Source organism: Pimephales promelas, chromosome 2 (assembly GCF_988280905.1).
Source record: "Pimephales promelas chromosome 2, fPimPro1.hap1.1, whole genome shotgun sequence".
NCBI lineage: Eukaryota > Metazoa > Chordata > Actinopteri > Cypriniformes > Leuciscidae > Pimephales > Pimephales promelas.
In genome coordinates, this window is record NC_142770.1 from 2,604,305 (window position 1) to 2,892,662 (window position 288,358).

Below are 288,358 nucleotides of genomic sequence, written 5' to 3' on the forward strand. Positions count from 1 at the left end.
AAGCATAGGGTTCTTACTCAACTCCAAAGAACCTTTTTATGCTAAAAAAGGTTCTATAATGACAAGAAAGAACCCTTTTGGCACAAAGGTTCTTTATAGGCTATTATTCATTCAAATATGACATTATTCTGCAACATTTTGTAGCTGTAATTAAAGTATTGTTCATTAAACTGTTGTAGTAAGTTAATATCACATTTTAATCATGCTGATTTTTGGAGGAGAAAAACTGAAATGGCACTGACTCTTCGTGTGATGATTAACTACATAATATATATATATATATATACTGTATATATAATCATTTTCTAACCTCCATATCTTGAATTTTGTGATCATCCACATGCATTCAAGAATGTAGATGCCATACTTCTTTCGATGTAACAAGTACATTTGATGTAAGCTACCTTTAACGGATGTGAATTAAAGAAATGTGGGAGTGTGTTATGTTTATGCTAGGTTAAAGAGTTGTGTTTTTAATCTAGATTTAAACTTATCTTGTGTCTGCCCCTCGATCTGCTGCCAGTTCATGGATCCCTCAATCTCCATTTCAGCAACATTAGCCATGAGGGTTTCTCTGAACTGCATCTTTTAAATAAAGGAATACATATTGTGAGGTCAATGTTAAATCTTAAGCATTAGTTTAAGCACATATGTTTGACAAATGTTGTTGCCAGAGTTCACGCAGCAATTTAAAATATTGGTAACACATTATAATAAGGTCTCATTTGTTAAAATGAACTACAGTAACATTAACATTGACCAATACATTTGTTACAGTATTTGAAGAGTTCAGATGCAAAAGCCTTAAGTGCTATTTGAAATTTTCTTCTAGAAAGATCATTTTTATCAAGCTTGTATATTTAAGTTCAGTAAATTCACTTAAATGGCAATGAAGATTACCTATTAATTGTCATTTAAGTGAAATTACTGGACTCCAAATGGCACTGAGGCTTTTGAATCTGAACTCTTCCTCTATTCATCTTTGTTAACATTAGTTAATAAAAATAGAACTGCTCACTTTTGATTTAATAATGTATTAGTAACGTCTAAATTAAAATGAAGATTAATAAATGCTTAAGTATTGTGCATTCTTAATCCATGTTAACTAATGTAGTTAACTAATATTAACGAATGAAACCTTATTGTGTTACCAAAATATCTGTAAAAAGTGTTGGTGTCAGATTCCAAGTAGTTTCAGATGAAAGTTTATGTTCGCTTGAAACGTCATCATCCCCACTGCAGTAAAACTGTTAAGAGAACTACCATTTTAATAACATTATACAGAGATACGCATTAATATTTTTCTTTCACCCTAAGACTAAGCGCTGCTCTAAAAGCAGATTACGTTACATTCAAAAACACAAGACGTGCCAATCAATGAATTAAAAAGCTGCACTCATTTTCCAGATTCTCTTGTGTATCTATAACGCTTTTCCGTTTCGGAGTTCCCCACAGGAGCGTTAAAACCAAATAAATCATATTTTTAATTTCAGATTGAACACGTCTCCGCGAGTGTACTACGGTCAGTGTAGCTCGATTCGATTCACAAATAAATGACTCTTTTGAAATGTTAGTGAATCAAATCAGAAAGAGTCGCCTGTATAGAGACCTATGGCGCCGAAAGCGTAGTCCGACTCCTATGATTCGATAACTAATCACTCGTTGAAAAAGACGAATTCACTGATTCATTTTTGCAAACAAAATGAAATATAACTCGATATCATTTCATTAGCCAACATTACAGTGCACTGGATACAGCACAGCAGTTTTTCTAATAAAAAAGTACACAATCATCCTATAAAAGGGACCGTTAGGCCTTCTCATCAACACTCCCTCCGGGACTGAATGGGGATTCTGAAGTTAGCTACTTAATTATCAGCGCAAACATATTTGTATAAACGCAATTTTCATATTGACAATTTACACATCAAACAACTCTAGAACAATAAATGCATTATATTACTTACTGTTTGCAGCTGAATGATTCCTCTCGCTCCTTAAAACGTTGGTCTGCGTCTGCACTGCAGGATCTTCCTCAGGATTTAAATTAACCGCCAAAACCTTTTATCAGGCGGCTGAGTTCCTTCATTCTAGTAGTGGCCCGCTTGTGACAAAACTAAATCGGGCCGATGGTAAATACACACAGCTACACCGAGCATGGATCTGACACCTGTGCAACTGCTTTCAGCCGATACTGGCCCATACACAAAACGCCGTCAGTCAGCCAGATGTGTTATGCACAGTCGGCAAGGATCTGGCCCAGTATCTGTTCACCGATGCCGACAGTGAGCCGACACTGACGCATTTCAGCCGGAATCGGCCCAACTGTGCTTGCTATCTGGGACATTATTATTAGCCTATTTATGGACGTGCGTGTTATCCAAGCATTAATGGCAGGGAAAGAGACTCCATCATTTCTGCTCCGAGGTCTTGATTGTGGCATTTCTTTGAGGTTTTGTCTAGTAGGCTATTCCACATCTTTTATGAATTTTAAAAAAGAACTCTGCCTTATGTCCAAACGGTCTACTTTTTGTGTTCATTCGTTTCCCCTTATTTAATCCGTTGGCCTAATTGCAAAATGAAAAATGAACGGTTGTTGTCTTTTGTAAAACGCAAAGTTGAACACCAAAATGTTCATTTTGAACTAGGTAAATGCTGCGCAAAAATATATAGGCTATATATATAGGCTATATAGGCTATCGACGAATTTTCAGATATTTGTTAGATTTTTTTGCCCCTTTAAACATTTAAACATTGATTTATAGGCTATAATAGGCTAAATGTGCCTAATAATAAAATAATATAAAATAACGAGGCATTAATTGTTTATTAATATAAACTATTGTTTTCTAAATCATTTTCGGCTAAAAACTCCGGATGCACATTTAGAGAGAAATTAATTAGCTACATAATTACATAGTCAGAAGATATTGGCTTTCGATTAGAATTTGTTCGTTTTAAATTGGACATTTAAAGCTTTAGTCTACAAAGGCTGCAGACTAAAGCTTTAATGTCCAATTTAAAACGAACAAATTCGAAGGCGGTCGGTGGCTGTTTCAGTTCTCGCGCTTCAGTTCACGGAGATCATGAAGCCTGATTGTTAAAGCACGTTTTCTTGTTATTGTGGGTTTACGCAAATAAATGTATTTGCGAATATGTATTATTATTTTCTGTATGACCAGAAATGAAAGAGTATTTTAAGTTGTTTCCACTGAAAGAACTGCAGTGAAACATATGCGTCAAAAATAGGCTATTGTGTTTATTTGTGCTTTGTTATTGGATAAAGGCGTCTTATATGCAGACTAATAAAATGTTACAATAATGATTATTATTATTATTATTATTATTATTTGAGGACAGAGTTTTTGCGAAATGGACGTGTTTACAATGTGCTTATTTTCAATTGCCAATTTCAGTTTGAAGGGTGATGGAAATGTGGCTTTAACTGCTCCGTACTTACTGCGTTTTATCTCTATAATTAATTTCGTTTCAAATGGGATCCAAAGTTATTAAAGGTGTTAAAAATTAAAAGGGCCTCGGTTAACGGTTAATGAAAAACTCGAAAACGTGCAGCCCTACTTTTTATATCGCGCAAAAAAAAAAAAAAAAAAAAAAAAAAAAAAAAAATCGCTGCTTGAAATGGAGAATCGCCTGTACTGGTCTGTCGAGGATACCAAAGCTCTTCTGAGCATTTGGGCAGAAGAAAGAGTAACGTTACGACGTCAATTTGACGCCGTGTGAAGAAACAGTCCCTCACCCGTCCCCCTTATTATTAGTGGCGACTCGCGAGACAATCGGGACACTATTGCAGCCACGGCAGGTGAGTTAATATACATGCTATCTTCCTAATTTAAAAAAATAAATTAATTCATAATACCCGCTGAAATGGGTTGGGTTGTATGACGTTTGACCCAGAAAGGCGTGTTAGGGGCGGGGTTTAAGGCAACGCTGTGGGGCTACTGGCCCGGCAGTGGAAACGCAAGCCCGGTGCTTGAGGCCCGAGGCCACTAGCTCGGCTCGGCTCGCTGTTAGCTCTGGCCCAGCCCTAGCCCGGCAGTGGAAACGCGGCTAATGACACAAATTTGCTGATGATACATAAATACATTTTGAAAGAGAAACTTTTTTCTAAGCAATGGCCTACAGCAGGGGTAGTTTGGCAGTATTTTAATTAAAGATAATTACACTTAAGTGTTTCTAACATTTATATCAAAGATATATCAATTATATTCAAATAAATGAAACAAAAGCACACGATTTTGAAAGCGTATTCCAATATTTAATGTAACTTTTTTAAAAAAAAAATTAGCGACAAAACTACTGCACAACAGTGTAAAAATCAGTTAATTATATATAAAATTTCCAGAGACAGGGGCAATCTAGTGTAGTAACATAGAAAAATCGCTATGATGAAGTAATATTGGTGCAAACCAAGAGAAGAGATTCAACTTTGTTTTGTGAAAATATATTTATTCTCCGCTCCTGTCGAACATCATCACTGCGTAAGAGACACTCAGAGTCAAGTTAATTAAAACAAATAAGTATTTATTCTTGCAAGAATAGACACTGTGAGTCGTGAGACACCCAGGAAGATATGAGACAGCTCTTATAGTCTTTTCAAGGTTCCTCTTCACCCGCTGTACCTTTCACCCACCCAGATAAGGCCCTTACTGATGTTTAGCCTATACTTAAGGACACTGAAATAAACTGGCCAAAACTTGCCGTCCCTATACGGTCAGAGGCCCTGTCCCATATGTTCCTGAAACGTACACACACGTACACATTTTACTCATTGAATAGGTTCAATGGAAACACATGGCTCAGACCACCTAGTAATCTTCACTAGTGATAAGATTAAAATTTTCACAACAGAACAAATAGGCAAAACCGTACGCGCTTTAATTGTATATATTTTATTTTTGGGATTATTGGGGTCTCTTTTATTGCAACTAAATGAAAGGCAACTTCATTAGCAAGAAAATGCTTCTATGAAACGCGTATATTACATGTACATTAATGATAGATGCAGTTATGGTGGATATTTACTATAGTGACCACTGTAATAAAAAAATTTGTAAGACTTTAAAGGGATAGTTCACTTTGAAATTAATGTTTGATATGTTTTATCTTACCTCAAGGACATCCGAGATGTAGGTGTCTTTGTTTCCACAGTAGTTTCAATTTTGATATTTTTAGGTCAAACCGTTCTTGTCTGTCAGTCATATAATGGAGGTCTATGGTCACCACCTCAAAGAGCATGCACAGAGAAGTCCAAATTAAACATCATTTAATGACTCGTGAATGTAAGAACACATTGATGGCCTAAGACACGAAACGAGCGGTTTTGTGTATCTTGCAGAAAACATTTGTCAAGACATCATCTGCGTATTGTTACGTGGATTGATAATAATAATAATAATAATTCATTACATTTATATTGCGCTTTTCTCGCCACTCAAAGTGCTTTACATAGAGGTTGATGATTTTAAGTGTGACCTGGAAGTACCAGATAGTCTCAGTGAGCTTTTATTATGTTTCACACATCACATGCAAAGATGATTTAAGCGTTTTCAGACCTTTGGAAATATCAAGCCTGTTTATTCCTGCTTGATTTACACTGGTTTGGACTTAAACTTTGTTCACGGCTTGTGTGTTTTGCCTTCAGACAGGCTGTTTGTTGATCGCCTGGACTTTGCCTGTTCTTGTTTTTAGTTTATTCAGGGCCAGAATTCATTTGAAAATGGAAGATCAGAAAAGCTTGTTTATGTTCGTGATGTTAAAGGAGACGAGTGTGTGAGCGGAAACTAACTGATGTTGGGGGAGGATTCACACACAACCTGATAAATATCAGTTCGGTCGTGTTTCAGGTCAATCTGAGTGTTACTATCGTGGGCTTTTCAGTGAACCGATGAAGAAGATGTTCCTCAAATTAGTTTTGCTCTGCTTGTGTTTGTGGCGTCTGGATGGTGAGTTTAAATGTGTTTTCATGACTTCAGTTGTTTCTGTTCTGATGTGATAAATTACTGGTTAAATTAGTTAGAGAAGATTATCATTCACTGTGATTTTACTGTCAGATCATGTTTGAATTCAGCTCTAAACTCAGTTATTATGCGTTTTTAGCGTATAATGCTAGTATTACTAGGTAAAAAGAAATCGCTAGTTAAAACCACTAACAAGGCTCAAAATAGCCCCACACTAACGCAGTAACATAATGAGGGTCCATACATGCAAAACGAAGCATTGAGAACTTTGTAAGTGTACAGAACGTTTAATAAGAAGATATTTTTTGAAAACAGTTCACTTCGTGCATACAGGGGGCGCCATCTTTGGAAAACAGTATTGACTAGTCGAACCACGAACGTCGTGCTGAGTGATCTGAACGGTATGAATGGCGTTCGGGGATCGACTTATCGAGAGATTTCCAAAGATGCCGCTGCCCATATACACGAAGTGAACTGTCTTCATAAAGTATCTTCTTATTAAACGGTCTGTACACTTACAAAGTTCTCAATGCTGCATTCTGCATGTATGGACCCTCATTATGTTACTGCGTTAGTGTGGGGCTATTTTGAGACTTGTTAGTGGTATAAACTAGCGATTTCTTTTTATTTAGTATTAGAGCCAGACCGATATATCGGCCGATATTAGGCATTTTCCAAACTATCGGTATCGGCAGCAGTGTTGGGTGTAACTAATTACTAAGTAATTAGTTACTGTAATTTAATTACTTTTCCCTTGAAAATGTAAAGTAAGGGATTACTCTTCATTTATCTGTAATTTAATTACAGTTACTTCTGATGTAATTGAGGTAAATACTGTGTATAGATCAATCTGATCTCACAGCGATTCGTGTGCATTTTACGAGGTGTCTAAATCGTACGACCGCACTCGTACAAATTCGTATGAATTAGTCGTCTTGTAAAATATGTATAAAAAAAGTGTGAAATGTCATGAGTTCAGACATAAAACAATAGTGGGTTCAACATCAAAATGTATTGTCTGATGTTAAAAAGTATGTTTTTATAATGTAACCTTCACCTTTGTCAGTTTAAGGATAATTCATGCAATTTTATAGTATTTATTTGAAAGAATTAAAACAGATTCATGTCTATCCTTAAATTATTCAGCTGGTTGAGATTGATATGGGATTTTGAAAGTAATTAGTAATTAAAAGTAATTAAATACTTTTTAGAGAGAGTAATTAGTAAAGTAATCTAATTACACTGTTGAAGAGGTAATTAGTAACTAGTAATTAATTACTTTTTTAGAGTAACTTACCCAACACTGATCGGCAGTTATAATGGCCGATAAATGAATATTTCAAAAATAAAATAAAAACGGACGACCATGTCACGAGTGTTGGAGTTGCATAGTTTGTCCACCAGAGGGCGCTCTACACCGTCCCTGTTGGCAACACTCGTTGAGTTGGTCACGAGACATACATTGCTTGAATAACAATTAAAAGAACATCCCCATCAGTTCTCTTAACTCAAATAAGCATGACAGAATTTGTGACTATCATGTCCAGTTTTTCTGCTGTTAAATAAGCCGAGAGTGAAGCGGAATTAGCTAGTAATTGTTACGTTACGTTGTTAGTTTAGTTGACTGACTGTCCTTTTAACTTTTGATAGTGTGACTGAAGTATTTATTTAATAGCGCGTGACAGTTATAGCAATGAGACGTATCACCTCTCATTGGCCTGTTATATTGAAAATGTAAGTTTTACAATTTGCAGTATGACGTTATCCATTGCTAAATTATGGCTCATCATAGACTAGCTAACCATAAAGCTAGCTAACGCCGCTATCATCAGTCTGTTCTGTTGTGACCATAAAAGAAACAAGTTTCTTTTTAAAATGCATTATCATATTATTTTAATATATAATATTATTCATAAATAACTACAAATAACTAATTTTAGGGAAATCTGTTACTTTTTTGTTGCGCGTTTCTGAAATAGTTATTTTTTTTTAAATATCGGCCGATATATCGGATTTTAAAACCAAAAAATATTTGTATCGGTATCGGCCTTCGAAATCCTTTATCGGTCGGGCTCTACTTAGTAAATGCCCCCAGTACTAGCGTTATACGGTAAACAGTTTTTAGAAAACTAATCTCAGAGAACGGTTGACAAGGTACCAATGTTTTATTAGACCAAAGGTTCATTTTGCGCCGGAGTTCTCCTTTAAGGAGATATGTAATAGCACAGCAGACTATGCTTTGTGAAAGCTGTTAATAATTATATATACAGTGTATTTGTGCATATGTTGCAAAGTCCTGTACACTCACTGCACACTGAACTAGCAAAAGACACAAGAGAGTAGTGTTTAACATCTTTTACATCCGTGTGTGTTTGTTCTTCAGTTGTGTTTGGTGATGGAGAAAGGGCAGTGGCAGTGTCAGAAGGAGATTCAGTCTCTCTAAACTCTGACACTAAAATAAAGGATGATGATGTGATTCAGTGGAGGTTTGAAAAGACTTTAATAGCAGAAATCAATAAACGGACCGACAGATTCACTGTATATGATGATGTTCTTGATGGGAGGTTCAGAGACAGACTGAAGCTGGACAATCAAACTGGATCTCTGACCATCACAAACACCACAACTGAACATGAAGGAGATTATGAACTACTGACCAACAGAATAAGAAGGAATTTCAAGCTATTTGTCTCTGGTGAGTTAAATATGAGTTTCAGCTGTTTTATATTTTAATCAGCACAAAGATACAATTATTAATCCAAACGCCATGTTGCTTCTGTTGTTTAATGATGATATTAATTTCAAATTTACATTTCAAACCATTTACTTTTGCAAATGACTGTTTTAATCTGTGTTGAACTCTTTTCCTGTTTGTTCAGATTGAATTAATGAGTCAGTGTCAGTGTTTGAGGGAGATTCAGGCACTCTAAACACTCGTCTCACTGAAATAAAGGATGATGATGTGATTCAGTGGAGGTTTGGAGACACTTTAATAGCAGAAATCAATAAACGGGCCGACAGCATCACTGTATATGATGATGTTCTTGATGGGAGATTCAGAGACAGACTGAAGCTGGACAATCAAACTGGATCTCTGACCATCACAAACTGAACATTAACGTTTTCAGCTGGCCATAATCTGATATAAGTTGAATATCAGTTTCACGTGATATATTTTTTTTACAGCTAGATCTGAAGAAGTATCTTACCATGACTAATTAGTGAGAATTACTGATTCTTCACAAAGCTAAGCTAAGTTTCTTTTAATGCTCATTGCTAAAAGCTATCAGGGTAAGGGCAACATGCTTGTAGCTTAAGGCTTTTTTCCGGTATTGTCAACATGCTTTCTGCTGTAGCTCACTCAGTTAACCGTATATTTATATAAAAAAAAAGGCATCAAGATATTCACGGTCAGTTTGTGTTTGGGGGATATTGGCATGTGGTTTTGTTTTGGGTGGTTATTGCTGCTCTGGATGGATGCGCAGAGAGTTCTTGCCCAGCCAATTCGCCAATCCAAACTGAATGCTAATTGTCAATCGTATTTGACGATAGTGGTCCTAACAGAAATCTTGGTTTCTCTCGATGTTTTTTCCTCGTCTACTTAAATATCTTCATTCCTCCTCATTTTTCTTTATTTTCTGTTTTCCAGCTCCTCTGCCTGTTCCTGTCATCAGCAGTAACTCTTCACACTGTTCATCATCATGTTCACTGGTGTGTTCAGTGGTGAATGTGAGTGACGCAACTCTCTCCTGGTACGCAGGAATGAGTGTATTGTCCAGCATCAGTGCGTCTGATCTCAGCATCAGTCTCTCTCTACCTCTGGAGGTGGAATATCAGGATAAAAACACCTACAGCTGTGTGCTGAACAATCCCATCAGCAACCAGACCACACATCTGGACATCAACACACTCTGCAGACACACATGTGAAGGTACGACAGCTCTAATATAAGCATTTATTTCTGTAATTTTTCACTCTGATTGGTCAATCGCTGTATTCACATATTTTCAGGAGGTGGAGGAGGAGGTGGAATAGGAGGAGGAGGAGGTGGAATGGGAGGAGGAGGAGGTGGAATAGGAGGAGGAGGTGGTGAAATAGGAGGAGGAGGAGGTGGAATAGGAGGAGGAGGAGGTGGAATAGGAGGAGGAGGAGGTGGAATAGGTGGTGGAGGTGGTGGAATAGGAGGAGGAGGAGGTGGAATAGGAGGAGGAGGAGGTGGAATAGGTGGTGGAGGTGGTGGAATAGGTGGTGGAGGTGGTGGAATAGGAGGAGGAGGTGGAGGAGGAAGAGGCAAAGGAATGGGAGGAGGAGGGGGTGGAATAGGTGGAGGAGGAGGAGGGGGTGGAATAGGTGGAGGAGGAGGGGGTGGAATAGGTGGAGGAGGAGGAGGAGGTGGAATAGGTGGAGGAGGAGGAGGAGGTGGAATAGGTGGAGGAGGAGGAGGAGGAGGGGGTGGAATAGGTGGAGGAGGAGGAGGTGGAGGAGGTGGAAGAGGAGGGGGAGGTGGAGGAGGTGGAAGAGGAGGGGGTGGAGGAGGGGGTGGAGGAGGGGGTGGAGGGGGTGGAGGAGGATGGAATTGAGGAGGAGGGGGAGGAGGAGGAAATTGAGGAGGGGGAGGAGGTGGACGAGGAGGAAATTGAGGAGGAGGAAATTTAAGAGGGTGGGTAGGAGGGGGTAGGAGGAGGAGGAGGAGGTAGAGAATGGAATTGAGGAGGAGAAGGAGGGGGAGAAGGAGGGGGAGAAAATTGAGGAGGAGGAAATTGAGGAGGAGGGGTAGGAGGAGGAGGTGGAGGAGGAGGAAATTGAGGAGGAGGGGTAGGAGGAGGAGGTGGAGGAGGAGGAAATTGAGGAGGAGGGGTAGGAGGAGGTGGAGGAGGAGGAGGAAATTGAGGAGGAGGGGTAGGAGGAGATGGAGGATGGAATTGAGGAGGAAATTGAGGAGGAGGGGTAGGAGGAGGAGGAGGAGGAGGATGGAATTGAGGAGGAGGAGGAGGGGGATAAAATTGAGGAGGAGGAAATTGAGGAGGAGGGGTAGGAGGAGGAGGTGGAGGAAATTGAGGAGGAGGGGTAGGAGGAGGAGGAAATTGAGGAGGAGGGGTAGGAGGAGGAGATGGAGGAGGAGGAGGAAATTGAGGAGGAGGGGTAGGAGGAGGAGATGGAGGAGGAGGAAATTGAGGAGGAGGGGTAGGAGGAGGAGGAGGTGGAGGATGGAATTGAGGAGGAGGGGGAGGAGGAGGGGGATAAAATTGAGGAGGAGGAAATTGAGGAGGAGGGGTAGGAGGAGGAGGTGGAGGAGGAGGAAATTGAGGAGGAGGGGTAGGAGGAGGAGGAGGAAATTGAGGAGGAGGGGTAGGAGGAGGTGGAAATGGAGGATTTGGAGGAGGTTGAGGGGGAGGGGAAGTCGGAGGTGGAGGATGAAGTGGAGGGGGGAGAAGGAAGAGGAGGTGGAGGAGGAAGTGGAGGAGGTAGAGATGGATGAGGAAGTGGAGGTGGAGGAGGGAGTGGAGGAGATGGTGGAAGTGGAGGAGGTGGTGGTGGAGGAGGAGGAGGAGGAGAGTGTGGCGAAGAGCAAGGGAACTTTTTTTGTTTTCAGAGATGAAACCTAAGAAGACTGCCTAGAATACGACGGTTTTGAAGAAATTTGTTTAAGCAATCGAGAAAAACTGTAGAGTAAAGAAATGCATGTTGAAGAATATTTAGAAAAGAGACAAGGTGAACTAGAGGAGCAAATGAGAAAGAAACCACCACCAAAACACTTCTGCAAAGCATCAAGACATGATCTGTGTATTGTTACGTGGAATGATGATTTTTAAGTGTGACCTGGAAGTACCAGATAGTCTCAGTGAGCTTTTATTATGTTTCACACATGCAAAGATGATTTAAGCGTTTTCAGACCTTTGGAAATATCAAATTTATTCCTGCTTGATTTATTAAATTAATTCATAATATGCACACATTAGATCTTAATCTGATGCCTGGAATTAAAACTATGTTAATGTTTCTTGTCTCACTGCATTCAGTTATTAAAGTAAATAAATAAGTCAATTCTAAACAGCAAAATTTGTTGTTTGCATTATTTAGAGTTTTTGTAACACTTTAGAATCCGGTTCCTTCGTTAATGAATAACTACACAAGAACCAATGAGTAACACAATGTTAACAATCTAGTAACTATTATTAACTAACAAGAAACTGTTATTAACGATTTAGAAAGTAATAGCGCACAGATGAAAGTGGAAGTTCTCCCAATTTATATCTCGCAATTCTGACTTTATATCTCGCAATTCTGACTTTATATCTCGCAATTCTGACTTTATATCTCACAATTCTGACTTTATATCTCACAATATTGACTTTATATCTCACAATTCTGACTTTATATCTCGCAATTCTGACTTTATATCTCGCAATTCTGACTTTATATCACGCAATTCTGACTTTATATCTCACAATTCTGACTTTATATCACGCAATTCTGACTTTATATCTCACAATTCTGACTTTATATCTCGCAATTCTGACTTTATATCTCGCAATTCTGACTTTATATCTTGCAATTCTGACTTTATGGGCCCTATTTTAACGATCTGAAACGCAAGTGTAAACGCAAAGCGCAAGTAACTTTGAAATAAAGTCGTTATTTTTGTTGTTTTTTTGCGCACAAAAGTGTTCTCGTCGTTTGATAAACTTAAGATTGAGCCCCTGTAGTCACTTGGACTATTTTAACGATGTCTTTAATTACTTTTCGGGGACAGCAAGAGCCAGTCCCTCAAGAAGCCTATGGACTAGTATGCAGGAGCGATCTTAAATATCTTAATTTGTGTTGCGAAGATGAACGAAGGTCTTACGGGGTTGGAACAACATGAGGGTGAGTAAATACTGACAGAATTTTCATTTTTGGGTGAACTAACCCTTTAATGCGATTAATCGCGATTAAATATTTTAATCGTTTGACAGCACTAGTTGAGATGTTTCGTTTCTATGATACAGAATATCCGCAGCAGTTTGAATGTTGTGACAGTTGGTTGGTGTGTTATTAGTCCCGCCCCTCCTCCACTGTGATTGGACGGCTGGGTAAAAAGTGACAGTGATGAGCGCTGCGTTTTATCCAAAGTTGAACATTTTTCAACTCCCAGCGACCAGTAAAAACGCTGGGCGCTCGGCGCTTCAGCGTGAAGAAAAAAAACGCTCAGCGCCTCAGTACGCTCATGGGCCGGCGTTTAAAAAACGTGGCGCTCCCATTGAAAACAATTGAAAACATACACCAGGCGCGTGGAAAAACGCTTTGGTGGACTCACGGCCTAAGTATAGGGAAGCGCGGATTGAGTGAGAGCGAGTGGATCACGTGACAAAGCTCGCGCTCTGCCTCAATGTTGATAATTTAAGACAGCAAGAGAACCGACTGCGCATGCGCACATCTACGTAAACTACGTTCTATGGACCTTCTATGGCAAACAATGGCAAAAGTAGTATATTGTATGTGTATTCCTGAAAATTTTTGTTACAAAAAATGTATATTTGGAATAAAATAAATGCAATTAATAATGTGGTGAATTAATAAAGCTCTTGGAATTAATAAATGTAATGTCAACATTTCCTTTGGTGAGGCACTGCCTATGACCGCACGTCTTTGGGGTGTCTGGTTTGATCTGTCGGGGATAAACAGCTTCTGCGGGATGTTTGTGTGTCAGCAGTTTGTGCCTTAAGTGTTTCTTCATTTTCTCTGCGGCTAATAAGATGCTCACAAACTTCCACTCCACACAAAACATCTTTACACTGAAATAAAGTGAATTCATCATCAGAGAAATAAGAGTCGCAGGTCAAATATGACTGACAGCTCTAACGCACCAGTAGATACAGATAAGCCAATATTTCACTCTTCTGCTACAGGGCCAGAATTCATTTGAAAATGTGAGATCAGCAAAATCTCGTTGATGTTCGTGATGTTAAAGGAGACGAGTGTGTGAGCGGAAACTAACTGATGTTGGGGGAGGATTCACACACAACCTGATAAATATCTCAGTTCAGTCGTGTTTCAGGTCAATCTGAGTGTTTTAGACATTAAGAGTTACTATCGTGGGCTTTTCAGTGAACCGATGATGAAGATGTTTCTCAAATTAGTTTTGCTCTGCTTGTGTTTCTGGCGTCTGGATGGTGAGTTTAAATGTGTTTTCATGACTTCAGTTGTTTCTGTTCTGATGTGATAAATTACTGGTTAAATTAGAGAAGATTATCATTAACTGTTAGTGTCAGCAACGGCGGCTATAAGCTCAGGAAATATCTCAAAGAACAGACTTTAATCTAATAATCCACACAATACACAGGAGACTCATGAGGAGAAACACAACCATGTCATGTAGGCGATAACGGACGATGAAATGGACAGATCTCAGGGTTTAAATAACAGGGAGATTATTGGAAGAACAGAAACAGGTTGCGTTCACTTCAGATTATATGATTATCATCCCGGCGATATGATGGAGTACATGGGATGCCGAAGCAAGAATATTGATCGTCAATGGCATCATCAAATAGTGTGATATAGGTAACTTAGTCATGCCCTATAGAGGCACCTTGTAATTGAAAAACTAAATTGGTTGTTTAAATACTCAAATCTTTAATTTTCTGTTTATGTTATAACCCAGGTGAAAAGTATTAAAAATTGACCTGAGTGCTTTTAGTACAATAGAAATATACTCAAGTATAGTTTTTATACATTTAATAGTATATAAATCTACCCTAAACATACTAATGTCTGCTGGCCTATTATAGGATCATAATAATCTGTACAATATTGTGAGCGCGGTGTATATCGTTAGCAAACGTGTACATCTCTCACCATAAGACTCACACCACAACTCAATGTGTCTCTGACCGTTCTGTCTGACATTATCCTGGATTGTCCCTGATGATCTCTTTAGCATAGCAGGCTCGTAACTTTATGGCTTGGTCCGTCATACGAGTATTTCCTCAGCGTCCGAAATGTCATTGCGATCCTGTTGTGTGAATCGACGGCTCTCCCGCTCGTTGCGTCACGCCCGCCACGCCCATTTTCAGACGCGGAAGTAACATTCTCACAAAAACAACTCCAGAAGCTTCTGTAGCGTGTTTATAAGTATATTTTAAAGAAAATCTAGTTCGTACATTGTTTTTTCATGCATTGACTCATTGGGTCCTCTATAACCTGCAATATGCCCTTGAAAGGTTTAATCTGTGAAAAACTGTTCTACAGGTGTGTTTGGTATTGATCATTTTGAGCCAGTGTCAGTGTTTGAGGGAGATTCAGTTTCTCTAAACTCTGGTCTCACTGAAATAAAGGATGATGATGAGATTCAGTGGAGGTTTGAATACGAAAACACATTAATTGCTGAAATCAATGTAACGGCCGCCAGAATCACTGTATATGATGATGTTCTTGATGGGAGATTCAAAGACAGAATGAAGCTGGACAATCAAACTGGATCTCTGACCATCACACACACCAGTACAGAACATGTAGGAGAATATAAACTACTGAGCAACAGAATAAGAAGGAATTTCAAGCTCAATGTCTACAGTGAGTTAAATATCAGTTTCACCTGTTTTATATTTTAATCAGCACAAAATATACAATTAATAATCCAAACTCAGTTTTGCTTCTGTTGTTTAATGATTATCATGTCAAATTTAAATTTCTAACGATTTGCTTTTGTAAATGACTTTCTTGATCTGTTTTTGTTCCCTGTGTGTGTTTGGTGATTCAGAGGTGAAGTTAGTGTCAGTGATGGAGGGAGATTCAGCCTCTCTAAACTCTGACACTAAAATAAAGGATGATGATGTGATTCAGTGGATGTTTGAAAAGACTTTAATAGCAGAAATCAGTAAACAGGGCGGCAGAATCACTGTATATGATGATGTTCTTGATGGGAGATTCAGAGACAGACTGAAGCTGGACAATCAAACTGGATCTATGACCATCACAAACACCACAACTGAAGATACTGGACGTTATGAAGTGACATATTTGTCGAGGTCCGTTTTTTATTTTCGTCTCAATGTCTACGGTGAGTTAAATATCAGTTTCACCTGTTTTATTTATTACAGCTATATAAACTATTTTATCATGACTAATTTGTTAAAATTACTAATTCCCTTACTGGTTTTACGTGACCATCCAGATTTATATTTAACTTTCTATTAAATTGATTTTAAATGCTCTACTTTTGATCATTTCGGTTCCTCTCGATGTTTCTTCCTCGTCTGCTTGAATATCTTCATTCATGTATATCTTTATTCTCTCCTGTTTTTCAGCTCGTCTGCCTGTTCCTGTCATCAGTAGAAACTGTTCTTCGTCATCATCAAATTGTTCACTGGTGTGTTCAGTGGTGAATGTGAGTCATGTGACTCTGTCCTGGTACGCAGGAATGAGTGTATTGTCCAGCATCAGTGCGTCTGATCTCAGCATCAGTCTCTCTCTACCTCTGGAGGTGGAATATCAGGATAAAAACACCTACAGCTGTGTGCTGAACAATCCCATCAGCAACCAGACCACACATCTGGACATCAACACACTCTACAGACACACATGTGCAGGTACGACAGCGCTGATATTAGTTGATGTCAGCGCTGATATTAGTGTTTATTGACTGATCTGATGTCAGTTTGATGTGTTTATTCCTCAGACTCTGTCCACTGCTGTGGTCCTACTGAAGCTGTGATCCGATTGGTCCTCTCTGCTCTGGTGGGTGTGGCTACTGTCATCATTCTGGTTTATGACATCAGATCCAGAAGAGCTGAAGGAGATCAAGCACATATTCACACATCAGGTGCATGATTGATGATGTCAGATCTCACAAACTGATTTTAAGCTATTATAAATGTATGTCACATACATTAATGGCTTTATATGTTCATCTTTTTCAGAAAGTATTGAAATCTAAAGCAGAACGCTGAACTTTAAAGGTTCTTGAAGTGTTTTTTGTTCTTCTAGTGTTTTTCCCCTTCATAATAAATACTGCTGATTATTTGAGTTTGTGCTTTCTGTCAGTGTCAGATTTTAACAGTGACACTTTATTGTTGATATTTCTCTCAGATACAAAAATAATAATAGAGACACAGATCTCACTTTAAACTGCTGTATATTTGCTGTGTGTATTTTCTTGCCTTTATCAATAAAGTTTCTCACTCTGAGGTTCAAGAGTCTCTCCATGATTTATTCAGAGGAATACAAACTTGATGTATATTTTAAATATTTCAGCAGTGTACACCATATACAGCTTTATTTATATTTTTTAACAGGTGCTTCTTATATCCTTTCTGTAAAAACATTATTTATTTATTTACTTTTAATATTACCAATTAGTTTGTTTTTCTTTCAATATATTCCGGTATAAACCAACACACACACACCATTGCGAATATTAGCATTTGCAGCTTTCCGTCTCCTCTGTTTACTTGTCCTCAAACAATAATGGGCTGACTGAGTCCGAAAGGCCAAATTTGGTCTTTCCGGCTGAAAAAAGGAGAAAAGAAGACATCATTATAGGATTATTTAAAGGAAAAAGTATTGATTTACCTTACAAATATTGGATGTTACATTTTTAAGCATTAACCAGTAGTGTGATAAAAGCATGGCAAGTTTTGTCTTTTTAATACACTTATCATATTAAAACTAATGTTACTGTGATAAAATCAAGTGTTGTTTTTTTACTGTGCTTCTACTACAAATACAAACTTTGTAGAGCGTTTTACATATGGAAAGATGATTTAAGCATTTTCAGACCTTTGGAAATATCAAGCCTGTTTATTCCTGCTTGATTTACACTGGTTTGGACTTAAACTTTGTTCACGGCTTGTGTGTTTTGCCTTCAGACAGGCTGTTTGTTGATCGCCTGGACTTTGCCTGTTCCTGTTTTTAGTTTATTCAGGGCCAGAATAGATTAAAAAATGTATGATCAACAAAAGCTTGTTGATTTTTCGTGATGTTAAAGGAGACGAGTGTGTGAGCAGAAACTAACTGATGTTGGGGGAGGATTCACACACCTGATAAATATCAGTTCAGTCGTGTTTCAGGTCAATCTGAGTGTTTCAGACATTAAGAGTTACTATCGTGGGCTTTTCAGTGAACCGATGAAGAAGATGTTTCTCAAATTAGTTTTGCTCTGCTTGTGTTTGTGGCGTCTGGATGGTGAGTTTAAATGTGTTTTCATGACTTCAGTTGTTTCTGTTCTGATGTGATGAATTACTGGTTAAATTAATCAGAAAGGATTAACATTCAGGAGTTTGCCACATGTACATGCATGCGCATAATTACACTGTATACAGTGGTGTGAATAAGTGTTTGCCCCCATGCTAAAGTTGCCTAAAAAGAGGAATAAAAAATCATCTTTTGGATATTGATCTTAATGCCTTAATTAGAAAAATGAGGAAAACTCCAACCTTTAAGGACACCAATTTTCTTTGTGAATGAATAATGTATCATAAATAAATAAATGTTTTTCCTTAAAATACAGGGTGCATAAGTCAGGACACCCCTATGTTAAATTCCCATAGAGTCAGGCAGATTTTTATTTTTAAAAGCCAGTTATTTCATGGATCCAGGATAATATGCATCCTGATAAAGTTCCCTTGGCCTTTGGGATTAAAATATCCCCACATCATCACACACCTTCCACCACACCGAGAGATTGGCATGGGGTACTTTCCATAAGATCATCTTTCAATGCAAATCAAACCAGCTATTAGGCTAACTGAAGTAAAACCATGCCAATCTCTTGGCTGTGTGTGATGATGTGGGGATATTTTAATCCCAAAGGCCAAGGGAACTTTATCAGGATGCATATTATCCTGGATCCATGAAATAACTGGCTTTTAAAAATAAAAATCTGCCTGACTCTATGAGAATTTGACATAGGGGTGTCCTGACTTATGCACCCTGTATTTTAAGGAAAAACATTTATTTATTTATGATACATTATTCATTCACAAAGAAAATTGGTGTCCTTAAAGGTTGGAGTTTTCCTCATTTTTCTAATTAAGGCATTAAGATCAATATCCAAAAGATGATTTTTTATTCCTCTTTTTAGGCAACTTTAGCATGGGGGCCAACACTTATTCACACCACTGTATACAGTGTAATTATGCGCATGTATGTACATGTGGCAAACTCCTGTACACTCACTGCACACTGAATAAGCAAAATACACAAGAGAATAGTGTTTAACATCCTTTACATCTGTGTGTAGTTTGTGTAAGTGTTGGAGGAATGGCAATGATAGTGTCAGAGGGAGATTCAGTCTCTCTAAACTCTCGTCTCACTGAAATGAAGGATGATGATGTGATTCAGTGGAACTTTGAAGACACTTTAATAGCAGAAATCTATAAACGGGCCGACAGAATTGCTCTATATGATGATGTTCTTGATGGGAGATTGAGAGACAGACTGAAGCTGGACAATCAAACTGGATCTCTGACCATCACACGCATCACAACTGAAGATACTGGAGTTTATAATTTACTGATCAACAGTGCGATCAGAGAGAGAATCGGGGTCGTTGTCAGTGGTGAGTTCAAAAATGTTTACACCTCATTTTTATGACAAATTTGAAATGAATTGATACACCATTTAGATTATTTTTGTTGTTTTATGATATTGTTTATTTATTTGTGACAAACAGTCTTCCTGTTTTTTTTAATGTGTGTTTGATGATGCAGTTGAAATATCAGTGATGGAGGGAGATTCAGTCTCTCTAACCTCTCGTCTTACAGAAATAAAGGATGATGTTGCACTGTAACGTTCACCTTTTCAAACTTTTATATCTGTAAAACCACTCCATGAGCTGTCATAAAGTGCGCACACTTTCATTTCTGCCGTGATCAGTAACGTTAGGCCTTTCACTCCAGAGACTGTAAGCTGGACTGTAAGAACATCCTCTGAGAGCTTCGCTGAAGAGATGAAAATCAGGGGGACAGCCTCCAAAGCCCGCTTATATACGCTAAACCACGCCCATTCTGGCAGGCTAAGATGCGATGAGGGCGCGATTGAGCTCACTAGATAGCCTACTGTAGGTCTGCTAGCTGCTGCACTGCGTTTACAATGAATACAAAATTAAGGATAATTTTTGGCTTCAATATTTTGAGAAAAGATGACTTTACCCGTAGCATAAGCTAACTTATGCAATACGAGAGAACCTATCGTACAGCCCATTCTCACCCCCAAGGCGTCACCTAACTGACGCTTTGGGAAGCATTCGACCACGCTTCAATATTTGACGCTTTAGGCGCCCTTTAGCGTCAGATAGATGACGCCCTAGGATCGCGTGTACCCTACCCCCACCCCACCCCAGACCTAAACTTAAGCGCGTCCTCTTATTGACGCTTTCCTTTAGCGTCAGTTAGATGACGCCGTAGGATCGCGTCATGTAAGTGACGCTAAAGGGCGCCTAAAACGTCAAATATTGAAGCATGGTCAAAGGTGACGCCTTGGGGTGAGAATGCGTTGTATCGTAAGAGAACTCAGAGTTTAAGGAACAGGGAGATTATTGGAAGAACCTACGCTATCTCACGACCAATTCGTAGGAGTGATTAAAAAGTGGCTAATTCATACGACCTCACTCGTACGAATTCATACAATTTGTCGAAACCCACGTGATGGGTACACTCTTAAGGCCATTGCACACTGAGCACGAAATATTCGTATGCGTATTTTCGTGTTCGTCAGCTTAAAAATTCGTCACGCATAGAAACCTTGCACACCGAGTCCGTTGTGTATTTCTTAAACCTTTGCGGGAAAAAACGCAAAAATACCAAATGGATTCGTCAAGCAGTGAGGATGATTTTTGCCCTCTCTCTTATTGAAAAGGGAAGAAAGAGAAAATATTACGTCCATCCAATCCTGAAATTGCGCCGAGAGGAAGGAGAGTTATCAAGGAGTTGCGAATTTATCCTGAGCGATTCAAAATTTACCTCAGAATGTCAGTGGGACAGTTTGATGCTTTGCTAGCGATTCTGGAGCCACATATTAAAAACAAGACCACCAATTTCCGTGAACCAATCGATTCTGAACGGAGACTGGCAGTGTGTCTGAAATGGACCAGGTATGGACACACACACGGACAAACACACACCCGCGCGCGGCCCGTTGGAAGCGCTGGGTAGACAGAACAGCTAGGCTGTTATTGTGTATATTGTGCCCAAATAATACATTAGTTATCGAATAGGCTGCTCAATCACACCTTATTCGATTCTAAATTTCAATCTGATTGAAAGGGGAGGTTTATTAATTTCATAATCCAATAGAGAAGAGAACATAAACACTTGATCGAATTGTAAACCGAAACTGAAAGCACGGCGCATATGTGCAATGATTTGAGGACGAGCTCCCCCGGCCCTGAATTGTCAAAAGACCTCTCAAAATGCTGGCTCTGGATGCGAAAAACGCAGAAAATCGAACCCGATCCGATTAATTTTATGACGGACGAAAGTTTCGGAGGCGGTGTGCAAGCGTGACTGACATAACGTGAGGTCGAATTTTTTTTTTAACGTGCGAAAATTTCGGATGCGAATTTCGGACTCGGTGTGCAATGGCCTTTAGAAGAAAAGGTTCTATATCAACGCATTCTCACCCCAAGGCGTCACCTTTGACCATGCTTCAATATTTGACGTTTTAGGCGCCCTTTAGCGTCACTTACATGACGCGATCCTACGGCGTCATCTAACTGACGCTAAAGGAAAGCGTCAGTTAGAGGACGCGGTTAGGCTTAGGTGTGGGGTGGGGGTAGGGTACACGCGATCCTAGGGCGTCATCTAACTGACGCTAAAGGGCGCCTAAAGCGTCAGATATTGAAGCATGTCCAAATGCTTCCCAAGGCGTCAGTTAAGTGACGCCTTGGGGGTGAGAATGGGCTGTCTATATAGAACTTTAAAGGTTCTATCAGCGCTACGTATTTGGAACCCCTAAAAGGTTCTATACACTCTTAAAAAAGGGTTCCTCTGGGTTCTATATAGAACCCTGGGGTTCCATACTTGACCAATAGAACCTTTTACCAAAAAAATGGTTCTGTATAGAAGTTCCATATATGAAGCGGGGGATGGAACCATTTCTGGTTCTAAATAGAACCATTTCTTCTATTAGTGTAGGTGTTAACACAGTCTCATCCCAAATCGTCATATAACTGACGTTTTGGGACGTATTTTGACCATACGTCAATATCCGCCTTTTTAGGGCCCCCTTAAACGTCGGTAGATGGCGATCCCGGGCCGTCATACAACTGACGCTTTACCTTTAACGTCAGTTAGGTGACGGGTTAGGTTTAGGGTTAAGTTTAGGTATGGGGTAGAGTTAGGATCCCATAACCTCATCTACCGACGTTTAAGGGGGCCCTAAAAAGGCGAATATTGACGTATGGTCAAAAGACGTCCCAAAACGTCAGTTATATGACGATTTGGGATGAGACCGGGTTGTAGGTGTAGGTTTAGGGGCGGGGTCAGGGGTAGGTCATTCGTACAAATTCATACGAATTGGCCAATTCGTAAAATATGTACGATTTAGCAAAAACGTACTAATTCGTACGTGTGAGGTCGTACGAATTGTTACGAATTAGCCACCTCGTAAAAGTCGTACGAATTCTCGTGAGATCGGGTTGGAAGAACAGAAACAGGTCTGAGATGAATGAACTAATGATAGAGAACAAAGGCAAATGAAACCGAGAGAAAACTAAACCTAAATAGAAAAAGACATTGCAGAAACAGAAATAATTCAACCGTGTTCAATTCAATTCAATAATTTTACTGTCAGATCAAGTTTGAATTCAGCTCTAAACTCAGGTATTATGGATCAATGAAATAATATAAATATGAGGCTCAGATAATCAACAGCAGTTTTAGTGTGACATTAAACATTACAGTAAAAGTGTTTAGTAATTGTTCCATATATAAATCTATTCATCTTTTCATTCATCATATTTTGTCTTTGTACTGCCGCGGAATATTATTAATTTCACATATAAATTATTGTAAGTATTTTAGTGAAGCTTCATCAAACCAACCATCAAGAGATTTTAAAGCTTTAATCTGTGAAAAACTCTGTTCTTCAGGTGTTATACCAGAGTTAGTGTCAGAGATGGAGGGAGATTCAGTCTCTCTAAACTCTCATCTCACTGAAATAAAGGATGATGATGTGATTCAGTGGAGGTTTGGAAAGACTTTAATAGCAGAAATCAATAAACGGGCCGACAGATTCACTGTATATGATGATGTTCTTGATGGGAGATTCAGAGACAGACTGAAGCTGGACAATCAAACTGGATCTCTGATCATCACACACATCACAACTGAAAATGAAGGAGATTATCAACTACTGACCAACAGAATTAGGAAATTCAAGCTCTATGTCTCTGGTGAGTTAAATATCAGTTTCAGCTGTTTTATATTTTAATCAGCACAAGACATATTGCTTCTGTGGTTTAATGATGATATTCATTTCAAATTTAAATTTCAAGCCATTTACTTTAGCAAATGACTGTTTTAATCTGTTTAATCCTGTTTGTGGTTCAGTTTGAATGAACGAGTTAGTGTCAGTGATGGAGGGAGATTCAGTCACTCTAAACACTCGTCTTACTGAAATGAAGGATGATGATGTGATTCAGTGGAGGTTCGGAAACACTTTAATAGCAGACTTTAATAGAGACCAGCGCTCCTGATGGGGATGCCGGATCAAGCCTGAGAGAGGAGATCTGTCCTCACAGGAATCGGCCACGGGGCTGTTTGTCCGGAGGGAAGCACACAGCGGGCGGCTGGGCCAGATTTGGGCTAGCGTGTCCTCGTTCTTTCTTTAGGCAAAGAGGCTGACTTCCGTTTTGTCGAAAAAACGCCGTAGCGACTGGACTGTTTGGGGATGCAGGGACCATTCCCCATGTTTGGACCGTCATTCAGGTTGCCTGGCTCATGCGCAGCTCTCAGTGAGTGCCAGTGGAGATTTCTTTAAGACTGCAAGGGAAGCTCAGCTTCCCCTATAATGTCAAACAAATAATGATCAAATGTGTACTATTGTGTTAACATTTTAATGAGTAAAAATGCGTTAGAACACGGTAATCTCGAAGACGAGTTCGAGTCGGCTGACTTGATCTCCTTCTCATGCAGCGCCTCCTGTAGCGCGTCACAGTGCATGCGTTTTCCTATGGCATTTCCCCGTTGAAGCTCGGCGTCCATTGACTTCAATGGGGCTGCTTTGAACAGTTTTTTTCAGTGCTGTTAAAGTAGACGGTCATTGGATAAATGCTGCGATTATGTCTCTGGGTTTAATAGGGAAGTGGGCTGGCCTGGCGTCCGGGCGTCCGCGTGATGATTGGAGGATTGCATCTCCTTTTGATTGACAGTGATTTCACCCAATAAAAAAATCGCTGACGCGGAAGCTAGTTTAAAGACTTCGTGCTCAGTCTCGTCGCGAATTTTGTGTGTATTTTACTCGAAAGACGAACTACTGTAACATATTTCTTAGTATTTGCAATTTTCATCAGATATTTCACAGTTCAACCTAATTCCCACATTTCTTCCGTCGATGTCAGGTGTCTTGTTACATGTGCGGGCGTGGTGTTTGAATCACGGCACATCTGTCTAGTTTGGTTTCACTTTTGTGTTGGGATTCGGACATGCATTCTCCCCGTGTTTGTTTTCGGTTGTGAGTGCACAGGATGATGGTCGTACTCATGCGTAACGTTAGCGTTCTGTCTTGTCGTGTTCGCTCTGTTCAGTGTGTTGTGTATTGTGTAGCACATGGTTTGTGTTTACATCGGCCGCGTGCTTTCATGTCATGTTTTGTCTTGTGCTGTGTAGCACACAGCTTGTGTTTTAAACTAGCTGTGTGCTTTCATGTTGTCATGTTCTGTGTGAACACGTGTCTTATGAGTGTTCTCATCGTTCTTCAGGTCTCATTTTGTGTGAGCACAATTGCTTTTTAATTTGTTTTATTGGTCATGTGTTTTTGTCATGTTTGGTATGAGCACATGGCTTGTGCTTGTCATGTGTTTGTTGTGCCATATGTGCTTTCCTGTCATTGTGACTCCCATCTTGTTTCCTGATTATTAGTTATTTTGCCCCACCTGTCCTCCCTCGTTACCTGCCTTTTTTGCTCCCAATTTATTCCCCTTGTTTTTTTGTGTGTTGTTTTTATCAATAAAATAAAGCCCATCGAGTCCTCGCTCTTTTCACCATCCCCACACCTGACAGTCGAGTTTAAAAAAAAGAAGAAAAAAGAAGAGCTTCCCCTCTTTGAAAGACCAGCAGCCGCCACTGGTGAGTGCAGAGGGTGCTGATGCCAAACGAGGAGACGTTCTGTTAGATCGCAGAGGTTCCTGGATCTGACTCTGTCGAGAGCATTTTGAACGTTTTTTTTTCCAGAAGAACTTTGTGCAAATGTCTCAGATCTAAAATAGCTCTGAGGGCTCTGTCCTCCATGGGTACTGTCAGTCATATAATGGATGTCTAAGACCATTGCACACCGAGTACGAAATTTTCGTATGCGTTTTTTCGTGTTCGTCAGCCTAAAAATTCGTCACGCACAGAAATCTTGCACACCGAGTCCGATGCGTATTTATTAAAGGGTTAGTTCACCCAAAAATGAAAATTAAGTCATTAATTACTCACCCCCATGCTGTACCAACCCCGTAAGACCTTCGTTCGTCTCCGGAACACAAATGAAGATATTTTTGATTAAATTTGAGAGCTGTATAACTACCACATTGGCTCCTAAGGGAATGACACTTGACGGCCCAGAAAGTCAATGAAGAAAATGTTTAAATATTCCAAGTGACTACAGTGGCTCAATTATAAGTTTATCAAGTGACGAGAATACTTTTTGTGCGAAAAAACAAACAAAAATAACGAGATTATTCGACTATTCCTTTTCTTCCTTGTTGGCCTGAAACGAGACTTCAATAGATTTCCACGACGCATGCGCGAGAATTGCGATCTCCTTCAACTACTTCAGTTCAGTTCTCGCGCATGCGTCGTGGAAATCGTATGGAAGTCTCGATATGGAAGTCCCCAAATAATACATTAGATATCGAATTGTATGCTCAATCACACATTAATCGATCCGAAATTTCAATCCGATTGGAGGTTATTCCTTTCATAATCCAATCGAGAGAAGAGAACATAAAGACTTCTTGATCGAATTGAAAACTGAAACTGAAAACACTGCGCATATGTGCAATTATGTGCGGAACGAGCTCACCCGGCGTGTTGATATACCGAAATCGTCTGCTATTGCGATTTCCTGTATATCTAAATATCAGGGCTGTCACTTTTGTCAAAAAATCTTGATCGATTTTTGAGACATAAGTGTTCATTGAATCGATTGTAAAATCGATTTTCCATGTTTAAACACGTTTACATTTTAGTCAAATATAGGCAAATCCACGGACACCGCATAAGGGCGAACGTAGGCCTAAAGAAGGCGCTTAAGGCGCGCACTTGAATATGTTTTATTGACATGAAGCTACGTGCACAATGACAAACAGGAGTGTAACATTCTCGAAAAAAAAAAAATAAGCAGAGTGGACTGCCATACCCAGACAGCAAACTAACATTGAATCAACGTGGAAACGACGTCTCTCATGACATCGAAACAACGTTGATTTTGCTCATTGAATTAACGTTGAACCAACGTCAGACGCGGCATTCTTCAAAGCTAAATGAAAATCGAAAATTGGTTTGCTTTCATAACGTTGAAACAACGCGTTGATTTCAAGTTGATTTTCCGCTAGTTTTGAAAGAATGACGCGTCTGACGTTGGTTCAACGTTAATTCGATGAGCAACCCAGATAGCAAACTGACATTGAATCAACGTGGAAATATGACATCGAAACAACGTTGATCTGACATTGTTTTGCTCATCGAATTAACGTTGAACCAACGTCAGACGCGTCATTCTTTCAAAACTAACGGAAAATCAACTTGAAATCAACGCGTTGTTTCAACGTTATGAAAGCAAACCAATTTTCGATTTTCATTTAGCTTTGAAGAATGCCGCGTCTGACGTTGGTTCAACGTTAATTCGATGAGCAAAATCAACGTTGTTTCAATGTCATGAGAGACGTCGTTTCCACGTTGATTCAATGTCAGTTTGCTGTCTGGGAAAACAATGTCAGATCAACGTTGTTTCGATGTCATGTTTCCACATTGATTCAATGTCAGTTTGCTCATGGGTAACATCAATGAAAAACAGGATTCAACATGGCTCTGTTTACGATTAGAGTTATTATTTCGATTAGCCTACTACTTAAATGTCAAACAAATTTTGCCAACATAGGCTATTGTAGCCTGAATCTGTATCTGTATCTGTATGCATGAGACTTCCTGAATACCGACAGAATTCACATTTTTCACTATTGCGTAAGTACAATTTGCTCTTATGTGTGTGTGTGTTGCTGTGTGACGCGCGTTCGCTGCGAGCGTGTCGTTACGAGCTCCTCTTTGACGAGCGCGTGCTCTGAGAGAAGGCTGTTAAAATCGATTCCGAATCTGTATCTGTATGCAAAGAGACTTTCTAAAAACCGGCAGAATTCACATTTTTCATTAAGCAGAAGTACAATTTGCTGTTATGTGTGTGTGTTGCTGTGTGACGCGCGTTCGCTGCGGGCGTGACGTGACGAGCTGGACGCGCTCTGAGAGAAGGCCGTTAAAATCGATTCCCTATTTTCGTTTTCGATACTTGTGTTGGTTGGTCGGATCGATTGTGCAATCGATTTTCGAACGTAAAGTGACAGCCGCGGCCCGCGAGAGATCACTTCCGGCGCTCGGCATGAGCCACAGGTGGAGCGAGGTATTTTGAGAAAAGCGTCTCGCGTTCTTTTAGATACAAGAGTGTGTGTCGCGGCGGTGAGAACACACAGAGAGAAGGCTTACTGTCGCCAGATAGCGTAGTAGGCACGGTGGCGAGCTTGCTAGTCGCTTGTTTTGACGGCGGTGGCTTCTCAAGATCCATCAATGCAGAGAGCTTCGCTGAAGAGATGAAAATCAGGGCCCCCGAGCCCGCTTATATACGGGATATAACCTTTCGTAAGAGAACTCAGAGTTTAAATAACAGGGAGATTGTTGGAAGAACAGGTCTGAGATGAATGAACTAATGATAGAGCACACAGGCAAATGGAAACAGAGAGAAAACTAAACCTAAACAGAACAAACATGTTACAGACACATATAGAAATAATTGAACTGTCAGATAACATTCAGTTTGAATTCAGCAAGTATTTTAATGAAGCTTCATCAAACCAACATCAAGGGATTTTAAAGCTTTAATCTGTGAAAAACTCTGTTCTTCAGGTGATTTTACAGTGCTTGTGCCAGTGCTGGAGGGATATTCATCTACTCTAAACTCTAGTCTCACTGAAATAAAGGATGATTATACGATTCAGTGGAGGTTTGGAAAGACTTTAATAGCTGACATCGATAAACGGGCCGGCAGATTCACCGTATATGATGATGTTCTTGATGGGAGATTCAGAGACAGACTGAAGCTGGACGATCAAACTGGATCTCTGACCATCACAAACACCACAACTGAACATGATGGAGATTATGAACTACTGACCAACAGAATAAGAAAGAATTTCAAGCTAACGAGGATCTGATCACAACGGCATGTTTCAAATATAATTTGTATTTCCTTTAAGTGATCTTTGAGTTTATTGTGAACCTGAATGATAAATACTGATTAAAGATTTAAAGTTTTAAATATTACATGTTTTTTTCTCCATATTTGTATTGTATGTAGACAACAGCATACAAGTTTCTCTCAGTGTATTATTACATATTATGTTGAGCACCTCGTGATGTGGCGCTCACTAGTGATTAATCATCACTAAATTAATCACTTAATTATCTCATTAACTTTATTAACACTCTTGAGTGTTAATTTAACACTCATATCGTCCATCTGAAAGCAGGTGAAGGCGATTTACTACTAATTAAGGATTAGATGCGCATAACAATATCGTGCGATATATCGCCCAGCCTTAAGATAAAGCGTTGTGGAAATTACGGTTCACGCACGAACCCCGAAGTGATAAAATAAAATATGTATAAAAATGCATAGGCAAGACAAGTAGCTTGTTTAGGCATGGTTTGTAGGAAACCTCAACCTGTGAGAGAGACGGCCGGGTCATGACATCAGAGGCGGCTCGTGACATCAGAGGTCAAAGCTCAGGCTAAACAACTCGCTTATCTCAAGTATTTTTCCAAAACTCAGGTAAACAAATGCAAGTTTCTCTAAATTAACAATTACATTTACAGGTTACTGGGTTTGCTCATTCTCTGATAAATTTTGTTATATTTATATATATATATATATATATATATAAAAAAATCTGCTGGATGTTTGTGGTTTGTGGAACCTATAAGATAAACTCCTGCACGTACACTTTAAGAGCGCACGCTTTCACTGCGTGATGTAGCTTATTATAATGCAGTGTGAATTCCCCCAAACATCAAGATATGAGGATAAAATCTTGAAGACCTTTAATATCTTTTTATGCTTGTGTCATGTGACCATGTTAAGCAATATCACACGAGAAAAAGTGCTTTTTTCCTGAACATAAGCAGGATTGCAAATCTGATACTGATTTTATGCAACAGTTCAACAAACAAGTTAACTCTAAGTTACATTTTAGACACTATATTGTCGTTTTTTTTGCTCTATTTCACAACGAAAATAATTCCAAACAAATTTACAAAAGAGCAGTCACTCAAGTCAATGATTCAAAGACCCATTATTGAAGGTGCTCAAAGTGATGTCGCACGTTTTTTAGGCCCAAACACGCGAACTATGCAGACAACCCAGGCTCCACAAATAAATGGTAACAAAAACAAACTGCGGCAACCCGCTCCACGAAACATAACAAACTGTTCCAGCCAATGACTGACAAGAAGGCCCTGGGGGTGGGGTTTGAGGGGTCAGTACGTGGATGAGGAGGAGGGAGGGTCTATCTAGCCTCCATTTTATTTGAAAATACTTTAAACGTCGACAAGAAGTCACGCTTAGAGCATCTTTAAATACAGTCACTTTCTTTGTTCCTGAACGTTTTAAATGAATCAGTTTGAATGAATGATTCAGTGAGTCACTCATTAAGTCACCGTCTTGCAAACGAAATTGCATATTTCCCTTCTATATTTCCCTAGCCTGGTTAACGCCAGATCGCGTATCATTGAGAATGAGACGTGGTCTGGAAACCACGTTCATTTTCTCATATTTGAGGTGTGGTTTACGAACGCCCAGAGCCGTATGATTGGGTGCTACGAATGTCTATCAAATGCGCCTCTATGTCTATCGAATGCGCCAGTGCTCCCTCCCCGTTCTGTGATTGGTTCCCTGTCTCAGGCGAAAATTTGGTTCATGGTATCCAGGCTGCACTGTAAAAAATAATCGTAATTTTAACGGTAAAAGGCTACAGTGCAAAACTGTTAATTGGTTAACAGAAAGTTTCCGTACTATATACGGTAAATAACTGTGATATTTTGTACAGTAAAATACCGTTGAATTTAGAGTTTTTGAAAGTGAAAAAGAACAACTCCTTGTATAATTTACAGTGAAAAAACGTAATTTGACATTCCCACAATTCCCTGCGTCACACTTCTCATTTGATGTATTTTTGTTGAAATAACTTTGTTTCCTCATTATTTTCTTGTTTTTTTTCTATTCAGTTATGTACATTAGGGTTTTATGTTACAATTAATGTTTATTGCATTTTTAAATTTCACGTATGTTACCATGACGGTGTTTAATGTTTGTGTGAATGACACTTTGCAGCTTCTTAATATAAGTATCAACCTTCTAAACTGAGCTTTGATTGCTTATGCAACTCTCAATACTACTGTGATGATTGATGGTTGTCAGTGTATTACAATGGTACAAAACAGAAATCAGATTTTCTAAAGGTTGGTATTTCAACAGGGTTCAGTCAATGAAATATGGTTAATTACTGTAAAGGTGCTTACGGTTTATTACTGTAAAGGTGTTTAGAATTTTAATGTATTTTTTACAGAATTGTTCTGTAGTGATGGGAAGTCCGGTTCTTTTCCGCGAACCGGTTCTTTCGGACAGTTCGTTTTAATGAACCGGTTCAAAAAACCGGTTCACCAGTTCTTTTACGTCATCACGTAATGACATCAATTCTATCATCCCGGCGGATAAAAATACTTCAAATTAAAGGCATTAGTAATCACAACTTCAGTTAAATAATAGTATGCATTGTCATAATAATCTTGGATAAGTTTCTTACATTTAGATTTTGAAAACGAACCCTGCTGCAGCCTAGGCGATGTGCTAACGCGGATGTTTTACATGTTTTAAATATATAAAATGCATAAATGGTCTTCGTCATTTTATTTGTTATTAAATAAACGTACATTTCGCCGATTCGCCCTCTCATTTAAGTCCTGGGTTCACCCGTACTACTGCGTGCTCGTATATCAGCACAGGATCAGCCGGCCGAAAGAAAGTTCTGTTCAGAGACGGTGTTATCACGCATGCGCAGTATCTCCAGCTCATCGGTTCTCCGTATCGAACGTGTCCGAAAGAAACCGTTCTCGGTTCTGTACTAGTGATTCAAGAACTGCAACAACCAGTTCTCGACTCGAGAACCATAGCATAGCTGTGTGCTGAGCTGAAACCTGAATATACAGTCGACAAAACTAAAAAATCGATGCATGTCTGTCTCCAATATAGCCTTCTGTAGCCTATACAGTATATACATCATGTTTATAATGTGTTAACATAACGAATTAAACATATATGTTTAATTCGTTATGTTAACACATTATAAACATTTACTAAGCAGTGCACCAAACCTTGGCAAGAGTTTACATCAATGATTTATATTGTTACTTAGAGATTAAATGAGCTGTTCCTGAAAATATTATTTTAGTATAATAATAAATGTTTAGTAGTTTGACAGTTTTAGAATCCAATCATTATTTCCAATCGTTAAAATAATACAGTGATACAGTAATGTGATAAACATGTTTCCAAAATGTTTTATTTTGTTACACTTACTGATGTTCAACTAAAGACATGGAAACGTACATTTCGTCCCTCAGAAAAAAATGCACGCATGCTCAGCTCATCAACTCATCAGTTCTCAGTATGTCGTACGTGTCTGAAAGAAACAGTTCTCGGTTCTGTACTGGTTATCCGACCGCTGTACCTGTATGTTTGGTAGTACACGCATGCGCAGTATCAGCTGCTCGTGCTCATCACTTCTCTCAGCACCAACATATGTCTCCGTTCATTGAACTTTTTGAGTTACTGAATAAAATGTACTAATGGATATTGGTTTATTTCGATTCGGAGGGACTGTCAGGCATGTCTGAAAGTGAGTAACTTTAGTAACTTGTGGTTCAGCGCTGACGCAAGACGCGAACTGTTTCGAACGATTCAGTCCGATTTAGTGTACTGGTTCGACCGGTTCACTAAAAAGAACCGGTTCAAAAGAACGATTCGTTCACGAACCGGCCATCACTATTGTTCTGGCAACCAAAGTTACCAGCATTATTCCGTTAAAAATACAGATTTTTTTTACATTGTAGCAGCGTGAATAAAATCACGCTGCGACAAGGAAGCACGGGGAAACCCAGGCTAACTATGTAGTATGTGAAAAACAGAATGTGACAAAAGTACTATGTCTGAATTCAAAGTACTCATAGGCGAGATTCTGAAGTGTGACATCCATATGATGGGAACATTCAACGCCATCGAACGACCAATTCGTAATGATTAAAAAGTGGCTAATTCATACTAATTCACACAACCTTACTCGTACGAATTCGTACGATTTGTCTAACTCTAAACCCACATGATGGGTAGGTTTAGGGGTTCAGGGTGTAGGTCATTCGTAAGAATTCATACGAATTGGCCTATTCGGAAAATAGGTACGACTTAGCAAAAATCGACGAGTGAAAATAAGTACGAGTGAGGTTGTACGAATTGTTACGAATTAGCCACCTCATAAAATTCGTATGAACTGGCAACATTTTTGAAGTTTCACCAAGATCAGTTAATGTATAAAGAAGTTATAACACACTTCCTGTTTCTCTTTTCGCGCCATAAATTCGTTTCCTCGCCACGGCCAAACCGTTTGAGATATCAAAAATCCCCTACAAACTTTCATCTTCAATGTCTTGACTTCATGCTGACCGAGTTTCGTGGCGTGTGTTTGAATTCTCTAGGAGGAGTATCTCAAATTCCATTGCATGCGTTTTCCAAACAACCCTAAATAGCTGACTTCCTGTTGGGCTGGGATTAAAAGTAAGAGTGTGAAGTATATATGAACCGATGAGATCTACATGTGTACAGAGTTTCATATTATTACATGCAAGCGTGTTTGATTTATGGACCAAGTTTTCGGAGCCCATTGCAGGGGGTGCTGTCGAGCCCCCCTGCCACGCCTGGGTACCAGCTTCAGCCCGGCCCTGATGGCCGTGGGTACTGACCCATGTGCAAAGATTCAAGAGTTTTCGAGCATGTTAAGGGCCCCAAAAGTGCCCGAATAGCCGATAGAACATTTTTTTTTTTAAAATTATCCTAAGGAAAACAATAGGGCATTCGCCCTTTCAGGGCTTGGGCCCTAATAAATCCATGAGAGATTGGTCATCCCTGGGTACTAAATGGCAGTACTGGACAACTTGCACCACATACATCTCAATAATGTGGCCATGATTGATGGGGAACAGAATATCTTCCCATAAGTCCATGTCAGCCAATCTGTGGTCCATACTTTAAGCAAAACCCCCCCATAGAGTTCCATATGTTACTTGCCTGGCCTTCTGTAACAAAAGAGAGACAATGTAGGTCTGGATGCAGTTTATTCAACAGAAAGACACTCAGATAAGACATCGAAAATTCTCAGAAATATTCTCAGATCGCCAAGTCATGCAAATAATGCTTGCACTGAGAATGAGTGCAGAAACCAGTGCAGCCATGACAATATACATACAGCATTTCAATCTTCTGCTATTAGTTTTCATGCAGGGCCAGAACTCATTTGAAAATGTAAGATCAGCAAAAGCTCGATGTTAAAAGAGACGTACGTGTGAGCGGAAACTGTGACTGAGGTCACAACCAGATAAATATCACAGTTCAGTCGTGTTTCAGGTCAATCTGAGTGTTTCAGACATTAAGAGTTACTATCGTGGGCTTTTCAGTGAACCGATGAAGAAGATGTTTCTCAAATTAGTTTTGCTCTGCTTGTGTTTGTGGCGTCTGGATGGTGAGTTTAAATGTGTTTTCATGACTTCAGTTGTTTCTGTTCTGATGTGATAAATTAGTTGGAGAAGATTATCATTCACTGTGATTCTCGTAGAAATGACTAAACTGTGAAATCATGATTGGTCTAAAATCAGTTATGAGGGGTGGATTTAATAAAACATAATAAATATGAAGCTCAAATACCAAACAGCATTAAATATAATTGTAGGAAAAGTATCTGTTGTTTTTTTTCTCTTTCATTTATCATTGTTTGTCGTTGTACTGTTTAAGAATGTTATTCACTTCACATTTTAATGATTAAAAGTATTTTAGTGAAGCTTCATCGACCAACCTGAAGTGATTTTAAAGCTTTAATCTGTGAAAAACCCTGTTCTTCAGGAGTGTCTGGTGATGATGAAATTTATAAAATAGCGTGGAAGGGAGATTCAGTCTCTCTAAACACTCGTCTCACTGAAATAAAGGATGATGATGTGATTCAGTGGAGGTTTGGAGACACTTTAATAGCAGAAATCAATGTAACGGCCGACAGAATCGCTGTATATGATGATGTTCTTGATGGGAGATTCAGAGACAGACTGAAGCTGGACAATCAAACTGGATCTCTGACCATCACACACATCACAACTGATCATGAAGGAGATTATAAACTACTGATCAACCGTGAGATCAAGATTTTCAGAGTTACTGTGTTCGGTGAGTGAAATATTTTGATTGACCTGTTTTATATTTCAATTACCACAAGATTGAATTATTAATTCAAGCTTCATTTTGCTGCTTTTGTGCTTGTTCTGTGGTTTAATGATTTTAGTAACTTCAAATTAAAATTTCATTAACCATCATAAAGTGCGATTGTTAAATAGTCTTTATCAGTGACAAACCCTGTTTATGTTTGTTCTCTGTTCTTGGTGATACAGGAATGAAATTGGTATCAGTGATGGAGGGAGATTCAGTCTCTCTAAACTCTGGTCTCACTGAAATAAAGGATGATGATGTGATTCAGTGGATGTTTGGAGATGGAAACACTTTAATAGCAGAAATCAATGTAACGGCCGACAGAATCACTGTATATGATGATGTTCTTGATGGGAGATTCAGAGACAGACTGAAGCTGGACAATCAAACTGGATCTCTGACCATCACAAACACCACAACTGAACATACTGGAGAATTTGAAGTACAGATCAACCATTTGAAGGAATTTTTATTTCTCGACGTCATTGGTGGGTTAAATGGTTTCACATGTTTATTGTTGTTAATTTAATCACCTCAAGAAATTTAATTATTACTCCACACAAAGTTTGGCTTCTGTAGTTTTAATTATTTTAGATGTAAATTTCAAATTATTTACTTTTAGTGAACCTTCATGACGTTTTTGAAAGAAATAATCCATGACAAAACCTGTTTCTGTTTGTTCTCCAGTTGTGTTTAACCCAAAGGAGACGTACGTGTCAGTGATGGAGGGAGATTCAGTCACTCTAAATCCTGGTCTTATTAAAATAAGTGATGATTTGATTCAGTGGTGGTTTGGAAACAATGTAATAGCTGAAATCAATGTAACGGCCGACAGAATCACCGTATATGATGATGATCTTGATGGGAGATTCAGAGACAGACTGAAGCTGGACAATCAAACTGGATCTTTGACCATCACAAACACCACAACTGAAGATGATGGAGATTATCAACTACAGATCCTCAGAACATCAGTCATCTTCAATCTCAATATCTATGGTGAGTTAAATATCAGTTTCACCTGATTTATTTATTTATTACAGCAGTTGTTTTAAAGTCCTATCATTTAGATGTTATTCTTAAAATGACTAATTAGCCCTATTTTTTACATTAATAACATCCATATGTTTAAATTTATTTCAGATTGTTTTTAAACGCTCTATCTTTAATAATCTCGGTTCCTCTCGATGTTTCTTCCTCGTCTGCTTGAATATCTTCATTCATGTATATCTTTATTCTCTCCTGTTTTTCAGCTCGTCTGCCTGTTCCTGTCATCAGTAGAGACTGTTCTTCGTCATCATCAAATTGTTCATTGGTGTGTTCAGTGGTGAATGTGAGTCATGTGACTCTGTCCTGGTACGCAGGAATGAGTGTATTGTCCAGCATCAGTGCGTCTGATCTCAGCATCAGTCTCTCTCTACCTCTGGAGGTGGAATATCAGGATAAAAACACCTACAGCTGTGTGCTGAACAATCCCATCAGCAACCAGACCACACATCTGGACATCAACACACACTGCAGACACACATGTGCAGGTACGACAGCGCTGATATTAGTTGATGTCAGCGCTGATATTAGTGTTTATTGACTGATCTGATGTCAGTTTGATGTGTTTATTCCTCAGACTCTGTCCACTGTTGTGGTCCTACTGAAGCTGTGATCCGATTGGTCCTCTCTGCTCTGGTGGGTGTGGCTACTGTCATCATTCTGGTTTATGACATCAGATCCAGCAGAGCTGAACGAAATCAAGCACATATTCACACATCAGGTGCATGATTGATGATGTCATTTCTCACAAACTTATTCTGCATACTTCATTTTGAGATTTATTAATTTAAGGCTTTATATGTTCATCTTTTTCAGGAAGTATTGAAATCTAAAGCAGAACGTTGAATTTTAAAGGTTTTTTAAGTGTGTTTTTTGTTCTTCTAGTGTTTTTGTCATGATAAATACTGACGATTATTCGAGCTTCTGCTCTCTTTCAGTGTCAGATTTTTTTTGAACGGCTTTGTATACATTTGTCTCAGATTCAAAAGTGAATAGAGACACACATTCTCTGTATGTATTTGCTTGCCTTTATCAATAAAGTGTATCACTCCGTGGAAAAAGAGTCTCTCCATGTTTTATTAAAAAAAAAATTGTGGAGGAATACAAACTTTGTTTACATTTTTTAATGTAAAGTGATTAGATAATATTTGTAAATGTTTACATTATTATTATTAGCTCGTTCATTTTATAGTGTTCTACCTACAATAGACTAAACAAACTTCCCCAGCTTCTCCTTTAACCCGATAAAAAACTGATTTGGGCCACATTATAATATACTTTGAGATCACAGTGAAATACATAAACACAACATATCGATCCTCCATTTCCTCCGACAGGGAATGATAAAGTCTTTAAATCGCTAGTGTGATTTGTCTCTGTGGTCTCGTCTGAGGAGCAACTCCTCCATCTAGTGGCTCACCCTGAACTCACATGTTATCAGGAGTTATTTACTCAGTCTCTTCTGTCTCTGACTCGACTAGTTCTGTCTGATTGGTTTTGGTGTTCAGCTGGAGTGTTGTTTGCTTTCTCACTAAAAAATTCCTTCACAAACATGGAATTTATTTTATATTGTGAACACAGAATTTCTCTTTTTGAAAAAAATACTTTATGGAACTTGGTTGAATGTTCAATAGTTGCTGGTCTTTTCTCTTAGGTTACATCTGACAAAACACGAAACACTCTTCAGACTTGCTACACTGCAAGTTTCTCGACCTCGAGGAAACAAAATTCCTGAACCGTCTCGGCGGCCTTCTGACTCTCTCAGGTCACGGCTGCCCTTCTTGTGTTACTGTAAAAACACAAAGCTTGTAGCTTAACGGTAGGTCATTGAAATGATGAATCTCTGTGGTCATTAAAAATCCCAGGATGTCCTTCAGAAAAAGAGTCGGAGTGTAACCTCGGCATCCTGGCCAATTTTGCCCATTGGCGTCTGTCTATCATGACCTCCTAATCATCCCCATCTACACTCACCTAAAGGATTATTAGGAACACCATACTAATACTGTGTTTGACCCTCTTTCGCCTTCAGAACTGCCTTAATTCTACGTGGCGTTGATTCAACAAGCATTCTTTAGAAATGTCGGCCCATATTGATAGGATATCATCTTGCAGTTGATGGAGATTTGTGGGCACGAAGCTCCCGTTCCACCACATCCCAAAGATGCTCTATTGGGTTGAGATCTGGTGACTGTGGCGGCCATTTTAGTACAGTCAACTCATTGACATGTTCAAGAAACCAATTTGAAATGATTCATGGTGCATTATCCTGCTGGAAGTAGCCGTCAGAGGATGGGAACATGGTGGGCATAAAGGGATGGACATGGTCAGAAACAATGGCCGTGGCATTTAAACGATGCCCAATTGGCACTAAGGGGCCTAAAGTGTGCCAAGAAAACATCCCCCACACCGTTACACCACCACCACCAGCCTGCACAGTGGGAACAAGGCATGATGGATCCATGTTCTCATTCTGTTTACGCCAAATTCTGACTACAACAGAAATCGAGACTCATTTTTCCAGTCTTCAACTGTCCAATTTTGGTGAGCTCTTGCCAATTGTGGCCTCTTTTTCCTATTTGTAGTGGAGATGAGTGGTACCCGGTGGGGTCTTCTGCTGTTGTAGCCCATCCGCCTCAAGGTTGTGTGTGTTGTGTCTTCACTGCATACCTCGGTTGTAACGAGTGGTTATTTCAGTCAAAGTTGCTCTTCTATCAGCTTGAATCAGTCGGCCCATTCTCCTCTGACCTCGAGCATCAACAAGGCATTTTCCCCCACAGGACTGCCATCGCATACTGGATGTGTTTCCCTTTTCACACCATTCTTTGTAAACCCTAGAAATGGTTGTGTGTAAAAATCCCTAGTCTCGCGTAGCCAGACCTTCAGACTGACGGCTGAAGGTCTGGAATTCATAGCAGCTTTCTTTGGCCAAGGCCCGCCCATAAGGCCGTTTGACTGACATGTCAAACAACCAATTACAGTTCGTTTCGTTCAGCGTCACGTTTCGGGGCGTGGAAATGTCAGGCGCGTTTCCAACGTCACGTAATGCGTAATTACGTTGAAAAGGTCACGGGCGACGTAGCCGGAAGTACAGAATCAAAATCGTCCGACATCGTTGTTTTACCTTTTAATTCTTTTTTTGTAAACGGCGTTTGAGTTAGTTTGCACGTTCAACCTATGCGTTCAACTTGTAAACACTGACTCTGTACTTCTGGCTACGTCGCCCGTGACCTTTTGAACGTAATTACGTATTACGTGACGTTACAAACGCGACTCACAGAATATAGCAAGGCTAGCATTTGTCCTTAGAAAAGTTACATTTTTGGAATAAGTTTTGAAATAACCGATCGTTTCGCATGATAAGACCCTTATTCATCGTCTGATATCGTTTAAAGACATTTGAAGCTGCACTGTAACTCTCATTTGGACCTTGGACCGTCTGGTTCCCATTGAAGTCCATTATATGGAGAAAAATCCTGGAATGTTTTCATCAAAAACCTTCATTTCTTTTCGACTGAGGAAAGAAAGACATGGACATCTTGGATGACATGGGGGTGAGTAAATTATCAGCAAAAGTTTTTTCAAAATTAAACTAATCCTTTAAGATGCTAAAAGTTTGCTAATTAGCTAGCCATAGTCTATCCATTCAATTGTGTGGCACTAAAATAAATTACATTTTATTAGATGAATGAATATCAATATCCGCGTTTGCACCGCAGGAACTTTCCCCAGGAACTAGGAACTTTGGGGTGGTAACGTTACTCTGTGTGTTTACACCGCAGGAACCAGGGTCTAAATTAAGCTCTGGGTAAAAATTCCCCCCCCCAGAAAGTCCCTGCTGGTGAGGTGGTACTTTTTCAGAGTTCAGGAACTTTCGGGGTGGGACTTGTGCGCTGAACATGCGTCCCATCCATCTCACGGTCAACGTCTACTTTTAATATCTAGCATTACAAGCTTTATGAATACGCTTTGGGTGCTCGTCTCTTTTCTGCCGTTTTGTTAATTACCTTGTTAGTAAACCAATCGCACACAAAAGCAGCACAGCTTGAATATCCTCCATACAAAACGCAAAACAAACGCGCAAACTGGGAAGAGCAGTCGCACGCAGTTCAACGTCACTAATCTTTCCGCCTCGGACGTAAGCAAGCGGTCTGGAGAAAAAAAAGTTCCTGTGAAAAAAGTTCCTGGGACAAATAGTTCCTGGTAATTGCGGTGGAAACGCGGCTAATGAATACCAAAATTGGGGAACCTTTTTAAAATTGACTTTGAGACTACATAATTGGGTCACTTAAAATTTATGGAAGCAAATAAGAGATATAACTATTTGAAATTTAACAGACAATTTATTTGTTTCAAATTTACCTCTGAAATTTAAATAGGCCTTAATTTCTATTTTAAAAACATGAATTTGCATCAATATTTTTCAATGCTCATAAATTCAGATACAAAAAATAATAATAATCAACTTACAGAATTTCGAAAATAAAATATATTCAGGTTGATTAAATTTGATTGCTCAAATTCAGATCTCAAATTTGACTACAAAAATTCAGATCGAAAAATTCATGTTAAATATTCACATGGTAACATCCGGGCTATTCAGGATAGGCCACGCCCACGCCCAGAATTTTTATTTTATTTTATCACAGATCTAAACCAAACTGCAATGAGACGAACTAGGTCTGTTTTGTCAAATCTGGTAGTAGCCCTCAAACCGTATTCACTTTATAGCCCTTAATCCTGTAATTGTGGACAAATGTGGGCACAGAGGACTGTGATCCTAATTTTTATTTATTATAAATGTTATATCACTGTTTTCGATAAAGTTTTGTCCATCCATTTATGGTGTTTTTTTTTTTTTTTTACTTATTTAATTAAAAAGTACCATATTTTTATGTAAATTATGCTTATTTTTATGTTTTATTTTTTTAACTACATTAAAATATCATTCCAATATGTTCTTAGAGCTAAACCCTAAAGAGGAAGTGACTTTCCTGTCACCTGGTGTCTTATTGTGGCTTATTTTACAATGCTCTAAATTACAGTTTTTCCCATTCATTTCTATGGGTGCCCATTTTTGACCCAAATACAAGATTAATGTCCAGAATACGGTTTTAGGATTAAAGTTTTCAAAACGAGACCAAAGTCTTTTAAAAGAGTTTCTGTTTCCACTGTTGTGGTTTTACTGAAGCTGTGAATTGATTGGTCAAAGATAGTAGCCCTTGGACACTTAAAAGACATTAAAATACAAGAATCTCACTTGATTATAACAAAATATATATGTATGAACAAATAATTTTCTTTCAACAACAAACTTGTCTCAAGATAAATAAAAATAGAAATTTTTAGTTAGTCAATTCATACACCAAAAACCACATGTCAGGATTACGAGTCCAACCAGACCCGCAAACAGGAAGGACGAAACTATAAAGAAAAAGAGAAAAGAATGAACAAAAACAGTGTGAACAAAATACTTTAAAGTATACAGAAGAATTGCTGATAGATCAGATTGAAAGGAATAAAAATGTGTATTAATGCAAATCCTAATATTAACTTACCAGTGTCTACTATATCATGAAGAGGAAGGGATTCCCATATTTTTTTCTTTTTCTTTTCTGAAAAAAAAAATGGCATACTCCGAAATATGTACTTAATTTGATTAAAAGAAAAATTTAAACCATAAAATGACAGTCATACAATTCAAATGCGTGTACAGTACAATATAACAATGCAGTGTGTCTAGTCTTTTTAATCAGCCCTGCAAAGAAGCTCAACTAAACCTCTCTGAAAATCACTCGAGCATCATTACACCTCGAGTCCCTTAAAATGATTCTGTCTGCTGTTTGCCATTGTTTTTCAGGAGCACTTTATTTGAGATTGAAGGCTTGTTTGGTCAAGAACTTATGGATGCCAAGGCTTTAAAGCTCTTGATTCTACTTTTGCACCTGCCCATGCAGAAATTTACCACAGATCTTCACTGTTTCAACTGAGGAATGTGTAATTATAATAACCAAAGATAATGTTAAAGGGATGGTTCGCACCAAAATAAAATTTTGCCCATGATTTACTCGCCCTGAAGTCATCTTAGGTGTGTATGACATTCTTCTTTCAGACAAATACAATCAGAGTTATGTTAAAACATGTCCTTGCTCTTCCAAGCTTTATAAAAACAGTGAATGGGTATCTTTTTTTGGAAGTCCATCAAAGTCCATCCATCCATGATAAAAGTGCATCTGTCCATCATAAAAGTGCATCTGTCCATCATAAAAGTGCATCTGTCCATGATAAAAGTGCATCTATCCATCATAAAAGTGTATATATCCATCATAAAAGTGTATCTATCCATCATAAAAGTGCATCTATCCATGATAAAAGTGCATCTATCCATCATAAAAGTGTATCTATCCATCATAAAAGTTCATCTGTCCATCATAAAAGTGCATCTATCCATCATAAAAGTGCATCTATCCATGATAAAAGTGCATCTATCCATCATAAAAGTGCATCTGTCCATCATAAAAGTGCATCTGTTCATCATAAAAGTGCATCTATCCATGATAAAAGTGCATCTGTCCATCATAAAAGTGCATCTGTCCATCATAAAAGTGCATCTATCCATCATAAAAGTGTATCTATCCATCATAAAAGTGCATCTGTCCATCATAAAAGTGCATCTGTTCATCATAAAAGTGCATCTATCCATGATAAAAGTGCATCTGTCCATCATAAAAGTGCATCTGTCCATCATAAAAGTGCATCTGTCCATGATAAAAGTGCATCTATCCATCATAAAAGTGTATATATCCATCATAAAAGTGTATCTATCCATCATAAAAGTGCATCTATCCATGATAAAAGTGCATCTATCCATCATAAAAGTGTATCTATCCATCATAAAAGTTCATCTGTCCATCATAAAAGTGCATCTATCCATCATAAAAGTGCATCTATCCATGATAAAAGTGCATCTATCCATCATAAAAGTGCATCTGTCCATCATAAAAGTGCATCTGTTCATCATAAAAGTGCATCTATCCATGATAAAAGTGCATCTGTCCATCATAAAAGTGCATCTGTCCATCATAAAAGTGCATCTATCCATCATAAAAGTGTATCTATCCATCATAAAAGTGCATCTGTCCATCATAAAAGTGCATCTGTTCATCATAAAAGTGCATCTATCCATGATAAAAGTGCATCTGTCCATCATAAAAGTGCATCTGTCCATCATAAAAGTGCATCTATCCATCATAAAAGTTCATCTGTCCATCATAAAAGTGCATCTATCCATCATAAAAGTGCATCTATCCATCATAAAAGTGCATCTATCCATCATAAAAGTGCATCTGTCCATCATAAAAGTGCATCTATCCATCATAAAAGTGCATCTATCCATCATAAAAGTGTATATATCCATCATAAAAGTGCATCTATCCATCATAAAAGTGCATCTATCCATCATAAAAGTGTATCTATCCATCATAAAAGTGCATCTGTCCATCATAAAAGTGCATCTGTCCATCATAAAAGTGCAAAAGTGCATCTATCCATCATAAAAGTGTATCTATCCATCATAAAAGTGCATCTGTCCATCATAAAAGTGCATCTGTCCATCATAAAAGTGTATCTATCCATCATAAAAGTGCATCTATCCATCATAAAAGTGCATCTGTCCATCATAAAAGTGCATCTGTCCATCATAAAAGTGCAAAAGTGCATCTATCCATCATAAAAGTGTATCTATCCATCATAAAAGTGCATCTGTCCATCATAAAAGTGCATCTGTCCATCATAAAAGTGTATCTATCCATCATAAAAGTGCATCTATCCATCATAAAAGTGTATCTATCCATCATAAAAGTGCATCTGTCCATCATAAAAGTGTATCATAAAAGTGCATCTGTCCATCATAAAAGTGCATCTGTCCATCATAAAAGTGCATCTGTCCATCATAAAAGTGCAAAAGTGCATCTATCCATCATAAAAGTGCATCTATCCATCATAAAAGTGCATCTGTCCATCATAAAAGTGCATCTATCCATCATAAAAGTGTATCTATCCATCATAAAAGTGCATCTGTCCATCATAAAAGTGCATCTATCCATCATAAAAGTGCATCTATCCATCATAAAAGTGCATCTGTCCATCATAAAAGTGCATCTATCCATCATAAAAGTGCATCTATCCATCATAAAAGTGCATCTATCCATCATAAAAGTGCATCTGTCCATCATAAAAGTGCATCTATCCATCATAAAAGTGTATCTATCCATCATAAAAGTGCATCTGTCCATCATAAAAGTGCATCTATCATCATAAAAGTGCATCTATCCATCATAAAAGTGTATCTATCCATCATAAAAGTGCATCTGTCCATCATAAAAGTGCATCTGTCCATCATAAAAGTGCATCTGTCCATCATAAAAGTGCATCTATCCATCATAAAAGTGCATCTGTCCATCATAAAAGTGCATCTATTGATCATAAAAGTGCATCTGTCCATCATAAAAGTGCATCTATCCATCATAAAAGTGCATCTGTCCATCATAAAAGTGCATCTATCCATCATAAAAGTGCATCTATCCATCATAAAAGTGCATCTATCCATCATAAAAGTGCATCTATCCATCATAAAAGTGCATCTGTCCATCATAAAAGTGCATCTATCCATCATAAAAGTGCATCTGTCCATCATAAAAGTGCATCTATCCATCATAAAAGTGGTCTACATGGCTCTGTGGGGGTTAATAAAGGCCTGCTGAAGTGGAGTGAGGCATTTGTGTAATAAAAATAATTATATTTAAAACTATATTGACTAAAATAACTTTCAGCAGACGGCCGTATGCATCGATACGGCGAAAGCCTAACCCTTTAAATTTGATGCCCAGCATACTGATGAACGCGTTTGTACATCAGAAAGAAGAATGTCAGAGGATGAATTGAGAGAGTAAATCACAGGCTAATCTTCGTTTTCGGGTGAACTATCGTTTAATAATAACAATAAATGGTTCCTGATTAAATCAGTGTAACTATGTGTGTTTGTACTGCAGGAAGTCTTCCCAGTTCCTGGAACTCGTTCATATGTTTTCCAGTAAATGAACGACATACACTAAAACGAAACACAACTAACAGAACAGAAACAGAAACCATGTTGGTAAAGGCAGAGATAAAGCTGTATGTGGGTGGTAGAGATACGGTCAGTCAGTATACTGTAACATGTCTCGTCGCCCAAACGAATGCTTGATCTGCACAGCCGATAAAAGAGACTTTTTTTTCATTATTTTATTTTCAAGAAAACAGGTTAGCTAAAACTTCTCGATGTGCTTTACGAACATTAGCAACAGCATTTAAATATTTTATACAGTTTATTTGTTCGTTCATTTACTTTTTGCGTGTTTTTCTTTCGAAGTTGGGATTTCCTGTTTGCGCTTGAGATTGCACTCCGATCGCACGTTACCCGCCCGTTCTCAGCGCGTGTTATATTAACGATAACGGGTGCCATGTAAGTAGTATTTCGCCGTTTTGTCATATAGCGTCCTATATGACGTTAAAGGATGAGAATGCATTGGTATTATTACACACAATTTTAAACAGACCCGGGACCCGAAGTAATAGATTCGGACCCGACCCGGACCCGGCTGATCATTTAAAATACAGTCGGGTCTCGGGTGCACTGTGAAGACCTCTAGTGTCAATATTAGACGCAGATATATATAGGCCAGATGGCGCCTCTTAGTGGTGTAACTCCAAACCTACCCCAGAACTAAACCTACAGTACCATAACCGAACAAAGCTCTGTGCGTGTTATATTGATGCTAAAGTATGGAAGCTTGTTTCCGCCACTGAATAAAAAATAAATAAATAAATAAATGCAACTTTTTAGCTCACAATTGCATGTTGTAAAGTCAGAATTGTAACATAATTTAATTGCTTTATAACACGCAATTGCGACTTTATATCACGCAATTTTGACTATATCTCGCAATTCTGACTTTATATCTCACAATTCTGACTTTATATCACGCAATTTTGACTTCATATCTCGCAATGCTGAGAAAAAAAGTCAGAATTGTGACATGTAAACTCGCAATTGTGAGAAAAAATGTGAAATTGTGAAAAAAAAGTCAGAATTGTGAGATAAAAAGTCGCAATTACCTTTTTTATTTTTCATTCTGTGGCGGAAACACGCTTCCTTACTAAAGGGTGCCATGTCCGTTAGATTTAGACGAAATTTCAGAAGCGTCACGATGTGACGCCCTAGGATAAGAACGTTATCGGTTTAGTTAAACCATGGGTTTAGTTTTTTAAGGGTTTAGTTCAACCATAGTAATTCCACATTTTATTGAAAAGATGCTGTCTTTAAGAAAATATGTACATTTGGATTATTTGGAGAGGACAATGAAATGCTCTATAATAGTAAATAAAACCAGACTCCCCAGTAAACCTGGTATACAGTTTCTTGGTACTTCAAAAGTGTTAATTAACACAAATTTACTCACCGCCATCGCCAACAATGACAATGAAGTTCTTGTATACGGTTGCAGTGTTTTTGGTAATCTTCATATAATAAACTCCAGAGTGTGAGGATCTGGTGTTTTGGATAATGAGAGATCCAGTAGACCTTTCCAGGTCCAGTCTGCCTTTAAATCTCCCATCATCACTGTCATATGTTTCGAAGATGTCATCATCTAAATGGATTTTAGCTAAAAGCATGCGCTCATCTCCAAACGTCCACAGTATGTTATCCTCTCCCTGTATTTCAGTCTCACCAGTAGACAGAGTAACCTGTTTTCCCTCTGCCACTTTGTGTGTCTTGGCACCAAATGCATCTGGGGGACAAACACAAACCGTTTTAAAATAGTTTGTCATATTTATAGATCATATCATAAAATAATATTCCCAGAACATGGGAGTTTATTTTTTTATATAGCCTATATAAATAAATACACTTCATATTTAAAAAAAAAAAACACGTTAAATTTAATGTAATTTAATTTTTCATATGATGGTTAAACTGCTCTTATTATTTTCAATAAGTAGCCTAAACACTGATGATAAGCATTTTCCATACTGCTTATTAAAGATTATACTGACGATTATGATATGTGAAGGGGTTACAAGAACGACAAACAAAAAAACAAAGTTTATATATTTTAGTTTATATATATAAAGGGTTTGATCTTTGTAATTTTTAGCCTATTTTCTTATTTATTATCTTTTTTTATCTTACATTATCTTTTATGCTTTGTTAAATTACATGCCAAATGACAGGTATTATCTGTAACTAGGTAGCCTGTGTAGCTTTTTTTTCTTAATTTTATAATTAGTAGGCTCTTATTTGTGCACCATAATAATTATAACATTTCAAAATGTAGCTTAAGCCCTACTATACACAAAGTTCAACATTAATTTAAAATATAATGAATTACATCTTCATGTAAAAAAAATGTATTATTATTATTATTATGTCACATTCAAAAGAACGTAGGCTAGATAAAGTGAAACCGAAATTATTCAAACAAATCGATTAAGCTCTTACCATTTAAGAGTAGGCCTAATAAAAACAGAATTATTTTGAAATTGTTCTTCGCATCTCTGTACAGTTGTAAGGTTAATAAAGATGATCCGGATTTCATCAATTGCTGCATCGTGTCTGTTTCTGATCATCTGACTGAGCGGCTGCGCGTCTCGTGTTTAGAGATTTTCGGTTTCATATTTTCAGGTAGGTTATTATTATAACCAAACACATTTACGTCGCTGCATTTCTACTACGGAAACGTCGCTGTCTACGTGAGCTCGCAACATTTTGTAGAATTGTTCATGTTGACATTCAGCAACTGCCAAACGAGTTCTGACATTTTTTTTTTTATACTACTAGCTATTCTACGTATCGTGGTTCATTTTTAATTAGTCAGATGTTAGATAATGATATACTTTTTAAATATTGTTTATCCTTATTATTTATGAACCTAATGGTAAATTAATTATAATGAACACCTGCAAGTGTATAGAGTAAAACATGCTGTGAAGGGATGAGGTTCAGAACAACTTTCCGAATGTATGAATGACTTCACAGAAACCTATACTTAATACGTTTCGGAAAACACATAGGCCTATTAACGATAAGGGATACAGCAGGTAGAAGGCTTTGGGGAATCCAGCCCTGCACGATTTTTGATGACTGATTTTTAATGCATTTCTATATTCCACTTCCTCAAAGAGTGAAATCTGATATCAAGTGCTATGGAAAGAGAGAGTGAGAGACTGAATGTTGTTAATCTCAAATAATCTCAACATTATTTATTCTGAAATAAACATTTATTCTATTTTTGAAATAAACAAATATGCTTTGCTTTAAGACATTTTTAAATTCTCAATCATGCAATGGGTCAGTTTGACGTTAAAATGACACCATTGATCTAAAGGAAGTTGACGTCTGGAGAATGTGAATCAATCCGAAAGAAAGAGTTTGATGATCACATGCATCCCAGCTAACAGGGAACGTTCCCAGAACATTCACTAACGTTCTTTAAAAGTTGTGTAAATGTTAGGACAAAACGTTATTAAAATATTGTTTTCGGAACGTTCATATAACGTTATTAACGTTCTTGTAACGTTGAGAGAAAACGTTCTTAGAACAACGTTCTTGGAACGTCTTTATCACGTTATTTGTATTTGATGAACGTTCTCATTACGTTGATAAAAAACGTTCTTAGAACAACGTTATCGGAACGTCTTTATCACGTTATTTGTGTTTGATAAACGTTCTCATAATAACGTTCCAGCAACATTATGCTAACCTTAGGATAACGTTCTAACAACATTATGCTAACGTTCCAGCAACGTTCTGCAAACATTAAGACACCGTTCCAGCAACGTTAAGCAAACTGGACATTTCCACGTTTTTAGAACATTTTAAATTAACGTTCCCACAACCAAAATGGAACGTTAGAAAAACGTTCTCAGAACCTAACTTTGTTAGCTGGGTGGTATTATTGTCTTTTACAGTTTTTTTTTATTTATTGTTTACACGCAATTTTAGAAGCAGGGTTCTTTTTATTCAAAATATAATGACAATTATCCAAACACCACACTAAATTTGCATAATTGTTTGCAAAATGACACACTTCTGTCAACACATACACACTTCAGTCAAAAGATATACCAACACTATCTCACGACCAATTCGTACGAATTCGACGCATGATTAAAAAGTGTCTAATTCGTACGACCTCACTCGTACTAATTTGTACGATTTGTCTAAACCCACGTGATGGTTAGGTTTAGGGGCGGGGTCAGGGGTAGGTCATTCGTACGAATTCATACGAATTGGCCAATTCGTAAAATATTTACGATTTAGCAAAATCGTATTAATTCGTACGAGTGAGGTCGTATGAATTGTTACGAATTAGCCACTTTTTAATCATTCGTCGAATTCGTACGACTTGGTCGTGAGATCGGGTTGGATATACACATATTTGTGAAAATGCTATTAGTTTTCATTTAACCAACACAATCCTCAATGATCAGACGCTATTGCAGCCAGTTTCACACTGCTGTGATAAATAAAAAAAACACATTTGTAAAAAACTATTTAGCATGTGCTAGATTTTTGGCCAGACATTGTTATGTAAGGGATAATTGAAAAAAAGATGAAAATGAAAACAAACTCACAACATTCTTCATGATTAGTTTTATGTACACAAATATATAAACTTACAAAGCACTGCACAACACTGATGCTGAAAATTTCAAGTATTTATTTCAATACTTACAGTATTTCTTAGCATAATCAGTTACAGCAATTAACCAAAAATGAAATCAATGAAACAAATAATATCTGTAAACAAATTACAATTACTGCATGAAGTACATACTTGACTCTGAAGAAAAACTAATGTAAAAGCAACAAGAATATTGTAACTATTCAGTTACAGTATCAACCAGAGTGTTGCACGAATTTCTTGAGTCAAATTTGGTCCTCGTCTTCTTTGTTCAGGTTCTCAACTCTTCAAGTCATTCTCTACCTAGGCCTCTTTCTCTACCTCCTTCATGTCCTCTTTGAGCTCCCCCTCTTATTCTCACTCTTCTTCGTCTTCTAGATCCTTCTTTTTTTGTTGAAGACTCACCTGCTGCCTTTTATAGCACACCTGAGTGCTGCGTTTTCAAATTAGCACATGTGTGCTTCCACACCTGGTGGATGTGCATATATCCAATTCGTTCATTAGTGTGGTCAATGGCAAACTGGGGTTTTGTAATGACAAGGAAGTAACCTCACAATCCTTATCTGTAATGTTTTGCAAAAAGGGTGAATCTGACAACGTGCTTACAATTGTGCAAATAGGCCGGTGTTTTGCTCCTTGAGTGTAAGGTTTGCTAATAGTGGGAAAGTTTGAATTTTAGTGTGTAAGCAATTGAAAAAAACTGTAATTTTATAGTTCTGTAAAGCACTTTGGTCAGTCGCTGGCTGTTATAAAATGTGCTAAATGAGCTTGAACTTGAAGACATGGGTGTTATATTTAGACAGCAACTTGTCTTTCGAAAAAATCATATTTCAAATGTTACAAAAACAGCCTTCTTCCACTTCAGAAACATCGCTGGAACATCGGTTTCTGATGCAGAAAGGTTAGTTCGTGCTTTCATGACCTCGAGATTACTGTAATGCATTACTAGCCGGTTGTCCTGCATCCTCAATAAACAATTTACAATTAGTTCAAAGTGCAGCTACTAGAGTTCTTACCAGGTCAAGAAAATGTGATCATATGACTTTTAGTGTCTGTTCACTGGTTAACTATTACCTTCCGTATCAATTACAAAGTATAAGGCCCTAAATGATTCGACTAACACATTTTCTATCGCCTTACAATCCATCACGCACTTTAAGGTCACAAAACTCTAGGCTTTGATAGTACCTAGAATATTTAAGTCCACTAAAGGAGGGAGAGTGTTTTCACATTTGGCTCCTAAACTCTGAAATAGCCTTCCTGATATTGTTCGAGGCTCAGTTTAAAGATGCATCTATTTAGCCTAGCATTCATATAGCGCATCTCCTATATGTTTATGCTTGCTTAATGTTATGAACAGCAGCTATGCTAATTATTTTCTATTTGCTTCTATGTTTTATCTCGTGATGCCGATCCTGAGGTAACTAGTATAGAGTATGTCAGCTCCAGTTTTGGTCCAGCATATTATAAAGACTTCAGATGATGCAAACTCTGAATCAAAATGCAGTGTAGGCCGGATTCACATATAGCGCCTATAACGCGTAGAAAACGCTGGGCGCGCCCATAGACAGTAAAAGAAATGGACAGAGCGATCTCACTGGAACTCCATTGAGACGATTGAAGCCTGTTTTTGGCGATTTTTTTAGCACTTCCGTCCCTGATGCGCAGACTCAAACAGAGCTTGACTACGTAGATGTGACGAGAGCAAACCGTCTGTCTTCTAGTGGCTGTGGCATGAGAAATCTGAATCATTCCTTTCCCAAACATGCAGAGGCGGAGAGTGTGAGTAGGAGCTGTCCATGAGCTAGGAGAAGGAGACAATTTTGCTAGGTATTCTGATTAATTATTTTCTCATTTTGCCTCCACGTTTCCCCGATTGCGCGCGAGCTTCTTCTCCTGTCCATACGGTAATCTCTCTACTGTGCGACAGAGAGTCGAGTGGGCATGACGCAATCGTTAGCCTACTTGCACTAAAACTGCTTCTACGGGGCCATAACATAAGCTACAAGTTAATGGAGCATTTTATACATTGTCGTGTTTCTTTAGAAATAAATAAAGGACAAATGGGGTCTTCAAACGCCTCAGACGTAAAGTTATTCGCTGTCAAAGTGACGCCAAAATGAATGGGAGTCAATGGGAAGTGAAGTTCTGCTACAAGATGGCAGCTCCCGCGAGACTTCAACTTCCAGGCGATGGATTACCCCCGGCGCGCCGCATTCTCCATTTTCGCTTCAGTTGGTTCTTGTCACGTGACCTATTGTGCGCGTATGGTGCGTAAATGCTAGCCTTGCTATATTCTGTGAGGCGCGTTTGTAACGTCACGTAATACGTAATTACGTTCAAAAGGTCACGGGCGACGTAGCCGGAAGTACAGAATCAAAATCGTCCGACATCGTTGTTTTACCTTTTAATTCCTTTTTTTGTAAACGGCGTTTGAGTTAGTTTGCACGTTCAACCTATGCGTTCAACTTGTAAACACTGACTCTGTACTTCCGGCTACGTCGCCCGTGACCTTTTGAACGTAATTACGTATTACGTGACGTTACAAACGCGCCTCACAGAATAGAGCAAGGCTAGCATTTGTCCTTAGAAAAGTTACATTTTTGCAATAAGTTTTGAAATAACCGATCGTTTCGCATGATAAGACCCTTATTCATCGTCTGGTGTCGTTTAAAGACATTTGAAGCTGCTTTTCATCTCAAACTGTCTTTTCGACCTTGAACCGTTTGGTTCCCATTGAAGTCCATTATATGGAGAAAAATCCTGGAATGTTTTCATCAAAAACCTAAATTTCTTTTCCACTGAGGAAAGAAAGACATGGACATCTTGGATGACATGGGGGTGAGTAAATTATCAGCAAATGTTTTTTCAAAAGTGAACTAATCCTTTAAGTGTCCTCTGTCTGCTTCGTTCTTCTCCAATGATGTCTGCTGATTGCAGAACCTCGTTAAAATAAGGTAAATACAACTACTAACCACATAATCAACATTATTAAAAAAAGTCCGCTGGTGCTTCAGTGACTACCTCGCACAGAGAACCTGTCTATCACAGCTGTCAATCATGATGTCAGAGCACCGTTTTTATCATCACATAACTAACTAAAAACAAAACGAACACTTGAAATTACATCAAAGTGATAGAAACTACAGTAAATGACAGAAACTATCTTTGGAAAAAGGATATGTGAAGTGAAATTTAATTGTTTAGTTGGTCTCGCGTCCCTTTGAATAACATGGGGAGGCGGGGGTCCTGTCACAGGGGGGCGATCGAGACGTTTTGGCTTCACTTTTGAGGGCTTGTTCGGCACGCTTGAGCTGAACGAGATCAAGCACATATTAATACATCAGAAACCTAAATCATGATGTACTTTCAATCATTTATTAATCTTCATTTATTTGTAATTGCTTGATATGCTAGTATCCATGTTCATTTATAGGCGGCTCATTTCCACCATAGAAAAAATTTTCAAAGATGACTTTGCTCATGCTAGTTAATATGATGTCCTTGTTTTGTTACTTTAAAAAAAAAAATTACTTAAACCTTTTTATTTCTACAATCTAATCTTTCATTTTTGATGTGGTTAGGGGTGTTTACATAGGCTATCTAATATTAAGTAACGAAGCTATGGCTTTTTTTTCATGTCGGATTTTTTAATTTTGAAAGGGTTTATTGTTTATATTTCGTTGTAAGACAAACAGATATCACTTCTTCTGTTGTATTCTGCTTGCATTTATCAATAAAGCTTTCTCACTCTCCGTGTTTTATTTTATATGCTATGATGTTGAGCGCCTCCTGGAGGAGGAAAATGAACAACTTTACATTGTGATAGTTTTCCCCAAACGCACCTGGGCTACGTTTACCCGTCTACAGTCGACAATTAATATTTATTAATTCTCTAGAGCAGGGTCGGCAACAGATATCTAGCCAGATTGTTTTGATAGCGGAACAGATCTGTCATGACAGCAACAGTTACTCACAAAAACGTAAGTCTTTAGTGATTTTGCCTTCAAAATAAAAGAGAACGAGAACGTTTTTGCAGCGATGTTTTATTTTGAGATGAATTGAGAGCTTTTAATTTGAAATGTTCTGAAAGACATTGGTATCAAAATAGTCTGTGGATCACGTCGTTGCAGATAAAACACACCGGCTTTGCATTTACAAAACTAGGTAGGATGAACTCATGTGTCTTTCCAATCTTCTTTAAATCCCCTGTTTTCGCTGTCAACTTTCCTTTTTAGACTCTTTGATGCGGTGCCATTTTCTCTCACTAGCTATCTTAAGTTAAAGGTTAACATCACTCAGCACACGACGTAACACTTTCAGCATGCCAGCTGAAAATGAAGTTTAGAAAATGAAGTTTAGTTAGCTACGTTATTATGTCAAGGAATACTTATTTAGTTGGCTTGGATTGGATTTGATTGTCCACGACTTTCCAAAGTAGTGAAAATAAACAGAGATTGATTAGAAGAGAGAAAGAAGTCAAATCCACGTCGCTCCCTCGGCAGCTGTATTAGAAACACTTACAGCAGCAATAACTAGGTTTTTTTTTAATGCCAAGGTAATAAAACACAATATAATAGCGTTATGAATGTACATGGTGATAACTGGAGGCACGTCATAACAGTATGTGATGCTTTTCCTCTCCAGCAGGGGGCGCTCTGCACTTAACAAGCTTTCTGGTCTTACTAGAGACACTGGCGCGCACTACTAAAATGTTGACTATTTTTAGTCTTTTTTTGTTTTCAACCCATTTCTACGTAATGACCAGCTATAAATTTCACATCTGCTTGTGTGCAAGCCACTGCGGTGAATGGGTTGCCTATAGATGTGCACTTGTTCTTCTGGGTAATAAACACATGGACGTAAACATAACATCTAACATCAACAGAGCTGTCCAGTTTGGCTTGAGTTCTGATGGTCTGGAAAAGCAGCCCAGTCAGAGCTAATGGACGGAGTAGTTCTGAAGGAGCCAAGGTTTCCATTAAGTTGCGTTAATGCATTCAGGAGAGACTCACGTGGCTCATCTCTTCGTATCCCGTTTCAGACGCGCTCCGGCTCTCTGAAAGCCACGGAGGCAGAGACGGCACCCTTTATCTGATATTTAGAGTTTGGACTGCAAATGAAAGTGCCACTTTTGTCTCAGTGACCCATACGCACAGAGCATGTCCAACATCCCGTCTAGCCTTTCTTTAAACCCGGGGAGATGTGTGTCGTCCATTAGCAGGGCAGATCAATTTCATCGGGTCCAGGAGGTTGGCCTGAACTCTTTATAGTTCTCCTTCCTCCGTCAAGCACAAGATCTCGTGTTTTACAGCTTGCAAACTGTCTAGGTTATTGTTCTGAGGGCTTTGCAGAGGAGCGTTAATGTTCTGTCTGGGGAAAATATTGTGAAGTGGTGCATACGATATTGTCTCGAAAGTGCTTGATGGGTTTCCAAATGTTTGGAAAATGCAAATGTGGCTAAACTAAACTCTCGAGAGTCTAATATCTTGTTCACCATTATAGTTTGGTTAGATAATGACGATATGCAGAATTGTATAAATTGTGCATGCAAAAACATACATAAGGCCTTATACACCTAATGACCCTGTTTCATGTTGAATGTGTTGTCTTTTTATTGCGATGCTGCAATGATGTGGCCGACCAAAGCTCTTTTGAAATATAACAGTTATAAATGCACTTCTTGTGCGTCAATGTTTTTTTTTTTTTATCTTTAATCTAATGTAATACCTCAGCTAACAGGGGACCAGAACTTAGGCTAATGTGATGAACTTATAAATGTTCTTCCAGCAACCATAACAGAACAGTACCTGGTCAAATGTTCTCAAAAATTCCAATGAATGAAATTCTAAAATTCCATGAACGATGTATAACATTCTCAAAACGTTATTTATACATCGTTCATGGAATGTTAGAATTCCAAGTAACATTTTTAAAGCGTTAATACATGCTTGTTTCAGACATTCAAAAGTAATGTTCCCATGTTTGCAAATTGATACAATCTCTTAATTTTTAAGAAAAAAACAAACATTTAAAGAGCGAACATAATGCAATTGGAACATTTGCAAAATCATGTTCTAAGGACCAATTTTTTTTTTTTTTTTAGCAAGGATAGCTCTGGCCAAGCATCAAAACAGATTGCAGCAAGTCAGAGGTATGTGTGTGGGCTCGGCAGTTACTGTAATAAAAACATGTTTAATATGCTGCAATTAAACTCCCACTATCGCTCTGAAAGAAGCCATTTACTCTAAAAGAGCAAAGAGTAGGACATGATGTCTATGGTCTGTCTTTTAATATAAAAACGCTTCAGGCTTGACATTAAATCAGTGTATGACCTTTAGAGCGACAAACAGAAGACGCGCTATATATTCGAACTTTGTGTGTATGACACAGATGTATTATGATGCATCAAAACTGTTCTGATTTAATCAGGCTGCTGTGCAGCACATTTGTCTTGCGTAGTAGTAAAGGCGACGCAATATCATAAACAATGAGTAAGACATTTGTTTCACATCACTTTTCAGAAGAAAACAATGATAACAGGCCACTTCTGCAAAATGTCACGATATTCCACTTAAATAGCCCTGTAGACACGTGATTGTGTCACAATAAGCTTTATCGGGGCTGCATGTTTCTGTTTTGTTCAATTTATTATTTTGTTAGTTAACGCCAGTCTCGTTCGACAAAAAGAGAAAGAATGATCCCAAAGCTAAGCATAATGAAACTTGTTTTGAATGTGTTTTTGAATTAATCTAACATACTTTAGCATCTATTATGCACAAAAGCAGTTACTGGAAGCACCAATTGGCGTACAGTACAAACTTACTAAACAAATCAGTAAGTGATTGAATCAAAGACCCTCCCTTTTTGCATAACTGATTAATAGAGTCCAAGGTTTTTTATTTTCATGTTTCATTCGAAAAAGTCGGACTGGAATACATTTTTCTTGGCCCTTGTGTCTCGATACGTTATGCATTTGTTTGTGATTCAGTTATGAATCATGGCAAGATGTGCATAAAGATATTATTGTCTTCACGCCAAGGTTTTCTTTTGTCCTGAAGGTCATTTTAAAAGTGTTGGCTCATATTAACTGTGATTTAAACCAAATTCATACGAAAACCCGAGATGGAGAGGATCTTGATCCTTTTATCTCCAGGGCAACAAAGAGTTAAAGGGTTAGTTCACCCAAAAATGAAAATTCTGTCAGTATTTACTCACCCCTCATGTTGTTCCAACCCCGTAAGACCTTCGTTCATCTTCGCAACACAAATTAAGATATTTAAGATATTAAGATCGCTCCTGCATACTAGTCCATAGGCTTCTTGAGGGACTGGCTCCTGCTGTCCCCGAAAAGTCATTAAAGACATCGTTAAAATAGTCCAAGTGACTACAGGGGCTCAAGCTTAAGTTTATCAAACGACGAGAACACTTTTGTGCGCAAAAAAACAACAAAAATAACGACTTTATTTCAACTATTCACTTCCTTCTCCATGAGCCTGTAAGTCAGTTAACGTAGTGTGATTGCGTAGAGCTACGTCACACGTAGGCTCACTATTGGCCGACGCTGGTCATGTGTGTGTGATGCGTGTGACGTACAATAACAGAAGCTTACGCTATTAAACTAGTAACCTGACTCGCGCAGAGGGAGAAATAAACGAATAGTTGAAATAAAGTCGTTATTTTTGTTGTTTTTTTGCGCACAAAAGTGTTCTTGTCGTTTGATAAACTTAAGATTGAGCCCCTGTAGTCACTTGGACTATTTTAACGATGTCTTTAATGACTTTTCGAGGACAGCAAGAGCCAGTCCCTCAAGAAGCCTATTGACTGTATGCAGGAGCGATCTTAATATCTGAAATATCTTAATTTGTGTCCCGAAGATGAACGAAGGTCTTACGGGGTTGGAACAACATGAGGGGTGAGTAAATACTGACAGAATTTTCATTTTTGGGTGAACTAACCCTTTAAGTACCTTATTTAAATCACACCATCAGATCCTGATTAGTGGCCATGAGTTCTGGACTACCTGAGGATTTGGAGACATCAGGAAGTGTTTGTACATTGTTGATATGCTGTCAGTGATCCAGACACAAATCTGGAAGGCTCTACGCAGGAAATGAAGAAACAACATAGCCACAAGTGATGAAAACGAGTTCGGTTGCCAGATCGCCGTCCGTGTTTACAAACTATGAATAAACGGTGCTCTTATGGTTATAATGAGCAAGTCTAGATTAAAGTCTCGCAAAGGTCAAGCTGTTAACAAAGCAGGGAAGTTCTTTCCTAAACATCTAACCATTTTTCCTGTGCATCCAGTCCAGTGTTTAGAGGACAAAGCTGTAATTGAGATATAATCTACATCCGTATTAAAATCACAACGCTACTCTTAAAGTGGTAAGGTCAAGTGTTTCCCTTGAGCAACGGCTGCAGACAGCATTAGGCTACCGTCTCATTCAGAGCGGCTCTGTTCTCCCGTGCCTTGTCTCAGAGTCTGGTCTTGATGGATTGCCTGTGTGAATGATGGAGCGATGAGGGAGAGATGATGAATTGGTCACGTCAAGCACGCTCTTAAAGGCGGAGGGGGTTTGAAGTTCACGCCGCCCAGCCGAACAGGCAAAACAATGATCTCAGATCAGCTGCGGTGAGGCATTTGACAGAATGACATGTGATCCACACTGTTAGACCTTACCAGGTTTTTTACAGTAAAATACTGTAAAAATGCACTAAAATTAATAAGTTGTATTTTTTAGTTAACTTGAGTTTTAGTTCATTTTTACAGTAAATTACTGGCGACAGTGTTGTAAAAATGCACTAAAACTAATGAGTTGTATTTTTTAGTTAACTTGAGTTTTAGTTCATTTTTACAGTAAATTACTGGCAACAGTGTTGTAAAAATGCACTAAAACTAATAAGTTGTATTTTTTAGTTAACTAGAGTTTTAGTTCATTTTTTACAGTAAATTACTGGCAACAGTGTTGTAAAAATGCACTAAAACTAATAAGTTGTATTTTTTAGTTAACTAGAGTTTTAGTTCATTTTTTACAGTAAATTACTGGCAACAGTGTTGTAAAAATGCACTAAAACTAATGAGTTGTATTTTTTAGTTAACTAGAGTTTTAGTTCATTTTTTACAGTAAATTACTGGCAACAGTGTTGTAAAAATGCACTAAAACTAATGAGTTGTATTTTTTAGTTAACTTGAGTTTTAGTTCATTTTTACAGTAAATTACTGGCAACAGTGTTGTAAAAATGCACTAAAACTAATAAGTTGTATTTTTTAGTTAACTTGAGTTTTAGTGCATTTTTACAGTAAATTACTGGCAACAGTGTTGTAAAAATGCACTAAAACTAATAAGTTGTATTTTTTAGTTAACTTGAGTTTTAGTTCATTTTTACAGTAAATTACTGGCAACAGTGTTGTAAAAATGCACTAAAACTAATGAGTTGTATTTTTTAGTTAACTTGAGTTTTAGTTCATTTTTACAGTAAATTACTGGCAACAGTGTTGTAAAAATGCACTAAAACTAATAAGTTGTATTTTTTAGTTAACTTGAGTTTTAGTTCATTTTTACAGTAAATTACTGGCAACAGTGTTGTAAAAATGCACTAAAACTAATAAGTTGTATTTTTTAGTTAACTTGAGTTTCAGTGCATTTTTTACAGTAAATTACTGGCAACAGTGTTGTAAAAATGCACTAAAACTAATAAGTTGTATTTTTAGTTAACTTGAGTTTTAGTTCATTTTTACAGTAAATTACTGGCAACAGTGTTGTAAAAATGCACTAAAACTAATAAGTTGTATTTTTTAGTTAACTTGAGTTTTAGTTCATTTTTTACAGTAAATTACTGGCAACAGTGTTGTAAAAATGCACTAAAACTAATAAGTTGTATTTTTTAGTTAACTTGAGTTTTAGTGCATTTTTACAGTAAATTACTGGCAACAGTGTTGTAAAAATGCACTAAAACTAATAAGTTGTATTTTTTAGTTAACTTGAGTTTTAGTGCATTTTTACAGTAAATTACTGGCAACAGTGTTTTACTGTAAAAAACCTGGTAAGGTTTCTATAATCTATTTATACATGAATCGCGATTCTATCTTCTTCCGATTTGCATCGATCAGTGATGCAAACACATGTACGGTCAAAAAAGAGAGAGGTAACTGAAGCCCTCGTCCCGCGGCAAAAATTCAGATAGCGGTAAGTTGCCACCAACCCCTGCCATCCCCAGCCCACCCCTATAGGCACATAGAGTAGTAGTTGAAATAAAGTTTTGACAAATTTAATTCAGTAGGTTTTTCTCTTCTTCTAGACCTATTTAACTGTCTACTGCAGTCAAATAAGAAAAGTAACACAATCAAATCTACGCAATGCACATATCAAATGGAGGATCGGTGGTTAATCGACTCATTAGGTACCATAAGATTCCCATCCCAGTTAAGTCTGGATGTCCACGGGCCTCCCGAACGGGATTACCATGCCACCTCTCCTCACCATCCAGGATCGGACTTTGATGTGAGCACAGGGGTGGCTGCCAGATGTGGAGGCCCATCTGTGGTCTGGAGCCTCCAGTACAGCCAGTCTTTTAGGATTTTATGTTCATCTGCTCAAGAGGAAGCATGTAACCACAGATGTGATCATTCTGAATCAGGCTCTCTGAACATCCACTATATAGAATCAAAAGATAGACAAAATAAGAAAACGAGTAAGCAAAGTTTGATGGAAGGTCAGTTTACAATGTTTTGTGTAGTGTCTCAAAAACCCTGATAATGAAGAAAGAGTTTCAAAGGGGAACAAACAAAAAGCTGTTTGCTAGCTAGACTTACCTACCTTGCAAGCAGATTCATACAGGTTTAAGACACATAACCCGTTGAATGTGTTACTTACAGTTGCAATCTGTTTTGATGCTTTTTTTTTTTTTTAGAGCACTTAAACATCCCGATTTTGTGCACAATCCACTGCACCACAGCTCTGATGTCTCTGCATTTCAATCTGGGACAGGACAAAGCATTTTAACATTGACATATTCATTAAAAAATGACAAAACTATACAAATATGATAATATGTTTTATATAAAAATCTGCACCGATCGAAAAAACTTCCTAGTGCAGCTTAAGACTGTTGTGGTGACTGATTTCAGGAAATCAGTTGTGTTTTGTTTGGCAACCATTATGCATCTTGACCACATGGTGGAGCTTGCAGATTTGTGTAGTCCTATAGAGATGAGTGATGTACAATGAATTAGATTTCATGTTTCAACCAATTTTAAAGTTATCATCAGATCAAAATGTGCCTGCAACTTACTGTATATCAGAGAGAATTCTTGTTATTTCATTGTGTATCTATGCCATGGGAAGCCTTTCATTCTTTTCAGATTACACAAGAGAAAGACCTTTTCCCTTGTTTAGTCTGTCGTGATGGTCCACCTCATGAACAGAGGGATTCTTCTTAGCGCATTGGAGTGGGTTGCAGCTCTGGGTGTCTGCCACATACCGCCAAGGCATCCGTCTACACGGCACTGTGTCTTTGTGTGTATGTGTGTGTGGGCGTTTCTTCCGAGCACAGCAACGGCATCTGCACAACCACTGCCCACTCGGACCAAAACAAGTCACACTTCTTCACTACGCTGGCAAAGACGCTGGTAAAACAAACAAACCAAGGCTAGCAAAAGTTCCACCGCTCCATGCCACTGCAAATATCATACAGTGGTTTTTGTGGACAATCTGAAAGAAATGTTGGAAAAAAATGTTTATCTCAGATTTTGTTGCCACAAAATTTGAATGTTTAGACAATTACTGGAGGGTTAAATTTGGTTAGTATTATCATCATGTAGATCTGAAATGGCCACAGACAACATTTACGTCACTCAATGCTATTTCTTTCCAACATAGCTGAGGTTTCCCTGCAGCATTACGGAAAGGACTCATGACTGTTTAAATTGTCCGTTTATGCGAACACTTCCTTATTAAGTTCAGATTGTAAGAGTTCTTGAGATCTGTCTGCAAGTAAATTTAGAAAGGAAAAAACGACGACTCGTGAAAAATCAAACGACGATGATTTTTTTCCCCATCTCTCCATGAAAAACATTTAAGCATTATAATGTGATGCAAATAAAACCAAAATTATTACTGTAGCTCAAAATGTTTGCACACATTCTGATTAGTTGACAGGATAGATATGGACAGTTGATAGGAATGATATGATTTGAGGATATAATTAATGACTGACAGAATTTTCATTTATGGGTGAACTTTTCCTTGAAGGAATAAAACAGTCGAGAGAGAGAGGGAGAGAGAGAGAGAGAGAGAGAGAGAGAGAGAGAGAGAGAGAGAGAGAGAGAGAGAGAGAGAGAGAGAGAGAGAGAGAGAGAGCATTGAGAGAGAGAGAGCATTAGGCACTAAAAGCTTTCCTCCTCTGGCTAAAGGCTAATGTTATTGCCATGGTGAAGAATTCTCCTGAGCTGGAGAAACACGCGCTGAGGTGATTCATAAATGGACCGCGAGGATCCTCTGGGACAATAATTAGACATGTCTCAGTCGATCTCTCCCTCCATCTCGCTTTTTTTCCTCTCTCGGATGATGGATTAAGCGTTCATGTGGTCTTGGAACAAACTCATCAAGTTTTAGTCATAGTTTTGGCTGTTAATTCGACGTTACCGCTTCCTTACCTCAAGATAGGCAGCGCGCGAAACGCTAATCCTACGGCAACGGTTCATCATTTGAATATTAATTAGATCGCGATGACGTAGCTGTCAGCCTTCCAATGGCAAATTAAGCTCTTAAAAACTTTACTTAAATTATTCTGACGTCGCCCGCTGACCTTCCTATAGAAAAGGCTTTTACTTTAAATATTAACTACGTTTTTCTGACGTCGCTTGGTATTCGTCAAATGGCTAATATACATGGATCATGAATAGTAAGAGGCAAACCTTCGCCATAGTAGAATTGGTAAATTCTCCTCGGAGTTCGATGTGAAATGACATGATCTGGTGAGGTTCACTTCACTTCACTTCCAACATCCTCATGTGAACCCTACGGTCATAATTCATGATTTAATGCGGTAAGTGGCATTTTGTCTCCATATTCTATACTTAATGACTTTTGGTTCATTTTTTTGTAATGTTGTAATGTAAAGTTGGTGACAAACTGTATGTTGTAGTATACTTTATGTATGTATCTGTCTTTCTGCCTGTCTGTCTATGCTGTAGCAAAGTATGTTAGGTTTTCATTTTAAGTTTAAAGATCTTTGATAATTTTCACAATTATAACTGTTTTACGGTCAGTTTAAGCTGAAATGAAACTGAAACATTTCAAAGCAGATCAATACGGGTTTTTTTGTTGTTGTTGCTTTGTCAGACACTCTGGGCAAACATAAGCCTATGTACTATGCATTAGGATTGATAGTTTCTGTATTGAACTGTATTGAACAAGGTGCAACTGCAGGGATAAATGTGTAAATGTGTATGGAAGTACAACCCATTTGGAAAGTTTGGAAGCTGTAAAAGCAAATTTTATGTCTTTTCAAACTCCGTACTTCATGAATGGGATGCGGTTGGAATGATTGAACCAGGCGGCCAGACAAATTCAAACCACATCATGAAAGGATTTCGATAGGCCAGACCGCTGCATTTTTACTTTACAAGCATGCCATAAACAGACCCTCTGGAAAGTTCTCCTGTGGGTGATGAAGCACAAGCTCACACACGTGGAGACGTGGGCCTATAATGCATTTGCTTCAGGTTTGACATTTTTAGTGCTCCGGACACCCTGTAAGACAGCAGGTCTCCACTAAATCCTTTCATTTTAACTTCCGTGCTAGATTAATTTGTTTTATGTCCCGTCGATCGAAAAATATTGTTACAAAACACCCCATGGCCATGCTGTGTAATGAAATGTGACTGGGAAATGAGGGACTGCTATATTGATCAGAGATAGAAGGAAAAATTTGTAGCTACAGGTCAATGCACTGGCACACAAGAAGGAGTGACAATCAGCTTGCAATGAGAAATGCGTCACAGAAGTGAAATGCTAGCAATTGGAGACGCGTTGTATGTTTGGAAAGATGGATTTTCCTCATCGAGAAGATCGAAGTCGGCCCATATCAACACGTTCTGGTGTTTAGTATGCATTGCGGCGGTCTCCGTCATGTGCACTTCAAATGAAATTAGAGTTTAATGGTGTTTATTCTACATTCATTGAGTCTGTGACCACTCATGAGGATGAAATATTAGCAGACTGGTTAGTGAATTTGGTGTAAATGCTTCCATGTGTGTCATTTATGGATGCAATGCAATATTATGTGCAAAAACGTGTTTCACATTAGTGTTAAAATACGAATTTCCGAGACCACTAGTAAATTGCTTTTCTAATTTAGTTAAAACTTTCCATTATAAATTAAATTGTCAGCATAACAAATTGAGTTAAATGTTGGAACTGGAAAATGAACATGAATGTCTGAGTATTTTGTTTTTGACATGATCCAAAGAGCATCTTGAGCCTCTTCGACCGTCTGCACGAAGAGTCACGTGATCAATGCCAATCATTTACTTGCTGTTTATTAGTGACCTAGAAGTAGTGTAGAAATATTTCCTCTTCATTTTATGTCAAACCATAAGGTTTCAGTGAAAATGGTCCCAACGTTTTCCCACTTCTACATTATAGAGATGGTTATCCATGATATATATTTACCCCGATTGGGTAGACGGCATTGGAAATGGCTTGTACCAACCCCACAGAAATGTTTTTAGAATCTGACATTTCTACCGCAGATGATTTAGCCTTAACGGCTTCCAAACATGAGGCCATGTAGCCATTATCCAATCAGTCTCAGAGATTTTGTTTGACCTTTTCCTGCATGGCTGCTCGCCGGAGCAGAACCAGTCCGGCCATGAGCTGTGTGGCGCAGTCAATCTGGAGAATTGACTTAAAGGGATAGTTCACCCAAAATTCAAGAGGTATTACTTTGCTTCATGCCATTCTAAACCTGTATGTTGTTGTTGTTTTTTCTGTGGAACACAAAAGTGAACATCTTTATGAAGTGATCACTATGTTTATAGTTGTCCAGCTTCAACATAATAGCTTATGGGTTTGGAACGACACAAGGGATTTCATGTTTGTAAGAATAATAATGGAAATTCCACAGAAAGTGAAAATAAATTCCTCATCATTTGCTTCGTCATGCAAAATGTACTTCACCAATGAATGCAAATGCAATGCTTTTTGCATTTGCATTCAATATGAATGCTTTTTTTGATTAATATGATTCGATTCTGTTCTTCTGTTTACCTTTTTTTCATTTACTCTCCCTCTCAAGTTCTCCTAAACCTTTATGAATTTCAATTTCTTTGTTATGCCAAACACAAAAGAAGATATTTTTGAAGAATGTTGGCAACTAAACAGTTGATGGGCCCCATTAAGTAGGTTATCTATGGAAGTCAATGGTAGGGTTGGGTTTTGAGAATCGAGTATCGATTGGAACCGGGACTAACTTTTCGTTTTTCCCGTAATCGTTCAAAAGTTAAAATTTCGATTCCTAGTTTCGATATTCACAGTCCGCCGAGCGGAAGAAGAAACCGCTGAACAACACCAACGAAGAAGCGTCTACCGGAAGTGTTGGCATAACCGCGCGAGTCGAACATTAGTAGCTTACGTCAGCGGTCCAAAGTGTGGCTTCACTTCTCTAAAAATAACGAAATCTCGGCAAAATGCAAAATTTGTGACAAAAGGAGTATTTGTGACAGGAGTATTTCCTTCAGAAAGGATTCCCAGACAGCAAACTGACATTGAATCAACGTGGAAACGACGTCTCTCATGACATTGAAACAACGTTGATTTGCTCATCGAATTAACGTTGAACCAACGTCAGACGCGGCATTCTTCAAAGCTAAATGAAATCGAAAATTGGTTTGCTTTCATAACGTTGAAACAACGCGTTGATTTCAAGTTGATTTTCCATTAGTTTTGAAAGAATGACGCATCTGACGTTGGTTCAACATTAATTCGATGAGCAAAACAATGTCAGATCAACGTTGTTTCGATGTCATATTTCCACGATGATTCAATGTCAGTTTGCTATCTGGGTTATTTCCTTCAGAAAGACCGTTGGTTAGCAAGGTTAGCTAAACTTTTTTGACCCTGCCTCTTAAAAGAATCGGAATCGAGAATCGTTAGGAACCGGAATCGAAACAAGGAATCGGAATCGGAATCAGAATCGTTCAAATTCAAACGATACCCAACCCTAGTCAATGGTTTGGTTGCCAACGTTCTTCAAAATATCTTCTTTTGTGTTTGGCAGAAGAAACTCACACAGGTTTGGGACAACTTGAGGGTGAGCAAATTCTGACTGAATCCATTTGTGTGTGTTTTATCCATTATAAATGTAGTGCTCAGTTATGCTGAAATCTCTATTTGATGTGTTGCAAAGTAAAACATTTTTGACTTTACGGTGAACTTTTGAAATGTATTTGGCAATGAGAAAATTCCAATATTTCAAAAGCACAGAAGTAAAACTTCTAGCTTCTGTTTTCCTCTTTTAAGTCACTGGTTTAACGTGGTTTTTAATATAGACAGCCATTCGGCATTCATGATTAAGTGCGGGAGTAGAAAAGGTGTTAACACATTTTCCTCGGCTGGAAAAATCTGGCACCACGGTGTCCTATTCACAGCACACTGACACATACCCTCAACCCATTTAGCAATTTCCTGGGGAAAGCTGGACAGTTGCAGACTCTTGCTACACCGTAAACCCAGTGTACACCAACATTAAAATATGACATAGTGATGCATGTAACATAGCTGAGGTGATATATAATAGCCTATAAATCATGGATCAGCTGGAAAAGTCATGCCTTTTTTTATATTATCATCCTGAAATATATTCAGCAATAAAGATATACAGAAATATCTTCTTCTCCCTCAGGAAAACTGTATCAGACAGGAGCACAATCGCGCCATTATGACATCACTATGAGGGTGGCCCAGGAATGCTGTGGAAACAACAATAATACATCACATTTTTCTTCAGCACGAAAAGTAGCTTTGGTCATGGCTTTGAAATCCGGTTCTCCCGTCCTCCAGTCTGAAATGGCCAAATCTAATGGATCATTCTGTTCTGATTTGCTCCATGAAAGGACTTGAGACATTTTGTACAGGGCCGAAGCAAACTCTTTTCTACACGTTCACCCCATTTCCCCTTCGTTTTATATTGTTGAGGCAATTTCAGTCCGTAAGAGGGAAAAGGGAGGGAAAAAACTGTCCACTCAGCCCTTAAAATAGGATTCTGGGAACAAATTTGTCCGGTAGCTGTTTGCTGCTCTCTCATCTTGAGCCATTCAAAACACAGGCGATTTTTTTTCTTTCTTTTTCCTACCAAACGCTTTGAAATGATGAACTTTGACTGGGCAGGGAATCTGCGCGGGAACATCTGCTGTTTAATCATGATTTTTCTCACGCAGTCGATGTCTATCAGCTAAACATGAACATTTATATCTAGGATTCGATTATTACATCCTAGGTTTAAGCACTGTGACTCTCCTTTTCCTCATTTAACGTGAATCTGGAAGTTTCCAAAAGCAGTGCTACTTAAAAAGAATAGTTCACTAAAGTTTACTCTCATGTCGTTCAATTCGTTTGTATACCATTAAATTGGACATTTTGAAGTGCTAAATCTGACTCTTTTGAATGTCTGTCATGCTCCAATGATCACAGAAAAGGCATCAGAAAAGTCGTTTAAAAAGTCTTTTAATAGTTTTATAATATTATGTAATGTATTATAAATAAAACGTACTGAAACGTTGTGTCTAATATTAATTTATGTGTTCAAGTTTGATGACGTAACTAATTGTTTTTACGCTGGACAAAAATGCTTACATATTTTCGTATATATTTTTACAATTATTTATAATATTTTTAGTATATAGTCAGTCTCATAATTTTCTCATTGCTTCAATTTAGTTTCTCAACTAGCAAACAATGTTTTCACATTTTTTCTTCAATGTAAAGTTGACTCAAGCTTTAAGGTCACAAATCTGAAAATTTCTCACATAAAAACAATGAATATGACGTCACGTTTTGTCAATAACGTTTACACACTGCCTACGAAACTTTCATGCGTCATTAGGGTTGGGTATCGAGAATCGAGTATCGATTGGAACCGAGACTAACTTTTCGTTTTTCCCGAAATCGTTCAAAAGTAAAAATTTCGATTCCTAGTTTCGATATTCACAGTCCGCCGAGCGGAAGAAGAAACCGCTGAACAACACCAACGAAGAAGCGTCTACCGGAAGTGTTGGCATAACCACGCGAGTCGAACATGAGTACCTTGCGTCCGCGATCCAAAAGTGTGGCTTCACTTTTCTAAAAATAACGAAATCTCAGCAAAATGCAAAATTTGTGACAAAAGGAGTATTTTTACAGAATGAGTATTTCCTTCAGAAAGGCCGTTGGTTAGCAAGGTTAGCTAAACTTTTTTGACCCTGCCTCTTAAAAGAATCGGAATCGAGAATCGTTAGGAACCGGAATCGAAACAAGGAATCGGAATCAGAATCGTGCAAATTCAAACGATACCCAACCCTATGCGTCATAAAATATTTTTTAAATTTTTTTCGCATTTTGAGAGGTGTTTTGACAATTCAGAGCCACCGAATGACGAATACGAAAATTTCACACTCTCGTTACTAATGACACCCAATGAAATTGCTTAATAATGACTCTTTTCAAACAGGTTTCCTGAAAACTCACGCCATCTGCAATTGGTGGGACAAACAGAAAGTTTTTGAAACTTCCAAAAATTTCAGCTCGAACTTATTAAAATTATGAGAAGCTTGCCTTTGAAACTACAACTACACTACGCTTCCATGAGAGTGTTAATGGTATTCAGTAGAGTGGTTTACACCGCCGCCCGGGGTCAAACCCCACAACGCCGAGCTGGTTTGGATAAGCTGACGATCTCTCCTTCTCTCCCCATAGGGTACGGGCAGTCCTGGGACGCAGCTGGACCGCAGCTGTAAAGCTTTTGGATCTAAAGTTGTAGCTGTGGTGGGGAGGGTTCCTGGCACCGTGATTTGGTGGATAAACAGAATTGAAAATCACATTGCCAGGGATTTCCACCTCTGCACAGTTCTTCAGGTACCCCACCTACACCACCAACCGGACCGGGGGTATTTTGTACATCCTATAACAGCACACAAAGAACCACAGATTTGTCTGAATTAGACTGTCAGGGCTCTTGTGTGCATGTGGCTCAACGTCAACACTGACCCTGTTTACTTTCATAATGCACGTTCCAGTTTTTATTGTGCTGGTTTTATCAGTCATCAGAATGTACTTGCTCCAACTTGGAAATGATTTTAAGAATTACTATTACTAATGCTCATAAATACGGAGCATGGTGATATGGGATGGGAGAAAAAATTGCGTTCTGTCGCAAAATTTTGGGTTTCCACCGAGAAACTTTGCGGGGAACTCAAAATATTTGTGAGAGATTTATGATTTTCTCATATCTCATATTTTTTTTCCCATCACCATGTCCCTTTAGGATACTTGGGATTAATGATTTAAACAAACCCTTGAGTCTAAAAATTGAACTTTGGTAGATTACTTTTCTAAGAAACCTTACTTACGGACTTGATTTTTTCTCAAAAATGTGCACAGAAACAAAATCCGCCAAGAATAAGGCCCATTCACACCAAGTACGATAACTTTAATAATAACTTTTTTTTAAAAATCGTTCTAAATTTGAAAGATTAACAGATTTCACACCACAACTATCCCAATTATGGCACAGAGAAACAATGTGATTGGAATCACTTCCAGAATGTTTTTTTTTTCCCAACCGATGATCCGTTCCCAATCAGAATCAATCAAGAGTTTGTGAAATTAAAGTGTCACGTGACTAAACTGTGCGTCGGTGTGGACACTAATATAATCGTTATAGCTACCATCATTGGTGGGGAGTTTTTCCTGGATAAACGGCACTTTAGAAAATGTAAAAGTCTTTTTTACGTACCACTTCCTGCAACATATTGAAATTCAGACTTTGTTTATGCAACCCTCTTTGGCATTTAGTTCATATGAGTCCAAGTGCTTGGGATGTTTTTCAGACTCAATAACACAAACAGTGACTCATCGCTCTGGAAATATCATGTTTCCTCAGGAATGACAGATAATGGCTTACTGGAATATCGACAAAGGCAAAAGGGCATCTGGCAAGTTTAATATAAAATAGAGATGCAAACCAAGTTTGACGCTTAGGACGGTTATCAGACTATTGCCTGAAAAATCCTGAAGAAAATACTGCTGACTTTCAGTACAACAGCTTACAGTCCCAAAGCCTTCAATGGTGACTATTTTATTTTATTTATACAACTGTTTTTTTAACGGCAGTCAATGCTTTTTAAAATCAAAATGGTTTCTTCAAGCAACATGGTCTAACTGAGCCAAACTAAGCCAAACATTGATACCTTTATCAACAGTTTATGAGGACTTTTTTGTTCAAATCTAGCACAATGACTAAGCGGGTATAATTACCCAAGATACAGTACATCTTGTTTCTAGCTAATACGCCTCATTCGGTCACACACTTTCCATCCCGAGCTGGTCCATCAGGTCATCACTTGCTCAAGGCGCAGAGCTTAGCTAATTGGTGAGCATTGATCCCTCAAGAATACTGTTCACAGTGGCTAAGTTCAGTGTCTGAAGTGAACTGTATGATGTATGGTCAGGTGGTCCAACTATATGCTCTGGCATCAGGGCAGGAACTGGGCGTATTGAAGGGTGGGATGCCAGTAAATGGGAAACCAGCTAGGACACGCACGCCAATGAGGCGGGTTAAGCTCTTAGAGCCATGGTTTGAATACTGTTAGCTGAGATGGATGAGACAAACATGTCCGGCTTTCATTTCACGGAGCAGGTTCTGACCACTTATTTTGAGCACAATGGAAGCACTGGCACACGAACTTAAAGTCCATTTAGACCAGTTAGTAAATTCACTACAGTCATTAAAAAACAGAAAGGTGATGTTCCAGGAAAGTAGGGACTACAACGAATCATTATCCGTCACTTTGATGGGCTAAGTTCTGCTCTATTTTTATAGTTTTCTTTAAAGCAGCCTTGTGTGGTGGTTAAAGGCCAATTTATACTTCCGCGTAGGGTGCGCGCAGTAGGTACGGCGTAGCATACGCACAGACGCGTACCATACCGCGTACCCTTCGCCGTAGTCTAACGCGCACCACCTCAAAAATGTAACTACATGTCGCGACGACGCGGACCGCAAGATCTGTGATTGGTCGGCTTGGTAGCATCGCATTTCCTCCTACGCATTTCCGCACGTACCATCTCCTCCGTCTTCTCTCGTTTCTGCCTTTTAGTTTTAGTAATTTCACTAAAATAAACTGTTTTTCCACCTCAATTAGCACGAACTCCAACTAGGGTTGCCGCGGTGAGGAAAATTTCCCACCGATTAATCGACGTGTGACAACACGGTAATCCCGGTGTCACCGGGGTTAAATAGCTTTTAAATGCGTGCGCGTTATACTTTCACTTTCGAAATAAGCGTCAATTGGCAATTCAGCGTCAATTGCTTGAATGGACAAAATAACAACTCGCTGTTATTTTATTTATTGACAGAACTTTTATTAGGATAACGAACGAATAAAATGTAGACCGAACTTTTATTAGCATAACGAACGCATAAAAATAACCCCATGCATTGGCTGAAAAAAGTGAAAATCGGCAAACTGTGGGCCCAAACAAATAATAACCATAAAACGTTTAGTAACGAATTAGAAAATAAAAGAGGCCTAAATAAATTACACAAAGTTTAAAGATAAAACCCATTAAAAAGAGACTAATATAAAATAAAAACTTCAAAAAGGACCTTAGCCTACATAAATGACATACTTTCACTTTCGAAATAAGCGTCAATTTCAATTTAGCGTCAATTGCTGGAATGGACAAAAAAAAAAAACGCTTTTGCATTGCGTTTTGACACCAAATCTTCCGCCATTATCTTGCTTTTCTGTAATTTGACTCGTTCTCATCTCCACACGTGCGAAATGGAATCCTGATGCTTGCTGATCTGCGACGTGACTGGCTCTTGGCACGCACTGCGCAGTTCATTTTTAATTATAATGTATGTTCTCTTCTGAACTAAATAATATTTTTAATTAATTCAAATAAATTTTTTAGCAAAAACAAATACTTTAAAAAAAAGTCAAGATATCGCGGTGTCACGGTGGGAAAGTGATGTCACCAGTAGGGTTGGGTATCGTTTGAATTTGAACGATTCTGATTCCGTTTCCGATTCCTTGTTTCGATTCTGGTTCCTAACGATTCTCGATTCCAATTCTTTTAAGAGGCAGGGTCAAAAAAGTTTAGCTAACCTTGCTAACCAACGGCCTTTCTGAAGGAAATAATCCTTTCTGAAGGAAATACTCCTTCTGTCACAAATACTCCTTTCGTCACAAATTTTGCATTTTGCCGAGATTTCGTTATTTTTAGAAAAGTGAAGCCGCACTTTGGATCGCCGACGTAAGGTGCTCATGTTCGACCAGCGCGGTTATGCCAACACTTCCGGTAGACACTTCTTCGTTGGTGTTGTTCAGTGGTTTCTTCTTCCACTCGGCGGACTGTGAATATCGAAACTAGGAATCGAAATTTTAACTTTTGAACGATTCCGGGAAAAACGAAAAGTTAGTCCCGGTTCCAATCGATACTCGATTCTCGATACCCAACCCTAGTCACCAGTGATGGGGCTTAAAACCGGTAACACCGTCAACACCGTCTATCGCGGCAAGCCTAACTCCAACATGATCCGCTCTCTTTCAGTCTCCTAACCTAGCCGCGAGGAATCTAAACACAGTGGAACATTAAAACCCTCCTCCGCCAACTAGCGTTTTGGAGCAGTACTGCAGAGCAACCAAGACCTGAACGCAGAAGTATAAATGCTCACGACGGCGTCCCGTACACTACGCCGTACACTACGGCATACCCTCGACGCAGAAGTATAAATTGGCCTTATTTGTGCAGCTTATGTCATTTTGGTGGTTGGTCGAGTTCAATAGTTTCAGCGGTAGTATTTTTTATCAATTTCGTTTTCTCATAGGGATATTTAAGAGTCGTAAAGAGTTATAAGTCATGAACCCAGTCAATCAGATTCGAGGTGAATAACAACATTAGAAAATTTGTTTTGACGCCAAAAATAGTTGTTGAAAATTAGACAAAAATGCAAAGGTACAAAACTGTGAACTTAACGGCTTTAGTGAGCGACAGAACTACAATCCCATGAAGCATTGCGGACAAAATAATTGAATTAAATATGATTGGAGATATAAAATATGCATAGCACCGTAGGGAGACCGCCTCGATTAAGTAATTGGCAATGCTTCATGGGAGTATCTGTCTAGCACCCCCACATAAATTCACCAAACAATGGTAAATGCGACCGTTATTGAGAACAAGATTGGACTTGTGTGTGTGTGTGTGTGTAGGGTTTTTGCTCTTGCCATGCTGCAGTAACTGCACTTTTAACCCACAATTAACTACAAATTGGGGTCAGAGCCTTTTCAAACAAGGCGTGATGTCATGACCATCCCGGCAAATTATCCATACAAATCCTCTCAGATCATTTGTGTTTTGCGATGGTGTGGTTTTGAGGGAACGATTGAGGGCTGTCCACTCTTGTGCCTGCTAAACTGGTATCAGTGTGCTGATTGAGTGCTGGCTCAGTTCAGCAGGAACAGAAGTGAGGTCCTAAACATCACTGCTTTACTCTCCTCCAATCAGAATGCGACATTCTTCAGTATCCTCCAATCAGCATTCAGTTTCCTTTACTCTCATCCTATCAGCATGCAGTGTACTTCTGTAGCCTTCAATCAGCATGCAGTGTCCTTTACTTTCATCCTATCAGCTTGCTTTGCACTTTAGTATCCTCCAATCAGCATTCAGTTTCCTTTAAGCTCCTCCAATCACAATGCAGTGCCCTTTACTCTCATCCAATCAGTATGCAGCGTGATTCAGTGTCCTCCAATCAGCATTTAGTGTCCTTTACTCCCATCCAATCATGAATTGTGTTTCTCATCAACTTGATAGCCTAAACATCTGTCATCAGTGAATATGAAACGTGTTTTCCGAGCGAACCGACCTTCATAAAATATGAATGGTTAACCATTAGAAGTCAAGGCATTGAGGATAATGGGATTTTTTGCATACTGATTAAAGCCATGTCCATTTTTTCTGCATTGTGTTCTGTCCTCAGCACAAGCATGGCCATCGCACGCTATCAAGATGTTTCAGGGTTTAGCTCATATTCGGCGTGCTTCAAAAAAGGCCTGCAGCGTCTCGGCGTGTTTGACAGTGTCAAAGATAGTGAAAATGAATTACGGCAAGAGACTTAATTTAGGTCGCGCTGCCATATCCATTTATGCATATAAAAAATGGAAGGCTTCAGGTGGATCATAAATCTACCTCAGACTGTTAACTTTCTGCAGCCTGCTTTGGCTTTCCCTTTTATGAGTCTTAACAGAGCTGCTCCTGTAACAGTTACGGAGAAGATTACAACTGGACAAATGCTGTGTATATAGCCTATAAATAATAACAAAAAAAAGATGAAAATCTTTTTAAAAAATGTTTAGTATGATACTGTTACATTTGCCAGAGTGCTCTGAACACCTTTTAGAATGTTGCTATGCAGTTGCTAGGGTGTTCTGAATATGTTTTAGAACGTTTCTATGCAGTTGCTAGGGTGCTCTGAACACCTTTTAGATTGTTGCTATGCAGTTACTAGGGTGTTGTTGTAGTTTTTGGAATGTTGCTATGCAGTTGCTATGGTGTTCGGAATACGTTTTAGAATGTTTCTATGCAGTTGCTAGGGTGCTCTGAGCACCTTTTAGAATGTTGCTATGCGGTTACTAGGGTGTTGTTGTAGTTTTTGGAATGTTGCTATGCAGTTTCTATGGTGTTCGGAATACTTTTTTGAATGTTACTATGCAGTTGCTTTGGTGTTCTGAATATGTTTTAGAATGTTTCTATGCAGTTGCTAGGGTGAACACCTTTTAGAATGTTGCTATGCTATTACTAGGGTGTTGTTGTGGTTTTTGGAATGTTGCTATGCAGTTGCCATGGTGTTCGGAATACTTTTTTGAATGTTGCTATGCAGTTGCTTTGGTGTTCTGAATATGTTTTAGAATATTTCTATGCTGTTGCTAGGGTGCTCTGAACACCTTTTAGAATGTTGCTATGCAGTTACTAGGGTGTTGAAATGTTGCTATGCAGTTGCTAGGGTGTTCAGAATACTTTTTAGAATGTTTCTATGCTGTTGCTATGGTGTTCTGAAAGGGTTTTAATGATGTTGCCATGCAGTTGCTTGGTTGTTCTGAGTGATTTTAACATATTGGTTTGAGGTTGCTAGGCTGTGCTTGAGTGGTTTACAGCACATTGCTATGCAATTCCTAAGGTGTTCAAAATAGTTTTAGGATGTTGCTATGGGGTTGTTAGGGTGTTCTAAGTGGTTTAGTACAAGTTTCTGTGCAGTTGGTAGGATGTTCAGAGTGATTTTTAACATGTTGCTATGTAGTTGCGATGGAATTCTGAGACATTTAGTGCGTTGCTATGAAGTTGCTAGGATGTTCTGAATAGTTTTAACATGTTGCTACTGTATGTGCTTCCATTCTTTTTACACTGTTGCTATGTTGTTACTAGGTTTTTCTGAGTGGTTTACTATTAGTTGCTAGGGTGTCAAAAACTACTACAATTCGATTGATCTGTCACATAGCATCTATATAGGAGTTTCCATATGGCAGGTCTTGTGGTCTTCAACCGTTCTCAGTCTGCAACATCGACAGCTACTTTTTGAAAACATTTGTGCCACTCAGAAACAATTATAGGTCATAAATGCATCAGTGAGAAGGAGCTGTAGGGATGAAAGCAGAAAGCCTCTTATTTTAGTTTCACAGCAATGTCAGAGGCCTTTTTTAATGCGCTCATGCGCTCAGAGACTGACCAGATTTCATGACGTGGCCTCCTTAAGATGTTTGATATTGTTTTGTTCCCTCCGCCACCGTGTAGTCAGTGTGTTTGCGGTCCAGACCAGAGCTGTGCGCTTTATAATTGGTTTAACTTGAACAAGACCAGCTGTGCAATAAAGCAGCAAAGCCGTGTGAAGAAACCGTTCGTAAATCCTTCGGGGTCACAATCCAGCGCATGGAGAAAAAGATTTGACATCTGTGCTGAATGTAAGTGGTTGTAATGTATTTATTAAAATAAAATATAAAGACATGTTGACACCAAATTAATGACTGTGAGGTCCTCATGCCACAGATGAACTGTCCCCCAATCAGCATGCAGTATGTGCTACTATCCTCCAATCAACAAGCAGAACCCCTCACTCCCTTCCAATCAGCATGCAGCATGTTCTCCTGTCCTCCAATCAGCATGCACACCCTGTTTATTGCATTTGCAGAAGTTTTCTCAGGCAGCAACTGGGTTGATTTTATCCTTGAGTATCTCATGAGCAAGTTTAATCATGAAGCAACTGAATAACGATAAACACATGCTTAATTTCTTGTTTGGCAGACTCTTGTTCTAAAGGGAAGAATCATAGTTATGTTGCCCAGAGCCAAATGTCACAATGAAATTATGCAAATCACAATAATAGGCCAGTTATCAAATATGTTGTATCTGATTTATGGAGACGTTCTTTCCCCACACAAACATAAAACAACATGTTTCTCTTAATTAAATGAAGTACTAGACAATGAGAACGTTGTGTATGCCTTTATTCCCGCTCTGAATTGTCAGTTAACCGAAATGTTGAATTAATTTGCATGGACTGTGAAGATTTTGAATGGACGCTAACCAGCTACAAATGTGCAGAAACCCTATTCGAGGACTTCGTCATCATATCTGTCTGCAGAACACCTGGAGGCGACGCGCGGTAATCACGTTTGCACGCAACCGCACTTAACCCTTTGTGCCCTCTTTAATGACAAGAACATAAATTTTCCTTCAAGATGTCATGCAGTCGTAAACTAAACTGTAATCATCCTAGGAACGTGTTTACAGTTGCATTTTTAGGTCAGTTCACGCCCAAAACGATGGCTATAAGCGTCGACACCAACGACAACATTCTGTTTATTAAAAGCGCGCGCTGCGGTTATAAAATCCGACGGTTTAATGTTCGCGCTTTGTGAAGTTCGGTGGATTCTGATTGGCTCTCAATGGACCCTTGATGCGTTTTAACAGTCATTAGCATCGTAAATCTAGCGTTTTTTACATTTTCAATTTCTTTTTAAATGTATGTACATTTATAACACTATACTTTTTATTATATTACCTTTGTGTCTTAAAAAACAGTTAACGCTGCTGCTGTATGCGGCTGTGGGCAAGACGATCAAATTTACATATTTTCTCTTATCAATCTGTCTAATTTTGTCCTCTTTCTGAAAGTTGTGCAAACACTGTTGTGGAGTTTCTTTCTTTTGCTATTTGAGCAAAAGGGAACAGGAAAAATATATTTAGTTTCTCATTGGCCGCTACAGAAGTTTACCCACATTATGACGACTTCCACTTTTGAGAAACCCGGAAATGTGAAAAGGGACACGATTTCATAACAAACACACTTCAAGTATGTGCTGATGTGTAAATGTATAATTCCCTCAAGTATTTCAATAAACTATACTACAGGTAAAATGCTAATGTTTCTTTCCTGTTAACATGTGGCCATGTTAATTTCTTCCGTCCACTGTGCATTCTTCCAGTTGCTGTCTGGATTGTCCAGGTGGTTTTAAGATGGGCTGTCATGTTATTTTTGGAGGGCTGTGGTTTCCCATCCACACTTCAATGTTTTTTTTTATTTTTTATATATATATAGCCTATTCTTGAATGCTTGGGTGGATTTCAAAATGTGGATCTGAATGTATCAATACAAAGTCCTAAAGTTTGGTCCTCTAAACCTAAACCACTGGGTATCTGAATAGTATTGTGTAACGTGCATTATTATTATTATTAACAAATAAGTTTAAAATGAAAATACCCAATGTCCTTTGCAATGTTGCATTGAAGAAGTCTGTACATTGTCTTGTCTCCCCCTTGTGTTCAATGAAGGATACTGACTGAGAATCAATAGCAATCAATTAATTTTTATTTCCTTTACACAAAACTTTCCTGTTACCCTAAAACTTTAAAACAGTTTTACATGTGCACGTACAAAAATATACACATTTCACTTTAAGTAGAACATGAAGATATAATACTTAAATTACAATATATTACTTTTACATTAAACAACAATGAAAGGCAGTTTGTTTTTGAGAATCTTACAGGTCTGATTGCTTTGCTTTGCATTCAGCTCAAATGTATTACACGAGTTGCATTTTATTTATGTTTTGTATGTTTTTGTTGCACAGCCGCTCACTTTTAAAGTCCTTTCTGCATGTTTTAAAGTGAGAAAGTGAAAATTGCATTTGAGGAGGTGCAGTTCCTGTGGCGAAGGAGAAACACACCTGCCCACCGCGGACTAACCGCTTGATGCAGACAAACAAGAAGTGGTGGAGCTGAGGCGTGTTTTCTTCCCGTTCTTCGGTTCGGGTTGAGGGCTGGTGCTCAAGTTTCGCACCTTGCTGAAGCTGTTGCGCAAACTGCTGTGTCGACTCCCCGAGGTGCTGGAGGTCTCCTGGGTCATGAAGGTCTTGGCATCGCACAGTCCCGCCGTCAGACAGCAGCAGCAGAGTAGAGTTGCGATGGCTTTGCGTAACTCCAGGCTGCCGAACGAGTAAATGAGCGGATTCATGGCGGAGTTGAGTACGGCTAGGGCGATGACCCATTCGGGATTGAAGAGCGTGCTGCAATTGCGAGAGTAGCAGAAGAAGTCCACCAACAGGAGGATAAACAAAGGTCCCCAACACACCATGAAGACACCCACGATTGAGATCACAGCCTTCAGGAGGCGCAGGGAACGCTTACGGCTGCGTGCCGATATTGTCTCGGTGCTACTGCGGACATGGCAGTAGATCGCAAAATACAGCGCGCCGATTGTGAGCAGGATTATGAAGAAGATGACCAGGGCGAACAAGATGTAGCTCTTGGAGTAGAGCGGCAGAAGTGTGGAGCAACTTCTGAGGTCGCAAACGCAATTCCAGCCCATCAGCGGAAGGAAGCCGATTATTAAGGCTGTTATCCAGCAAAGCACCACCATTAAGTAGATTCGGTACGTTTTCGTGGCGGTTTTCTGGTGGACGGGCTTCATCATAGTGGCGTAGCGCTCCACGGCGATCAAGAGCAGGCTGAATATGGACGCCGCTAACGCCACAAACAGAAGTCCTTCACGGAACAACCACAGAACGGGGCTTAGCTTGAAAGTGCGTTCGCCGGACATGCAGATGTTGACCACGTAGGCGCATCCCGTCAATAGGTCGCTCAGCGCGATGTTGGCGATGCAGATGAATATCCAGCGATGACGCAGGCGTACGCGGAACAGCACCGCTAACAGCACCATGAGGTTCTCCAGGATGATGAAGACGCTGATAATCAGGAACAGGACGGTGACGGCGCTGACGCTGCTCTTCGAGGGCTTGCGGTGCTGGAGGCGCCCGGTGAAGTTGTAGTGCCCCAGGATCAGGCTGTTGCTGGTCCAGTTGTAGACGTCTGGACAGGACGAGGCGGAGCTGAAAGATCGCAGGACATCCATGGTGTGAACGGCAGGAGCGTGGAGTTGAATCTCGCTGGGGTCGATTCGGTCGTCGATGCAATCGGACGCCAGGCAATCAGACTCCGGCTCCTTGATTAACCTTTCCCTTTCGGAATAACCTGACGGAAAAGTGAAAATAGTGGGTTCATGAACTGAATAAATATCAAAAATCAAGCTTTTAAGGTTGTCTATTACCCCTTTTCCACCAACAAGAACCAAGTGCTGGTTCATAGCTAGAGCTAGTGCCGGTTCGGAGTTGGTTCGACTGACGAGCTTTTAAAGAACCGGTTTGCCTTTCCACAGGCTAGAGAGCCATCACAGAGCCAGATCTTACATCACTGTATACATCTCGTGTTGCCCAGCAACGCTAGCGCGGCACACACAAACACACCAGGCTTGTTCGAGATGGTTCGGCACTGTGAATCTCGAACTGCGAGAGCGAATCGGAAAAATCGTTAGAAAAATATTCGATTCAAAAGCAGGAGTCGTATGCTCTCCAAACAGTCCACGCCGCTCCGATGCATCCCGAACAAGCCTTCCATCAACATTGGCGGTTGTTGCGTTACTATTTATGCTCATGGCTTTGCAAACATCGGTATCTAAACACAGCGAATCCAGCATGTCCGTGCAGCTCGCCGTAATTTGCATTAACTGAGGCCCCGTCCACACTACTGCGTTTTCGTTTAAAAACGGAGACCTTTTGCTACGTTTGCACCTCCCGTCCACACTAAAACGGGAAAAACGAAGACCTAAAACGGAGAAGTTTAGAAACGCTGCAGCTCCGTTTTGCGTTTTGAATCTCCGGAGGGCGTTTTAGTGTGGACGAGACAAAACGGAGGAGTTTACAAACGATGACGCAGAGGCTCACGCTCAGCTCTATGATTGGGTGTTATCAGTCATGACGTATCCTTCCCTGATTCGTCATTCACTGTTTACACCGGCACCCGCATGCCCAGTGTTGGTGAATGGTCACGTGATCTGCGTTTTCAGTTGTTTTAATGTGGACGGAGATCATTTCTAATACGCAGATAAAACGCTGGTGTGGACGGAGATCGTATTCGTTTTAATTCTCCGTTTTTAAACGAAAACGCAGTAGTGTGGACGGGGCCTGAGATTTCGAGCTGCTATGATAGCATGATTACCTGTTTTTAAAAAAATGGCGGTCACAAATTTCTATTCGTCTTGTTGGTCACGGTAACCCCGCCCCCAGCCGCTGACGTAAGCGGTTCTTACTTCTAGACCAGCAGTGCTACTTAAAGGGATACTCCACTTTTTTTTTTTTTTTTTGGAAATAGGCTCATTTTTCAACTCCCCCAGAGTTAAACAGTTGAGTTTTACCGTTTCTGAATCCATTCAGACGATTTTTCTGATATTTAGAAGAATATCAGTAACCAGACAGTTTCTGGTCTCATTGACTTCCATATAGGAAAAAAATATACTATGGAAGTCAATGAGACCAGAAACTGTCTGTTTACTGATATTCTTCTAAATATCAGAAAATCGGCTTAATAGATTTGAAAACGGTAAAACCCAACTGTTTGACTCTGGAGGAGTGAGCCTATTTCCAAAAAAAGTGGAGTATCCCTTTAAGAACCACTTTTACTGGTTCGGAGCTGGTGCTTTGGTGGTCGAAAAACAAAGTACCGATTTGAACCTAGGTTCTGGCTCCGAACCAGCACCAGCTCTGCCTTGGTGGAAAAGGGGTATATATTTGTCTATGTGGTGTTTTTAATATGCTTTATATGTAAATTTGCACTGTTTTTAAAATAATTGTTTTCTATTTAGTGTGAAGAACATTTTAATAATCGTAAGAATCTTTTTCTATGTTTCTAAGAACGTCTTGTGCAATGGAAAAAATATAAAAAAAATAAAAGCCTTTATTTAGCTTCAAAAAATAAAATAAAATAAAGGTTAAAAAAGAGTTTTTGCCATAGAAGAACCACTGTGAAGAACTTCAATGATCTAAAGAACATTTTCCCACTTAATTCAATGGAAAGCTTCCATGGATGTTTAAGGTTCTTCATGGAAACATAGACGCCAAAAAATAATCTTTATTTGTATGCTACACTCTAAAAAATGCTGGGTTGTTTTAACCCAACTTTGGGTCAAATATGGACTAACCCAGCCGTTGGGTTAAATTTTTACATTACATTTTTAACCCAACATTTCGGGTTTGTCCATATTTGACCCAAAATTGGGTTAAAACAACCCAGCATTTTCTAGAGTGTATGATTTTGTCAATCCAGGAACACATCTTACTTGGTAAAATCACCATCAACCTAAAGGTGGTGGCCGTAAAATGCTAATTTCACCAAGCTAACATGATGCCATGTGAATATAAAAATGAATCTGGCTTGCGAGTTCACATTACTGGGAGAGTCCCGCTTGCATTGTCTTGCTCAAGCGTAAAAGGGTGTCACTACAGAAATTACTATTTGCGGTGCCTGTTTCGGTTGCCAGATTTGGTAACCGCCAGATTACACCACCGCCCACAAAATACAGAATAATGATGAGAAAAGGAAGGAATAATTAAAATAATTATTTGTATATTTCTAAAAGTGTTATTTTAGAAGTAAACGCATCTTGAGCTTGACCTAATTTCATCTGCCCATGTGTACAGTACATTTAAATATCTCTAGTTTCACTACTGCTGTTGTGGTTAAGAGGGTATTTCAGCGTGGCCAGGTTTAAAGAGCCAACACGTGCAATAAAACAATAAACAATTAAATATTTGCTTAATATAATGCTTCATTTAAATAAGAATAATTATATTTTTCATGTTAAAAGCCAATGCAATAACAGGTTTTAATCTCAATAATAAACATTTCGGTTGAAATTACTACAAAATAGTCCATAAAAGACATTGATAAATTAATATGCATATGCTATTTTTTTTTCAAAATAAAAACCAAGGACATTTTGCTAGTGCATCTTAACTCACCTCTTATTAGTGATGCTGGTGGAATTGGTAATGAGCCATGCTCTGATGCAGAAAGCTCGAGCACTGGGTCTCTCAACCATTATATATCCTGCACTAACAAGGAAGGAAGCTTTCTTGCAGATTTTTGACACACCCAATGGAGAAAGCTAAAAAATTATCAGTTTCTACATTGTTTCTAAAATGCACAATTGTGACATCTTCCCAGAATATGGGCAAATCGTGGTTTACCATGAGAAAAATCAAGTTGCACTTTATGCAATAGGATTTGGTAAAGAATATTGTACATTTTGTACATTGACGATTTGTCATTTGTGTAAACACTATTTGCACAGCCTGAAAAAACACAAAGTGAAATATAATAAAGAGATAAATCAAGCAATATTAAATGTATATTAATTTTTAATTGTTTTCTATTTATTATGCAATTTACAATATTATATCTGCAATAAAATATTTTAATGGACAACAATGATTTAGTACTACTACAGGAAGCCATTGTGGCAGTTTCTAGTCAGCACGTGTTGCAGTAATGAAAACATTTTGCAAGACCCTTTAAATGCACTGATGCTATACACGAATATCCTTACAACAGTTTTCAAGTTGCTTTAACTGACATTTCTCAGAAGCCAGTCAGCAAACAGGAAGCACGATGACCTAGTAGATGTGGCCTCCTCCCTTACTGTTTTCACCTCATCCAGCTGGGTGGAAACACACACACACACACACTTGCAAACATAAATCATCCACATGTCTGTTTAATATGCATTACATTTTCAATCAACAAATAAAGCTGTTTTTTCCTAAATTTTCCAATACTGACAAGGGAATGCTTGCCAATCATAAATATTTTGGATGTGCAATGATCCATTACAGTTTTCATAATGTTTTATACATTAAATAACTGCTTTACTGATGGCTGATCCAGAGTGAAAATGAACTGATTTAGTCCTTTTTTTGTCTATGCATGGTTTCTTTGCTGTCCTGCAAAACATTTTTAAACAGGCAGTTTCTTTTCTTAATTTGTGTTTGTATTAATCTAACCCAGTAAATGTTGGGGTGAGATAAAGGAGGGGGGACTTCTGAAACTACCACATCCTGAAGTAAGAAGCAACACCCTTCACAGTTGCCAACGCCCTCGCGACATTCAACTCTGAAAATAAAAAAAGGTGTTATCAGAAAAAGCCACAAAAAAGACAAAGAGTGTCACTATTAAGCATGATCACGTCAGCACAAACTCAACCTGCGTGATAAATAGGATGTTTACAGCTTCAGGAAAGATTCAAGCAGACATCTGAAAGTGCACAGCAGTGTTTTATTGTAGGATTAGCTACAAAAAAAGTAAGTGTCGTTTTAACGTCAACGTAAATCAAGTAGGCCTGCATTAACGTGCAAAGAACGAACCTGATTGGTCCTTGCAGAAGCTCAAATGTGATATGTAACATGAGAACGAACCTGATTGGTTCTTGCAGAAGCTCAAATGCAACACGAGAATGAAATGTAGGCCATTCTTCTTTAGATGCCTTCAAACATTAAACAAGTTATCGTGTCGTTAGAGCCGATCCTGACCTCCCGGGGCCCTAAGGTCAATTCTGTTCAGGGGCCGTCCTGACACAGTCACACCTGACACCACATTTCTCCCAAACCTCCCTTCTTAACTAGTACTAATGAAAATGTAATTCCTGATATCAGAAATAGACATTGTTACTACAATTTTAAATAGGCTACACATTGAATTATGGATATCAAAAAAGCATCCTGTGAATGAATAAAAGCTCAAATGGCTTTCCATAGCATGATGAAAGCAATACTTGATTTGATGATTATTTACTGAGGGATGTGCATCCATATTGAGCACTATGTCCAGCCAATCGACATTTTAAATGCAATATCATATAGTCAATGTCCATACATTGCGTTCCATCTTGCTTTATTGCAGAGTTGTGACTAAACTGATTTGGAGACTAGATAATCATTGTCTTGTTTTAAAAGTATGTGCGCCTGAGTGTCATCACGCCCATATATTGTAGGCTAAGAACTATGGCAATGTTGATATCAACAATTAAATTCTTGATATCAAAAAATTTAATTGTTGATATCAAGAATTCATATCCTGGAAATGAATAAAAGCTAAAACGGCTTGCCGTAGCCTATGGTGACATTTAACTAGTGAAAATTACAATTACAGATATCAGCAATTCAATTGTTGACATCAACAATGCCATTTTTTTGATATCAAGAATTCAGTTGTTGATATTAATTTATTTAATTGTTGATATCAAAAAATGGCATTGTTGATATCAATAATTCAAATGAATAAAAGCTAACACGGCTTGCCATAAAGAACTGGCCCCCACAGATGATCTGCGCGTTCCATTTCGTGCACGCGCAACGCATGTAACGCGCGACGCGGTTATCTTTTCCGAGCTGCAGTTTGTAAACAAAAACCGTTGCCCTTTGTATTACCAAACGTAAGAAATGGTTGTAGCTATTTCACTCTCACTTTTTATCAGGCACAAAGACACAGAACACAGCCCTGGAAGTGGTCGGCATTAGTAAGGCAGACCGACTATGCACTAGACAAGGGAGATGCACATAAACTTAACTTTACTATTCTTTGCTGACATCAAACTTGGAGAGGAGAGAACACATTCACTGTCATTGTGCTTTTTTTTCTCTCTTTTCGTGACCAGATAGTTCCGCTTAACTTTCTCATCGATGTTGTAAACTTTGATTGACGTGTTTGACACGAGAGGGAGGCGGGGCCTTGAGTAATTCGCGGGGTCCTCTACGTCTACGCAACTTGCGTAGTGTGCGTGTAGGGCTGATCGGCTCTGAATATAGACAGGACGCTTGGCATTGTTCAGTATCTGAATTTCTACTGACATCTATCTGTAGATTAATGTAATCACATTTCAGTTTTTTTTAAACACGCTGCACTTCTCACATTTAACCACAAGGCTTTGCTCTCTGCTCACCTTTACCAGTCGGACAGCTTAGTAATAAAATCTATAGTCTTTCGAACTTCATGGCGACTCAGAAACGCCTATTTGAGTTTCTTTTTACTTTTCTTTATTGGAATGACAAATACCTTGTTAAATGCCAAACGCTTGCAGAATTCGATTTAAAAAAATAAATAAAGTAAAAATAACGTAACGTAAAATTGGCGGTGCATGTAGAAATATTTACAAAGAAGAAGCCTAAATAATATTTACTATATTATAAATGAAGGAACAACCCTGGTGTCTGGCATGCAGTTTCCTTTCATCCGCCAGGCGGCGCTGTTTAGCATCTGTTCCACACGAGAGAAGTTTTCCTGGCTGTGTGTTTGTAGATCGACAGCACAAAGCTCTCGGATCGCATTCACCATGTCCGTGTGTCCTCTCCGGACTCATATCTCTGGGTTATGTTTTTAAAGAGATCTCTGGGGTGGAAATAAACCTGTCTGGATGAAACTGATGAAGAGGCGACCTACTGGATGAAGAGGAGGAGCCGCACACACGTCCACACAAACACACGGACACAAACGAGCAGACACGTTTATTAACTTATGAAAGATGAGAAGCTTCATTCAGCACAACACGCACAAATCAAGGTAAGTTTACCGGCTGTTTTTATTATTTCATTTATTCGAGTTGTTTTCGACTCCGCGACGGCGAACAGAAACTTTCCGGGTGGCTGGAAGTGAAAAGGCTTTTGTTTCAAAATCATAAGCAACATTTCTGATCAAAGCAACTTAAATGTTTTCTCGAAAAAATAGCGGTTAAGGTAGAAAGTAACTCACAGGCACATTAATAAACGATAAAAGTACGTTCGCAGCGAAAGGGCTTGATATTTAGCGAACTTCCCGGATTGCGCCTTTGTTAGATTGATACAATGTAACCTTTAATCATTGATTTCCCGCTTTGTTGTGGTCGTTCATTGTACATAAATCTGAACTCTTGTTTAATATTTCTCAATGATACAATCTGCACTTCGTGAATGAATTCAATGGAGATAACCCTGTTGGGATCTCGGGTTGAACCTCTTACTTGTTGCATTGTACTTCATTGTGTTTTTTTATGTCAGAATTATGACCCACAATGGGTTGCTAATACTATTTATGGTCACATTTAAGATTAGTCACAAAGCTTCAAGTGTTTGCATAATTAGCATCATAATACAAAGCCCTGTAAATCGTTATTGTCTTTGGAAAAACCAATGGGATGGTGGTCACCCCTGTCTGGACTGTAGGGTTGGCCTTTTTCTTCAACTATGACTGACTTCTATCCTCCTACTGTCTGTGTTGAACAGCCATGGAAATAACCCATCATCATCACCAAAAACAGAAACTTGACAGGAAGCGAGAGAAATTTTTGCGTGTCATGTGTTAGTGTTATTTTTGTTTGTGAATGAGAAAACGCCTCTTTCCTCAAAGCAAACGAAGATCTGTTCAATGTATGAGTCTAAGACAATTTAACAACCTTTAAAGAGGTCATGAAATCAGAATGTACTTTTTTCAATCCATGTTCCTGGTCTTATTGTGAACAATTCATATTGTGCTACTGCTAGTGTTGACAAAAGTACCAACTTGGGTACCAAGTTGTTACTGAAATTTAAAAAATGTGACAAAACCAGCATTTCCCTCTAGCATTTGTAGCGCCTTTGAACAGATTCCCTAAACACCTCTAGTTGGCCATTTGGTTCACACGCTCAACATATATATGTCTCTTATTGACCATTGCCTTCACCCGATCAACATACGTGTCTCTGATTGGCCATTGCGTCACACGCGCAACAAATACATGTCTTCGATTGGCCATTGCATTCACACGATCAACATATATATGTCTCTGATTGGCCATTGCCTTCACACGATCATCATACGTTCACACAATCAACATATATATATATATATATACATGTCTCTGATTGGCCATTTGGTTCACACGCTCAACATATATGTCTCTAATTGGCCATTGCGTTCACTCAATCAACATATATATGTCTCTGATTGGCCATTGCGTTCACACGCTCAACATATATATGTCTCTGATTGGCCATTGCGTTCACACGCTCAATATATGTCTCTGATTGGCCATTGAGTTCACACGTTCAACATATATATGTCTCTGATTGGCCATTGCGTTCACACGCTCAATATATGTCTCTGATTGGCCATTGAGTTCACACAATCAACATATATATGTCTCTGATTGGCCATTGCGTTCACACGCTCAATATATGTCTCTGATTGGCCATTGAGTTCACACGTTCAACATATATATGTCTCTGATTGGCCATTGCTTTCACACACTCAATATATGTCTCTGATTGGCCATTGAGTTCACACAATCAACATATATGTCTCTGTTTGATTGGACATTGCGTTCACACGCTCAACATGTCTCTGATTGGCCATTGCGTTCACTCAATCAACATATATACCGTATATATGTCTCTGATTGGCCATTTGGTTCACACGCTCAACATATATGTCTCTGATTGGCCATTTGGTTCACTCAATCAACATATATGTCTCTGATTGGCCATTGCGTTCACTCAATCAACATATATATGTCTCTGATTGGCCATTGCGTTCACCGTTCACACAATCAACATATATGTCTCTGATTGATTGGCCATTGCGTTCACACGCTCAACATGTCTCTGATTGGCCATTGCGTTCACACAATCAACATATATATGTCTCTGATTGGCCATTGCGTTCACACAATCAAATATATATGTCTCTGATTGGCCATTGCGTTCACACAATCAAAATATATATGTCTCTGATTGGCCATTGCGTTCACACAATCAACATTGGCCATTGCGTTCACATCCTCAACATATACATGTCTCTGATTGGCCATTGCGTTCACATTGCTCATTGTAGCCAATCACAGACATGTTGCGTTCCTGAACACAATGGCCAATCAGAAACCGATATATGAGCTTGTGAACTCAACATTCATAGTTGTTTAAGAATCCATTCAACAGCACTCAAAATACTAGAGGGAAATGCTGGTATTGTCACATTTTTAAATTTCAGAACCGACATGGTACCAAAGTCTGTACTTTTGACAACACTCAAATGTGCATGACACTCCAAATAATATGTTTGTTTTTATATTAATCCCAAAATTCTGGCTAATATTTGGCTGTTTTGAGAGGATCTACATTAGCTGATAACTGCACCTGTGTTTTGTGTTGACTTTAATGATTTGTACTTTATGTAACGTGACCGTGAACAGCATAATAGAGGGGGTGGTTCATATTGAGAAACTCTTCAGTGACTTGGAGACGTGAACAGGAAGTAGATATGCTGATGAATGTAGACATAGTCATAGGAAATTCAGGTTGCCAGGAGTGTTATACGACTGGGTGTCCCTGCCCTATTTACTCTTTCACTTTTTCTTTTTCTTTTTTTTTTTTTTGTTAAAGGGTTTTTGTGAAGTTGAGAGGGCGGCCCACAAAGCTTTTTTGTTGCACCATATGTGCACTGACGTATTGAAAGGGAACCACTGAATGAGAAACCTGGAAGTAGGGCTGGGCAGTATCTCTGTTCAAATATCACAATATTTTTTAGCCCTAAATATTTAATATATAACTCAGTAGTTGTATTTTGCTCTAAAATGGCTTTTTTTTCCATCAACCAAATGAGTCATCCTTTTTAAACCCACAATTGTTGCAAAAATGCACTTTTTTTTTTTTACTAAATTAACTAACTGAAGAATTGTGTTTGTTTATTTAATAATTTATTTTAAATGCACTAATATAACTACAGTATTATTTTTACATATGTTTACTAAAACTTTGATAGCCTAAAAAAGCAAGATTTTAGCTGTCAAATATTTTGAAATAAATATTTTTATTTATTTTATAAATATTTTTTTATTTTTGCAGTTTGTTTAAAAAAAATATTTAACCATAAACTAACCACAGTATGCTTCTATTTTTACTAAAACCTTTACGAAAAAATGCTAAGCTGAGATCTCGTACAATTTGTGCTAAATATTTGATGCATTGGAGTTTTGAATCGATTGACTTCTGAGAATCAATTACTCACAGAAATGAATCTAACATCTACTTAAGTTTATTAAAACTACTTTCTTATCATTCTCTCTAGTTGTGAGATAAGGAAGGATTGAAAAATTTGGCTGCGTATTTGGGAAATCAAATTATTTCAATATTATTGATCTTGTTTTAAATCTTTACCTGCATGTAAATGTGAAAACTTAGGCTTATTTGTTTTGTTTTTTCCCTGTAATGCATGAATATGAAGCCATTGGTGATACATAAACCAGTGCTTCATATTCATCCATCATAAAAGCCCAGTAATGACTATTGACGAGCAGATGGCTAGAATTAGATATCCATTTTCTCCACAAAGAAGCGGTCTTCCTCTCGAAAATCTGCAAGACTTGCAGATGGCAGTGGAATGCTTCCCTAATTTAGTGAAACATCATTCGTGGTCCGGTCACTCATCGGTTTCACTGTGGTAAAGACAGGCTTTTAATCTAGAAGTTGCCCCAAAGTGGCCTGACAGCGATGCATTATGGGTGTGTTGGTTTTTGGAGGGGGGTTGAGAAGGAGATAAAAGCTTTCAAGTATCAAGCAAACTTTGCGGTGCTCACTCGAGATGACGCACACGTGGTAGGAGCGGACGGAAATTGTTAAACCTAAGCTTGGACGATCTTGCTAGCAGTTTCTCATCGTCCAATCCAAGTTTATAAATAACCCTAATTATAGAGCACATGAAAAAAATGAGTCTAGCCGACACACATTCGGTCTCTGTTTCGCATTAACCCCTTCTAAACCGCGTTAGCCTGACATTTCTGACTGTTTAGGTCAGCCGAATAACGCGTTAATTGTCTAACCTTTAGTCAGAGAGACAATGTGCCAGAGAAATACTGTCCCGGAGATGAATGGGAGTCTGCATTTGTGCTGGTGTCAGCGGGTTGGTAATGGTGTGGTTTTGATGTTGGACTGTATTGATCTCATGCAGGAAGCGTACGTGTGTCTGAGTGGAAAAGTGGCCGGAGAGGTTGGAGAGAGACTTCATAAAAGACCCCCTCAGTCAGTCGAGTCGTGCTCATTAACCGTGGCTGTTAGCGTCGACAAACAGCTGCGAGATTTCTGTTGACTTTTGCTTGATTATCGACGCCGTTTGTTTAGTAAACGAGCAGACATTGCGCCATTCTCCTCTTCATTTGATGTAAACACGACGCAGGAGGTTTAAAGCCCGCGAAATGGGCCATCGATTTACACGATGTGACCTCATGTGTGAATAAAATAAATCAATCGAAAATATGTTGTTGAAGACAGAAACTTTTTTCCATTGTGACATTAATTTCATGTCAGTTATGCACATGTTGCCCAAATTCAAACATTTATGATTATTATTGTAGCCAGGTTAAAATAGTATTATGTTTCTTTATACATCTATAAGCCTCTTAGTTATAAAATGTATTATTTATATAGTAAAGCGAAATTGCTAATATTCATAATGGTAGGCTATTTGTTATATTATATTTTGTTTATTTAAATCTGTCACAATAAGTGCTTTTTTCATAATGTAAATTTGTATGATTGTCATGCATGTAATATACACACTAAACAATGCTGGGTTGTTTCAACCCAAATTTTGGGTCAAATATGGATGAACCCAATTGTTGGGTTAAATAATTAAAAATTTTAACCCAACTTTCACTTTCAGCTGTGATTAAAAAAATGTATTACATTTTTAACCCAACATTTGAGTTTGTCCATATTTGACCCAATTTTTTTAGAGTGTGTATAGTGAGAGCGAGCAGCTATTTATAATCTAAAAAATGCTGGGTTGTTTTAACCCAACTTTGGACAAACCCAAAAGTTGGGTTAAAAATGTAATTAAAAAAAAAATGTAACCCAATGGCTGGATTTGCTCATCGGATCAATGAATGGATAATGGATATGTGCACTCTAAAAAATGCTGGGTTGTTTTAACCCAACTTTGGGTCAAATATGGACTAACCCAGCCGTTGGGTTAAATTTTTACATTACATTTTTAACCCAACATTTCGGGTTTGTCCATATTTGACCCAAAATTGGGTTAAAACAACCCAGCATTTTTTAGAGTGTGATCCAAAGTTGGGTTAAAAGAAGTGTATATTGCCCTTAAATTTATTTTGGTTGACAAATTAAGACCCCTAAAGTTTGGTGTCATAAGTTTTATTAGAAATTAGTACTTTTGTTCAGCATGGATGCACTAAATCAATCAAAAGTGACAGTAAAGACATTTATAATGTTACCAAAGATTTCTATTTCAAATCGAAAGTGTTGTTGAAGATGGTCACGGTTTCCACAAAAAATATGAAGCTGCACTGTTTTCAACATTGATGATCATGATCATTTAGAAATGTTTTTTTATTCTTGAGCAGCAAATCAGCATATGATTTCTGAAGGATCATGTGACACTGAAAATTCAGCTTTGAATCACAGGAATGAATTGCATTTTACAATATATTACAATACAAATCAGTAATTTTACATTAATATTTTACAATACTGTTTTTACAGTATTTTTGACTAGCTGAGCTCTTTAAAAATCCGTAAAAAGCATACAAAAATCTTACCGACCCCGATAACATATGTAAATTGTTTTTATGTTTAATAGTTTCTTGATCTTTGTGCAGCCGAGGAAGAAACATCAACCCTCAACCTCAGTGAAAATAAGAGAGTTTTTGGTTCTCATGCTGAACGCCACACAGGCAAAAGTAAGTCATCGAGGCGAGGCTGCCGGTGACGTGACATTCCTTCTGGATATGCCAGCTAATCCCAGAGCTCGTGTAATGACTGCGAGCGCCCGATCTACAGAAACATTCAGTGATTGGCAAGCACTTAAAGAGCCAAACGGAGTCAAGGGCCGTAATATCAGGAGATTTAGGAGGAGCAGTTAACGTCTTCAAGATGTTTTCAGAGCGACATGATGCTTCTGTTTGACCACTTTTTTAAAGACTAATTGGCGGTGTTGTCGAAAACAGCACTGACCTGTACTTTAGGTTGAGTATTTAGCTGCCAAATGCACGGATGTCTTTTCAGTAGATTTAAGACTTCAAAATTTAATCAAAGTACGCAATTATTGTTAATGTTACTGTTTGAGCATGAAAAAGCCACTCCAAAGGGTGTTAATCTCTATATCATTGTCAGTGTTTCTGAAACGCCTCCGAGTTTTTAGTCTCGTACGGGAACGAACACGTCACAATATTCCTAATTTACATAATTCATACGCAGAATAAAGGGGCGAGGCCTGGTTGAGTTAGTAGTCTAATGAAACTGGTGGTTATGATAAGGGGCGACCAATCACAACACTGATCCAGCCGACCAATCAGAGCACAGTGTGCTTTTCAGAAGGAGGGGCTTCATTGAGACAGGAAGTAAACAGAGCGTTACTGACAGACTGGAAAGAGAGGAGCCGCAACAATGGAGAATATGAGGAGAATAATCAGCATCCAAGCATGAAAACTAGTAAAGCCAGGAAACAACATCAGTTATTTAAATGAATCCTAACAAAGAGGCTCATGTTCGACTCGTTTATATTTTATTCCTTGACTTTCGTTCCCCCTCCTCCATGGTTTTTCACATGAGATGCACGTTCTGCTTTCTTTGGATCATAATCAGCAATTCCCCTTGGACAGAGGTGACCTTTAGGATCAAAAATGTAAGCTTATCTCGCTCTCACGTCATGCCGGTTCATATGGAGTCTGTATATCTGGCTGCTCCTCATTAACTCTCTGGCCTTTTTTTGTCAGTATTGTATGCAGTGTTTTTGCCCTGGAGCGCTTTAGGAGGCCCGTGTTTTCTCAGGCGCGTCCAGGAGAGTGTTTGCATGCAAATGGCACAGAGTGCGCGTGTCGATCGGATACGACATGATTTGATAACATTCAAAACAGCCATTATACTCTGCACAAAGAGTCATTTACATCTCAAAAGAAAGATGAAGTGTGAGGTTTCTTTCTTTTTTAGAACGCTTTGCAAATGTAAAGATTTTTTGGGCTCTACTTGATGTTTGGATGTTGATTATTTTCCTCATATTCTCCATTGTTGCGGCTCCTCTCTTCCCAGTCTGTCAGTAACGCTCTGTTTCCTTCCTTCTGAAAAGCACACTGTGCTCTGATTGGTCGGCTGGAGCAGTGTGTTGTCATTGGTCAAGCACTTGGTTCATGTTTGGGAAATGCCCCGCCCCTTAACATAACCGCTAGTTTCAAGTTCTAGTTTGAGGTTTAAATTGGAGGCCGACCGATAAAGGATTTTGAAGACCGATACAAATATTTTTGGGTTTTAAAATCCGATATATCGGCCGATATTTTTTTTTTATTAAATATTGTTGGATTTCTACGGAGGCGTATTGCATTCACTTGAAGAAAAAAAATCTACTCTGTTTTTCTGAATTAACGAGTTAATTTTTCATGAGAAAAAAACATTTTTTCTCTGTTTTTCTGAATTAATGAGTTAATTTTTCATGAGAAATTTTTTTTTGCTCTGTTTTTCTGAATTAACGAGTTAATTTTTCATGAGAAAATTTTTTTTTTGCTCTGTTTTTCTGAATTAACGAGTTAATTTTTCATGAGAAATTTTTTTCTCTCTGTTTTTCTGAATTAATGAGTTAATTTTTCATGAGAAAAAAAAGTTTTTGCTCTGTTTTTCTGAATTAATGAGTTAATTTTTCATGAGAAATTTTTTTCTCTGTTTTTCTGAATTAATGAGTTAATTTTTCATGAGAAAAAAAGTTTTTCTCTGTTTTTCTGAATTAATGACTTAATTTTTCATGGAATTTTTTTTTTTGCTCTGTTTTTCTGAATTAACGAGTTAATTCAGAAAAACAGAGAAAAATTTTTTCTCATGAAAAATTAACTCATTAATTCAGAAAAACAGGGTAGATTTTTTTTCTTCAAGTGAATGCAATACGCCTCCGTAGATTTCACACACGTGTAAAAGAAAAGCTAACTTTTCTGCACAAGATACGTTTGATACTTTTTCTCTACGTCTAAATGTTCACTCCTCGCAAGTCTAACTTACATTTTACAATGCAGGGATTGTAACTAGAGATATGCTAGTTATAAATACAGTAATCATTACTTTATTTAGGCAGAAAAAGTTCATTGTGGTTTCCAAGCTCATTAATGTTAACGTTAGCGGTCTTCCACTGATGATAGTGGCATTAGCTAATCTATGATGAGCCATAATTTAGCAATAGATAACATCATACTGCAAATTGTAAAACATACATTTTCAATATAACAGTCCAAGGAGAGATGATTGAAGCGTGTTTCGTCCGTTTTTATTTTATTTTTTAAATATTCATTTATCGGCCATTATAACTGCCGATACCGATATTATGTAAAATGCCTAATATCGGCCGATATATCGGTCTGGCTCTAGTTTAAATACGTTGCACTAATGTGTTCGACTGACCAATGGCAAATAGTTGAAGTATAATATATGGAGGACATGCAATTCAATTTTAATTGGTAAAAATGCACAAAAATACCTTTTAATAAAGTCGGCTTGAAACAGTAGTTGCAGTTCTGTTTCCCTTGAATGTGACGTACGTACATCCAGGGGAAACAGCATCTGGGACAAGAACGAATGTGGGCGGGGCTTGATTTTGTCCGTAGGCAATAGATTGGAAGGTTGCGGTTTGCTATTGGTGGATCTCATGTGATTGACAGGTTGCCCCGCCCTCATCTTTAGAAAGGAGAAGGAAAGAGATCCTGCAAGAGGGAAGGGAAGTTATTCAAGTTTACGAGGCACATACAATTATGAAGTGAACGGATTAATCATGTACGCTCTAAAAAATGCTGGGTTGTTTTAACCCAACTTTGGGTCAAATATGGACTAACCCAGCCGTTGGGTTAAATTTTTTACATTACATTTTTAACCCAACATTTCGGGTTTGTCCATATTTGACCCAAAATTGGGTTAAAACAACCCAGCATTTTTTAGAGTGTATAATAAATACTGCAATATTCCTTTAAAAAAAGTCAAATTTCCTTTCATGCTGACAAAGTATCCATGCATTCGTCATTTTGGTTGTGCAAACATGTATAACACTAGCTCAAGTTACATAAGAGTCAATAAAACTGTAGTTTATTAGAGAGTGATTTGTATTACTGAAGCCTCTTTCTGGATATATGGTGCTTTCGGAGATAGTAGGGCTTCTTTGTCTCCATAAGTGCTTGTTCCTGTGGTGGGATAGGATGGTGAAACTAAAGCTGGAGCACATGTGCGTCTGCAGGAGGTCCAGGCCGTTGAGATTGTGTCCCGCTGTGGAAACTACTGCCGATGTTTTATTGAGCTCCACTCAGACTGGAGTTGATTTCTCCCAGGACCCACTACTGCCTCTTTACATTACATGACTTGTTTTAAATGAAACTGAGGCTTTAGCTGGGCTAAGATAGGCTTTATTTCTTCATTTGATTTTAGTCCCAGTTTTACCAAACAGGGCAAATTAACGTGAGAGCGCATTCCCAGAAAAAGCCGATGGGATTGGGAAGTTCTGCGCTTGATCTACTAAAGTCGCGGAAATTAAAGAACACAGATGCCAGACTGATCTCATGAAGTAGTGCGTGTATGAAACGCCAATTCATATTTCCATTTTTGGCGTGCTATCAAGACGCATAATCGCTTTTCAGCGTGTTTATGAACGCCGTTGACTTAACGTTATTACTGTATAAATATATGACTTACCTCAACCCCGTCCCTAAACCTACCCATCACTGGGGTTAATGGCATTAATGAGCGGACATTTGACGGCGTGTACAGACACGCGTAATCACTTGGACGTTAATGGCGTAGACATACACGCATACACACGGATAGCTCAAAATGCGTTTGACTCGAAAGTGGCGTGTATGTTTACGCAAAAGTCATGATGTCATGTTGCAGACACAGTGAGGACGAGTGAGGGCCGCGGGAGAACGACGCGAGGCCGGTGGCGTGATTACCGATGAGCGACACCTGTGAGACGCACCGGTCTCGTATCGCTCACGGAGGTGCGGGAATTTTCTTAGCAATGTTAAAACGCACATCAACCGATCACTTGTTTAGCGCTCATGTAAACACTACATTCAGATTCACCAATCGGAATAAATTCAGTTAGATTGAAACAAAAGCTGTGCATGTAAACAATGAATGGCGACGGCAGAAAGCAAAAGCTGAATCCCGGACATCGACGGCCGGACATGTCCGGGAAAAAGAGGACGGTAACCCCGACTACTCAGCTTTCTCCACAGAACAAGAGCCTGCTAGCTTAGCTTCCAAACAAAGATGGCCGACACTATGTGTTCATTCTGTGAATGAGATCGCCCTCTATGGGCGGGTTGAGGACATGCGGGACAGACCCGACTACTGACTGTCGGTGTGAAAAAATGAGTTTCTCTAATCTTCTCAAAACTCTGGATTCTGATAGAAGAGTCTTTAGCCTCTGGACAAAACATCCTTCGATGACGCAAAATGACGATTTTTACGTCATCCAGAAAAAAAAAACTTAAATCTCTCGACTCAGGGGGATACGAGGGTGGGAATTTGAATATACGACAGGTTTTCTACTAATACAAAGCTTAATGCTAAATCCTGAAGGATCCGTTTCAGTTTTAGCACCAAAACAAACAAAAAATCCCAGACTTGCACTGAAGAAGCGATTTGAGTCATATCTAGAGACCTGTGGGTGTGCTCTTGACTTTTTGCATATTCCGTCTGTCTGATTGAAAATCATTCAGCGTAGTCCTGAACCAGAAGGAAACGTCTAGCAGACGAGGCCATCATCCGTAGGGAAGCCTGTGTCTTACGTCTGCCCACGCGTCTGCTAAAATACTTGCTTCCTAAATGGAGGTGATGTTAAAACAAAAGCTCTGTTTCTGTTTCAGCCGCACATTCCTCTTCAACGGGCCTTTTCATTCAGAGCGTCTCCAGCTGCATCTGTGCTCCATAAAGAACCTGTGACTGATTTACCTCATGGGTTTTTCTCTTTTCCCTCTCCCGGGAGCTCGGCCAACTTGCGTGTATCTCTATCCGTAGGAAGTGTTGAAGGAGCCCGAAACGTGAGGAGCTGAAGAATGGACCCTTCTGGCGAATCACAAATCTCTCCCGTTGCCTTCATGAAAAGAGGCCAAAGCTTTTGTTTTTCGTGCCAGTCAGTTGAGCTTCCTCTGAGAAAACCGTCCGAGGGATGATCCTGGTGATCTTTTGGAAAGAAGTAACGCTTTGACTGTGTCTTGCTTGTTTTTTTTTTTTTGCTTGTTCTCATCCAAGTCATTTGGCTTTGTTACAAGCTCTCGACTTAAGTTTTTGATTTATCCTTTCGAGATCAGATATATTTACTTGAAGCAACGCTGCATAAGATATTAAGACTTGCCTTTCATACTTTGAATTATGAAAATAATTGTAGGTTGTTTTCGACAGATTTTTTCGCTTGTTTTTTTAAGCCTGTTTATATTTAAAAGAAGTGACAATCTATGAAAACTAGTCATAGTACTTGCTTCTAAAGGTAATTTATTTTAAGGACTCCAACTGAAAAGTCAAAAAACATCCAAATTATTTATAATGGAGAGAAAAAAAATCTAAAAAAAAAATTCATTTTTTTGAAAATATTAATCGATTTGACCTACCAACTCGATTTTTAAAAATCAAATCGATTTTTTTTTTTCCCCAGCCGGGATTTTGCACTTTTATTTGTGGCCTGCATGGACAATAAAATCCTGTGAGCTTTTTGGCCCATATTTGTGTGCGGATCTCTTTTTTTCTTATTTTTCATTTCCTTTTGGATCTAAAGAAGATATCACTCATCAGTTTGGGAATAATGTTTGGTGCTATGCCTTTCCATCCTCTTGCTTAGATTTATAAATTCTATATACACACACTAAGTTGATTGCAAAATATCCATATATATTCAAATATTTAATTTTGAGAGCTTCATGAGTGCTTCATGGGAGTGGGTGGAGCTAACGAGATCTTTTGGCACGTTTTTTGCTTGTTTCAACTCTGATTGGTGGATTTTTCTCTACAGCATCATGGGTAGTGCAGTTTTTTAACTTAAAATCCACTATTAAACAAGATTATTTATAAAACTAAGATGAAATAATGCATGCTAAAGGCTTCAACAAAACCAAATACGATGGATTAATAACGTACAGTAAGGCTGTCTTTAAGTTATCGACTTTCTCTGAAACATGACCGAGATATATTAACTCTACTCTTTCTCTTGATGGTCTTGCATGTTTTTCTATTTCTCCCTCTGGCCTCAGCCTCTGCTTTGAGAAAAGTTAACCTGGTTTGGCTTTGCTATTTCAGACCAGCTCAAAATGAGGCGTAATGATGATGCTGTTTTTGTGGTCGCAGGCTTTATGCATGCCTTGGGGTTTTATTGATTCTGGTTATGGTGAACAGCCAAGTTAGGAGAATGGCCTACTTTCACCCATCTGAGACACGTTTAGACAGTTTCACTGTTTATTTTACAGACATTTAGCTTCACATTTAGCCATTGTTTACCAGCAAATTCAGTTAGTATGTTTCTTAGGAAATATAACAAACAAAAAAGCACACTTTGGGCTAGTTTATTGACCCCCTCATGGTTTGATTTGATCTTAGATAAAAAAATGTAAGTCTCATTGGATATGCGCCACTATACAAGCCATCAGAAAATACATCCATTCATTCGTAAGGATTTTCCGGAGTAACTTAATTTTGCTCAATACAAGGTGACAGCTGTTTAAGACACTTGGCTCTCTCGTTTTTACAGGAAATAACTTGTATCCGTAAATGTACAATTACAACAAGCGTACAGTGTTCTGCGTCGTTTCTTCCGCCGCATAGAAATAACTCAGCCAAGCCAAAATTCAGTAATCTGAAAATTAAATAAATGGTAAAGTTGGTTGGTCAGATTTTGGTTCTTCAAGAAGCCTTTGAGAGGTTGTAAAGCATTCGCAAAACATTGTACTTCTGTAATGTGACTTATTTCTGAGTGAATGCCGAACAGGACCATATGAAAACATGAAAACGTATTGCATTGTGTGCAATAAGAAAGTAAATGGTGTCCATTTTGATTTCACATCGACTTATTTGACTGATACGCTTTATGTTGCTATGCAGGGATGCATTTGCTTTGACAATATTGACACCTATGATGTAGCATCTGTGGCTTTGTACTGTATATTTATAGAGATGTGCTGCGTATTGCTAGCTTGGATGAGGGGGCAGATTCACGGCAACACACCGTGACCACAGTTTCCTGTGAGACTCTTTGCTGTACAGATAAAATTTCCACTCGTGATCAGAGTTTATTGCAGGGACACGCTTTAGGGATATTAAATAAAGGAACTGTTTAGTCTGAGTCAGATGCCATGAATAATCAGGTCAGATGGAGAGCTGCAGGCCTGACAAATAAGGGATGGGGCAATTAGGCTCATCCGAATAATGGTAATGGCACCTTATCTCCGTTCAATTAAATCCAGAAGCTCGTTTACAAATGATTGATCTAATCGAAATGAATGAGACTTGCTGGAACTCGTTTCAAAGCAGAAAATGGAAGGTTAATAGAAAGAAGGCCAGTACGTAATGTAGGACTGCAATTACTAATCAATAAAATCAATTAAAATGGTTGTTGACAAATGACATTGTGCTGTCAAGGACAACCTTTGTCAATAAATGTTGCTTTTCTGTTGGGAGCATTTGTACATTTCTAGGAACAAAATGCCATCAAATCGATTAATTGCGATTAATCAACTTGACAAACTTTTATGTTATGCGATTAATCGCGATTAATCGATTTGATCGCACTAAAGAATATAGATTTTAAAAATGGAGAGGTGTTTTGGTGTTTTAACGCCAGTCTATTTTACTTTAATCATATTTGTTTTATGTTTTATGTACTTCTTAATTGAAGAAGTAATCGATTAATCACTCATGTTAGTTGTGAGTCGCAGGCCTAATTCCTTGCATCCTCTTTTCCAGGTGCTAGATGGTGGTTGCGAAGGCAGTACGTAATGCTGAAGGGGCTCGTCCTGAGTCAGAATGAGTGTCAAAGATGGCGATGGGACGACTAGCCAAGATGGAAAGGCCTACGAACTTCAGATATACCCCCGACTGGCTCGAGAGACGGCGTCGTGCTGTACAGTCAGAGTCACCAAGGAGGCCACCGCTGCTACCGTCATCCAAGATGTGGCGACGGTCCTCGGACTGGACGCCAGCAAGCGATATGTCTTGGCGGAGGTGAAGGAGTGTGGCGGGGAGGAGTGGGTGCTGGAGTCGACCGATCTTCCGGTGCACAGGGTCCTTCTCTGGCCGAGGAAAGCCCAAGAACAGCATTCTCGGAACGAGGGGTTTTATTTTCTCCTGCAGGAGAGGAACTGTGATGGCTCCATCCGCTACGTGCACCTGCCCGCCGTGGCAAACGAGCAGGAGTCCAAGCGACTGGTGGCTCGGGGTTTCCTCCCACCAAAGCAGGAGGACTTTGAGGACCTTTGCAACCTTCCGGTCCTCAATGAGGACAGCATCTTGGATAACCTTCGCAATCGCTTTCAAAAGAAGAAGATCTACACGTACGCTGGCAGCATTCTCGTTGCCATCAACCCCTTTAAGTTCTTACCCATTTACAACCCCAAATACGTCAAAATGTACGAAAACCACCAGTTGGGCAAGCTGGAACCCCATATTTTCGCCATTGCCGATGTGGCCTACTATGCCATGTTGCGCAAGCACGTCAACCAGTGTATCGTTATCTCAGGAGAGAGTGGATCGGGCAAAACGCAAAGCACTAACTTCCTCATTCACTGCTTGACGGCCCTCAGTCAGAAGGGTTACGCAAGCGGCGTGGAACGAACCATCTTGGGTGCAGGACCTGTGCTTGAGGTAAGATTATCAACACCTTGATACGAATGGGGTTTGGTTGCATGTTTCACAACATTCGTAAGGGAATTCTGGATCCGTAGATTCGTTTAAGGACTGGGTCATGGGATAGTTGAAAGTGCCCAACTTCCTCTTGGACAGATTCTGAGCTTTAGTCTCGAGAGTTTTGAGACCTATCAGACGTTATGTTCAAACAATTAATTGGTGGGTTTTTCAACCTTGTCAACCTCCTAAAATAATAATGGCGTTTAAGAACCACACATTTGATCGTCAATGTTGGGTTTTCTTGTGTATTTTATCTTTATTTAAGCATTATGCATCAGATTTATGTCTTTGAAGACTCACTTCCACAAAATATCTCTTTGGTTGAAATTGTAGGGTGTGGAAAAGTCGGTATGTTGAACGTTCTCAAGGCAGGCCTACAATAAGTAAATTGGGGATCGGAAGATTTGTTTGAGGATTTAGGGATGTTGGATGGTTGAAAACTGTTTCTAAAGGTCGTCTTACGTTTCACTCTGTGCAGACTCTAAGCTCAAGCCTCTTGAGTTTTAAAATCTTTCACATGGTTTGTTGTAAGGTATTAAAATGGTGAAGAAAAACGATGTCAGTTGATTTAGCCGTTTGTAGTTATCAACCTTAGAACTTGCCAACCCGTAAAAATAGGGCTGCACGATTATGACAAAAAATCATAATTGTCGATTATTGCCTTGAAATTATAATTGCGATTATTAATTACGATTATCACAATTTACGTTGAATGATGTTTTGAACAGCTTTATGCCATTGTTCGAAGTGACTGCATGCAAATTGTTATATCAAAATAAAACGGCTGAAAACTCCTGAAAAACTTTCAATGCTTTTCTACAAGTAACTTTAAGTGCTTTTAACTTTTTAAATGCTTTTCTACAAGTAACTTCAAGTAACACCAAGTAACTTTTCCTCTTCGGTCGCCCTACTGGTTGGAAACGAAATTGTCCATTGCCGCTGTCGTAAATAATTTAGCCTACCGTCGCACGCATGCTCGCTGTTTATCCAGCACCGGCTTTAGAATGAACGATGTCCACAGACAAAGTAGAGTATGTTACATGATTTCATGAAACGATGATGTATTGCGACATCAGAAACGAAGAAAAACGAAATAATGACTATTGTAGTGCTTGATGTGAAGCAGTCGAATTTTATAGTTCTTTTTGTGGTCGGGTTCCTACCCGAACCCCGAAGTTAGTGCCAGTAAAAGTGAGACCCTGACAGGCGACGGCAGAAGTGCCTTTCACCCTGTTATGACTTGATGAACCACTGATAAGATTTTGGAAACATTATTTTAAGTAAACAGTGTTAGATAGTGTTGCTTTAATTCTAATTCTAATTAAAATGTTACACTAACTAAAATTAAAACATTGGGGAAAAAACCCTTAAGATAAGCTGTAAAAAAAACATTTTAAGCACACAAAATAATGTAAGTGGACTTTTTATAATTGTACCTTTGAACGATTACATAATTGTGGCATCCATTATTGTAATCGCGATTACAAATTCGATTAATTGTGCAGCCCTACGTAAAAATGGTAGTGACATGTAATAACTCTAAATTTGATTGCCAAAGTTGGGTGTTTGTGTAGTATTTCTATTCATTTTGTGCATGATTTTGAATCCTTGTAAACTTGTTTCTACAAAATGGCTTTTTGGTTGGAATTATAGGCTCTAGAAAAGCACTCTACTTTAAACAATGCTTTGTAGCAAACATAATGACAGCTTACCCACAGGTCTCTCAGTCTTCACTGTAAACTGTAGCTCTTTAGATCAGTTATTTACAGTGCGCTTTCTCACAAGCCTGTGCTTGAAACGTGGGGTCGCAACTTGCTGTACTTTTATGTCATGTTGCGGTACCGGCAAACCTACACCTTGAGGCGTTCCTCGGGGGGCCGTGTCTCATGCAGTTGTTGTTGTTTTGTTTCTTGCTGTAAAATTATTGCTTGGTCCCATAAACCTGTTCAAGCACATTCTGTTATTTTGCAAAATTTCAGCAGAACCCCTTCCCCATCCCTGATCTCATGGCGGTTTATGGAAGTGGTAACCCTTGCGAAACACTTGCAAAGAGTGCATTTGGAGAAAGGTTAGAGTAATGTCATGAAATATTCAAAGCCTAAGGGTTATCGTCTAGAGGCTTTATTCAGATTATTGGAAAGTTTTAGGTCTGCATGATATTGGAGAAAAAAACGATAACTTGTTAAATGATGCGATATTCAATGTGCAATAGAGTGCCGAAGTGATCACGTGGGTTCCCTCGGTCGAAAAGCAATGCATTTTCCCCACAGACTTTTGGAAAATCGCCAAAAATAAGATCTGTGTTTAACAAAGAGTTGTGACCCTTACACGTTTTGTCTAGCAAGATAATCTTTACAAGTTAATCCAAAATGTATACATTTTGAAGACTATATAAAGATTTAAAAAACACAACCAGACACAATAAAGTTTAAAAAACCTCAAGCAGGTTATAACTGTGTTAAAAACGTGAAAATATTTAGAGGCTTTGTTCACCACAGACCTTATTTCAGGCGATTTAGCAAAAACCCATTCAAAAATCCCATAGGCTTGAAAGCGAGGGAACCGTAGTGCTAAAATGCTAACTCACTTCCGCGTTTTGGCCTACAGAGTGACGTCGTAACTTCGGCACTCTATATGATAATGCTTTAAGTGTGTAAAATAAATTTAAATTATACTTATTATCATATTCTTTTTGTGAGAAGGATCCCTGCAATTTCTGAAATCGAACGGCAGTGTCTTATTGTAGCATTAGCTACAAAGTAAATGTAATTTTCATTTCAAATATAAAACAGCGGGTTTAGGATTTCAAGTAGGCCTGTATTAGGTTAACTTAACAGAAATTGAATAATCAAATGTAAAAATAAAACTGATTCTTATTAAAGATACACAAGTTCTTCAGTCAAGAGCAGTGAGTGATTTTCATGCACGCTTTCTTTCTCAACTGTTTACTCCACTTGAGACAACTTATGTTTACATACTCACCAAGATGGCCGTTTTGACATAATTTTGTGTGTATTTTGTCATATAAGCTGTGGAAGAGAACTGAAATTAGGATTATGTGCTGTCTGAGAGACGGCTTTCTGTGCGCGCAAGTACTTTGCTTATTGCGCCTAATAACATTAAGCATCCCAGACAGCATTGAAACAACGTTGATTTTGCTCATCGAATTAACGTTGAACCAACGTCAGACGCGGCATTCTTCAAAGCTAAATGAAAATCGAAGATTGGTTTGGTTTCATAATGTTGAAACAACGTTGATTTCAAGTTGATTTTCCGTTAGTTTTGAAAGAATGACGCGTCTGACGTTGGTTCAACGTTAATTCGATGAGCAAAACAATGTCAGATCAACGTTGTTTCGATGTCATGTTTCCACGTTGATTTAATGTCAGTTTGCTATCTGGGATGTCACTGTAACAGTCATGTATCCAGTCTATTCTCTGCTTTCTGCGTCATCCTAAAACTTATACTTTTCATGATCTTTTGAAGTATTAAAATCATGCAGTTGCGTGCAATAGTTCAATACATTGTGCAGCCCTTTTCAGACATCACCCTTGCATGTGAAGTTATCTATCAGGCAATTTATTAGATACAAAACCAACCCACGTGGCTTCCGAGAATCACATCTCTTTTTTGTACTTCAGAAAGTTTTCTCTACACAACATATCATCATGTGAAACCTTTTGGTGTTTGTTTCTTATCTCTCAGCCCCCTTATATAAGAGCAAAGTTCACTCGCGTAGCAAGTCCTGGAAGAGATGAAAGGGGGCAAGTTTTGTGTTGACGCTTGCCTCCGTCTTTGTGGTTTTTGAAAACTAGAAGTCATTTCCCCGCAGTCAGCATAGTCATTGTCCCTTGGCAGACGTGTCTTGAGGCTTAATAACCAAATAGTCCTGCGTCTTCTTCGCTTGTGGTGAGAAGCATTCTGTGAAACTGGTCAATTGAACATTGAAAACGTCTGGATGGAGCTTTGTTCTGGTCTCAATGATCAGAATCAGATCTCCATGAGGTTTCTATGCCTTTCATGGTCTTATGAAGTTCGTTTGTCTCATCCATCTTCCAAGACTATCAATTGGTGCTGATTTGTTAGAAAAGGACACAATATTCCACTTATTATTCTTTCCGTTGTATTGGAGAGAAATGTTACCATATGTGGTTTAATGCAAAGTTCCTTCTTCTAGTCCAGGCTTTCACGTGTCAATTGGACGGATAAATCCACTGAGCTTTTGGTTGCACTCCCATTTCTAACCTTTCGGACAACAAGGTCCACCATCAGCATGTTGGTTCTAGTTAGTAATTGGTCAAGTTTTCTTTCACCAACTGTGGAATCCACAAGTTTCCTACGCCCCATGAGGCCTTGCGTCAAAAGTGGGCGCGACTTCCGGTTGGAAGTAAACAAAGCGCGACTTGACATACTTCACACAGTCATTCAAGTTATAGCGATCCAAACTAGCTAACGATGTGGGAACACAACCTCAACGAAATTCAAAAGGGTGAAATAACAGTACCTTTACCCTCCGTAGTGTATTATAATAACATTATTAATAATCAATACTCAATACAATCAAGGCATGGTGACCGACAGTTGTGTGAGCTGACAAACAATTAAAATAAAAAATACACACTTAGTCATTGTGCTTTGGAGTTTATTCAAAATTATAAATGAATGTGCTGCTTGAATACATTAACTGGCACATTTGGTATTCTGTCAACTCCTGAGTTTAGGTGTAACATCAGTAGCGAACAGCCAATCACATGCTGATAGAGTTTACAGAATATTAAGAATTTAAACAAATGTACACAGGAAGATTCGTCGTCTTTTGGGAGGTGATGGAAACTAACGTTACAGTCGTTGGCAGGATCGCTCTGATTTCGTTTTCAGCTTATGTTCAAAACAATCACGTTTAAGCCACTGAATTAGTTTAGTCCAGTTATACATACAACCGCGAACAGCACATGATGTCCCTGAGCTCCAAAACGACATCTCTCATAAAGATTTGCGTCTATAAATAGTAAAATAATTCTCAGAAAAACAGCTAGCCTCTTCGCTAACTAACACACAAAATACCATTGGAATGCTACTTCCGCCGCGTCACCGGAGGTTTCACCCACTTTATTTTTTACAGGAGCGCCCCTCGGAAACTTGTGGATAGGTAACTGGTTCTAACTAGCTATGTATTCCATTAGTGTTGGGCGATATGCTCCATTTTCATATCGTCCTATCGTCAGCCTGCGAGATCGGCGATACACGATAGTATCGTGAGGGGGCGGGGCTAACATTTGATTATTAACTTGATTATTTAGCCTACTCATTAATTTGCTTGTTTTATTAGCCTACTTCGTTTTATATACGAGAATCTTTTTTCTATTTTGCTAGACAAGGTGGAGTGTTTATTAATAGGATCAGGTTATTTCCTGGTATAGTGAGGTAAAAAAAAAAGAGATCCTAATCCTTTTGTTTGTCAACGGGAAATTTACGGACACATTAGCCTATCCTCATGCCGTTACATGCAGCATTTTGACTAGGGCCTATTTCTGCACGCGATGAAAACACGTTTTAATAATTTCTTGGGTCAGAAAAAGTCGGAGTTTGCGATATGTGTCCCCCTACCAGTGCGCTCTCTGCGCACTTCACATGCGCACTTCACATACTTGACTCTGATAAAGGAAACGTTTACATGACCAGATTGACCACATGCATTGTCAAGTTTATTCAACATAATCGGGTTAAGAACGTCGTCGCATGTAAACGCGCTCAATCTCTGAAAGTGAAAGTAAAAACGGACTGCTTTCGGCATCTGCATTAACGCCGCGTTCCCTCAGAGACGACGATGATAACGGTAACTATAATACTATTTTAGTGATATTATTATTAATACTATTTAGTAGCTAATTATATTGTTTTTAGTGTTAGTGTCATTAAACGTTTTGTTAATGTGTTACGGAAACAAATACTGACGAACAGCGATGCCGTTTTCATCTTGGATCTGTAGGAAATTGAATTTTGCATCTGTTAAAACGAGCACACTTGATAATTTGGGAATAGATCACCTTGCAATTAAATTTTGATGTGGGATGTTTTTTAGTCTGTTTTAAAAACATTCTCTTAGAGGAGTCCTCATTAGTGCGTGTGTTGCAATTGTTATGAGGTGATGTCGTTGTAAATTTAGGCAAGGCAAATTGATTGTAGTTCCTAATATTCATTTAATAACAATACTAGCTTTATAATAATAGGCCTAATAATAATAATTTAATACATTATGGTAAAACGAGCCAATTATCGTATTGATATCGTCAAAGGCATCTGCCATCGGCGATATGTCAGACTATCGTCGATACACGATACTATCGTCTATCGGCACAACCCTATATTCCATTGAAAGTTGGGAATTTAACAAATTGCGAATAAAGTACCGTTTCCATCTAGTGGGCCGAAGAGAACAAAATCGCCACTTCCTCATAAACCGGCGCTAATTATCACTAAGAAAATTGTAAGTTTCTCCAGTAGGAGAAGCCACTATAATTTAGTTTATAATTTCCAGCGCCTTAGAGCGTGCAGACGAAACGCAATAGTTATCTTGCTTTCAGGGGTGTAAGGTTTTCAGGTTTTCGTTGTGTCTTCTGGTTAGTCCAGTAACAGTTATGCCGTTACAAAGTCACATGACTTCTCTGACGCGCGTTGAGGAATTTATTCAGTAGATGTTTCCCTCATAGTTTACTTATCGGATGCAATTTTTAGTTTTTTTTAATGTGGATTTTTAGAAATCAAGCTCATCTTGGCCTTTCCCTTCAGCGTTTTTTTCATGCGATATTTAAAAATAGGTGGATGGAAACCATTTATTGTCACCTTCTGAAAAGCCTCACCCATGTAGCAAGTAGTTTTGTCTTTAAACTGCATTACTAGCAAATTCGTGGACTGGGACAATGTTTTTTTAAAGCGGCACATAATTGTCTCCGCTTCTACATGCATATTTTTATGATGTAAACAGATCTTTGGCATCAATTATCGTTGACCAGCACGTCCGACCGGTTTTGCTCGCCTTTTCACCGGAGCTGCACTCTTTCGTAATCCCCTCCTACAACCGTATTGCTTTGTTTGAATGCGTTTTTGACCTTCGCATCATTGCATGCATGCTAAAAGCTAGAAAAAAGTATCTCCGGTGAGTGACCTATTTATGTGGCATATTCGTCTTGAAATGCCCTGCAGGAGAACAGTTTGGAATCCATCAAGCCAAAAATGTGGTTTTCTTCAAGATCCAAGTGGCTTTTTAGTGCATTACGTCATTGAGTATCAGATAACAGGAGAGTTTTTTTTTTGTTTTTTTTGCCACAGACCCTGCAAAGGGCTTTTTTTTTTTCTTTTTCTTTTTCAGGACGTCTCTGCAAACACCCCTGCTCTCTGTTTTTCAGGCATTGCCGAGAACAGTGAGGGTTTCGTTCACAGGTAATGCTTATATGAGTCCTCTCTGAAGTAATGCTTCTGCAGCCCACAGACAGGAAGTTCCCATTGGCTGATCACCTCAACAGGAAGTAGTTTTTTTTTGCAACAGGAAGTGGTAGCTGTTGAGACTTCACTCCCTCATTGGCCGATCTGCACACAGGGTTTTAGAGTCAGCATATTGTTCCTCAGGAAGCTGTAATGGCTATTTTGTGGCCATTGTTTATCTCTCGGCTTTGTGTTGGTCCTTTGGCTTATGAGATGGTCTGAGCTATTTTTGGTGGTACAACTGTAACAAGACACTTGGGATGTCGACATGTGGAAAATAGCCCATTCTGTCATTAAAGGCTCATTTAAAGGCATACTCCACTTTTTGGGAAATAGGCTCATTTTACAGCGTTCCCTCAGCGTTAAACATTTAGGTTTTACCGTTTTCGAATCCATTCAGCCGATTTTCTGATATTTAGAAGAATATCAGTGACCAAAGAGTTTCTGGTCTCATTGACTTCCATAGTAGGAAAAAAATATACTATGGAAGTCAATGAGACCAGAAACTGTCTGTTTACTGATATTCTTCTAAATATCAAAAAAATTGGCTGAATGGATTCGAAAACGGTAAAAACTCAACTGTTTAACTCTAGGGGAGTGGTAAAATGAGCCTATTTCAAAAAAAAAAGTGGAGTACACCTTAAAATGTCTACAATTTCCAGGTTGCTGGAAATAAACGTCTGTTAATTTAAAGATCGAAATGGCTTAATACTATAGTCAAACACCCGAAGTCTGGATTCAGGTCTTGTTTGTGTGATTTGCGCACTCTATTCCTTAAATGTATAGCTAATCGGTGTTAGCATTAGCTTGTCATTAGCATTAGCTTTCTTGTCCTAGTACTTGAAGATGTAGAGTACAGATGTAGTTTGTTTGTTAGTGTGAGCTAATGAATTGATGCCTCGTTCTTGTTTTATATATGCCATTGTGTCCGTGATCTCAATTAGCGCTCGTACACGCTGTCACCAGCTAACACGATATCATAATAACACCGAACAAAGCCATCCGGAGTTGTCTTTTTGTGCTTAAGCTGAAGAGGCAGAAGCAAGAATGAAGTCATACAGTTCACTTGAGATGCGAGATTGTCTTGGCCTGATATTTGGACTATTTCATTGCTCCAGGAATAAAAGGAGAAGCTGCTATATTTAACAGTCATGTGAGTGTCCCATAGTGTTATTTGTGAGTAATAGGATTCTACTGGCCTTTTTTATGAGAATAAGGCCTTTGTTGATTCATGATGCATTGTGGGGATGACTTAGATTTCAGTGGCCGTCAAACCAGACGGGTGACCGTGCAGTTCTGGCAGCAACACATGTATAAAGGAATAGTTTGTTTTGGGTTATTCAAAGTTGTTTTGTGATCTAAATGGGGAAAAAACACACTCACCTAAAGGATTATTAGGAATAGGAACCCCATACTAATACTGTGTTTGACCCGCTTTCGCCTTCAGAACTGCCTTAATTCTACGTGGCGTTGATTCAACAAGCATTCTTTAGAAATGTCGGCCCATATTGATAGGATATCATCTTGCAGTTGATGGAGATTTGTGGGATACACAACCCTCCCGTTCCACCACATCCCAAAGATGCTCTATCGGGTTGAGATCTGGTGACTGTGGCGGCCATTTTAGTACAGTCAACTCATTGACATGTTCAAGAAACCAATTTGAAATGATTCATGGTGCATTATCCTGCTGGAAGTAGCCGTCAGAGGACGGGGACATGGTGGCCATAAAGGGATGGACATGGTCAGAAACAATGGCCGTGGCATTTAAACGATGCCCAATTGGCACTAAGGGGCCTAAAGTGTGCCAAGAAAACACACCATTACACCACCACCACCAGCTGCACAGTGGGAACAAGGCATGATGGATCCATGTTCTCAGTCTGTTTACACCAAATTCTGACTACAACAGAAATCGAGACTCATTTTTCCAGTCTTCAACTGTCCAATTTTTGTGAGCTCTTGCAAATTGTCGCCTCTTTTTCCTATTTGTAGTGGAGATGAGTGGTACCCGGTGGGGTCTTCTGCTGTTGTAGCCCATCCGCCTCAAGGTTGTGTGTGTTGTCTGCATACCTCGGTTGTAACGAGTGGTTATTTCAGTCAAAGTCGCTCTTCTATCAGCTTGAATCAGTCGGCCCATTCTCCTCTGACCTCTCGCATCAACAAGGCGTTTTCGCCCACAGGACTTCCGCATACTGGATGTGTTTCCCTTTTCACACCATTCTTTGTAAACCCTAGAAATGGTTGTGCGTGAAAATCCCAGTAACTGAGCAGATTGTGAAATACTCAGACCGGCCACGCTCAAAATTGCTTAAATCACCTTTCTTTCCCATTCTGACATTCAGTTTGGAGTTCAGGAGATTGTCTTGACCAGGACCACACCCCTAAATGCATTGACGCAACTGCTATGTGATTGGTTGATTAGGTAATTGCATTAATGAGAAATCGAACAGATCTAATAAACCTTTAGGTGAGTGTCTGTCTGTGTATATATATATATATATAATTTAGATCCATTTGTTTATTTTGTATATTTTAAATACTAAATAAACGAATGTTTAGCAGCAGGTTCAGATGCTGAAGTTGCTGTTGTTGTTATTTTAGTGAAGTTTTCGGCCTCTGCTTCTGCTGAAATCTCAGTTAAGCTCAATGGTATTTATTGTTGTTGAAGTTGCAGTTTCTGTACGGAACGAGAGGCTTGCGGCTTTCTCGTGGAAATCCACGGCGTGCTGTTGACTCCCGAATAACCGCAGGAATAAGAACTAGTCCCGACAGGTCGGCAGGTTTCTGTCTTCTCCCCTACCCCTTTTTCTTTCCTTTCCCATGTCTGGCAGGAGAAGGACTCGCATGTTTGTGTTGCGACACTCTTCTCGAGTCCCTCAGCCAATCACAGCGAGTGTGTGGAGACGTGTTTCAATCTGAACTGCAGGAGTGAAGTGTGTTGCATTGTTTATCCAGCGACTGTCAAATCTAGTCAACTGACTGCTTGAAATTCTTTCACTTCTGTGTTTTTTCTTCAATGAATCTTGTGATTTCTTTCTTCTTATGAACTTTCTCATGAACATGTCCCAAAAAAGTGTGTCAATGCTTGATTGTGTTATCTTGAGAAGCTTATATATAATTAGATTTATTTAATTACTTAGAAAGTTTTTATTTATTTATCTATTTATTCACTTAGTCTGTTTTTTTTTATTTATTGATTTGTTTATCTAATTTATATTTTACTTTTTTAATTGCATGCATAGTTATTTTATATGTATTATTTACACATTTACTTAGTCATTATTTATTTAAATTGGTTATTTATTTACCTTTTTATTCACATTATTTATTTAGTTTTTTTTGCTTAGTCATTTTTTTATGCATTTATGATGCATTTACTTTTATTTTCATTTATTTAGGTATTTATTCACTGATTTAAATTTATTTAATTATTAGTGCATTTATTTATTTTTCGCTTTAGTCTATATTTTTTACGCATTTTCATATACTCGGTCATTTTATATATTTAGTTATTGATTTTACTCATTTATATTTATTTACTTATAAAATAGATTTTTTTTATTTATTTAATTTTAATTTTATGTACGCTATTTCTGCATTATTTATTTACTCTATTAAAGGCTTATATTTTTATTTATTTGAGAAATCCTTATGTCGTTCTTTTCCATTCTTCAGATATTAACCACATCTGTCAATCTAAAAAAAAAAAAAAAAAAAAAAATGTTTAATATGGTGAATATGGACAGCTGATGCTGTATTGTGCTTCTGTTGCTAGGAAACACTTGCATGAAGTTTGTAGTTTGGTCTTCCACACGAGAGTAAGCAAACAGTGACAGAATGCTAATTTGTGACAGTTCAGCCGTCCCGATTGGCTACATTGAATGTTCCCTTTATGGAGTGGGGTGTGTGTGTGTGTGTGTGTGGTGAAAGGGTTCACGGGTCGACTGCAGGGAATCTTAATGAGGTTCGAGCCCTTCCCCTCCCCCGTGTGTTTTCCACTGGTGTCTGGCACAAAGCCTCTCTCTCTTTAACATGCACAGAGCCTCTCTCGCCCCGGACGGGGCTTTTGTTGGGCGAACAGTGTTCCTCCGAGGGAAGGTCCTCCTCGCCAGAGAGAGACACGTTAATCACAGCGTTTCACACGGGCGAGGTGTGACTGTGGATGAGGTCATGTGACTGTGGATGGGGTCATGTGACTGGCCACATAATCAGACGCTTCACGGAAATACAGAATATTTGTTTGAGTTAGTCACTCGGATGGAGTTATTTGCATCTGAAACGTGATTTAATCTTATTTATGATTAGACCATGTTCCTCTTGTCTATATTGACTGACTGTTTGAATGTATATTTTGTGGTTTTGTTTTAAAAAAAAATAAAAAAGGACATTTTCAATTTTTAATTCTGTCTTATTATAAATAATCGGTAATTGCATTAAGAATTATTATTGTTGTTATTCAAATAATGTTAGTCGTAAATAATTGTTTTTATTAATAATACATTTGTATTGGTTTTAAAATAGTCTTTCTCTTAATTTTGATTTGTGTTTTTATTCATAACAATTTGTAATAGAACAATTTGTATATTGTAACAAATAATGTTTAAATTAAAAATATTTTATGGTTTTAATGAAATCGTTTTTTGTATCTATTGTTATAATTTCAATTTTTTTAATAGTAAAAATAAGTATTGTTTACAGAATAATAGCGTATCAATAATAACGTTTCAATAATATAAGTTTTAAAGTAAACAGTTTGTTATTGTTCAGCTATTTTTCTATTTATTATAGTTAATAATTAAATAACAATAATAAATTCTATTATTAAAACGTTTTTTAATAATTAATATAATTTTTAATGTTTTGAATTAAAAACACTATTTTTTTTTCTGATTTGTCTTGAACAAAAAGTTTTAAAGATTATTAATTTAACTTCGCATTTGAAAAATAATGCATAAACAGTTGTGGTCCCCCAATTATTGGCACCCCTGCTAAATATGATCATTTAGAATTAAAACATGTATTTCATAATGTGATTTTCCCCTCACTCATTCAATTATTTTACTTCAAAGAAACGTTCGATTTTTGCAGAAAAAATGCATATTTATTCATTTTTCAGCCATGTTTGATCATATTTACCATATGATCAAGTGCCATTAATTCTGAGCACAACTTGTACACATCTTTCAGTAAAATAAGCTAAACAAAAACGTATAATTTTACAAAATCACATTATTATTTTTCTCTCTCTCAACAGGCATTTGGAAACGCCAAGACGGCCCACAACAACAACTCCAGCCGGTTCGGAAAGTTCATCCAGGTCAATTACCTGGAGAGCGGAGTGGTGCGAGGGTGAGCCTTCAGACACTGACCCTGGGCTTTGAAGCTCTTATCAGCTGCTGTTCACTCTCACACACACACACACCCTGCCATCTGCCCCTGACATCACACTCCGGCATACGCATCACTTCCTCATGCACTCCGGCAGACGCTGTCTAAACACAATTAAGGAACCAGTGGATCTGACATGGTTCCTCCTCCGCTCGAGTGTTCAGTCTGGCCGAATCAATTCCAAGAACTAGCTTTCCTTTATACGCTTTCTTCAGAGTCGCATGACTGCTTTTATATTGAACCGATTTAAAATTCATGTTCAATACATTAATAAATGTTATGTATAAATAATAAAAAATCATAATAGATAAAAAAATGCAATGCAATGACATTTAATAAATACATTTAATTAAAAAAGATAATTTAATTTAAAAATATATATAATTTATAAAATAAATACATTCACATGAATTATATACATTTAAATATTAATATGTACTTCCAGGTGAGTTTAGCCCTTATGCAGTGTAAAAAAAATAAATAATACAATAAAAAAAAAGTTGGTGAGTTTCACGAAAACCGTGTTCAGGTAGGAAAGATATAATTAAATGAATCCAGGGATGTGAACCGATTAATCGCATCCAAAATAAAAGTTTGTGTTTACAAAATATATCTGTGTGTAGTGTGTATAATTATTTTGTATATATAAATACACACACATGCATGTATAGATTTAAGACATATTTGCATATATATATACTATATATATTTATTAAACACATTTTTTTCTGAAATATATACATGCATATGTGTGTATTTATATATACAAAATAATTATACACGCTACACACACACACATGTATTATGTAAACACAAACTTTTATTTTGGACGCGATTAATCGTTTCACAGCCCTAAATGAATCAATGAATGAATAATAATAAATTATAATGTATTAATAAATTTATTTTTAAAGGATAAATGTATTATTTAAATAATAAACAAATACAAAATAAATTTAATAAAAACATGAAATATTAGGCCGCTGTCACTTTAAGAGTGTATGCACGGATCCGTTATACACTGTTAGACCTTACCAGGTTTTTTACAGTAAAATTTACTGTGAAAATGCACTAAAACTCATTTTATTAGTTTTAGTGCATTTTACAGTAAATTTTACTGTAAAAAACCTGGTAAGGTCTAACAGTGTACTGTTACACATGTTTTATTCCTCAGCTGTTTCTATTATAAATTATTAGAAATATAAGTGTGTAAGTGATTGGCCTAAAGTATCCGAAAGCATCGAAACCCACATTACAACAACAAAACACACTGGTAAATACCAACTCAACTTTATTCATAGAGCACTTTCAACACCACAACTGGAACAAAAGTGCTGTGCAGAAAATACATAAGACAATACAAACATATGACATATATATGCAAGTGGAAAATATCATATTTTCCATAGCATTAATTCGATCTCAAACGGGTTCGTTACATGATGACATCATTAACCAATGTGGTTGAACGACCAATTTACGACAGTATGGTTTGAGGATGATTTCGTTCTACAGTAGTGACGCATGAGTTACAGCCCCTAATGGTGTTACGCTAGTCCAGCTCCTCTAAAGAAAGCCTGAGAGACGTCAATAAAGCCGTCCGGATGCTCTCAGTGGCACTATTGTTCTCCGGCGGAGTGCACTTCATCGGATGACGCTCATTAAGTGGACACTAGACACTAGCACACAGTCTTTTGTTTCGAATCAAAGTTTGTAGTATTGGGGTTCATCACATATCTAGGAGTCTTAGAGCATTTAATCGAAGTGTGTGTTCACTGTGTTCGCCGCTTTGATTGACATCTGTGTGCTTTTGAAGGCCGAGCTGCTGTCATGTGACGCTTGTGTCTTTCAGGGCTGTGGTGGAGAAATATCTGCTGGAGAAATCCCGCTTGGTCTCCCGAGAGAAGAACGAGAGGTAAAAGCTTTCAAGACGTTTGTAGTTGGCTTGGGTCGAGAGACAGATGGTTCCCACAGACGAGTCGATCTCACACTCATTTCTGCAGCGCTAACCTCATTATTATCTGATCGCCGTGGAAGATAATCAGGTTGCAGAACTCGAAAAACAGACCCTGCACTGTTAGCGCTAAAAATAGGGACGCTACAAACCTGGCAACATTTTTCAGTAGAGTGACTGAAGATGTTTCCAAAATATTGTAAAATATCTTTCTAGCTAGCTTGCTTGTGGCGTTGGGATTCCCCGTCGTGAACTGATTCATAATTCAATAGTTTAAGTGAAAATAATGGTCCAAAAACAAGATGTCACCCTCAGATTTAATGTATGTATACATCTATGAATTAAATTACATAAATATATTATGTTTTGGGCTACAAACTGTATTTTATGCACAATTTATTTAAATATGACCGTCTTTTATGAATTAATTTGATTTTGATGATGTAAATGTAAAAAAAAAACAACAATATCACCATACATCAAAATTAATGTATGTACATAAATACATTCATATTTGGAAAAAACAAAATCAGCATAATTTAATATTACCATGTTTTAATTAATTGACTCGGTCTAAAAAAATTCAAATTCTTAAATTCTCCAAATCTCAAATTTTATATATAAATAAATGTAAATTAAAGTACTCAATGTATTTACATCAACATAAGTAGTACTATGGTTTATGAATGAATTGACTTATTCAAATTGTTAAGATAAATTAGTTAAAACAAGATATCGCCTCTTTCAAATTTAAAATATAAATAAATATTTATTTGAGTACTTTTAAATAGATGAATTGCAATTAATGACATCTTACATAAATATTATAAAAAATACTGTATATATATATATAATATATAATATTATTTCAACTATTTATGTTGGAGGCGATTAATCGCATGAGTACTGAGTACAGTAAATAAGAACTGTTAAATAGATTAATCGTGATTAAACGCATCTAACAAATATTGTAAATAATTTTAAATAGATTTAAATGAGTACTGTTAAATATAATGTACAGTTTTATATATATATATATATATATATATATATATATAACATTACATTATATTTAACAGTACTCATTTAAATCTATTTAAATAAATAGGACCATTATTTGGTCTAAAAACAAGATTAGAAGTTATAACGGTCTTTAATGTCTTATATGTTAATAACTTATATGTTTCATATACTGGCTGTTGATCATTGGCTGGTTGTTCATTGGCTGATTGTTCATTGGCTGGTGCTCATTGGCTAATGTTCATTGGCTGGTGTTCATTGGCTGCTGTTCATTGGCTGGTGCTCATTGGCTGGTGTTCATTGGCTAATGTTCATTGGCTGCTGTTCATTGGCTGGTGTTCATTGGCTGGTTGTTCATTGGCTGGTGTTCATTGGCTGGTGTTCATTGGCTAATGTTCATTGGCTGGTGTTCATTGGCTGGTGTTCATTGGCTGGTGTTCATTGGCTGGTTGTTCATTGGCTGGTGTTCATTGGCTGGTGTTCATTGGCTGCTGTTCATTGGCTGGTGTTCATTGGCTGCTGTTCATTGGCTGCTGTTCATTGGCTGCTGTTCATTGGCTGGTTGTTCATTGGCTGCTGTTCATTGGCTGCTGCTCATTGGCTGTTATTCCCTCTTGGCGCAGGAACTATCATGTGTTCTACTATCTGCTGGTGGGCGCGTCGGAGGACGAGCGGCGAGAGTTCAAGCTCCTGCAGCCTGAAGAATACTTCTACCTCAAACAGGTGACGCTCATTGAAAGTCCTATTCATATACACAACATCCACTGAGCCGAGAACTGCAACGGTCTTCTGCTCTTCGCTTGCAGCAAAACTTCGCGATGGAAGATGCGGATGACCTCCGGCACGACTTCGAGCGTCTCCAGCAGGCCATGGAGATGGTGGGGTTCCTGCCCGCCACCAAAAGACAGTGAGTCTCCGGTCAATGGTTCATGTTTAAGTCGGCTTATTATTTCTTGAGCACATTTAAAAAGACCAAAGTGCTGTACAACTATAGTAAAACAAATACATAGAAATTAAGCCAAAAACAGTGGTAAAACAGAGCAACTAAAAAACGATTGTCTTTGTAGACTGGTATCTGAGCGCTTTGGTTGTTGCAGGATATTCTCGGTGCTGTCGGCCATCTTGTACCTGGGTAACGTGACGTACAGTCAGAAGTCGTCGGGTCGAGAGGAGGGGCTGGACGTCGGGCCGCCGGAGGTGCTTTCCACACTCTCAGACCTGCTCAAGGTGAGGGGGCGCTCCACACTTTACATCAGGGATGCAATCCTTCTTTCTTTCTTTCTTTACTTATTTTTTTCTCCTTTTCTTTATGCAGATTTTTTTTTACCCGAAGTATGACCAAAGGGAATTTTTTTTTTACAGTACAATATTATTGTGATATTAATCTTTCTCAATCACTTTTAATGTTTATCATTCAAATAATACAATTAAATATTAACAACAAATATGAATTATTATTATTATTTTATATAATAATAATAATTATTATTATTATTAATTACATATTTTTTGTACAATAGTAGTATTGTACAAATAATATTATTGCAAAAGTAAAATATAGTAATAAATTCCTTTATTTATTTTTTGTAATGTAAACAATACAATGTTAAATTATATTATTGTTGTAAAAAATTATATATTTTATAAATATATTCTATTATTATTTTATTTTATTGTATTATCATTTTATTATTATTATTATTATACAGTACAATAGTATAATTACTGTATTAATATATTTCTTAATTGATTTAAATTTGTATATTTAATTAAAATAAATAAAATAGTTTGAATAAGTATAATTATTTTTTATTATTATTGGAACAATAATTATTATTACATATATTTTTTTTTTACATTACAATAGCATTATTGGTATAGTAATATATACTAATATATTCCCTTTTTTATAAAATAAAAATAATTTTTTCTGTATTTTATATATATATATATATATATATATATATATATATATATATATATATAATATCATAAATATTTTATATTATTATTATTAAATATATTTTTTACAGAAAAGTTTTTCCCTTCATTCCTGTGGTTAGCTGGTCACACGTGTGTTTCATGCTCTCAGTAGTGTGTCGTTCCTCACGCGTTCTCGTGTGTGTGTGTGTGTGTGTGTGTGTGCAGGTGAAGGAGGAGCTGCTGGTGGAGGCTCTGACCAAGAGGAAAACGGTGACGGTAAACGATAAGCTGATTCTGCCCTACAGCCACAGCGAGGTACGAGACACACCCGCTTACACACATGCGTCTGCAGACGTTCACCGGCTCACGAGTGTCGTTCCTGCAGGCGATCACGGCGCGGGACTCCATGGCCAAGTCCCTGTACAGCGCTCTGTTCGACTGGATCGTCCTGCGGATCAATCACGCGCTGCTCAACAAGAAGGACATGGAGGAGTCTGTTTCGGTGAGATGAACAGCGGCTGAACCCTGAACTCTATTCATCCGAACGCAGTGTTTACATGACGTGATCGGGTTGAAGTGTGCGTTTGTGTCGCAAGCTATAAATCAGGATTTTTTTTACTTGCACGATTTTCCCGATGTTTGCGCATAATAACCATTCTCCTACACTGGTTCTTTATTTGTTTTAAACTGCAGACTTAATATTGATCCATTTCTGGTCATAATTTGGAGACGATGAGCTCATGAACCGTTGTGTTTGTATTCATCACACAGTAGAAATGCCCAAAACCAGTCGTCTGTGGATGAGTTTGAGGACTGGTGGGACGTCCCGCTCCACTTATTGGATAACGGGACACTCATTTAATGGCACTTTATTCAACAGGAAGAGCAGCTAGTTCAGCATGACATTACGCTAATTATATGCCGTTATGCTATTTCTACATCATTATGCTATTTCTACGTCATTACGCCATTTTTACATCATTACGCTATTGCATTATGCTATTTCTACGTTATCATGCGCCATCATGCTATTTCTACGTCATTACGCTATTTCTACGCCATCATGCTATCATGCTATTTCTACTCCATTATGCTATTTCTACTCCATTATGCTATTTCTATGTCATTACGCTATTTCTACGCCATCATCCTATTTCTACGTCATTTCTATGCCATCATGCTATTTATACCTCATTACACTTTCTACGCCATCATGCTATTTCTACGTCATTATGCTATTTCTACATCATTTCTACGCCACTATGCTATTTCTACGTCGTTACGCTATTTCTACGCCATCATGCTATTTGTACGTCATTACACTATTTCTACGCCATCATGCTATTTCTACGTCACTATGCTATTTCTACATCATTTCTCCGCAACTATGCTATTTCTACGTCATTATGCTATTTCTACGTCATTTCTACGTCATTATGCTATTTCTACGTCATTTCTACGTCATTATGCTATTTCTACGTCATTTCTACGTCATTATGCTATTTCTACGTCATTTCTACGTCATTATGCTATTTCTACGTCATTATGCTATTTCTACGTCATTTCTACGTCATTATGCTATTTCTACTCCATCATGCTATTTCTACGTCATTATGCTATTTCTACTCCATCATGCTATTTCTACGTCATTACACTATTTCTACGCCTTCATGCTATTTCTACATCATTATGCTATTTCTACTCCATTATGCTATTTCTACATCATTATGCTATTTCTATGTCATTACGCTATTTCTACGCCATCATGCTATTTCTACGTCATTACACTATTTCTACGCCATCATGCTATTTCTACGTCACTATGCTATTTCTACATCATTTCTCCGCAACTATGCTATTTCTACGTCATTATGCTATTTCTACGTCATTTCTACGTCATTATGCTATTTCTACGCCTTCATGCTATTTCTATGTCGTTATGCTATTTCTACGTCATTTCTACGCCATTATGCTATTTCTACTCCATCATGCTATTTCTACATCATTATGTTATTTCTATGTCATTACACTATTTCTACGCCTTCATGCTATTTCTACGTCATTATGCTATTTCTACGTCATTTCTACGTCATTATGCTATTTCTACTCCATCATGCTATTTCTACATCATTATGCTATTTCTATGTCATTACACTATTTCTACGCCTTCATGCTATTTCTACATCATTATGCTATTTCTACGTCATTTCTACGTCATTATGCTATTTCTACTCCATCATGCTATTTCTACGTCATTTCTACGTCATTATGCTATTTCTACTCCATCATGCTATTTCTACATCATTATGCTATTTCTACTCCATCATGCTATTTCTACGTCATTACACTATTTCTACGCCTTCATACTATTTCTACGTCATTTCTACGCCATTATGCTATTTCTACGCCACTATGCTATTTCTACGTCATCATGCTATTTCTACGTCATTATGCTATTTTTACGTCATTTCTACGCCATTATGCTATTTCTACTCCATCATGCTATTTCTAAATCATTATGCTATTTCTACGTCATTTCTACGTCATTATGCTATTTCTACGTCATTATGCTATTTCTACTCCATCATGCTATTTCTACGCCTTCATGCTATTTCTACGCCTTCATGCTATTTCTACTTCATTTCTACGCCACTATGCTATTTCTACTCCATCATGCTATTTCTAAATCATTATGCTATTTCTACGTCATTTCTACGTCATTATGCTATTTCTACGTCATTATGCTATTTCTACGCCTTCATGCTATTTCTACGCCTTCATGCTATTTCTACGTCATTACGCTATTTCTACATCATTATGCTATTTCTACATCATCATTTTGCTATTTCTACGTCATTATGCTATTTCTACATCATCATTTTGCTATTTCTATGCCATTGCACATGCGAAGTTCTTTCAGTTTCAGTTTTCAATCCGATCAAGTGTTTACATGTTCTCTGGATCGTTCTAGAACAGAATAAACCCCCCATTCAATCCGATCAAAATTTCAATGAAGGCCTTTCAGTCGGATTGAGCCGCCAATCCCACTACTAACGGATTGTTTGGTTGCATGTAAACGTTCAAGGTCTCATGTTGGTTCTGCGTTATATTTCAGTGCCTGTCTATCGGTGTGCTCGATATCTTCGGCTTCGAAGACTTCGAGACCAACAGCTTTGAACAATTCTGCATCAACTACGCCAACGAGCAGCTTCAGTATTACTTCAACCAGCACATCTTTAAACTTGAACAGGTCAGTGCGGGTTTCACAACCTCTCTTTCCAGTGGCGACGTGAGTGTGAAGTGTGTTTGCCCCCCCGGCAGGAGGAGTATCAGTCCGAGGGCATCACCTGGCACAACATCGACTACACCGATAATGTGGGCTGCATCCACCTCATCAGCAAGAAGCCCACGGGACTCCTCTATTTACTGGACGAGGAGAGCAAGTAAGAGCGGTCATCTCGCACTGCTTCATCGCTCATCATTGCACAAATGTATTTATAACACCTTTTCTTTGTAGCTTTCCTCACGCCACTGATAAAACCTTGCTGGCCAAGTTCAAACAGCAGCACCAGCAGAATCTGTACTTTGTGGCGACTCCGGTGATGGAACCGGCTTTCGTCATCCTCCATTTTGCTGGGAAGGTCAAATACCAGATTAAGGTAACGAGTGCTAGACTATATCATGCAGATATGGAGGAATTTAAAATGAAAATCAATGTGAAAAATGCCTTTAACAATTATAAATGTTACTGTGTCTTATTAAAGGCATTTTGTAAACATTATACAAAACATGTAATATAAAAATATTTTCATTACTTTGGTAAATGAATATAATAAATATTAAAATACACAAAAAGAATTGTTTACAAGGTTTTAACAAGTTATAATTAATTTTACTATATTTAAATATAGTAATTTATTTTTACTATATAAGAATTAAATATTAATATACTAAGTATTAACAAACAGTATAATAAATATATTACGTATAAATTATTCTAAATGTATAAAATGTTGAAGAGTGAAATGAATAAATCCAATAAAATACTTATTATTATGACTAACAATTAATAATGTATTTATTCACACACACACACACACACACACACACACACACACACACATATATATATATATATATATATATATATATATATAATATTATTTATTAATTTTTCATTTTGTTGATGTTTATTTTGTGAATGTGTTTAATGACACGGTAAAATTAATATTTATTAAAGCTGTTATTTGTGTATGTTTGTATTTATGAATTGTTTACATGTTTAACAAGTTATAATTTTATAACTAAATATTATAAATATTATAATATTTAAATATAGTAATTTATTTTGACTATATAGTAATACATATGAATATACTAAGATTAACATAAACGATATAATAAATATAAATTATTCTAATTGTATAAAAATAATTAATATGTTAAAAAGTGATATGAATAAATACAATAAAATACTTATTATTATGATTTTAACAATTTATATTGTATTTATTCATATATATATATATAATTTATTTTTCATTTTTGTTGATGTTTATTTTGTAAATGTGTTTAACGACACAGTAAAATTAATATTTGTTAAAGCTGTATTTTGTTTATCTTTGTATTTAATGTTATATTTTGATCAGGCCAAATAATAAGAAAATTTTTTTAATGTTTACAAAATGCCCTTATTGACGCATGCCACGATTATTAACTGTTAAAGTAATAATACAAATGTTTATTGTATTTTTTCTTATTAATATTTCCTCATATTAAAATTTAATAGTGTAATTTATTATCATTTTTTCTGCCAACAAAATAAAATTGATGTTTACAAAATGTTTTACACATATTTTAACCATTTAATATCGTTCGTCGTGTGTATCGGCTGCGACAGGATTTCCGTGAGAAGAACACGGATCACATGCGTCCGGATATCGTGGCCCTGTTGCGGAGCAGTGACCGAGCGTACGTCCGGCAGCTGATCGGGATGGATCCGGTGGCCATGTTCCGGTGGGGGATCCTCCGTGCCAGCGTCCGCGCACTGGCCGCCTTCAACGAGGCCGGACGCCGCTGGGCAGCCAAAACTGCGGGTAACCCACGAAGCATTATGGATTAGTTTCAGATTAGCCCAAAACTTTGGATTCTCAGGGTCTAAGAAGGTTATTTATAAACATGCACGTGAGAAAGCTGCCCGCTGACGCAAACGCTCATATTTAGAAGGATTTCAGCATGATTAAACTAGGAAGGGATAATAAAAATAAGTGAATAAGGTGACATTTTGGGCGGGGTGTCTCGTCGCATGTTGAAATAACGCCGCCAACAACGTGTGTGTGTGTGTGTGTGTACAGGTGTGGTCAGACCAAACTCCAGAGTTCCTCTAGGAGAGCTGCAGAGATCCAACGTGCCCATCGAGAGGATGTATCGGTAAGCTTTGGACTCAGGCTGGTGTGTGTGTGTGTGAGAGAGAGAGAGAGAGAGAGAGAGAGAGAGAGAGAGGGGAAGTATTGTGAGGAACTTGATCTCTTCCTGTCCTTTCGTTGCCTTTGTGTGGCAGGTGATCATGTGACCACGGTCTACACGGCACATTGCAGGCCGATTCTCACAGTAATCTCATACGCTTCGTCCTATTTTTCGGTTTTGAGTGTTAATGCAACTACACAATATAACTCGGTATATGTTTCACAAAAACCTGACTAGGTCATATTTCATCTCAAAAACCAAATAAAAAAAGGAAGTGATATTTTGCATGAAGAAATAATACATCTTTTCATTTCACAAAACGAACACAATCGACTAAATGAAAATTGTATATATTGAAATACCACTCATGCAAATCACCATAAATTACAGACAATTTAACGTTATTTTACCCACTTTACACCAATGAAAGTTGGGTGGGATATGCTTACTTTTCATAAAATTTCACCCAATTTTTGGGTGAAATATAACATGTTATTTTGTATAGTATATCCCTGCAATGTCCCTGATCTTTCCTCTGGTGTTTATCAAGGGTTTACTGACCTGTGATCAGTTCCACTAAAGTTTAACCCGTATGGGCAATAAAGCTGGTCATAGATCGGCACCTGCTGGTGGCGTCGGGCCTCGAGTGACTGTGTGTGTGGTGTTTATTCTCTACAGCCATGCTCCTATGCTTGATTTCTCCTTTGATCATTCAGAGGAGCGTCCTCTAGAGGCTTTTGAGGACATCTTTTCTAGTTATGAGAGTAAAAAGTAAGTGGACTTAAGCAGAACATTGAGGTCAGACGGAGAGTTTGGCGGCTCGGGAAGGCTGGGTTTCCGGTATTGTGAGCAAACTCAAATACCACATTCGCAGAATGTCGAAACTAACTACGCAAGCTGTTCTTTCTTAATGTGAGCCAGAGTTTGTTTTTAACGTGGTTTGTTCAAAGCGATGCTCTCATAAATCCCTGTTGGGACCTAGTGAGGTTTATTACCTGTAAGTGGGAAGGAAACCATAAAATGTCCTTTATAGAAGCGGGTTCGCATCCTGGTTTGTGGAAGTGCGTCCCCAGCCCCCAGTGCCAATCCTACCTGTTTGACCTCCTGTTGTTCTGACCCGTGTGGTAAGTGAACCAGTGCATGAATGGGGTGCCGACCCCCATTTAACACCCCAGAGTAACAACAGCATGGATTCACCACTGAAGCTTCAAGGGATAGTTCACCAAATTAGAGGTCAACTTTAAAGGACAACTCTGGCGCAAAATGAACCTTTGGTCTAATTACACATTGTTACCTAGTCAACCGTTATCTGAGATTTTTTTTTCATGATTGCCGAATGTAAATAGTTTTATCTATAAAAACAGTTTAGCCTAGAATGCTAGTATATAGGGCATAGAGTAATGACAAATAAAAATCGCTTTTTATTACCACTAACAAGGCTCAAAATAGCCCCACAGTAACACGACAGCACAATAAGGGTCCCTACATTCAAACCGAAGCATTGAGAACTTTGTCAGTGTCCATACAGTTTAATAAGCAGATATTTTATACACACAGTCAACTTTGCGAATACAGGAAGAAGCCATCTTTGAAAAATAGTCTCTACCAGTCGATCTACGAACGCCGATCCAAGTGCGCTGGTGAGATGTGAATAAAGTGATAATGTGAGCGCGAACTGTAGGCAACATGTACATATTAAAGAGAAGAAAATGGTTCGTGTTTGTGTTTCTTCCGGAAACAATGGACCATATAAGATTCTGCACAGTTCAGCGCACTTGGATCAGCGTTCGTAGATCGACTGGTAGAGACTATATTTTAAAGATGGCTTCTTCCTGTATTCGTGACGTTGACTGTGTGTATAAAATATCTTCTTATTAAACGGTATGGACACTGACAAAGTTCTCAATGCTTCGTTTTGCATGTAGGGACCCTTATTGTGCTACCGTGTTAATGTGGGGCTATTTTGAGCCTTGTTAGTGGTAATAACAAGCGATTTTTACTTGTCATTACTCTATGCCCTATAGACTAGCGTTATACTAGCATTATAGGCTAAACTGTTTTTATAGATAAAACTATTTAGATTCGGCAATCATGAAAAAAAATCTCAGATAACGGTTGAATAGGTAACAATGTGCAATTAGACCAAAGGTTCATTTTGCGCCGGAGTTGTCCTTTAACACACTTGCCTGCGTTTTGTCCACATTACATTCCTTTTTTGTGTTTGGGTGTGTGTGGTGGAGGGCGTTTGCGTCCCCTCAAGTCTGTTAACAACTTCGGTGTTGGGTTCCTGTACTTACCCTTCCCCGCCAATCTTACCTACTCCCTCTGTCTCCTCCCACTTTTCCACGGGGCTGAATCAGGGACATGCATGCCCAAATCATCAACTCCATTAAGGACTTGCAGTTGGATGGGGAAGATCCACGCAAGCTGCTTCAGTCCTGGGGTCGCCTACGGTTCCCGCGTCACGTCCTCCAGTGAGTTTGACCCCTGACTCCTCTCTGGCATGGAATGGATGGGTCCACCTTGCCGACCCCTCATGCCTTGGCATTAAAGCAAAAAAACAGCCCCTGCTCCCAAACTTTCCCAAATCTGCAGCATTACTTGTCAGCTAACCTTGTGAGTTACTGCGTAACTCAAACCACCCTTTAACCCCGCTCTATTAATACCCATCTAACAAGTATTTATTTTCTTTAGAGAGCTCCCTAGCTGTGTATGTAAGAGGAATGTTGAGTGTGATCGTCATTAACGCTAGCTCGGAAGTCTATCCACATGCTAACATGCTGCATGAGCTTATTGGTTCTCGAGACCCACCCATTAAGTCTGTAATGTTTTATGAGGTGTGGAAAGACCACAGACATCGACTCCTAGACTTGCATCCTAGCTGTCGTCCACCCTAAAGGAGGAATCCCTTTCCTGTAGATTAGGTGTATCAAGAGTAGGGATGGGAATTGATAAGATTTTATCGATATCAATGCCACTAACGATTCTGCTTATCGATCCGATTCTTTAACCATTTTCTTATCGATTCCCGATAGCACTGTGTGGGAAAAAGTAGTCAGGGGGGAAAACAAGTGGTTTTATTTGTTTTAAAGGGTTAGTTCACCCAAAAATGAAAATTAAGTCATTAATTACTCACCCCCATGCTGTACCAACCCCGTAAGACCTTCGTTCATCTTCGGAACACAAATAAAGATATTTTTGATTGAATTTGAGAGCTGGATCACTCTTTCATAGGCTTCCTAAGGGACTGGCTCTTGACGGCCCATAAAGGCATTAAAGAAAAGGTTTAAATATTCCATGTACTCAATTATAAGTTTATCAAGCGACGAGACTACTTTTTGTGCGAAAAAAACATAAATAACGACTTTATTCAACTATTCCATTACTTCCTTATGGGCGCATGCGCGAGAACTGAGACGAGGACGTTCTTCTTCAACTACTTCTTGTTACCGGCTGCTCACCGCTTAGGAGTTTTACCGCCCCCTACCGTATAAGATGATGTGCTGATATAGCTGGAAGCGCAAAACGTTCTGTTTATAAGCAGAGGAAGATGCGCGCTGTACATACGCTTTTCAATTTGCGTATTTTCCGCACTATAAGGTGCACTTAAAAGCCTTTAATCTTCTCAAAAAACGACAGTGTTCCTTATAATCCGGAGCACCTTATATATGGATCATCATTTTATACGGTAGGTGGCGGTAAAACTCCTAAGCGGTGAGCAGCCGGTAACAAGAAGTAGCATGCGCCCATAAGGAAGTAATGGAATAGTGGAATAAAGTCGTTATTTATGTTTTTTCGCACAAAAAGTAGTCTCGTCACTTGATAAACTTATAATTGAGCCGCTGTAGGCACATGGAATATTTAAACCTTTTCTTTAATGACTTTATGGGCCGTCAAGAGTCAGTCCCTTAGGAAGCCTATGGAAGAGTGATCCAGCTCTCAGATTCAATCAAAAGTATCTTTATTTGTGTTCCGAAGATGAACGAAGGTCTTACGGGGTTGGTACAGCATGGGGGTGAGTAATTTGACTTAATTTTCATTTTTGGGTGAACTAACCCTTGAAACCTTACACGACTTGACTAAGCAAACTGTACTTTTTATGTTATTTATGTAATAAATGGAACCTTATTGAAAAGTGTTACGATTAGTTATTCACCGATTATAAGTCCCGTGAGTTCAGTGTTGGAAGATCAGTTCAGTTGTTTTAACCATTCATTCAAACGAATCGGTTCAAATGAGTCGTAAGTTCGCAAATTAAACGTGTCATCATCGGACGTGTGATTATCCCGGTGGTTGGGACATCCCACATGATGTGTGTCATCAAAGAAAACATTTCATCACTGGATCGTTTATTTGAAGTGTGGTTTATGTCAGATGAATGTGCGGAACGCTTTTCAGAGAAGATAATAAGGCAACGGAGGCCTATTTTAGCACCTATTTTAGGTTCATCACTACAGAGAGAGACAGTTTTAATCACAGATCAAGTAAGGCTTTGGCGGTACAAAAATTCCCTTGGGACAGTTGTGAAAAAATACAACAGGGACAGTTGTGAGTTCACGGTCTGTAGCCTACGTACAATGGGAGCATCGATAAGAGGACTCGTTAACGTCGAGGGCATACAATATTGATGGATTGTAAAACTTAGAACTGGTTCTCGATTCCCATCCCTAATCAAGAGACATCATTCCTCCCAACCATGACGTTCCCATCTCCATTGAATCCATCTTTGCTGCAATGCCATCTACATGCTAGATTGAACCTTTGAGAACACCCTAAATCCATGGATTTCAATCGAAACTGGTTTCAAATCGACAAACTCAAGTGCTGGGATGTGGATCCACACCATTGCATCTTCTTCTTCGTCTACATGTTAGATTTAACATCCAAGAACACTGTGAATCCTTTCATTTCAATGGGGATGTTAGACAACTGATTGCTCAAATATGTAGACCCGGCATATTCCACACCATTGCGTCTTCTTCGTCGAACTTCTCAAGTGTGTTACTCATGTCTCGCAAGCAAATGCATGACTCACTCTACTAACACTTAGTATCCATTCACTTCTTATGTCAACAAACCATCAACCTTCCTCTTCCTCCTTACAGGAAAAGCAAGAACACCAAGACCAAGCAACTCATTCCCAAGGTACACATCGCTTTCTGAATTGATCAAACTGTGCATATTTAAAGGGTTGATGAACTGAGGAATCAAATTTTCCTTGAGCTTTTGACATCTAAGCGGTCATCATATTATAAGAATATCCTGTAAGTTTCAGAACTGAAAACGTCCTTGTTAGTCCAATAAAAGCTTTTATTGACACCAGACTCGGCAAACGACTCGTTTTTCAAAGTGGGGAACTATGATGACAAAGAGGATAAAACACCACCCCCGCACAAGAAAAACGAACGCCTACTTTAACACGGCCGGTTTAGCCCCGCCCACCGATTCGCGCATTACACGCATAGCTAAATAACATAGATGCCTACCAAATTATTTTTAATGGCGTTCCAGCTGATGAGGGTAAAACATCGTCCATCGGTTCGCTTCATTTCACTGAGGATTGTTTTGTAAACAAGAATGGATTTGCAGACCGATTAAGAGTAAAGAACGGTGCTGTGCCGTCTATATTGGATCTGACAGGAATGGTGCAACAAACGGACTCTGGGTCGAACATGTATGGGCGAATCATTCCCGTCGCCATTTTACATCATTGGACGTTTTCCAAACAATTTCCCCCGCGTACATTGACGAGTGAGTCGAAACTCATTATAATATGCAAAACTGTTATCCAACCTTCCAAGTCTTCAGTGCGAGACGCCCAGAAAAACCGAGCGTTTTTGAGCTAGGCTCAAAACAGCCTATTATTTATTCATTTTGAAGTTTTTGAATGCAAAAACCAAGCGAACGTCATAAGTTGACCTCAGACAACAATATAATACAATTTAAAAAGCCAGTTCATGACCCCTTTAAAATAACAGAGTCTGTTTTTGTTCAAAAGTTAAGGTGCTTGCAATTGATTTCTGCTGCTTCGATAACTTCAACCAGACTTAGAGTAACGTCAATGTAACATAAACATCGGTATGCTAGCAGAAAAACATGCATAGACGGCTCTTTTGATAATGCTTTTGGCGATTTGTGTGTGTGGCCATTCAAAAAACCACGTATTGCACCTTTAACCTGTGAGCATTTGCAGCACAGCTGGTATATTCTCATTTCCATCACCGTTTGATTGTTTATGACTTTCCGTTACATGTGCTGTGCAGGGTAAATGTTTTGAAGACTCTGTCTGGAATGAGACTTTCCATGCCGTCATGTTCCCATGGCACTCATGTGGCAAAAGAAAGTCTCTGTGCGAGAGAAACTCACTTTGTTTTTGTGTGTTTGGGCAGAGCCTGTTGGACTCTCGTTCGCTGAAGTTCATCGTGGGCCTCCATGACCGCACCACCAAGTCTTTGCTTCATCTGCACAAGAAGAAACGTCCTCCCAGCATCAGCGCCCAGTTTCAAGTAAAAAACTATTAGATTAGCCTGGCTGTTCGAGCCAAGTTTGGTGGTTCAGCCTAAAAACAAATGCTCTGCTCCAAAACCTAGTGGAGGTCCAAACTGTGCTCGAGCATAAACTAGGGCTGCTAACTCTCACGCATTCGGTGTGAAACTCTCGCAATTGACACTTTTCAAACGCTCTCACACCACACGTCCATTTTCTCACGCAGAGAAAATGGATGTGTGCTTAGCAAGATGCTAATAAACATTTTGTGCTACGTGTTATTGATGTGGCACAATAAAAACAGCTGCTTGTGTAGAGCAGTAGACCGAAAGGAATAACAGAAGTCTCACAATGTTTTGGAGCAGCTTAAAACTCTAGCACTTACATTTCAAATGAAATGCTAAGAACATTAATCTCTATTGAATGTAATGGGCTGAAGGGTTCTTGTGTGGTTCTCTTCTGGTCTTCCACTCAATATTGTGAAATCTCTCCATCTTGTAGACATCTCTTAGTAAACTTTTGGAAACGTTGGGGAAGGCTGAACCATTCTTCATTCGATGCCTCCGCTCCAATGCTGAAAAGGTGCAAATATTATTAAAGTCAATGTGACAATGCAGATTCCTGGTCTGAATTTTGAACTGTTCATCTATGCACATCAGTCTTGAGAAAATCTTTTAAATGAGATCTGTTATTTTATATTTCACATGCAGAGGGAAATGTGTTTTGATGAGGCGCTCATTGTGCAGCAACTGCGGTACACAGGCATGTTGGAAACAGTGCGCATCCGACGGTCAGGTTATGGAGCCAAATACACCTTTCAGGTAACGCATAGATTAGAAAGAACATCCCTAGGAATTAAACTAAGGCCGCGTCCACACTACTGCGTTTTCGTTTAAAAACGGAGACCTTTTGCTATGTTTGCACCTCCCGTCCAGACTAAAACGGAAAAAACGAAGACCTAAAACGGAGAAGTTTAGAAACGCTGCAGCTACGTTTTGCGTTTTGAATCTCCGTAGGGCGTTTTAGTGGAGACGGGACAAAACGTAGGAGTTTAGAAACGATGACGTAGAGACTAGAGCCCGACCGATAAAGGATTTTTGGGTTTTAAAATCCGATATTCCAATATATCGGCCGATATTTTTTTTTTTATTACATATTGTTGGATTTCACACACGTGTAAAAGAAAAGCTAACTTTTCTGCACAAGATGCGTTTGATACTTTTTCTCTATGTCTAAATGTTCACTCCTCGCAAGTATAACTTACATTTTACAATGCAGGGACTGTAACTAGAGATATGCTACTTATAAATACAGTAATAATTACTTTATTTAGGCAGAAAAAGTTCATTGTGGTTTCCAAGCTCATTAATGTTAACGTTAGCGGTCTTCCACTGACGATAGTGGCATTAGCTAGTCTATGATGAGCCATGATTTAGCAATAGATAACATCATACTGCAAATTGTAAAACATACATTTTCAATATAACAGGCCAAGGAGAGATGATTGAAGCGTGTTTCGTCCGTTTTTATTTTATTTTTAAATATTCATTTATCGGCCATTATAACTGCCGATACCGATATTTTGGAAAATGCCTAATATCGGCCGATATATCGGTCTGGCTCTAGTAGAGACTCGCGCTCGGCTCTATGATTGGGTGCCATCAGTCATGACATGATTCGTCAGCCACCGTTTACACTGCCACACGCACGCCCAGTGTTGGTGAATGGTCACGTGATCCGCGTTTTCAGTCGTTTTAATGTGTGCATTTAAAGCGCTGGTGTGGACTGAGTTCGTATTCGTTTTAATTCTCCGTTTTTAAACGAAAACGTAGTAGTGTGGACGCAAGTGTGTAACATGGCTTGACTGAATAAGCAAAGCTCCTTTTCTGCATTGCAGGAGTTTACTGAACAATTTCGTGTATTGCTGCCAAAGAACGCTACGTCCCTGGAGGAAATATCATCTCTACTGCACAAGCTTGGTTTTGACCACACTACCTACCAGATTGGAAGAACCAAAGTAAAAACAAATCTGGGTGCCCTAAAGTGTTTTAAGTGACAATGTCTCTAGTTGTTGACTCCTAACAGTTATGTTGCTTCTACAGGTGTATCTCAAAGAGCTTGAAAGGCAAAAGCTTCAGGACATCCTGCACAAGGATGTCATGCACAAAATAATTTTCTTGCAGCGCTGGTTTAGAGGCAAAATTGAGAGGATGGACTTTATTAGAATGAGAGAGGCGGCCATCGTGATCCAGGTATATCAAGAACTTGTTTCGGTAGTAGACTTGCGGTTGGGCAATCTAGTCATGCCTAATATTTGATTGGCCTTTTCTACAGCGCTCGTGGCGTAGGCTCCGCAAAGAGAAGTTCTACCAAGCCGTGGTTCTGATCCAGACAGCATGGCGGGGTTCCAAACAAAGAGCCGAATATCGAAAAACACGAGCCTCCATCACAAAGATACAGGCACTCGCAAGGGGGCAATCTGCTCGCAAACGGTATAGACGACATGAAATCACCTTAATACAGATTTTTTTGATTATTGAACATGATTCAGTAAGTTTTGGATGTGATCTGGTTAGGTACTACTTCCTAAAGGAAGAGAAAAGGAAGCGAGAGGAAGAGGAAGCTCGGAGGAGAAAAGAGGAGGAGGAGGAAGCAGCTCGACGAGCCAAGGAAGCGGAAGAGGCTCTTAGGCGAGCTAAAGAAGTTGAGGAGGCGGCCAGGCGACTCAAAGAGGAAGAAGAGGCTGCCAGGAAAGCTAAAGAGGAAGAGGAAGCTGCTAGAAGACAGAATGAGGAAAGAGAAGCTCGGCTTGCTTTGGAGGCTGAGCGGCAGGAGAAGACGTCACTACCACAACCAACAGTTCCAACATCAGGAAAGGAGCCTGGTGATGAGAAGACACTAGTCCTGGGGCCCAATACGGATCCTGTGGACGTTGAGATTGAAGGGAAGGGCAAGGCCCATGTTGGTGATGTTTCTGTCCCAAAAAAGCTAAATGATTCTGAGAAGATCCTTCAAGTGGAGGCTGGTCCTCCTATAGAGGTCAAGGAGCAACCGAAGCAAACTGAGACAGAATTGCCCGCACTTCCCAGAGATGAAAGGACACAAGGTAAACCCATGTCTCCCGAAACCCCGACTGGACAGATCCAAAACAGAGCTCCTCAGCTTTCCAAACTGCCAGTATCCAGAAGTCAGGAAAAACGGGAGCTGAGGAGACAACGTGGCCTTGAGCATAGCCAGAGAGAAAGTGAACGGGCGGCTTCGGCCTGGAAAGACGACGCTCCTTCCAAGAGCAAAACTCTAGAGAGTCCAGGAAAAGCTGAAGGCAAGTTGAAGGAGCGGTCTGACAGCAAAGAGTTGGATCAGTACACCTTTGTGGCTTGGAAAGGGGAAAAGAGCAAAAGGGATGCCAAAGATGTCCCACCCGAACTTGTTCGGCCCTCCACCTTACCCTTGGATATCCCTACTTCCGGGCCTGGAAGAAATGGCTACAGCGACCCTGCTCAACCTCCTCTTGCCAAAGAAGAGGCCAACCGGAGAAAGGAACCATCGAGAAGCAACACTCAGCCAGAAAACCTCATCATGGCAGGACCCCGCAGTCTGGAGGAGAGGAACATCAAATCTCTCCAGTATGGCTTCCCATCATCTTCTACCTTTATACCTTTCTTCATCTCCTCTGAGTCTAACAATGTTTTTCCATCTGGTTTTTCAAATTTGACCAGGAATCGCGGGATCTCTATGTCGCTAGATGATGTCTCCAAAATTGGTTCAGGTGGCTCATCACAGGTAGGTGATGAATGATAAACGTGAAGGGATACATTTATTCGAAGTAGTCTCGGTATGCAACCATGAAATCTGCTGTTTTTTTACTCCTGCTGTGGTTACATTGGTGTTTTAGGATTATAAATGAAACAATCAGTTAAATTTGAGAAATTATGCTTCTCTGGCTGATTTAGGGAAAAGCTCGTCCAAGACGCAGGCCTCGGCTCGCCCTTGCACGTATATGTTTGCCCATTAAAAGTGTTGAAATGGAGGATGCAGAGTACTGGACTTTTCCTTTGCCCCCTATGAGTCCATTTGAGGTGTTGTATTGCAGTCTGATATTAGATGCCGTCCAGGGAGATGTGGTGTGCTGGTTGCTGGTGGATTAAGTGCTTGGTATCATGGGAGGGATTTGCAGATATCTTGAACTTTTTTTACACTGAGGGAAAATAAATGGTCCTGAAGACCTTTAGTCTGTTATCAAATAGGTACTGTCAGATTTAAATGAGCGACCTATTGTCAAACTGCCAACACGGTAGAGCTTGCTCTGATTGGAAGAAAACGCATTGCACTGCAGGTTTTATACTGACAGCTCAGTGGGTTTTGCAACTGGGCTTATGGGATAACAGACTAAAACCTCAACTAGCAATGGCAGAAAATTTAGACTTTGGTTTACTTATTGCTTCTATCTTTCCGTATTGTTTGTCTTTCAAAGCTAATAATCCCTTTGTAATTACTCGTTTTGGGATAAATAAAGGGATGCATTTACACTTTAACTTTCGTTAATGCCTGGTTCAGATTTTAAGATTTTAGCCCGATTTTGGTACGATCCGTTTAACGTAGCGTGTCGTGGGGATTCGTAAATGACAACGGTCGTCGGGACGTAAGATTCGATCGTTTTATCTCGTATAGTGTACGCAACCTACGTCGCGTCTGCGAAGCCTCACGACATCACGACGAAAAAACTAGCATGTTTAATTTTTTTAACAGTCGTCCGCGACTGTTCCGTCACATGAATGAGATTGACCAATAGGAGCACAGAAGCTTTTCCGTACACAACTTTCAAAAATGGCGAAACGAAAGAGAGACTATGAACTAAAGACTTTAAAACTAAAAGTAAAAATATTAGGGCTGTCAGTTTAACGCGTTATTAACGGCGTTAACGCAAACCCATTTCAACGGCGTTAATTTTTTTATCGCGCGATTAACGGTCTTTTTGTCCTAGCAAACTTTGTAGTTTTTTCACATGCTTTTGCAATAGGACGCGGCATGTGTCCTGATCCATTTCGGCGTCTCGCGCTCGTCATCCACAAAGCCAGCTCGCAAGCCGAAACGTGTGTTTGCGGCGTGCCTGTTTTGGTCCGTTCTAGCTAGATCCGCTTGCGCTTTGGTCGAAGAAGCAACAAAACGTCCTCGTGCAGCGCAAGCCATTGAAATAAATGGGTTCAGAGCGCAGCGCGAGGACGTTTTGTGCCGCACACACCGCCAAATAGTAAAGTTACGTTTTGAGTGGATGACGAGCGCGAGATGCCGAAATGGATGCCCTTAGAAGATTCTGAATGGGAAGTTTACTTTTAAAAAGTTGCCAAATTGTCCCATTGACAAGACTAAGTGATCTGTGTTTTGTCGTTGTGAACCTAGCGATATGTTTGTGTGAAATTGAACACTATTCCGATGTTATTTTCAATAATAATAAAAAAAACATTTGCACTAAACAAGCCAATCCACTTTCCCATGTTGACAAGAGCATTAAAACGAGAGAAAAATAATGTAACAAAAAGAAATCAAAAGACATTTAGAATAGATAAAAATATGCGATTAATCGCGAGTTAAATATGGCATCAATGCGATTAATCGCGAGTTAAATACAACATTAATGCGATTAATCGCGAGTTAAATATGGCATTAATGCGATTAATCGCGAGTTAAATACAACATTAATGCGATTAATCGCGATTAAATATTTTAATCGTTTGACAGTAGGGTTGCAACGGTATGAGATTTTCACGGTATGATAATCGTCTCAGAAAATATCACGGTTTCACGGTATATGATATTAAAACTATCATTATTATAATCAGCATCAGCTACAATGGCCCTTAAATGAATAAAAACAGATATTGTTTTTGGTTGAACATGGTTTATTGTAACAAAGGTTTTTTCAATAGAGTCTTATGAATTGTATATTTATTTCCTCAGAAATTCTGGGTTGTCTGAAATAACTGATCTGGATTCTGTGATTGAATACAAAATGTATTTTTGAGAATGCAATCAGATAAAATGTAACAACTTTAGTTTGTCTACACAAGAGAAGTTTAATAAATTAAAACATGGACAAAAAAACTATACACAATAGTAATATATTTTAATCATAGGCTAAACCAAACTTTTTTTTCCCAGGTTGTAGGGGAGAGCGGGGCACAACCTAACGCTTTTTGCTTTTGGCTCAATTAATTAAAAAATAATTAGGTTAGATTAATACTTTTTTTTACACAAGCAACATGCACATCTCTGCTACAAATAAACACTTAAAGTTTTTTTCTAGGACCTACCATTTTCGTACAGTTGGACTGAAAGTGACAGAAGTGCAAATGTTACAACTAATTGTAACAGAGAGAGGGGTTAGTTGTAACACTTGTGTGTAACACACATAATTCAGTACTATTTTATTTGTATAGTTTGACATTGTTTGTGCATCTGTATAGACAGATATCCATACATATCCCTCATCCAATCATCCTTCCATTATGGATCAATATCATGGATAGAGACATAGAAAAGGGCTGCATAGCTTTGCAATAAATAATAATAAATAAAATTATAAATATTGTAATTGCAATTAAATTAGATTTGTGTGTGGCAGCTGCATGATGTACAATTATTATTATTATTAATAATAACAGTAATGATAATACAAATTAGCTTAAAATAAAAATTTAAAGGGTTTATTGCATTAATAACAGGCCATATTTTTAATAAATAAACAAGTTATCATTCATAGAACACTAAATTTTAAACATTTTAAATCCCAACATTGTTTGTGAACGTCTAACAAAGTTAAATGTATATTTTAATATTGTATGTAATATTTTAAACCTAGCTAACAGTCGCTAGGAATTGCTGACATGTTTCAAAACGGTGCTATGTTTGAGCCAACAAGACGGTGATTAAGGCAATATAAAGTTAGATTTGGAAACGTATACACCCAACTCAGAAACCGAAAAAAACCTATGATGAAAAAAATTACTTTCATGGTGTCAAAACACTCTTTGTCCAGTATCTTCACGAAATATAATCAAAACTTTCCGCGAATTCGCGGGAGACCGTCTTCTGGCAGCAAGAGAAAAATAGCGGAAAGACAGCCTGCTTGATCCTGACGAACTGTGTAAACGGTCCGTGTTACATTTAACCCCGCGTTAACACCTACTGAACACCTATGAGTTTCAGTCAGTGTATTTGATGATTATTCTTTAAAAAAAATAATTATAAAGTGCAAATTAAGTGTTCTCTGTCTAGATATGTTCATGTGTTCACGTCTTCGTAGTGGCTGAGACAGCTTTAAAAACCATGAGCGTCATGCGTACTTGAGTGTGTAGGCTACTAGATCTACTAGACGAAACGGCGCTGCTCATTCAGAGACACGCTGAAGGGGCTTGCACACCAGTCTTTTTGCGTTGTATATTCACAGACACGCACATCGCGATTTGATTTAGGCTACTGCATAGCTATATTTTGCTTTATTTATCCATCTATCTTTTTAAATCGCACATTTTACGTGGCATCTGTTTTGTAACGCAAAAAGACGCATGTGTGCGTCTTTTTGACAGACCGGGATTCCCTCAGCATGACAGAAATAATATGGCCTTAAGTTATAAAAGTTATGAATAACCTTTATCTTCAAGGAGGGATGGTGTTCCTAAATATGGGAGAACATGTTCGACGTGTTTACTCCTTTTGCAGCCACTCTTCGTCCACATATCTTGCAAACTGGATATCCATCTTCAAGGACAACATCACGATCGTTTTTCGGATATAAGTTACAAAATATTCCCATACTGCAGATTTTATTTATTTTTTTTGGCGGGAGATAGAGATTCGCAGCCTCTGTCTCGGACATTTTGAGCGCTGTACGGATATGGAGTAAGCAGTCAAGCTGAAAGAAGTTGCATGCGGCAGTGCAGGTGAATTCTGTTTTTTTTTTAGTTTTTTTTTTACCGCGGATAAGCAAATGTGCACGATATGATAATCGTACATGTCAATATCGCGATAAACCGTCATACCGGTATACCGTTACAACCCTATTTGACAGCACTAAAATATATATAAGAAAACAATATTTTACCTCAAGTTCTCTTTGGAGGATTGACAGCCCATACTGTCCTCTTCGAGCAATCCAGGATTGCGTTCATTGTCGGGTTTTCTTTCTCTTTTTACGTTTTCCTGAACACAGGACAGCCAATACAACACTCACCATTTCACGCTTCATCCATTGTTTGTTTCCGGAAGTCACTCGCTACTAGTTTCGTCTTCTCTATGACATCACGCGCATACGATGACTGGTCGGGAAGCAACGATATGTGTCTTGTCCACGACACAAGATTTTAGGAGTCAAAATCGCGTAATCTGACAAAACAGACAAAAATAAATCGTGTAATCTGAACCAGGGATAAGGTGTTATCTACACAGGAAGAAGGATCCTTTATAGACTGACCATTATGCCTTAAATGGTTGTTACTGTACACTAGACTGTGTTGTATTCAACTAATACATTTACTGTGCTCATTAATTTTGATGTAGACACAGTACAGCACTGGTGCTGGTCCTGATAGCACAAAGGCCAACACGTTGAAGGAAAAAGTTCACGACAGCCACAGCCTGCAAGAAGTGTCGCCTCTCCAGCCATCGACCCCAGAGAGGTACTGTCCTCTTCCAGTATTAACTACCTTTTATTCTTTTCAAACTGTTGCTTCACCGAGACAAATCAGACTGTAGAAGAGGACAGTTTATTCGAGCGTCCTTTAGATGTACTTGCACTGTGTTATGACCTTCGTTTTGACACATTTCACAATGCGTGAAACTGAGCATAGCGGGAAACTTTTTTTTTTTCTCACATATTTGCATAGACTACATGTTGCTTTTATTTTCACGACTCAACATAAAGAGATAATTGACTCATCCAACCCAAATGTATACTCTTATCAGTAGTAGAACATGGTCACACAGGAAATCTGACTCATTTGAACTCATGGGAAAACAAGGCCACTCGCTCACATCAGTGGTAGTCATGTGTCTGACTCCTGGCATTGGTTATATACTCCTTTATATGGATGCAAGGCATCTCCTATGAGAGAGAGGGAGATTCCTAAAATTCCTTACTTTGTGAGTAGAGAGGTGTGTGATTTCTTGAGTGTTTTCGGGACCTCCCAGCATGTTTTGCTTGGGTGTTTATTAATGGGTGGAGATAAGACACGTCTTTGGTGTGAGAGATCCGGGTTCGAATCCACTGTGAGACACCAATGTGTCCCTAAGCAAGACACTTAAAGGAGTAGTTCACTTTAAAAACACTTTTGCTGATAATTTACTCACCCCGATGTCATCCAAGATGTCCATGTCTTTCTTTCTTCAGTCGAAAAGAAATTAAGGTTTATGATGAAAACATTCAAGGATTTTTCTCCATATAATGGACTTCAATGGGGTCCAAACGGTTCAAGGTCGAAAAGACTGTTTCAGTTTAAACTGCAAACTGTTCAAAGGGCTTTAAACGATTCTAGAAGATGAATAAGGGTCTTATCAAGCGAAACGATCGCTCTTTTAAAAAAAAATAAATAAAAGTTTACGCTCAAATGCTCGCCTTGCTCTGTTCCGTGACGCGTGTTCGTGACTCGTTTATCAAAATGAATGAATCTTTTTTCGTGTCATTTGGTTCATTCAACGAACGAAATGAACGAGTTGACTCGGGAAAAGATTTGTTCGTTTTGATGAATGAGTTCAAATAGGAGAGTCACGAACGCGCATCACAGAACAGAGCAAGGCGAGCATTTGAGCTTATAAAACTTACACTTTGTTATTTATTTATTTATTAAATGAGCGATCGTTTCACTTATTTATCGTCTGGAATCGTTTAAAGCCCTTTGAACAGTTTGCAGTTTGCACTGAAACTGTCTTTTGGACCTTGAACCGTTTGGTCCCCATTGAAGTCCATTATATGGAGAAAAATCCTGGAATGTTTTCATCAAAAACCTTAATTTCTTTTTGACTGAAGAAAGAATGACATGGACATCTTGGATGACATGGGGGTGAGTAAATTATCAGCAAATTTTTTTTTTTTTTTAAAGTGTACTACTTCTTTAACCCCTAGTTGCTCCAGAGGCATGCGACGTCTGACACATATAGCAGTTGTAAGTCGCTTTGGATAAAAGCGTCAGCTAAATAAATAAATGTAAAAAAAACTACTTTATGAAATGGTACATTTTTTTTTGTTTGTTTCATAGGACAACAGGGTTTTTCAGAAAGATCCTGAAGAAGCGTCCGCATAAAGAAGCTCAGACCCCAGAAGATGGAGACCTGAGCGTGGCTTCCTTTTTGGATCAAAGAGAAGGTTCATACTGCGAAGATAACACAATGATTCGTTTAGATTGAATTGAATTCATTCATTCTATTGTTCTTTTTTCATAGCCACTTCTCCATCACGCTCACAAAATTCAAAGACTCATCCGGGACGGCTAGGTCGGACGCCCAGCATCATGATCAGTCACTCGACGACTCGGGCCTCAGAGCAGTGGAACGCCTCGCTAAACCGTGTGATCACCAACACCAATGAGCTACGCAACCTCGATGAGTTTCTAGGCAATCAGGTATGAAGAATTTATATGACTGCAAGATGTTTGATAGTTGATTGTAGAGTTATTATAGTCCTTGAAGGAGTAGTTCACTTTTAAAAAAAACTTTTGCTGATAATTTACTCACCCCCATGTCATCCAAGATGCCCACGTCTTTCTTTCTTCAGTTGAAAAGAAATTAAGGTTTTTGATGAAAACATTCCATATAATGGATTTAAATGGGGTCCAAACGGTTCAAGGTCCAAATGAGAGTTTCAGTGCAGCTTCAAAGGGCTTTAAACAATACCAGACGATGAATAAGGGTCTTATCTAGCGAAACGAGCGCTCATTTCAAAAAAACATTTTTTTAAAAAAGTTTTATAAGCTCAAATGCTCGCCTTGCTCTGTTCTGTGACGCGCGTTCGTGACTCTCCTGTTCGAACTCGTTCATCAAAATGAACAAATGTTTTTCGAGTCATGACTCATAGATAAGTCCCTTATTCATCGTCTGGAATCGTTTAAAGCCCTTTGAAGATGCACTGTAACTCTCATTTGGACCTTGAACCGTTTGGTCCCCATTGAAGTCCATTATATGGAGAAAAATCCTGGAATGTTTTCATCAAAAACCTTAATTTCTTTTCGACTGAAGAAAGAAAGACATGGACATCTTGGATGACATGAGGGAGAGGAAATTATCAGCAAACGTTTTTTAAAAGTGAACTACTCCTTTGAAGTGTAAAAAGAAAAAAACTGTTTATAATATTTACAATTTCTGACAGATTTGCATCCATTCAGACTTGTTCTTTCCCTCTTGCGGTTTAGGTGAATGACCTGCGCTCACGGGGAAAACAGCTTTCAGGAACGGAGCACATCTTCATTACAGCCACTGTGCAGTTTAGAGAAAACATCAAGGGGATGTACTCAATCTCGGTGAGTAGAGCTAATACCACCAACACACCCCAAAACTGCAGCAGACCACATACTCCAGATCCCATCAGTCCATTTGCTCGGTCAATCATTATTATTGTTCATTAGATCGAAAGATATGCATGTCTTGATGATATTTTCATTGATAGAGGGACATCTTAGCAACCAGAAAGCAAAGCCCTGGAAATTGCCCACATCTAACTTGTGTTCAGAATACTTAAACATCTAGTTATTGATTTCTTCTTCCTTCACGCATCCACAGAAATCGCAAATCGGGTATAAGGCTTTGATGAACTGCTACCAGAATAAAGTGATCAGTCTGGCTGGAGATAAGCAGAAGGGTGAGGTACCGCTGGTGGTCAATCTCTTCCAGTCAGTTCTGGACGGCTTCATCAGAGCCGAAATCAAAAAAGAAGAGGCCGAACCAGCCAAGGTGAAAGTTCATGTACTTTCATTATACGATTTAACCCCTTAAGTGTCACCCTTTTTGAATATAGATGAAAATGCACATTTAGAACTTAAAATGGTTGTAATTCAAGAATGCTTTGGAATATAGACGTAAAAATGGTCTCGTTTTAAAGAAGACATTTGGCAAATTTTTTTAGAAGTGAAATAAATTAAGAATGTGAAACAGAGGAAAAGTTATAGAAGTTTGAGTTTATGAAAATGTACAATATAAAAAATTGAATTATTCATGTTTTATATAAAATATATATTTTCAAAACTGCTAGAAAATCTGAATAAGTTGTGTTTCAAATTTTAGGTTGATATCTCAAAAAAATGAGCTTTCAGTGAGATTTTGTTTGGGCGCAGTACCAAACTTTTCCACTAGGGCACAACCAGACTCCATTACTGCCCATATAAGGGCGCCTCCATTTCCATATGAAATAATAATTATTATAATTATAAAATAATTGAATGGAGGCTTTCTTTTGAACTCTTGGCATGAAAACAAACAGGTTTCTACCCTTCCTTCATGATTTTTCATGTTCATCACAATTTCAAAATAAAGGTCTAAACACGCTTTAGAGTATGAAAATATTCTTGTTGCAAATTGATAAATTACGGCTCCTCTGTAATATATTTTGAAAATCAAAGCTTTCAAATGATATATAGTTTGTCAAGATTAGTTTAGGTTTAGTATAGGATAATACTGTTTTAAAAATGTAATGGTGTTAAATAAGGGGTTAAATAAGTTATTAATGTTGATAACTAGAATACATGCTAACTTTTTATCTTACCTTGGGAAAAATTTGTCCTAGCCCCCCAAAAGTCGTAAGATGAGAAGGAAGAAGTCTAAAAGCGTAAGTATTTCTATCATCCTACCATCCATTCTCACAGTCTGACTCTGCAATGTGAATAAATGCAAACATTTTGTCTTGAATCAGTTGGAGAATCCATTGGACCATGTGTTTACAAACTACCAAGTCAACATCATTCAGTCATGTGATCAGTGCACCTCATACATCTGGGGTATGGAGAAGGCCTACATGTGCAGTTGTGAGTATATCTGATATGTAGGGTACATTGATTGACCTTCAATCAGGCTGATGATATTCATGACAAATAATTTTTGTTTCAGATTGTAAAATGGTTTGCCATAAGAAGTGCATTAGTAAAATCGTCATAGACTGCTCTACGTTCTCCTCCAAGAAGGTAAGAATCCAATCCCAAGCGTTTTGGAGAAGCAGTCGTTTAAACATCTTGTTGATCCGTGTGTGTGCTCTGGGTGTAGTGTGATGATGAGCCTGGATCACAACACTTTGGTGTGCGCGTGTGCCACCTGGTCAATAGCAAGACCCCTGTGCCAGTGGTTCTGGAGATAATGATGGAGCACGTGGAAATGAACGGCCTGTACACGGAGGGCATTTATAGGAAGTCCGGCTCAGCTAATCGCATGAAGGAGCTACACCAGCTGTTGGAAGCAGGTACTCAATGACACATTGGGAAGATGACCTCTTTCTAGACTTGACTAGGGCTGGGTAATAAATATCGATTTCTCGATATTAATCGATTCTCATTTTTACGTCCCTCAAGAATCGATTAGTCATCCTGTTTCATTTGAATGAATTGAGCATTGTATCGCGGCTGTGTGCATCCAAAAAATCGCAATAATCTTTGTCCTTTGTTACTATTGATATGAAACAAAGTTTCAATTTTCAAGTTACGTCCATTTTCTTTAGAAATTCAAAAACATAAATGACGTTTTGGTGATGTGACGTGAGATCGCTCTGGAGAAGCAGCTGATCTCTCTCTTCCGGGTTAATAATATCAGTCACTGCGCGAAATAAACATGAACGAGCATCTGAAAGTGTGTTAAAGATAGAGTACAACTTATCGAAATCCGTATCATGTCACATTGATTCGCTCAATCAGCGTTTTAACCGTTAAACAGCTTGTAATCAATGTCATCTTCATATTTACCTCAGAAAACCCACAAACTCGATAGTCGGCTAGAAAAAATAACTCGAGAGAGATATATACACCATATTACATATGCATTATAATCTTAAAGGATTAGTTCACTTTTGAAAAAACTTTTGCTGATAATTTACTCGCCCCCATGTCATCCAAGATATCCACGTCTTTCTTTCCTCAGTCGAAAAGAAATTAAGGTTTTTGATGAAAACATTCCAGGATTTTTCTCCATATAATGGACTTCAATGGGAACCAAACGGTTCAAGGTCCAAAAGACAGTTTCAGATGCAGCTTCAAATGTCTTTAAACGACACCAGACGATGAATAAGGGTCTTATCATGCGAAACGATCGGTTATTTCAAAACTTATTCCAAAAATGTAACTTTTCTAAGGACAAATGCTAGCCTTGAGGCGCGTTTGCAACGTCACGTAATACGTAATTACGTTTAAAAGGTCACGGGCGACGTAGCCGGAAGTACAGAATCAAAATCGTCCGACATCGTTGTTTTACCTTTTAATTCCTTTTTTTGTAAACGGCGTTTGAGTTAGTTTGCACGTTCAACTTGTAAACACTCACTGATCGTTTCGCATGATAAGACCCTTATTCATCGTCTGGTGTCGTTTAAAGACATTTGAAGCTGCACTGAAACTGTTATTAACTGTCTTTTCGAACTTGGACCGTCTGGTTCCCATTGAAGTCCATTATATGGAGAAAAATCCTGGAATGTTTTCATCAAAAACCTTAATTTCTTTTCGACTGAGGAAAGAAAGACATGGACATCTTGGATGACATGGGGGTGAGTAAATTATCAGCAAAAGTTTTTTCAAAAGTGAACTAATCCTTTAATGTTCTTCAATACTTAATGCATATTTGAATAAATCTGGCAAGTTTTTATGACAGCCACCATTTAAATGTTTATATTTCATATAATGTTCTTATTATAAAAGTAATAAAAGTGTAATTTAAGTGTTTGTATAGCTACAAAACAGTTCATTATTACCTTCATATTAGGATAATGAAGCCTATTGGCTACAACTAGACTCCCATAGTGCAGCATTAGTTAAATTAGAGAAAATTGGCCGTTTATTTTAACTGGTATCCAAAATAATCGATTTTGAATCGAATCGAAATCGAATCAATACCCAGCCCTAGACTTAACTGTTGGCATGAGGTCTAGTAGCTTACTCTGCCCACTTTGATAACTTTGTTGAATGACTTGTGAAGGACCAGAGAATGTTTGTTTGGAGGATTACCCCATCCATGCCGTCACTGGCTTGGTCAAACAGTGGCTGAGGGAGTTGCCCGAACCTCTCTTGACCTTCACGCACTACAATGACTTCCTTCGTGCCATAGGTTTGTCCCCATGACACCTTTCCCGTGCCCGTATGGTATCCCTCAGGCTTGTTATAACACTTTTGATGTCTTTCATAGAACTGCCTGAGAAGCTAGAGCAATTGCAAGCCATCTACAAAGTTTTGGAACAGCTTCCAACGGCAAACTTCAACACCTTAGAGAGACTCATTTTCCACCTGGTCAGGTACAGATGAGTTTATTCCACAGGCTACACAACAAACGCTGTGTTTAGAAAACCGTGCAGAGGTCAGGTGTTAATGCTCTGGTTTCATTCTCAGGGTCGCCAAGGAGGAGAAGAGCAATCGGATGACGCCAAACTCTCTGGCCATTGTTTTTGCCCCCTGCATTCTCCGCTGCCCGGACAGCGCCGACCCGCTCATGAGCATGAAGGACGTCGCCAAAACCACCACGTAAGAACACTGCAAGTTAAAGTGTGTCCTTAATGGAGTAGTTCACTTTGCTGATAATTTACTCACCCCCATGTCATCCAAGATGTCCATGTCTTTCTTTCCTCAGTCGAAAAGAAATTAAGGTTTTTGATGAAAACATTCCAGGATTTTTCTCCATATAATGGACTTCAATGGGGTCCAAACGGTTCAAGGTCCAAATGAGAGTTTCAGTGCAGCTTAAAATGTCTTTAAACGACACCAGACGATGAATAAGGGTCTTATCATGCGAAACGATCGGTTATTTCAAAACTTATTCCAAAAATGTAACTTTTCTAAGGACAAATGCTAGCCTTGCTCTATTCTGTGAGGCGCGTTTGTAACGTCACGTAATACGTAATTACGTTCAAAAGGTCACGTGCGACATAGCCGAAAGTACAGAGTCAGTGTTTACAAGTTGAACGTGCAAACTAACTCAACGCCGTTTACAAAAAAAGGAATTAAAAGGTAAAACAACGATGTCGGACGATTTTGACTCTGTACTTCCGGCTACGTCGCCCGTGACCTTTTGAACGTAATTACGTATTACGTGACGTTACAAACGCGCCTCACAGAATAGAGCAAGGCTAGCATTTGTCCTTAGAAAAGTAAATTTTTGGAATAAGTTTTGAAATAACCGATCGTTTCGCTTGATAAGACCCTTATTCATCGTCTGGTGTCGTTTAAAGACATTTGAAGCTGCACTGAAACTGTCATTTGGACCTTGAACCGTTTGGACCCCATTGAAGTCCATTATATGGAGAAAAATCCTGGAATGTTTTCATCAAAAACCTTAATTTCTTTTCGACTGAGGAAAGAAAGACATGGACATCTTGGATGACATGGGAGCGAGTAAATTATCAGCAAAAGTGAACTAATCCTTTAAAAAGAATCTGTTGTTTTAAAGTGAAGTCTCAAGAGTGAATCTTTACTATCCTCAGTTGTGTGGAGTTGATACTTCAGGAACAGATCCGGAGATACAACGATAAAATGGAGGAGATCGAGCAGCTGGAATACGCTGAGGCATTGGCTGTCAATCAGCTCAAGCTAAAAAGACAAAACACGGTAAACTTGACTCACTTTGCCTTACCTGTCGTTTATCAGAATGCATTTCTGGATAATTTGGAAGTGGTTTGTTTCTAGGGCTGGGTAATAAATATCGATTTCTCGATATTAATCGATTCTCATTTTTACGAACCGAACCGATCTCAAGAATCGATTAGTCATCCTGTTTCATTTGAATGAATGGATCATTGTATCGCGGCTGCGCGCATCCATAAAATCGCAATAATCTTTGTCCTTTGTTACTATTGATATGAAACAAAGTCTCAATTTTCAAATTACGCCCATTTTCTTTAGAAATTCAAAAACATAAATAACGTTTTGGCGATGTGGCGTGAGATCGCTCTGGAGAAGCAGCTGATCTCTCTCTTCCGGGTTAATAATATCAGTTACCGCGCGAAATAAACATGAATGAGCATCTGAAAGTGTGTTAAAGATAGAGTACAACTTATCGAAATCCGAATTCGCTCAATCAGCGTTTCAACCGTTAAACAGCTTGTAATCAATGTCATCTTCATATTTACCTCAGAAAACCCACATAAACTTGTTAGTCGGCTAGAAAAAATAACTCTGGAGAGATATATATACACCATATTACATATGCATTATAATCTTAATGTTCTTCAATATTGAATGCTTATTTGTATAAATCTGGCCACCATTTAAATGTTTACTTTTCATATAGTCTTCTTATTATAAAAATAAATAAAAGTGTAATTTAAGTGTTTGTAAAGCTATAAAACAGTTCATTATTACCTTCATATTAGGATAATGACGCCTAGTAGGCTACAACTAGACTCCCATATTGCAGCATTAGTTAAATTAGAGAAAATTTGCCATTTATTGTAACTGGTATCCAAAATAATCGATATTGAATCGAATCGGAATCCAAATCGAATCGAATTGTGAAATTTGTGTCAATACCCAGCCCTATTTGTTTCTAGATGCCTGTGAAAAGTGCCCATTTCTTCCCACCCCTGAACAACTACTTTCCCCAACAGTCCGCAACCTTCCACAAGGCACCAACAGAGAGTAACTGTCGCAACACTTTTTTTTGCTTCTCTTTTTTTTTAATGTCTCTGTAGTGCTGGCATTTACCTCTCAGATTTATCACTCCTTACAAAGAATTGGCGGTACGTATGCCCCTGTGGTATTGTGAACCCCAGTAGTGTGGCATGTTCATGCATGCAGTGCGGAAGTCATACCCTACTAATACTAACCCAACCCACTGCATGTGTTGGTGTCACTTCAGACCTGTAGACCTTCAAGAGGGTGTCGGTGTAGATGTGTGCTGGTTTCGGGTGGTCACTGCAGTGAATGGCATGAATTACAAAGTTATGTGAAATCAGTTTTGGCAGGCAATTTGTGTTTTAAATTCAACATTAATAGTATACAGCATGAAGACAAATAAGTCTGACTGTTAGTCTTTTGATTCCTACAAACCTTTGCATCTCATGCCATGGAAACTTCCAGACTTGACTTGTATTTAGTTCCTCAACGCAATTTAACATCCATCCAAATGGTTGAACCTTTCCTTCTTCCAGACTTACTTTATGAAACATCTCTAGCACTCTTCATTTCCACTTTGAAAGGGATGGCACAAGTGGACTGGTGTATGCGGGTGTATACAGGTGTAAACGGGGTCGATATCGTTTTGAGCTTGTCCACTTTCCACCACTTCCAGAGGCAGTCAAAAAGCGCATTAGATCCGACTGTTTTCTTGGTGTAAAGGCTCATGGGGTTAAATGCATTCGAACAGCCACAAACTGACCAAATGCGTAAACATTATGGAAATTGTTTTAAACTTTGTCGACTGAAGACCCAAGTCTGATTTGAAGACGGACAATGTACACTCTAAAAAATGCTGGGTTGTTTTAACCCAATTTTGGGTCAAATATGGACAAACCCGAAATGTTGGGTTAAAAATGTAATGTAAAAATTTAACCCAACGTCTGGGTTAGTCCATATTTGACCCAAAGTTGGGTTAAAACAACCCAGCATTTTTTAGAGTGCACTCTCACTATTCATGATTTCTAACACACTCACAGTGTTCGGCTGGTCTTCGACTCTCAAAGCAGAAACAAAAGTTGCTGCTCTCCGTATGATTTTCCATTAACGCTTTCGCGTTCGTATGTAAATTTCCCTCCGCTCGAAGAAATCCAGACAGAAATGGTTGAAAGTGGATATAAGAACACCAGACGTCTGCCTCGTCTACTTGTGATCTGATTAGGGTTGGGTATCGAGAATCGAGTATCGATTGGAACCGGGACTAACTTTTCGTTTTTCCCGGAATCGTTCAAAAGTTAAAATTTCGATTCCTAGTTTCGATATTCACAGTCCGCCGAGCGGAAGAAGAAACCGCTGAACAACACCAACGAAGAAGCGTCTACCGGAAGTGTTGGCATAACCGCGCGAGTCGAACATTAGTAGCTTACGTCGGCGATCCAAAGTGTGGCTTCACTTTTCTAAAAATAACGAAATCTCGGCAAAATGCAAAATTTGTGACAAAAGGAGTATTTGTGACAGGAGTATTTCCTTCAGAAAGACCGTTGGTTAGCAAGGTTAGCTAAACTTTTTTGACCCTGCCTCTTAAAAGAATCGGAATCGAGAATCGTTAGGAACCGGAATCGAAACAAGGAATCGGAATCAGAATCGTTCAAATTCAAACGATACCCAACCCTAGATCTGATCCACCAAAAACAAGGTGGAAATAGGGCTTGACTAAAGCCTTGTTCACACTACATCATTTTAAAACGTCGGGCTGAACTGTGCGGTTCACACTCTCTCAGCGAAATCAGGAGTGTTCAAGTTGTTTAGCTGTTCACACCACACAACTCAACGTGATTGATCCACAACAGGAGGTAACCCAGACAGCAAACTGACATTGAATCAACGTGGAAACGACGTCTCTCATGACATCGAAACAACGGTGATTTTGCTCATCGAATTCACGGTGAACCAACGTCGGACGCGGCATTCTTCAAAGCTAAACGAAAATCGAAAATTGGTTTGCTTTCATAACGTTGAAACAACGTTGATTTTCCGTTAGTTTTGAAGAATGATGCGTCTGACGTTGGTTCGCCGTTAATTCGATGAGCAAAATCAACGTTGTTTCGATGTCATGTTTCCACGTTGATTCAATGTCAGTTTGCTTTCTGGGAACTCACTACACGAGTTGACAACGCGCTACATAGAGATACAACCACGATCGGATGATAAGAGCAAATCGTTTTTGACTCTATGAGAGCTGTTTCAGTACTATGTCACGGACTAAATCCTGAAAATAAATAACGAGTTGACAACAACTCTGTCACCCAACGATTCTATCTGGTCTACAAACCATGTTTTGTAACGAAAAACCAAGCAATGAAACGAACCAGAAGTGCGCCTATAGAGTGCCGAAGTTACGACGTCACTCTGTAGGCCAAAACGCGGAAGTGAGTTAGCATTTTAGCACTACGGTTCCCTCGCTCTAAAGCCTATGGGATTTTTGAATGGGTTTTTGCTAAATCGCCTGAAATAAGGTCTGTGGTGAACAAAACACGTTTTGATCTATGACATAGAACACACAGTTATAACCTGCTTGTGTTTTTTTAAACTTTATTGTGTCTGATTGTGTCTTTATATAGGCTTCAAAATGTATAAATTTTGGATTAACTTGTACAGATTATCTTGATAGACAAAACGGGTTTTGTTAAACACAGATCTTGCGATTTTCCAAAAGTCTATGGGGGAAAATGCATTGCTTTTCGACCGAGGGAACCAATGCGCCGCTAGCTTCCGAGTTGTCCTACAAAGTGACATCACTTCGGCACTCTATACCCAGCGAAGAAGAGAGAACACAAACACGCGAATATGGACGTCAGACAGAAACTAGTGCCACACACTGTTTGCGTGACGACAAAAAAATGCAAAAAAGAAAAGATTTACCTATGCATTGCTCTGATTGGCTGTACTCATGACATCACTGAGTTTGAGTCGCGCGACGGCTCTGGATATCTAGCAGGCTAGATATTTTTTCTGGGCTCGGCGACGCGTCTGCGAGCGTTTTCGCTGCGTTGTTGGCTCTTTCATACTAACAGATTGGCAGGCGTTCATCGTCCGCTGATCCCCCGCGATTTGAGATTGACGATCTCAACGATTTGCGAATCGGGCTTAAAATGCTGTAGTGTGAACTTGGCTTAACTCAACAGGAACATAATAGAGTCAAATGATTTGGTACTGTAGACCCTTCACTGAAGAACCTCCTTTTTGTGGCAATTTTTAATGTCAATAAGTTAAATTTGCTATCTATTTGGCCTCTAGGTTCGGGAGAAGCCAGCTTCCGACCTTTGCGTCGTACCCGAGAACGAGCCCCTGGATTCAGACACGGAAGCTGAGCGAAGCCTGATGGAAAGGATCAAGTCCATCAAGCAAGAAAAGTACGTAGAAGAAAGACCACTTGGATCATTGGAGACAGGATCGCATGACTCTTGAATGGTGTTTGTCTTCCAGAGAGGAACTGGCCTGCAGGCTACCTGAACTGGACCAGCCCGGTTCTGACCAGGAGAACCTCGACTCGGAGGCGTCAGTCAGCTCTGAGAGCCTCCTGGACGAGCGAGCCGTTTGTTCGGACACGGAAGGTCAGTATTAAAGGTACAGACTCCCTCCGTTCCGGTCCAATCTCCTTTTCTCTCCTGTGCAGTAGTCACCCATGTGTGGGTCGTGTCCCTGTTGTGTGTGTGTAGCGCAGGTCTGGACGGGATGCTCCGGGCGCATTTAAAGAGGGTGGCGGTGCCGTCCACTCTGTAGCAGGTTGTGATCTCCTCTAACCCAAGTGTTTCGGTGTTAAGTGCATGTTTGCGGTGACGGAATTCAATTAACATTTATTTCAATAGCGCTTTTCACAATACACATCATTACAATTTAGAGTGATCTCTAATCCCGAAAAAGGGCTTAATTTAAACGGTGTAATATTTTAAAGGGGACATATCATGCAAAATCCACTTTTTTTTAGCCCTTAAATGCATTTTGTTGTATATTTGGAGTGTTTATAAGTACAGAAAAGATGAAATTATTCTCTTCAGGTGCTTCGTTTATATCTTTATATTCTGTTTCGGTCATGTTTTCTGTTGTCTATGACGTTTTTTGAACTATAACGTCGCCGTATTTGCAGAGGAACTGCCAAATAAGGACATCGACTACCGGTCCAACACTTCGAGCAATCCGCCGTTATTATTTCTCGCTCCGATTTTGTAGTCCGAGCTCAATGATGGAGAAGTTACGAGAGGGCAAGTCAAAATGTTCGGTTGTTGGATGTACGTTAGTGACCTGAAGCACTTCAAGGATTCCCACTTCGCCAGTAACGTTATACAGAAGGGTTTGCCGATCGTCTGAATGAGAGGTAAATTCCTTCTATCTTTGGAGACGACGAACAGAGCATTTCGATAAGCTGTAAATATCGTTAATAAAAATAAAGTACTTTACTTTCTTAAAACACATTGTGGTCGTGGTTTAGCAGTACCTTTGTCTTTCTTTGTTTTGGTTTTGAAGTAACGTTACACGTCTGCAGTATTATTGTTCTTGAGTTTCATCAATGCTCATTTAGCTGCTTTTCTAAACGTATCATATTATCAATACAGATTGTTTGTGGTAAGATTAGACCGTAGTCATTTATCTTGTTAGTGTGCTTGTTTTAACAAGAGAAATAGTCGACTTTCACTAATAACACAAAACAGTTATTATGATGAAGACGTTGTTCTGCAGGTTCGTCGTCGTCTTTATCGACTCGCTCGCTCTGGATCGCACATGTAAGGCTTGATGGACAAGTCTTCCGTTGTTGACATTTTATTAACGTGTGAATAAAAATATTCTTTGAAGGTATCGTATATAATCGTTAGGGGTGGCACGGTTCACGAAACCGACGGTTCGGTTTGTATCACGGTTTTAGTGTCACGGTTTTCGGTTCTGTACGGTTCTTGTTATTTTTTTCTTTTAATCTTTAACACTTCAGAAATGTACTTCAGCATGTGATATATAGCTTAATTATCCACACTTTAGGATACAGTATAAAAAAAATGATATTCATGCAATCATGCACAAACTGAATTTGACTCTTTGACTTTAAGCACATTTTGGGACTATCTCAGAGGAAAGCTAGGTGAGATTTTGACACAGCAAGAGAGAAGAAATTGACACGCTTTTCGTTTATTTGGCAAAAAAAAGGAGAACGTGTATCACTATGTCTACAAGAACTTGTGCATTTTTATCACACAAATCTTATTTACACAAAGAAATTAACTTGCATTTATGAACTGACAACTTTTGTAGCTCTTACAAAAATTCTATCTTTTAAAAGAAAAAAAGAGGAACTACACTGTCTTTTATGAATACGTCAATATACATGAAACCTCATTGCCTATAATTAGGCTATAGAAATAGCAAAGGCCATAAACATAAAGTGAAAAGTTCAACCTCAACACAAAAAACAGTATCAACAATGCTTCTATTCCCAAAAAGTGAGGGTACCTTTTTTTCAGTTTAAATTAAAGTGCAGGATTTGGAAACATTTGGCTGAAGCTCTTATCTAAACATAAAGTGCCACTGTAACGTTATATTAAAATACCATAACATGAAATCAAAAATGTCCCCACACACCGGACTTATAGACTTATAGGACGCTGGCGCATCCTCCAACTCCCTCATCTCTCCCACTTGCCATTTCTCCGCGTGCCGTGACCGCGCTCCATACTCCACTTTTACTGGCTTGTTTACTAACTTGAACCGGCGCTGCACAGAGCGATCGGTAATGACATCAAATACCGCGAAAGTGAGTGACGGAGCCGTCGTTCCCGCTCTAGTGTGATGTTATTCACCGGTCGCTCTGTGCAGCGCCGGTCCAAGTCGAACAAGCTTATGTCGCGCGAAAAGAAAACGCACGTCACATACGGGCACGAGGTTACATTGCGCATGCGTCGAACCGTGAGACGCACACACGCTCCGAACCGAGACAAGCGAACCGAACGGTTCGGGTGTTTTTTCCATGTACCGTGCCACCCCTAATAATCGTATATCTCTAATCAAACTACAATAATGGCCGAACGTGGGGAGTTGAACCGACCGTGAACTCATCGACCTGGAGAGCGGGCGGGGTGTGACGCATCTCCTTTTTATTTAAAGGGGCCGCTTTGAAACGGGTCGCTCACAGACGCACATCACAAAAGGGGCTTGTGCAGCTATAATAATGAGGAATTCAGACCCAAGCATTGCAGTTATGCTTTATATAGACCACAACGATATGATTTATATGTAAAAATTAATGATTTAAAAGCATGATATGTACCCTTTAATCCAGAAACAATGAGCTCAATGAAGTAACGTTTGTTAACAAATGATTGTAACTTTTAGAAAGGGTGAATGCTGAATGGGACACTGCATGTTGTCTTCCTTTAATGACTGTTTGGTGGCATGTCTTGGGTTCTGCTTTGGGGGTTGATTGGTTCTGTCTTCCTATTGTAGGACAACCAATGATAGTGCCAAGATTTTCCAAACCAGCTTGCCTTCCTAAGTCTGTCGTCCTGGCCCAGGGAAGCAGCACACGGGCTGACGGCTCCTCTCTTCCTTCACTGTCTTCTCCCAGGCTTCAGCTCCAGCGTCGCCACCCTATCATCCCGGGAACGGTCAAACTTCCCCCAGGAGTCCTGTGCCACCCGGCTGTACGGTCTCTCCCTCCCCGAAAATCCCTGTCGCTCACCCTCTTCCAGCGGCGCGAGAATCCCGGCCGTCGCAAAGACAGCATCCAGTCCCTCTACATCACGGCAGGAGCAGATCTCCTCTTCCCGTCCTCGTCCGAGTCCTCAGACACCTCCAGCGCACAGGAGCTCCAGACCTCCTCCCGGCGATTCTCCGACCCGGACCTTGCTTTCGTAAACGACGCGGTTTGAGTCGCAAAGCTCGGTTGTCGCCATTGGCGGTGACTGATAAAGAGAGTTATCTCACCTAGCACTTTTCCATACTAATAATATATTGGATTTTAAGAGACTTTTTTTAAAGACTCGGATTCGTGCCGCACACAAACGTTGACGTGACGTTGATCATTTTTTATTTTATTTTTAGCAGTCCTGCACCTTTTTGTGTCCTTAACGAACGGGACAAATTAATTCAACCATGAGGAACAATGTCGCCCTGATGTTTGGTTCATCTAACCTGTAGATCCTCCCTAAAGTTCTGCACAAACACTCAATGGACAAGTTTTGACTGGAGAGGGAACGATGCAGCACTAGACACTTTCCTCTTGGACCGGAACGCAATTTCCCGAAATAACTCGAAACTCTTTTTTTCTTTAAATTCCGATAACGAGACACTTTGGATCTTCCGTGGATGTCTATTCAGAATAGCTTTGTGTAGGACTAAAGTGGCCAAGCCATTACGTTTAATACTAAAGTCAAGCGATACGTCTGTTGTTGAATGTTGTCATGATTGAAAAGTATGGAACGAATGCCGGCTGGATGTCTATGATGTCGACTGTTTTGCATCACGTGGACCGAATGTGCCTAATAGTGTCTCTGAGTCCTCGGTGATGCTTTACGCATTTATTGGAGAAATGAAACTAATTATTTTCTTACAATACAATTTGTACTGGCCGCAAACTTGTGTGTCCTTTTCATGTTTCTTAGCCATTTTCACTCAGGAGGCTTTACTGACTATCGATAATCCTTATCACCTTTCAATGAACACAGAACCTCAAATTAATGAATACAAAAATCATTCATTCATCTTTTAAAGTGGTAGTTTTTAATTGAAAATGCCGGAGTAAATGTGAAAAAAAAAACAACTTTCATTTGTAATTGCCATTTTGAATACGCTATTCATTTGCATAGTGTAAAAAAAGTAGTAAAGAACATTATATATATATATATATATATATATATATATATATATATATATATATATATACAAATATTAAATTTATACATCATTGGAACAATAGAAAATGGGCAGATTCAAATAAATAGCAGGATGAATCCAGGTAAAAGTAGGAGTTGCAGAAAGAAATTAAGAGTAAAATTAGACGCTAAACAATTTTTTTTACTCAATTTGTTTATTGAGAGTTTGAAATGAAAATAATCATAAAAATGCTACTTAATTTTCACTAGTGGTCTTAATCCTTTGGGTTCTCTTTACAGCTCTATAGTTTAATCCAACGAATGACACAAGACGTGAAACTTTCTAAGCAGGCAAGTGTGCACTGTGTTGTTTTGTTTGCAGTTTAAACGTCTCACGTCATGTACAGTCTTTATTGTTTTTTGTTTTTATTTTTAACCTGCCCTTAAATGGTGCATCTTGCGATGAAATGAGCATTGCTTCTTTTAAAACTGTAGGTAGAATGTTTCTTAGTACAGCAGGTGGGAGTAATACTGTATAAAGTTAAAGCAGCACAAAGTAACTTTCCCTCTGCGGTCGCCCTACAGGTTGGTTGTGGAATTGTCTATTACTGCTGTCGTAAATAATTTAGCCTAGTCGCACGCACATGCTCTCTGTTTATCCAGCACCGGCTTTGGAATCATCAATGACCACAGACAAGGTAGAGTATGATTTTATGAAAGTGTTTAGTCTACTGTCGAGTATGTCCACCTATCGCCAATTGTAACGCTTGCCGTAAAGCAAGTCAAAGTTCTAGTTTTCTTATGTCTCATTCGCACTACAGAAACGCGACCCGATCTGGCAATCTTACATAGCGTGGATATATCCGATAAAGGACCGCAAAGCGGAGGCGCAAGTGCATTTCACCATGTCACGACTTGATGAACCACTGAAACAAGGTAAAAATAAGGTAAGGTAAAAATTCTTACTTAGTGTTGCTTTAAGTGGATTTGCTAAAGAGGTTTGGTGATTTGATATGATGCTACACTTGGAAAAAAATAAGACGCCAGCACAGTAATCCTTTCAAAAGTTAGAAATTGCCAAAAGGCAGCGTGAAATTAAGTGTTAATTTCCATCACGCATTAATTAGGCTTCTAATTATGCAGCAATATCATACACAATTTAATGCGACTTTGTCGCTGCAGGTCGCCAGTGGAGGGCCAGTGGAGAAACAGGATTTGCATTACCTTTTTTCAGATTCTGTGGTCAGATATTAATAAATATGTAATTGCTAATAAACAAGTCAAAGAAACTCACTTTAAAATAATAAAGATATTATCCATGTAATGATTTTATCAGTAATTTTAAAGAAGGGGTTTCTCCATTATGCTGTTTTTGTAAAGAGGAAACAGAAACAATTGTAAATTTATTTTTTAGTTGTAATTATACCAAATTATTTTGGTCCAAAGTTTCTCTGTTTATCTTTGTTAGGTGTTTTAACCACTATAGGTGTGTTTAATCGCTATAACGGATATAATGGTCTTGTTTATGGATTGTGATACTGGTTTACTGGAAATGGATAATATAACTAAAATATCCATTCATAACCAAGAAAATGACTAACTAAGAGTTTAAAAAGAATCTAAAATAAAATAAGATTTTACTATTCTTCATGTATCAATGTGATTTTTGGTCTTTTATCATAGATTTTTCAGTGTCCCATATTAGGAACACAACTGTCCCACATTAGGAAGCTGCCGATTTTCTTAGACAACTTGCAATAAGAGCACTAATATGTCTATAATTTCTCTCATGAATGGGTTATCTGAATTTTCTCTTTTGATTTGATTAGGACACATACTGGGATTTTTATAAAGGTATTGGGTGGATATAATGTTTTGGTTATACATCGCAATATGTCACAGAAGTCTAAAGTGCAAAAAATGTCCCATATTAGGGCAACTCACCCTATATCAATTTAAGTTATACAAGGAATCAGCGGAAAACAATTTTAAAATAAACTCCATAGATTAAATAAACATTTTTCAACAATAAAATATTTGCATTGAACAATCAGAATTCACATTTAAATAAAGTGCGAGATGAATCCAGATGAAATTAGGAGGAGCAGAGTCTTTCCCAGCCTTGCTTTTGTTCCATGGCTGCTTATCTGAGCAGTTGTGTATTTTGTGGATGAGCTTTCTGTGAGGCAAACCAACAGTCGGGTTACTATAAAACAAGTTATTATGCTTGGAGCAAAATAAGTGCACAGCTTTGATTACTTTGATTATAAACACATGGAAATTTAAATTGATGAACAACAGTATAGTTATTACAACACACCTTTGACCACCAGTTGTGTACTGTGATGAACTCCCACATCTGGAATGTAACAGATGTACGTTCCTCTGTCAGAGAGCTGGAGATCGGTGAGTTTGAGCAAGATCCGGCCCTTATTGAGCTCGTCAGGTAAAACTTCTGCTCTGTTCTTGTACGCTGGGTGTTGATCTTTAACGTAAACTTCTCCATGGATAATATCGTATACATTCCTGGTGTCGTTGTGTCTCCAGTGGATTGTCAGTTGTTTTTCTTCAAATGCTATTCTTCTGTGACTGCACGGCAAAACGACAGAGCCTCCTTCAACGCCTTCTTCAGTCGACCTGTGCTGAGAGGCTAGAAAACAGAACTTTGTTTTAATTTTATAAATTTAATCGTTCACTTTTTTTCCCCTCAAATATTTAATATTATAATTCTTTCTGAATTTCTAGGTCCGGAATCAAGTGTTAGTTAAAATTTTACATTGATCAGTAACTTTGTACAGTCAGATTTTCTTTCATTCAGATGTAAAATGTTCTTAGGAACTTCTTAAATCATGATGGAAATGTTTTGCAAATAAATTGTAATGGCAAAAAAAAGTAAAACTGCAACGTAAAACGTTTCATTAGTGGTTTCAAGCCTACTGTACAACAGTGATGAGACAAAAGCTTCAAATCAATTTCACCCATTCCTTCGTAAAATGATTCACCGTTTTGGAAGCGTTCGAAACGCGTCACTCTGGCGACCTCTGCTGGTCGCAACAGTATTTGCAACAGATACTCCGGCCAAACATGCATAAAACACCTTTTACAAACCCATTCCAAATGTTTTGTTTTATTAAAGTAAAATCTTTCAAATGCAATTAATCATCTAATAAGATTAATTATCAAGTATCTGTGTAATATGTGTTCTTTTATCAATTTTCAGGGCTTGTTTTGTTTGTTCCATGGGTTGCTCAAATAGGCTATATTAACTATTATTCCTTTCAATTATGCTAATGTCTCATTTAAACGCCCACAAATGTATAAAACTGATGAGAGACCAGGTAAAAACCATAGATATTAGTTCAATGTTTACTGTAAATATATATATATATATATATATATATATATATATATATATTAGGGGTGTAACGGTACACAAAAATCACGGTTCGGTACGTACCTCGGTTTTAAAGTCACAGTTCGGTACGTTTTCGATACAGCAAAAAGAAAGAAATGCCAGAGAAATGTACTGTTTGTTTAAAGAAAAAATATTTTTAAATAAGTGTGAGTTTTCCTAGATCTTGAAACTTTCAGGTTTATAAATGGCTCATCTTTGAAGGGTGAACAAATAATGTTTTGGTCATCACATTAAAAATAACATTTAAATATATATTTATTTATATAATATTTGAATTTTGAAGTGCTGGAAAAAGATGTGTGAAGTACTTGAAAGCATTTCACCATTCCAGCCAAACTGGTTCCAGTTAGTGTTACTACATTAAATCCATGGTGAATTGTACATTTAGTACAAAGTGTGGGTATGTGTAAAGCTGTTGACTTATGTTATTCATACAATACCACAAGAAAAAACAAAAAATATTTAAAGTTGTAAATATATACTGTAGATACAATAACATGAACGCAAAATGCAATGTAAATAAATACAAGCAGTTCCTTACTTTATGGCTTTTTTTAACTGGAGTAACCATGTGATGGCAGCGTGCACATAATGACATAGGCACGTAGGGTTATAAAAGATAACGTAAGAGTAAAAGAGGCACGCGCGTGCACAACTATCACCCCTGCGCTGGGTGCGCCTCTTCCCCTTTAACCGAGGAGCTAATGCATCTGTGTAAAACACGCATAGGAAAAAAAGAACGACAGAAAGAACGGCTCCCCTCCAGCCGCGACTCGGCTCCCATCGTTCATGTTTATGAGCTGTTCAAAAGAATCGGTTCGTTCGCGAACGTCACAACTCTAGTCCGAACTGATAAACGATCCATGAAGCACATAACGAGGAGCGCAGTTTCGTTCTGCTTTCATTACCCTTGCCATTTGATGTTGCGCAACGTTGTGTTGGCCGCGTCAGCTCGAATTTTGCCGGCAGGAAAAATGGTCCAAGCAATCGTTCTGTTTGTATGCGTACCGAACCGGAAGCCTCGAACCGAAACGGTTCAATACGAATACATGTACCGTTACACCCCTAATATATATATATATATATATATATATATATATATTACATATATAATTGCCCAAGTCAGCTGATTTGGGCTGCGGCTCTGAGAATATATGTATGTTATGTATATATATATATATATTATATAATATATATATATATATATATATATATATATATATATATATATATATATACATAACATATATATATTCTCGCAGCCCAAATCAGCTGACTTGGGCAATTTGATACAGGCTAACCACTAAACAAAAGATTTATAAAGGTTTCTAAGCTTCAGTGTTTCTAGATCGACCATCACTACTGTACAGTATTTGCTCTGTTCTTAACTTACCTGTATCTATCAACAGTACCAACAGATAGATGAAACAACATCTGAAAATCAAGAGAGAATGTTTAAATAACTATTATGCTGAGCAATGTCACGTGTAAAAAAATAAATTCAAAATATTCAGCCAACATTATCAAAAAAAATGTCTTTCAAATGTGATAATTTCCGCCTGTAAAACAAAAAAAATCTATTGCGCTCTATCATACATTATGCCTTAAATCATGGTACATAGCCTACTGACTAAATACAACAATAATTCAATATCACACAATATCATACGCCCATCCGAATCTCACGAGTACAATAGAAATGAATGATTATAGACTTATATATTTAACTCTACATCGTGCCGTCTTACCGTCGGTACTTGTGCTGTGTGTGAGGGATCCTCACAGAATTAGCCGTCAACAAAAGCGTCATGCTGCATTCCTGGTTACAAGTCAACTAATTCAAAAAAAGACGCCTGTAAAAGTGAAAGTTGATTCGGTGAAGGTGATTCGCTGATGTAGGGATGACGTCAAAGTCCCGTCCTCTGGTTACGTCGTATGGGTTTTTTGAGTGATTTTGAATATTTGCATTAGAAATTCAAATATTTGCATTAGAGAAAATGTAATAATGTGACACCACCGTTGTAAACGTGTTTGAAAGCTGATCTGCTCTTCTCAATGAAGTTTATGAATTTTGTTTTATTGTTTTTTTTCCCCTTCATTTCAATGCATAAAATGTGATTTTTAAACAATAAATGATTCAATTCGATTCCAGCTCAGCACATAATTTACAAACACAGCTGCATATTTAAATGTGTGATATTTTTAACATATAGGCCAAACACAAAGCTTTGATTAAAAAATATTTTCTTTACAAATCGCGCTAGCCAGAAAGGGCTTTAAACTTTGTCATCTTAAAAATATCTGAGTAAATTGAGTAAACATTTCATTTGTAGTGTGTATTTGCATTGTGTAGTGTAAAAAACAGTGTAAAAAAGACTCGTCTCTCAGCCTCACGGGCCGATCTGAGATACAGATAAAGTACTGGGGGCAACCATTTGCTAGCAGCGGGACACTGTTAACCTTCTGAGAGCAGAGGGCAATTAGTCTGTAAGAAACACCCTTCTGTGTGCATGATATTTCTAAACTCTTCCAAACTTTATTACCATTTGGTTTACTTTTTTGGGAATGAGACATTTGTACCAGTCGCACTGAGACATTTCAAATAACAAAATGGTAAATGGACTGCATTTATATAGCGCTTTAAATAGACCAATGGTCACCAAAGCTCTTAACATTTTGCCTCACATTCACCCACCGATGGCGGAGTCAGCCATGCAAGGCTCGTTTGGATCAGTTGGGGTTAGGTGTCTTGCTCGACACTTGGTCACGTGGAACCGGGGATTGAACCACCAACCTTTCAGTTTGTAGACAACCCACATGAACCACTGCCGCCCAAATAACAAACATGTATAAAACTCGATGATAATCATTTACATTGAACCATTTAGATTCTTGTGTGAGTTCGGGAGACCTCTCCACGAGTGGGGGTCGAGGGAAAGAGGTGTAGTAGATTAGGATGAGGAGGGTGAGACCTTCATCTATATAGTGGATGAGAGTGAGTTCAAATGGTCTTCCAGTTTTGCAGTCTTACAAATAGAACGGGCAGAATCAAATAATTTGTAGAACGAATCCCAGTAAAAGTAGGAGTTGCGGAGTTCTTCCCAGGCTTGTTTCTGTACCATGGCTTCTCACTTGAGCTGCTCTGTGTTCTACTACTGGCCGTTCTGTGAAGGCAAATATTAGGAGTTTATAAAATTAAACACTTAGAAAACTATTAGATATTTTGCTTATAGACCAAAATATGTGGACTATCTGCCATGCAAAAACAAAACAACATGTTTGACTATTTATTCCAACTCTGTTTAGATTGCAATCGCATAGAAACTCTAAATGTATCAAATAGAGTGCCGAAGTGATGACGTCACTTTGTAGGACAACTCGGAAGTTAGCGGCGCACTGGTTCCCTCGATCGAAAAGCAATGCATTTTCCCCATAGACTTTTGGAAAATCGCCAAAAATAAGATCTGTGGTTAACAAAGAGTTGTAACCCTTACACGTTTTGTCTATCAAGAAAATCTTTACAAGTTAATCCAAAATTTATACATTTTGAAGCCTTTATAAAGTAAAAAAAAAAAAAAAACAAGCAGGTTATAACTGTGTGTTCTATGTCATAGATCAAAACGTGAAAATATTTAGAGGCTTTGTTCACCACAGACTTTATTTCAGGCGATTTAGCAAAAACCCTTAAAAAAATCCCGTATACTTTAGAGCGAGGGAACCAGATAGCAAACTGACATTGAATCAACGTGGAAATATGACATCGAAACAACGTTGATCTGACATTGTTTTGCTCATCGAATTAACGTTGAACCAACGTCAGACGCGTCATTCTTTCAAAACTAACGGAAAATCAACTTGAAATCAACGCGTTGTTTCTGTTGTGTTGAGTTCTTATGATAAGCAATGAAGACATGACTCGCTCGATTCACATCGATTCCCTCTTTAATGTCAACCCCCGTTCCGACCCCTACATACATCTTTACTGCCACCTAGTGCCCTGGCAGTGTAACAATATTATAGATCACACCACATCTCCCTTTTTGAAAAGAAATAGACTGTGACCTATGCAGTATTCAGCATATTACATAAAACAAAAAAAAAACTCTTACCTTCACTTGTATATCTTTGTGAAACATACTCAACTATAACATATTTCTTTACAGTACTTATTTAACACTCATTTTTCCTAAAACTCTTAGGGACCAAATTACACTAACAAGAAAAAGAACTCTTTGGGGTGTTTTCCCAGCTACACATGAACACACAGTAGTCACCCTAGACGGTCAACACCAAACAGGATTCAACTTCCTATTAAGCTCTTATAACACTTAACAGACTAAACCTTCCTGTTAAGACCATTTAGTACATTAGCTTATTTTTTCCTTCACAGATTCAGTCTATCTGGCTTTGTGATAACCCTGCCTGATCTGGTTCTCACAGTTTGGGGAGTGTTGCTAGACCACTCCGGAGACACCTGCCCAGTGTCTGTGGAAGTGTCCTGCAGATCAACCCCTGCAGCATGCTCTTGTGTGTTATTGCTGTTGTCTGCCGACATGGGCGTGAGGTGGCGGCGATTCCTCCTCAAAGTGCCCTGTGGTCCACTGACCAGGTAAGATCTAGGTGTTTCATGTGCGGCTGTCACAGTACCTGTAGATCTTGTGTCTGTGATCCACACTTGATCCCCTGGTGACAGGTCAGAGAGATTTCTCACTCTGTGTTTGCGGTCGTAGTTGCTTGCATCCATCCATCTCCTCTTACTTTCTTTGCACTGCACCGACCGAAGGTCTGGAATGGCTGGCTCCAACACTGCTGGGAAAGCTGGCACAGTGGTGCGCAGGCGCCGCCCCATAAGCAGCTGAGCTGGACTGAAGCCATTGTTCAAAGGAGTGCTCCTATAAGCCAGCAGCGCACGGTAAGGGTCAATGGCTTTTTTCAGCAGGTTTTTGATGGTTTGGACAGCACGCTCAGCCTCACCGTTGCTTTGGGGGTATCTTGGGCTGCTCGTTACATGCTCAAATTCATACTCTGTGGCGAAGGCCGACATGTGAGCCCCCGCGAACTGAGGCCCGTTGTCTGTGACTAGAATCTCTGGTATGCCGTGTCTGGCGAAAATTGACTTGAGGTGCATCACCACATCCACACTCCTTGTAGGGCTCAGCTGGGCCACCTCCACATACCTGGAAAAATAGTCCACAACAAGCAGGTAATCTTTGTTTTTCAAGGTAAACAAATCAGCCCCTAGCTTCTGCCATGGCCTATCAGGTAGCTTGGAAGGCATAAGAGGCTCAGTCACATTGACACGCTCTTTAACGCATGCTGTGCATTTCAACACCAGCTCACCAATTTGGCTACTAAGCCCCGGCCACCACACGGATTGCTTGGCTCGTTCACGGCATTTGACTATTCCCTGGTGTCCTTCATGAATTTTCTCTAGCACACTATTCCTCATTACAGAAGGGATTACTAGTCTAGTGCCCCGCAATAACAGTCCATTGTGAGTGCTGAGAACAGCCCTATCAGTCCAGTAGGGTCTCACTAGCACATCCAGTCTGCTGCGATCTGGCCAGCCCTCCATGCAGTACTTCATCACCTCCGCGCACACGCTGTCCGCACTCAGCTGTTTCCGCAGCTCGGACAGGTATGCTTCGCTTGCTGGTAAGTGTTCCATCACAGAGTCCACATATATGTTAGTTTCCTCCATCAGGCCATCCGCAACAGTCCCCCCATCCTTCAACGGCGCCCGTGATAATGTGTCTGCTGTAGTAAGGCTTTTCCCTGGGACGTGCTTGATTGTATACATGTACCTCATGAGTCTCATCTTGAATCTTTGTATTCTCGGTGGGAGGGAATCCAGCGCTTGTCCTCCCAGCAGGCTCACGAGGGGCTTGTGATCCGTCTCCAGCTCAAAATGAAGACCGATGATGAAGTCGCTGAATCTTTCACATGCCCATGTCAGGGCCAGTGCTTCCTTCTCCACCTGAGCATAGCGCTGCTCCGTGCCTGTGAGCGCCCTGGACGCATAAGCCACAGGTGCCCAGGTCCCCTTGCATTTCTGCAGAAGTACACTGCCTAGCCCATATGACGAGGCATCGGCTGATATTTTCAGTTCTTTGTTTGGGTCATATAACTGCAGGACTGGAGTGGACGCTAACTCATGCTTGAGACTGGTGAATGCCTTCTGCTGTTCTGGCCCCCAATACCACAGGTTCTGTTTTGACAGCAGGTCTCTGAGGGCTTTGTCCTTTTCAGCCAGGTTCGGCACAAACTTGCCTAATTGATTCACCATTCCCAGAAAGCTCCTGAGCTCGCTGACGTTGTGTGGCGGATCCATCTCACGTACAGCACGTGTCTTTTCCGGGTCAGGGCATATCCCAGAAGCTGAGATGATGTATCCAAGAAACTTCACCTTGGTTTTGCTGAACTCACACTTGGCTGTATTCAGTGTGATGCCTGCTGCCTGTGCCCTCTGCAGCACCGCATGCACCCTTGTGTCATGCTCAGCTTGTGTGGAACCCCATATAAGGACATCATCCATGTGGCAGACAACCCCCTCCAAGCCTTCTGTCACTTCCGTTACCATGCGGTTTTGAAAATGCTCTGGAGCGGAGGCAATACCAAATGGTAAGCGGTTAAAGAAAAAGCGTCCGAATGGGGTGATAAAAGTGGTGTAGTGGGCACAGTCTTTTGATAATGGGATCTGCCAAAACCCCATATTGGCGTCCAGTTTGGTGAATATCTTTGCTCCAGACAGCATGCCAAGCGTCTGGTCCACAGATGGGAGGATAAACTTTTCCCTGCACACCGCTTTGTTGAGGGGAGAGAGATCTACACAGATCCGGATTTCATCCTTTGCTTTCTTTGGTGCGACCACCATGCCAGAGCACCACTCTGTCGGCTGCTCTATCCGGCTGATGACTCCTAGCTGCTCCATGCGCTGGAGTTCCTGCTTTACTTTCCCCATCAAGGGCAGTGGGACACGACGAGGCACTTTCAAAGAAACAGGCTTGACATCTGGTCTAAGCTTGATTGTGTACTGCTGCTGGACTAGACCCAACCCACCGCACAGTTTTGGATATTGCCATTTTACAGCGTCCAAGTCAATGCTATCCACTCTGGCTACCAGTCTGAGGTTAACTGAGGCGGGTCTACTCAGCAAAGCAGTGTTCAAGTGCTTCACTACATAAATGTCCTCTGTGGTGCGTTTATCTCCATTTATCAGTGTTTCTCTGGCTACACCCACTACCGAGAGAGGTACACGGCCTGGCCCAAACAGAGCTTTATTTCCTGGGGTGAGGTTGTGTGCGGTGCCACTGCATATTTGTCTGTAAACCTGCTCCGGTATGACTGTAACGTCCGCTCCTGTATCAATTTTAAACCTCACATTAATATTCCTTACTTGTAAGTCTACTGTCCATGCATCTTCTCCTGCATCAATGGTTCCCAGGAATATGTCACTATCTTCCGTGACAGCACTCACACTTTTAGTAGCCTTGCACACTTTGCCATAGTGTCCTCTCTTGCCGCAGTTGTGGCAGTCTGCATACTTTGCTGGGCACTGGAACTTAGCATGCAGATTTCCACATTTGGGACATGACTTATGCTCAGCTGCTGATTGTGCTTCGTGCTTGTCTTTATATTGTTTAGCAGGCTGTTTTTTGTTTTTCCATGCTTGAAACTTTGCTTTCCTTGTGTGGACAGCATCCACAGTAGTTTTACTAGCATGTATAGCATCCCCTCTCAGATCTGTTTGTTGACGTTTAATGTCCTCTGCTTGTCTAACCATAATAATGGCTTTTGCCAGATCCAACCTGCTCTCCATCTGCATTTTCTGAGAAAGTGAACTGTCTCTGATGCCCACTACGATCCTGTCCCTTAACAGTTCATCGCGCAGTGCCCCGTACTCACAATCTTCAGCCAGTGCATATAAAGCTGTAATAAACGAGTCAGCAGATTCGGACGGCCCCTGTGCTCGCTGGTTAAATTTAGCCCTTTGGTAAATCACATTTTTCTTCGGCACGAAAAAGTTTGTGAAGCCGTCTCTGACGGAGCTGTACACCTCTTTCTGATCGGCGGATAAAGTCAGCCCTTTTAAAACGTCATCTGCCTCGTCTCCCATGCAATATATTAGCGTGTTTACCTGGTTAGCATCTGTTGACTTATCCAGGTCGCTAGCCACTCTGAAGCGCTCAAACCGTCTTATCCATTTTTCCCAGTCATGTGGCTTCGAAAAGTCGAAGGATTCCGGCGGATTTATTGAGAACGTTGCACATGTTTTAGCTGGAGGCTGTGGAGGATCGTCATGTTCTGCCCCGGCCGCTTGCTGTTCTCGTTGCGGGCGCGACATGCTTGATAAGCTTGGCAAACTTCAACTTCTCCACTTCTCAGTTACTTCCTCCTCTTCTCATATAATGTCCGCTATCCTTTAACTTACTATAACTCCACTTCTGACACCATGTTGTGTTGAGTTCTTATGATAAGCAATGAAGACATGACTCGCTCGATTCACATCGATTCCCTCTTTAATGTCAACCCCCGTTCCGACCCCTACATACATCTTTACTGCCACCTAGTGCCCTGGCAGTGTAACAATATTATAGATCACACCACAGTTTCAACGTTATGAAAGCAAACCAATTTTCGATTTTCATTTAGTTTTGAAGAATGCCGCGTCTGACGTTGGTTCAACGTTAATTCGATGAGCAAATCAACGTTGTTTCAATGTCATGAGAGACGTCGTTTCTACGTTGATTCAATGTCAGTTTGCTGTCTGCTAAATGCTAACTCATTTCTGCATTTTTGGCCTACAGAGTGACGTCGTAACTTCGGCACTCTATTAGGAGGCATTACAACACCTTTGACCACCAGTTGTGTACTGTGATGAACTCCCACATCTGGAACGAAACAGATGTACGTTCCTCTGTCAGAGAGCTGGAGATCGGTGAGTTTGAGCAAGATCCGGCCCTTCTTGAGCTCGTCAGGTAAAACTTCTGTTCTGGTCTTGTACGCTGGGTGTTGTTCCTTAACAGAAACTTTTCCATGGATGATATCGTGTACATTCCTGGTGTCGTTGTGTCTCCAGTAGACTGTCAGTTGTTTTTCTTCAAATGAAATTCTTCTGTGTCTGCACGAAATAACGACAGAGCCTCCTTCAACGCCTTCTTCAGCCGACCTGTGCTGAGAGGCTAGAAAACACAACTTTTTTTGTAATTTGACAATGACATAAATATTCACTATTATTATGCAGTGGGGTCCAAATCTGTTTTTTTTTTTCAAAATATTTAATATTAATACAATTATTTCCTGATTTCTAGGTCCGAAATCAAGTGTAGCTTAAACATTTACATTGATCAGTGACTCTTTGTACAGTCAGATTTTATTTCCTTCAAATGTAAAATGTTCTTTGGAACTTCTTAAATCATGATGGAAATGTTTTGGCGACCTCTGCTGGTCACAACAGTATTTGCAACAGACACTCAGATCAAACATGCATAAAACATCTTTTACAAACCCATTCCAAATGTTATTTTTTTAAGTAAAATCTATCAAATGCAATTAACTAATTAGCTAATAAGATTAATTATCAAGTGTCTGTGTAGTGTTGTTTTATCAATTTCCAGGGCTTGTTTGGTTGTTCCATGGGTTGCTCAAATAGGCTATATTAACTACTCAATTATACTAATGTCTCATTTAAACGTCCACAAATGTATAAAACTGATGAGAGATCAGGTAAAAACCTTAGATATTAATTCAATGGTTATGTTCGCTGCTGGGGGGCGATATCACTGAATCCGCATGACTCGTGTTCACAGTGATCATCGCCCCCTAGCGGTGAACATTCAAATAATATCAACAATAAAACGACCCTTTTCAGGGCCGTTGCTGAAATCGAAACCTTTGGCAGTTTGAAACAGGCTAACAAATCTTTCTAAACGAAAGATTTATAGAGGTTTCTAAGCTTCAGTGTTTATAGATCGAGTCTACTGTACAGTATTTGCTCTGTTCTTAACTTACCTGTATCTATCAACAGTACCAACAGATAGATGAAACAGCATCTAAAAATCAAGAGAGAACATTTAAATGACTATTATGCTGAGCAATGTCACAAAAATAAATTCAAAATATTCAGCCATCATTATAAAAAAAAAAAAAGTCTTTCAAATGTAATTAGTCCCGCCTATCTTATTGGCTTTGACAGTGGAGGATAAACCTGATTTGGGGTCCAAGTCTGGGTCCAAGTCTGTTAACTGACAGCTCTTTTGTTCAATGGAATGAATGAAACATGAATCACTGCATGATTTAGTTATTTTCCCAATGTCTGTCAGAGTGTTGAATTGAAACAGGCCATGAAACAAAATTTTGAATTAATAAATTAAAAAAATGTCCTTAGTTGTTTCTTTAAAATAAAAAATATATATATTGAGCCTTACAATTTTGTATTAATAAATTCAAAAATGTCCTTGTGCATAGTCTTTTAAAAAAATCTATTGCGCTCTATCACACATTACGCCTTAAATCATGGTACATAGCCTACTGACTAACTACAACAATAATTCAATATCACACGCCTAAAAACCTCTCCGAATCTCACGAGTACTACAATAGAAATGAATGATGATAGACTTACTTATTTAACTCTACCTCGCGCAGTTTAAATTGAGAAAGCCGTCTTACCGTCGGTACTTGTGATGTGTGTGAGGGATCCTCTCAGAATTAGCCGTCAACAAAAGCGTCATACTGCATTCCTGGTTACAAGTCAACTTCAACTATTTTAAAAAACGCGCCTTCTCTGTAGAAGTGAAAGTTGATTCGGTGAAGGTGATTCGCTGATGCAGGGATGACGTCAAAGTCCCGCCCCCCCCGCCCCCCCAGTTACCTCGTGTGACGTGTGGGTTTTGGTTTTTCAACGTATGAGTGATTTTGCCAAGCTAAAGCAAACTGAATGGGTAGCACACAACCAGTAAATAACATGCATCCTCCTAATATACTCAGTCAAATATATAATCAACAATTTGCATTAGATAAAATGTAAGAACGTGACGCCATCGTCATAAATGTCTTTGAAAGCTGATTTGCTCTTCTCAAGTTTCTAAATTTCGTTTTTTTTTTTTCTTAAGATCATAATTTTTTTTCTACTAATTTCAATGCACGAAATGTAGGCTAATTTCTAAATAGCCTAATGAATGATTGGATTTGATTACAGTTCAGCACATTATCTAAAACAGCTGCACATTTAAACGTGTGATATTTTGAACGTATAAGGACCAAACACATAGCTTTGATTAAAACATATTTTTCTTTACAAATGTGTACATATAGGCCTATAAATCTATATAAAATAACATAGAAAATTCAATTTACAAAGCTGTACAAATAAAAGGTAGTATTTACATTTTAAAAAATATTGTTTTACAATGATTTGTATAAGTACCATGAAAAGATTTAACAAGTGCAGTTTATTCGATTTATCACTTTTTGCTTGATTAACACTAGAACGGCCACAACGGTCATTTTGACCGTTTTGAATTTTATATCTACAATAACTTTGTTGAAAAAAATACTAAAATCCTGCTGGTACCTGACTTTTCCTAAAATTGTCTGTATTTTCATTTAAAATGCTTTTCATATAAATTAAGTTACGTAAACGTAAGGCAAAACAAAAAAAATGAACATATTTACCTATTTCGGCCATAGACGGTCATATTGACCGCACTGAATTTTGCGGTATTTTTTTGTTAAATATCCCGCGGTTGATCGTGTTCTCTCTCAACTGCAGAATGGTCCGTCCGGTCACCTCTGTAGCAGTGTTTGCCATATAAAATTTCTACATTAGTTGTTGATCAGAAATGAGCAAATAAAACAGGACTACAGTTATATATAATTCGGATGCAGGGGAACAATCAGAGGTGGAGTGACAGCGACGTTTCCTGGGTGCAAGTTAACATTTCCTCCTCATCAGAGAGTGATTCAGAGTCAGAGTCCACATCAAGGAAAAAGAGACGGCTGCTATCATCAGACACGGCGGATCCAGATGTTCTATTTATGTCGGATGATCGTGGTGAGCTCTGCTGCCCTGTCCTGCGCTGTTTGTTTTGCTGCATGGGCTGTTCACTAGTTCTGCGAGTCCTATTATTATAGCCTTGACCGCGTCGCAAATCGTCACTATCTAACATTTTCGTCATAGTCTTTGTCATTCAAACCTTGTTTTTATTTAGTTATCGTCTCGTTTTCGTCTTTGAAAAAATGTGGTTGACAAAAATAATTACGAAAATTATTCATCAACACTGTTTTGAATCTAACGGTCAAAATGACCGCTTATGGCCGTTCTAGTAGTTTTGGAATTCTGGCACTTCTAGTGTTAAATAAACGCTTTGTCTATAAACCTGCATGATGTACAAAGACAGTATTGCCATAACTTTCATAACTTCGTTAAATACTTTATATATAGAAAAAAATGAAAAGGGGGAAAAATATGCAGAAACTATTAACTCTTTCCCTGCCATTGATGGAATATTTTGGCTTTTACTGCTAGGGGGCGCTATTACTCATGATCTGAAAGAATACTGAATCTCCTGATCAAAACACAGGGGAAGATGCAAAAACAAGAGTTATGTAACCACATGTAACAAGAGTAATATGTAATCACATGCATATGTAAAATAATGCAATCATCAACAGTAAATAAATCAAAACTGTCTAATGAAATGTCGACCCAGGATGAGCGACTGAAGCTTTAGGGGTGTCGATGGACTCGATCTATTCAATATGTGTTTTGATCATCGTTTTGAATCTGATCTGGTTGTAGTCCAGTTTACACTGGATGTAAACATTATTATTATTATTATTATTTTCTCAAAATGTTGCTTTTGAAAATGTTTATGAAACTTACAGAAACTTTCAGCCTTACAGAACTCTTATATTTACCATTAAGGCATTTTGTCATTAGGGATGTTATAAAAATCTTTTTTTAAGTTTTATATATATATATACAGCATATATAATGTGTTCAAGGGCAGGTTTGTCTCCGGCATATGGTCCGCTCTCTATTCAGTGGAACCTGTAAGAAAATAAAGAATCATAGACGGTAAAAATAGCGAAAGTATTTGAATGTTCGCATCAATCTACAAATTAAATTAGTCTTCCCACCACAGTGATTTTTAACTATTCACAATGAAAGAGCTCTAACAAAGACAAATGTGTATCTATTAAAAAAGATACAAATAACAAAACTGTATTCGTTTCTTTTATAATCTGTCTTCCCTTTCTAAATAAGATTTCCCCTTCCATATGTAAAGCGCTTTGTGTACCTAGAAAAGCGCTATATAAATGGAACCAATTATAAAACGTAGCAAATGATTAATATTTATCCTCTAACTAAGGCATTTTAAAGCTTTGAAAGACCTACTCACAGGATCCACAATGAATGTATGAATGCTCATCTGTCCCTCTCTGCTGATGTGGAGTTTATAATGTCCACAGAGTTTAGCTGTGATGTTAGTGATGCTGAGAGATCCGCTGTTGAGGTCCAGTTTCAAACTGTCTTTGAATTTGAGAATGTTTGTATTATATGGAAGTTCTTCATTGTTCGTTTTATTCAGTGTAGCTATGACAACAAATTTAGCATCGTGTTTTTTGTAATCCGCAAACTTCCACAATATCGTGTCCATTCCCTGTATTTCAGCATCATCAGTGTGTAGCGTGACCGATTGTCCCTCCATCACTTGTACTGATTTGATCTTATCCTCCTTAGCAAACACACCTGGAGAACACACAGAAACAGTTTTTCACATGTGATCGAGCTATTGAGCAAATGTTTTTATGCGCCGTTCCATTTTAATTCACAACATTGGATGGAAACAACAACCAACCTCGTGACTTCCTAAAGCTTGTATAATTACGGAGCCCCTAAAGGGACATGGTGGAAGGAATAATAAAAAGTTAATGCTTTTGCATTTCTTCCGAGAAACTTAGTGCTCTGTAAAAACTTTTATGTTCGCCCAAGAAACTTTTCCTTTGTTCGCGAAATGTTTGCGTTCCCCCGAGAAACTTTGCATTTGCTCGCTAAAAGTTTGCGTTCCCTCGTTAAACTTTACGTTTGCTCTCAAAGTTTGCGTTCCCTTGCTAAATGTTTGCGTTCCCCCGAAAAACGTTGTGTTTGCTCGTTAAACGTTTGCACTCCCCTGAAAAACTTTGCGTTTGCTTGCTAAAACTTTGCGTTCCCCCCTCGGAAAACTTTGCGTTTGTTCGCTAAATGTTTGCGTTCCCCCGAAAAACGTTGTGTTTGCTCGTTAAACGTTTGCACTCCCCTGAAAAACTTTGCGTTTGCTTGCTAAAACTTTGCGTTCCCCCCTGAAAAACTTTGCGTTTGCTTGCTAAAACTTTGCGTTCCCCCCTCGGAAAACTTTGCGTTTGCTCGCTAAATGTTTGCGTTCCCCCGAAAAACTTTGGGTTTGCCCACTAAAAGTTTGTGTTCCCCACGAGAAACTTTGCGTTTGCTCGCTAAAAGTTTGTGTTCCCCACGAGAAACTTTGCGTTTGCTCGCTAAAAGTTTGCGTTCCCCCGAAAAACTTTGCGTTTGCTCGTTAAAAGTTTGCGTTCCCCTAAAAAAACTTTGCGTTTTCTCACTAAAAGTTTGCGTTCCCCTAAAAAAACTTTGTTTGCGCTCGCTAAAAGTTTGCGTTCCCACGAAAAACTTTGCGTTTGCTTGGGTTTGCTTGCTATACGTTTGCGTTCCCCTGAGAAACTTTGCGTTTGCTCAAAAAAACTTTGCATTTCTCTGAGAAACTTTGCATTCACTCCCAAAATGTTTTGCGTTCCCCCTAGAAACTTTGCATTTGCTCGCTAAAAGTTTGCGTTCCCTCGTTAAACTTTACGTTTGCTCTCAAAGTTTGCGTTCCCTCGCTAAATGTTTGCGTTCCCCAGAGAAACTTTGCATTTGCACGCTAAATGTTTGCGTTCCCCCGAAAAACATTGTTTGCTCGCTAAACGTTTGCACTCCCCCGAAAAACTTTGCGTTTTATTGCTAAAAGTTTGCGTTCCCCCCTCGGAAAACTTTGCGTTTGCTCGCTAAATGTTTGCGTTCCCCCGAAAAACTTTGCGTATACTCACTAGAAGTTTGCTTTCACCCCAAGAAACTTTGCGTTTGCCCACTAAAAGTTTGCGTTCCCCCCGAGAAATTTTGGGTTTGCTCGCTAAAAGTTTGCGTTCCCCCGAAAAACTTTGCATTTGCCCGCTAAAAGCTTGCATTCCCCCGAAAAACTTTGCGTTTGCTCGCTAAAAGTTTGCGTTCCCCTAAAAAAAACGTTGAATTTGCTCGCTAAAAGTTTGCGTTCCCCTAAAAAAATTTGCGTTCGCTGGCTAAAAGTTTGCGTTCCCCTAAAAAAACGTTGAGTTTGCTCGCTAAAAGTTTGCGTTCCCCTAAAAAAACTTTGAGTTTGCTCGCTAAAAGTTTGCGTTCCCCCGAAAAACTTTGCATTTGCCCGCTAAAAGTTTGCATTCCCCCGAAAAACTTTGCGTTTGCTCGCTAAAAGTTTGCGTTCCCCTAAAAAAACGTTGAGTTTGCTCGTTAAAAGTTTGCGTTCCCCCGAAAAACTTTGCATTTGCCCGCTAAAAGTTTGCATTCCCCCGAAAAACTTTGCATTTGCCCGCTAAAAGTTTGCGTTCCCCCGAAAAACTTTGCATTTGCCCGCTAAAAGTTTGCATTCCCCCGAAAAACTTTGCGTTTGCTCGCTAAAAGTTTGCGTTCCCCTAAAAAAACGTTGAATTTGCTCGCTAAAAGTTTGCGTTCCCCTAAAAAAACTTTGAGTTTGCTCGCTAAAAGTTTGCGTTCCCCCCGAGAAATTTTGGTTTTGCTCGCTAAAAGTTTGCGTTCCCCCGAAAAACTTTGCATTTGCTCGCTAAAAGTTTGCGTTCCCCTAAAAAAACGTTGAATTTGCTCGTTAAAAGTTTGCATTCCCCTAAAAAAATTTTGAGTTTGCTCGCTAAAAGTTTGCATTCCCCCGAAAAACTTTGCGTTTGCTCGCTAAAAGTTTGCGTTCCCTTAAAAAAACGTTGAATTTGCTCGCTAAAAGTTTGCGTTCCCCTAAAAAAATTTTGAGTTTGCTCGCTAAAAGTTTGCGTTCCCCCCGAGAAATTTTGGTTTTGCTCGCTAAAAGTTTGCGTTCCCCTAAAAAAACGTTGAATTTGCTCGCTAAAAGTTTGCGTTCCCCTAAAAAAACTTTGAGTTTGCTCGCTAAAAGTTTGCGTTCCCCCCGAGAAATTTTGGTTTTGCTCGCTAAAAGTTTGCGTTCCCCCGAAAAACTTTGCATTTGCCCGCTAAAAGTTTGCATTCCCCCGAAAAACTTTGCGTTTGCCCGCTAAAAGTTTGCGTTCCCCCGAAAAACTTTGCGTTTGCCCGCTAAAAGTTTGCATTCCCCCGAAAAACTTTGCGTTTGCTCGCTAAAAGTTTGCGTTCCCCTAAAAACACGTTGAATTTGCTCGCTAAAAGTTTGCGTTCCCCTAAAAAAACTTTGCGTTCGTTGGCTAAAAGTTTGCGTTCCCCTAAAAAAACTTTGCGTTTGCCCGCTAAAAGTTTGCGTTCCCCCCGAGAAATTTTGGGTTTGCTCGCTAAAAGTTTGCGTTCCCCCGAAAAACTTTGCATTTGCCCGCTAAAAGTTTGCATTCCCCCGAAAAACTTTGCGTTTGCCCGTTAAAGTTTGCGTTCCCCCGAAAAACTTTGCATTTGCCCGCTAAAAGTTTGCATTCCCCCGAAAAAATTAAATTTTGCGTTTGCCCGCTAAAAGTTTGCATTCCCCCGAAAAAATTAAATTTTGCGTTTGCCCGCTAAAAGTTTGCGTTCCCCCGAGAAATTTTACCTGTGCTGGCTAAAAGTTTGCGTTCCACCAAGAAACATTGTGTTTGCTTGCTATACGTTGGCGTTCCCCTGACAAACTTTGCGTTTGCTCAAAAAAACTTGAGCATTTCTCCGAGAAACTTTGCATTCACTCTGAAAATGTTTTGCGTTCCCCCGAGCCTTCGCTCACAAAACCTTTGCTTCCCAGGTAGTTAAAGGGTTAACCCTCGCCTCAGGTCCAGAAGGAAGAAAAGGAATAGTCGATTAAAGTCGTTATTTTAGTTTTTTTCTGCACAAATTCTCGTCGCTTGATAAACTTAAACATACAAGTTGAGCCACTGTAGTCACATGGAATATTTAAACATTTTCTTCAATGACTTTCTGGGCCGTCAAGTTTCAATCCCTTAGGGTGTAGCAGTGATACAGCTCTCAAATTTAATCAAAAATGTCATCATTTGTCTTCCAAAGACGAACGAAGGTCTTACGGATTTGGTACAGCATGGGGGTGAGTAATTAATGACTTAATTTTCATTTTTGGGTGAACTAACTCTTTTAAAGAAGTTCCTTTTTTTATTCAAAAGGGCGGACAAATTTCACCGAGGAACAGAGATCATCATCAACATGATCTAACAAGCCTACAGTTTCTCTCCTCCTTATCGCTCTGTGTTTGGGAGTGTGGAATAAAGCTCAACATCCTACGCTTGAAACCTGAATTTGCCGAGAGGACACAGCAACACCCTTTCTCCCGCAACTCCCAGCAAACAGGTTTGATTATTTGTAATATCTGCAAAATACACATCTCTCCTCTGTGTGACAACTCCCTGCACCATGTTGTAGTTGTGGGTCAGTATGTGGTTAAGCACTCGGTTGATAGTATAAATTTTATACTTTAAAAGAGCGCACCATCACCTCGTTTACTCATGTTTTAGTTTCTGCTTCTCTCTCTGGCCATCATTTCAGCTTCATTCTGTATCTAAAGTTTCTCTATTGACCTGGAAAATGACTCTCTAGAAAAGAAAGAAATCCTGAAATGTGAAACCTATTGTAAGTAAAACCTTTTGTCTCAAGAAAGAATTGACAAAATATTTTAGTGATTGGATTACTGTAACTCGCTTTACTTTGGGGTTAGCCTGTCAGCTTTATCCCGCTTTCAGATACAGCCAAATGAATCCTCACAGTTATAGTTACTTACTATTTCGTAAATCTCTCTTCTGATTAGACATCTCTCCGCCTGATGAAAACAAATACAAATGTAAATCTGGTGTAAATGTCGATTATATCTGAACACAGGCACTCAGAGCTTCAGTTTGCACAGCTGTCCTAACACAGTTTCTGGAAAATTTTAACCCAGCATTGTAGTAAAGTAGTAGTACTAAGCAGTGTTGTAGTCGAGACCACCTTACTCGAGTCCGAGTTGACACCAAGACCAGAGAGAGTCGAGTCCGAGTCAAGACCGAGACCATAGAGAGTCGAGTCCGACTCGAGCCCGAGACCAGTGAGGGTTGATTACCTAATTTACTTTTATTTACTTAGAGAAATCCTTTTGTTGTTTTTTTTACTGAATTTACTTAGAGTTTAAAAAATATGGTCAGTTTAGGGTAAAAAGGCCACATCCCAGATAGCAAACTGACATTGAATCAACGTGGAAATATGACATCGAAACAACGTTGATCTGACATTGTTTTGCTCATCGAATTAACGTTGAACCAACGTCAGACGCGTCATTCTTTCAAAACTAACGGAAAATCAACTTGAAATCAACGCGTTGTTTCAACGTTATGAAAGCAAACCAATTTTCGATTTTCATTTAGCTTTGAAGAATGCCGCGTCTGACGTTGGTTCAACGTTAATTCGATGAGCAAAATCAACGTTGTTTCAATGTCATGAGAGACGTCGTTTCCACGTTGATTCAATGTCAGTTTGCTGTCTGGGATAGTAGGTGGTGTTAAAAGTAATTTTATTACAATTTGTCATGTGCAGTTGCGCACTAGAAAATCACCAATCACTGGGCGTGTCAATCAATTTAAAGAAATATTTTATTAACATACATTAATAATCATGAAAAATATTTTTAATTGAACTCGAGTGGACTCGGGAATAATTCCGAGTCCTAAAAAAAAAAAGTTAGAGTACGAGTCAATTCCGAGTCCAAATGGACACGAGTCCATGACAAGACCAAGACCATTAAAATATGGTCTCGAGACCGAGTCCGAGTCTCGAGTACTACAACACTGGTACTAAGTAGTAGTTGTTTTGACCCAGCAAGTTGATGAAATAACTACATTTTTGGATTAAAATTAACCCAAAATGGGTTTATAATTAAAGCCAGAAATCAGAATTATAAAAATCACTTTAAACACACAGAATGACTATAAAAAGGGAAAAATGTGTTTTAAACAAGAACAAGGGCTAACATAATCAAAAGAAACAATGCGCATGTTAGAAGAAAAAAAAGGCAAATCAACAGCTACAAAGTTTAATTAATTGTTTTTAACATTTTAATGAACATAGATGAATATAATTTGCTTTTAAAAACCAAATTAGATTTTTTTTTTATACTATCCACCACCAAGGAAAACACTACACTATTATTTATTGGATTCAACTTTAAGGAATTGAATATTGCACCAACTTATTCAAGCAAACAAAGGCAACAAGTAAACTTCCAAATTTAAGTTCACTCAACTTTAAACTCATAACTGTAAATCCATAAACTTCATTTGTTGACACAATCAATAGTTTATTGCCTAAACTATAGACTACGGAAGCCCTGAACCACAACCTAAAAAAAAAAAAAGTCAGTAAAAAAAAAAAATCTTAAAAAAAAAAAAATCTGTAAAAAAAAAAAAAATCTGTAAAAAAAAAAATCTAGCATTTCGAGATTAAAGTCGAAATGTTTCGAGATTAAAGTCGAAATGTTTCGAGATTAAAGTCGAAATGTTTCGAGATTAAAGTCGGAATGTTTCGAGATTAAAGTCGAAATGTTTCGAGATTAAAGTCGAAATGTTTCGAGATTAAAATCGAAACATTGTGCAGTGCGCGTCCACTGGCTCAGAGCGCGCGCGCGCGTGTGTGTGAAGTCGAACTGCCATGGATAAACACAAAATAGTAGCTTTTTACTTTTATCTGGGCTTTCAACAAAATTCTACACACGTCACACGTGCTACTGAGGTGTTTTCGTGCTCGTCTAGTCAACACTATCTGGGTCGAAAACACAACAGTAACTGTTCGGTCTCCTCTTCCCCGTAAATACGCTCTGGATACATTTTAAGTGCATCATTCTGTATCCAATCATTTGGCCGGATCCTGTGATTTCCTAAGATTTAATAACCACTTATGGTTGAGGAGAGATTCTGTGATATGATTGTAAAGCACTTTGAGTGTAGGCATATATGAAAGCGCTATAAATGCCCTATTCATTCATTCATTCATTCATAAAGCTGGATTTCTCCATCCAGTCTGAAAAGTGTTTTCCGTGTTGGTTTTCCTATAGGCTAAAGTCTATTCCGGCGCAGTATATTTAATAACGTCCTATAATGGTAGCCTAATGCTGGTAGATTGGCACCTGTTGAATTTCCTTTGATGAAACAAAACACACACACACACACACACACATACACAGTGTGAAACTCGCTATCGCGTAGAAGCTGCGCGTGTGTGCTTTCCATTGTCTCACATTGCCGCACACACAGGCATTCATAATGGCCAATAGCGAGTTTCACACACTGTGTGTGTGTGTGTGTGTGTGTGTTGTTTCATCAAAGGAGACCGAAAAGCTACTATTTTGGGTTTATCCATGGCAATTCAACTTCACACACACGCGCGCGCTCTGAGCCAGTGGACGCGCACTGTTATGAATGCACAATGTTTCGACTTTAATCTCGAAACATTTCGACTTTAATCTCGAAACATTTCGACTTTAATCTCGAAACATTCCGACTTTAATCTCGAAACATTCCGACTTTAATCTCGAAACATTTCGACTTTAATCTCGAAATGCTAGATTTTTTTTTTTTTTACAGATTTTTTTTTTTACAGATTTTTTTTTTTTTTTTTACTGACTTTTTTTTTTTTTTAGGTTGCGGTTCAGGGCTTCCGTAATAGACTCTATTTGACGAAAAAATCTGTAGCTATATTATTGGAGTTTAATAATTCTTTAACACAAGTTAAACTTGACCATTTGACTTTCAATCCAAATTGGGTTCCATCAACCCAGCGTCTTTACCCAACAGTCTCAACTTGGTGTTTGGGTTAAACAAATTAATTCTGCTATAACAGCAAGCCGGATGTACATTATCCCACTCATTGGGAGTTCCCATGTGCTTTCCTCCAACCCACGCGCTGCCATCCTCTCAGTCACACCCCTCACCTGAAGACAATCTATAAACCTGCTCCTCCAGTTTCTGCTCAACCTCACCTTATAATGCTCTGGTATTGACCCAGATAATGTTAATCACTTTCATAAGTTTAGCTAATCTTCAGGAAATGTTCAACATTCAGAAATAGCTACGTAGTATCAATCATGGTTCAGAGAAAATTTAAAAGTAACATTCTAAAAATGTTTGCAAAATTCTAAAATAGAATTCTCCGTCGTTCGGATTACCAACAAAACATAACCAACTTAATGTGAACATTTGGAAAATGTTGAACACACTTTTGTTAGCTGGGATATACGCAGCCAGTTTCTATTAAATGCGGTTCGGCATAGAACCAAATGCTGAACAAAGACACAATGTAATATAAGCACGTTATATCTTACCGTCTGTCTCCACAACTAGCAAAGGAACTGCACCTGTTTTAACCAAAATCACACTTTATTAAAGGGTTAGTTCACCCAAAAATGACAATTAAGTCATTAATTACACACCCCCATGCTGTACCAACCCCGTAAGACCTTCGTTCGTCTTCGGGGCACAAATGAAGATATTTTTGATTAAATTTGAGAGCTGGATCACTACCACATTGGCTCCTAAGGGACTGCCTCTTGACGGCCCAGAAAGTCAATGAAGAAAATGTTTAAATATCCCAAGTGACTACTGTGGCTCAACTATAAGTTTATCAAGCGACGCGAATACTTTTTGTGCGAAAAAACAAACAAAAATAACAACTTTATTCGACTATTCCTTTTCTTCCTTGCTGGCCTGAAACGAGACTTCCTTAGATTTCCACGACGCATGCGCGAGAATTGCGATCTCCTTCAACTACTTCAGTTCAGTTCTCGCGCATGCGTCGTGGAAATCTATTGAAGTCTCGTTTCAGGCCAACAAGGAAGAAAAGGAATAGTCGAATAAAGTTGTTATTTTTGTTTGTTTTTTCGCACAAAAAGTATTCGCGTCGCTTGATAAACTTATAGTTGAGCCACTGTAGTCACTTGGAATATTTAAACATTTTCTTCATTGACTTTCTGGGCCGTCAAGAGGCAGTCCCTTAGGAGCCAATGTGGTAGTTATACAGCTCTCAAATTTAATAAAAAATATCTTCATTTGTGTTCCGAAGACGAACGAAGGTCTTACGGGGTTGGTACAGCATGGGGGTGAGTAATTAATGACTTCATTTTCATTTTTGGGTGAACTAACCCTTTAAATGACATCTTTTGACATAGTAACTTTCAACCAAGTGACACACAGTCGTACAGAAACTTACCATTTTGTGAACTGTTCGCTTTATAGGTTTCCTCGTCTGAGAAAAAACAAGCAAACACAGATAATGTCTTGAATGTGAATGTATACGAAACAAGAACACAAGTAAATGTAATCTTTCTTACAACACCTTGATCTGCCCGTTTAGGCATCTTGTGTTGACGGTAACGGTAAATACCACACAGAACTGCAGCCAGAGCACAAACACACACCAGCGCTATTGCCTTTGCAGACAAACCTGCTGCTATATCATGGAAAGAGAGAAACCATATCAGTATTAGATCTTCAAAAACTTTCTTGATTAGCTCTGTGAAATATCAGCGCTGTTGTACCTGCACATGTGTGTCTGCAGAGTGTGTTGATGTCCAGATGTGTGGTCTGGTTGCTGATGGGATTGTTCAGCACACAGCTGTAGGTGTTTTTATCCTGATATTCCACCTCCAGAGGTAGAGAGAGACTGATGCTGAGATCAGACGCACTGATGCTGGACAATACACTCATTCCTGCGTACCAGGACAGAGTCACATGACTCACATTCACCACTGATGAACACACCAATGAACATGAAGATGAAGATGATGAACAGTGTGAAGAGTTACTGCTGATGACAGGAACAGGCAGAGGACCTGGAAAACATCAGAGAATAAAGATGCATGTTTCACTGACACTGCAATGCAATGAGAAATGAAACCAAATGCATCCAGAGAACGACTCACCAATAACAATAATACTGAATTTCCTCTGTGAGACCTCTTTTCCGCTAATGATCTGTAGTTCATAAACTCCAGCATGTTCAGTTGTGGTGTTTGTGATGGTCAGAGATCCAGTTTGATCGTCCAGCTTCAGTCTGTCTCTGAATCTCCCATCAAGAACATCATCACATAATAAGACCTTGTTAATCGATCTGTTGATCTGAGCTATACGAATGTTGTCAGGTCCAAGCATCCACAGTATCAGCTCAACTTTCTGGATTTCAGGGACATCAGTGTATAAAGTGACAGACTCTCCCTCCATCACGAACACTGACTTCACTTCACCTGTAGCACCAAACACACCTGAAGAAAAGAGAATTCTGTGTTCAATGAACGAAATAAAGTAGGATTGATTTGGACATGAGATTGAGTAAATGAATACATTAAAAAAACATTAAATTCTGTCTTATTCCTCCTGCAATCCTGTTCTTTATAGATCTTTTGCAATCCTGTTCTTTATAGATCCTGTTCTTTATAGATCCAAGGTCAGATTTCTAATCCCGAAAGATATTTTGTGAATACAGTAACAACAAAATGGTGAATAAGAGATTAGTTATCAGGTAATATCACTGAATCCTGAGTAATAATGCAACAAAACATCAGCACAGAAACAAAGCATGATGTTGACATTTTTTATTAAATTAAAAGCGTAGTAACCATGGTTTCTTGGAAGATTGATTATTATTTATATAACCACAGTTTTACAGCAAATTAAAACTATGAATAGTGTAGCAAAACCATGGTTTATTTTCGTAAGGGGTTTTGCACCTGTAATACAAGAATTAGACGTTTTTCTTTCACAATCTCCGGACAAGCCCTTACGAAAATTAACCATGGTTTTTTTGTAGTAACTATGGTTTTTTTTGTAGTAACCATGGTTTAACTATGGTTTTTGTAGTAAAACCATAGTAACTACAAAATGAACCATAGTTTAACTATGGTTTTTGTAGTAAAACCATAGTAACTACAAAATGAACCATAGTTTAACTATGGTTTTTGTAGTAAAACCATAGTAACTACAAAATGAACCATAGTTTAACTATGGTTTTTGTAGTAAAACCATAGTAACTACAAAATGAACCATAGTTTAACTATGGTTTTTGTAGTAAAACCATAGTAACTACAAAATGAACCATAGTATAACTATGGTTTTTACAGTAAAACCATAGTAACTACAATCAAACCATGGTTTTTACTACAATAACCTTGGTTTAACCATGGTTTTTGTAGTTAAACCATAGTAACTATAAAATGAACCTTGTAGTAAAACCATAGTAACCATAAAATGAACCATGGTTTTTGTAGTAAAACCATGAAAATGTTTTTTATACAGTAACCATTATATATAATATAGTTTTGTATAAGAAAACCATGCTCTTAATAGAATAATCTTAAGGTCATAAATAATTGTATTATTATAGTTATATAGTACGTGTGTGTGTGTGTAGGCTATATATATATATATATATATATATATATATATAAACCATTCTTCATTTTGTAGTTGGTAAAAAAAAACTATAGAAGTGAATGGGCCATAGAGCTATGAGTTTTAAAATCATGATTTAAAATCATGTTATAACTCTAGATGTTTATTTAATTGCTAGCTGCGTGCCTTTGCCGTGTATGGTAATGCGCGTGCGCGTAAACATTCGAGCCGCATTCAAAGACAGGAGCGCGCGCGTCGCGTGATCAGATGGAAACGAGCTCTATGGAAACGAGGAACGTCATCGACAACGGACAAACAGCAAAACCGTCTCTCGCTTGTTTTCACTGCTTTCAGGTAAGTTTAGTTAACAAAATCACACAAATAATAGATACAAACGTTCCTGACACCCTTCTTACGTGTAATTAATACGCTCTGTTGAATATTTACTTTATAGAAATGGGTTTGTGTCTTCGTAAAAAGTCCGTTAGCATCTCAACCGTTTTCAGAAGAGGTGAGTTACGTTACACTGAACTCTTGTTTTAGCTATAACTTATAAGTTTAGGGTTTTAACCACATCTTTGTGTTGATAACAGTTTTTGATAGTTTTGTTTTGCTGGTATTTGTCAATGGGTGATTGGAAGTAGCTAATTTATTTAACCTAAAATAATTCACTATACTGTTAATCAGTGACGTCAGGAGGGACAGAAAAAAAACCCTCCACAGGGTGTCAAACTCAGTGCCTGGAGGACCACAGGCCTACAGAGTTTAGTTCCAACCCTGCTTCAACACACACACACACACTTGCAGTTTTCAAATGAGCCTGAAGGACTTGATTAGCTGATCAGGTGTGCTTAATTAGGGTTGAAGCTAAACTCTGCAGGGTTGTGGCCCTCCAGAAACTGAGTTTGACACCCCTGCTCCACAACAAAGGGGGAATTATTGTTAAATTGTTATTCCAGATGATTATTTCACAATATATATTACCTTAAGATGTGTATATATATATATATATATATATATATATATATATATATTCTTCCTTGTAGGGGTGTAACGGTACACAAAAATCACGGTTCGGTACGTACCTCGGTTTTAAAGTCACGGTTCGGTACGTTTTCGATACAGAAAAAAGAAAGAAATGCCAGAGAAATTTCCTATTTGTTTAAAGAAAAAATATTTTTAAATAATTGTGGGTTTTCCTAGATCTTGAAACTTTCAGGTTTATAAATGGGGCTCATCTTTGATAAACGATCTGTGAAGCACATAACGAGTAGCGCAGTTTCGTTCTGCTTTCATTACGCTTGCCATTTGATGTTGTGTTGGCCGCGTCAGCAAGAATTTTGCCGGCAGGAAAAATGGTCCAAGCAATCGTTCGGTTTGTATGCATTCCGAACCGGAAGCCTCGAACCGAAACGGTTCAATACGAATACATGTACCGTTACACCCCTACTTCCTTGTAATACACCCTATGTTCTATTGCAAATCCTTTGTAACATTGTTGGCTCTGTGACACATTGCATGTTCTAGTCTAGAAGATCATCATGCTGAAGTCCGGCTGCACCCCCTGTCCAAGACAATCTCCACGGCTATGAACTCGATTAGTAAGCAAAACCTCAAACATACAGTGCACTACTGTTCAAAAGTTGGGGTCTGTAAGATTTATGCTTTTGAATGAAGTCTCACACTTTAAATTTTTTTTCATTGAGACTGTTCTTGAGAAACCTGTGGGATAAATTATCGGCGGCAAATGTTATAATGGTCATAGTTATAATAATAATTAATTTAACTATTATGATAACAGCATATCATGGTCATTGGTATATTTTATTTTATTTCTCTTGGTGTGTTTTTAATTATGTTGGCCAATGAGACAGACACCATACTGTTCAATGCAAAGATATTTATTTATTTTATGTATTTTTTACTGATAAATACTGAAATTCTTTAAAGGGATAGTTCACTTTGAAATTAATTTTTGATATGTTTTAGCTTACCTCAAGGGCATCCAAGATGTAGATGTCTTTGTTTCCACAGTATTTTCAATTTTGACATTTTTCGGTCAAACCATTCTTGTCTATCAGTCATATAATGCAGGTCTATGGAGCCCACCTCAAAGAGCATGCACAGAGAAGTCCAAATTAAACATGATTGAATGACTCGTAAATGTAAGTACACACTGATGGCCTAAGACACTGATCGTTTTCTCACACAAACCGCTCGTTTCATATTTTTATAGTTTTTACCTTGTGTATCCACAGCCAGGTCCAAGTGATCTGAATCAGTTATCCAATGTCCAACCGAACCGAACTGAACCATGTCCAACGTTCTGCTGGAAGTGATCGCCTGCGAGTCGACGTCACTCATTGTTTACACTGAGATTTCGGATGTTTTACCTTTCACTAAACATATTTAGATATACATGAAATCGAAATGGAAGACGATTTCGGTATATCTAAATATGTTTAGATCTTCACAGTGAAAGGTAAAACATCCAAAATCTTTGTGTAAACAATGAGTGACCTACACGCGCAGGTGATCACTTCCGGCGGAACGTTGGACATGGTTCAGTTCAGTTGGACATTGCTCAGCTAATTCAGATCACTTGGACATGGCTGTTATATAAATACTGTTTGTTTTCTCTCACAAACCGCTCGTTTCGTGTCTTAGGCCATCAGTGTGTACTTACATTTACGAGTCATTAAATCATGTTTAATTTGGACTTCTCTGTGCATGCTCTTTGAGGTGGTGACCATAGACCTCCATTATATGACTGACAGACTAGAACGGTTTGACCGAAAAATGTCAAAATTGAAACTACTGTGGAAACAAAGACACCTACATCTTGGATGCACTTCAGGTAAGTTAAAACATATCAAAAATTAATTTCAAAGTGAACTATCCCTTTAATTCAGGGGATCTTAAAGTTATGGCTATGCTCTTGTTACCAGATGAGATATAGTCGTTTGGCCCTGTGATTCTTCAGGACAAGATCTTGATGACATCCACACTCAGTACATGATGAAGGTGAGTTTCACAAAAGCTGCCACTATCACAAACCAAGAGACAGAACACAACAGGCCTTCATCTATATGAACTCACCCATATGTAAGGATGGGTAAAAGCCGCCTTGTCAAGCCACGTTCACGCGAATATTTATTCGGGTTCAAATAAATATGGCTGGGCAAGTCTTCCTCTGTGTCGAAATCCTTAGACATCCTTAGAACGAAGATTGTTTTGTTTGCAGTGTGCGTCTCCCTCAGACTGTAAACTAAGCTCGGGTGCACCAGACACGTCAGCAGCGTCTTACGTCAGCAGCGGCACTAAACACAGATTGACAATAGAACCGGAAGACAATATAATGCTGAATAAAGTCATAGTTTTTGTTTTTTTTGGACCAAAATGTATTTTGGCCAGATAGTGCAACTGACCAATAGCAGTTGAGTATTCCAGCTTGTATGTTAATGTGGTGTGTATTCTTCTCATTTTAGCTCCTGCGTCCATTTGGGCTGAAGGTCGAGACAGAACCAACCCAAAGCTGGACTGTAACCTACTGTCATATGACAGACTTCATACTGACAACTACTGGCGTGGATGCGGCATCACATGTTTTTCAACAAAACCTTTTTCACCTAGAATTTTAAAGTGTGGATTAGTCATCCCCCATCCCTCCATGTCTTCATCTCTTGTGAGTGGATATCATTTAAAACATTCTTAAAAGAACTCCTCAATTTCTTCTGAATTTATAGTATTTATTGTTCTTGTCAAGTAATATTGCTGTAATCCTGTTAATGAATGTACAGTATAAATTGCAATCACGCTTGTGTTGGACAGGTGTGGTTCACAGGTTATAGACATTTTAGAGGAGGTAGATGCTGTGTATTTAAAGGTGTTCTAAGTCATGTTTATTTGTCTTTATTTTAGACATTATTTTAGTTTATTTATCTTATTTTTGTATATAAATCATTATTACAGTGGAACAAATTGCTATTTTTTTATTTGTAAATTAGAAACTGATTTTTTTTTTTACCATTGTACAGCACCACTTTATCACCAATAATGTTTTATAACTTTGTAGTCAAATTATTGTTTTATGTCACATGTGAGAACAAATGCAAGTTTATATTTTCTTTCAGATTATGTAATTTTTGTAATAAAGTCTGTATCATAGAATGATAACTTCTTTCTGTTGTTATTTTGTAGGTGTTTGTTGTAATTGAATGGCTTAAATGTAATTCAAGATAATTTAGTAAAACTGCAAGTTTTGCTGTAGTATTACTACAATATTACTGTAGTAGAACCATGGTATCAAAACCATGGTTTTTAAAAATACCGGTTACTACAGTCATGGTTACTATGGTTTTACTGTAGTATTACTACAATTTTACTGTAGTAAAACCATGGTATCAAAACCATGGTTTTTACCAGTTACTACAGTCATGGTTACTATGGTTTTACTGTAGTATTACTACAATATTACTGTAGTAAAACCATGGTATCAAAACCATGGTTTTTAAAAACCATGGTTCGCACCAAAATACCACGGTTACTACGGTCATAGTTAACTATAGTTTTACTATAGTAAAACCATGGTTAATTTTCGTAAGGGAGACCTCCAGGCCGCAAAGACGATTTGTTTTTACTCTGATTCCCCCCTAAATTAATATTATTTTTTGTTCTTTAAAGTTTGTAAAGTGACGTGCTAAACCATTTAAATCTACTCACCGTCCAAGAGTAACCCGGCGAAGATTAAAACAAACATGTTTCTGGCTACGTCTGAGTGAATTATGTCCATTTGTAGTTGTTAAAGTTTTCCATTGAGTTTCAGATTGTTCGATGTCTAGTCGTTTTATTATTCCACATTTCTAAGCGAGTCGATTATATTAAGTCGATAGATTTACACGAATGAAAAAAATTCGACTGTTTGATTATTTCACTGCTGGGAAAACAAATCCGCGTTTCGTAAAAATGAGGAAGCAATTCATTCATATGAGGTGCGTTCCATTCGACAGGGTCCCTACGCAGTGTTCACTGCTCCCTACTCCCTGAACACGGTATATCAGTTGAAGTGGACTTCACTGACTTCCTGTGAAGTGATGTACCGATGTTCCCTTATTCCCTATGCCGTTTGCAGTGCTCTTCGAACTGAACATGTTCGTTCCCTTCGAATTGGAATCTCACTTAAGTGTTGAAAATAACATTAACAAAGATTAACAAATGCTGTATGTGCTATTCATTATTAGTTCATATTAACTAATGTAGTTAACTAATTTTAACTAACGAACCTTATTGTAAGTTTTACCATAATAGCTGAGTAATGAGTAAGAAAATATGTTAAGACAGTTATTTAGACAGTTGACTCATATTACTCAAGACAAGTTTTTTTTATTAATATTAAAAAGTTATAGCATAAAAATATGTAAAAAATAAAGCATGACTGCAGTGTCTCATTCACATTATAAAACTGTAACATATTGATCGTCCACTAGAGGACAGAAAACATTCAAACACCTTTTGTTCTGTTCATTCACTCTGATCTAAACAGCGAAACTGACTCTGTAGCCTATAATGTAACAGACATGAAAAATACATGACAATGACAGACAAGATCGCGATTAATGGGAACATTCCATCAACTTCAAATTAACCACACGTTATTTTTAAGTTAAATGAAACCCTTTGTCATTATATTTTTCACAGCAATGCAGAATCATTTCAAACACATTTTCCAAAGCATTCAGGGTTACTATAGACTATAAGACTTTTCAGAGATCTGTCCATTCTCCATCAGTAAGTTTTTCTCCTCAGGCATATAATCTTCTTTTTCAATAGAATCTGTAAGATAGCATAGACAATTTCAGTGAAAATTAAAGTGTTGGCTACATCTACATAATGTGGTTGTGACTGTTACCCCCAAATATATCTGAAAATATGCAAGAAGGGTGAAATACAGAACAAAAAGAGATCAGAACAAAGAACAATCATTTTCGTCTCCAGCGCTAGATTGTTAAATATTTGTAAGGATGCTCGTCCATTTCCGGTTGTGGAGATTAAAGCGGAGGAAAACCGGAGAAAACGGGATTATGGCAGAGTATTCAATATTTACTGTCCTCCCGTCTTTGAAACGAAACGTACATACGTTTAGATGTAATTTTATATATAGTTATGTTTATTTAATATAATTTTAAAAAGAAGCATAAACACAACGGTGTCTGTTTTATCTGTTTTTGTGACTAACGTTTCATTAGTATAACCATGGAGTATAAAATTCAATATAAATTCTCGGTATTGCATTGGACTCTATGATCGGCGGAAGTTATCGAGCATCCTTAATCCTTCACCGGAAATAACGCCGTGCATAGAGCCCATATGTTGTAGGTTACGCCAAATTTAGCCAATAAATCCAGAAAAATGTATTGCTTGTTCTAACTTGTTCAGGTAGTGGCGGTATGCGGGACACTGACGTGAAACCAGATTTCTTTCGCATCAATGGAAAGCCATATTTACACAGTCTGAACCCAGATAGCAAACTGACATTGAATCAACGTGGAAATATGACATAGAAACAACGTTGATCTGACATTGTTTTGCTCATCGAATTAACGTTGAACCAACGTCAGACGCGTCATTCTTTCAAAACTAACGGAAAATCAACTTGAAATCAACGCGTTGTTTCAACGTTATGAAAGCAAACCAATTTTCGATTTTCATTTAGCTTTGAAGAATGCCGCGTCTGACGTTGGTTCAACGTTAATTCGATGAGCAAAATCAACGTTGTTTTAATGTCATGAGAGACGTCGTTTCCACGTTGATTCAATGTCAGTTTGCTGTCTGGGAATCGTTCGCTGATAGTGCACCATGTGCTGTTTATCATTTAGAAAATAGTGATTGTGTGAACAAGTGACCGATTTCAGCTTCAGCATTATAATGAAGGGGGCGGAGCTTCAGACTCTAGAGAGCATTTGATTGGATGGAAAATCTGATGAGAAGATGAAGTGCAAAGTGTCTTTAAAATTGCAGATCCATTTCTTGGCGGAAGTGAGAGATGTTTTGGACGCTTCTTCGAAATGCGAATTGTGTCACTGTTTCTGAACACACTTGCTTATAGATAACAGTATAGCTAACATATTCATACTAAAAGACTTTCAAAGTGACTTTAAGAACTCTTATACCGACAGGATTGGGACTCACCTTGGACAACAAATATCTTGGAGGTCATATCTCTCCCATTCTTGGTGATATTTACTTTATAAAGACCAATATCTGTAGGTTTGACATCATTGATAGTGAGATATCCAGTTTTGCGATCCAGGTGAAATCGGTCATCGTGATCGCATTGACCGCTATTGTTCAGTTCATTCAGTCTGGCGATGACTTCAAAAGGAGTTGTTTGATCTGAGCTTGATTTTCCAAACCTCCACTGTATCGCATCGTAGCTTTGTATTTCAGTGAGGCCAGTGTTTAGAGTGACGGACTCTCCCATCGTCACCGACACGGTCTTCAGTTCAACATTCTCAGCAACGCCCTCGTCTGCTGAACAAACGAAAAAATAGAGATTAAACATTGTAGTGGTGTTGACTCAGTAACAATATCTTACACAAGTTTTGCCCTGTTTAAACAAAATGTAAAACATCTATAATGTATATAAGATCATATTTTCTATTTTTTAACTCTGGATCAAACTTACCCTTGTGATCTTTTTTTCTATATTTCATGTGGATGGTAAATATTCCAACAGCAGCCACAGCTAAAACAATTGCTCCAACAAAAACACAGATCAGCACTATATGATTGAATGATAAACCTGTTTGTGCCGACTCGTCCTCTGTAATATAATGCATTAGAGAGAGTTAACACATCTAACTTGTGTACAAAAAAATGCTAAAATTGTAATTATGGGACACTTGAGAACTGGAAGTGAAGTTGAGAAGTACCTGCACATGTGAGGCTGCAGAGTGTGTTGATGTCCAGATGTGTGGTCTGGTTGCTGATGGGATTGTTCAGCACACAGCTGTAGGTGTTTTTATCCTGATATTCCACCTCCAGAGGTAGAGAGAGACTGATGCTGAGATCAGACGCACTGATGCTGGACAATACACTCATTCCTGCGTACCAGGACAGAGTCACATCATTCACATTCACCACTGAACACACCAGTGAACATGATGATGATGATGATGATGAAGAACAGTTTCTACTGATGACAGGAACAGGCAGACGAGCTGGAAAACAGGAGAGAATAAACCGAGAAAAATCTATTACAGGTGTTACAAGTTTAACTATAAAAGTGCACTTTGTACTGCAAAAGAGGAAAATCTGGGTAAGTGTCGATTTGAAATTTTATATTATTGGCTGTTGATTGGCCGTCCTGTTCTTCAGTGTCACAATTTTAATAACAAACTTCTTGAAGTCAACAAGCTGTTATGTTTTTGTTTTGGAGCCAGGAAGTCCTCTTCACTCCTGCAGCCTGTTCTCCGACTATCTTCGAGAACCAGACGAGCAGCTTCCAGTCGGTGTTGGTGTTCCAGCGAGTTTCACATTCCTGCCTGCTGAACTGAACAGCGTGTGTTGGCTGCGGCCAAGGGTACACTGGGGTTCCCCCCGTGGATGTTCTTTGGCAACATCTGTGTCCCGACAGCATCTCCACCTGGCGTGGCGACCCTAAGCACCCTCCAATCACAGGCTGGCTTTGAGGACTCTACCTAACAGTTCTCGGCCTACCGATATATCTATATAAAGGCTAGATGTGTCACGGCGGAGTATTTATCGTCATCACTGGCGGCCATCTTGTCACAGGCTTTCTGGCGGGCTCTGTGGTATCTGATGTAAGAAATACTCTTATCTCGTTGAAATCTTGACGGATTTACAAACGGTTTGGTTTCTTACAAACGTTTTTAACGTGGCTATAATTCTGGACGATTATTTATTTATACACTTATTATTCATAAGTATGCAGTATCATAACTACATCTCTGCCGTTTATAACAAACCAGACCGTTTGAAAATCGGTAGAAAATTGAGCAAGTTACGGTGATTTAAAAAGTACATGCACCATCAAAACAATGTTACCAGTGAGCGAGCTGCCTGTGACAAGATGGCCGCCAGGTTCTGGCGTCGACCTCCATTGGCCAGCAGCGCGGACGACACGTCTAGCCTTTATATATCTATGGGCCTACCAGAAGCAGACTGAGGCTACCATGTACCAAACATGTTTGGCTTTTGTAACCAACTTACAAAAGCCGTCGGCTCCACTTGCCACCGAACGCGCCCTCCTACGACTTCCACTCACGGCGGAATGTGTGCGGCCATTTTCGAATGTGTGCGAACACGGGATTGGTTTGTAGCGATCGAAGTGAAGGACGCCTACTTCCATGTCTCTTAAAGTAAGTAAAACCCTTAAATCCTTATTTCTCCCGTCTCAGGGGAAACATGTTCCTCCCATCTTAGGGAATAAACCATGACCGCAGAAATATGACTGAGTTTCTAAAGATGCAAAGCTTAATGCAAATAGGTGAAGTACATGCGTGTCGGTGATGAGTGAATTATGTCAGCAGATCAGTGATGTGTGAGCTTGTATCTGCCCCTCTAATATGATGTATACTATAAAGTTTGTTAGATTTAACGTAATGTTTCTTCCCTTATCGACTGTGCAAAATCTAACAATGTCATCTCAATTAGCCAGCTATAAAAGAAATTGTAATATTAATCAGTTTTGCTGCTGACTGCAAAGCAATGATATCAAACTGCTCACCGGAAACAATAATACTGAATTTTTGGGTTGTGGCTACATTTCTGCTATAGATCTGTAGCTCATAAAGTCCAGAGTGTTCAGTTCTGATGTTCATGATGGTGAGATCTCCAGTCTGATCATCCAGATGAAGTCTGTCTCTGAATCTCCCGTCAAGAGCATTACTGAATAACGAGACCATATTGACCTGTCTGTTGATCTGAGCTATACGAGTGCTTTCAGGTCCAAATATCCACAGTATCAGATCAGCTTTCTGTATTTGAGTAACATCAGTGTTAAGAGTGAGAGAATCTCCCTCCATCCCTGACACTGTCTTCACTGTATCTTCAGCACCAAACACACCTGAAGAACAAACAAACAGTTACTCAAATGGAGATCATTTCTGTCTAAAGAGATTAATGAGACTTTAAAATGTTAGTACACAGCAAAATCCCCAGTGTTAACACTTAAAAGTGTGAATTATATCATCTCTGTTAAATCAACATTGAATCAGTGTTAAAGTTCATGAGATAATTAAGTTCATAATTGAGTGATGATTGAGCATTATTGAAGACACCTGATGTTAACAAGCAGAATCTCTGAAGGAGAAAACCGGAATTTTAAGTCACCATTATGGTGATCAGTGTTTGCTTTATTTGGGCTTGATCAACGGATCAAGCGCGCGTCCATGAGAGCCAACACTTTATCAGCACCATTGATCGAGTCATCGAGCACTTTGATCAGTTGATTTAAAAAAAAACCCCACACCTATCAGCGTGCTATATCGCCTCTTATTTGACAAATGAATGCTCTGCAGATATCTTTTATTTATTTGTATTGGTACATCCGTGCCGCGAGGTGTTTAAAAGTGCTGGGGACAATATCGACCATGGCAAAAAGTGGTGGGGAAATTCGCAAATAATAATTATTCATAATAACTATAATAATAAAAGTTTTTTTTTTGTGTGTGTGTCAATATATTTCTCAAACAGCAATCCCACCCGCTGATGACCCAATGCCCCTCCAGGGGTTGATTCAGAGTTAGGTTTAGGCTACTTTATTCATTATAGCAGCAGTGACCTTGTACAGCATACACTGTAAAAAATGCCTGTGAAATCTACAGTTATTTACTGTAGATGTCACAGTAACAATACTGTAAAAGATTTTTACAGTAGAATATTGTAAAGTTTACAGTAAGACCTTAAAAATCACAGTAGTTCAAGCATTACAGTGGAAATCACAGTAGTCAAAGCATTACTGTAAAAAATCACAATACAGCCACTAAAGTACTGTAAATAGTAAAGTAAACTACTGTAATTTTCCTTTTTTTTATCATATCTTTCTTTGTAACCCTTGTGTTGTAACTTGTACTCTGATGCACCTGCTGCATGAGCTTTCTATTCCATTATATATATATATATATATATATAAAGAATTTAAATATCTTTTGTTTGTTTGTATTTGTGACTGTAAATGGGTGTTAACAGGGCATAAACATATTTAATCCTTATCTTAAACTTCTCCAAAGTCTCCCCTAACAATATAGGCTTCATAAATGCATAATTTTTTGAGATATCATATCATCCTCTGATTTGAAATGAAGCATGACCATTGGTTATAAGTTGCAATAGTATTCACACTTTTCTATTAATATTAACATATTCATTTAATAAATATATTCTTAATGTTGGTTGTTTTTTATCTTTTAGCTTAACGTTATATACTTCAATATTAATAACATTTGATTAATCATGAGTTTTGAATTTGAGCCCAAACTCTCAAGCTTTCTAAGTATGTTTTGATTAATGTATCTATTCAGAATGAAGAAACCTTTTTATTATGTGTAGGTTATGTCATGTGCATTACTTTCCAAAATTGGGGCTGCCTGGTTAACTCATAAATACGTAACATGGGATTTTTATTTTACAAAAATCAGTGTTATATATATATATTTTTTTTTTCGAAAGCAGGAGAGATAAATGTGCAAGTTTTCAGAGCTGTTTCTGAGCTGCAAGGCGAAATCAAAACGCCGTCAGAGTGGGCGGGGTTTAGGCAGTCAAAGCTAGAGTCTGTTAGAAAAAAGCGCGAAAGAAGCATTTGAATTTCTGTTTCGTCGTCAGTGACAGAAAAGCTAAGTTAATAGTCGAATTTACGTTTTCGTAACAGTCTTTAACGTTAAGCTCCGTTAATAAGTCTAGTATTATTCAAATGTGCGTTTCTTTATACACGGCTTTGTCTTGTGGTTGTAAAGTTATTTATTTTGTTTTCGTCTTTGTGTTGATTTCTTTCACTTTTTGCCTGAGAGGAATTCAGCGAAAACGTTTCCGTGAGAGCGCCGACGGAGACGTTTTTATAGCCTTTAAACGTTATTAGTATTAGTTAGCCAACAGTTTACCTAGTTATCGGTAGCTAGCTAGCCAGGAGAATATTTTTCCACCACCCGTTGCCTCAGCCGGAGTTTCCATCTTGGGATCGCGGATCCTTCACCAACTGCTAATGGGGATTCGGGACTTCCAGAAAATCAGTAAGTTAAGTAACGTTAACTTTACGTACCATTTTACACCCCCCAACATAATGCAGGTTGACAAGCCTCCAATTGTTCAAGTAAATACAGGTTTGTTTGTGTCAGGTTTATGTTATTGGTGGTTGAGCATTTTTTCTTTAATAGACCTCACCTCACAATAAATAATAACGTTAAGTTAACTAACATGGTGCTAACGTCTATCTCAATTATTGGTTAAATGCTGGGTAACTTAACAGTTAAAGTCACTGGTGTCCACTGTGTGAACAATATTTTAATTAAGAGAAAATTGATGTAACTTAGAGTGGTAATTGATAAAGTTATTGTGGTAAGTTACTTAGTTTTTTTATGAGTAAACATGCACAAACCTAAAGAGAAAAAAAGGCTCATTGCTTTCTTATCAACAATTTTTATAAAGCTTTTTCTATCCTAGTTAGTTACCTTCTTTCGAGTGACTCTTTATCTTTGCTGGCATAGGAGACTTACGGTACCACTCCCTCAGATGTAGAGGCCCAGCTGTCTCCTCCCGATCACTCCAAGGATTATCATGCTTGGTAAGTTTCACATTCACTGTTAACAAATCCTTAATGTATAACTTTATGCACAAGCAAAGCAACGTTTCTGGAAAACACTCGTGAATGCAATGAGTTTGTGTCGTGCCATTCTCTGCACTAGTCAGCAGTCACTTCAAAAACTAAAGTTATGTGGAGTAAGTTACTCTCTTATTTTTAGTAGCCACCTATAATGTCGTGATTACTATTTCAGATTGCTTGCTATGCCTGTATCACTCATTGTTTTTCTATCACCAAACCAGTAACTGCTATTTAAAGGATTAGTTCACCTCAAAATGAAAGTTTCCGAATAATTTACAAGATATCCATGTTTTTCTTTCCTTCCTCAATGAAAGAGAAATTACATTTTTGTAGGAAAACATTTCTAGATTTTTCTTTGAATAATGGGCTCCAGTAGTCCAACAATTGTAGATAAAAAGTATATAAATTATAATTTTTTTTTCAGAAAATGACTGATCATTTCGCTAGATAAGACAATAATCCTCAGCTGGGAACCTGTATAGTGCGTTGAAGTACTTCAAAGACCTTTGAAACTGCATTCATTTGGACTTTAAAACGTTTACAATTGAAGCCCATTATCCAAAGAAAAATCAAGAAATGTTTTCCCTAAACTTAATTTCTCTTCCACTGAGGAAAGAAAGACATGGATATCTTGGATGGCATTAGGGTGAGTAAATTATTAGGAGATTTTCATTTTGAGGTGAACTAATCAATCCTTTAATCCACTGCTTCAAAGATATGTATGTTCCCTGCCCTGTTTTTACAATAATTTATGTGGAAAAAATCTTTTATTGAATGTATCGCTATGAAATATAATTTTTGTGATGACTCTTGTCTTTACTAAGGAGAGACTGCAAAAAAATGGATGCTGTCGATCAAGGGGAGGGTCGTAACCCCACCTGGTGCTCACATGGTGGACTTCACCACTGCCTTGGCCGCTCTCTTCGCCTGTTACGTATTCAACCTACAGTATTAGCAGTATTAGGTGGAAGCCAGCACAACACTGGAGTTTAATCAGAGGTATTTTTATATTAAATAATTTGACTGCAATGTAAAAGCACATTGACAATTGAAAAGCTGTTCAAAATCATCTTCTCCCTTTAAAATGTTATGTAATAGGTAGGGCCCTATGAAATCCATTTTATTTTTTCCCAAATTCCGTTTTATTTTTTCCCAAATTTCGTTTTTTCCGTTTTAATTTTAGGGAATTAGGTTTTTTTTTACCCTTGACTGTTAATTTAGTTGTAAAAAATAGTATGCTTTTAAAGTTAATGATAAAAATGTATTAAAAAAATAAAAATAAATTAGGAATGACCTTAAATTTATTGAGGTAATACAGACAATTACTCAGTAGCCTTTTCAGGACAAATACTGCATGATGCAACATAACACAGCACTCTTCAAGTAACAACAAAATATGGTTATGAGCTTTAAACTGTCCAGTAATATAAATTATATTAGTTTATAAGTTTAAATAAAGTCACACTCTGTCTCTCATGGAGTTCGCTTCGCCTTTGTCCAGTCCGGCGCCTCAGACAGATGTGGTGTGCACGTCGTGTGTGTGTGTGTGTGAGAGACGCGTGAGTGAGAGCGAGACGGAGGGAGAGCGGGGAAATACAACTGAATGAATACGCTGCGTGTTTTAAATAGTGTTAAAAACCGAAACGCAGTATGTGGCGGCGATTTAAGTGTGGGAAACACTGCATAAATCACGTGCGAACTGCTCGGCACTGACTGCTTATAGCGTTGAGTTTCTTAACTTTTAGTCGACGAATGGAGAGCCGCTTCGCCATGCTTTCATTGTTTTGATTTCGTCTTTGGAGCTGAAATGACGGGTTGGGGGGTTGAGTCGCCCAGATTTGCTTCCCCCGGTCTGCATTTTCACCAGACATACGTTTTTCTCCCACACAAAAACAGAATTTCAAACCAAATATGTAAAAATCCACGAAATTCCGCGTTAACACTAGATTCCGCGTTAATTGGCCAATTCCGCGATTCCGTCCGCGATTTCGTTATCGCGGAAATCATAGGGCCCTAAATAGGGCTGGGCGATATGTCTGAAAACTGTATCACGATATAAGTGTTTCATATTGGTTGATATCGACAATTATTGATATTTTTATGACCTATTTAAAATAAGGACCATGAGAAAAATATATTACATTTAAACATTTTTATTTTAAACCTAAAGGATTAGTTCACCTCAAAATGTAAATTTCCTTATAATTAACTCACCCCAATGGCATCCAAGATATCCATCTCTTTCTTTCTTCAGTAAAAATGAACCGTTGGTCTAATAACACATTTTTACCTAGTCAGCCGTTCTCTGATATTTGTTTTCATGATAATCGAATGTAAAGAGTTTTATCTGTAAAAACTGTTTAGATTATAATGCTAGTATATGGGGACATATAATAAGTAAGATCTATCGCTAGTTTATACCACTAACAAGGCTCAAAATAGCCCCACACTAACACCAAACGGCATTCGTGGTTCGACTTGTCGAGACTGTTTTCCCAAGATGGCTCCTGCCTGTATACGCGAAGTGGACTGTCTTGATAAAATATCTTCTTATTATACTGTCTGTACACTTACAAAGTTCTCAATGCTTCGTTTTGGATGTAGGGACCCTCATTATGTTACTATGTTAGTGTGGGGCTATTTTGAGCCTTGTTAGTGGTATTAACTAGCGATTTCTTTTTACTTAGTCAATGCCCCCATATACTAGCGTTATACACTAAACAGTTTTTAGAGATAAAACACTTTACATTCGATTATCATAAAAACAAATCTCAGAGAATGGTCGACTAGGTACCAATGTGTTATTAGACCAAAGGTTCATTTTGCACTGGAGTTCTCCTTTAAGAACTAATCCTTTAAAGGGGAAATTAAGCAGTCAATCAAGTTTACATGATTTACTAGATGGATTTCCACTATAATCAACAATTATACAAGACACATGACAAATGTAAACATATAAAAGAAAAAACTTTATATCTTTCGCCGCCAGGGTGCCGCCATTGCGCAGTATTCTAACATGTGACGTAACGGGGTTGGTTGGCTTTAGTTAATAGGCTTTGGGCAGTGAATATCCCAACATCAAACTGTTTACGCCACAGTGTTTTAACCACGGACGACTAATGTTAGGTACAGTTATTAGACAAAAAGACAATGTCTAATGTTATGTTGACAATCTGCACTGTGTTCACGTGTTCAAACATTGTTCACGATGTCTGCCATCATATTCCCGTCTCGTCAACACCATGTAAGTTACGTTGCTATGAACAGCCGGTGGTGGTTTGGGGCGAAGAGCGGGTTTGCAATGCTAACAGGTGTCAGTATGGCTGTTGAATTGCGATGCCCACTGTGTCAGAGTCCATCTGCTTTCAAGAGGTTGATCTTGACCATGCGTGGTCAATTCTGCATCACTGGCACGCACGTTTACCATGCTATACCATCTATACTAGTTAAAACTCATAAATAACTACAAATAACTAATGTTAGGGTAATCTGTTATGTTTTGTTGCGTGTTTCTTAAAATATATATATATATATATATATATATATCGGCCGATATATAGGAATATCGGATTTTAAAACCAACAAATATTTGTATCGGTATCGGCCTTCAAAATCCTTTATCAGTCGGGCTCTAGTTAAAATAACTGATCTGTCACGAGACGTCTGAATCGGTGTATAACAAATTGGTAACACTTTACAATATGGTTCCATTTATTAAACTCTAGTTAACTACATTAGTTAACATTAACTATTAATAAACTGCACTTCTACAGCATTTATTAAACTTTCTAAATGTTAATTTCACCATTTACTAGTAGCCTAAATTATTTAAATAAGTTGTATTTGTTAAAGGAACACTCCACTTTTGTTTTTTATTGGCTCTACAACTCTCCCAGAGTTAAACAGTTAAGTTTTACCGTTTTCGAAACCATTCAGTCGATTTAATGTGTTTTCTTCTTTAATTTCAGGGCTCCAAATAGGATTCTCTGTCTCCAAGGTCAAGGAATGCAAGAGGCCACAGACCTTTGCCAAGTGGCAGGGGAAGTTTATTTTCCTTTCTGTTTTAAATGTTCATACAAATGTTAAATATATTTTTTTTTAATGTTCAATGTTTTATTTTATTTCAATATTGCCATAGTGTTATTTATTGCTCTTTAGAATGGGGTAATCAGTTATTTGCACAACTTCAAAGTAGTTAAATTTTTTGACTGTATTGTATCAATTTGCATTATTGTTCCATTATAGCAACTAGTCATACGGAACTAGTGAATGAACTAGTAACAGTTTGCTCTGTAACTTTACAAATCTTGTAATGAAATAGGCTCGTTGTATCAATTTGTATTAGCCTATTGTTCCGTCATAGCAACCTGTCATACAGAACTATTGAATGAACTAATAACAATTTGCTCTGTAACTTCAGTCGTAAATTAAAGGAACACGACAACTTGTTGGGACTTTAGCATATTCACTGTATCCCCCAGAGTTAGATATATCTCGTGCATGCTGTAACTCTGTCTGACACACCCACCGCTAGCCTAGCTTAGCACAAAGACTGGGTCTAAATGGCTCCAACTAGCATACTAATCCCAATAAGTGACAAAATAACGCAAACATTTTCCTATTTACATGTTGTGATTTGTATAGTCACAGAGTGTACAAAAAACAAGGTCATATGTGACACAGCCATCTTTACCGTATAAATATTGGGAACTATATTCTCAGAATGCGAAACACTGCTACTTGGGCGGAGTGATAACCGCAGCACCCGAGACGCGCCATGGAGAGGAGCAGAGAGTTCGTTCAGAGTTGGAATAATAGAGTCAGCAATTACTAGATAGTGAAAGCATAGTTTACAATCATGGGTGTTCGCTGTATTGTAAAGAGCTGCGACAATAAATGGGAGACCAGGTAATGCCATGATGTTTCATAGAATTCCAAACAAAAATGCTGACCTGTGATATTTATTAGTCAGGATGCATTTTTGTTTGGAATTCTTTGAAACATCATGGCATTACCTGGTCTCCCATTTATTGTCGCAGCTCTTTACAATACAGCGAACACCCATGATTGTAAACTATGCTTTCACTATCTAGTAATTGCTGACTCTATTATTCCAACTCTGAACGAACTCTCTGCTCCTCTCCATGGTGTGTCTCAGGAGCTGCGGTTATCACTAGCAGTGGTTCGCCTTCTGAGACTATAGTTCCCAATATGCGGTTAAATGATGGCTGTGTCTCATATGACCTTGTTATTTGTACACTCTGATTTATACAAATCACAACATAAATAGGAAAATGTTTGCGTTATTTTGTTACTTGTTGGGATTAGTATGCTAGCTGGAGCCATTTACATCCAGTCTTTGTGCTAAGCTATAGGCTAGCGGTGGGTGTGTCAGAGTTACAGCACGCATGGAGATGAAAAAGGTATGTAAGGATTTATCTAACTCTGGGGGATACGGTGAAAAAGCTAAAGTCCCAAAAAGTCAGAGTGTTCCTTTGAATTTAGCAACAGTAGAATAAGCATGATAATAGACTTCACTCCATTAGACTATCTAAAGTTAACACTCCGCTGGGTGTTGTGGCCACATTACTTGCATAGAACGTGCATTAACTTTGGATGGTATAATGGCATGTTGTCCAATGTCCATTATCCCTTTGTTGTACCTGTTTTGTCATTTCTGTTCACCAAATCTTTTTAAATAAATAACTGTTAACAATTTTCTTATTGTCTGCAGTTGATTGCAATGTTTTAGAAAAATGGGTGTTTCTTTTAATGATGGCTAATATTAAATGATAGTGATGTAGTATTTAAATTGTACAGTGAGAAACTGAATTTACAGTGCTTAACCGTTATCTACTGTTTATAGTACCGTGTTGCATACAATACATAAAAAACAGTGCTTAACGTTTTTGTATGTAAATTAAATTGAAATTTTCTTCTACAGTAAAACAATCAATGGTGTAAATAGAACTAAAATCACAATATTTCAATGTTTTTGATTTCACAGTGTTTACATAAAATACTGTGAAAAGTACACTACCCTTACTGTAAAACGTATTCACAGTAACTTACTGGCAACGATTAGCCAGTAAGTTACTGTAAATACAACTAAAATCACAGTATTTAATTGTTTTTGAATTCACAGTATAAACATAAAATACTGTAAATGGAAGTACAGTACTCTTACTGTAAAGAGTATTCACAGTAACTTACTGGCTAATCGTTGCCAGTAAGTTACTGTAAATTTTACAGTCAATTTTTTACAGTGTAATATGTTTAACAATGTATTAAAAATAAGTTCTTAACTTTCTCTTTTACACTTTTTTACTTCTCTTGGCAGCTCTTACTCCCTTGGAGAATTTAAGTTCAAAGCTTGCCAGCCTCTTTAAATGTGGTAACCCACGTTTCTACAAACTCCGCACTCGGAGCTGTCAAAATTCGTGCTAATGGGTTTATGGGACATTTTATAAGCGATTATTAGCGAACATCGCCGACCGATTAAAACAAGTCATAGCACACCTCTCCCCAATAAGAAGCATGCCACTGTCAGATGCTTAGCTTAGCCTCACTAACAAATTTTTTTTTTTGCATATAATGCAGCATTTTAATGAGACGTTACCGTTTTAGGCTACAGTTAAACCACCTCGACATGTTTGTAAATTATGTAAAATATCTTTCTATCAATAATCAAAACAATTTTGATTATTTCGTTTAATTGTAAAAACATAGAGAATGAAAGCGAAAGTCAGATTCTTTACTCACCTTTCAAGAGTAAAAAGCAGATAAATAACACCCAGATCATTACGCTGATGTAGATTAAAATAAAATCTGATTTAAAACAAAGTTGTAGTGTATGTGGTCATCTGTTCAGTTGAGTTCGCAGTTTATCTTCGATCAGGTAGCGCTCAAACGCGATGACAGCGACGATTAACATAATTGTATCTAATTAACAATAGGCTAACTAATATTATTATATCTAACCGACTAAACAACAATATAGAGACTATATTTTGAGTTATTCTCCTAATGGTTGCTGGTAAACCAGTAGCCTAAATCTGCCGCAGATTATCTGCGTCTCGAGGAAAAGTTTAAGTTGAATAACAGGAAGTTTCTGAGGTGGATCGTGTAACCAAAGTTGAATTACCTGTTTCATCTAAACTTTTTTTTAAAGGTTTTGTCAACATGACTGAGTAAAACGTAGAAACTAATACACAATCCAGAATGTCCCTTTATGCACACCATAATTTTTTTTTTTAAATGCCAGACTGCAGGAACACAACACCTCTTGCTGAACATTAAGTCAGTTTTGTTTTGTCCAGTATAAGTAATCACAATCCAAACAACATCCATTCGTTTTGTTTGAGTGCTTAAAAATATTAATTTTTTTTGTCATCGTCTAACTCACTCGACTATAGCTGAACTGATTATTATTATTATAAAATATTAAATAAAATTAAGAAATATTAGCCTATACTATTGTAACAACATTTTTTCACTATAAATGTAAGTAGGCTATTTAAGAACATGTGTATAACAATAATAATAATTATTATTATTATTATATTTTACAGAAAACTTTTGTTTTATTGAGCTAGCTAACAATTCCCAGCTAACAATTTTACATTCTGGGAACGTTCCCGTTTATAAATACAGAACATGAAAATAACATACAGGGTTATAAAAAAAAACTATTGTTTGTAAATTTTGTAAACCTCTTGTAAATAACGTTCTGTGTTTGCTGGCCTATTTTCATATTTTTACCCGAAATAGGGTGTTGTGTGCATTAGTGCATTGATTCTCGCAAAGCCCCTGAAGAGACATGATGAAGAAAAAAATATGAGATGGGAGGCTTTTGTGTTCTCCCTGAGAAACTTTGCGTTCACTCACAAAGAACACAACAGATTTTCAAGAGACCGCAAAGTTTCTCGAATAGCCTAATGCGAAACATTTGCGAGTCAGACATGCATTGATAATTTTTCCTCCTCCCATCTAAATTTCCCTTCTCCCTCCAAGGACTCTGTAGATTCTTAAATTCGAATTTCGCACCTCTTCTGTCTTGATTTGTTTACCCACCTCGCATCTCGTCTCTTTGGAGGGGCAAGTACGCCCTGAACCGCAACATAAAAAAAAAAAATCTAAAATTACAAAAAATAAAGTCGAAATATTTCGAGAGTAAAGTCGAAACATTAGAGGGACACTCCCAAAAATGAAAATGTTCTAATCATTTACTCTTTTGTGTTCATTCTTTTTTCTGCTGAACACAAAGGAAGATATTTTGCAGGATTGGAACTTTGGCACCATTGACTTCCACAGTATTTTTTTCTACTATAGAAGTCAATGGTGCCAAACAGCTGTTTGGTTCCAATCGTTCTTCAAAATATCTTCCGTTGTGTTCAGCAGTAGAAAGAAACAACTTGAGGGTGAATAAATGATGAGAGAGAGAATTGTCATTTTTGGATGGAGTAGCCTATCCCTTTAATACAGTCTCCGAAGTTGCATGTGGTTCTTTCACGGTGTTTCATTTACAACGGTGCGGGATGGTAGATTTCGGTCACAATTCTGCGCGCGCAAGATAACAATTTGAGCGCACAAAAGAGCATTTCGCATGCGCGTGAACTGAGTTTTGCGGAAAAACGTTCGTCTCGCAGATGAGAAAATATTTCGAGCAAACGAAAATCAACTTTGCATTTAAAAATAAGTAATTGGATGTGCGCAGACGTTCTCTCTCGCATCTGCAAAGTTTCACTTTCTTGCTCCTCTCATACCAGCCATACGCGCTATCGAAGCGCAGACGGCTCGCTTGCTCAACACAAACCAGCGTTACAATATACCATAATTCCAGCCAATCAGAGATGAGGCTGCTAAATTCCGATTGGCTGGCTTGAAAACCAATTACAAGACTCCCTGCATCACCGACTGTGGACGAGGAAAAATGCATGGTAAGATGTTTGTTTAATTTTTTAATGGCTTGAACACTTCTATTTAAGTTCAAATGTCTACCACTCGACGACCACAATTAAGCTTTTGCTTATAATCAACATCAAATCGTAATGGCATGTCCCAGTGTTTGCTACACCTCAAGTGTAGTTATAACTTTTTTCTAAACTGCAAGTTATTAAATAAACATTAGTGAAACATGAATGTGACTGAACTGGGGTCTCAAATGTTACACATTTTCAAAAAGTGAAGATGGTCCGATTTTCACCCTTTTTTAATGAAATAAGTGTGTAAAAACGGTATCATCAGACTAAAACTAAGCCATTAAACAAACGTAGAAATTCAATGTAATAACGTTCAAATAAAAATCAATCTACTTCATATCCTTGGAATTATTTAAACAAAAACATTCACAGCAGAGATGTATATTCTTATACTATTTTAGGATGGATAGTGTGCACATTGGGATGCAGGCTTGTTCCCCTCACTGCAAAAAAAAAAAAAAAAAATCTAGTCATGCGAGTAATTATATAGAAGTGTCACACACCCAAGATTTTCACTTACAGTTATATATGTTTGCATTGTTACCCACGTCTTTCTTTTTGCAGTGAGAAAAAGTGTGAAACTTTGCACATGCGAAAGAGAAGGTCTACTCACATCCAAATACTTAGGCTATTTTAAGTGCAAAGTTGATTTTCGTAAAAAAAAAATGTATCTGCGAGACGAACATTTCTTCGCAAAACTCAGTTCACGCGCTTGCGAAATGCCCTTTTACGCACTCAAAATGTGATCTTGCACGCGCAGAATTGTGACTGAATCTAACCCCATAGGTAAACAACTCAGTTCGGATAGTGCAGAGATCGATTAATTTCTGTCCAGATTACTGTTCATCCAAAACAAATATTCCACACTCTTCTCTCCTTCCAAGTTTTTCTCTTTCGTTTTCTCCCCCTCCAAAATTTTAGAAGCACCTCCTCTAATTGGCCAATAGCAGACACATACAATTTCCACATATTTTCTTCCAAACTTAACATACACACTACAAAGCTTACATTGACAAAACTTTTAAATAAACATTTTCTTTTTAGGAAAAAAATTAAATAAATAAATAATACAAATACAAAACTCACCATTTTACCAGTGTGTATTTTCTTAGAAATTAATACTTTTATTCAGCAAGGATGCATTTAATTGATCAAAAGTGAAAGTAAAAACATTTATGATGTTGCAAAAGATTTTAACCACAAGTTGAGAGCTTAAATTCAATTCCAACCACACAAATTCTTTGGAACTGTATTTTTTTTTTTTTTTTGGAAACACCAAATCTTTGAACTGTGTGAATTGTTCAACCATAGTTGGCTAATGATGCTTTTGGGAAACAAACCGAACTGTAGAGCCACAAATAAAGGCATTAACATTAGTTAACTATTGGTTGACAAACTTAGGGATGTGCGAAGATTATTCTACTAGTCAATTAAAATACTGCTGCGAGTCGACTTGGAAATAGTAATTTACTTGTTTTTTTTGCACTTTTACCCCTGATTTCACAGGCAAGACTTATAGTCCTACTAAAATGCATGTTTGAGCTGTTTTAACTGAAAGCAACTTGCTCCAGCATATCTTAATTGTATGACAATGCCATTGATTTGTTTTGTTTAAAGGGGTGGTTGATTGCGATTTCACTTTTTTCATTTTAAATAGTGTGTAATGTTGCTGTTGGTGCATGAATAGTTTCTGCAAAGTTGCAGCGCTGAAAGCCCAGCCGTAGTGTGTAGTATCGACAAGGAAGAGCTGGTCAAAAAAGGAGGAGAAAGAAGTGGGTCTTTGGCATGCTGGACATAAAAGGTTCAAATAATACTGCCAATTTTGCGGCTTGTAGAACGGCGCTCCAGAAATCACCTGTTTCCCCATCATTAGAAGACATGTTCGCCAAGGGTCAACCATTTAGGACCCCGTCCACACTTCTGCGTTTTCGTTTAAAAACGGAGAATTAAAACGAATACAATCTCTGTCCACACCAGCGTTTTATCTGCGTTTTAGAAATGATCTCCGTCCACATTAAAACGACTGAAAACGCGGATCACGTGACCATTCACCAACACTGGGCATGCATGCGCGTGCCGGTGTAAACAGTGATTGACAAATCAGGGAAGGATACGTCATGACTGATAACACCCAATCATAGAGCCGAGCGTCAGCCTCTGCGGCAGCGTTTCTGAACTCCTCCGTTTTGTCTCGTCCACACTACAACGCCCTCCGGAGATTCAAAACGCAAAACGCAGCTGCAGCGTTTCTAAACTTCTCCGTTTTAGGTCTTCGTTTTTCCCGTTTTAGTGTGGACGGGAGGTGCAAACGTAGCAAAAGGTCTCCGTTTTTAAACGAAAACGCAATAGTGTGGACGGGGCCTCAGTAAACCACAGCAGATGGTTTGTTGATCCAAACCATGGTGGACACACACAAAATATTGAAAGAGCTTGGTTACAAAAGCCAAATTTGGCGACTGAGAGGAAATAGCTTCTAAAAGAACATTTGTCTTTTACTGAGTGGACTTACTGGCTGGCATAGGCCTACAAGCACACAGAAGGTCCCCTAGGTCGTCTTCTGAAAGACATTAGAAGGAATTACAGCAATTAAATACGTTATGCTAGAAGGCAGTAAATTGTTTTTTTTTTTTTCAATTCAGGCATCACATGGTTTTATGTTTATGTGTGGCTACATTAAATGCAAATGGTACCAGACGCTTAACGAATAATTATAAGAAATGTAAAAGTTAATAAAAGTTACTAAAAGTAGCAATTTTTCATGAATTGTGCAACCAAACACAGAAGTCATTTCAAGCGTTTGAGATTTCTGGTGAACTTTTAAATAGTACACTTTTAGAAAATTTCTTTCGAAGAATGTTGTAACACTTGACTTGAGTCATTACTAGTTAGTTCCCATAATCTCCACTTTAGAATACGGATCCAAATACTGAGTAATTCCCATAGAAGTATGTAGCAACACTTGAGTCATTAATAGTTGGTTCCCATAATTCTTACAGTACTATGAAAAGCCAATAAAGTCTAGAATCTTCTAATCACTGACAAGATATGATGACTCAACATGTCCCAGTAGGCTACTCACATTGACTCCAGTGATTCAATTCCAGTCCAGAGGATTTGGCCACAGGACAAGTAATGTCCCGACAACTGCATTTAAAAATCCATTTCTTTTTAAAATTATTCCGATAGGCCAATTATTAACAGCTTTCCCAAATCATAAGTCTGCTGTGCTATTACATATTGATAATGTAAACAACCTTGTGTATCCGTTTACAGTAGCAGTAAACATGCTTCCAGTGCTAGTCATTTGTCATGCATTAGATATTGATTAGTTTTGCATGAATTATGAAACTTTTTCAGTAGTTCTCTGGGAAGCATTAAAAAAAATAGTAGGTATTGATTAATTAATAAATAGTGAATTACCACTTTCGTCTGAGCACTATTAATTCGTTAATCAGAGTTTCAGTGCAACAGTGTGGAAAGTTCTGGTTACAGATGCATGTGACAGTGTGTCAAAAGAACAATAAACATCTATCACCCAAATATTTAGGCTATTCAGCCTTTGTTGTACCCTTTCTGGTGACCCAAGTGGTCGTGCCTGAGCTTGGGAGATTTAGGGCGTTTTCACACCTGAAAGTCCGCACCAATTTCCGAACCAAAGTTCACGTATTGATGCATTTTATACTTTCTGAAAGTTTTAGTTTGTTTTCACTCTGCAATAATGCGAGCGCACTAAATAACTTTACGCGGTATACGTACATCGTGTAGTCATCATGGGCTGCATCTTGACATTGATTGGTTTAGTAAATGGACGTCTGACGTCTGCGTGTCGTCAATTCGGCGGGTAACTTTTGACAACATGAACGAACAGACGCATATCGTTGCAACTATGTTGTTATTTTTATGGCATAATTACCTGCAGCACCAACTATACACAAGGCTAGGTCGAATTCAAATACTGAATGAGCCCTGGAGGAGAGAACCCAGACAGCAAACTGACATTGAATCAACGTGGAAACGATGTCTCGTCTCATGACATTGAAACAACGTTGATTTTGCCCATCGAATTAACGTTGAACCAACGTCAGACGCGGCATTCTTCAAAGCTAAATGAAAATCGAAAATTGGTTTGCTTTCATAACGTTGAAACAACGCGTTGATTTCAAGTTGATTTTCCGTTAGTTTTGAAAGAATGACGCGTCTGACGTTGGTTCAACGTTAATTCGATGAGCAAAACAATGTCAGATCAACGTTGTTTCGATGTCATATTTACACGTTGATTCAATGTCAGTTTGCTATCTGGGAAGATAGTGTGCAGAGTCAGGAAACACAGATCAGATTGGACAAGTTGTGTGGTGCTCTCTGTCCCTTAGATCTCCTTTCCCAGACAGCAGACTGACATTGAATCAACGTGGAAATATGACATCGAAACAACGTTGATCTGACATTGTTTTGCTCATCGAATTAACGTTGAACCAACGTCAGACGCGTCATTCTTTCAAAACTAACGGAAAATCAACTTGAAATCAACGCGTTGTTTCAACGTTATGAAAGCAAACCAATTTTCGATTTCATTTAGCTTTGAAGAATGCCGCGTCTGACGTTGGTTCAACGTTAATTCGATGAGCAAATCAACGTTGTTTCAATGTCATGAGAGACGTCGTTTCCACGTTGATTCAATGTCAGTTTGCTATCTGGGTTGCAAATTAGTGAGTTTTTGGCGTTTTATTGCAGGTTCGAATTCTTGAATTCAGTCTTAGGGAAATACTGCTTACATGTGCAAAAAGGACATAATGTTTAGTTCTTCTCAAAAATAGATGAGCTTGCCTGCACCAAGAGCAAAATGTGTATTTAGTTGTTTACGAAGACGTTGTTTTTGAAATGACGTGTGTGTGTGCGTGTGGGTATACATAGATGAAGTGTTAGAATATGGGGAACTAAGAACTGGAAGTGTTAGAATATGGGGAACTAAGAACTATGTACGTGCAAGGGGCCATTGGGTTAAGAAAAACACAAGCTTGTGTGCGAAGATTACAAGGGGAGGGGTACGTTTTGGAGGATGTTCTTCTGTATATAAACTGTGTGAGATGAGAGGATCTTTGCCCTTGCGTGAGCTGCCTTTCTTGCAAGAAATAAATACTTATACTTGTGCCTTTCGAGATCTTCATTTTATCTACAATTGTTATTTAAGATCTAGGTAAAGAATTTCCACGAAAGAAGCCATTTCAGCAGTGTGACCGTGGGTGAATATTATCAGGCCAAACATTTAAGGGTATGTAAACTTATGCCATGCACTTATGATGTTATTACAGAATGTCTGTTGCTGCCTCTTACTCTTCACTTCATTCTCCTCTACACAGAAAGAATGGATCATCTACACACCTGTATCATTTTGCTCGTCCTCTTCTGTTCCACATGGTCAAGTGCTGGGACAGCTTTCTTGACGCATCTCGAAACGCAGTGTCTAGGAGATTGCAAGCCCGATGGCGGTGAGTACACGTGCAAGACGATTGATAAAGATGGAAGGAGCCAAACTATGTACTGTTCGCCTCAGGAAAACATGGACTACTGGGGTAGGCAGTGCAGAGCTGACAGTGTGTGTGGAAAGCATGGAGAAGACTTCTACTGGTGCAGAATCAGCATCTTTAGTTGGGGATACTGTGGACTGGTGAAGGACAACAAGATCACTGAATCTGGAGAAGGCACTATCATCACCTCTCGCCATCGCATCAAGAGAGACCGAAAAGTGATAGCCACTGTGAATGACCAGGGGAACCGTAAAAAAACAACCTTTTATGCAGAGTCAGCTTTGAAAGACATCGCTGATGGCAACAAGTGGAAAGATCAGGTGAAAGACTTGACCAATAAATGGAACAATGAATTACTGCGGGGAAAGCCAACCTCAGAACTATTGAAATCTAAAAACCTCCGCATCGACTTGCAGGACATCATCGACAATACATATTACAACCTGCAGATCCAGATAAATAAGGCCCGTAATAAACGTGAAAGCACCACCATTTCTCAGATCATTGTGCCTGCTGGAATTCCAGACCGATACATGCGCAGAGCCTTCTGGGAGAGCTTTAAACGTCGAGCTCGGGTTTTTGTTCAAGTTTCAAAATATAAGAGCTATTCTTAATACGAAAACGATAACTTACACAGTAACTATCAGTTTCTCAGCAAAGTACAAAAAAATACAAGCTTATATATCACAGTAGTAAATTACTGTATATTACAACTGTTGTTTAAAATGAATCTCTTACTTGCCCTTCTGTATTGGTTTGCTTCTTTTACTGCTCTCTCAATAAATGACTGATTTTATGCAAAGAAAGCAACAAATATGTTTGTCTGTGAATCATATTTAGGTTTTGCACATCAGATCATTTAATAGCCCTGGTAGAGTAGTAAAGAGTCCTTGGGACAAATGTTAAGGTTCCTAGATTGAAACACGAACAAAATAAAATTCAATGCAGATCTTCTCAGTCTGGCATCAGGTAACATATAAGCTACATTAACAGCATTGTGCAGAACATGTTATATTTGTTAAAATCCAGTGAGAAAACTTCTGAGTGTCCTTTTCATTTTTAAGGGAAATTTGTTTTGGGGTAAAGTGATGGATTATAGGCTATGGTCCACAGCTAGATCTTTCAATGAATTTAGAAAGAAAATTGGTAGCATTTTATTTTACAGTTCTATTCCCAATGTACATATTATGTACTTATTATAATTACAATAACTGGATTGTAGGTAACCCTGAATCAACCTTAACCCATGTAGTTATCTCATATTAACCAGTACTTTCTTAAGGACACTGTACATGCACATACTGTAAGATAAAGTGCAGCCAAAAATTCTCAACTCAATGTTTATTCATGGTATATAGCACTTTAAAAAAACAAAAAAAACAAGGGTGTACCAAAGCAACCCGGTCTCATCCCAAGACGTCATATAACTGAAGTTTTGGGACGTCTTTTGACCATACGTCAATATTCGCCTTTTTAGGGCCCCCTTAAACGTCGGTAGATGAGGTTATGGGATCCTAACTCTACCCCAGACCTAAACCTAACCCTAAACCTAACCCGTCACCTAACTGACGTTAAAGGTAAAGCGTCAGTTGTATGACGGCCCGGGATCGCCATCTACCGACGTTTAAGGGGGCCCTAAAAAGGCGGATATTGACGTATGGTCATAAGACGTCCCAAAACGTCAGTTGTATGACTTTTTGGGATGAGACTGTGTTAACCAAAGTGCTGTACAAGCAATTATTGAAATAAAACAAAAACATAAATTTGTCAATTATATATATATATACGTATATATATAATTAACACTGTCAATTATAAACCAGGTTTTTAATAGTAGGCTTCACGTAAGGTTTTATAAAGCCCAAATCCAAATCTGAAACTTACAGGCACCCCCAGGTCCAAATATTATGACTTCTGTTTTTTCTTCATCACATTTTTAAAAATGTGAGGCCATCAGGGCTTTAATATCCTCTAGACAGCACAACAATGGTACAATTGAGTTAGAATCTTTCCGTTTCAGAGGCAGAAAGACATGTGTATCATCTGTGTAAAAAGTGAAATGAGATACCATACTTCTTAAAAATAGACCATAAAGGCAGGAAAATAGGATAGGCCCAAGAATCCTTGTGGGACACGAAAAAGATGCCGAAGAGGGCACAAAATCCCCAAGGCGAACAGAAAAGCTTCTGTCAGACCTAAACCACTGTACCCTTTATGCCAACACAGTGCTCCAAACGAATCATCAAGTTGGTCTACAGTGTCAAATGCAGCCGTGAGATCTAGGAGCATGAGAACAGCATAATCACCTGAGTCAGTGGCAAGTAGCAGGTCATTAAAAACTTTCAGTAAGGCCAGATCAAAAGATCTGACTATGCAGTGTTAGACACATTCCTGGGGCAGCATATTTTGATGAACCTGGAACAGCATTCCTGTCTGAAAAATGTAGATTTAACCATATCCCTATGCCTAAACCTGTGTCTTTAAAACCGATGTTGTGCTCAATACATATTCGGGGAAAGGCTGAAATCAGTCATGTATGTGTGAAAAGCAAACAAGGGAGAGACCTTTAGTGTCAGCATCCTGTTGTAAACAGTGACAGCATCGTACTTGACTAACATGTATTTAATTCCTTTCATATTGTCACTAAAGTCCTGAGCAGTTGATTGACCATTATTGAAGACACCTGATAACAAGCAGAATCACTAAAGGAGAAAAATCTAAATTTAAGTCACTATTATGGTGATCAGTGTTATCTTTAAGGTACGTTTACACGACAACGATATGTTTAAAATGGAGAAGTTTTTCCTTTGAGTTTTCCGCATACAGATGACACCATTGTCAAAATGATCCCGTTCTCACAGATTTGCAAAAACGATTAAAAAACGCTCTATTCTGCTTCCAGGCCAGTAGATGGCGACAAAACACTATAGACTGAACACGTAATACGCATGTGCATGAGGTCATTGTCTTCAGAGATTCATATGGAGACTTGCTCCGTTTTCAAATGTTTGCATTTTCAGGCACCCAAAACGCTGTTGTTGTGTTAATGAACGGCCAAAACGCATAAAGTTTTATGTTTTTAGTTGAAAATGGCCTCGTGTGAACAGCCCCTGAGTTGGGCTTTTCCCTTGACTTTTTAATATTAGATTTAGAAACGATCTGAAGAGAAAACGCAAAAGGGGTGTTGCGTTATCACTTTTTATTCTGCGTTTAGACAAGTGTTATGGTTGGGAAATCCGCGTGCATATGGTGACGCATAATGTGAAATTCGATGTAGTGTGCACTCCAGGCGGCTAGGTGGCAATGTGAAGCACTGCCACACAACAACACCAAGTCCACGCGCCTGCGTACAACCTTCACTGTCAAGCATACTTTTGCGGTTTTCCCCTTTAGTCAGGAACGCGACTGTGAAGCATTTTTAAGATTTCCACTCTGGAGGGTGGTTTCACTTTTTTGCGTTTTTATTCCCAAAATCGGCATCGCCGTGTAAACGAAAGGCACATCCGATAAAATATTTTTACGTTTTCACCCACGAGCGTTCTCGTGTAAACAGGGTCTGAGGCCTGACATCATTACTCAGGGCAGTTTTTTATATGATTAATAATAAATCCACGTAATCCATGTTTTTTGGGGGGGGGGGGGGGGGGTTTGAAAAAAAAAGTGCAGCCTCTCTTTCACATTATAAAACTGTAATGGAGGAACCCACATTACCAACATATTTGGCCCTGTCCCAAATGGCACCTAAACACTCGTTGTTTTCCTACGAGTCCACACTTTGTGGCTCAGCAAAAGTGCGCATCGAGCAGGGGCGGACTGGCCATGGCAGACCCGGACTTGTTTTTTTGGCCGATACAAAATACAAAAATAAATAAATCTTTTTTTGTGTGTGTGTCTAAATGGCCCATAAAACTCGTACATCGCCCCATTTGTTTTGTTTTGTCCAAAGTTCAAAGTCAAACTGGCCTTTTTTTGCGAGGAGGATGCATTCTCCTGTGACTCGGCATATGGTCCGCAACAAATAATAGAGCAAAAGAGCAATCAGCAATCATAGGAGTGCAATGCAGCCGTTTAAACTTGCAGGGAATGCGCCTCTCAATGTGACGTGACGATGGCTCTGAGTCTGAACGAAAACGCGTTGTGGAAACGCGTTTGGCTGGTGGTACTTTTTGACCCTCTCTGCTATTATAGTTTTCAAGATGGCGGAACGGACATGGAAGCCTCCGTGAACCTACCCGTCCCATGTACATAAAGATAATAAATTCTTCATTTACGAGGATAAGTCAGATAATTTGCAGAGGTATTTGTACACCATTGAGGACATATTTATGAATAAAAATATTGATTTCAGATAATAAAATACCTAAAAATCTACACAGAGTCCCTTTAAACACTTTAAAAATGCAAGCTAATAATTTTAAAGGAAAATAATTAATTAGGCTACAGTAAAATCCTGTTAATTGTAACATTTATGAGTTAATGAGTAATTATGCTGCATAGTATATGAAAATTAACAAGACAATTAGACAGTTGACACATCATTACTCAAGACACGTTTTTTTTAATTAATATTAAAAAGTAATAGCATAAAAATAAATGCTTGTTTTGAGCATAAATTTGCATGTTTGTTTTAAATGAGGCTTAGTTTCAGACCAAAACTGCAGTGTCTCATTAACATTATAAAACTGTAACATATCGATTGTCCACTAGAGGACAGAAAACATTCAAACACCTTTTGTTCTATTCATATCCACTCTGATCTAAACAGCGAAATGACACTATATAATGTAACAGACATGAACAATACATGACATTAATATCTGCATAACAGACAAGATCGCGGTTAATGGGAACACATTCCATCAACTTCAAATTAACCACCAGAAAAAAAAACCGTGTGAAACCGTTTGTCATTATATTTTTCACAGGAATGCAGAATGATTTCAAACACATTTTCCAAAGCATTTAGGGATGATGTTACTATAGACTATAATACTTTTCAGAGATCTGTACATTCTTCATCAGTAAGTTTTTCTCCTCAGGCATATAATCTTCTTTTTCAATAGAATCTGTAAGACAGCATAGACAATTTCAGTGAAAATTAAAGTGTTGGCTACATCTATATCTAATGTGGTTGTGACCATTACCCCCAAAAATATATCCCAAAATATGCAAGAAGGGTGAAATACAGAACAAAAATAGATCAGAACAAAGAACAATCATTTTCGTCTCCAGCACTAGATTGTTAAATGTTTTTAAAGCAATATGGGAACTGTAGGCTACGCCAAATTTAGCCAGGAAAAATGTATTGTTCTAACTTGTAGTGCCTATGCATTTTAATTCGCACTGAAGTGCCTTGAAACGCGCAGCATTATTCAGTGTGTTGAAGTAATTCCCACTGAAACAGGAAGACAGGGCGGGACATATAGAACAGCTCCTCCCCTTTTTTTAAATAGCCAATAGCGTGTTGTTTATATCATGACGATTTGGTCATAGCTGTTGAGTTTGGGAAAGCCGCATTTGACGGCTAATGGCAGTCCCCTTCTAGATTTAAAATGAAACTATTACTAAAGCAGTGCAGAATTCAAATGGTTCGATACGTTTCCTGGTCTGTGGCGACTCAATGATATGATCTGCGATGTGCTGCTGTATGTCTGGAGCTGCAGCGGTATGCGCGACACTAACGTGAAACCAGATTTCTTTCGCATCAATGGAAAGCCATATTTACTGTCTGAATCGTTCCCTGTCCTTGTGCACCATGTGCTGTTTATCATTTAGAAAATACTGATTGTGTGAACAAGTGACCGATTTCAGCTGCAGCTTCAGCATTATAATGAAGGGGGCGGAGCTTCAGACTCTAGAGAGCATTTGATTGGATGGAAAATCTGATAAGAATATGAAGTGCAAAGTGTCTTTAAAATCACAGATCCATTTCTTGGCGGAAGTGAGAGACTACGTTTTTAACGCTTATTTCTTGGAAATGCAAATTTTGTTATTCTTTCAGAGCACACTCGCTTATAGATAACAGTATAGCTAACATATTCATACTAAAAAACTTCCATTTTGATTTCATAGTGACTTTAAGAACCATTATACTGACAGAATTGTGCTACTCACCTTGGACAACAAATATCTTGGAGGTCATATCGCTCCCATTCTTGGTGATATTTACTTTATAAAGACCAATATCTGTAGGTTTGACATCATTGATAGTGAGATATCCAGTTTTGCGATCCAGGTGAAATCGGTCATCGTGATCGCATTGACCGCTATTGTTCAGTTCATCCACTCTGGCGATGACTTCAAAAGGAGTTGTTTGATCTGAGCTTGATTTTCCAAACCTCCACTGTATCGCATCGTAGCTTTGTATTTCAGTGAGGCCAGTGTTTAGAGTGACGGACTCTCCCATCGTCACCGACACGGTCTTCAGTTCAACATTCTCAGCAACGCCCTCGTCTGCTGAACAAACGAAAAAATAGAGATTAAACTTTGTAGTGGTGTTGACTCAGTAACAAGATCTTACACAAGTTTTGCCCTGTTTAAACAAAATGTAATACATAATGTATATAAGATCATATTTTCTATTTTTTAACTCTAGATCAAACTTACCCTTGTGATCTTTTTTTCTATATTTCATGTGGATGGTAAATATTCCAACAGCAGCCACAGCTAAAACAATTGCTCCAACAAAAACACAGATCAGCACTATATGACTGAATGATAAACCTGTTTGTGCCGACTCGTCCTCTGTAATATAATGCATTAGAGAGAGTTAACACATCTAACTTGTGTACAAAAAAATGCTAAAATTGTAATTATGGGACACTTGAGAACTGGAAGTGAAGTTGAGAAGTACCTGCACATGTGTGTCTGCAGAGTGTGTTGATGTCCAGATGTGTGGTCTGGTTGCTGATGGGATTGTTCAGCACACAGCTGTAGGTGTTTTTATCCTGATATTCCACCTCCAGAGGTAGAGAGAGACTGATGCTGAGATCAGACGCACTGATGCTGGACAATACACTCATTCCTGCGTACCAGGACAGAGTCACATCACTCACATTCACCATTGATGAACACACCAGTGAACATGAAGATGATGATGAAGAGCAGTCTCTACTGATGACAGGAACAGGCAGACGAGCTGGAAAACAGGAGAGAATAAACAGAGAATTATCAATTTTAACATCTAAGGTAAATGTACAGTATATTATAGCTTGTTTTCACGTGATGTCACGCAACTGCGTTGCCATGGCGCGAAGCGCAAATGGAGGGCAGGAAGTGATTTCTATATTTAGGAAGCACTTTAACACACTCAAAATGCCTATGTTTTGCGTCGTTTACGGTTGCTCAAATCGATCAAACCACGAGGAGTTTTTATCGTGTGACAAAAGTTGTTGTTCATAAGGGAGGAAAGTACAAGAAATTGACAGAAAAACACCGGGAAAATGCCTTATAAACCTACGTCTGCGGTCGGGAGGAGCCGAATGGGAAAATGCCTGTGTGTGTGCGCGCAGTGATCACTTCGTCAACTGTGAGTTAATATTTATGTGGCTTATAATTACATTATTCAGGTGTTTTGTGTAACGTAGCAGTTTCCGAACTTTGTAAAGTCAAAGTAGCCTATGTCTGTAAGACGAGTTAGTTGCTGATATTTACAGCCCGGTCTCACCCCAAGACGTCATATAACTGACGTTTTAGGACGTCTTTTGACCATACGTCAATATTCGCCTTTTTAGGGCCCCCTTAAACGTCGGTAGATGAGGTTCTGGGATCCTAACTCTTCCCCATACCTAAACCTAACCCTAAACCTAACCCGTCACCTAACTGACGTTAAAGGTAAAGCGTCAGTTGTATGACGGCCCGGGATCGCCATCTACCGACGTTTAAGGGGGCCCTAAAAAGGCTGATATTGACGTATGGTCAAAATACGTCCCAAAACGTCAGTTATATGACTTTTTGGGATGAGACTGTGTTACGATGGCAGGCAAATCTCTCAATTCAGTTGAAAATCGGTCCTCATCATAACGTAAGGATCGCGTCCAACATATGTTTCGATTTTCTGTTTATATATTTCTCTTGTAATAGCGTCTAAAGTAGTACAGTACGGATTTTCCTCCATCTCGTCCATTGCGCTCTTCACTCCTTGCCCTCCATCTGCGTTCCGCGCGTCAATACAATCACGTGACTGCAAACCACCTATTGGCTGTTGATTGGCCGTCCTGTTCTTCAGTGTCACAATTGTAAGAATAAACTTCTTAAAGTCAACATGCTGTTATGTTTTTGTTTTGGAGCCAGGAAGTCCTAATCACTCCTGCAGCCTATTCTCCGACTATCTTCGAGAACCTTCTACGAGCAGCTTCCAGTCGGTGTTGGTGTTGCATCTCTTTTCTCGGTATGGAAATTGGCTCGGTCGACATGTGCGCTCAGTGCACAGCAGTCACTGATGACTTGCTTTATTGCGGTCCCACTGAAGTTATTTTAGAGGCTCCTGGGGGATATGGCTTCCACAGCAAAGCTGATCGGATAGATTCATATGAGACCGCTTCAGCTCTGGCTTTGCGATCGAGTCTCGAGGTGGGCTTGCTTGGCAACAAGGCACTCTCCGAGTACCAGTTACTCCGACCTGCCGTCAGACCTTCACTCAGCTTTCTACAGGCCAGAGTGCCCTTAGAACGAGTTTTCAGGCATGTTGCTGGCAATACGTCTCGCTCTGTACTGCTTGCGTTGCTCAACAACTAGCATAGACATATACACTAGACCTCAACTTGGGGTTCTAAGCATCTTGGAACAGGGGTCTTGTCATAGGAAGTAACCAACACTATCTCACGACCAATTCGTACGAATTCGACGCATGATTAAAAAGTGTCTAATTCGTACGACCTCACTCGTACTAATTCGTACGATTTGTCTAAACCCACGTGATGGTTAGGTTTAGGGGCGGGGTAAGGGGTAGGTCATTTGTACGAATTCATACGAATTGGCCAATTCGTAAAATATGTACGATTCAGCAAAATCGTATTAATTCGTACGAGTGAGGTCGTATGAATTGTTACGAATTAGCCACTTTTTAATCATTCGTCGAATTCGTACGACTTGGTCGTGAGATCGGGTTGAAGTAGCTAGGTAACGCTGCTATCTCTGCCTTTACTTCGAATTCATTGATGGTGGCGGACTTTTGTGCAGCGTATGATGTTCACGGATGAAATCTGAACTAGGAAGAATGTTTAAAAAAAATAAAAAATCTTTCTGGAATCAATGACAAATACATGTCTGACCGTTGGAACAAACCAAAAAAAAAAAACAAGAAAAATCGCATTTATGATGATTTATGGTGATTTTATTTCCGTTAGACCTGTGTCTACTACATTGACGCTGATGCATTAAAGTGGAGGGGCTTCCCTGTTTCAAGATGGCGGCTCTATTGACGCATTCGTTCCAATGAACTGCCGTAGCCAAGGTGAGGTCTAGTGTATATATCTATGAACAACCAGCACGTACTAGTCCAATCAGACAATACCGAGACAATTTCCCAGACAGCAAACTGACATTGAATCAACGTGGAAACGACGTCTCTCATGACATTGAAACAACGTCGATTTTGCTCATCGAATTAATGTTGAACCAACGTCAGACGCGGCATTCTTCAAAGCTAAATGAAAATCGAAAATTGGTTTGCTTTCATAACGTTGAAACAACGCGTTGATTTCAAGTTGATTTTCCGTTAGTTTTGAAAGAATGACGCGTCTGACGTTGGTTCAACGTTAATTCGATGAGCAAAACAATGTCAGATTAACGTTGTTTCGATGTCATATTTCCACGTTGATTCAATGTCAGTTTGCTATCTGGGTTAGCATTAATCAACGTACAAGGTGGTCTACGCTCCCGCCGTATGTCGCAACTCGCAACTGATGACCCCCACACGTGTATTTCGGGCAGGCAATAATTGCATATTTCCATTTAGATATGCTTCCCAATGTACCTTGGAATTCCTGTGTTAAGTAGGAGTCCTTCTTCCGTGCTAATCTCAGACTTACTCAGGGCACTGGCAGCCGAGTGGCATGGTTAGACTGGGAACCCCATTCGTCGTCACAACGTAACTTGTAGTGTCTACGAAAAGTAAGGGATGTAACCCTCGTTCCCTGAGTAGGGAATGAAGACGTTACGTCTCCCTGCCACTTTCGCTGTACAGATGGAACAGCCTGAGTTCAGTCTCGGCCCCTCAGCATGTAACATAACTGCGTGTTGCCAGTGTACTGCCTTATATACCCACGAGGTGGGGTGGAGTCACGCAATACCAAATCAATAGACACGGCATTTCTTTGCCATTGGCTCGTTTTGCAATACTCTAAGTAGATAGGCTTTCTAAGCGAAACCCCATTCGTCCTCATGACGTAACCTCTACGTTACTTTTATTTTTACATATCGTGTTCGTACTGTGTCAAGTCGCCAAACTGTATCGTCAACACAAGCCATTTGTGCTTGGACCCCAACAATCAACGCTTGTGGCCTTGCCGACTCCTAAAACTTTTAAACTTTAGGCCTAATTTGTCATACTAATAATAAATCTTGATGCACCATAATTATACAACGTTTAATTTTGGAACTAAAGTTCAATTATTATATTATATTGTGTATACTATAAAGTTAGTTAGATTTAACTTAATCTTTCTTCCCCTATCGACTGAGCAGAATGTAACAATGTCATCTCAATTAGCCAACTATAAAAGAAACTGTAATATTAATCAGTTTTGCTGCTGACTGCAACGCAATGACATCAACTACTCACCAGAAACAATAATACTGAATTTTTGGGTTGTGGCCACATTTCCGCCAAAGATCTGTAGCTCATAAAGTCCAGAGTGTTCAGTTCTGATGTTCATGATGGTGAGATCTCCAGTCTGATCATCTAACTCCAGCCTGCCTCTGAATCTCCCATCAAGAACATTACTGAATAATGAGACCATATTGACCTGTCTGTTGATCTGAGCTATACGAGTGCTTTCAGGTCCAAATGTCCACAGTATCAGATCAGCTCTTTGTATTTGAGAAAGATCAGTGTTTAGAGTGAGAGAATCTCCCTCCATCCCTGACACTGTCTTCACTGTATCTTCAGCACCAAACACACCTGAAGAACAAACAAACAACAGTTACTCAAATTCCTGTCTAAACAGAAATGACTCGAAAAAAGATTCGTTCATTTTGATGAACGAGTTCGAACAGGAGAGTCACGAACGTGCATCAGAGAACAGAACAGAGCAAGGCGAGCATTTGTGCTTTCTAAAACTTAAACTTTTTTTATTTAAATGGCCACTCGTTTCGCTATAAGACCCTTCATCATCTGGTGTCGTTTAAAGGCCTTTGAAGCTGCACTGAAACTGTCTTTTGGACCTTGAACCGTTATACCCAATTAAGTCATGAAGAAAACCCTGGAATGTTTTCATCAAAAACCTTTTTTTTCGACTGAAGAAAGAAAGATGTGAATGACATGGGGGTGAGCAAATTATTAGCAAAAGTGAACTACTCCTTTAAGTGTCTTAAACGCACAGCTCAGTAACGGTTCGCCCTCTTTAACAATACAGTTAAACTAAATGTACGAAACAAATGTTGTACAAAGCTGAAAAAAAAACCTCAACATCAATCGGACGCATGTAAAGTGTATTTTGTTACAATAGCAACAATGGATCGGCCTATAGAACGAAAAAACGAGAGTAATTAACCCGTACCCAACTTAATTAGCCCATTTCTTTTTTTTACTGGCACTTTTCTATTTATAAGCTACTGTTGTAAATCTCTCTTTTTTTATGGGTCCTGTCACTTTACCTTCTTTGCTTTCAATTTTGAAATTATTCAAATGAAACAGGGCTTACTTTTCACAATCACAATATGTCAGATTTCATGTTGCTTCACCTATCTGTAGGGCAATTTGCAGCTCTTGCTCCCTAATTTAAGTTCAAAGCTTGCCAGGCTCTTTAAATGTAACCCACGTTTCTATAAACTCCGCACTCGGAGCTGTCAAAATTCGTGCTAATGTTAAGTTTATGGGACATTTTATAAGCGATTAGAGAATATCGTACGCCGATCGAATCAAAAACAAGCCATAGTTCTCCTCTCCTCAATAAGCCCGAAGAAGAAGCATGCCGAGAACAATGCTTTAGCCGCACTAACTAAAATAGCCTATACTGTTGCACTTAGAATAATGGATGCAGCATTTTAATGAAACGTTGCATTTAGACAGTTTAATCACCTCGACATGTTTTGCATTAATTACTGTAGCTAAATTCTGTAAAATATATCGATCTTTCTATGAATAATAATCAAAACATTTTATATTATTTCGTTTAATTGTAAATACATAGAGAATGAAAGCGAAAGTCTAGGCTTTTAGATTCTGTACTCACCTTTCAAGAGTAAAAAGCAGATAAATAACACCCAGATCATTACGCTGATGTAGATTAAAATAAAATCTGATTTAAAACAAAGTTGTAGTGTATTTGGTCATCGGTTCAGTTGCGTTCGTGGTTTTTCTTCGATCAGCTAGCTCTCTGTTTCTTAAACGCGCTGACAGCGACGATTAACATAATTGTGTCTAAATAACAAAGTAGGCTAACTAATATTATTATATCTAACCGATTTAACAACAGCAGAGAGACTATATTTTGAGTTATACTCCTAATGGTTGCTGTAAAAAGTATAGCCTAAATCTGCGTCTCGAGGAAAAGTTAAAGTTGAGTATCAGGAAGTTTCTGAGTGATGATGTCGTGAAGCACGTAAAGTGGAATTACCTGTTTCATCGAAAAAGCGTAAACTAATAAACACAATGCAGGATGGTCCCTTAGGCACAGCATATTTTTTTTTTTTTTAAATGGCAGACTATGCACAACTCCTCTTAACATTTATGTCAGCATAGTCCAATAATCATTAATCACAATCCAAACAACATCCAATCGTTTTGTTTGAGCGCTTAAAATATTTTTTAAAAAAATGTCATCATCTAGGCCTAACTCACTCTAGCTGAGCTGATTAGCCTATTACTTTATAAAATATTTAACAAATTAAGACATATTAGCCTACAATTGTAACACTTTTTCCCTATAAATGTAAGTATTTAAGAACATAGCCTATATGATAATAATTATTATTATATTTTACAGAAAACGTACTTCTTGAAAGAGAAGTCCCAGTCCCAGCTAACAATTTTACAGTCTGGGAATGTTCCCTTTAGGTTATAAAAACAGAACCTAAAAATGCAGGGATATAAATAACCTGTTTAGTTCCTCAAAAAAATCACCAAATTGGAACCAAACGGGGACGTTAGGGGAACGTTCTGTGTTTGCTGGCCTATTTTTCATATTTTTAGGGAGTTGTGAGCAGTAGTGCATTGATTCTTGCAAAGCCCTGAAGAGAAGAAAAAATATGAGATGGGAGGAAAAATAGTTGCTGCTTTTGTGTTCTCCCTGAGAAACTTTGCGTTCACTCACAACGAACAAAAAGATTTGCAAGAGACCGCAGTTTCCAGATTCTCGTAATGCAAAACATTTGCGAGTCAGAGAGGCATTGACAATCATGGCATCCTCCAATCTCAATTTTTTTTTCCACCTCAAATTTGTCCCTTCAGGGACTCCGTAGATTCTTATATCGGGAAATTCGAAATTCGCACCTGTCTGATTTGGCTCTCCGCCTTGCATCTCGTCGCTTTGGAGGGGCAAATACGGAAGCCCTCAACCGCAACATAAAAAACTGAATATATAGCCTAAACGAAAGAATAAAGTCGAAATATTTCGAGAATTAAGTCGAAACATTAAAGGGACACTCCACCCCACTCCTTTTTCTACTATGGAAATGTGCCAAACAACTTTTTGGTTCCAATCGTTCTTCCGATTTGTGTTCAACAGAACAAAGAGGGTGAGTAAATGAACAACAACTTGAGGGTGAGTAAATGATGACAGAATTTTCATTTTTTGGGTGGATTATCCCTTTAATACAGTCTTCGAAGTTGCGTGTGGTTCACTGGGCCTAGCGCAGAGCGAGTGTTTGCAATTCAATACTCGCGCGTGTGTGAAGAAATGCGCACACACACACACACACAAATAACTTCTATGGAAGACTATTCTTTTAATTTTGACTAAATAATCTAAAATATTAAGTCAAAATATTTTGACTTTAATTTTGAAATATTTCGACTTTAATATCGAAATGCTAGATTAAAAAGGAAAAGTTACGTTACGGTTCAGGGCTTAAAGGCATCATGCTGTCTGCTACATTAGCACATTTACAATCGATCGACACATCAACTTATAAACATGCTTTCAAATATACTCGATCAAACTTATAAATGAGAATATTTGCATTAAATAACTTGTCAAAATTTTCGATAGAACTCAAAAGCATTAACACATAATTTTACCTTTCATCTCATAATTTTCTTCCATCACCATTTCCCTTTAGGGGCTCTGTATTATCATACAAACATCACATATTTCTTTAAAAATATATTAAATGAAACATTTAAAGAAAGAAAAAAAGTTGATTTGTAAAAAAATATATATGATTTTTTAATATTGATTTTTTGACCTTCATTTTCATTACATAAAATGCACGACATAAAATCGGAAAAAAAATACTAATCATGAGAATCCCTTTTGTTACACAGTAGAGCAAATATGGCAGTGACTCAAGGAAATTCATCTTGCTTTTCACACTAGTGTGTGATAATAGTTCAGCGGTTTATAAATACTGTTGTGGTTATAGTTGCAACTGTCTCCTGACGATTGAGTGTGACAAAACAAAAAGTCTTAAGTCGGCACGTGTTGCACGCTCAACTTGTTTTGTCACATAGGATTTTAGATGGTTGTAAAAATAGAAATGTTTCTTGGAATTCAAATGTGGATAATATTCCAGTTTTTATGATCCTCCTGCATCGTTACTGACAGGTTTGTCTCCTCTGGCTTCGGCACTTTCTTTTTATTGGAGGAACCTGTTCGAAAACAAAGAAGCATTGAAGATAAAAACAGGCAAAGTGATTGATATCCCCATTTATAGTCATCATCATGTGTCTCTTGATTTAAACAAAGATGGTTTCTATTGAGCCCCTAGCCTATATATAAAAGGACATGGTGGTGGAAAAAAAATTGGGATGGGAGAAAAAATAGTTTTCGATTCTTTTGCGTTCCCTCGCAAACACTGCTGTGATTTACAAACACACCCGTTTTAATGTCCTGCTGTCAATGTTTCAGAACTGCATGCATTAACAATGGAGCGTTTCGTAGTTTTAACTTGGACTCAATATGAAGAAATGCAGTCAGTGCTTAACTCAAGTAAAGTTGGCAATATATTAATTGACAGCGGGACATTAAAGTGTCTGTCTGAGCCCACAACAGGTTTTGCGAGGGAACGCAAAAGACTTGAAAAATATTTCTTTCTCCCATCCCACATTTTTCCCACCACCGTAGGTCTCTTTTTCACATTCATTTGCCACATATAACAGTTTACTTCAGTAAGACCACTATCACTTTAAAAGACTCAACCAACTCACGTAAGCAACAACATTGAACGTCTTTGAGATCTTCTGTCCCTCGCTGATGATGTGGAGTTTATAATGTCCGTAGAGTTGAGGTGTGACGTTAGTGATGCTGAGAGATCCAGTGTTGTGATCCAGTTTTAAATGGTCTTTGAATCTTTCTTCATTATAGAAGTGTTCCTCATTATTTGTTTTATCCCATTCAGTGATGACAGTAAATTCAGCGCGATTGTGTCGTTTGGAGTCCGCAAACTTCCAGCGTATCAGCTGATTCTCCTGTATTTCAGTGATATCAGTGTGTAGCGTCACAGGATCTCCTACCATCACTAGTTTTGTCTTGATTTCATCTTTCTCAACAACTTGACCTGGAGAACCAACAGAAAGAGTTTCTCAGACAGGGATCAAACTTGTGTGTATCTGAGCTCTTGTCCAGCAAACCATGAGACCGTCTAATATGAGTCATCGCCACTAAATGTACGCTGCAGTTATAGATCATAAAACAAAGCATTTATTTAATCAAGCTCCTAAGGCTATGTTTACATGTGAACGATTCTGAAGAGAAAACGCAAAAGTGCCGTTGCGTTATCACTTTTTATTCTGCGTTAGACGAGTGTTTTGTTTTGGGTGGGAAATCCGCGTGCATGTGGTGACATAAAAGTGTGTGAAATGCAATGTAGTGTGCACTCCAGGCGGCTAGGTGGCAATGTGGAGCACTGCCACACAACAACACCAAGTCCGTGCGCCTGCGTACAACCTTCACTGTCAAGCAGACTTTTGCGTTTTTACCCTTTACACAGGAACATGGTGAGGGTGGTTTCACTTTTTTTGCGTTTTTAAGCCCCAAAAACGCTGTCGCCGTGTAAATGAAAGTGTAAACCCCAAAAACGCTGTCGCTGTGTAAACCGATCAAATATTTTTACGTTTTCACCCGCGAGCGTTTTCGTGTAAACGGCCTAAAACGTCTCATTTTGATATTCTGCTGTTCAGTCTCTTTTAATATTTCCTATTTGGTGACTTTAGCCAATCATAACTGTGTCCGTTTACTGGGAAGCCTTTAAAAAAGCCGCGACTTAAAAACAAATAATTTGGTCTCACTTTAGAAAATCCCCAGTGTTAAATTAACACTAACACTGAGCAGAGTTTTAAATGAACACTGAAGCAGTTAGTGAGATAATTAAGTGAACACCTGATGTTAACAAGCAGAATCACTGAAGGAGAAAACCGTAATTTTTAAGTCACCATTATGGTGATCAGTGTTTGGTTTAGCTGGGCTCCTTTTTCCCTTGAATAATTAACTTTAGATTTTGTTTGGCTGCTGTGATTTTGCTGTGTGGATTAGGGTCTTATTCTCATTATTGACTAATTATGAACTACGACTTTGCCTCAGTAAACTCCTAATTCCTGCTTACTAATAGTAATGTAGTTGTTAAGTTCAGGTATTGGTTAGAATTAAATAAAATGGAGCATAACCTATATTTGCACTAAAACCACCTTTAGTGCCTGTTTTTATAGCAAAAACACGCCCGCAACATCTACAGTGGCGTTGATCGTAGAGCATGTAGTTCGTGAAAGAGCTTTTGATTTGCTCGGACCCGAGTTCGAATCCGCCTTTTGCCGAACGTATGAGATGTAAAATGTATAAACTAACATGAAGGGAGACCTTTTTTGCCTTCATAAAACAGCATAAAAATAGGCATTCTGTTTGTGCTGGGTGTTTTAGAGAAACACCTCAGCATGGTTTCTCACGCGATTAGCATGGTTATCTGGTGTTTTCTCCTAAATAAAAGCTCAAGGGTTTATTTCTTCCAAGTGTAGATATAAGGACAAAAGTATTTTTGTCGGGGGAGCAGTCAGTAACACATAAGATTATCTTTTAATAAAATCGATTGAACACGGAGCAGTTTTTCCAGTGAGTGAGACTGGAAAACCCGTAGTGGATGTAATCGGAGTGATAACAGAATGCTTAGAGTGCAGACAGGAACGTGCTTTGACTCCAGTCCTGGGGCCTCATGTATAAAACTTTGCGTAGATTTCATCCTTAAAGTGTACGTACGCACATAAGGCAGAATTTGCGAACGCACAAAAGTTTTCAGATTTATAAAACCGTTCGTACGCCAGAACCTGCGCAGAATTCATTTTGTAAATCCCAGTCAGCGGGAGATATGCGCACGTGCGTCTCCTCCCCGAAATAACCATATATGGAGATTACAACGCCTAGTTTTACTATGCATATCCTTATCTGCATATCATTTGCATATGATTATTCATCCACGTGATACCAAGTTTAACGGTACAAGACGTTAGGAAAATAAGAAATGCGGATGTGCCGTCACATTATTACAAACATTTTTTTTAGTATCCTTGCCATGTTTTTGAATGAATAAATCAAATAGTGTTAAATACATTTCAGAGAAAGTTTTTCTCAATCTTTTCCACTGGCCAAATAGTATTTTTAATTGATTTATATTTTAATGGATAATGGAAGAGATTTTAATGGAAGAGATAGACATGGTTGTGCATTATTTGCACGAAACAGTTTTCTCAGACAATCTCTAGTTAAAACATCAAAAAACAGCATGCCAGAAGAAAAGTGTTCAAAAGCAATGCATCCACAACAAATAGGTCTATTTCTATTTATTGAATATATATATATCAAATATCATAAATGTTTATATCAAAAGTAAAACATAGTTTAAACCATTCTCTTATTTATTTAAACTGTTATTGTGAATATGGACTGTATTTATGATTTGGACTCATAATGAAGATTTACGGTTTTACTCCATCTGCCGTTAGATTATAGGCTATATGTGCGTCAGTTTCACCAAACGGCCCAACGCGCGTGCTGGCGCGGTCATTTAAGAAGGGATGGATGTTTGCTTCAAGTGTTGATAGGTTTGTGAAATTATATTTGTATTATCTTTCTGTAGATGTATAATTTTCTTTAGACTCTCTGTCTAACAGTAAGCAAAAAGACATTTGACTCCAGCTCACCATCGGTGTCGCCAAAACCCATAATCTTCTAAAAGAGTGCGTACGCACGGTCAAGAGCATCCTTACGGTGCGCACTTATTTACGCCAAGTTTATTTTTTATAAATCCCGATGTGCGCGTGGAAAAATGCGTACGCATATTTCTATGCCCATTTTGTGCGTACGCAACGTTTATACATGAGGCCCCTGGTTTTGCGTCCGCGCCGTTAGGAGCTCAACATCTGTCTCGCATGTACGCTCGCTCTAGATTAGAGGATATTTTAACTTATTTGCGGTAAAACTAGTCGATCACGAGTGGCTCAACTGGTGGATTTATAGATAAACTTGTCTTTCAGGTATTTTGCCGACTGGCTTGACACTTTAGCGTGAGAAATCAGGGGTGTGGGGTGAGAGCGTGAGAATTGGCTCAATTGCGTGAGTCTCACGGTCAATGCGTGAGAGTTGGCAGCCCTGGCCGAAACCAAAAATTAGTTTTTTGCTGTTTCATTTAAAACTTTTTGGCTGGCAATATTTCAGTGCAACACTATTTAAACTGTATCTTACCATTAATTAGAGTTACAAGTTCAGTTCCAGGTTGTCCTGTATAAAAACAATGACTTAATTTAAAGAATGAAGTTGAATTAAACCTTTTAATAAAACTCATATGTTTATTTTGTGATATTTGCTGATGGTAACACATACCCTCTAGATCTGCTTGTTTAGATGTCTTGTGTTGACGGTAACAGTAAATACCACGTATAACCGCAGCCAGAACCAGAACCAGAGCACAAACACCAACACACACCAGCACTATTGCCTTTACAGACAAACCGGCTGCGATCATGCAGAGAGAGACAGAGTGTCAATATTGTAACATAATCTGAGAATATCTCTGTGAAATATCAGCGCTGTCGTACCTTCACATGTGTGTCTGCAGAGTGTGTTGATGTCCAGATGTGTGGTCTGGTTGCTGATGGGATTGTTCAGCACACAGCTGTAGGTGTTTTTATCCTGATATTCCACCTCCAGAGGTAGAGAGAGACTGATGCTGAGATCAGACGCACTGATGCTGGACAATACACTCATTCCTGCGTACCAGGACAGAGTCACATCACTCACACTCAACACTGATGAACACACCAGCGAACATGATGATGATGATGATGATGAAGAACAGTTTCTACTGATGACAGGAACAGGCAGATGAGCTGAAAAACCTGAGAGAATATAATAAAAAATAAATATCAAACAACACTCTAATGCACCAGTTTTAAATATAAATGTGACAAATACAAAATAGTTATTAAATGTTTTGCAACTAGAATGACTCACCGTAAACAATAATATTGTATTTCTTGGGCGGGACCTCTTTTCCACCAATGATCTGTAATCCATAAAGTCCTTCATGTTCAGTTGTGGTGTTTGTGATGGTCAGAGATCCAGTCTGATGATCCAGCTTCAGTCTGTTTCTGAATCTCCCATCAAGAACATCATAATATGAGATCTTATTATTCGATCTGTTGATCTGCGCTATCCGAGTGTTGTCAGATCCAAACGTCCACAGTATCAGATCAGCTTTCTGGATTTCAGTAACAACAGTTTGTAGAGTAACAGAATCTCCCTCCATCACTGATAATGTCTTCACTGTATCACCAAACACACCTGAAGAACAAACCGTTTCTTAAATGCAGATATAAACTGAATATTTGATTTATTTAACTGATTATCTGTTTTATATTCAATTCACTCTTTATTTATGGAAAAGCTTGGTTTGGATTTTTGTCCTCTTTTTGAGTTGGAGCGACATCAGAGTGAGTAAATGATGATATTTAAATTTTTGGGTACTTTTTTTTTTTAAACTATCCCTTTAAGAGCAATAATCTGTTCTTCTAATTTGTGTCTTTACAGGTCTAAGTCCACACCATCAGCAAAGGTACTTGATAATCAGCTGAGCTGTGGTCCAGATTAGATTGTGTTTGCCGGCCCAGATATGGCCCACGTCTTTGCCAGAACTGAACCAAAGGAGTGCCAGAAATCCAGTAAGCATGAGCTAAATAATCCAATTTCATGTGGCCCATTTATGAGCCTTGTATGCAATTTTAGTATGGTTGAGTTCTGCTAAAATCTAGTTAAAAACATTTTGGGATAGTAGTACTAGTACTAGTTAGATTTTAACTCAAAGGTAAATAAAACAATCATCAACAAAATGTAGTCAAAACAATTTACTTTTCACAAGAGTTTAAAAAATCACAGCCACTCAGTACACCATATTTTACGAGAACAGGAAAACCCAGTTCCCTTTCGAAAGGTCTCTCGTATTGCGTAAGTAGCTTATGCTACGGGAAAACACCTTTTCTCAAGAATAGGAAATGGTGAAGGAAACACTGGGACGTGCCATTATGTGTACAGTAATATTACGATTTGATTTAGTTAAAAAATAAACTAGTTTCGTGTGGTCGTCGAGTAGTAGACATTTGAACTTAAAGTTAAAGTGTTCAAGCCATTAAAAAAACGTCTTCCACTATGTATTTTTCCAGGGAGTTTTATTTTTGCAGGGAGTCTTGAAATTGGTTGTCAAGCCAGCTAATCAGAATTTAGCAGCCTGATTGACAGAAATAGAGTGCCGAAGTTATCATAGACAGTAAAAGAAATGGACACAGCGACCCGGTTGATTTCCACGGATAAGACAGAAGCCCGATTATTGCACTTTCTGTCTGATGTCTGAGCGACTGCAGGCTCAAACTGAGCGTGACGACAGTCTGACAGTTGTAAATCTTCTAGTAGCTGTGCCAGAACAAATCTGAATCACCTAAATCCTCAAAGTTGTTGAAATATTTTGTCCCGTTGCTTTTATGGACTCTCTATGGACTTCTCCCTTGACTTTGTGCCTCCATGTCCCCCCGATTGCCTCATTGACAGTAAAAGATTGCCTGTGAGATCCTCCTCCTGTCTAGGCTATACGGTAATGTCTCTACTGTGCGACGGACAGTCGAGTGGTTATGACGCAATTGTTAGTCTATTTTTACAAAAACGGCTTCTACGGAGCCGTAAAGTAAGATACAAAGTAATGGAGCATTTTATACATTGTTGTGTTTCTTTAAGAAATACATAACCCAGACAGCAAACTGACATTGAATCAACGTGGAAACGACGTCTCTCATGACATTGAAACAACGTTGATTTTGCTCATCGAATTAACGTTGAACCAACGTCAGACGCGGCATTCTTCAAAGCTAAATGAAAATCGAAAATTGGTTTCCTTTCATAACGTTGAAACAACGCGTTGATTTCAAGTTGATTTTCCATTAGTTTTGAAAGAATGACGCATCTGACGTTGGTTCAACGTTAATTCGATGAGCAAAACAATGTCAGATCAACGTTGTTTCGATGTCATATTTCCACGTTGATTCAATGTCAGTTTGCTATCTGGGAATGGACAAATTAAGACTTTGGATGCCTCAGATGTCAAGTTATTCGCTTTCAAAGTGACGCCAAAATGAATGGGAGTCAATGGGATGCTAACAATGGCGGCTCCCGCGAGGCTTCAACTTCCGGCTGATGGATTACCCCCTTGTAAGTTATAACATCACTTTTTAGGCCAAAATGCGGAAGTGAGTTAGCATTTTAGCACTTCCGGTTCTCTCGCCCATGGGTTTTTGCTAAATCACCTGAAATAAGGTCTGTGGTGAACAAAGCCTCTAAATATGTTCACGTTTTGATTTATGACGAACACAGCAGTTATAACCAGCTTGTGTTTTTAAAAAAAACTTTATTGTGTCTGCTTGTGTTTTTTTAAACTTTATATAGGCTTCAAAATGTACATTTTGGATTAACTTGTAAAGATTATAGACAAAACGCGTAAGGGTCACAACTCTTTGTTGAACACAGATCTTATTTTTGGCGATTTTCCAAAAGTCTATGGGGAAAATGCATAGCTTTTCGATCGAGGCGGGAACCCATGCGCCGCTAGCTTCCGAGTTGTCCTGCAAAGTGACTTACTTCATCTCTTCAGCACTCTATTATGCCTTATAGTAACCCCGAGCAATCGAGCCGTCTGCGAGAGAGAGAGCGCTCAGGGCTGGTTATGAGAGACAGAAAGTGAAACTTTGCACATGAGAAAGAACGTCTGCGAACGTCTGTGCAAATATGTATTTTAAATGCAAAATTGCTTTTCGTTCCCTCAAAATATTTTCTTATCTGCGAGACGAACATTTTTCCTCAACTCAGTTCACTTCGCGCGTGCGAAATGCCATTTTACACGCTCAAAATTACGCAATGATGATAGTAATGCTCTCCACTAGCACCTGTAATACACACACATTCATGGGCGTTTGTCTTTCTCCAGACTACACCACCAGGACATTTTCTTTACGCTCAAAAACAGATCTAAATTAACACGAATTCGGCAATTTGTAGGCTAGTCATCATCGTTTGTTTATTTTATATTTCATTGAAGTTTGTAAAGTGAAAATAGATTTTAAATCTGCTCACCATCATCCAGGAGTAACGGTACGAAAAACAAAACAAAAATCTTCATATTTCTGTGCATCCGAGTAAAAGGTGAGTTAATAAAGGTTTCCTTTATGGATGTATTAAACTCCCTTCGTCGCCTAATCGAAATGACCCAATTCCCTTCCTGACATCGATGATTCACATAGTTTATATTTTAGTCGTTTTATTGTATTTTTAGCCAAGACATCATGGTGACTCTTCTTAACTTCAATGATGGGTAAATCCGTAAAAGTGGTATCCTAAATGTGATTTTGAAGAAAAAAAGAAGGGGAAGTAAGTTCATTAGAATTTCCCAATGGGAACTTGAATGAATAACTTTCCATAAACTCATACCGGAAGAAGCATTTGACGTTCGATCGGCATTCGATACAGTGATGGATACGTGTTAGTGCCCCCGTCAAAACTCAAGCACCGCCCTCTCTATCTGATCCAATGAAATGAAATTACACTACATATATGTTTTTCTCCCCCAATGATTGTTTCTGTCATTCTGAGTATAGTTATTATTTGACATGAGACAATTAGGACAACTTCATGAGACTTTTATTTTTATTAAACAGTTACAAATAAATAAATGCATTTGTGTTTCGTTGTTAGTGAGGCTATATTTAGTTATCAAACAAACCGTCTGCAGTCTCTCATTCACATTATACCACTGTTTTAAACAGCACAACTTTTAACTAAGATCCACTAGAGGGCAGAACACGTTCAAACATACACGATGTCATTCATAAACACCGAAGAAGTTCAAACTAACACTATAAAATGTAAACAACATAACATGGACATCATAACACTTTGTCCTGATATTTTTCACAGGTAAACACCGTTCATTTTAAACCCGTTTCCAGTTGTAAAGGCTCATAAATGCAGAACATTTTTATCTAAAAAAAAAGGATAATGGAAAAGTTGCTAACAAGTGGTTTCAGAGACATCTCCATTCATTAGCGGTGACGTTGATCCTTTTGATGCCGTCTCTCCATATTCATTGGAATCTGGAAGAATCAAAGAAAGATTATTGTTTGAAACATTTAGCTTTTGTTAGGTTGATTCTGGATTTCGTTTGTTTCTGTACAGTAATGTGATGACCAAATATGACATTTTCATATGCCTTAAGATACTGATATGATTATGTATACATAAACACTCAATAGCATTACTGAATTGTTTCCTTCACTTGATAATTAAATAATATTTATTTTTAATGCATTATAGGAAAATCCTATCAAACAACCCAGTAAAACTTATAAATGGTTAATCTCAGAGCATCTAACTAGTTGACACCGGATGTATATTTATTACACCGACAGATTTGAGATACTCACTTAGGACAATAAATGTTTTGGAGATCATATTTTGTCCAATCCCAGTGATAACTAGTTTATAAATGCCAATGTCTGTATGTCTGATGTCATTGATTGTGAGATATCCAGTGTGTTGATCCAGATGTATTCTGTCTTTGAATCTCTCATCATAATCATCACACCCGCTGTTGTTCAGTTTATTTCCTCGGTTGATGACTAAAAAAGGATTTGTTTGATCCGTGCCTAATTCTCCAAACCTCCACTGTAACACGTCGAAGCGTTGTATTTCAGTGAGGCCAGTGTTTAGAGTGACGGACTCTCCAAACGTCACCGACACTGTCTTTATTACATCCACAACTTCACCTGGACAACATACAAGAACACAGAGAGAGAGCGATTAAACACTCAGGACAAGCATGATATAACCAGCTGGACACATGGCACACTTTTTTGACTTTATTTTATTTCATAATTCATCCTGTGAAATGCATTTTGAAATTGGACGTTGCTTTAAGTATTTTAAATCCTTTAAATCGTTGTTGTTTTTTTTGTGATATCAAATTCAAATTTGGAACACAACTTGGTTAGACATGTTGCTTTGATTTTAATGTGATAGTCCAAATTATTTTGTAAGTAAAAAGTTCAGTTTTAAGTAAGTAAACATCACCTTATCTAATATTTTTTACTCTTTCATTAACCCTCAGGTGCTCTTCGGTCATTTCTGACCGAAAAATTTTCTTCATCGGAATGTTACGAAACTTGGTGACTTTTATGGCATTGGGTATGTGAACAAAAAAAAAAAAACTGAGGTCATGATCCGAGCAGGCTAAGTGGTCGTAAACAAAATAGTCACACTTGTGCTCTTCGGTCAAAAATGACCCCCATAGGAAATGAATGGGAAATTGTACAAAAAAATGGAAAAAAAAAAATTGTGAATTTTAGTTTGTCAATTTTTTTATAAGAAATAGTTTTTGAGATTGTTTCGACTATGTATTCAAATCCACCACCACCAACAACAAAAAATGTGTTCATAAACAGCTGGGGAATTCACATGCCTCTCCATAGAGCGCTGTACATGCCATCTAGTGGTTACACCATGATTCTACGCTTTTTCTCTATACTGTAACCAGATGGTGCTAATTTTCTTCAAAAAATATTTTTTTCTGAAGGCCTAGACTCTATATTAAACTAAAATACTGCGTTAATATTTTTTTGAAAAAAATAATATATATATAGAAAAATATATATATTTTTCCATGGCAAAAAAAAACCCCATAAATATTGCATAAATATTAATAAATTCAATTAAATTGTCTCAAAATACTAAATTAAAAAGAATAAATATTATAGAACAAAAATAAATTGCATTGGTTTTACTGGGATGGAGAAAGTTTCATTTTGAGGTGTCCGGTCACTTTTGACCGGGAAGATAACAAGTGTGAATCCGAAACGAAGAGCACCTGAGGGTTAATTGAATTTCTGTCGAGCCCATTTTTGTCAAAGATGCTTGGCAATTAGCATACAGGATTTGGTGGTATGGTTCTGTTCTGGCCTATAGCATGGATAAGAGAAAGGAAAGCAGCAACTTAGGGTAAACCGAACAAAACCAACATGAATGTTTTGCAGATATCATTAATGTCAATAACATAATTTGAAAAATTAGTCTGATTCAAGAGTAATCAAGATGCCAAATCCTGACTGACAAAAGGAGCTGGGAATGGAGTAATGAGCTCCTGAGAAACCTGATAGCTGTTGATAACACTGAAAGGGCTTGTTTACAGTGATAGGCGCCGTGTTCCTATTGGTCGACAAGAATCAGCCGACACGAGCTGGACTGACGTGACCAGTCTTTGATTTCTTTCACTTCACTTCTTTAAAAAGGTTTGCATTTCATTCATAGCATTCATGACATTTAAGTTCAGGTTAATACTGATGACCAGAGCATATCCTATGAGTTTGATGACATACTGGACATTAATATTAGAGGATCTTACCATTACTCAGCTCAGTGTAATCTGGAAAAGGAGTCTGGCCTGTTTAAACACAAACCACAAGAGTTTCTTTTTTACACTTTAACACAATGTAGATGATCTAGCTCTAACATCTGTGAGTAATACTTACACTTTTGATCTGTTTTTCTATTTTTCCAGCAGATACTGAACATCCCAGCTACAGCCAAGACTAGTAGAGCAACTATACCAACAAAGATCATCACATGACTGAAGGGTAAGAAACTCGATGCATCCACTACGAAACAGTAGATCAGAGAGAGTTCAGACTTAAAACCTTTGACCTTTAAGTAGAGAACAGAACAATTCAGTTAACGATATGTACCTGCACATGTGTGTCTGCAGAGTGTGTTGATGTCCAGATGTGTGGTCTGGTTGCTGATGGGATTGTTCAGCACACAGCTGTAGGTGTTTTTATCCTGATATTCCACCTCCAGAGGTAGAGAGAGACTGATGCTGAGATCAGACGCACTGATGCTGGACAATACACTCATTCCTGCGTACCAGGACAGAGTCACATGACTCACATTCACCACTGATGAACACACCAGTGAACACGATGATGATGATGAAGAACAGTCTCTACTGATGACAGGAACAGGCAGAGGACCTTTAAAACATAAGACAACGTTAGGTAAAAGATTAGCCTTAATAAATTAAAAAATGATTGACACCTTGATGAAGTCACATTGAAGGATATATCATTGTTAAGCAAACATCCACAGTACGCTAACATCACATATCCATCCGTGACATTATCTCAGTCACTAAAAGTAACTGTAATATTGATGATGAGACCAAAATGCAACTGTAAAAGTCCTAAAGCTTAGTCACGCATGTAAAATGGCAAACTCTCTCTTTGGGTCGCTCGCAGCAAATAACAAGAGACTTAGGTCTCATTTTACCCTTCACAATAGAAACCAGATACTGTACATTCAGCTTAGCGTTGTCTTCAAGGGGATAGGACGATGAGATCACTGAAGTTACCAAAGTAACAACTTCAGTGACTTTGGCTAAATTTGTCTCAGGTTACTAGCACAATATTGTAGGCTAGTTCAGTGCAACTGCAAAACTACTCACCAGAAACAATAACACTGAATTTCTTTGGTGGGATGTCATTTCCACCAACGGTCTGGAGCTGATAAAGTCCAGTGTGTTCAGTTGTGGTGTGTGTGATGGTCAGAGATCCAGTTTGATGATCCAGCTTCAGTCTGTCTTTGAATCTCCCATCCAGAACATCATATAATGAGACCTTGTTGGCGGCGTTGTTGATCTGGGCTATACGAGTTCTGTCGGTTCCAAATGTCCACAATACGCGTTCATATTTCTTTATATTAGTAAGACCAGTGTGTAGCGTGACAGAATCTCCCTCCAAAACTGCCTTATCATCACCAAACACACCTGGAGAGCAAACATTACTACGTTTTTAAGATTTCATCACGTCAAACAAATCCAGGTTAGGTAGGCGACTGAGTAGCTTTAAAAACATAATGTTAAACCACTGTTTTATCAGTTATTGTTTAATAAATTAAATTACACAAAAGAAAAAAATATATAAATTTGAGGCTTCGTTATTCTTTAAAAATATTTAAAAAAAAGGGTTTTTTATTAAAATACACCTGACCTTGCCTTATTATAAAGTGATTTTTTTTTGTCACCAATATCAATTATTTGAACATATAACTAACAATTTTTTTTTAAATAAACACTTTCTTTTCAGGAAAACAAGGAAATTAATAAACATGCTTTTTAAATGGCACATGAGTTTCATGATAACAGACGCCTGTTGTTCTTGTGTTATTCAAGGTTCTTAGACACCTTGAAAAATGTAAATAAAGTTGCCTGAGATTGACTAATGAATATTTTTAATAATTAAATACGTGTAGGCTAGTATTAGATTCAGTGTTGAAAAGAAAAAAAAAGTTGTCGGTGGAATATGGCTCTTAACTTAAACGGAGTTAATCGCGATCGCCTAAACTTAATAGTGAGACGTGAAAGTGCAAGTATCGGAGATAAAACTTACCTTTCCGAATAAACCATAGAAATACACCAGTGAGCCACATGTTGTTGTTTTTGTGGGTCAAACGCGATTTAAAAAAAAAAACTACAACGTTCTTGAATGTTTGTTTACGGTTAGCCTTCAGCGCTGCGTTTACCAACATCTACGATCTGACTGCGATTCAATGTTCGTACTATTATCAAATTGACTTAACAACAATAAAGATACTTTATACTAACTAAGAATCATTACGTTCTCCTTGGGAATCATGTTGACACCAGCTGAATCCAGGATTTCCGCCTTTCGAGTGAAGACATTACATCATAGGCAGTTCAAAAGCGCGGTCACGCCATCTGTGCTTCAGAAAAGCGCGGTCACGCCATCCGTGCTTAAAAATATATTCCGCGTCTACACGCGGTTGCGTGGTAGGCTCAATGTGTATGCGCTTGGTGTCGGCAGACTTCTAAAATCAAATTGTTTTCCGCAAACTCCACCAGATAATTGTTCTACATCTCACTGTCTACCACAGTGGTGATTTTAATGTTGTTTTACTGTTTTATTATTTAATAATTACCTGCCATACATGATGTGCATTTTATTACAATAATAATGTAGGCTATTACTTTTTATATTATGTCCAAATTATACATTATGTGCATTATGAATTACTACAATGTGCAAACACACGAAGCGTAAAACGTGTGTAACTGGCCAAGAAATATAAAATGGATGGCAAATAAATAAAATGGACACAACACAATACAGTCATTTAGGAGAAAAACATCTCAAATGCATACATGTAAATCACTATTATAGATTAAAGCTCATAATATTTCTGAAATCTGATGGATGTTTTTTTTTTTTATTCAATGCCACAAGATTAGATCACATTATTTGCATTAGCTGCCAAAATGAGAGAAAAAAAATACATTAAACACTTCAAATGCAACATTTATATCATGAATATGAATATCAATAAGATTTCGAAATCGTTCCAGGATAAATTGTACAGTGTGTGTGTGTGTTTATAAACTGTAATGCTTTAAATGTGTTTTTATTCAACCGTCATTCAATCTGAATCTGAATTCATAGTTTAATCTTTTCATGACTCCCCTTCAGTTATAATATTGGCATATTTATGATTCATAGCTGTATATCAGTTCAATAATAATATTCAGTTAAACTCTACAGTGATTTATTGCTGAGACAAATATTTGTACATTTGTATTTGAGGAGTTGCTGCATACATTTGTGAAAGGAAATTAAAATAGGAAAAAAAACACAATAAGAAACAATTAAAACAATGTAATTTAAAAAAAAAAATGAAATGGGTTGCATTAAAGAATACAATGAAATTATATTATATGATATTCATAGTTTTAGCCTCAGATGGAGAGAATAAGAAAGCAAAGCTTCGTTTTACCATCAGTAAACAATTAGACCGCACATATTTTCATCTTTACGTTTGCAAAATACAATAATGTATATGCTATGCGACAATTTTTATATATCATCTGTTTCCTTCATGTTAGCTCTTGTAGATCTGACGTCAATGACCAGAAGAACAACAGCAACCGCAGAAGCCACGCCCATCAGCGCAGTGACGACCAATCGCAGCACAGCCTCAGCAGACTCACAAAAGGGGGCGTGGCCTTCTGAAGAAACTGATGAAACAAATGATCAAAGTAAGATTTTCAACAAGTTGTCTTTAGTCTTACATGAACTTAAAAATATGTAACTTTCAGCTCCACACAAGAAATACAAATGAAAAACAGTTTTAGACACATCAGATTACAGAAGCTAATTCATCATGTCTGGGATCTTAAGTTATAAGTCTTGATAATCCACACATCAGTGCATTAATGTGATTAATATGATCAGTGTTGCTGTACCTGCAGATGTGTGGCAGAGTTGAGTTGAGACTGGTTGTGAAGTAGAAGAACCGTCCACTGGTTCTGTAATGATAAAGAAAGAAGTGAATGCATCAGTCTGATCTACAACAGAAGACAGAGATCAGGTCAGTAAACACACACACACACACACACACACACACACGTACACACAGATTTATCATCAGCGCTGCCGTACCTGCACATGTGTGTCTGCAGAGTGTGTTGATGTCCAGATGTGTGGTCTGGTTGCTGATGGGATTGTTCAGCACACAGCTGTAGGTGTTTTTATCCTGATATTCCACCTCCAGAGGTAGAGAGAGACTGATGCTGAGATCAAACACACTGATGCTGGACAATACACTCATTCCTGCGTACCAGGACAGAGTCACATGACTCACATTCACCATTGATGAACACACCAGTGAACATGATGATGATGAAGAACAGTGTGAAGAATTACTGATGACAGGAACAGGCAGACGAGCTGGAAAACATGAGAGTTTCATGACACATTGATTTTTGAGCAAATAGTCTTTTCAGTCAATGTCAGCCAATTCAATAACAAATGCGTCTAAAGTTGTTGTCGTCGTAGGATGTCTGTGTATATAATTTAAACCTTGTTTGTATAGCGTGTAACCACACGTTTATAAATATATATATATTTTTAAAGATATTGTATTAAAAACGCATATATGTTCTTCTTCTGCTTCTGTAAGTTAGCCATCTTCTCACATTTGTAAGGGTGGATTTCCTGCAGAGGTTCAGGCTGCAAGACTGCCGAATGACTAAAGAAACGTTATTAGCAAGATGGTAGAAAAATGCACATTTCTTGTCTATTCCACCCACTGCCACTTATACCAACGACGGAAATAAGCGCAGTTACAATAGCTTAATATGTGGGAGAGCTTTGCTATAGAGAGTGACAGTATTGTTTTGCAATATGTAGCACTTCAAAGTCAATACCAAATCAAAACTAGATAGCATCTTAGTTGTAATTGAAAAGGTTTAATGACAAAATATGGTTATGGTTACACTTAAAATGGTTACAAAATAGATGTATGAAATGATGATAACTTATACCATAATCTTACCCAGCATGTAAAATATTACCAGAGAGAGAGAGAGAGAGAGAGAGAACAGAGGAGGCAAAGGGAGAGAACCCCAAGAAAGGGAGAGAGCCAGAGCATAGAAAGAGCAGAGCATTACAAGAGCCAGAGCAACAGTTACCGTCTTCTTTTATCCTTTCCCTGACCATGTGACTAAAACCCAAATGTGAGACATTCAAACTGACCAATCAGATAATTACACTTCCCCCAGTGTTCTAAAGGTGTGACAATTCATTGACCCCCAAAGTACACAAATCTTGGCCTACAGGCCTTGATCACTATCAGCTCATCTGTCTTTGATCCACAAAATGGTCTTTGTGGTTAAAAGAAGGGGTGGAACACAGTAAAGATCATTTCAAATGTCTTGGATTCTTTTCAATCCTACACATTTGCCACAGAAGCACCTGTATGACAAGTAAACATGACGCCACAGGTCCCTGCATAAATGTAATTTCGCTTGTAAGTTACGTAGCAAACTTTATCACAGAATGTGTATGTAACGTTAGTTTTTTAAAAAATGCGCCAGCGTTAGTGTTTGTGTGTCTGTGTGTTGCTCCACTATACTTGCAAAGAGGACGTGATTACAACGCTAAAGTACATAAATGTATCAAATAACCATACCGAGACGTACTGGTCCATTCTCATTTGTGTTTATTCTGCCGGAGTCTCTTCGTGCTATTTATATATTCCGATTCAAACGTACGCTGAATGACAGACAAAACAGTGCGTCTCTCACTCTCTCAGTACCGACTGCCATTGGTATCAAGTTACGCCCTCATCCAAAGGCAGGGCGGGGATATGCAGCTCATTTGCATTAAAGTGGCATGCCTCAAAACAGCTCATTTTCAATCAGGCCCCAAAATGACATTTTCAAATGGTTTTTAATAAATTAACTGTGGGGTATTTTGAGCTGAAACTTCACAAATACATTCTGGGGACACCCGAGACCAATATTACATCTTCTAAAAAGGGGCATAGTAGGTGCCCTTTAACATCTCACAGACTGTAAGTTTTATTTGTCAAACATTAACATTCGCTGATTCTGTGCCTTTAGTTCACAGTAAAATTGTTTCTCATATGAGGAAGTTAAATTGTCGCTCCTTCAACCCCACGTGATTCACAGGAACACACACTCACGCTATTCACTCCTCAAGACATGCAAACACTAAAGCACATTAAACACAAACGTCCAGTGATAAAACACATTCTCCTGCACACACTCTCTGACCAACAGATGAAACAACATTCATATTCCATATCAGAAAATTGAAAAAGTGCCACTATTATGCAATTTTAATGGATCCTGATTGTCTCTAACTTAGATTTACCTGCATCCAATGTCAAAAACACTTTCATTTTCTCATACATTGAACATTACCTAATTCTTCAAAGAAGCCAAAAAAAAAACATTTGTTCAAAAAAGTCTCTTTAAACCTTTCCGTGACCCGTCTCTGCTCTGATTGGTCAGTGATTGGCCTGCTCTAATCTGATTGGTCAGATGGCTATAATGCAGTTTTTTCTTTTAAATATATCTCTTGAAACAAATATATTTCTACATGTATGTATATTTATTAGTGTGTTCTTTAAAATATATATGTGTTAAAGAAACTGCAAGATGCATTATCTCCTATACAAATGTGTCAATGGGACGTGTGCGGAAAGACAAAAGGTTCGGTTCTTCTCGAAAATAGATAAGCTTGCTTGCACCAACAGCAAAACATATAGACCCTTTTACAGTTGGTAAACATGGTGACGTTTTTTTGTGGGCGGAGCTTAGGTGGAGGCAGAAAGATCCATCTGGCCACTTCACTAACGCTAGTTAGCAAGGATTGTTAGCTTGTTTTTTTTAACAATGACTGGAGAAAATCCGATATAATCTTAATGTGTAAGGTCACTCAGTGTCCAGGACCGCGATTGTTATTTCCAAAAGTTATTTTTAACGGACGGAACTTGGCCGACCCGTAGCCGCCTACACGCTCACTCAATGATGGACGATCTGACAGGATTAATGTTACGTTACCTCAGTTGAGTGGCCTGACTTCTACACCTACCTTATAGAGAAACCGATCGTAAAGAGAAACTGAGGGCATATAAATCTTTAGATGCCTATGTTCTTGTACAAGACTTGTGTGTACGATCCGCAGTTCTGCCGAGTCAGCGCCGAGACCACGACAATGTAAAGAGTGACATTACAGTGCGATTTTAATGATGTGAATATTTTCTAGAAATAAAAGTTCCAGATACAGCATATTCATTTTTCATCAATTCTTGCACCAAACAACACAACAAGATGACATTTAATAATAGTAACAATTATTTAAGCTCCTTATTATGTAGCCGAATCTGTGCTGTTTTGTATTGGCCGCCTCCAGTTTTCACTTTGTTTTGCCTCCAGCTAGCGCCGTGACGTAACTGTGACGTCGGCGCAAAAGGGGTCTATATTTAGTTGTTTTGAATGGGTTGTTTGTTTTTGAAATGACATATGTGTTTTACATGTGGATATACATAGATAAGAAGTGTTAGAATATGGAGAACTGAGAACTATGTACGTAAGGCCTTTGGGTTAAGAATAACAAAAGCTCTTGTATGATGATAAGAAGGGGAGGGGTACATTTTGGAGGATGTTCTTCTGTAAATAAACTGTGTAAGATGATTAGAACTTTGCCCTTCTCATATCAGACTCTGTGTGTGAACAGCCTTTCTTGCAAGAAATAAATAATTATACTTCCAACTTTCGAGATCTTAATATGTTCTTTAATTGTGTTCTAGGCAAAGAATTTCCACGACATGGCCTAGTCTGTTGTGATTGGTCTACTCTCTGATTGGTCAGATGGCTCAGTCTGTTGTGATTGGTCTACTCTGCTCCGATTGGTCAGATGGCCCAGTCTGTTGTGATTGGTCTACTCTGCTCTGATTGGTCAGATGTCTCAGTCTGTTGTGATTGGTCTACTCTGCTCTGATTGGTCAGATGACCCAGTCTGTTGTTATTGGTCTACTCTGCTCTGATTGGTCAGATGACCCAGTCTGTTGTGATTGGTCTACTCTGCTCTGATTGGTCAGATGCCCCAGTCTGTTGTTATTGGTCTACTCTGCTCTGATTGGTCAGATGGCCTAGTCTGTTGTGATTGGTCTACTCTGCTCTGATTGGTCAGATGGCCCAGTCTGTTGTGATTGGTCTACTCTGCTCTGATTGGTCAGATGGCCCAGTCTGTTGTGATTGGTCTACTCTGCTCTGATTGGTCAGATGGTCCAGTCTGTTGTGATTGGTCTACTCTGCTCTGATTGGTCAGATGGTCCAGTCTGTTGTGATTGGTCTACTCTGCTCTGATTGGTCAGATGGTCCAGTCTGTTGTGATTGGTCTACTCTGCTCTGATTGGTCAGATGGTCCAGTCTGTTGTGATTGGTCAACTCTGCCCTGATTGGTCAGATGGCCCAGTCTGTTGTGATTGGTCTACTCTGCTCTGATTGGTCAGATGGTCCAGTCTGTTGTGATTGGTCAACTCTGCTCTGATTAATCAGTGATTGGCCTGCTCCGATCTCATTGGTCAGATGGCCCAGTCAGTTGTGATTGGTCTACCGCTTACAGCACATGCACTTTTTTCATCCATGTACCTTAAATAAATAACATTGGATATAATTTCACACAGTGTCATAACGTGTAGTGTGATGTCTAGTCTCGTTCATGCCATTCAGAGACAGATGTTTTCACAGTTCTGTTTCCCTTAGTTTCCATAGCATTAGGTTTTTGATTTCCCCTTCACATGTGTCTAGTTTAGTTGATTTCAAATTTATTGTATTAATAGCACTGCAATTTGTTGGCTATTTCTTTGTACACAAAGCTGTTGTGTTTAACTACGTCTTGAATTATTGTAATATTTATATTGTTTATTTATTAATAAATCCTGCTGCACACAGGTTCCAGCGATTCTACACACACGACTCAGTAGTCTCCGAACCAGTATTTCTGGCGTTGGAAGTGGGCATCGCAAGGATGCTAAAGCCTCTAGCATCAGTTGCTAGTGCAGATCTTAAGATCAGGGGAGTGAGGTTTACCAGCTCAGCTCTTTCTAGCTTTCCTCCGTTACACTTTCCTCAACTGCACGTCACATAGCTGCCAACTCTCACGCACTGGCCGTGTCATTCATATGTTAACCATATGTAGCCTACACCGCATATGATATGTTTACATAAAGGCTCTAGTGTTGTGTGCATCATCATATAATGCTGACTGTAATATCAAGTTTATAATGAATGTACTTTTCAAACTATAAAGGTAAGAATGAAACGGTCTCTTGACCTCGCTGTGTTTCCAGGCCCAATACCAGTGAATATGAAGCACGTGATTGGTTGTCGGTTGCCGAGTATCTAGCCGTATCTAACACACCACACTGCTCACGTTTGGACCCGGGTTAACAGCGGGAAAAAACGTCTCTTTAACAGTATAACCCCGATTACAATGCTGTGCTAAACCTGGGGTTTAGAATGACAATAACCTGGGTTAAAGTAGAGAACCAGTTTTAGTTGCAAAACTTTTCTGTTTTGAATACATAGTTTTCATGTAAATGTACACTCGGTGTGCAAAAATAAAAAGCTTTTGCATGGAGATGTTTCATCATATCTGTGCCTGGCCATTGCTCGCATGATATCTTCACATATTCATATGACAGGTGTGTGTGACAGGGACAAATTATTCATGCACTACAAAAGTTAGAGGTTTTCCTCATGGTTTTTCAATGTCTTTGGATTAATATAATATAATTTTATTAATACTTTTTAAAGTTTACAGTATTAAGGATAATTATGATAAAAACAAATCGCTAATAAATAATAAAGTGAGCTGTAATTCTCTACTCACCATAGACAGTAACAGTGAATCTGTATGTGGTCATTCTGAAACTTCTGCTCATGATGGTCACTTCATATTCTCCAGAGTGTGTGTTGGTGGTGCGTGTGATGGTCAGAGATCCAGTTTGATCGTCCAGCTTCAGTCTGTCTCTGAATCTCCCATCAGGAACATCAGATGGACTGAAGATTCCAAACTTTTTATCAATTAGAGCTATTATTTGATGTCCAAACCGCCATGCTATCATATCTTCTGTCTGTATTTCAGTAACACCAGATTCTAGAGTGACTGAATCTCCCTCCATCACTGACACTGACTTCACTTCATCACCAAACACACCTGAAGAACAAACATAGGAACAGATTATCAGTTGCACAAGTTAATAATTGTAATCATTTATTAATGCAACTAAAGTTCATTTGAGCTCCACACAAATAACATGCAACTGTTAAAACAACATAAACTTACCAACCAGACAGCAACAGCAAAAAGCAAACGCGTGAAACATTTTCTTCAATATTTCAGTGGTCAGAAAAAGTTTCAGTCAGTCTGAAAACTTGTGAGCGCCTGCAGTGAAGATGTGTAGAGAACAAGTGTGATCTATTTTCTAACTTCCTCCAGACGGCATTAGGCCACGCCCCCACCTCCAAACACACGCCCTCTCTCTGAAACCCCGCCCCAAATGTTGTGCTGCGTATGTCTGTGCATCATTTTTTTTAATGCTCAATAGGAACATTGTCAAGGAATTACATACAAATTCATATACATATAACAAAATAAAATAAAAAAACAATGATTATAATATCATATAATATGAAGGATTTTAGTTACACATTGTGCACAAAAGAGTACTAAAAAATGCTAGGTTGTACCAACCCAAATTTGGGTCAAAAATGGACAAACCCAAATGTTGGGTTAAAAATGCAATAAAGAAAATTTACAGTTGAAAGTGTAAGTTAAAATTGGGTTCAAATTTGAAATTACATTTAACCCAACATTTGGGCTTATATTTTACTTAAATTTGGGTTCAAACAACCCAGCATTATTTGGAGTGAAGGATCAGCGGATGAACCAAGTTGTGGTCTTGCCTATATATATATATATATATATATATATATACAGTATATATGTACAGCACTTTATTCATTCATTTTATGCGTTACAACACTTTTTAAATGTGTTCTATTTAAATAAAACTGAACTGAAATTAATTTACGTGCTATTCTGTTTCCATTTTAAGATGGTTTATTGAGAAGACAAATATTTTTTGATTTATATTACCTGTTGATCACACTTAAACCCCAAATTAAGAACCATAAAGACACAAAGAAAACTTTAATAGACAAAAATACAAAATAGATACTAGTAAGAGCTACAGTGGGAAAAAATGAAGAAATCTTTTTGGCCACCGCTTTGTACACCATACTGAAAATGTTCTAGTCATGAACCATTGGAAATTATTGATAAGCATCAGTGGTTTGCAAAGCTGCGCCAAAAAGATTTAATAATAAATGCCATTAAACAGATCTGATTCTCTCATAGCGGCTGTGTTTATCAAAATGCATAAATGTAAAATACTGAGCTAAGCTACACTGGAACACTAGATAGCGCTCTAGTGCAGTAAAAGCTTTTTGAAACTCACTTTATGAATAAATCTAGCCGTTTCATTTTTTTTCTTCACTTCATTTGTGAAGCGTTTGGCTGGTTTTTCCCAGTACAATTTACTGTGGGAAACTGCACTTTTCTGCAGGTCATAATTATTGTAGTGACGTTTACAATAATTATAACAATTATAATTAGGTGAAAGGAAAAAGACTGACATCTCTCTCTTTTGTTTCATACAGTTTTTTATATAAATTACTTCATTTAAAAAAAGACTAATTCAGCTTCATAAAGAGAAATCTTTCGTGTCTCTGTGACAAGTATTTACTTACTGTTCCTTTTTTCCGACGCGTTTTAGATGAACTTCACTGACAGAAGGCAAAACGCACATCATGTTTATTTTTCTTTATTTGACAAACAGCAGAAAACTTTGTTTTTATTGCGACAGACACTTAACAGGATCGAATGATGTATTACAGTTATATGTAAGATCAAAATCAGCAGTGTAATTTGAGTCTCTTTTGAACTTATAAGAAAAAAAGTCAGAGGGTTAGACAATTTTGAGCGTGGCATGGTTGTTGGTGTCTGAGTATTTCACAATCTGCTCACACACACAACCATTTCTAGGGTTTACAAAGAATGGTGTGAAAAGGGAAAAACATCCAGTATGCGATGGCAGTCCTGTGGGCGAAAACGCCTTGTTGATGCGAGAGGTCAGAGGAGAATGGGCCGACTGATTCAAGCTGATAGAAGAGCAACTTTGACTGAAATAACCACTCGTTACAACCGAGGTATTCAGCAAAGCATTTGTGAAGCCACAACACACACAACCTTGAGGCGGATGGGCTACAACAGCAGAAGACCCACCGGGTACCACTCATCTCCACTACAAATAGGAAAAAGAGGCGACAATTGGCAAGAGCTCACCAAAATTGGACCATTGAAGACTGGAAAAATGTTGCCTGGTCTGATGAGTCTCGATTTCTGTTGAGAGGTTCAGATGGTAGTCAGAATTTGGCGTAAACAGAATGAGAACATGGACCATCATGCCTTGTTCCCACTGTGCAGGCTGCTGGTGGTGGTGTAATGGTGTGGGGGATGTTTTCTTGGCACACTTTAGGCCTCTTAGTGCCAATTGGGCATCGCTTAAATGCCACGGCCTACCTGAGCATTGTTTCTGACCATGTCCATCCCTTTATGGCCACCATGTCCCCATCCTCTGGCTACTTCCAGCAGGATAATGCACCATGAATCATTTCAAATTGGTTTCTTGAACATGACAATGAGTTGACTGTACTAAAATGGCCGCCACAGTCACCAGATCTCAACCCAATAGAGCATCTTTGGGATGTGGTGGAACGGGAGCTTCATCCCACAAATCTCCATCAACTGTAAGATGCTATCCTATCAATATGGGCCGACATTTCTAAAGAATACTTGTTGAATCAATGCCACGTAGAATTAAGGCAGTTCTGAAGGCGAAAGGGGGTCAAACACAATATTAGTATGGTGTTCCTAATAATCCTTTAACAGGCATGAAAAATACATGAAATTAATATCTGCATAACAGACAAGATCACGGTTAATGGTAACATGTTTCATAAACCTTAAAATAAAAAAATACAATTTAATAAAAAAAATTCACAGGCATGCACAATAATTCCAAACACATTTTCAAGGGTGATGGCTCTCTGTAGACAAGAGATTTGTCTCCTCTTCTCTTCCTGAGGAATCTGTAAGATAGTGTCAAAAAGTGTTGATGTTACCATTCCAAATACTCAAAAACATTTAAAATATACAAGAGGGACAAATTTATCCAATAAATCCAGTCAAATTTATTACATTGACAGAATTGTGCTACTCACCTTGGACAATAAACATCTTGGAGATTATATTTCTCCCATTCCTGGTGACATTTAGTTTATAAACTCCAATATCTGTAGGTTTGACATCATTGATAGTGAGATATCCAGTTTTGCGATCCAGGTGAAATCGGCCATTATGATCGTGACAACCGCTATTGTTCAGTTCATTCAGTCTGGTGACGACTTCAAAAGGATTTGTTTCATCTGTGCCTAATTTTCCAAACCTCCACTGTAACACATCGTAGCTTTGTATTTCAGTGAGGCCAGTGTTTAGAGTGACGGGCTCTCCCATCGTCACCGACACTGTCCTCAGTTCAACTTTCTCAGCAACGCCCTCGTCTGCTAAACAAACAGGAATGGAGATAGAGATTAAATAACGACAACTCTTGAACTAGTTTTAGCATGTTATTGAAAATGTTAATGTATTTGGTCTTGCTGGACTAGGTTTTCTGCTGATACTACTACTGTTGATTATTGCAAAATAACAAACCAAAGTCGTTATTTTTGGTTTGTTTTTGCGCACAAAAGTGTTCTCGTCGTTTGATAAACTTAAGATTAAGCCCCTGTAGTCACTTGGACTATTTTAACGATGTCTTTAATGACTTTTCGAGGACAGCAAGAGTCATTCCCTCAAGAAGCCTATGGACTGTATGCAGGAGCGATCTTAATATCTTAAATATCTTAATTTGTGTCTCGAAGATGAACGAAGGTCTTACGGGGTTGGAACAACATGAGGGTGAGTAAATACTGACAGAATTTTTGGGTGAACTAACCCTTTAATTGTTCCGTATTTGTCAATGAGAGCATATGGTGTAATTTAGAGATATTTTTAAGATGGAAAAATGCGGTTTTCCAGATTCTAGACACATGACTTTCAAATGAGAGATTGCTATCAAAGAGCACACCCAGGTTCCTAACCGACGACAAAGACTTAACAGAGCAGCCATCAAGTGTTAGAAAGTATTGTAGGTTATTACGTGACGTGAGGATGTTTTTTGTCCAATATTTAGAATCTCTGTTTTTTCATAATTTTGTAGTAGGAAATTACTAGTCATCTAATTTTTATATATCAGCTATGCATTCCGTTAATTTTGTAAATCGGTTAAGTTTCGTTTGGTAAGGTTTGGTAACGTTTGGTAAATTGGTAAGGTTTTGAAGAAATATAGAGCTGAGTATTATCAGCATAACAGTGAAAGCTAATGCCATGTTTCCTAATATCTCCTAATGGCAGCATGTACAGAGTGAATAGCAGCGGTCCTAGTACTGAGCCTTGTGGGACGCCATACTGAACTTGTGATCGATAAGACATCTCTTCATTTACTGCTACAAACTGATAACGGTCAGATAAGTATGATTTAAACCATGCTAATGCAGTTCCACAAATGCCAACATAGTTTTGTAGTCTATTTAAAAGAATGCTGTGGTCAGTTGTGTCAAATGCAGCACTAAGATCGAGTAACACTAATAGAGAGATTCAAGAATGGCCTGTAATTAACTAATTCTGTAGGGTCAAGTTGCGTTTTTTTTTTTTTTTTTTTTTTTTTGACAAGTGGTTTAATGATAGCCAACTTAAAGATTTTTGGTACATATCCTAGAGACAAAGACGAATTAATGATATTAAGAAGAGGATCTATGACATGGAAGCATCTCTTTCAGTAGTTTAGTAAGAATAGTGTCAAGTATCTAGCATTTCTAGCATTTTAGTCAGGTCTAGCATACAAGTTGTCGATTTAGATAAATTAACGATTTAGATAAATTAACGAGGGGAAATAAAATTTTCCCTCAGGGAGACTACAATCCTGTAGTAGACAGTTGTATATTTATAATTGTGTCCCTGATATGTGGTAATGAGGTGATGCTTACTGATTTAATGTAAAGCCTGCAAACTCTAGGGGTTCATGACTGAACTAGTGAACTTTTCAAAGCTTCGAATCAATTTATCCAATTGCATTTGCAAAATTATTCGAATTTCGAACTGTTCAAAACACACGCTGGTGAAATGCAACACAAACTAAGGCTAAATTAAATGGTTGTAATTCAAGAATGCTTTGAAATATAGACATAAGAATGTTCTCATTTTAAAGAAGACATTTGGCAGATTTTTTTAGAAGTGAAATAAATTAAGAAATTGAAACAGAAAAAAAGTTATAGAAGTTTGAGTTTGTGAAAATGTACAATGTAAAAAAATTTATTATTCATATTTTAAATAAAACATATATTTTCAAATCCTGGGCGACACTAAAAGCAATTCAAGTTCAAATCAAAGTTGTGTTTCAAATTTTAGGTTAATATCTCAAAAAAATGAGCTTTCAGTGGGATTTTGTTTGAGAACTTTTTCGACTCCATTACTGTCCATATAAGGCCGCCTCCATTTCCAAATGTGTTTTGAGTGATATGAACCATTATTTCCACAATTTTCATTCAATTTATGAAGTAGACATCATATTCAAAAGTAATGAGAAGTTTGAGAACACGTATGTGTGTTATAGCCCATTATAGAGGAAAAAGATTTTTTTATATAGGAAAAATAATCCGTCGAATGCAATTAACTACTCTTCAAATACCATTAAATATTAAGTTTTACTTTTTATATAAAACGTGTCCTTTTAGAAATTTTCATGGGTTTTTTGTTTCATTTTGTTTGTTCTATGGCTGTTTAGTAGGCCAATAAGAGACTATTATTCCTTTAATAATACAGATCTCCCATTAAACATTTACACATAAAACTGGTCAAAAATCGGGTAAAAACTAGCCACTAGAGTTCTAACTGTAGATCATACTTACCCACATGGTCTGTTTTTCTATATTTCCTGTAGATGACGAATATCCCAACAACAGCTAAAATAATTCCCGGTACTCCAACAAAAACACAGATCAGCAGCACTATATGACTGAACGATGAACCTCCTGTTCTGATTGTTGACCCATCCACTGTAAACGAGTAGATAAGAGAGAGTTAACTTAAAGCTTGTGAGTATATCTAATAACTGAGATCTGAAATGGGTCGGATAACTAAAAATCCTTTATGGGAACCTGAGAACTGGAAATAAATTTGCGAGGTATCAATAATGTAGAGTAGAACAAATCAGCGCTGCCGTACCTGCACATGTGTGTCTGCAGAGTGTGTTGATGTCCAGATGTGTGGTCTGGTTGCTGATGGGATTGTTCAGCACACAGCTGTATGTGTTTTTATCCTGATATTCCACCTCCAGAGGTAGAGAGAGACTGATCCTGAGATCAGACGCACTGATGCTGGACAATACACTCATTCCTCTGTACCAGGACAGAGTCACATGACTCACATTCACCACTGATGAACACACCAGTGAACATGAAGATGAACAGAGTGAAGAGTTACTGCTGATGACAGGAACAGGCAGACAAGCTGGAAAACATGAGAATAAACAGAGAATGATCAACCTTCATATAAATATTTATCTAAATAGAGCCACCTTAATTAAATAGTTTTGAAAAATTTGACATATAAAAATACATTTTCTACTAATCAGACTACAACAGAAAGGGGAAATATAGGGAAAAGTGAAATTTGACATCATTAGCAAACATGTTTTACTCCAATTGTGACGTATTTTTGATTGAAACAATATATTAAATGAGAAGAATTGGTAACACTTTACAATATGGGTGCACTAATATGCTTAACTAATGCACAGATAATACCGAATTAATGTGTAACTAATGATTATTTAAGCTACTCATTAATGATTACCACATTAGGAACTAATAAAAAGTCTGTAAGGTTAATGTATTAGTTCATACATAAATTGTTATTAATTAAATATGTGATTGTGGATTAATTCCATAATAACTTATTTTTTTTAACTAATAGTGTTATTAATATGTTAATGAGCAAATAGTCTTGTATTTCAACTTCCAGCTAACATGACAGGTACACTAATATGCATGAATACATCATTAATTACTACATTGTTAGTGCAAATTCATGTGCAAATTACTAGAATTACTAAATGAATAGTTAATAATGATGTGCCCCAACAAGTAAAGTCATAACATAATGATCTAAAGCAGACAACTGGAAATTGAAGTGCATAGCTTTGACTAATTGTGGTAATTAACACATTAATTTACACTATTATTTAATAAAATATGTTATTAAGGAATTAATAGACAATTACACATTGAATTAATAGCAATTCATGTATTACATAATCTATTAATCATATAGACTCTTTATTAATTGCTGATGCAGCAATCATTAATTAATGGTTTAGTTCGTCATGATTAACTCATGATTATCTGTGCATTAGTTAAGGATGAATTAATGCATATTAGTGCACCCGTATTGTAAAGTGTTACCGAAGAATCATGTAGCAATTGAGTTGGGCCGATCAAGAGAAACGATCGCTCATTTAAAAAAAAAAAATAACAAAGTTTAAGTTTTTGAACACAAATGGTCGCCTTGCTCTGTACTGCGATGCACGTTTGTGACTCTCCTGTTCGAACTTTTTCCAAGTCATTTGGTTCATTCAACGAACGAATTGACTCGGAAAAGGATTCGTTCATTTTGATAAATGAGTTCAAACAGGAGTCACGAACGTGTATCGCAGAACAGAGTAAGGCGACCATTTGCGTTTATTAAACTTCAACTTTGTTTTTTTTTTGTTTTTTTTAAATGAGCGATCGTTTCGCTTGATAAGACCCTTATTCATTGTCTGGAATCGTTTAAAGCCCTTCGAGCAGTTTGCAGTTTGCACTGAAACTGTCTTTTGGACCTTGAACCGTTTGGACCCCATTGAAGTCCATTATTTGGAGAAAAATCCTGGAATGTTTTCATCAAAAACCTTAATTTCTTTTTCGACTGAAGAAAGAAGGACATGGACATCTTGGATGACATGGGGGTAAGTAAATTATCAGCAAAAGTTTTTTAAAAGTGAACTACTCCTTTAATGTCAACTACACTTCGGAGATTCATTCCTGTTTGTTTCGGACGTCCTTTGTATGGATTTTGAACCTTTTGTCTTGATTTTTTTTACGATTAAGGATGTGTGCGTGTCGTGACGGCAATGAAATCAAACCGAATGCAAACTATATTTTAACTACTCACCGTAATAAACCATAATACTGAATTGTTTTGGTAGGACCTCTTTTTCACCAAAGATCTGTAATTCATAAAGTCCATCATGTTCAGTTGTGGTGTTTGTGATGGTCAGATCTCCAGTCTGATGATCCAGCTTCAGTCTGTCTCTGAATCTCCCATCAAGAACATCATAATATGAGATCTTATTATTCGGTCTGTTGATCTGAGCTATACGAGTGCTTTCAGGTCCAAACGTCCACAGTATCAGATCAATCCTCTGTGTTTCAATAAGACCTGCAAGGAGAGTGACTGAATCTCCCTCCATCACTGATAATGTCTTCACTGTATTTTCAGCACCAAACACACCTGAAGAACAAACAAACAGTTACTCAAATGGAGATCATTTCTGTCTAAACAACATTATGAGACTTTAGGGATATTTCACAAAAAAAAATGCTGATAATCTCATGATTTACTCATCCTAGGGATATTACATTACTTTCTTCTTTTAGTCAAACACACTCAGAGTTATATTACAAATATCCTGTCTCTTCTAAGCTTTTATAATTGGAGTGAATCGTACCCTTTTTCTGCTAACATCTTCTTTTGTCTTCCACAGAAAATATTTGTGATGTGATTGGTCGGAAGATCATAAGGGTGAGTATATCATCACAGCATTTGCATTCATATGTGAACTATTCCTTTAAGTTTTATTTCCCTAATTATTATATTTCCAACAGAAGAGAAAAAAAGTTTTCACATAAGAATAAAGGTTTAAAGAAGCTATAATAATGGTTATGCATAGAGGTATGTATATGTACATCAGCAATTTAATGAGACTTGTCTGGGGACAGGTCACTTAAGCATTTTTATATTAATTACGGAAGTTAAATGAGGTAATTAATGTATCGCTTAATAATCAACATTTAAATATTCAGTTTAAGTGCTGGACAAAACGTAGGCTATAGCAAAATGAAAGCGAAAGTATCTGAGGTTTTTAAATACCAACCTTTGAAGAGTAAAAAACACATAAATAAAGCACAGATCATCATACTGTAGACCAGAGTGAAATGTTTTAAAATAAAGATGTTGTGTAGTAGCTCATCGTTCATTTGCGTTATCAGTGTATCCCTCAGGTAGCGCTCCGTTTCTTAAACGCGTTGACAGCGACGATTAACATAGTTTTCTGACGAATTAGCCTACAACAACAGAAGATCTTCATTGGTAAATTATATTCTTAGTCGTCGCTGGTAAACTAGTAAATCTGCGTAATTGCGAGGAAAAGTTGGGAAGTAAATGTCGGGAAGTTCCACAGATGAAGCTCAGCTCACATGACCACTCGCATATGTGACGCACTTATCATCACTTATCATCAAAAATAATAATAATAATAATAATAATTTTAGTAGCTAGTGTTCATGTTGTTTAACTGCATTCTCTCTCGTCCGTGTTAATGCGTGTAACCACGCGAACTTAAAATACCAGTTTCGATTATTACATTATGTTTCAATTGTTGCTCTGTCAACGTAACGGAGTAAACCCAAACCTAGTCAATAATAACATGTAATAGACAGTATTAGTGAGATTTTCCACATCCTATAATATTTATCTTGGTCACGTCATTGAATGGAATGTTAAGCAGAGATTCGTCAGTAGATGTATTGGCCGATAGGGGGCGCTCGTCCTGTGATCTATGTGCGTTTTAATCTGCAGTCCAACCTAATGACCATTTTTGAGGATAATGGTGGACATGACTTGCTTCCAGGGAATTCAAAATAAATGAAAATCAAAATGAAATCAACAATTTTGTTGTTGTTGGTAATACTCAACTCAACTTAAAAAGCACTTTCAAAACCATTTAAATGGATCAAAGTGCTTAGCCTGAAATTGAGCGGAAGTGCGTAGGAGGGCACAGCCAGGCTACAAAGTGCTGTCCATAATTATAAATAAGTAGTTGCCGGCCCAGAAAAGTTATTAAAGACATCGTTAAAAAAGTCAGAGTGACTACGGTGGCTCAATCTTAAGTTTATCAAGACATGAATTGCCTTCAATAAATTTTCTCGGACGGCAAGTTTCAATCCCTTAAGAAGCCTATAGGAGGAGTGATCCAGCTCTCAGATTTAATCAGAAATATCTTAATTTGTGTTCCAAAGATGAACGAAAGTCTTACGGGGTTGGAACAACATGAGGGAGAGTAATTACTGACAAAATTTTCATTTTGGGGTGAACTATCCCTTTAAGGCAAGTTAGAGCTGAACTCTGCAGGACAGTGGCCCTCCAGGACCAAGTTGCATATTATTTAATTCTTTATTTATTTCACTGTACTGCAGTTCCACCTGGTGACCACTTGGGGAAACAGTGGCGTTAAGACTTGTTCCTGCATAGCCTACTGGCACCATGAAATCAAATTGACCCCAAAAAAAAAAAAAAAAAATCAGGTCTTGTTTTGGAATTTGCTAGCTATATTAACAACAAAATTAGTATTGGTAGTTTTGGTTTAACACATTAGAAAATCCACTATCACAGAAGACCTGTGTGTTTAGTGACCTGTGAGTCAAATTGAAACCTGCTGTGGTCTCATTTGTTTTGATCAACAAAGACATATATGGTTTTATTATGTTGAGTGGACAAATATGCTGTGTATGTGTCTATTGAATGTGTCATGTGGTTGAACGTGCTTCTTCCTGTCCTGATTACATTTACATCACAGACTGTTTCCTGTTACAGAATTATGCTAACTGTTAAAGTAGTGAATCCATCAGCAATATTAGGCCATTTAAAATTATCAGCACCATTTACAAATGATTTTTTAACTATTATTCAAAGTTACGAACAAATGTAACCATTATGAGAACTTGCTATTTATAATGTGAAATATAGGGAAATATCATCTTTCTATAGCAATATCAGCGAGTTTGATATACACCATATGGTTGGTTGTCATAACTAATCAAGATTTTTTTTTTTTACCTACAGCTAAATAGTACTAGAATAAGTAAAACATAAGAAACCCAATCACAGTTGGCGCATGAGCACGGGGAGGGAGGTGTAAGAGTGTTAAAGGAGGGGATTCACACTTGATCACACATTTAAAGTGATGTTTCTCAGAAAGGACGGCCAGCTTCTGATAACAATGCTTCACGGGTTTGTTTTCTTTTGTATGTGCTTCTGCCGTCTCGTTGGTAAGTTAAAATGTGTTTTTAGCTTTTCACTTCATACAGTTTTGTAATGGTGTAAAAGGTCTACTGTTGAAAACTAAGGGTTACAATAATTGTCTAAAGGTATTATGCTGCGTCACAAATATGCCCAAAAACTTTCCCTTTAAGTAATCAAAATGTTCTGTCTGAATGTAAATTAACACCATAGTTGTTTTTAGCGATGCTCTTGCTTTCGGTTGTAGTTCTAGCTTTGTCCTAAATGATTACTGAGACAGTTTAAAAACAGTGCAATGTGTGTATTTTAGACTTTATTTGCATTTGAGATTTGAGACAGTGCTCAAAATCGGCACCTTTACTTTTATCGCGTTTCACCACTTCTGATGTTTTATCCCGAATTCTGTGACCCTAGGCGCTGTATTGAAGTAGTCCAACCTGATCCCAATCCTACTGTCGCCCATTAGTGTCACAATTTTAAATTAGTGTCAAATTTATGGAAGCTTGTTTTTTCTGTGAGAAAAATCTAAACTTGTAACTGCGATAAAATAAAGTCAGAACAGCAAGTTATAAACCTGGATGTTACATCTTCTCCGGTTTGTGTATGTGTTTCTGTTAATTGGATTTTTAGGTTGTATTCTGCCCGGTTCTTTTCCTTTTTTCTGTTTCTTGTGCCATTTTGTAGTTTTACTTTTTACTAGTTCCCTGAATGTTCCCAAGTGTGTTTTGTTTACCCGTTACCCCTGTGTCTATAAACCCCAGTGTTTCCTGTGTTCTCTGTTTCGTTGGTGTCCTCAGTTCTGCTCCTTGTGCTTGCATTGTTGTTGTTTGCTTCAGTAAAATTGGAAATTGGACCTGAAACTAATGATCCAACAGAAAGAAAGAAACTTTAGACTGTGATTGAGAAAGTGGCGCTGTATTTTTTAGGTATGTTTGGTGTTGAGACAGATGAAATCGAGTCGGTGTCGGTGATAGAGGGAGATTCTCTCAACCTACAGACGGGTGTGAATAAAATACAAGAGGACGATCTGATCATGTGGCTGTGCGGAGACTTTTGCATCGCTAAACTCAACATATCCTCCCAAGTCATCTCTGAAAATAATGAGAGATTCGGCGACAGACTGAAGCTGGATCATCAGACTGGATCTCTGACCATCACAAACATCAGAACCACAGACTCTGGGCTTTATAAAGCACAGATGATCGGACATAAAGTTTCAAAGAAAACATTCAATGTTACTGTCATTGGTGAGTAGGCCTACTTATAGGTTGAGGTTGTTTAAAAATGATTGACAAACTCTTTATTCATATTTCTCTAATGTTTTCCAGCTCGTCTTCCCATTCCTGTGATCGCTAGTTACTGTCCTCAAAATCCTTCATCATCATCAGAATCATCGGTATCCAAATGTCTGCTATTGTGTTCAGTGGTGAATGTGAGTCATGCGACTCTGTCCTGGTACGCAGGAATGAGTGTATTGTCCAGCATCAGTGCGTCTGATCTCAGCATCAGTCTCTCTCTACCTCTGGAGGTGGAATATCAGGATAAAAACACCTACAGCTGTGTGCTGAACAATCCCATCAGCAACCAGACCACACATCTGGACATCAACACACTCTGTCACACATGTGCAGGTAGCAATAAACCATCACACCAGCAGCATATTGTCAAATAATTGTATATATTGATGTGTTCTGTTCTCTTTCCCCCCTTCAGAATGTGTCTGCTGTTGTGATTCTACTAAAGCTGTGATCCAATTGGTCCTCTCTGCTCTGGTGGGCGTGGCTACTGTTGCTGTTCTGGTTTATGACATCACATCCAAAAGAGCCGAACAGAAACGAAGAGCTCAGAAATCAATCTCAAACTGAATTAGATAACTATAACATTTTTATTATTCACTTTTACAAAATATGGCATGCCACTCATAAGACTTACGCAATTATATTTTTTACTTAACGTCCGTTTCTGCCACAAATGTGTCTGTTCTTTCATCTACGCTGCGCTTACTAAACATCTTTTTGTGTTTTGTGGTCTGGTAATGTAGGTAGCAGACCTGTTTATGTGGCCTGTCAGCATGTAAGTGTTGGCAGGAAGTGTTTACTTTTGCAAACCTGTGACTTCTGAAGAACTTGCCCTTTATTGTCAGGACAATGTTGTTGCCCACAGTGTTCAGAACGTTTTCTCAGTTGAGCTTCGATGTGTTAAACTTTTGAACTTTTGCTGCACACACCTTAGTTTCAGTCCGGGTGTTTGATCCTCACTGGTACACAGGCCCCACATACTTTTTAATAATGTTTTTTAATTAATGCCTCAGGGGCTCTGAGAATTATTATTATTATTATTATTTTTTTTTTGCAAAAACACCAAAACATGAATTGGCTACGGATCATTAAGTTTACCTCAAATTCACAACAAGCATTTCAATGAGCAAAGCTTTCAGTGACGATGGCTCAATCAAGCCATAGACGAAACGACGCCAAATTACAAGAGATATTCAAGCGTTTTTTGTGACAGTTAACAAGCTAATGTTATGGATCAAATCAGTGCCAAGTTATATCTGGAAAACGGGATGTCCTCATTCAGCTAAATGATACAAACTCACAACTCCTCATCACAGGGATAAGTGTTAACCCCCTCAGACCTGAATTATGTTTCAAGTTTCTGAAAAATATAAAAGTACATTTTCCCAGCTCATGAGGTTTCTATAAATGAAAACAAATAAAAAACATTTATATACTTGCTTTCATTGTTTTTTTTTTGTCCATTCCAATGGACATCAGGTCAAAACAGGTGTACTTCCCAAAAATGTACCAACATGAAATAAATTAATAAAGATAAAATTTGTTGTTCTATACTTTAATGATGAAAACCATTTATCTGCACTCTGCTGGGGCCCCTGAGTCCGTGGCACCAACCGCCATCCCATAATTCCACTGTCCACAAACCCACTATTTCTCCAATAACGCACTATTTTTTAAAAGTACTAACCCCGGCCTACATGCAATAAGCTGCAAGTGGACAAAATCCCACCTGCAATCTATTGAGTGGAGAATATCTGAAAAGAAATGAAAAGATTGCAAAAATGGAGGCTCTAGACCCTTCCAGAGCTGAGATATGGAAACTCAAAATTTCGACCCGAAAAAAAAACGACAGTGTTACCCCTTACGTTTTTTTTTTTTGGGCGAAAAATCAAGTATCCCCAATCTTCTCGAAACTCTGGATTCTGATAGAGGGCACTGAGACTTGCACCTGAGCGCAAAAATGGAGGCTCTAGACCCTTCCAGAGCTGAGATATGGAAACTCAAAATTTCGACCCGAAAAAAAAACGACAGTGTTACCCCTTACGTTTTTTTTTTTGGGCGAAAAATCAAGTATCCCCAATCTTCTCGAAACTCTGGATTCTGATAGAGGGCACTGAGACTTGCACCTGAGCGCAAAAATGGAGGCTCTAGACCCTTCCAGAGCTGAGATATGGAAACTCAAAATTTCGACCCGAAAAAAAAACGACAGTGTTACCCCTTACGTTTTTTTTTTGGGCGAAAAATCAAGTATCCCCAATCTTCTCGAAACTCTGGATTCTGATAGAGGGCACTGAGACTTGCACCTGAGCGCAAAAATGGAGGCTCTAGACCCTTCCAGAGCTGAGATATGGAAACTCAAAATTTCGACCCGAAAAACAAACGACAGTGTTACCCCTTACGTTTTTTTTTTTGGGCGAAAAATCAAGTATCCCCAATCTTCTCGAAACTCTGGATTCTGATAGAGGGCACTGAGACTTGCACCTGAGCGCAAAAATGGAGGCTCTAGACCCTTCCAGAGCTGAGATATGGAAACTCAAAATTTCGACCCGAAAAAAAAACGACAGTGTTACCCCTTACGTTTTTTTTTTTGGGCGAAAAATCAAGTATCCCCAATCTTCTCGAAACTCTGGATTCTGATAGAGGGCACTGAGACTTGCACCTGAGCGCAAAAATGGAGGCTCTAGACCCTTCCAGAGCTGAGATATGGAAACTCAAAATTTCGACCCGAAAAAAAAACGACAGTGTTACCCCTTACGTTTTTTTTTTTGGGCGAAAAATCAAGTATCTCCAATCTTCTCGAAACTCTGGATTCTGATAGAGGGCACTGAGACTTGCACCTGAGCGCAAAAATGGAGGCTCTAGACCCTTCCAGAGCTGAGATATGGAAACTCAAAATTTCGACCCGAAAAAAAAACGACAGTGTTACCCCTTACGTTTTTTTTTTTGGGCGAAAAATCAAGTATCCCCAATCTTCTCGAAACTCTGGATTCTGATAGAGGGCACTGAGACTTGCACCTGAGCGCAAAAATGGAGGCTCTAGACCCTTCCAGAGCTGAGATATGGAAACTCAAAATTTCGACCCGAAAAAAAAACGACAGTGTTACCCCTTACGTTTTTTTTTTTTGGGCGAAAAATCAAGTATCCCCAATCTTCTCGAAACTCTGGATTCTGATAGAGGGCACTGAGACTTGCACCTGAGCGCAAAAATGGAGGCTCTAGACCCTTCCAGAGCTGAGATATGGAAACTCAAAATTTCGACCCGAAAAAAAAACGACAGTGTTACCCCTTACGTTTTTTTTTTTGGGCGAAAAATCAAGTATCCCCAATCTTCTCGAAACTCTGGATTCTGATAGAGGGCACTGAGACTTGCACCTGAGCGCAAAAATGGAGGCTCTAGACCCTTCCAGAGCTGAGATATGGAAACTCAAAATTTCGACCCGAAAAAAAAACGACAGTGTTACCCCTTACGTTTTTTTTTTTGGGCGAAAAATCAAGTATCCCCAATCTTCTCGAAACTCTGGATTCTGATAGAGGGCACTGAGACTTGCACCTGAGCGCAAAAATGGAGGCTCTAGACCCTTCCAGAGCTGAGATATGGAAACTCAAAATTTCGACCCGAAAAAAAAACGACAGTGTTACCCCTTACATTTTTTTTTTTTGGCGAAAAATCAAGTATCCCCAATCTTCTCGAAACTCTGGATTCTGATAGAGGGCATTGAGACTTGCACCTGAGCGCAAAAATGGAGGCTCTAGACCCTTCCAGAGCTGAGATATGGAAACTCAAAATTTCGACCCGAAAAAAAAACGACAGTGTTACCCCTTACGTTTTTTTTTTTTGGGCGAAAAATCAAGTATCCCCAATCTTCTCGAAACTCTGGATTCTGATAGAGGGCACTGAGACTTGCACCTGAGCGCAAAAATGGAGGCTCTAGACCCTTCCAGAGCTGAGATATGGAAACTCAAAATTTCGACCCGAAAAAAAAACGACAGTGTTACCCCTTACGTTTTTTTTTTTGGGCGAAAAATCAAGTATCTCCAATCTTCTCGAAACTCTGGATTCTGATAGAGGGCACTGAGACTTGCACCTGAGCGCAAAAATGGAGGCTCTAGACCCTTCCAGAGCTGAGATATGGAAACTCAAAATTTCGACCCGAAAAAAAAACGACAGTGTTACCCCTTACGTTTTTTTTTTTGGGCGAAAAATCAAGTATCCCCAATCTTCTCGAAACTCTGGATTCTGATAGAGGGCACTGAGACTTGCACCTGAGCGCAAAAATGGAGGCTCTAGACCCTTCCAGAGCTGAGATATGGAAACTCAAAATTTCGACCCGAAAAAAAAACGACAGTGTTACCCCTTACGTTTTTTTTTTTTGGGCGAAAAATCAAGTATCCCCAATCTTCTTCTTCTCGAAACTCTGGATTCTGATAGAGGGCACTGAGACTTGCACCTGAGCGCAAAAATGGAGGCTCTAGACCCTTCCAGAGCTGAGATATGGAAACTCAAAATTTCGACCCGAAAAAAAAACGACAGTGTTACCCCTTACGTTTTTTTTTTTGGGCGAAAAATCAAGTATCCCCAATCTTCTCGAAACTCTGGATTCTGATAGAGGGCACTGAGACTTGCACCTGAGCGCAAAAATGGAGGCTCTAGACCCTTCCAGAGCTGAGATATGGAAACTCAAAATTTCGACCCGAAAAAAAAACGACAGTGTTACCCCTTACGTTTTTTTTTTTGGGCGAAAAATCAAGTATCCCCAATCTTCTCGAAACTCTGGATTCTGATAGAGGGCACTGAGACTTGCACCTGAGCGCAAAAATGGAGGCTCTAGACCCTTCCAGAGCTGAGATATGGAAACTCAAAATTTCGACCCGAAAAAAAAACGACAGTGTTACCCCTTACGTTTTTTTTTTTGGGCGAAAAATCAAGTATCCCCAATCTTCGCGAAACTCTGGATTCTGATAGAGGGCACTGAGACTTGCACCTGAGCGCAAAAATGGAGGCTCTAGACCCTTCCAGAGCTGAGATATGGAAACTCAAAATTTCGACCCGAAAAAAAAACGACAGTGTTACCCCTTACGTTTTTTTTTTTGGGCGAAAAATCAAGTATCCCCAATCTTCGCGAAACTCTGGATTCTGATAGAGGACACTGAGACTTGCACCTGAGCGCAAAAATGGAGGCTCTAGACCCTTCCAGAGCTGAGATATGGAAACGCAAAATTTCGACCCGAAAAAAAAACGACAGTGTTACCCCTTAAGTTTTTTTTTTTGGGCGAAAAATCAAGTATCCCCAATCTTCTCGAAACTCTGGATTCTGATAGAGGGCACTGAGACTTGCACCTGAGCGCAAAAATGGAGGCTCTAGACCCTTCCAGAGCTGAGATATGGAAACTCAAAATTTCGACCCGAAAAAAAAAACGACAGTGTTACCCCTTACGTTTTTTTTTGGGGGGCGAAAAATCAAGTATCCCCAATCTTCTCGAAACTCTGTATTCTGATAGAGGGCACTGAGACTTGCACCTGAGCGCAAAAATGGAGGCTCTAGACCCTTCCAGAGCTGAGATATGGAAACTCAAAATTTCGACCCGAAAAAAAAACGACAGTGTTACCCCTTACGTTTTTTTTTTTTGGGCGAAAAATCAAGTATCCCCAATCTTCTCGAAACTCTGGATTCTGATAGAGGGCACTGAGACTTGCACCTGAGCGCAAAAATGGAGGCTCTAGACCCTTCCAGAGCTGAGATATGGAAACTCAAAATTTCGACCCGAAAAAAAAACGACAGTGTTACCCCTTACGTTTTTTTTTGGGGGGCGAAAAATCAAGTATCCCCAATCTTCTCGAAACTCTGGATTCTGATAGAGGGCACTGAGACTTGCACCTGAGCGCAAAAATGGAGGCTCTAGACCCTTCCAGAGCTGAGATATGGAAACTCAAAATTTCGACCCCAAAAAAAAACGACAGTGTTACCCCTTACGTTTTTTTTTTTTGGGCGAAAAATCAAGTATCCCCAATCTTCTCGAAACTCTGGATTCTGATAGAGGGCACTGAGACTTGCACCTGAGCGCAAAAATGGAGGCTCTAGACCCTTCCAGAGCTGAGATATGGAAACTCAAAATTTCGACCCGAAAAAAAAACGACAGTGTTACCCCTTACGTTTTTTTTTTTTGGGCGAAAAATCAAGTATCCCCAATCTTCTCGAAACTCTGGATTCTGATAGAGGGCACTGAGACTTGCACCTGAGCGCAAAAATGGAGGCTCTAGACCCTTCCAGAGCTGAGATATGGAAACTCAAAATTTCGACCCGAAAAAAAAACGACAGTGTTACCCCTTACGTTTTTTTTTTTGGGCGAAAAATCAAGTATCCCCAATCTTCTCGAAACTCTGGATTCTGATAGAGGGCACTGAGACTTGCACCTGAGCGCAAAAATGGAGGCTCTAGACCCTTCCAGAGCTGAGATATGGAAACTCAAAATTTCGACCCGAAAAAAAAACGACAGTGTTACCCCTTACGTTTTTTTTTTTGGGCGAAAAATCAAGTATCCCCAATCTTCTCGAAACTCTGGATTCTGATAGAGGGCACTGAGACTTGCACCTGAGCGCAAAAATGGAGGCTCTAGACCCTTCCAGAGCTGAGATATGGAAACTCAAAATTTCGACCCGAAAAAAAAAACGACAGTGTTACCCCTTACGTTTTTTTTTTTGGGCGAAAAATCAAGTATCCCCAATCTTCTCGAAACTCTGGATTCTGATAGAGGGCACTGAGACTTGCACCTGAGCGCAAAAATGGAGGCTCTAGACCCTTCCAGAGCTGAGATATGGAAACTCAAAATTTCGACCCGAAAAAAAAACGACAGTGTTACCCCTTACGTTTTTTTTTTTGGGCGAAAAATCAAGTATCCCCAATCTTCTCGAAACTCTGGATTCTGATAGAGGGCACTGAGACTTGCACCTGAGCGCAAAAATGGAGGCTCTAGACCCTTCCAGAGCTGAGATATGGAAACTCAAAATTTCGACCCGAAAAAAAAACGACAGTGTTACCCCTTACGTTTTTTTTTTTGGGCGAAAAATCAAGTATCCCCAATCTTCGCGAAACTCTGGATTCTGATAGAGGGCACTGAGAATTGCACCTGAGCGCAAAAATGGAGGCTCTAGACCCTTCCAGAGCTGAGATATGGAAACTCAAAATTTCGACCCGAAAAAAAAACGACAGTGTTACCCCTTACGTTTTTTTTTTTGGGCGAAAAATCAAGTATCCCCAATCTTCGCGAAACTCTGGATTCTGATAGAGGACACTGAGACTTGCACCTGAGCGCAAAAATGGAGGCTCTAGACCCTTCCAGAGCTGAGATATGGAAACTCAAAATTTCGACCCGAAAAAAAAACGACAGTGTTACCCCTTACGTTTTTTTTTTTTGGGCGAAAAATCAAGTATCCCCAATCTTCTCGAAACTCTGGATTCTGATAGAGGGCACTGAGACTTGCACCTGAGCGCAAAAATGGAGGCTCTAGACCCTTCCAGAGCTGAAATATGGAAACTCAAAATTTCGACCCGAAAAAAAAACGACAGTGTTACCCCTTACGTTTTTTTTTTTTGGGCGAAAAATCAAGTATCCCCAATCTTCTCGAAACTCTGGATTCTGATAGAGGGCACTGAGACTTGCACCTGAGCGCAAAAATGGAGGCTCTAGACCCTTCCAGAGCTGAGATATGGAAACTCAAAATTTCGACCCGAAAAAAAAACGACAGTGTTACCCCTTACGTTTTTTTTTTTGGGCGAAAAATCAAGTATCCCCAATCTTCTCGAAACTCTGGATTCTGATAGAGGGCACTGAGACTTGCACCTGAGCGCAAAAATGGAGGCTCTAGACCCTTCCAGAGCTGAGATATGGAAACTCAAAATTTCGACCCGAAAAAAAACGACAGTGTTACCCCTTACGTTTTTTTTTTTGGGCGAAAAATCAAGTATCCCCAATCTTCTCGAAACTCTGGATTCTGATAGAGGGCACTGAGACTTGCACCTGAGCGCAAAAATGGAGGCTCTAGACCCTTCCAGAGCTGAGATATGGAAACTCAAAATTTCGACCCGAAAAAAAAACGACAGTGTTACCCCTTACGTTTTTTTTTTTGGGCGAAAAATCAAGTATCCCCAATCTTCTCGAAACTCTGGATTCTGATAGAGGGCACTGAGACTTGCACCTGAGCACAAAAATGGAGGCTCTAGACCCTTCCAGAGCTGAGATATGGAAACTCAAAATTTCGACCCGAAAAAAAAACGACAGTGTTACCCCTTACGTTTTTTTTTTTGGGCGAAAAATCAAGTATCCCCAATCTTCTCGAAACTCTGGATTCTGATAGAGGGCACTGAGACTTGCACCTGAGCGCAAAAATGGAGGCTCTAGACCCTTCCAGAGCTGAGATATGGAAACTCAAAATTTCGACCCGAAAAAAAAACGACAGTGTTACCCCTTACGTTTTTTTTTTTGGGCGAAAAATCAAGTATCCCCAATCTTCGCGAAACTCTGGATTCTGATAGAGGGCACTGAGAATTGCACCTGAGCGCAAAAATGGAGGCTCTAGACCCTTCCAGAGCTGAGATATGGAAACTCAAAATTTCGACCCGAAAAAAAAACGACAGTGTTACCCCTTACGTTTTTTTTTTTGGGCGAAAAATCAAGTATCCCCAATCTTCGCGAAACTCTGGATTCTGATAGAGGACACTGAGACTTGCACCTGAGCGCAAAAATGGAGGCTCTAGACCCTTCCAGAGCTGAGATATGGAAACTCAAAATTTCGACCCGAAAAAAAAACGACAGTGTTACCCCTTACGTTTTTTTTTTTTGGGCGAAAAATCAAGTATCCCCAATCTTCTCGAAACTCTGGATTCTGATAGAGGGCACTGAGACTTGCACCTGAGCGCAAAAATGGAGGCTCTAGACCCTTCCAGAGCTGAAATATGGAAACTCAAAATTTCGACCCGAAAAAAAAACGACAGTGTTACCCCTTACGTTTTTTTTTTTTGGGCGAAAAATCAAGTATCCCCAATCTTCTCGAAACTCTGGATTCTGATAGAGGGCACTGAGACTTGCACCTGAGCGCAAAAATGGAGGCTCTAGACCCTTCCAGAGCTGAGATATGGAAACTCAAAATTTCGACCCGAAAAAAAAACGACAGTGTTACCCCTTACGTTTTTTTTTTTGGGCGAAAAATCAAGTATCCCCAATCTTCTCGAAACTCTGGATTCTGATAGAGGGCACTGAGACTTGCACCTGAGCGCAAAAATGGAGGCTCTAGACCCTTCCAGAGCTGAGATATGGAAACTCAAAATTTCGACCCGAAAAAAAACGACAGTGTTACCCCTTACGTTTTTTTTTTTGGGCGAAAAATCAAGTATCCCCAATCTTCTCGAAACTCTGGATTCTGATAGAGGGCACTGAGACTTGCACCTGAGCGCAAAAATGGAGGCTCTAGACCCTTCCAGAGCTGAGATATGGAAACTCAAAATTTCGACCCGAAAAAAAAACGACAGTGTTACCCCTTACGTTTTTTTTTTTGGGCGAAAAATCAAGTATCCCCAATCTTCTCGAAACTCTGGATTCTGATAGAGGGCACTGAGACTTGCACCTGAGCACAAAAATGGAGGCTCTAGACCCTTCCAGAGCTGAGATATGGAAACTCAAAATTTCGACCCGAAAAAAAAACGACAGTGTTACCCCTTACGTTTTTTTTTTTTGGGCGAAAAATCAAGTATCCCCAATCTTCTCGAAACTCTGGATTCTGATAGAGGGCACTGAGACTTGCACCTGAGCGCAAAAATGGAGGCTCTAGACCCTTCCAGAGCTGAGATATGGAAACTCAAAATTTCGACCCGAAAAAAAAACGACAGTGTTACCCCTTACGTTTTTTTTTTGGGGGCGAAAAATCAAGTATCCCCAATCTTCTCGAAACTCTGTATTCTGATAGAGGGCACTGAGACTTGCACCTGAGCGCAAAAATGGAGGCTCTAGACCCTTCCAGAGCTGAGATATGGAAACTCAAAATTTCGACCCGAAAAAAAAACGACAGTGTTACCCCTTACGTTTTTTTTTTTTTGGGCGAAAAATCAAGTATCCCCAATCTTCTCGAAACTCTGGATTCTGATAGAGGGCACTGAGACTTGCACCTGAGCGCAAAAATGGAGGCTCTAGACCCTTCCAGAGCTGAGATATGGAAACTCAAAATTTCGACCCGAAAAAAAAACGACAGTGTTACCCCTTACGTTTTTTTTTTTTGGGCGAAAAATCAAGTATCCCCAATCTTCTCGAAACTCTGGATTCTGATAGAGGGCACTGAGACTTGCACCTGAGCGCAAAAATGGAGGCTCTAGACCCTTCCAGAGCTGAGATATGGAAACTCAAAATTTCGACCCGAAAAAAAAACGACAGTGTTACCCCTTACGTTTTTTTTTTTTGGGCGAAAAATCAAGTATCCCCAATCTTCTCGAAACTCTGGATTCTGATAGAGGGCACTGAGACTTGCACCTGAGCGCAAAAATGGAGGCTCTAGACCCTTCCAGAGCTGAGATATGGAAACTCAAAATTTCGACCCGAAAAAAAAACGACAGTGTTACCCCTTACGTTTTTTTTTTTTGGGCGAAAAATCAAGTATCCCCAATCTTCTCGAAACTCTGGATTCTGATAGAGGGCACTGAGACTTGCACCTGAGCGCAAAAATGGAGGCTCTAGACCCTTCCAGAGCTGAGATATGGAAACTCAAAATTTCGACCCGAAAAAAAAACGACAGTGTTACCCCTTACGTTTTTTTTTTTGGGCGAAAAATCAAGTATCCCCAATCTTCTCGAAACTCTGGATTCTGATAGAGGGCACTGAGACTTGCACCTGAGCGCAAAAATGGAGGCTCTAGACCCTTCCAGAGCTGAGATATGGAAACTCAAAATTTCGACCCGAAAAAAAAACGACAGTGTTACCCCTTACGTTTTTTTTTTGGGCGAAAAATCAAGTATCCCCAATCTTCTCGAAACTCTGTATTCTGATAGAGGGCACTGAGACTTGCACCTGAGCGCAAAAATGGAGGCTCTAGACCCTTCCAGAGCTGAGATATGGAAACTCAAAATTTCGACCCGAAAAAAAAACGACAGTGTTACCCCTTACGTTTTTTTTTTTTGGGCGAAAAATCAAGTATCCCCAATCTTCTCGAAACTCTGGATTCTGATAGAGGGCACTGAGACTTGCACCTGAGCGCAAAAATGGAGGCTCTAGACCCTTCCAGAGCTGAGATATGGAAACTCAAAATTTCGACCCGAAAAAAAAACGACAGTGTTACCCCTTACGTTTTTTTTTTTGGGCGAAAAATCAAGTATCCCCAATCTTCTCGAAACTCTGGATTCTGATAGAGGGCACTGAGACTTGCACCTGAGCGCAAAAATGGAGGCTCTAGACCCTTCCAGAGCTGAGATATGGAAACTCAAAATTTCGACCCGAAAAAAAAACGACAGTGTTACCCCTTACGTTTTTTTTTTGGGGGCGAAAAATCAAGTATCCCCAATCTTCTCGAAACTCTGTATTCTGATAGAGGGCACTGAGACTTGCACCTGAGCGCAAAAATGGAGGCTCTAGACCCTTCCAGAGCTGAGATATGGAAACTCAAAATTTCGACCCGAAAAAAAAACGACAGTGTTACCCCTTACGTTTTTTTTTTTTGGGCGAAAAATCAAGTATCCCCAATCTTCTCGAAACTCTGGATTCTGATAGAGGGCACTGAGACTTGCACCTGAGCGCAAAAATGGAGGCTCTAGACCCTTCCAGAGCTGAGATATGGAAACTCAAAATTTCGACCCGAAAAAAAAACGACAGTGTTACCCCTTACGTTTTTTTTTTTTGGACGAAAAATCAAGTATCCCCAATCTTCTCGAAACTCTGGATTCTGATAGAGGGCACTGAGACTTGCACCTGAGCGCAAAAATGGAGGCTCTAGACCCTTCCAGAGCTGAGATATGGAAACTCAAAATTTCGACCCCAAAAAAAAACGACAGTGTTACCCCTTACGTTTTTTTTTTTTGGGCGAAAAATCAAGTATCCCCAATCTTCTCGAAACTCTGGATTCTGATAGAGGGCACTGAGACTTGCACCTGAGCGCAAAAATGGAGGCTCTAGACCCTTCCAGAGCTGAGATATGGAAACTCAAAATTTCGACCCGAAAAAAAAACGACAGTGTTACCCCTTACGTTTTTTTTTTTTGGGCGAAAAATCAAGTATCCCCAATCTTCTCGAAACTCTGGATTCTGATAGAGGGCACTGAGACTTGCACCTGAGCGCAAAAATGGAGGCTCTAGACCCTTCCAGAGCTGAGATATGGAAACTCAAAATTTCGACCCGAAAAAAAAACGACAGTGTTACCCCTTACGTTTTTTTTTTTGGGCGAAAAATCAAGTATCCCCAATCTTCTCGAAACTCTGGATTCTGATAGAGGGCACTGAGACTTGCACCTGAGCGCAAAAATGGAGGCTCTAGACCCTTCCAGAGCTGAGATATGGAAACTCAAAATTTCGACCCGAAAAAAAAACGACAGTGTTACCCCTTACGTTTTTTTTTTTGGGCGAAAAATCAAGTATCCCCAATCTTCTCGAAACTCTGGATTCTGATAGAGGGCACTGAGACTTGCACCTGAGCGCAAAAATGGAGGCTCTAGACCCTTCCAGAGCTGAGATATGGAAACTCAAAATTTCGACCCGAAAAAAAAAACGACAGTGTTACCCCTTACGTTTTTTTTTTTGGGCGAAAAATCAAGTATCCCCAATCTTCTCGAAACTCTGGATTCTGATAGAGGGCACTGAGACTTGCACCTGAGCGCAAAAATGGAGGCTCTAGACCCTTCCAGAGCTGAGATATGGAAACTCAAAATTTCGACCCGAAAAAAAAACGACAGTGTTACCCCTTACGTTTTTTTTTTTGGGCGAAAAATCAAGTATCCCCAATCTTCTCGAAACTCTGGATTCTGATAGAGGGCACTGAGACTTGCACCTGAGCGCAAAAATGGAGGCTCTAGACCCTTCCAGAGCTGAGATATGGAAACTCAAAATTTCGACCCGAAAAAAAAACGACAGTGTTACCCCTTACGTTTTTTTTTTTGGGCGAAAAATCAAGTATCCCCAATCTTCGCGAAACTCTGGATTCTGATAGAGGGCACTGAGAATTGCACCTGAGCGCAAAAATGGAGGCTCTAGACCCTTCCAGAGCTGAGATATGGAAACTCAAAATTTCGACCCGAAAAAAAAACGACAGTGTTACCCCTTACGTTTTTTTTTTTGGGCGAAAAATCAAGTATCCCCAATCTTCGCGAAACTCTGGATTCTGATAGAGGACACTGAGACTTGCACCTGAGCGCAAAAATGGAGGCTCTAGACCCTTCCAGAGCTGAGATATGGAAACTCAAAATTTCGACCCGAAAAAAAAACGACAGTGTTACCCCTTACGTTTTTTTTTTTTGGGCGAAAAATCAAGTATCCCCAATCTTCTCGAAACTCTGGATTCTGATAGAGGGCACTGAGACTTGCACCTGAGCGCAAAAATGGAGGCTCTAGACCCTTCCAGAGCTGAAATATGGAAACTCAAAATTTCGACCCGAAAAAAAAACGACAGTGTTACCCCTTACGTTTTTTTTTTTTGGGCGAAAAATCAAGTATCCCCAATCTTCTCGAAACTCTGGATTCTGATAGAGGGCACTGAGACTTGCACCTGAGCGCAAAAATGGAGGCTCTAGACCCTTCCAGAGCTGAGATATGGAAACTCAAAATTTCGACCCGAAAAAAAAACGACAGTGTTACCCCTTACGTTTTTTTTTTTGGGCGAAAAATCAAGTATCCCCAATCTTCTCGAAACTCTGGATTCTGATAGAGGGCACTGAGACTTGCACCTGAGCGCAAAAATGGAGGCTCTAGACCCTTCCAGAGCTGAGATATGGAAACTCAAAATTTCGACCCGAAAAAAAACGACAGTGTTACCCCTTACGTTTTTTTTTTTGGGCGAAAAATCAAGTATCCCCAATCTTCTCGAAACTCTGGATTCTGATAGAGGGCACTGAGACTTGCACCTGAGCGCAAAAATGGAGGCTCTAGACCCTTCCAGAGCTGAGATATGGAAACTCAAAATTTCGACCCGAAAAAAAAACGACAGTGTTACCCCTTACGTTTTTTTTTTTGGGCGAAAAATCAAGTATCCCCAATCTTCTCGAAACTCTGGATTCTGATAGAGGGCACTGAGACTTGCACCTGAGCACAAAAATGGAGGCTCTAGACCCTTCCAGAGCTGAGATATGGAAACTCAAAATTTCGACCCGAAAAAAAAACGACAGTGTTACCCCTTACGTTTTTTTTTTTTGGGCGAAAAATCAAGTATCCCCAATCTTCTCGAAACTCTGGATTCTGATAGAGGGCACTGAGACTTGCACCTGAGCGCAAAAATGGAGGCTCTAGACCCTTCCAGAGCTGAGATATGGAAACTCAAAATTTCGACCCGAAAAAAAAACGACAGTGTTACCCCTTACGTTTTTTTTTTGGGGGCGAAAAATCAAGTATCCCCAATCTTCTCGAAACTCTGTATTCTGATAGAGGGCACTGAGACTTGCACCTGAGCGCAAAAATGGAGGCTCTAGACCCTTCCAGAGCTGAGATATGGAAACTCAAAATTTCGACCCGAAAAAAAAACGACAGTGTTACCCCTTACGTTTTTTTTTTTTGGGCGAAAAATCAAGTATCCCCAATCTTCTCGAAACTCTGGATTCTGATAGAGGGCACTGAGACTTGCACCTGAGCGCAAAAATGGAGGCTCTAGACCCTTCCAGAGCTGAGATATGGAAACTCAAAATTTCGACCCGAAAAAAAAACGACAGTGTTACCCCTTACGTTTTTTTTTTTTGGGCGAAAAATCAAGTATCCCCAATCTTCTCGAAACTCTGGATTCTGATAGAGGGCACTGAGACTTGCACCTGAGCGCAAAAATGGAGGCTCTAGACCCTTCCAGAGCTGAGATATGGAAACTCAAAATTTCGACCCGAAAAAAAAACGACAGTGTTACCCCTTACGTTTTTTTTTTTGGGCGAAAAATCAAGTATCCCCAATCTTCTCGAAACTCTGGATTCTGATAGAGGGCACTGAGACTTGCACCTGAGCGCAAAAATGGAGGCTCTAGACCCTTCCAGAGCTGAGATATGGAAACTCAAAATTTCGACCCGAAAAAAAAACGACAGTGTTACCCCTTACGTTTTTTTTTTTTGGGCGAAAAATCAAGTATCCCCAATCTTCTCGAAACTCTGGATTCTGATAGAGGGCACTGAGACTTGCACCTGAGCGCAAAAATGGAGGCTCTAGACCCTTCCAGAGCTGAGATATGGAAACTCAAAATTTCGACCCGAAAAAAAAACGACAGTGTTACCCCTTACGTTTTTTTTTTTGGGCGAAAAATCAAGTATCCCCAATCTTCTCGAAACTCTGGATTCTGATAGAGGGCACTGAGACTTGCACCTGAGCGCAAAAATGGAGGCTCTAGACCCTTCCAGAGCTGAGATATGGAAACTCAAAATTTCGACCCGAAAAAAAAACGACAGTGTTACCCCTTACGTTTTTTTTTTGGGCGAAAAATCAAGTATCCCCAATCTTCTCGAAACTCTGTATTCTGATAGAGGGCACTGAGACTTGCACCTGAGCGCAAAAATGGAGGCTCTAGACCCTTCCAGAGCTGAGATATGGAAACTCAAAATTTCGACCCGAAAAAAAAACGACAGTGTTACCCCTTACGTTTTTTTTTTTTGGGCGAAAAATCAAGTATCCCCAATCTTCTCGAAACTCTGGATTCTGATAGAGGGCACTGAGACTTGCACCTGAGCGCAAAAATGGAGGCTCTAGACCCTTCCAGAGCTGAGATATGGAAACTCAAAATTTCGACCCGAAAAAAAAACGACAGTGTTACCCCTTACGTTTTTTTTTTTGGGCGAAAAATCAAGTATCCCCAATCTTCTCGAAACTCTGGATTCTGATAGAGGGCACTGAGACTTGCACCTGAGCGCAAAAATGGAGGCTCTAGACCCTTCCAGAGCTGAGATATGGAAACTCAAAATTTCGACCCGAAAAAAAAACGACAGTGTTACCCCTTACGTTTTTTTTTTGGGGGCGAAAAATCAAGTATCCCCAATCTTCTCGAAACTCTGTATTCTGATAGAGGGCACTGAGACTTGCACCTGAGCGCAAAAATGGAGGCTCTAGACCCTTCCAGAGCTGAGATATGGAAACTCAAAATTTCGACCCGAAAAAAAAACGACAGTGTTACCCCTTACGTTTTTTTTTTTTTGGGCGAAAAATCAACTATCCCCAATCTTCTCGAAACTCTGGATTCTGATAGAGGGCACTGAGACTTGCACCTGAGCGCAAAAATGGAGGCTCTAGACCCTTCCAGAGCTGAGATATGGAAACTCAAAATTTCGACCCGAAAAAAAAACGACAGTGTTACCCCTTACATTTTTTTTTTTGGGCGAAAAATCAAGTATCCCCAATCTTCTCGAAACTCTGGATTCTGATAGAGGGCAGTGAGACTTGCACCTGAGCGCAAAAATGGAGGCTCTAGACCCTTCCAGAGCTGAGATATGGAAACTCAAAATTTCGACCCGAAAAAAAAACGACAGTGTTACCCCTTACGTTTTTTTTTTTGGGCGAAAAATCAAGTATCCCCAATCTTCTCGAAACTCTGGATTCTGATAGAGGGCACTGAGACTTGCACCTGAGCGCAAAAATGGAGGCTCTAGACCCTTCCAGAGCTGAGATATGGAAACTCAAAATTTCGACCCGAAAAAAAAACGACAGTGTTACCCCTTACGTTTTTTTTTTGGAGGCAAAAAATCAAGTATCCCCAATCTTCTCGAAACTCTGTATTCTGATAGAGGGCACTGAGACTTGCACCTGAGCGCAAAAATGGAGGCTCTAGACCCTTCCAGAGCTGAGATATGGAAACTCAAAATTTCGACCCGAAAAAAAAACGACAGTGTTACCCCTTACGTTTTTTTTTTTTGGGCGAAAAATCAAGTATCCCCAATCTTCTCGAAACTCTGGATTCTGATAGAGGGCACTGAGACTTGCACCTGAGCGCAAAAATGGAGGCTCTAGACCCTTCCAGAGCTGAGATATGGAAACTCAAAATTTCGACCCGAAAAAAAAACGACAGTGTTACCCCTTACGTTTTTTTTTTTTGGGCGAAAAATCAAGTATCCCCAATCTTCTCGAAACTCTGGATTCTGATAGAGGGCACTGAGACTTGCACCTGAGCGCAAAAATGGAGGCTCTAGACCCTTCCAGAGCTGAGATATGGAAACTCAAAATTTCGACCCGAAAAAAAAACGACAGTGTTACCCCTTACGTTTTTTTTTTGGGCGAAAAATCAAGTATCCCCAATCTTCTCGAAACTCTGGATTCTGATAGAGGGCACTGAGACTTGCACCTGAGCGCAAAAATGGAGGCTCTAGACCCTTCCAGAGCTGAGATATGGAAACTCAAAATTTCGACCCGAAAAAAAAACGACAGTGTTACCCCTTACGTTTTTTTTTTTGGGCGAAAAATCAAGTATCCCCAATCTTCTCGAAACTCTGGATTCTGATAGAGGGCACTGAGACTTGCACCTGAGCGCAAAAATGGAGGCTCTAGACCCTTCCAGAGCTGAGATATGGAAACTCAAAATTTCGACCCGAAAAAAAAACGACAGTGTTACCCCTTACGTTTTTTTTTTTGGGCGAAAAATCAAGTATCCCCAATCTTCTCGAAACTCTGGATTCTGATAGAGGGCACTGAGACTTGCACCTGAGCGCAAAAATGGAGGCTCTAGACCCTTCCAGAGCTGAGATATGGAAACTCAAAATTTCGACCCGAAAAAAAAACGACAGTGTTACCCCTTACGTTTTTTTTTTTGGGCGAAAAATCAAGTATCCCCAATCTTCTCGAAACTCTGGATTCTGATAGAGGGCACTGAGACTTGCACCTGAGCGCAAAAATGGAGGCTCTAGACCCTTCCAGAGCTGAGATATGGAAACTCAAAATTTCGACCCGAAAAAAAAAACGACAGTGTTACCCCTTACGTTTTTTTTTTTGGGCGAAAAATCAAGTATCCCCAATCTTCTCGAAACTCTGGATTCTGATAGAGGGCACTGAGACTTGCACCTGAGCGCAAAAATGGAGGCTCTAGACCCTTCCAGAGCTGAGATATGGAAACTCAAAATTTCGACCCGAAAAAAAAACGACAGTGTTACCCCTTACGTTTTTTTTTTTTGGGCGAAAAATCAAGTATCCCCAATCTTCTCGAAACTCTGGATTCTGATAGAGGGCACTGAGACTTGCACCTGAGCGCAAAAATGGAGGCTCTAGACCCTTCCAGAGCTGAGATATGGAAACTCAAAATTTCGACCCGAAAAAAAAAACGACAGTGTTACCCCTTACGTTTTTTTTTTTGGGCGAAAAATCAAGTATCCCCAATCTTCTCGAAACTCTGGATTCTGATAGAGGGCACTGAGACTTGCACCTGAGCGCAAAAATGGAGGCTCTAGACCCTTCCAGAGCTGAGATATGGAAACTCAAAATTTCGACCCGAAAAAAAAACGACAGTGTTACCCCTTACGTTTTTTTTTTTTGGGCGAAAAATCAAGTATCCCCAATCTTCTCGAAACTCTGGATTCTGATAGAGGGCACTGAGACTTGCACCTGAGCGCAAAAATGGAGGCTCTAGACCCTTCCAGAGCTGAGATATGGAAACTCAAAATTTCGACCCGAAAAAAAAAACGACAGTGTTACCCCTTACGTTTTTTTTTTTGGGCGAAAAATCAAGTATCCCCAATCTTCTCGAAACTCTGGATTCTGATAGAGGGCACTGAGACTTGCACCTGAGCGCAAAAATGGAGGCTCTAGACCCTTCCAGAGCTGAGATATGGAAACTCAAAATTTCGACCCGAAAAAAAAACGACAGTGTTACCCCTTACGTTTTTTTTTTTGGGCGAAAAATCAAGTATCCCCAATCTTCTCGAAACTCTGGATTCTGATAGAGGGCACTGAGACTTGCACCTGAGCGCAAAAATGGAGGCTCTAGACCCTTCCAGAGCTGAGATATGGAAACTCAAAATTTCGACCCGAAAAAAAAAACGACAGTGTTACCCCTTACGTTTTTTTTTTTGGGCGAAAAATCAAGTATCCCCAATCTTCTCGAAACTCTGGATTCTGATAGAGGGCACTGAGACTTGCACCTGAGCGCAAAAATGGAGGCTCTAGACCCTTCCAGAGCTGAGATATGGAAACTCAAAATTTCGACCCGAAAAAAAAACGACAGTGTTACCCCTTACGTTTTTTTTTTTTGGGCGAAAAATCAAGTATCCCCAATCTTCTCGAAACTCTGGATTCTGATAGAGGGCACTGAGACTTGCACCTGAGCGCAAAAATGGAGGCTCTAGACCCTTCCAGAGCTGAGATATGGAAACTCAAAATTTCGACCCGAAAAAAAAACGACAGTGTTACCCCTTACGTTTTTTTTTTTTGGGCGAAAAATCAAGTATCCCCAATCTTCTCGAAACTCTGGATTCTGATAGAGGGCACTGAGACTTGCACCTGAGCGCAAAAATGGAGGCTCTAGACCCTTCCAGAGCTGAGATATGGAAACTCAAAATTTCGACCCGAAAAAAAAACGACAGTGTTACCCCTTACGTTTTTTTTTTTGGGCGAAAAATCAAGTATCCCCAATCTTCTCGAAACTCTGGATTCTGATAGAGGGCACTGAGACTTGCACCTGAGCGCAAAAATGGAGGCTCTAGACCCTTCCAGAGCTGAGATATGGAAACTCAAAATTTCGACCCGAAAAAAAAACGACAGTGTTACCCCTTACGTTTTTTTTTTTTGGGCGAAAAATCAAGTATCCCCAATCTTCTCGAAACTCTGGATTCTGATAGAGGGCACTGAGACTTGCACCTGAGCGCAAAAATGGAGGCTCTAGACCCTTCCAGAGCTGAGATATGGAAACTCAAAATTTCGACCCGAAAAAAAAACGACAGTGTTACCCCTTACGTTTTTTTTTTTGGGCGAAAAATCAAGTATCCCCAATCTTCTCGAAACTCTGGATTCTGATAGAGGGCACTGAGACTTGCACCTGAGCGCAAAAATGGAGGCTCTAGACCCTTCCAGAGCTGAGATATGGAAACTCAAAATTTCGACCCGAAAAAAAAACGACAGTGTTACCCCTTACGTTTTTTTTTTTGGGCGAAAAATCAAGTATCCCCAATCTTCTCGAAACTCTGGATTCTGATAGAGGGCACTGAGACTTGCACCTGAGCGCAAAAATGGAGGCTCTAGACCCTTCCAGAGCTGAGATATGGAAACTCAAAATTTCGACCCGAAAAAAAAACGACAGTGTTACCCCTTACGTTTTTTTTTTTTGGGCGAAAAATCAAGTATCCCCAATCTTCTCGAAACTCTGGATTCTGATAGAGGGCACTGAGACTTGCACCTGAGCGCAAAAATGGAGGCTCTAGACCCTTCCAGAGCTGAGATATGGAAACTCAAAATTTCGACCCGAAAAAAAAACGACAGTGTTACCCCTTACGTTTTTTTTTGGGGGCGAAAAATCAAGTATCCCCAATCTTCTCGAAACTCTGTATTCTGATAGAGGGCACTGAGACTTGCACCTGAGCGCAAAAATGGAGGCTCTAGACCCTTCCAGAGCTGAGATATGGAAACTCAAAATTTCGACCCGAAAAAAAAACGACAGTGTTACCCCTTACGTTTTTTTTTTTGGGCGAAAAATCAAGTATCCCCAATCTTCTCGAAACTCTGGATTCTGATAGAGGGCACTGAGACTTGCACCTGAGCGCAAAAATGGAGGCTCTAGACGCTTCCAGAGCTGAGATATGGAAACTCAAAATTTCGACCCGAAAAAAAAACGACAGTGTTACCCCTTACGTTTTTTTTTTTGGGCGAAAAATCAAGTATCCCCAATCTTCTCGAAACTCTGGATTCTGATAGAGGGCACTGAGACTTGCACTTGAGCGCAAAAATGGAGGGTCTAGACCCTTCCAGAGCTGAGATATGGAAACTCAAAATTTCGACCCGAAAAAAAAACGACAGTGTTACCCCTTACGTTTTTTTTTTTTGGGCGAAAAATCAAGTATCCCCAATCTTCTCGAAATTTTGGATTCTGATAGAGGGCACTGAGACTTGCACCTGAGTGCAAAAATGGAGGCTCTAGACCCTTCCAGAGCTGAGATATGGAAACTCAAAATTTCGACCCGAAAAAAAAAACGACAGTGTTACCCCTTACGTTTTTTTTTTTGGGCGAAAAATCAAGTATCCCCAATCTTCTCGAAACTCTGGATTCTGATAGAGGGCACTGAGACTTGCACCTGAGCGCAAAAATGGAGGCTCTAGACCCTTCCAGAGCTGAGATATGGAAACTCAAAATTTCGACCCGAAAAAAAAACGACAGTGTTACCCCTTACGTTTTTTTTTTTTGGGCGAAAAATCAAGTATCCCCAATCTTCTCGAAACTCTGGATTCTGATAGAGGGCGCTGAGACTTGCACCTGAGCGCAAAAATGGAGGCTCTAGACCCTTCCAGAGCTGAGATATGGAAACTCAAAATTTCGACCCGAAAAAAAAACGACAGTGTTACCCCTTACGTTTTTTTTTTTGGGCGAAAAATCAAGTATCCCCAATCTTCTCGAAACTCTGGATTCTGATAGAGGGCACTGAGACTTGCACCTGAGCGCAAAAATGGAGGCTCTAGACCCTTCCAGAGCTGAGATATGGAAACTCAAAATTTCGACCCGAAAAAAAAACGACAGTGTTACCCCTTACGTTTTTTTTTTTTGGGCGAAAAATCAAGTATCCCCAATCTTCTCGAAACTCTGGATTCTGATAGAGGGCACTGAGACTTGCACCTGAGCGCAAAAATGGAGGCTCTAGACCCTTCCAGAGCTGAGATATGGAAACTCAAAATTTCGACCCGAAAAAAAAACGACAGTGTTACCCCTTACGTTTTTTTTTTTTGGGCGAAAAATCAAGTATCCCCAATCTTCTCGAAACTCTGGATTCTGATAGAGGGCACTGAGACTTGCACCTGAGCGCAAAAATGGAGGCTCTAGACCCTTCCAGAGCTGAGATATGGAAACTCAAAATTTCGACCCGAAAAAAAAACGACAGTGTTACCCCTTACGTTTTTTTTTTTTTGGGCGAAAAATCAAGTATCCCCAATCTTCTCGAAACTCTGGATTCTGATAGAGGGCACTGAGACTTGCACCTGAGCGCAAAAATGGAGGCTCTAGACCCTTCCAGAGCTGAGATATGGAAACTCAAAATTTCGACCCGAAAAAAAAACGACAGTGTTACCCCTTACGTTTTTTTTTTGGGGCGAAAAATCAAGTATCCCCAATCTTCTCGAAACTCTGTATTCTGATAGAGGGCACTGAGACTTGCACCTGAGCGCAAAAATGGAGGCTCTAGACCCTTCCAGAGCTGAGATATGGAAACTCAAAATTTCGACCCGAAAAAAAAACGACAGTGTTACCCCTTACGTTTTTTTTTTTTTGGGCGAAAAATCAAGTATCCCCAATCTTCTCGAAACTCTGGATTCTGATAGAGGGCACTGAGACTTGCACCTGAGCGCAAAAATGGAGGCTCTAGACCCTTCCAGAGCTGAGATATGGAAACTCAAAATTTCGACCCGAAAAAAAAACGACAGTGTTACCCCTTACGTTTTTTTTTTTTTGGGCGAAAAATCAAGTATCCCCAATCTTCTCGAAACTCTGGATTCTGATAGAGGGCACTGAGACTTGCACCTGAGCGCAAAAATGGAGGCTCTAGACCCTTCCAGAGCTGAGATATGGAAACTCAAAATTTCGACCCGAAAAAAAAACGACAGTGTTACCCCTTACGTTTTTTTTTTGGGGCGAAAAATCAAGTATCCCCAATCTTCTCGAAACTCTGTATTCTGATAGAGGGCACTGAGACTTGCACCTGAGCGCAAAAATGGAGGCTCTAGACCCTTCCAGAGCTGAGATATGGAAACTCAAAATTTCGACCCGAAAAAAAAACGACAGTGTTACCCCTTACGTTTTTTTTTTTTTTGGGCGAAAAATCAAGTATCCCCAATCTTCTCGAAACTCTGGATTCTGATAGAGGGCACTGAGACTTGCACCTGAGCGCAAAAATGGAGGCTCTAGACCCTTCCAGAGCTGAGATATGGAAACTCAAAATTTCGACCCGAAAAAAAAACGACAGTGTTACCCCTTACGTTTTTTTTTTTTGGGCGAAAAATCAAGTATCCCCAATCTTCTCGAAACTCTGGATTCTGATAGAGGGCACTGAGACTTGCACCTGAGCGCAAAAATGGAGGCTCTAGACGCTTCCAGAGCTGAGATATGGAAACTCAAAATTTCGACCCGAAAAAAAAACGACAGTGTTACCCCTTACGTTTTTTTTTTTGGGCGAAAAATCAAGTATCCCCAATCTTCTCGAAACTCTGGATTCTGATAGAGGGCACTGAGACTTGCACTTGAGCGCAAAAATGGAGGCTCTAGACCCTTCCAGAGCTGAGATATGGAAACTCAAAATTTCGACCCGAAAAAAAAACGACAGTGTTACCCCTTACGTTTTTTTTTTTTGGGCGAAAAATCAAGTATCCCCAATCTTCTCGAAATTTTGGATTCTGATAGAGGGCACTGAGACTTGCACCTGAGCGCAAAAATGGAGGCTCTAGACCCTTCCAGAGCTGAGATATGGAAACTCAAAATTTCGACCCGAAAAAAAAACGACAGTGTTACCCCTTACGTTTTTTTTTTTGGGCGAAAAATCAAGTATCCCCAATCTTCTCGAAACTCTGGATTCTGATAGAGGGCACTGAGACTTGCACCTGAGCGCAAAAATGGAGGCTCTAGACCCTTCCAGAGCTGAGATATGGAAACTCAAAATTTCGACCCGAAAAAAAAACGACAGTGTTACCCCTTACGTTTTTTTTTTTTGGGCGAAAAATCAAGTATCCCCAATCTTCTCGAAACTCTGGATTCTGATAGAGGGCGCTGAGACTTGCACCTGAGCGCAAAAATGGAGGCTCTAGACCCTTCCAGAGCTGAGATATGGAAACTCAAAATTTCGACCCAAAAAAAAAACGACAGTGTTACCCCTTACGTTTTTTTTTTGGGCGAAAAATCAAGTATCCCCAATCTTCTCGAAACTCTGGATTCTGATAGAGGGCACTGAGACTTGCACCTGAGCGCAAAAATGGAGGCTCTAGACCCTTCCAGAGCTGAGATATGGAAACTCAAAATTTCGACCCGAAAAAAAAACGACAGTGTTACCCCTTACGTTTTTTTTTTTTGGGCGAAAAATCAAGTATCCCCAATCTTCTCGAAACTCTGGATTCTGATAGAGGGCACTGAGACTTGCACCTGAGCGCAAAAATGGAGGCTCTAGACCCTTCCAGAGCTGAGATATGGAAACTCAAAATTTCGACCCGAAAAAAAAACGACAGTGTTACCCCTTACGTTTTTTTTTTTTGGGCGAAAAATCAAGTATCCCCAATCTTCTCGAAACTCTGGATTCTGATAGAGGGCACTGAAACTTGCACCTGAGCGCAAAAATGGAGGCTCTAGACCCTTCCAGAGCTGAGATATGGAAACTCAAAATTTCGACCCGAAAAAAAAACGACAGTGTTACCCCTTACGTTTTTTTTTTGGGCGAAAAATCAAGTATCCCCAATCTTCTCGAAACTCTGGATTCTGATAGAGGGCACTGAGACTTGCACCTGAGCGCAAAAATGGAGGCTCTAGACCCTTCCAGAGCTGAGATATGGAAACTCAAAATTTCGACCCGAAAAAAAAACGACAGTGTTACCCCTTACGTTTTTTTTTTTTGGGCGAAAAATCAAGTATCCCCAATCTTCTCGAAACTCTGGATTCTGATAGAGGGCACTGAGACTTGCACCTGAGCGCAAAAATGGAGGCTCTAGACCCTTCCAGAGCTGAGATATGGAAACTCAAAATTTCGACCCGAAAAAAAAACGACAGTGTTACCCCTTACGTTTTTTTTTTTTGGGCGAAAAATCAAGTATCCCCAATCTTCTCGAAACTCTGGATTCTGATAGAGGGCACTGAGACTTGCACCTGAGCGCAAAAATGGAGGCTCTAGACCCTTCCAGAGCTGAGATATGGAAACTCAAAATTTCGACCCGAAAAAAAAACGACAGTGTTACCCCTTACGTTTTTTTTTTTGGGCGAAAAATCAAGTATCCCCAATCTTCTCGAAACTCTGGATTCTGATAGAGGGCACTGAGACTTGCACCTGAGCGCAAAAATGGAGGCTCTAGACCCTTCCAGAGCTGAGATATGGAAACTCAAAATTTCGACCCGAAAAAAAAACGACAGTGTTACCCCTTACGTTTTTTTTTTTGGGCGAAAAATCAAGTATCCCCAATCTTCTCGAAACTCTGGATTCTGATAGAGGGCACTGAGACTTGCACCTGAGCGCAAAAATGGAGGCTCTAGACCCTTCCAGAGCTGAGATATGGAAACTCAAAATTTCGACCCGAAAAAAAAACGACAGTGTTACCCCTTACGTTTTTTTTTTTTGGGCGAAAAATCAAGTATCCCCAATCTTCTCGAAACTCTGGATTCTGATAGAGGGCACTGAGACTTGCACCTGAGCGCAAAAATGGAGGCTCTAGACCCTTCCAGAGCTGAGATATGGAAACTCAAAATTTCGACCCGAAAAAAAAACGACAGTGTTACCCCTTACGTTTTTTTTTTTGGGCGAAAAATCAAGTATCCCCAATCTTCGCGAAACTCTGGATTCTGATAGAGGGCACTGAGACTTGCACCTGAGCGCAAAAATGGAGGCTCTAGACCCTTCCAGAGCTGAGATATGGAAACTCAAAATTTCGACCCGAAAAAAAAACGACAGTGTTACCCCTTACGTTTTTTTTTTTGGGCGAAAAATCAAGTATCCCCAATCTTCTCGAAACTCTGGATTCTGATAGAGGACACTGAGACTTGCACCTGAGCGCAAAAATGGAGGCTCTAGACCCTTCCAGAGCTGAGATATGGAAACTCAAAATTTCGACCCGAAAAAAAAACGACAGTGTTACCCCTTACGTTTTTTTTTTGGGGGCGAAAAATCAAGTATCCCCAATCTTCTCGAAACTCTGTATTCTGATAGAGGGCACTGAGACTTGCACCTGAGCGCAAAAATGGAGGCTCTAGACCCTTCCAGAGCTGAGATATGGAAACTCAAAATTTCGACCCGAAAAAAAAACGACAGTGTTACCCCTTACGTTTTTTTTTTTTGGGCGAAAAATCAAGTATCCCCAATCTTCTCGAAACTCTGGATTCTGATAGAGGGCACTGAGACTTGCACCTGAGCGCAAAAATGGAGGCTCTAGACCCTTCCAGAGCTGAAATATGGAAACTCAAAATTTCGACCCGAAAAAAAAACGACAGTGTTACCCCTTACGTTTTTTTTTTTTGGGCGAAAAATCAAGTATCCCCAATCTTCTCGAAACTCTGGATTCTGATAGAGGGCACTGAGACTTGCACCTGAGCGCAAAAATGGAGGCTCTAGACCCTTCCAGAGCTGAGATATGGAAACTCAAAATTTCGACCCGAAAAAAAAACGACAGTGTTACCCCTTACGTTTTTTTTTTTGGGCGAAAAATCAAGTATCCCCAATCTTCTCGAAACTCTGGATTCTGATAGAGGGCACTGAGACTTGCACCTGAGCGCAAAAATGGAGGCTCTAGACCCTTCCAGAGCTGAGATATGGAAACTCAAAATTTCGACCCGAAAAAAAAACGACAGTGTTACCCCTTACGTTTTTTTTTTTGGGCGAAAAATCAAGTATCCCCAATCTTCTCGAAACTCTGGATTCTGATAGAGGGCACTGAGACTTGCACCTGAGCGCAAAAATGGAGGCTCTAGACCCTTCCAGAGCTGAGATATGGAAACTCAAAATTTCGACCCGAAAAAAAAACGACAGTGTTACCCCTTACGTTTTTTTTTTTTGGGCGAAAAATCAAGTATCCCCAATCTTCTCGAAACTCTGGATTCTGATAGAGGGCACTGAGACTTGCACCTGAGCGCAAAAATGGAGGCTCTAGACCCTTCCAGAGCTGAGATATGGAAACTCAAAATTTCGACCCGAAAAAAAAACGACAGTGTTACCCCTTACGTTTTTTTTTTTGGGCGAAAAAT

The 288,358-nt window shown here is 38.7% G+C and overlaps 15 protein-coding genes and 4 long non-coding RNA genes across 48 annotated transcripts; 9 read left to right on the top strand and 10 right to left on the bottom strand.

The window, feature by feature from the left end:
- Positions 1–5,705: 5,705 nt before the first annotated feature.
- LOC120486385 (uncharacterized) lies at positions 5,706–28,693 on the top strand. 2 transcript variants are annotated; one of them, XM_089121254.1, is made up of 4 exons: positions 5,706–5,963; positions 19,201–19,518; positions 23,050–23,352; positions 28,277–28,693. In XM_089121254.1, the coding sequence occupies exons 1-4, from the start codon at positions 5,906–5,908 to the stop codon at positions 28,582–28,584; spliced, it is 987 nt and encodes a 328-aa protein (XP_088977380.1). In that variant the 5' UTR covers positions 5,706–5,905; the 3' UTR covers positions 28,585–28,693. The 2 variants fall into 2 exon arrangements, with proteins under 2 accessions (XP_088977380.1, XP_039538330.2); XM_039682396.2 differs by lacking the exon at positions 5,706–5,963 and adding an exon at positions 17,977–18,143.
- LOC120486381 (uncharacterized) lies at positions 11,413–17,146 on the top strand. Of its 2 annotated transcripts, XM_039682392.2 has the most exons (6): positions 11,413–14,131; positions 15,210–15,533; positions 15,721–16,020; positions 16,268–16,549; positions 16,639–16,782; positions 16,880–17,146. In XM_039682392.2, the coding sequence occupies exons 1-6, from the start codon at positions 14,074–14,076 to the stop codon at positions 16,894–16,896; spliced, it is 1,125 nt and encodes a 374-aa protein (XP_039538326.2). In that variant the 5' UTR covers positions 11,413–14,073; the 3' UTR covers positions 16,897–17,146. The 2 variants fall into 2 exon arrangements, with proteins under 2 accessions (XP_039538326.2, XP_088977325.1); XM_089121199.1 differs by lacking the exon at positions 16,880–17,146 and having other exon boundaries at positions 16,639–16,790.
- Positions 28,694–34,546: 5,853 nt separating the features above from the next.
- LOC120486387 (uncharacterized) lies at positions 34,547–37,071 on the top strand. Of its 2 annotated transcripts, XM_089121220.1 has the most exons (6): positions 34,547–34,907; positions 35,129–35,434; positions 35,634–35,945; positions 36,200–36,481; positions 36,571–36,714; positions 36,810–37,071. In XM_089121220.1, exons 2-6 carry the CDS (start codon positions 35,131–35,133, stop codon positions 36,824–36,826), a joined length of 1,059 nt encoding a protein of 352 aa, XP_088977346.1. In that variant the 5' UTR covers positions 34,547–34,907; positions 35,129–35,130; the 3' UTR covers positions 36,827–37,071. The 2 variants fall into 2 exon arrangements, with proteins under 2 accessions (XP_088977346.1, XP_088977341.1); XM_089121215.1 differs by lacking the exons at positions 34,547–34,907; positions 36,810–37,071 and having other exon boundaries at positions 34,912–35,434; positions 36,571–36,722.
- Positions 37,072–40,838: 3,767 nt separating this feature from the next.
- On the bottom strand, positions 40,839–47,708 carry LOC148995701 (CD48 antigen-like). Its single transcript, XM_089121662.1, has 4 exons — positions 47,530–47,708; positions 46,490–46,819; positions 41,549–41,605; positions 40,839–41,414 (listed from the first exon to the last, which is right to left on the bottom strand). Exons 1-4 carry the CDS (start codon positions 47,636–47,638, stop codon positions 41,344–41,346), a joined length of 567 nt encoding a protein of 188 aa, XP_088977788.1. The 5' UTR covers positions 47,639–47,708; the 3' UTR covers positions 40,839–41,343.
- A 12,056-nt stretch (positions 47,709–59,764) lies between these two features.
- LOC120486401 (uncharacterized) lies at positions 59,765–62,433 on the bottom strand. Its single transcript, XR_005624188.2, has 5 exons — positions 62,373–62,433; positions 61,010–61,428; positions 60,792–60,919; positions 60,592–60,696; positions 59,765–60,371 (listed from the first exon to the last, which is right to left on the bottom strand). It is a non-coding gene; the product is annotated as an uncharacterized LOC120486401 (long non-coding RNA).
- Positions 62,434–62,444: 11 nt separating this feature from the next.
- On the top strand, positions 62,445–69,266 carry LOC120486402 (uncharacterized). The gene is made up of 2 exons (XR_005624189.2): positions 62,445–62,764; positions 68,671–69,266. It is a non-coding gene; the product is annotated as an uncharacterized LOC120486402 (long non-coding RNA).
- Positions 69,267–72,876: 3,610 nt separating this feature from the next.
- Positions 72,877–78,097, top strand: LOC120486403 (uncharacterized). Its single transcript, XR_005624190.2, has 2 exons — positions 72,877–75,932; positions 76,018–78,097. It is a non-coding gene; the product is annotated as an uncharacterized LOC120486403 (long non-coding RNA).
- s1pr4 (sphingosine-1-phosphate receptor 4) lies at positions 77,818–82,415 on the bottom strand. Its single transcript, XM_039682387.2, has 2 exons — positions 82,326–82,415; positions 77,818–79,503 (listed from the first exon to the last, which is right to left on the bottom strand). The coding sequence occupies exon 2, from the start codon at positions 79,382–79,384 to the stop codon at positions 78,215–78,217; it is 1,170 nt and encodes a 389-aa protein (XP_039538321.1). The 5' UTR covers positions 79,385–79,503; positions 82,326–82,415; the 3' UTR covers positions 77,818–78,214.
- Positions 82,416–85,621: 3,206 nt separating this feature from the next.
- On the top strand, positions 85,622–156,346 carry myo9bl (myosin IXb-like). 19 transcript variants are annotated; one of them, XM_089120521.1, is made up of 44 exons: positions 85,622–85,917; positions 100,296–101,192; positions 113,974–114,068; positions 115,960–116,022; positions 117,705–117,804; positions 117,888–117,988; positions 118,179–118,308; positions 119,230–119,319; positions 119,390–119,506; positions 122,120–122,254; positions 122,326–122,447; positions 122,522–122,663; positions 123,905–124,100; positions 124,359–124,434; positions 125,149–125,241; positions 126,831–126,944; positions 129,576–129,615; positions 130,860–130,976; positions 131,458–131,538; positions 131,667–131,777; positions 132,854–132,973; positions 133,059–133,208; positions 133,291–133,448; positions 133,533–134,582; positions 134,676–134,739; positions 134,910–135,035; positions 139,513–139,631; positions 141,207–141,313; positions 141,391–141,569; positions 142,356–142,463; positions 142,723–142,893; positions 143,723–143,764; positions 143,849–143,960; positions 144,043–144,116; positions 144,196–144,388; positions 146,104–146,232; positions 146,311–146,416; positions 146,511–146,642; positions 147,599–147,722; positions 148,805–148,852; positions 152,025–152,140; positions 152,214–152,341; positions 152,447–152,513; positions 155,338–155,474. In XM_089120521.1, exons 2-43 carry the CDS (start codon positions 100,356–100,358, stop codon positions 152,479–152,481), a joined length of 6,351 nt encoding a protein of 2,116 aa, XP_088976647.1. In that variant the 5' UTR covers positions 85,622–85,917; positions 100,296–100,355; the 3' UTR covers positions 152,482–152,513; positions 155,338–155,474. The 19 variants fall into 19 exon arrangements, with proteins under 19 accessions (XP_088976647.1, XP_088976641.1, XP_088976643.1 ...); XM_089120515.1 differs by having other exon boundaries at positions 152,452–152,513; XM_089120517.1 differs by having other exon boundaries at positions 155,217–155,356.
- Positions 156,347–158,403: 2,057 nt separating this feature from the next.
- On the bottom strand, positions 158,404–161,980 carry LOC148995702 (CD276 antigen homolog). Its single transcript, XM_089121764.1, has 4 exons — positions 161,747–161,980; positions 161,392–161,432; positions 158,904–159,233; positions 158,404–158,762 (listed from the first exon to the last, which is right to left on the bottom strand). The coding sequence occupies exons 1-4, from the start codon at positions 161,806–161,808 to the stop codon at positions 158,647–158,649; spliced, it is 549 nt and encodes a 182-aa protein (XP_088977890.1). The 5' UTR covers positions 161,809–161,980; the 3' UTR covers positions 158,404–158,646.
- A 245-nt stretch (positions 161,981–162,225) lies between these two features.
- LOC120486398 (programmed cell death 1 ligand 1) lies at positions 162,226–170,749 on the bottom strand. Its single transcript, XM_089121669.1, has 4 exons — positions 170,670–170,749; positions 170,010–170,050; positions 168,851–169,180; positions 162,226–163,162 (listed from the first exon to the last, which is right to left on the bottom strand). The coding sequence occupies exons 1-4, from the start codon at positions 170,729–170,731 to the stop codon at positions 163,047–163,049; spliced, it is 549 nt and encodes a 182-aa protein (XP_088977795.1). The 5' UTR covers positions 170,732–170,749; the 3' UTR covers positions 162,226–163,046.
- A 2,207-nt stretch (positions 170,750–172,956) lies between these two features.
- LOC120486371 (SLAM family member 5) lies at positions 172,957–204,578 on the bottom strand. Of its 3 annotated transcripts, XM_089121038.1 has the most exons (11): positions 204,247–204,578; positions 194,395–194,733; positions 192,578–192,865; positions 183,182–183,520; positions 182,798–183,091; positions 182,596–182,709; positions 182,470–182,505; positions 181,586–181,618; positions 178,019–178,057; positions 173,405–173,754; positions 172,957–173,052 (listed from the first exon to the last, which is right to left on the bottom strand). In XM_089121038.1, the coding sequence occupies exons 1-11, from the start codon at positions 204,284–204,286 to the stop codon at positions 173,002–173,004; spliced, it is 1,923 nt and encodes a 640-aa protein (XP_088977164.1). In that variant the 5' UTR covers positions 204,287–204,578; the 3' UTR covers positions 172,957–173,001. The 3 variants fall into 3 exon arrangements, with proteins under 3 accessions (XP_088977164.1, XP_088977162.1, XP_039538305.2); XM_089121036.1 differs by lacking the exons at positions 192,578–192,865; positions 194,395–194,733; positions 204,247–204,578 and adding exons at positions 187,746–187,966; positions 189,369–189,743; XM_039682371.2 differs by lacking the exons at positions 192,578–192,865; positions 194,395–194,733; positions 204,247–204,578 and adding an exon at positions 189,369–189,742.
- On the top strand, positions 184,762–189,049 carry LOC120459966 (uncharacterized). The gene is made up of 5 exons (XR_016146965.1): positions 184,762–185,000; positions 185,101–185,157; positions 186,174–186,247; positions 187,595–187,670; positions 188,135–189,049. It is a non-coding gene; the product is annotated as an uncharacterized LOC120459966 (long non-coding RNA).
- Positions 193,414–212,790, top strand: LOC148995703 (uncharacterized). Its single transcript, XM_089121632.1, has 3 exons — positions 193,414–194,026; positions 211,654–211,734; positions 211,823–212,790. Exon 3 carries the CDS (start codon positions 211,828–211,830, stop codon positions 212,602–212,604), a length of 777 nt encoding a protein of 258 aa, XP_088977758.1. The 5' UTR covers positions 193,414–194,026; positions 211,654–211,734; positions 211,823–211,827; the 3' UTR covers positions 212,605–212,790.
- Positions 212,791–216,544: 3,754 nt separating this feature from the next.
- Positions 216,545–224,770, bottom strand: LOC120486376 (SLAM family member 5). Its single transcript, XM_039682384.2, has 6 exons — positions 224,386–224,770; positions 222,774–223,112; positions 218,844–219,128; positions 218,597–218,734; positions 218,105–218,446; positions 216,545–217,056 (listed from the first exon to the last, which is right to left on the bottom strand). The coding sequence occupies exons 1-6, from the start codon at positions 224,423–224,425 to the stop codon at positions 216,968–216,970; spliced, it is 1,233 nt and encodes a 410-aa protein (XP_039538318.2). The 5' UTR covers positions 224,426–224,770; the 3' UTR covers positions 216,545–216,967.
- A 1,740-nt stretch (positions 224,771–226,510) lies between these two features.
- LOC120486375 (uncharacterized) lies at positions 226,511–240,655 on the bottom strand. The gene is made up of 12 exons (XM_089118678.1): positions 240,324–240,655; positions 239,381–239,701; positions 238,626–238,910; positions 238,413–238,538; positions 236,313–236,654; positions 234,967–235,140; positions 231,808–232,137; positions 231,393–231,692; positions 231,178–231,309; positions 231,040–231,075; positions 227,520–227,869; positions 226,511–226,961 (listed from the first exon to the last, which is right to left on the bottom strand). The coding sequence occupies exons 1-12, from the start codon at positions 240,460–240,462 to the stop codon at positions 226,908–226,910; spliced, it is 2,589 nt and encodes an 862-aa protein (XP_088974804.1). The 5' UTR covers positions 240,463–240,655; the 3' UTR covers positions 226,511–226,907.
- Positions 235,755–261,936, top strand: LOC120486388 (uncharacterized). 4 transcript variants are annotated; one of them, XM_089121536.1, is made up of 6 exons: positions 235,755–235,806; positions 238,073–238,172; positions 238,445–238,517; positions 260,747–261,067; positions 261,149–261,451; positions 261,534–261,936. In XM_089121536.1, the coding sequence occupies exons 4-6, from the start codon at positions 260,749–260,751 to the stop codon at positions 261,683–261,685; spliced, it is 774 nt and encodes a 257-aa protein (XP_088977662.1). In that variant the 5' UTR covers positions 235,755–235,806; positions 238,073–238,172; positions 238,445–238,517; positions 260,747–260,748; the 3' UTR covers positions 261,686–261,936. The 4 variants fall into 4 exon arrangements, with proteins under 4 accessions (XP_088977662.1, XP_088977663.1, XP_039538335.2 ...); XM_039682401.2 differs by lacking the exons at positions 235,755–235,806; positions 238,073–238,172; positions 238,445–238,517 and adding exons at positions 241,844–241,984; positions 242,198–242,316; positions 257,287–257,324; XM_089121537.1 differs by lacking the exon at positions 238,073–238,172 and having other exon boundaries at positions 235,762–235,806.
- LOC120486373 (SLAM family member 5) lies at positions 241,365–248,737 on the bottom strand. 3 transcript variants are annotated; one of them, XM_089121467.1, is made up of 5 exons: positions 248,610–248,737; positions 248,154–248,480; positions 242,388–242,675; positions 242,192–242,254; positions 241,365–241,963 (listed from the first exon to the last, which is right to left on the bottom strand). In XM_089121467.1, the coding sequence occupies exons 1-5, from the start codon at positions 248,647–248,649 to the stop codon at positions 241,803–241,805; spliced, it is 879 nt and encodes a 292-aa protein (XP_088977593.1). In that variant the 5' UTR covers positions 248,650–248,737; the 3' UTR covers positions 241,365–241,802. The 3 variants fall into 3 exon arrangements, with proteins under 3 accessions (XP_088977593.1, XP_088977596.1, XP_088977602.1); XM_089121470.1 differs by having other exon boundaries at positions 248,154–248,462; positions 248,610–248,735; XM_089121476.1 differs by lacking the exon at positions 242,192–242,254 and having other exon boundaries at positions 241,365–241,954.
- Positions 250,134–258,021, bottom strand: LOC120486372 (uncharacterized). 2 transcript variants are annotated; one of them, XM_039682378.2, is made up of 6 exons: positions 257,677–258,021; positions 256,695–257,033; positions 254,709–254,993; positions 254,393–254,539; positions 251,609–251,947; positions 250,134–251,476 (listed from the first exon to the last, which is right to left on the bottom strand). In XM_039682378.2, exons 1-6 carry the CDS (start codon positions 257,777–257,779, stop codon positions 251,418–251,420), a joined length of 1,272 nt encoding a protein of 423 aa, XP_039538312.2. In that variant the 5' UTR covers positions 257,780–258,021; the 3' UTR covers positions 250,134–251,417. The 2 variants fall into 2 exon arrangements, with proteins under 2 accessions (XP_039538312.2, XP_039538311.2); XM_039682377.2 differs by having other exon boundaries at positions 251,609–251,950.
- Positions 261,937–288,358: the final 26,422 nt, after the last annotated feature.

Excerpts from the sequence above, each read along its gene's own strand:
- LOC120486398 (XM_089121669.1), bottom strand. The coding sequence starts at position 170,731 with ATGACGCTTTTGTTGACGGCTAATTCTGAGAGGATCCCTCACACACAT. Across the intron at positions 169,181-170,009 it reads GGTACTGTTGATAGATACAG|CCTCTCAGCACAGGTCGGCT; the intron begins GTAAGTTAAGAA and ends TGTGTTTTCTAG. Across the intron at positions 163,163-168,850 it reads TACACAACTGGTGGTCAAAG|AACGGCCAGTAGTAGAACAC; the intron begins GTGTTGTAATGC and ends TTGCCTTCACAG.
- LOC120486388 (XM_039682400.2), top strand. The coding sequence starts at position 259,765 with ATGTTTCTCAGAAAGGACGGCCAGCTTCTGATAACAATGCTTCACGGG. Across the intron at positions 259,850-260,746 it reads GTGCTTCTGCCGTCTCGTTG|GTATGTTTGGTGTTGAGACA; the intron begins GTAAGTTAAAAT and ends TGTATTTTTTAG. Across the intron at positions 261,452-261,533 it reads ACTCTGTCACACATGTGCAG|AATGTGTCTGCTGTTGTGAT; the intron begins GTAGCAATAAAC and ends TCCCCCCTTCAG.
- LOC148995701 (XM_089121662.1), bottom strand. The coding sequence starts at position 47,638 with ATGCAGCAATTGATGAAATCCGGATCATCTTTATTAACCTTACAACTG. Across the intron at positions 41,606-46,489 it reads TGTCATTGTTGGCGATGGCG|AAAAGAAAAAGAAAAAAATA; the intron begins GTGAGTAAATTT and ends TTTTTTTTTCAG. Across the intron at positions 41,415-41,548 it reads TCATGATATAGTAGACACTG|TTTCGTCCTTCCTGTTTGCG; the intron begins GTAAGTTAATAT and ends TTTTCTTTATAG.
- myo9bl (XM_089120493.1), top strand. The coding sequence starts at position 100,356 with ATGAGTGTCAAAGATGGCGATGGGACGACTAGCCAAGATGGAAAGGCC. Across the intron at positions 119,320-119,389 it reads TGCCCTACAGCCACAGCGAG|GCGATCACGGCGCGGGACTC; the intron begins GTACGAGACACA and ends TCGTTCCTGCAG. Across the intron at positions 143,961-144,042 it reads GAAGGCCTACATGTGCAGTT|ATTGTAAAATGGTTTGCCAT; the intron begins GTGAGTATATCT and ends TTTTTGTTTCAG.
- LOC120486373 (XM_089121467.1), bottom strand. The coding sequence starts at position 248,649 with ATGTTTCACGCGTTTGCTTTTTGCTGTTGCTGTCTGGTTG. Across the intron at positions 242,676-248,153 it reads ATTCACTGTTACTGTCTATG|CTCGTCTGCCTGTTCCTGTC; the intron begins GTGAGTAGAGAA and ends CATGTTTTCCAG. Across the intron at positions 241,964-242,191 it reads ACTCTGCCACACATCTGCAG|TTTCTTCAGAAGGCCACGCC; the intron begins GTACAGCAACAC and ends TTGTTTCATCAG.
- LOC120486375 (XM_089118678.1), bottom strand. The coding sequence starts at position 240,462 with ATGTTGGTAAACGCAGCGCTGAAGGCTAACCGTAAACAAACATTCAAG. Across the intron at positions 238,911-239,380 it reads ATTCAGTGTTATTGTTTCTG|GTCCTCTGCCTGTTCCTGTC; the intron begins GTGAGTAGTTTT and ends TATGTTTTAAAG. Across the intron at positions 227,870-231,039 it reads ACTTGTAACTCTAATTAATG|GTCAAGTTGTTGAGAAAGAT; the intron begins GTAAGATACAGT and ends TTGGTTCTCCAG.
- s1pr4 (XM_039682387.2), bottom strand. The coding sequence starts at position 79,384 with ATGGATGTCCTGCGATCTTTCAGCTCCGCCTCGTCCTGTCCAGACGTC.
- LOC120486385 (XM_089121254.1), top strand. The coding sequence starts at position 5,906 with ATGAAGAAGATGTTCCTCAAATTAGTTTTGCTCTGCTTGTGTTTGTGG. Across the intron at positions 5,964-19,200 it reads GTGTTTGTGGCGTCTGGATG|TTTGTGTAAGTGTTGGAGGA; the intron begins GTGAGTTTAAAT and ends ATCTGTGTGTAG. Across the intron at positions 19,519-23,049 it reads AATCGGGGTCGTTGTCAGTG|GTGTTATACCAGAGTTAGTG; the intron begins GTGAGTTCAAAA and ends TCTGTTCTTCAG.
- LOC120486371 (XM_089121038.1), bottom strand. The coding sequence starts at position 204,286 with ATGATCTGGGTGTTATTTATCTGCTTTTTACTCTTGAAAG. Across the intron at positions 182,710-182,797 it reads CTGCAGACACACATGTGCAG|CAGCAGGTTTGTCTGCAAAG; the intron begins GTACAACAGCGC and ends TCCATGATATAG. Across the intron at positions 178,058-181,585 it reads GCTAGTTGTGGAGACAGACG|GCGGAGAGATGTCTAATCAG; the intron begins GTAAGATATAAC and ends TGTTTTCATCAG.
- LOC120486381 (XM_039682392.2), top strand. The coding sequence starts at position 14,074 with ATGATGAAGATGTTTCTCAAATTAGTTTTGCTCTGCTTGTGTTTCTGG. Across the intron at positions 15,534-15,720 it reads TTTCAAGCTCAATGTCTACA|AGGTGAAGTTAGTGTCAGTG; the intron begins GTGAGTTAAATA and ends TTGGTGATTCAG. Across the intron at positions 16,021-16,267 it reads TTTTCGTCTCAATGTCTACG|CTCGTCTGCCTGTTCCTGTC; the intron begins GTGAGTTAAATA and ends CCTGTTTTTCAG.
- LOC148995703 (XM_089121632.1), top strand. The coding sequence starts at position 211,828 with ATGGATCATCTACACACCTGTATCATTTTGCTCGTCCTCTTCTGTTCC.
- LOC120486376 (XM_039682384.2), bottom strand. The coding sequence starts at position 224,425 with ATGATCTGGGTGTTATTTATCTGCTTTTTACTCTTGAAAG. Across the intron at positions 223,113-224,385 it reads CTGCTTTTTACTCTTGAAAG|GTGTGTTTGGTGCTGAAGAT; the intron begins GTGAGTACAGAA and ends TTTGTTCTTCAG. Across the intron at positions 218,735-218,843 it reads CTGCAGACACACATGTGCAG|AGGACGAGTCGGCACAAACA; the intron begins GTACTTCTCAAC and ends ATTATATTACAG.
- LOC120486372 (XM_039682377.2), bottom strand. The coding sequence starts at position 257,779 with ATGAACGATGAGCTACTACACAACATCTTTATTTTAAAACATTTCACT. Across the intron at positions 254,540-254,708 it reads CTGCAGACACACATGTGCAG|TGGATGGGTCAACAATCAGA; the intron begins GTACGGCAGCGC and ends ACTCGTTTACAG. Across the intron at positions 251,951-254,392 it reads TAGAAAAACAGACCATGTGG|CAGACGAGGGCGTTGCTGAG; the intron begins GTAAGTATGATC and ends CTGTTTGTTTAG.
- LOC120486387 (XM_089121220.1), top strand. The coding sequence starts at position 35,131 with ATGAAATTGGTATCAGTGATGGAGGGAGATTCAGTCTCTCTAAACTCT. Across the intron at positions 35,435-35,633 it reads TTTATTTCTCGACGTCATTG|TTGTGTTTAACCCAAAGGAG; the intron begins GTGGGTTAAATG and ends TTTGTTCTCCAG. Across the intron at positions 36,482-36,570 it reads CTGCAGACACACATGTGCAG|ACTCTGTCCACTGTTGTGGT; the intron begins GTACGACAGCGC and ends TTTATTCCTCAG.
- LOC148995702 (XM_089121764.1), bottom strand. The coding sequence starts at position 161,808 with ATGACGCTTTTGTTGACGGCTAATTCTGTGAGGATCCCTCACACACAG. Across the intron at positions 159,234-161,391 it reads GGTACTGTTGATAGATACAG|CCTCTCAGCACAGGTCGACT; the intron begins GTAAGTTAAGAA and ends TCTGTTTTCTAG. Across the intron at positions 158,763-158,903 it reads TACACAACTGGTGGTCAAAG|AAAGCTCATCCACAAAATAC; the intron begins GTGTGTTGTAAT and ends TTTGCCTCACAG.